The sequence below is a fragment of the Apodemus sylvaticus genome, chromosome 13 (assembly GCF_947179515.1).
Source record: "Apodemus sylvaticus chromosome 13, mApoSyl1.1, whole genome shotgun sequence".
In the NCBI taxonomy this organism is placed as follows: domain Eukaryota; kingdom Metazoa; phylum Chordata; class Mammalia; order Rodentia; family Muridae; genus Apodemus; species Apodemus sylvaticus.
The window spans coordinates 6,695,479-6,983,836 of NC_067484.1; the positions used below are offsets into that span (position 1 = coordinate 6,695,479).

The 288,358-nt window shown below is 38.3% G+C and overlaps 1 protein-coding gene and 1 pseudogene across 1 annotated transcript; one reads left to right on the forward strand and one right to left on the reverse strand.

Moving 5' to 3' along the window:
* Window positions 1–899: 899 nt before the first annotated feature.
* Window positions 900–235,338, reverse strand: Rttn (rotatin). Its single transcript, XM_052155468.1, has 49 exons — window positions 235,028–235,338; window positions 234,561–234,748; window positions 233,218–233,395; window positions 232,482–232,571; window positions 231,243–231,333; window positions 229,263–229,377; window positions 227,309–227,459; window positions 216,813–216,978; window positions 214,688–214,869; window positions 211,480–211,595; window positions 203,146–203,316; window positions 177,223–177,435; window positions 175,689–175,801; window positions 174,064–174,190; window positions 172,280–172,405; window positions 171,719–171,835; window positions 167,622–167,761; window positions 164,257–164,428; window positions 161,913–162,012; window positions 151,978–152,066; window positions 139,680–139,797; window positions 135,259–135,355; window positions 134,656–134,724; window positions 115,362–115,550; window positions 114,591–114,830; window positions 108,524–108,668; window positions 102,561–102,715; window positions 90,474–90,693; window positions 83,993–84,121; window positions 82,146–82,256; window positions 78,611–78,769; window positions 76,950–77,021; window positions 70,258–70,447; window positions 68,611–68,702; window positions 61,658–61,748; window positions 48,209–48,398; window positions 46,975–47,065; window positions 43,317–43,470; window positions 38,570–38,707; window positions 37,317–37,534; window positions 31,686–31,791; window positions 30,482–30,579; window positions 29,075–29,152; window positions 25,878–26,004; window positions 23,907–24,106; window positions 8,331–8,598; window positions 3,396–3,499; window positions 2,430–2,499; window positions 900–1,310 (listed from the first exon to the last, which is right to left on the reverse strand). The coding sequence occupies exons 1-49, from the start codon at window positions 235,056–235,058 to the stop codon at window positions 1,225–1,227; spliced, it is 6,681 nt and encodes a 2,226-aa protein (XP_052011428.1). The 5' UTR covers window positions 235,059–235,338; the 3' UTR covers window positions 900–1,224.
* On the forward strand, window positions 90,800–98,189 carry LOC127664091 (aldehyde dehydrogenase, mitochondrial-like; annotated as a pseudogene).
* Window positions 235,339–288,358: the final 53,020 nt, after the last annotated feature.

Sequence of the window (288,358 nt, forward strand, 5' to 3'; positions counted from 1 at the left end):
TTGCATTTCTTGAATAACAACTACCTATTTTCCTAGACAAGATCCTGAATTTGGACTACAGTTCTCAGCCTCCCTTGCAAGTGTGAGCACATGCTATGTTCAGTTCAAGAAGTGAACGCACATGTGCAGGTTGTTCATTGGCTGACATAGACATAAGAGTATGAAGAACAGATGTCTGCTCAGCTTTTGTGATGTTTAAGGCTTATTCTAAATAATAAAGTTTCTGTGTCTTTTATCTGAAACTGAATGATCAAAGGCAGGGTAGAAACTTCATATTGGGATTAAAATTTCAACAACGCTTAGAGAGAAATATCTCTGTGCAGTGGAGGTGGAAAATACAGAGAAACAAAAGGTCAAGTGCAGAGGGTAAGTATAGGTGGAATACCAAGCCACAGATAGGATATCCTCTTCCCACAAGTCTCAGAGAACATCCTAGAAGAGAGGGTAGAAAAATTATAACAGTCATAGGTTAGCAAAGACTGGGACAAAACAGTGTCTTTTGGACATGGCTGGAACATTATACTCATGGCAGCTGTGGTTATCTGTACAAAATCAATCCGGTTAATAGTCTAGACTGGATGGGAAATGGGGACACAATCTCCCATGACTAGATGAGGAACCGGTCTATTAACAGCTGATGGCTTCTAGGGTCGTTAGAATCAGATTAGAGGTATGGTCTTTGGTAGATTGGCTATGTTCCTAACTTCATAGTGATGTGTATATGACTGACATTAATTAGACTTATTGGGTTATTTTTGTAAAGGGGGTATGAAGTTAAAATGGGGATAGTGTGTGGGGAGTGTCTAGGCAGAAATGCAGGAGTGGGGGACACAAATTCATCAAAGTACATTGCATACATGTATGAAATTCTCAAAGAATAAAATACACTTTTAAAAGTGTAGTTTCTAAAATATTATTTATTAAATAACTATTAAATAGATATTTTTACAAAACATATTGCATAGAAAAGTATAAAAATGTTTATATTGCCAGAATTCTGTCTTTGTAGCATATTGTGTCAGCAAGTCTTCACTTCTGGAAGACAGCCAGGAACGAACAGTCTGGGGAGTCATCAGTTCTGCTCCTTCAGTGTGGCGGCTGATGTCTCACAGGGAAGGCAGGCACTGACACTGCAGAGTTAGTGAGCAGCTGCTATACAAAGCTGGCCTCTGCTCCAGACCTCCTATGGATGGCGATCAGGTTTGGAGTAGAGTATCTCATAGGTCAGGAATAGTTAAGAAGTTGTACAAGATTTTCAAGACATTTCAAATAGTAGGAATTTAGAGGGTCTTCTTCTGAGTTTGAGAAAGCTGATACAGGAAATAAGAGTCATAAATATCACTTTATTAAACATACGGGCAGACACTTCTACATAAAGCCATAAAAAACATTTATTAGCAAGCTATTTATGCTCTTGATATACTGGAATTATAAAAACATTTTACCTTTATAAAATTAACATGTTACAAATTTCCATTCATTTCAATGTTGCTCAGTGGGCTACACTCCATGATGGTGTCCAAGACCTTTCTCTGTGCCATAATACCATGCTACCATGAAGGTAGACTTCGATGGTCTATCTAAAGCACATTTAAAAACACATCTCTATAATTTACATAAATTAGCTATAATCCAGAATGAATACCATGTTTCTTACATACCATCCCTCTAAAATCATAAATTTTAACATAATCCAATTCTCCATTTCTTCCTGAAATGGAAGATCACATCTGGAAACAAACCAAAGCCTTTCCTCTTCAGAAACAAACATTAGCAAACAATAGATCTATCACAATGCAGGAAAGACATACTTTGCTATCACAAGAAAAAATGTGTTTGGAGCATAATGTTCTTTGAAAACTGGCTCCCTTAAAACAGCTGACATGCTCTGAAAAAGAAACCCCTCAAATCATAAAGGCAGATCACAAAGCAACCTGGCTACAGGGCCAACAAATCTGGGTCTGGAAGACTTCAGCTTCCTAATGTTAAATCAAACTTTTCTCTTCAAGGTCAATTCTAATTGGGCCTAATTCTTATCACCTAAGAACATTCAATAGAAGAATAGCAGCTGCTGGCAAAACAAAACAAAAACAAAAAACAAAACAAAACAAAAACAAAAGCAAAACAAAACAAAAAACCTGACTTGGAGAAAGATAATAATTAGACACAATTTAAGAAACTTTTATATTTTAAATACTGATCTGTCTGAATGTTTTATTATTTTACTACATTAAGAACTATTACCAAGAAAAGCACAGACTTATTATGGGCCATCTCATAGTACTTTAATAATATTTCTCAAAATCTAGCTAAGCAAAAGCAATGTACAACACTGTCATTTCTCAATGGCCTATTCAAATATTTTAATAACAAGAACATTTATTTAGTACTTTCAACTTGAATTGTAATCTCTTTATTTTAAAACTTACTTCTCTTTGCTATGGAATATGCTTCATCTACTTTTCTTTTTATTGATGGACTTTTCAAAGTTGCTTTTGCCTGGAGAAGGTAAGACAATCTGTTAATTAGATTTATTCCCAGATATTAAGGATGAAGATAATGCAGTGCTGACTGCCCATTACTAGCTACAACACTAAACAGGATAATAGTAAAAATAGTATAATATAAACAGTTACAGTGCGGTTCACATACTGTGTCAAGCCCATTACACCTTCTGAAGCTTCCTTCCCCTTTGCTCACATTTATTCCTACTCCCTTAACCCACGTGAGAAGGAGGGCAGCTCCTTGGCCCAGGGTGAGGAGGACCCTCCTAGGCATTGGTGGCTGCCTCACATATGTCACTTCAGGAAGTCTGTGTGCCCTGTCTGTCATTTGGTTACTGGGTTACCACCAGATACTCCTGCACATTTCACTTAGCAATAAAATGTTTGAAATAAAAGAAGACTACAGGCCAGAGAAAGAGCGGCCACAGTATCTTCTTGCTCACACTCGCTCTGGACAGCCCTTGTGCTTCAGTCTTAAAGGGACTGAACTAATTGTAAAATTAAGTGATGATATACACAAGGGAAAGGCTAGTCAGATGCACAGGTGAAATTACTAATCATGCTGCCATCATGATGTCTACATTCTGGATACATCTGTACAAACAAATAGTTTTAATAACACTACAATGAACTGGCAAATTTAACTGAAATTAATAGGGAAATTCATTTAAACAGAGGTAACTTTCTGAGTCCAGTCCTGGTTAAATAATTAAAAGAATATTAAGTGATAGATTATTAATCATATGAATTAAAGAGAACTTGGGTTCTATGACTTCATTTGTATCTTTGGCTAGTATTCCTCTGATACATTTGGATGCATTCTAAAAGCCTTAATTATTTAACTGCCCAAACTCCCCTCCCTCCATTTCACAAATAATTTTAATAACTAACCTTTTGGTAATTATAAGTTAGAGCCCAAAGTGAAGCCGCTCCAATCCTCTGGGCATTTTGATTCTCACTTTCTAAACAGGCAGCCAGAAGAGTCACAACTTTTTCTACAATCAAGCACACCATAAAAGAAAAGTTCAGTTCCAAACACTTCATTGCATTCTTATCTTGGACTGGTTCCATGATAATAAACAGAATAATTGCTCTATTAGAATAAAAACACAAGTTGCTATCCTCAAACAATATCTTCTATAACTTGAGGCATGTGAAGGGGTATCGCAAAACAAATTGTTTCATACCAAATATAGATTATCGGGATGTAAATTCCTTCTAAATTTTCTGGTCTAAGTTCAACACAGGCTTATTCATTGAGAGACAATAATGCAAAAGTAAGTATATTGTGAGTTATATTAAGTTATTCTCTTATAGCTCTGATTTTCACATGTACAAAAGATTGTTACAAAATCATAACCACCACTATACAAACATACAATAGCATGAGAATTTTGTATCTTTATATCACAAGAAAATTTGACTTGATGACATTTTAATATATAAGAAATGTCTGTTTTTCAATGTCTCCAGAGGAAAGAAATCAAGACTTACTAATTATTTACATCAATCTGATCATTTTAAAAGAAGATTCAGAGGCATCTACTTCAAAGACAATTGTTAGAATGCATCAAAATTAAAGCTTACTTTTATTATTTTCACATATCATTAAATTTCACACTTGTAAAATTTGTATAATTTTTAAAACATTGTGTTTTTAAAGGTAAAAACACTTCTTTCAACAAATTAGTTATGTGCTAACCACCCAGGGAATCAAACTAAACAAGGAAAGATTTGATCCCTAAGAATCAGACCCTCAACTGGCCTTGACAGTAAAAAGAATGATTTTGACCACTTGCATGTTCCTAAACATCCAGTGGGATAGTATAATAAAAGTTAAATAATTGATAATGAAATTAAACAAACACCGAGCCAGGCATTACATATGGGGCAATGATGTGCCCGGTGGCTAATAATCACAGCAACTCCAGGTGTGTCTTAGTCAGGGTTTCTATTCATGCATAAACATCATGACCAAGAAGCAAGTTGGGGAGGAAAGGGTTTATTCAGATTACACTTCCACCCTGCTGCTCATCACTAGGAAGTCAGGTCTGGAACTCAAGCAGGTCAGGAAGCAGGAGCTGATACAGAGGCCATGGAGGGATAGAACTCAAGACCACCAGCCCAGGGATGGTGCCACCCACAAGGGGCCCTCTCCTCTTGAACACTAATTGAGAAAAGGCTTTACAGGTGGCTCTCATAGAGGCATTTTCTCAACTGAAGCTCCTTTCTCTGTGATAACTCTAGTTTGTGTTAAGTTGAAACACAAAACCAGCCAGTAGGAGGTATAATTAAATTAAAGAACTCACATACTTTTCCTAACCAGGAACATCCTATCAACTTACATATTTTTGATAATCCTGTTAGCTTCTACTTTATTCAAGTTCCATAAGAACACACTAAAACCATACTGAATAACACCATCCTATTGGCCAACAATTCTAAAACCAAATCTCTGGATCTTCATAGAAATAAATGGGTTAAATATATAACAATCTTGGTAGTGATGCTATTAATGTCCAGAGCTTGTGTGTATGCAACTGCTGTCTTAATTTTATCTACTCTCAGTCACAGCTGATCCACACTCAGAGGGTTCTTTATCTACCTAGATTCTATGAATACCCTCAAATGTCTGAAGGTCAGCAAGAGTGAAAATTCTAAACCCATCTATGTTCCCAACGACAACTAGAAGCAGTTAGACTGACTTGATGCTCACCCCTTAGATGATATTAGGGCATCTATCATGAGAAGAGAGCATTTCACAGCTAGAATATAGCAGCAGGCTAAGAGACCACAGAGAGAGAACTCTGCCATCACAACATTCCCTCCATAGTTTTTGATACTAAAAACTGCTTTAATATCTCTTGGATGAGGATGCTGACACTGCCCAGCAGCAATAGGTACAAGTACAAGACCTGTTACACTCTTCTCTACCTGCCATGACCACACCATTTGAAAAGTCCTTCCATTTTGGTTGTAATTTGCTGAAACTACAGTAACCAGTATTGTTAATGATAGACATCCATATTAATTTAAATTTAGGTTATTAAAGTTTCTAAAATAACAATGCCTAATAGTAAATCTTGAAATACTATATTATATATATATATGACAGAAATATTATATTTTATATATAATTATGTATAATTTTATATATTATATATGCTTAGAAATAATTATTTGCAGTGTGGGTAGAGAAGTTGACATCTGTTCCTTTGTTTATTCTCACTCAGATCATTACATTTTCCAGTGTAGTTGATTAACTGTTCTCGTTAGTGTCCTATAGAAGTTTATTGTGGCAGTTCCCTGTGGTCCAGCATCAACTTGTCCTTCATCCACAAGAGAAATTTTGCTTCTGACAAGATTTCTGATCACTATTAACCAACCAAGGATCACATCAGGAACATGTATTCCAGCATGAAAAGCCTGGGTGGGGCAGCCCACAGGCCCCACCTGTATCTATACTTCTCTTTTTCTCTTCTTTATTTATCCAGATGAAGGCTGGAGAAGTATTTTTACTCTGATCTACTTTTCTCCTTCAAGAATGGGTCTTTGAAGGCCCAGCTTCATGCACAAAGGACAGACAGTAAGAGTCTACCTGAAGGTCATTATTTCTCTTTTCTTTGATGTTCTAGACAAAAGCTAAGCAATAATACTGGCAAATTTCCTTTAGGCAATGAGCTGTTCACCTAGACACAAGCTTTCGATCAAAATTAGCCTGCAGGTTTCCCACTGTCTTTCCTGTAACACTTTGATGTGACGTTATTTTATTTCATTTATTTACTATGTTTTTACAAAAGACATTCACCCTGAACATTACCTAAAACAGGGAAGGCGGTGGATGTTTTTAGCACCCAGGTCAAACCCAATGCATCCTAACCATATATATCACATGTTTGGTGGTGCTAGGCATGCAGTCTGCCTTAGTAATCTGTAACTTAGTTGACTCTTCCAAAGTCTGCTGTTTAGCTCATCATGGAAAAAGCCTGTGGCAGATCTTCAGAGCTCTACATAGAGCTTCCACAGCTGTTGGATCTTATCTGACCTCTGCCTAGAAAGCCCACTGAGGTCAAGACTGAGAGAACCGGAGAAATGTCTTCTCTCCAATTGTGTCCATCTGCTTAATACTGATGAGTGAAACATTGCTAATTATAGGGAAATCCATAACAAAAATCCAGAGATCTAGAAGTGGAAACTGTAGACTTCCTCAGTTCCCTAAAAGTTTTCCTTTTTCGTCACTCAACAGTTATAAGCAGAAGATCTTAAAAAAAAAAAAATCACTTACCATGAGAATGGGTAATAAACAATAGCAGATGCTCCTGAGCTGCTCCTATGAGCCAGGTTGTCAGCAGATGATCTGTATGAATCTTATCACCTGAAGTGGGCTTATTATTATGCTCATTTTACAGATGGAAGAGGAAAGAAAGATAAGCACTGAGGTATATCTCCCAGTGGTGGGAAGCACCGTCAGCAGAGGAGTGGTAGAAGACTGGGTACAAATCCAGTCAGTGCAGGTGAATTTGAAGATGTCCCAACTTGGACAATTTCTGCATAACATTTTCAGCAATTCTATAGCTGCTATCAGAAAAATAGAAGCACTACTACTTTATGCATACAAAACATGTATACAGTGTCATTTCTATTTACTTGGAAAACTTGGAATGGTAAAGTCTCTGAGAAAAATTAAGTATAAAACATGAAAGGAATGGAGGATTAATGTCTTAAACTATCAACTATGTACTAACAATGAGCCCAGGCACTTTCTGTTTTCATAAACTCATTTTTATCAAAACAAAGTATACTGTGCTAGAGAATTCAGTTTCAAAGAAGCTCTGTAACATGAGAAGGGCATTCAGTTCAGGACCAGATAGGTGAGTCTACCTCCTTTAATTTTTCCTCTTTTCTCCCTTTTCCTATATCACAATAGGATATTCATGTGTCTTATAAAATTCCACATGAATGCACGCTTATCTCAATGGTAGTTATGGTTTCAGAAATAGATTTCTTCAATTCCTTCCTTCTTTCATTCCTCCACCCCTTCCCCCTTTGATTCCTTTTGACTTCTTGCCTCCAGTCACACATTTCCAAGAATGAAGCCTGTACAGCTAATTTCCCTATCTGGTTGTAGCCTTCAATTATGTCTGTCAGGATTTCTCACAATTACTAAATGTTTATGGAGTGCTTACTAGTCTCTCTCTCTCTCACTCTCACTCTCACTCTCTCTCTCTCTCTCTCTCTCTCACACACACACACACACACACACACACACACACACACACCCCTCTTAACTCCAAATAGCTTACGTCCCAATATAAAGAACATAGAAATAAAAAGCCATACACATAAAAATTCATTGTATGTCAGATAATGATCATGCTAAGGAGAAAGGCAGATTGGGGAAGGGGACTGGTATAGGATGGGAGAGATGAAGCAAAGGTCAGGAGTTACAATTGTTCTGGAAAGTTCCATTTACTCAAAGACAGAGAAGAAATGATGAGAAACTAGAGTAACAATAGATCAAGAAGAGACAGAAGTAGGGGAGGAGATTGAGAACACTCCTGCCCACTGCTGCTCTTTCCCAGGTACCTCCTGCACCTGTTGAGTCCACTGAGTGACAGTTGCTGATCAACACTTAGAGACTAGGCCCATGATAATCATTTTAATCTTCAAATAAAGCCAATTACTCAAATCACCACCAATAATGTCACTATAGGATAGATACTGAGCACAGGTGGGAAATTATAGAACTATTTTGTGTTTCACTCTGATTAGAAGAGACTGCACATGACAACGTGCATGAAATGAGTCGACAAGGTGACTACTTACCATTAGCCAGGATTTTAGGCTTGTGAGCAGGACTGAAGCACATGTTATGGATGATGAGTAGCGGCAGGTGGGGGCGGCTCTTGTGCTTGAACTTGCCCATCTCTATGAGGAGGTCCAAGCAGCCATCCAGCCTCAGGATCATTTGCTGTCCATCTTCTCCAAATGACAAATTCAGGAGCAATTTCAACCACAGAATGGCCACATTGCTGAGATGTTGACTTCCTCCTTTAGGCAATGTCAGAGACAGGAAGTGCTGTAGAAAGTTGCTCTGTGGGTAAATACAGAGTAGTATTTTCTTTTCAGGTGTTTTTCATTATTTGCCTATTCCCTTGGTGACCAATTAAGCAGCATTTGACATCCATCTCCGAGATTTTAATTTCTCTTTCTTCCAAATACTTTGTGTACACAACTTCCAAGTATTAATAAATATAAAGGTAAGAACAAAATAGGGCTTAAATTTTAATTCCTGCAATTTTGTTCCAATGATGGATAAAATAAACTATAGTCAACTCAATTATTTAGAGTTTATAATTCAGAATAGGCCTCATGAGTTCCCGTTCTTATCTGCCTTCCAGCAGTTTTGTTACTCATTAAAGATATCCTGTGGGAGGAAAGAAACAAAACTCAAATACACCCTGCACAGGAGTTAACAACTCTGATAGGCGTGAAGGTGTTTCCAATAATTTTAGTTACAGGTGTTGTCTTCATAAATTTATGAACATACTTTTACATTAATTTTACTCTATGATTTATCACTAAAGAAAAAATTTAATGACTATATGTCATTCTATTAAACTTAGAGATGAGGAAACTATTATTTGAACTGCAGAAATCATTTTCATCTTCAAATAAAGCTAATTCCTCAAATCACCACCAATAATGTAATTATATGATAGATACTGAGCACATGCAAACAAAATATAACACAATAATCTCAAGCAGAGGCTAGGGTGACCTACTGAAGCTATGATCATTGGTGTAGTTAAGAAGCAGAATGCATTATTTGCATGCTAGCCCTGTTAATAATGATTCCAATTCTGTATTGATAATCGAAACTAGCTTATCTGTTGAGTTCTCCTGAGCAGAAATAAGGATATTGGATTTAGTTCATATAACTGATTTTAATATGTCTTCATAGAGAACTTTGGGGATAATAATGGAATGGGCTACTGACATACTAGTGTATTTCCCAAACAGGAAAACCACTCTAAACCAAATGTTACGTGACTCTAAAAACTTCCCTGTGTCTCATCTCAGCACAATGCTGAGATGCTTTTTTGAACAGTTCCTCGCCTTTTCCATTTAGTTACATACACCATATTAGAAGCTCAGGGCTGACAAGAGTTGAAATACATGTATCCGGTGTTAGAAAAATGTAGCATGTTATGGGTTTTTCTTCATTGTGGGCTCTAAAACAATTTTATACTCTGGTTAGAGTGTGTAGAGATGTACCAGGGGAGAAAGATAGGAGACATTGTAAAGTGATACAATAGTGCTAGTGCATTTTCTTTCTTTTTTTTTTTTAAATATTTTTTATTTTCTATATTCTTTATTTATATTCCAAATGCTTTCCCCTTTCCTGGATCACCTCCCCATAAACCTTCTCTCCATCCATTCTCCAATCACCTCCCTCCTTTTTTTCTCTGTCCTTATATTCCCCTCCAATGCTAGATCAATCCTTTCCAGGATCAGGACCATACTTCAAGGGACTCATTTGTTATGCGATTTGTGTCTTGGGTATTCAGGGCTTCTGGGGAAATAAATATCCACTTATCAGAGATTGCATTCCATGTGTATTCTTTTGTGACTGGGTTACCTCACTTAGGATGATATTTTCCAGATCAAACCATTTGCCTAAAATTTTGTGAATTCATTGTTTCTAATTGCTGAGTAGTATTCCATTGTGTAAATATACCATATTTTCTGTATCCATTCCTCCTTTGAGGGGCATCTGGGTTCTTTCCAGCTTCTGGCTATTATAAATAAGGCTGCTATGAACATAATGGAGCATGTGTCTTTATTGTATGCCGGGGAATCCTTTGGGTATATGCCCAGGAGAGGTATAGCAGGGTCCTCTGGAAGTGTCATGTCCAGTTTTCTGAGGAACCGCCAGACTGATTTCCAAAGTCGTTGTACCATCTTACAGCCACACCAGCAGTGGAGGAGTGTTCCTCTTTCTCCACATCCTCGCCAACACCTGCTGTCTCATGAGTTTTTGAACTTAGCCATTCTGACTGGTGTAAGGTGAAATCTCAGTGTTGTTTTGATTTGCATTTCCCTAATGACTAATGATGTGGAGCAATTCTTAAGGTGCCTCTCGGCCATCTGAATTTCTTCAGGTGAAAATTCTTTGTTTAGATCTGTACCCCATTTTTAATAGGGTTATTTGGTTCCCTGGGGTCTAACTTCTTGAGTTCTTTGTATATATTGGATATTAGCCCTCTATCTGATGTAGGGTTGGTGAATATCCTTTCCCAATTTGATGGTTGCTGTTTTGTCCTTTTAACAGTGTCCTTTGCCTTACAGAAACTTTGTAATTTTATGAGGTCCCATTTGTCAATTCTTGATCTTAGAGCATAAGCTATTTGTGTTCTGTTCAGGAACTTTTCCCCTGTGCCTATGTCCTCAAGGGTTCTCCCAAGTTTCTTTTCTATTAATTTCAGTGTGTCTGGTTTTATGTGGAGGTCCTTGATCAACTTGGACTTGAGCTTAGTACAAGGGGATAAGAATGGATCAATTCGCATTCTCCTGCATGCCAGCACCATTTGTTGAAAAGGCTATCTTTTTTCCCCCCACTGGATGTGTTCTGCTCCTTTGTCAAAGATCAAGTGACCATAGGTGTGTGGATTCATTTTTGGGTCTTCAATTCTATTCCATTGGTCCACTTGCCTGTCTCTGTGCCAATACCATGCAATTTTTAACACTATTGCTCTCTAGTATTGCTTGAGGTCTGGGATACTAATTCCCCCAGAAGTTATTTTACTGTTGAGAATAGTTTTAGCTATCCTGGGTTTTTTGTCATTCCAGATAAATTTGAGAATTGCTTCTTCTAACTCTGTGAAGAACTAAGTTGGGATTTTGAAGGGATTGCTTTGAATCTGTAGATTGCTTTTGGCAAGGTGGCCATTTTAACTATATTAATCCTGCCAATCCACGAGCATGGCAGATTTTTCCATTTTCTGAGGTCTTCTTCGATTTCCTTCTTCAGAGACCTGAAGTGCTTGTCAAACAGATCTTTCACTTGTCTGGCTAGAGTCACACCAAGATACTTTATATTGTTTGTGGGTATTGTGAAGGGTGACATTTCCCTAACTTCTTTCTCAGCCTGCTTATCCTTTGAGTATAGGAAGGCAACTGATTTGCTTGAGTTGATTTTATAACCAGCCACTTTGCTGAAGTTGTTTATCAGCTGTAGGAGTTCTCCGGTGGAGTTTTTTAGGTCACTTAAGTAGACTATGATCTCATCTGCAAATAATGATAGTTTGACTTCTTCCTTTCCAATTTGTATCCCCTTGACCTCCTTATGTTGTCTAATTCCTCTAGCTAGAACTTCAAGTACTATATTGAAAAGATATGGAGAGAGAGGACAGCCTAAAATCTATTCCCTGATTTTAGTGGGATTGCTTCAAGTTTCTTTCTGTTTAGTTTGATGTTGGCTACCGGTTTGCTGTATATTGCTTTAATGATGTTTAGGTATGGGCCTTGAATTCCTGTTTTTTCCAAGACTTTTAGCATGAAAGGATGCTGAATTTTATCAAATGCTTTTTTTGCATCTAATGAGATGATCATATGGTTTTTTTCTTTGAGTTTGTTTATGTAGTGGATAGCATTGATAGATTTACTTATATTGAATCATTCCTGCATCCCTCGGATGAAGCCTACTTGATCATGGTGGATGATTGTTTTGATGTGTTCTTGGATTCGGTTGTCAAGAATTTTATTAAGTATTTTTGCATCAATATTCATAAGAGAAATTGGCCTGATGTTCTATTTAGATCTTTGTGTGGTTTTGGTATCAGCATAATTGTGGCTTCATAGAACGAGTTGGGTAGAGTTCCTTCTGTTTCTATTTTGTGGAATAGTTTGAAGAGTATTGGTGTAAGGTCTTCTATGAAGGTCTAATAGAATTCTGCACTGAAGCCATCTGGTCCCTGCTTTTTTTGGTTGGGAGACTTTCTATGACCCTTTTTATTTCTTCAGGTGTTATGGTACTGTTTAGTTGATCTATTTGGTCCTGATTTAGTTTTGGTGTCGGATATCTGTCTAGGAAACTGTCCATTTCCTCCAGATTCTCCAGTTGTGTTGAGTATAGGCTTTTGTAGTAGGATGTAATGATTTTTTTCAATTTCCTCAGTTTCTGTTGTTATATCTCCCTTTTCATTTCTAAGTTTGTTAATCTGGATATTGTCTCTGTGCCCTTTGGTTAGTCTTGCAAAGGGTTTATCTATCTTTTTGACTTTCTCAAAGAACCAGGTCTGCACTTGGTCTGCACTTCTACCCTTGTAACCCTGGGGTCCCATACTTCCCCCACAAAGAAGAAGAAGAAGAAAGAAGAAGAAGAAGAAGAAGAAGAAGAAGAAGAAGAAGAAGAAGAAGAAGAAGAAGAAGAAGAAGAAGAAGAAGAAGAAGAAGAAGAAGAAGAAGAAGAAGAAGAAGAAAGAAGAAGAGGAGGAGGAGGAGGAGGAGGAGGAGGAGGAGGAGGAGAAGAGGAGGAGGAGAAGAGGAGGAGGAGGAGGAGGAGGAAGGAAGAAGAAGGAAGAAGAAGGAAGAAAGAAGGAAGAAAGAAGGAAGAAGAAGAAGAAGGAAGAAGGAAGAAGGAAGAAGAAGGAAGAAGAAGGAAGGAAGAAGGAAGAAGGAAGAAGGAAGAAGAAAGAAGAAGAAGAAGAAGAAGAAGAAGAGGAGGAGGAGGAGGAGGAGGAGGAGGAGGAGGAGGAGGAGGAGGAGGAGGAGAAAGTTCAATTTGTGTTGCCTATATACTTACTGGAACATGGTCAAACCCCAGTGGCCAGCCCCTTATTAAAAACTGAATCTTTCTCTGCCAAAAGCCATCAGTTCTGGAGAGCTACACTTTAGCATCCTTATCACAATTTTTAGGAGTTCTCTTTGATGGTTTTCTATCTAGGCTATTTCTATTTTGAGGAAGATCAAGTGGGGTGAGGTGGGAGTAGGGGGTTGTCACATAGCCTTCCATGTGTCACTCCGCAATCACTGACAGCACAAAAATAAATTAGCTCCCGTGCTCTTTACTCTCAGTGGGAGTAGATCAAGGACTTCCACATAGTTTCTGGTGACAGCACAGACCACAGACATCTACATGGTCTCCAGCATCAGCATATGCCATGGATCTCAGCATGGTTTCCAGTGGCAATACAGACCATGGACATCAATGTGACCTTCTGCAGCAGCATAGAACACAGATACATAGCCCTTGGGGGCAGCACAAGCTAAGGCCATCAACATGGCCTCTGGGGAAATTAGTGACAGCATGGCCCATGGATATCAACATGGCTTCAGATGACATCACAGACCACAAACATCTACATGGCCTTTGGTGGTAACAGGGGCCACAGACATGAATATGGCCTCAGGTGACACTACAGGCCACTGACATCAGCATGGCCTATGATAGCAAAGGACCATGGACACTAATATGGCCTCCTGCAGTAGCACGGACTATAGATGTCTACCTGGCCTCCAGTGGTAGCACAGATCTTGGCCATCCACACACTCTCTAATGGCAGCCCAAACAACTGACATCCACATATACCGCGGACTTTAACACAGATATCAACATGGAAGCACAGACTACAGAGGGCTTTTGAGGAAGTCCAATCCAGAAAATGGACAGTTCTTCAGCACAGTTACCCATGTTGCTCAGAACCAGGGTGAATGAGCAGCTGGGCAGTATTTTCAGGGACTGAGTCTGTACAAGCTTCAGGTTGTTGCACATCCCCCCACCCACATTGGCTCTACTCAGCACTGACATGTTCCCTATGCACTGCAGCCCTGTCATCACACCATGCACTTACTGCTCTGAGACTGCAATGTATCACAAAGTATACTTTTTGCCCAAATAGCTTTACATACAAATATTCATAACAGCACATTGTTGTTCTAGTTCAAGGACTCTGATTTCTGAAACACAATAAATACTGAACCATTGCTGAGACTTGTCTCAATGGATATCCTGCTGTTGCGGAATCAGGGTGGTATTGCAGCTAGGCAGGACCGTTCCATGCTGGGGACAGTTAAGGTGATAGGCTTAGTTAGTGACAAGGTTCTTTGGGAACTCCAGCCACTGCACACTGTTCTTGGAGCCAGAAGTCTTGCTTGTAGACTGCAGTGCTTCTGGCCTCCCAGCAGGGCGAGCAGCACAGTCTGCAGCTACTACACTCAATGCTGGAGACTGGACAGGCCTAGCGACAACCCTATTCAGTGGGAGCTCGAGGTCACCTCACATCACCCCATGGCTCCATAGGCATGATCTTTGTGCTTGCAGCCTCCTGACTAACATGCGAAGGGTATAGATTCATCATTCTCTATTACATAGTTCTGTTTGTAAGTCCACTTTTTAAAAGTGTCATCCTATAGATGTCCATTTTTTTTATTCTCTCTCTCTCTTTCAGTTGGTCTGGAGATGCTATAGGCTTTGCAAGCCCCTTTTCCAACCCTGCAGCACCCTTCAGTCTCACAGACCAGAATTTTAAATTGAGAGTTTTATCTGTATTTTTCAATAATAATAATGATGATGATAATGATAACAATAATAATCCTCCCCTGCCACCACCTGCCACATTCAGTCAGATGTGGTAGAGTCCTGCCAGTTCTGCCACAGAAAGACCCCTTTTCCTGATACTTTCTAGAGAACCAGCAACACCCAGGGCATTCGGGAAGAGCCACCCCCACCTCTAGAGATCCAGAGCCGCTGGCTGGGACTCACTACTCAGCAACCACCAAAACCGACCCTCCTTCCAGATTACCACTCCCCTTCCATCCCTTCTACTCCTCCTCCTCCTATGCCACTGCCTGCCTGTTTCCTTTCGATGTGGTAGACCCCTGCCAGTTCTGCCACAGGGAAGACCCCATTTCCTGATACTTTCAAGAAAACAAGCAGCACGTAGGGTATTAGAGAACCAGCAGCACACAGGGCATTTGGGAACGAGCAGCCTGCAGGGCATTCAGGCTGCCACTGGGAAGACCCCCATCTCCTGATACTTGCTGGAGAACCAGCTGTGCGCAGGGCATTTGAGAGAAAGGGAATCCCAGGAGTACAGATGCACAGGCCTGCAGGACAGACAAGCCACAGTCAGAGACAACAAGACCAGCTAACACCAGAGATACTAGATGGCCAAAAGCAAATGCAAGATCATTACCAACAGAAACCCAGGCAACATGGCACCATCAGAACACAGTTCTCCCACAACAGTGAATTCTGGATACTCCATCACATCAGAAAGGCAAGAGCTGGATTTAAAATCACATCTCATGATGCTGACAGAGGACTTCAAGAAAGACCTAACTCCCTTAAAGAAATACAGGAGAACATGGGCCAACCGGTAGAAGCCCTTAAAGAGGAAACTCAGAAATACTTTAAAGAAATAGAGGAGAATATGGGTCAACAGGTAGAATCCCTTAAAGAGGAAAAACAAAAATCCCTTTAAAAAATACAGGAGAACATGGATCAACAGGAAGAATCACTGAAAGAGTCAACACAAAAATCCCATACGAAATTACATGAGACTTTACAAACATACAAACTGAACAAAACCATCCAGGATCTAAAAATGGAAAGAAACAATAAAGAAATCACAAAGGAAGAAGTCTCTGGAGATAGAAAACCTTGGAAAGAACTCAGAAGTCGTAGATGCACGCATCAACAACAGAGCACAAGAGATGGAAGAAAGAAACTTGGATGCTGAAGATTCCATAAAAACACTGAGTCAAGAGTCAAAGAAAATACAAAATGCAAAAATTTTGTAACCCAAAACATCCAAGAAATCCAGGCACAATGAGAAGAACAAACCTAAAGATTATAGGTGTAGAAGAGAACAAGGGCCAGTAAATATCTTCAACAAAATTATAAAAGAAAACTTCCCTATCTTAAAGAAATACAGAATAACATGGGTCAACAGGTAGAAGCCCTTAAAGAGAAAACACAAAGATCCCTTAAAGAAATACAGAAGAACATGGGGCAACAGGTAGAACCCCTTAAAGAAGAAACACAAAAATCACATAAGGAATTATGGGAAAACATGGGCCAAGATGCAGAAGCGCTTAAAAAGGAAACACAAAAATTCCTTTAAGAATTTCACTAAAAAACAAACAAGTGAAGGAACTGAACAAAACTATCCAGGATCTAAAAATAGGTATAAAAGACAGCAAGGATTTACATTTTAAAGGCCCAGTAAATATCTTCAACAAAATTATAGATGAAAACTTCACTAACCTAAAGAAAGAAATGCCCATGAACATACAAGAAGCCTATAGAACTCCAAACAGACTGGACCAGAGCAGAAATTCCTCCAGTCACATAAGAATCAAAACGCCAAATGCACTAAAGAAAGAAAGGATATTAAAACTAGTAAGGGAAAAAGGCCAAGTAACATATAAAGGCAGACCTATCAGAATTACACCAGACTTCTCACCAGAAACTATGAAATATAGAAGATCCTGGGCAGATGTCATGCAGACCCTAAGAGAACACAAATGTCATCCCAGATTACTAAAAGCAGCAAAATTTTCAATTACCATAGATGGAGAAAACAAGACATTCCATGACAAAAGCAAATTTATACAATATCTTTCCACAAATCCAGCTATACAAAGGATAATGGGTGGAAAACACCAACACAAGGCGGGAAACCATACTGTAGAAAAAGCAATAAAGTAATATTTCAACAAACCCAATAGAAGATAGCTACACAAACAGAATTTCACCTTTAACAAAGAAGATAATAGTAAGCAACAATCACTTTTCCTTAATATCTCTCAACATCAATGGTCTAATTCCCCAATAAAAAGACATAGACTAACAGACTGGGTGCATAAACAAGATCCAACATTTTGCTGCATACAAGAAACCCACTTCAGTGACAAAGACAGTCTCTATTTAAGAATCAAAGGTTGAAAAACAATTTTCTACGCAAATCGTCACAAGAAAGAAGCTTGAGAGGCCATTCTTATATCGGATAAAATTGACTTTCAATCAAAAGTAGTCAAAAAAGATAATTAAAAAGGGACACTTCATACTGGTCAAAGGAAAAGTTTATCAAGATGAACTCTCAATTCTGAACATCTATGCTCCAAATAAAAGGGCACCCACATTCATAACAGAAACTTTACTAAAGCTCAAAGCACAAATTGCACCACCCCACACAAATATAGTGGGAGACTTCAATACCCCACTCTCCACAATGGATAAATCATGGAAACAGAAAGTAAACAGAGACACAGTGAAATTAACTGAAGTTATAGACCAAATGGATCTAATAGATATTTATAAAGAATTCCACCCTAAAGCAAAAGAATATACCTTCTTCTCAGCCACACATAGTACCTTCTCCAGAATTGACCATATTATTGGTCAAAAACCAGGCCTCAACAGATACGGAAATATTGAAATTATTCCATGCACCTTATCAGATCACCATGGCCTAAGGCTGGTCTTAAGTTCAAACAAAAACAATGGAAAACACACATACACATGAACTTTGAACAATGCTCTTATCAACAATAGTTTGGTCAAGGAAGAAAAAGAGAAAGAAATGAAAGACTTTATAGAATTTAATGAAAATGAAGACACATCATACCAAAATTTATGGGACACAGTGAAAGCAGTGCTAAGAGGAAAACTCACAGCTCTGAGTGCCTCCAAAATGAAAATGGAGAGAGCTTACACTAACAGCTTGATAGTGCACTTGAAAGCTTTAGAACAAAGAGAAGCAAATACACCCTAGAGGAGTAGTCAGCAGGAAATAAAGTAACTCAGGGCCAAAATCAACCAAATAGAAACAAAAAGAACTATACAAAGAATCAATAAAACCAGGAGCTCGTTCTTTGAGAAAATCAACAAGAAAAATAAACCCTTATCCAGACTAAGCAGAGGGCACAGAGAGACTACCCAAATTAATAAAATCAGAAATGAAAAGGGAGACATAACAGAAACTGTGGAAATTCAAAAAATCATCAGATCCTACTACAAGAGCTTATACTCAACAAAGCTTGAAAACCTGGACAAAATGGGCAATTTTCTAGATGAACTCTAGATACATACCAGGTGCCAATGTTAAAAGAGGGTCAGATAAATCATCTAAATACTCCCATAAGTCTTGAGGAAACAGAAGCAGTTGTTAATGGCCTCTGATTTAAAAAAAAAAAAAAAAAAAAAAAAGCCCAGTACCAGATGGGTCTAGCAGGGAATTCTATCAGATCTTCAAAGAAGAGCTAATACTGATACTCTTCAAACTATTCTACAAATCAGAAACTCAAGGAACACTATCCAACTCATTCTATGAAGCCACAATAACGCTTATACCTAAACCCAACAAAGACCAAACAAGGAAGGAGAACTTCAGACCAATTTTCCTCATGAACATTGATGCAAAAATACTCAATAAAATTCTGGCCAAATGATTCCAAGAATGCATCAAAACTATAATTCACCACGATCAGGCTTCATCCCAGGGATGCAGGGAAGGTTCAATATAGGGAAATCCATCAATGTAATCCACCATATAAACAAACTCAAGGAAATAAAAACCACATGGTCATTTCATTAGATTATGAAAAGGCTTTGGACAAAATACAGCATCCCTTCATGAAAAAAGTCTTGGAGAGATCTGGAATCCAAGGCCCATACATAAACATAGTGAAAGCAATATACTGCAAACCAATAGCCAACATCAAGTTAAATGGAGAGAAACTTGAAGCAACCCCACTAAAATCGGGGACCAGACAAGGCTGCCCACTCTCTCCCTATCTATTCAATATACTACTTGAAGTCCTAGCCAGAGCAATCAGGCAAAGAAAGGAGGACAAAGGTATACAAATTGGAAAGAAGTCAAAATATCACTATTTGCAGATGATATGATAGTATACTTAAGCAATCCCAAGATTCCCACCAGAGAACTCCTAAAGCTGATAAACAACTTCAGCAAAGTAGTTGGATATAAAATTAACTCCAGCAAATCAGTAGCCTTCCTCTACTCAAAGGATAAACAAGATGAGAAAGAAATTAGGGAAATGACACCCTTCACGATAGTCACAAATATTATTACATACCTTGGTATGACTCTAGCCAAGCAAGTGAAAAATTTGTATGACAAGAACTTCAAGCCTCTGTAGAAAGAAATTGAAGAAGATGGAAAGATCTCTCATGCTAATGGATTGGCAGGATTAATATAGTAAAAATAGCCATCTTGTCGAAAGCAATCTACAGATTCAATGCAATCCCCATCAAAATCCCAAATCAATTCTTCATAGATGTAGAAAGATCAATTCTCAAATTCATCTGGAATAGCAAAAAACCCAGGATAGCAAAAACTATGCTCTACAACAAAAGATCTCCTGGGGTAATCACCATCCCTGGCCTCAAGCTCTACTACAGAGCAATAGCAATAAAAATTGTTTGCTATTGGTACAGAGAGAGGTAGGAAGATCAATGGATAGAATTGAAAACCCAGCAATGAACCCACACACTTACGGTCACTTGATACTTGACTAAGGAGCTAAAAAACAGCCAGTGGAAGGATCAACTGGCAGTCAGCATGGAGAAAGATGCAAATTGACCCATTCTTATCTCCTTGTACAAAGCTCAAGTACAAGTGGATCAAAGACCTACACATAAAACCAGACACACTGAAGCTTATAGAGGAGAAAGTGGGGAAGAACCTTGAACACATGGGCACAGGGGAAATTTTCCTGAATAGAACAACAATGGCTTATGCTCTAAGAACAAGAATCAACAAATGGAACCTCACAAAAATGCAGTTTCTGTAAGGCAAAGGACACGGTCAATAGGACAAAATGGCAACCAACAGACTGGGAAAAATCTTTACCATTCCTATATCTGATAGAGAGCTAATATCCAATGTATACAAAGAACTCAAAAAGTTAGACTCTAAAGAGTCAAATAACCCTATTACAAAACGGGGTACAGGGAATTCTCAACTGATGAAACTCCAATGGCTCTAAAGCACCTAAAGAAATGTTCAGCCAACCATTGGTCTAGGCATGGGGTCCTGAATGGAGGAGCTGGAGGGTGGTCCAGAAGAGCTGAAGGGCTTTACAGCCCCATGGAAAGAACAATGATTTCAGCCACCAAAATGCCCCAGAACTCCCAGGGACTAAATCATCAACCAAGGGGTACACATGGTTCCAGCCAGAAATGTGACAGAGTAAAACCTTGTTGGGCATCAGTGGAAGGAATGGTCCTTGGTCAGGTGAAGGCTCAATAGATGCCCCAATAAAGGGAAATTGAGGAGGGGGGTGGTGGGAGTGGGTTGGGTAGAGGGGCATATACCTGTAGGCAGGGGGTGGGAGGAGGGGTTTGGGTCTTTGGGGAGGGGGGAAATTGGGAAAGGTTTTTCCATTGGCAATATAAATGAAGATGATATTCAATAAATAAACAAAAAACGAAATATTCAGCATCTTTAGTTATTAGGGAAATGCAAATCAAAGCAACACTGAGATTCCAGCTCACACTGGTCAGAATGGCTAAGATGAAGAACTCAGGGGACAGCAGATGCTGGAGAGGATGTGGGAAAAAGGAACATTTCTCCATGGTTGGTCAGATTGCAAGCTGATAAAACCACTCTGGAAATCAGTTTGGCGATTCCTTAGAAATTTAGGACATAGTACTATGTGAGGACCCAGCTATACCACTCCTGGGCTTATACCCAGAATATGCTCATACATGTAATAAGGACACATGCTCCACTATGTTCATAGCAGCCTTATTTATAATAGCCAGATGCTGGAAAGAACCCAGATGTCTATCAAAAGAGGAATGGATATAGAAATTGTGGTATATATACACAATAGAGTACTAGTCAGCTAATAAAAACAATGAATTCATGAAATTCTTAGGTAAATGGATGGAACTAGAAAGTGTCATCTTGAGCGAGGCAACCTAATCACAAAAGAACACACATGTTATGCACTCACTGAAAAGTGGATGTTAGCCCAACAGCTCAAAATAAACAAGCTACAATTCACAGACCACAGGAAGCTCAGGAAGAAGGAGGACTGAAGTGTGGGTGATTTGGTTCCTCTGAGAAAGGGAACAAAATACTCACGGGAACAACTATGGAGACAACGTGTGGAGCTGAGCATGAAGTAAAGGCCACCCAGAGACTGCCCTACCTGGGGATTCATCCAATAAACAGTCACCAAACCCAGACACTATTATGGACAACAAGGAGGAGTGCATACCAGAAGGAGCATGACATGGTTGTCTCTGGAGGGGCCCTGCCAGAGCCTTACACATACAGAGGCAGATGCTAGCAGCCAGCTATTGGACTGTGCGTGGGGTCCCTAATGGAGGAATTGGAGGGAGGTCCCAAGTAGCTGAAGGGATTTACAACCCCATGGGGAGAACAACGATGTCAGCCACCAAACGCCCCAGGACTCCCAGGGACTAAACCATCAACCAAGGGGTAGACATGGTTCCAACCAAAAATATGGCAGAGGAATGCCTTGTTGGGCATCAGTGGGAGGAGTGGTCCTTGGTCAGGTGAAGGCCCAATAGATGGCCCAACAAAGGGAAATCAGTAGTGAGGGGATGTGGGGAGGTGGGAGTGGGTCAGGTGGAGGGGCATATACTTGGAGGCAGGGGGTAGGAGGAGGGGCTAGGGTTTTGGGGGAGGGGGAAACCAGGAAAGGTTTTAGCATTTGAAATGTAAATGAAGATTATATTCAATGATGATGATGATGATTGATAATGATAATAATAATAACAATAATAATAAAACAATAACACTGAAATGTAAGAAAAATAAGTCTCCAGCTCAAAGTCACATGCCAAACTTGAAATTGGCACTTATAACTCTAGATCTTCCAACTCTCCACCCAATCAACATGTTCTACAAGGGAGTAATAGAAAGTGGAATATTGGCTAGTACCATGGTCTCATATGTATACACCTCTCATTTTATAAAGGATAATCCCATGTATTTAGCTCAAGATGAGATCTTTGGAAGTAATGTATGTGTATACATATATAAACATATCAATATATATGAAAGCATGGCATACATGGTATATATGTTTACAAATGTGCACATGCACATAAATGTATGACTTGTAGAAATTACATGTAATTAGCATGTACATGAAGAAACTATCTAGCTGTATGCTAGTAAATAAACAATTGAACTGGCTGTACGAGGGAGAGGCAGATCACTGACTGTGGTATTTGTCAAATTACATGGTATGAATGTTCCTTCCATGCCTGATTTCAAGATAACATCACATCAATTGGCCTGAGGAATTTCTAAAAAATATAATGAGGACACTCATGAGTCAGAGTGAACAGGGTGCAATTCTTTATAGGAAATATTTCCCTAATAAGACCAATCATGCAATTTCCGTAGAATAAGAGATATTAGCATTTTTGATGATTATACCCCAACTATCTTTGAGGCTCAGAAACATGAAATAGAGTGGGACACTGAATTCCTATGAATCCTGTCTGACCTCCAAGCTGAAGAAATAGAAGAACTGAAATCAGTGTCATGAGAAAATAAGAGATGATCTGATGACATTTAAATTTTAAAAGATATTTCGCAGTAGGGATTCTGTTCATATATAACCATGAAGACGCTCTGCTCCTGCACATCTGCACCAGAGTTTGTCTCATTTATGCCTTTTCTTTTTACACTCTCTTAAAATAAGTGATAAAAAGTGACGTTTTAGAACTGCAGATCCAGAGACTTCATAAGTGGCATACTATGCCATTAAGATATAAAACTGTTACTGGGCAAAGGATCTTTGATTTCATACAACTTTCTGTCACTATAATAAACTGAAATTGGTTTGACTAGTCTACTTACAGATCAAGTATATTATTTGTATAACACCAACGTTTTTCTAAAATCACCATATGTATGTATGTATATATATATATATAAAACAGCTATAAAACAGCTATAGAGATAATTAAAAAGTCATGGACTAGTAAGAAACTCCTTCTGCTTCAAGTTTAGTGCCTCCCAAACTGGCTTGAAGCAATTAGCCTCTTAAATCTTTTACAAATCTTTAAAACAAAATGTCATCTGGGCAGTGGTGGTCCAGGCCTTTAATCCCAGCACTTGGGAGGCAGAGGCAGGCGGATTTCTGAGTTCGAGGTCTACAAAGTGAGTTCCAGGACAGTCAGGGCTACACAGAGAAACCCTGTCTTGAAAAATACCAAAATAAACAAAAATAAATAAATAAATAAATAAATAAATAAATAAAACAAAATGTCTTGAAATCGTTAAGAATGCAGTCCTAGAAACAAACAAACTTCTAAAATTTGATTGACAGGATTATTTTGCCAAATGACTCTGATATGATGCACAGGAGAGGCTAAGTACTTACCTTCTGAATTACTCCCTTGCAGTCATGAGATAAGGCCAAGTTTGAAAGAAATGTAAAAACCATCTGGTGAATGGTGGTGTTCTCTGCAGTCATCTGAGAAGCCAGTTTCAGGATACACAGTATCAAAGAGTTGCTGGGGGTGCCTCTGTGTGCAGTTTGAATATACTGTCCATAATTTGACCAACAAAGGGAACTGCAGCCTTCAAAAGAAACAGTCTGTCACTGAGTCGCCTCAGTTCTGCCACTTGTGTACACTCAACCCCACAGATTGTGGATACTCAGGGGCTAATTATCTCCATGGAGCATTAAAATGACAACTTATTTTTTGCTTTTAAAAGAAAAGATTAGATTATTATAATGGATTTTTTAAATAGTTTATAAAGAAGGCATCGAAATAAAAGCCTGTGTGGAAGAGTAGAATTTTAGCAATGAAAGGGAACTGGACAGTTCAAACACCATTTTCCACAGTACCCAGTAAAGATAACGAACTCAGAAAAGCCTGATCATGGGATTTTACGGTCAGAGAGCTCATGCACAGCAAGAGCTACCAGTGCTATCTATGGCGTCCAGAGTTCAATGTATTCTGAGTAAATCAGGTAACCATATGAGATTTGTTAGGGGATTCAAAAAACTGAAAGAGTTAGAATATATTTTGGTGACTGCATTGTAATCTAAACCCCAGCAGAATGGTTGTATAGTCATATCAGAATTAAACAGTCTGTGCAATAAACTCATTTGTGATAAGTACAAGTGAAAATACGGTAACCTTTCCTGTCTTCTTAACTTTAAAACTATATTCAAATGCCAATGTGTTCACTAAATACTATGTATTTCTGCCTTAGGTTGGTGGTATTCTAACCACTTCTACTAGTCTCATAAATTTTAAGTATGCATTTAGTATAAGTCAGTTTCAAATTTTTTATATCAAAGTATATACTGTTGCTTCACATTAAGCAACTCAATTTTTGTCCCTCGGAACTTTTCTAGATGCTCAGGATGAAAGCTAAGGTAAAGGAGGACCACATTCAACACTGTATTTCAAAGGCAGACTATGCTGAGTTGGCTACCCTGCAGGGACGGTTGAGATAGAAGACACATTGAAAAGAGACTGTTCAAGAAAGGGACAGAGAAGGCAGTAGCAGAAGGAAGAGAGGACAATTCTGATTCACAGTTAGATACATAATGGCAGTTCATGAGCTAAACTCTGTTACATGCAGGAGACTTTCTAAGCAGGCTAGTGAAGCAAACAGCCTAAGGTGCCAGACTATTCACAGCACAAAGCACGATGAGCTCATGGTCGACTTCATTTCCTATCCCTTCCCTATGCATCCTTTGGGATGTAGACATTTCAATTGCTGAGCAATGGAAATCATGCATACTGCTGACTATTCAAAATTATACATCTGACCATACAGTTGCTAAACAGCTAACACACTTATTACTTCACCCCTTGATGTTTGCTTTTCCCCTTCTAAATCAGTGGCTTCACACCTCTTCTCTTCCTAAAACTGTCTACCCTTATGCTTCCCTCATAGCCTAATCAGTTTCATTACAACTCAAAATGCATGGCCCTTAATAGGTTGTCAAACAAATAACTTCCATGTGAATGAATACAATTATATCAACTTTCACAAAACCAACAGTACCTTGAACTAATTTTCATCATACCAGTCTTCTGTTCTAGAATCTATAAAAGACCTAATCTTCACTTGTCTTTTCATTAATTTTTACCTTTTGAATGTTCCCTCTAAATGTAGTTTCCCACAGCCATATAAAATTAAGCCAATCCCAGGTCAACAAATATATTCTTAAATGGTCTGGAGCTTAAGACCCAGAAGAAATTTTGCATTTGACTAACACATACCTAACAAGGAAAAATACAACAACATATGTATTTTTCCAGTTCAGTTTAGTATCACATAAAACTATTATTTTAATTTATCATAAAAAACAACACTGGATTCTAGTTACCAGTTGGAAAATTTGCAGTATAGACACAAAGCAACTGCAAGGCAATTTGCATCAATGAATCTTCCATCAAAAGCCACGGCCAGAGAGAGTGCAGTACAGGCACAAGACGTGCTGCAAGGGCTGCCATCTGTTTTGCAAAAGAAATCAGACCACTCATTAGTTTGGACATGTGAAATACAATCTTACACTTAAATACCCCCTGAAATTTTCACCCATGCAAAGTAATAGTTTAATTCATCTTTGCTAAGTATAAGGAAGAACTTTGCCTCAGTTCACTAGTGTTCTACATTGGGCAGCCTGGATCAGGAGACTGTTTAGTCTCTTGAAGAGTGGCTAGCACATATTAGTCAGAGAAAAACAGTAGAGAAGTTTCTATAACATGTAAAGTATGCAGGAAAGTGATTATCTCTTAGCAATAAATAAACTCTAAAAAGGTTCAGACAAGGTCAAGAGACAGAGATTTGTAGTTAGGAAAATACTCTTATCGGTTCTGCCTTTTTATTCTCTTAATGTAGATATACTATATATGAACTGAGAAAATTTTCTGAAAATAGCCCTTGACCCCAAAGAGGTTGAACTTGCCCAGACCTCTAAACCAAGTTAATAATATATTCTGAGATTATTTAAGACTATGTACTTAATTTACAGTCCTACTGTGTGCTTGGCCTGTTTAAGGTTAACCTGCTTATAAGAGAACAATGTGACTATCCTTAGTATGCCTTGGATTTCCAACTATATCAGTTCTGACAATCTAAAGTTATATTTTTAATAATATGTTTGTGGTATGGTAATTACTTGCTGAAAAGAGCCAATAGGTTGACAGTACCCTTAAAATAAACTTCTGACACAAGAAATGGAAGCAACATATGGACAGGTCTAAGCTAATGTCATTGGGTTGTGATCCAAAGTTATGTGGGTCTGCACCTGTGTCTGATAAGGCTTTTCTGCATATTTATTGGACAGCCTAGAAAGCATGGTATGGAAAGGAATGGGTATTCTTTACAGAGCTCTTTGCAATGTTTACCAGGGAAGACTTTACTGACTGCAGCTAAGCCAGAACAGCATTTTGGATCACAACTAACATATTGAGTGAGATGCTGAGCATGGTCAGCCTGAGGAGGGCCTGGAAGTAACTCCAAAACTTATTCTACTGCTTGGTTCTGTGTGCCCTGAAAACTGTCCATAATTATGTACATGATGTACTCAACTGCATGTGGGTATAGAAATTACCTTTTAATTTTAAAAGATACATGCTGCTGTACTTCTGTAAGCAACTGTATCTTAACTGCAATAGTGTCCTTATGATAACTGATTTCTAATAAAGACTAACTTACTTAAGAATCTGTTCAAATCACACAAAGGTAGTCATTAACTTCACACACACACACACACACACACACACACAATCACACCTTCCCGTGCCCCTTCCATCTGTCTGTACTTTGTTCTTAGTGGCTGATTGGTGATTTGCTCACTTCTCTGACTACAGTAAGTAGTTTCAAATGCATTCATGACATGCAACGCTCAAGCTGTAAACAGAATGCTCACTGCTGTCATTAACACTTCTCGCATTTCACAGTCAGCCCCTGTCAGTTTATTTCCTGTTCTGATGATTGAGACCACTCCAAACTTTGTGGCTCCTAAACTCTCCAGCACTGGGGTATTTACTACAGGTTTCTCTGTCTTTACTTCCATCTTTCTGTCTTATGTCTATTCTTCTCCGGACCTCTCTGTTTTCCAGCCTTCTCTTATATGTATTCCAAATATATATAATCAAAGCCATTATAACACACTGCCTTAGAAAAGTTCAAGTAAAATCCTACATACAAATACTAATAATATGCTCCTGTTAATATCCCTAGTGTGCATAGCTCCTCAGGCTCATACAAACTTGGCTGCTCGCAGTTCCCCACCTGGTTCAGAGGCTTACACAGCACGTACATGGGAAACTTGACCATCAGGTCCTCTATCGTGCACTACGCTCTATCAGACATTCTTACATTAGTCAGCAGCTTACATTAGAGTCTGGAAGGCGTTCTATACTTTTCTTCTGTCCTAACCCTTCAGACTTACCTCTTACATACCCTCTTAACTTTTCTCCCTGCCCAGGATAAGGCTTCATCATGTTTTTCCTGGAGTATCTTAAATTGGGGGCTTGCTTACAGTTTCTGAGGATACTCCATAATTATCATGATGGGGAAACAGACAAGCACATACTGGAGCAGTAGCTGAGAGCTTTACATCTTCAGCTGCAGACGGCAGGCACAGAAACTGGGCCTACTGTGAGGTTTGAAAACCTCAAACCTCCTCCCAATGACACACTTTCTCTAACAATGTCACAGCTACTCCTGCAAGGTCATACACACTAATCCTGCCAACCCTTCTCAAACAACTGTACTCCGGGGAGACTAAGCATTCAATCATATACATATATGAGTTACAGGAGTCAAACTCATTCAAATCACCACAGATGGATACACAAATACTTCTTAAAAATAATTGTTATGGGCATTTCACTTAATGTAGCTTTAGTAATTCATGTTTACCATATTTTTCCAGATTAACAGCAAGAGCACAAAATCAAAAAACTTAAAATCAAAAGAAATTTCTACAATTTATCTTTGCCTCACTAATTTTTTTATACTAAACCTAATTTCCCAAAAATGAGGTCATTACATATTGAGCAATCTCAAGAGTTCAGAAAATTCTGTGTCACACAATAATACCATCATGGTGGCTTAAATGGACAGAACAAATACTTAAAAAGAAAGCAAGATAACTCAGTAACTTTCAAAGAGTACTACAAAGGTCATGGTTGACAGCAGATAGGAAAGAGAATAGTTTTGACAAATACCTTTGAAAACCTCCACTCCATAAGACATACACAGTCATTTATTTATTACCATCTACTCAAAAAACCATCTAAATGCCTAACAATAGAGAATGAAGGGGTAGTTCAAGAAGTTGCATTTCAGTCATGAAGTTCAAGCTTTGATATACACAGGCATGTCATTAGTATTGAAGGACGTGATTAAAGTCATCCAGCTCCGAGAATTAACTCTGAGCTGGAGAAACAATCAGCTATACATTGTGAATAAGAGAACTCAGAAGGTCTATTTCCCTCTTGGACTACGTGACATAAATCTCAGCCACCCACTACTTAAACTGCTGTCAGCAGTCTGAGGCGCTCTACTTACTTTACATTCTTCATTTTGATAAAGGCAGTTTCTTAGGAGCTGCATGTTGATGCTTAACTCTTTAATGAAGCCATCCTCCTGTTTAGATGCAGAGAAGTTGAAAAGCATGAATGCAGTTCCCTTAGAAACAGTAACTCTCTCCTTTGGGGTCACCGTACACTATAGCTGTGTTCACCTACCATCACTTTAAGAACACTGACAAGGTATGGTGACCATATATCAAGAAATACATGTATCACAAAAAAAGCTATTGCAACTCATCAGGCATGGAGGAATTCAGATATATAATACTCTCCATGTTACATTTCAATCAAGGGAGGCAGGTACTGACTGGTTCCCCATCATATCAGGTCTTTGCTGACTTTCTTAATGATGCCTATAGCTTTTGGGAAGGAAGAAAAATAAGAAGCAGAAAAGAAGCTGTCAAACATGGATTCTGTTATTACGTACCATTAACCTATTAAATACAGCTTCATCTTATTTTCTTTTTAAATATTTAACTTTACTTTAAAATTGTATGCATATATTTATATAACATCTTGTCCCATACACATACATATATACATGATATACATGCATCTACATACATATATGTACATATATATACATATAGATATGTGGGTATGTTCATGTGAATGAATGCAGCACCCCCAAAGACCAGAAGAGAACATTGTATAAGATCCTTTGGAACTTAACCCATGGTCCTCTGGGAAAGTATTATATGTTTTGAAAATGAGCGTGTGTGTGTATATGTATGTATTTAATAAGTAGACTATTTATTTTTATATTTAAATATTCACATGCACATTCACTTTTTGAAAAAAAATGAGGTGTAAATGTTACTGGTCACAGTTATGGCTAGCTACAGGTAGTATACAATTATTATGTTATATTGTGTTTACAAGAAGATGAAATTTATATACATAGTCAAGCAATTAAATGCTAGAACAAACATCTGGGAATCATGAAAGAAAATATACAGAAATTAAGGGTAAAATCTTGCCTCATAAATTTCAGAATTTTGTTACTATGCTGTTATAAGTATTTAGTAATGAGATAATAAATTTGAAATGCATGAACTGTCTAATCACAGATAAATTATAGTAGTTACAGATTTCATGCCTAGAGAAGTAAACACTTTTATTTATATATTTCATTGTATAAAATATTTCTGCAATATATCATGTGAATGTACAGATTTCTACCTGTGCATAACAGGAATGAATATCATGTAAGTCCCACTTAAGGACTTTCAAATGAGAGCTGACCTCTATAATATACCTGCCTCTACCTGTCGCGGAAGTCAGACTTTGATGTCAACCTGTGCTCATTGTATGCATGAGAACAATGGAGGCGCGGTCGCTCCATCCCTCTTCCCTTGCATGAGAACTCAGACCTTCAAGTCACCTTTTTTTTCAGTGCTGCTTTCCCAGGCCTCAGCAAATCTAAGTTCAGTTGTGCATTGATGTGCTTCATCTGCTCCATACAGTTTTCTATGAGATCAGCTGAAAGAAAAAGGCTGTAACTGTCAAGGGGCCATTTCCGTTTCTGAAAACATTAAGGCTACAAATAGTCCAGACACTGAAAACTCATTCAAATATATAATGAAAGAATGATAATTTAAAGCGGAAAAAGAGCACAATACCAAAGCCTCCTGGCTTTCTTATCTTAGTAAGCTTCCAGATCTACTATATTTTACAGCCTGCCTGCTTTATTTTAGCAGCAAATAATTAGTTGAGTATATGGACCTTTTTTTATTACTCTTTTTCACCTCTCAGACTTGTATTCACTGATGTACAGAAGGGAAATCATGACTCTATAGTATGAAAACATATAAAAATACTACATATTTGATATTATAGTTTTCATCATACCATAAAAACTATGCTTGCATGTTAGGTGTGTAAAATATGCTTGTATATACAAAAATTATGAACCTGAATAATAGGTTACAGTTTGAAATAGATATATATTTCATACACACACACACACACATATACACACACACACACACACATATATATATATATATATATAATGTAGAGTAATAATCATGCAAATAGAAACACAATCTATAAGTATCATCTTTGTATTATTGATTGACTGATGTTTTTGTGTTGGGGATCCAACCCAGAGTCTTGTGCTTCCTAGGCAATATATTCCAGGCTTCGTCCTTTTTTTTTTTTTTTTTTTTTTTAAAGCAGTGAAAGTGGGGCTGGAGAGACTGCTCTGTGGTTAAGATAACTAACATAAAACTCTTGAAGAGAAGCTGAGTTCAGTTCCCAATACCCATGTTAGGCACCTCACAACAGCCTGTAACTCCAGGTTATGAATCCAGTGACCTTTTCTGTCTTCCACAAGCAACTCTACTCATATGCACATACTCACAAGTACACAGACATACACACATACACATAATTTAAAATAAAACAATCTTAAACATAAAATTTAAAAGTAATGATTTCAGTACTGTTATATGGAAAAAACTTTGAATGTCACTGAAATTTTACTATAATTTCTTTACATTTTTAGTTCAAAGAAAATTAAAATAAACAAGCAGTCAAAAATATGATTAGCAAGATGCCAATAAACAATGGATGGTGATGCTCACATCTCAAAGCGTGTCTCTGTGCTCTTCTGCTGACAGCCAGAAGTGACATCAAAGTATTTGCAGCAACTCTTTTCAAGATATCTTTGGGGGATATTCCTTCATAGCACTGTAAAGAAGGCAGACAGAACTACTGAGAAGAAAAATTCCATCTGTAGTAAAACTGCTATGAACCAAGACATGTTTAGATAAGAGGCATGTTAAGTATTGTATGAAACAACAAAACTAAAAACAAAAACAAAAAACCCTATAATGTAATAAATTATTACTATCTATGAACATTCTGCAGAGAAAAGCCTAAATAGAATATTATCCATATGGAAGAAAATTATAATTATTCTCAAAGTCTCTCTATGAGGGAGGGGTGTAAATCAATACACAGCAAGAAAGTAAAAAGTAACCTAGGGGTTGGGAGACAATGAATTCTAGAGGAGAAAGAAGGACTAGGGGATAAATAACACTAAAGATACTTGAAGATGACATAGGAAATCATATAAGTTTATGTTTACCGAAAATTACATATAATACAGATGTTTATACATAGACACAGAGTTTAAATGGAGTTATGACCCAGAATAATAATGGTATCATAGACTACCTAGAGAAAACCCCAGTACCAACCACAAGAAATTGTGTTTGAGTTGTAAGTCAGGGGAGTTCAAAAGACCCTTAACATAATATGGGCTCTGCTGTTGTCCTCCATTGCACCTCACACACACAGAATTTGAAGGGAAGACCTTATTGCACATCAGTCATAGAATGTTCAGGAAATAAGGATGGAACTGACCTGGAAGTCTCCTCCCCAAGAACCTTCTCTCATTTGTGCACCAAAGTGCTTTTTGTTCAAGTTGCTAAGAGACAAAACAGTTCTGTTGTTGCAAGACTTTTGCTACTTTGTGGGTTCTTCTTTTTTCTATTTTTTCTACCTCTTTCAACCCCCTAAGACTCCATAGAAGAGAAAAAAAAAGGACAGAGGGAAGCAGCATGGCTTTATTGTTAGACTACTTCCTGCCGATTAGGAATGTTAAGTTCCTTTCAGCAAGACTGATCTTCATCCTCAGGATATCTAATTTTTTTCTTCTTGGTTCTTCTTTGCTCATAACTACTTAACAAACCACAACAAAGAGAAAACAACCAATAACCCACCCTACCTTCGGGGCCCTAGCATTTATATACCTTCTGAAAAGTCCAAGAATTGCAAATAGCACACAACAGCAGAAACTATCTGCATCTGGCGAAATCATGCCCTGCTAGAGGATAAGGCAAATCATAGCTCCTGTAAACAAGCATAGCCCATATCCCACACCTAGGATTAAAATGCAAACATATTTTATAATAAGAAACCAAAATTCTCAGCACACCTATAACTAGCTGTGATACCAAGAAACATGACATTGGCTGGGCTAGAAAGATATCCACAGTGGTGTAATAGTGGCGCTTTTATCTTGGAGGTGGCCAACATTGTCTAATTGGACTTGAGGCATTCAAAAGAAGGGAAATTCATGTCTGATATTATAAACCTTGCCAGTTACTTCTTGTTAGAGAGGTCATAGATTCTAGATGAAAACCTCCTACTATCATTTTCCTAAAGCAATATAAATTCTAACTGGATTGCAAATGCATGCCTCATAACCACAAGTAAGTGTAGCTTCTATTCCTTATTAAAGAAACTTCATTTCTATATCAGGTGGAGAATATTACAAAAACCTACTAATGGTCGGGGGGGGGGGCTCGGGGACTGAAAGGGGAGCAGTGAGCAGGATGTAAAGTGAATATAATAATAACAATAAGAAGAAAAAGAAGAAGACACATCTACTTTTAAAATAAAAATGTGTACATGTGTATGTATACACACGCATGCACGTACGCACAAATATTTAATATTTGTGGGAAATATTAAAAAAGAACCTCTGCTAACTCTTCAAAGCTGTGCGAGACCATGCTCCCGCGCTCCTTCCACTGCAGCAGACTCTATGGAGTGGTCCCACCCACTCTCTAGGGCTAACCCTCCCAGCATCTAGCTTGCTTGTCCCGCGAGTTCATCTTGCTTCCACGCACTGGCCCACACACTCATTCCATGGTCTATAAACTCATTGCCCAATAACCCAGTAAAGCATGACTCATTATCTTAATTATTTAGCCAATTAGATTTATGTATATTATAGACACAACTACAAGATGCCAATACAGTAATTCCAGAGCCAATTAAAAGTGATAAAGCTTTATCCCAATATTTCTTTTTCTTTTTTTTATTAGATATATTCCTTATTTACATTTCAAATGATTTTCCCTTTCCTGCCTCCCACAAAATCCCATAAGCCTTCCCGCTGTCCCCCAATCAACCCCCTCCCAATTCCTTGTCCTGGTATTCCCCTACACTGCTGCATCAAGCCTTTCCAGGACCAGGGGCCTCTCCTCCCTTTGATGCCCAACAAGGCCATTCTCTGCTACCTATGTGACTGGAGCCATGGGTAACTCCATGTGTACTATCTGGTTGATGGTTTTGTCCCTGGGAGCTCTGGGAGTACTGGGTGGCTCATATCGTTGTTCCTCCTATGGCGCTGCAAACCCCTTCAGCTTCTTGGGTCCTTTCTCTAGGTCCTCCACTGGAGATCCTGTGCTCAGTTCAATGGCTGGCTGAGAGTGTCCCCCTCTGTATTTGTCATGCACTAGCACAGCCTCCCAGGTGACAGCTATATCTGGCTCCAGTTAGCAAGTACTTGTGGGCATCTATAATAGTGTCTGGATTTTGTAACTGTATATGGGATGGATCGCTAGGTGGGGTAGTCTCTTGATGGTCTTTCCTTCAGACTCTGCTCCACACTTTGTCTCAGTATCTCCTTCTGTGGGTATTTTGTTCCCCCTTCTAAAAAGGACCAGAGTATCCATACTTGGTTCTTCTTTCTTCTTGGGCATCATTTGATATGTGAATTGTGTCTTGGGTATTCCAAGCTTCTGGGCTAATATCCACTTATCAGTGAGTGTATACCATGTGTGTTCTTTTCTGATTGAACTACCTCACTTAGGACGATATTTTCCAGTTCCACCCATTTGACTAAGAATTTCATGAATTTATTGTTTTTAAGAGCTGAGTAGTATTCCATTGTGTAAATATACCACATTTTCTGTAGCCATTCCTCTGTTGAGGGACATCTGGGTTCTTTCCAGCATCTGACCTTATGAAATCACACAGAAAAACATCAGAAGTCATCCTGGATCTTCTCTCTTCCTCCACATGTGTGCTAGGGTGCCCTCTCCCCACAACTCCGAGCTCCATCCCCCTTTTCCCTGTCCAACCACAGACCCTCTTTGTACAGATGTAACTGGACAGGAAAATATCTGCAACATATATATAAATATACATCATATATATGTACACACACATACATGGAATTAGCCTATAACAGGGGCAACAATGATGCTACTAGACACTACAGATTAGCAAATTAAAGTCTAGTGCCAGGAATGTATTTTCTCATTTGAAGCTGTTGGTAAGATGAAGAAAACACATACTCATGTCATCTGGAAGGCTCGTCACTACTTACTAGCTTTCACAGTGCTGAAAGTGGGGGATGCATCATCGATCTTGCTGAGCTGTGAATCTTGTAAACTACAATTCCTACAATGCAGTAGATATGCCCACAGATGCAGTACTGCCATGCATATCATAGGAAAAACTAAACCACTTTGTTTTTTGGATTTCGAATCAAGACAGCAGGCACAGCATCCAGTTTTTAAGATCTATTTGTTTTATGTGCATGTGTGTGTACCTAAGTGCACAACATGCATCTAAGAACCCATGGAGACCAATCAGAAGAGCACATTGAATCCCTTGGAACAGGAATTACAGGCAGTTATGAGCCACTATGTGCGTGCTGGGATCCAAAACCAGGTTCTCCATAAGAACAAGTGCTCTTTACCCATGGAGTCATTTCTCCATCCTAGCATCTAGTTCTTCACTGGGAAAAGCTGAGAGGATGGATGTAAGGAAGTATATAGAAGAAAGCTCTGGCCTCATCAAGATAAACAGCTCTTAAGAGGAGACCAAGTTTTTGAAGTAAACAACATCTGCAGACAGATGACAAAACATAAGAGAATCTCTGTCAGGATTCTTAGTGATACTGAGAAAAGAACCAAATTTTGTAAGACAAAGGGAAAAAATTACTGCAAGGAGCTCTATAAATCTTCCATGCATCCTTTAGCTAGAGCATAGTGTCTCCTGTCTTTTTGCTGTTTCTCTTAATTAAATTTCTGGTAGTATACAAAGGGGTGGGTTTGACTGTACCATTTCCACACATATTATTATACCCTATTACTCTTCCCTCTCTCTTTCTTGCTGGACCTGTTCTACCTAGAGGCAGCATGCCCTGCTGACTTTATGACAGAAATTCTATCTCCTCATTTCCCTCTCAGTTTTGCCTGTCCACAAGCCTTCTCTGCATTCCAACAGTCGAGACTAATGCTAAAAATGCACAAGTAGTCATGCCATAACTACCTTCTTAAGGACAACATTCACAAACCAAGGGGAGAGAAAAGACTCCAAATTGAAAGCAACAAAGGGACTGCCACAAATCAGATGGCACAACTGTGTACATTACATCTAGTTGATTTATAAATCCCTCATACAGAATTCTATCAATTTTCCACGTTTTAGACAGGAGATAAAAATCACAAAATGGTATTAAAGGCACTGCTACCTGTCTGGGGGTCTCCTATGTCTGAGGCTTGCATCAACTCCCGATCCTCTTGCTTCTATGTCCTGAGTGCTGGGATTTAGGTGTGTGTCACCATAACCAGTGTATGTGGTTTTGGACACAGAACCTAGAAACTCATACCTTCTGGAAGCACTCTACCAGCCAAGCTATATCCTACAGAAAGCTCATGCCCCACTCTGTAATGTCATATGCTCAAATGTCTGAGGCAGAAAGATTATAATTACATTATAATATACACTACAGAGTGAGTTCAAGGCAAGCCAGCACAACTTAAAATTTATGTCAAAATCAAAGGTAAAACAAGGATCTGGGGATACAGCTTAGGGATAGAGTATTTGCCTAGCATGCAAGAAGTCCCAGGTTCAAACTCCAATCACACACACACACACACACACACACGCATGCACACACATATAGACAGACACAGACACACACAAACAGACAGACATACACATAACACACACACACACACACACACTCTGACATACATGCACTCATACAAACACACATAAACACATACTGACACAGACACACACACAGACACACATAGAGGCAGATACAGAGTACTAGTAATTGTAAAAGAAATATTTGTTAATCCAGGCCCCCCATAGCTTTCAGGGACTAAGCCATCAACCAAGGAATACACATGGCTCCAGCTTGCATATGTAGCAGAGGATTGCCTAACCAGGCACCAATGGGAGGAGAGGTCCTTGGTCCTATGAAGGCTCGCTAGATGCCCCAGTATAGGGGAATCGAGGGAGGTGGGAGTGGGGTGGGTGGAGGAACACCCTCATAGAAGCAGGGGGAGGGAGGATGGGATAGAGGGTTTGTGAGAGGGTGGGGGACTGGGAAAGGGGATAACATTTAAAATGTAAATAAAGAAAATACTCAATTAAAAAAAAATCAAGAAATCACACACCTGAAGAATGGCTTCACTAAGTCGCTCTGAAGAACTAAGGCTTCCCTGAGTTCCATCCAGAAGCGAGGCCACTGTGGGGGCCTGGCATGCATTTGTTTTGTCCTGGTCTTGGATACGCCTCTTTTCTTCCTCAGCCAAGAGAACAGACAGGAACTGGAGGCTGGCAATACTCAGGGCAGGGCACGTGACTGAGAGACCCACACATCTACACAGTGTATCTATAAGAATGACTTCAGATGTAAATGTTTGACAACTTCTTCAGAATTAAAGAGGAAATTAATCAGATTGGTATTAATGGTTAAATTTATTCTTATTTTTATTTTTAATGATGCAAAGCTATCAATATGTGCATAAATAAGAAAACCGTTTTAAAGTCAGTATTAAGGCAATTTCTAAGTTGAGAAATTTACTTAAGTTTTCATTATGTGAGTTTTTCAGTATGTATACATGGGAACAATATGGGGATAACTACTTTAAGCTAACATTTTTGAGAATTTTTAACTTCTGAATTTTTACTTCAGAAACAAAATATTAGTCTGAGTTTGGAGGTATGGCTGAAGTATGGCTCAGCACTTGTCTAGCATGTAGAGAGTCCATATAGAAACCTATTTTATATACTTCCTAAAAATACATTTTAAAAATAATTAAATAAAATAAAAATTAAAAACATTAATAAATATTATATATACATATAAATATATATGTAAAATCCTGCTATGTTAAAGTTTATGAGAAAACTATAAAAAATCAAAACTTACTTATTTAAAATAGTTACTTATTTATTTTAATGGGAAATAGAAAATATAAAAATAACCACATTATTGGTATTTCTGGGCCATAAAAAGTGTCTTGAGAAAAGATAATATTTTAGAATTTCCCATTGTAATATTGCATGCATAAGATATTCCATGTATCCACATTTAACAGAGAATGCAGATATAGCAAAAAATAAAAATAACTGACTTCTTTGTGAACAAATCTAATAGTTTTATAATCTTAATATATATATTTTCATGAAAAAAACAGACTTTTCTTACTTGGCTTTTGGCACATTGAAATTTATTGCAGCTTTTCAAATCTGCACTTTTGGGGAAAGTAGGCTTATCAGGAATTTTGCAAATTCTCAAGTCAAGTACTCTGTAATTCTTTCCTATGCCATGGCAGAACTACCTGGAGAATTTGCACATTTAGCTGACAATACAGGTCTTATTTTTATTAGATGAGACATCCCAATCCTTCGAAGATCTTCTTACCAGTCACTGCTTCCCAGTGCTTGGCAAGAGCGGAGGTAAGAGGAACAAGGGAGACAGCACCAGCTTTCCTCAGTAGTGTGGCCAAAAGGTCAAATAAATGTGTCCATGTGCGGTAAAAAGCCAACACTAACTGTACATCTATAAATTAAGCAAAATGCTACAAGTTATTAACAAGAGAACCTTCAAACACGCATAACTTACCATTATACATTATTGAGTCCACACAGTAAAAGGTATATACACATGTCAAAAAGAAAAGCAATAAAAAAGGTTCAACGTCAGCAAAGAGTGCCACATTACAATCCATCGCTGAGGAAAGCCAGGAGAGGAACACAGACGGCAGGAACCAAGAGGCAGGGGCTGATGCAGAGGTCATGGAAGAGTGCTGCTTATGGTTTAATCCTCACAGCTTGTTCAGAATGCTTCCCTATAACACCCAGGACTACCTGCACATGATTAGCACAGCCCACCACATACTGGGCCCTCTATTGGCTAATCTGATAGAGGTGTTCTCTCAATTGAGGTTTCTTTTCCCAAAAGACTCCACCCTGCATCAAGTTGACATAAAAGTAGCTTGCACAATTATCTAAGTCACTACAATTGATTTATTTTTTTTCTTATGCTTCTTAAAAGTATGTCCCTTAACCCTACTACAAAGTCACGGCAAGTGATGATTTAATTAGAATATACTCAACAACAATCAGAAAGTACGATACAGTAAATATAAGCTACAATTTCAGAACTGCAAGTAGGCATATTATAAAACATGACAGTGGCTACTTCTGTTAAACAAACTTTCCTCTTATTTTCTTTATTCCCTCTAGCAGCTTTGTACAGAGATGTGAAGGGAAGCACAATGAGCTAAGGTCAAGGCAGAAGAGAAACAAAACTTTCTTTGAAGAGCCACATAGAGAATTGCCCCACAAAGAACACTGTGCTACAAAGCAGACTGAGCTCTGCTGCCAGTGTGAATCCCTTGCTAGAGAAATTAACCTTCCACAAGGAGGATGGTATGTAGATGGAAGTTGGACAGTGCTGACTGTCTCTGGAGTCTCTCTGGCAATTCTTCTGTAGTTCTGCCACCTTTTATCAAACTTCATGAACATAAGCAAGAGAAAATGTCCAGGTGTTCCTCAGCACCAATGAGGTGCTAGAAAAGAGCACCTTCCAGGGATTCAGGCTATAACCTGTTCAAGTACTCCTCAGCATCCTGTCCCTAAACCCACTGAGAGGTATTTTAAACATTTTCTTATTGCCAATCCCAAAGATTTGCTGTGTACTCATATACCACATTCATATTTGCATTACCCCTTTTAAAATACTACCAATAAGTCTATTTGTTTTATTCAATGTGATATTTTATCTTTCTTAAGACAGTATTATGAAATGGGGCCACCCACCCATCTCAAAAATATTAACCCAGAATTGCTCCTGTCTAAAGGAAGTATAGGGACAAAGGGTAAAGCAGAAACTGAAGGAAAGGCCACCCAGAGACTGCTCCATCTGGGGATACATCCCACATGCAGCTACCAAACCCAGACATTATTGCTGATGCCAAGAAGTGTTTGCTGGCAGGAGACTGATATAGCTGTCCCCTGCGAAGATCTGCCAGACCATTACCAATACAGATGCAGATGCTTCAGACTGAACACCTGGACCCCAGTGGAGGAGTTAGGGGAAAGACTGAAGGAGCCGAGTAGGGGTTTGCAATTTCATAGGAAAAACAATAACATCAAGCAACCAGACCCATCATCTTCATCATAGTTCTGTAGGACTAACGCTGTAGTGCCTTGCACATCCATGAACTCAATGTCAGTGCTGGTTAAGTAATAATCTACAAAACCCAAATTGATCTCTGTTATCCCACAGATCATCGTAATATCTACCTCATGCCCTTCTCACAAGATCAATCTTTATTATTGTTGAGACTGCAATCTAACCTACTAAGCTTAATTAAATTATTGTTAACCTGAAGAGAATTTCTAAGCAGGAAAATCTTGCAACTCAAACACATAACTCAAGCAAATCAGTAGCCTTCCTATACTCAAAGGATAAACAGGCTGAGAAAGAAATCAGGGAAATGACACCTTTCACAATAGCCACAAACAATATAAAGTATCTTGGTGTGACTCTAACCAAACAAGTGAAAGATCTGTATGATAGGAACTTCAGGTCTTTGAAGAAAGAAATTGAAGAAGACCTCAGAAGATGGAAAAACCTTGCTTGCTCTTGGATTGGCAGGATTAATATAGTAAAAATGGCCATCTTGCCAAAAGCAATCTACAGATTCAATGCAATCCCCATCAAAATCCCAACTCAATTCGTCATAGACTTAGAAAGAGCAATTCTCAAATTCATCTGGAATAACAAAAAACCCAGGATAGCTAAAACTGTTCTCAACAGTATAAGAACTTCTGGGGGGAATCAGTATCCCTGACCTCAAGCAGTACTACAGAGCAATAGTGTTAAAAACTGCATGGCATTGGTACAGTGACAGGCAAGTAGATCAATGGAATAGAAGTGAAGATCTGGAAATGAACCCACAAAATGATGGTCACTTGATCTTTGATAAAGAGCCTGAAAACATCCAGTGGAAAAAAAGATAGCCTCTCCAACAAATGGTGCTGGTTCAACTGGAGGTCAGCATGAAAAAGAATGCAAATAGATCCATTCATATCTCCTTGTACTAAGCTCAAGTCCAAGTGGATCAAGAACCTCAACATGAGACCAGACACACTTAAACTAATAGAAGAGAAACTGGGGAAGATCCTTGAGGACATGGGCACAGGGGAAAATTTCCTCAACAGAACACCAATAGCCTATGCTCTAAGATCAAGAATTGACAAATGGGACCTCATAAAACTACAAAGTTTCTGTAAGGCAAAGGACATTGTCAAAAGGACAAAACGGCAACCAACAAATTGGGAAAAGATCTTTATCAACACTACATGTGACAGAGGGCTTATATCCAAGATATACAAAGGACTGAAGAAGGCAGACTCCAGAGAGCCAAATATCCCCCTTAAAAATGGGGTACAGAGCTAAACAAAGAATTTTCATCTGAGGAATATTGAATGGCTGAGAAGCACCTAAAGAAATGTTCAACATCCTTAGTCATCAGGAAAATGCAAATCAAAACAACCCTGAGATTTCACCTCACACCACTCAGAATGGCTAAGATCAAAATGTCAGGAGAAAACAGGTGCTGGCGAGGATGTGGAGAAAGAGGAACACTCCTCCACTGCTGGTCCGGTTTCAAGCTGGTACTACCACTCTGGAAGTCAGTCTGTCGATTCTCAGAAAACTGGGAATGATTCTTCCAGAGGACCCTGCTATACCACTCCTGGGCATATACCCAGAGGATTCCCCAGCATGTATTAAGGAAACATGCTCCACTATGTTCATAGCAGCCCTATCTATAATAGCCAGAAGCTAGAAAGAACCCAGATGTCCCTCAATGGAGGAATGGATAAAGAAAATGTGGTGTATATATACACAATGGAGTACTATTCAGCCATTAGAAACAATGAATTCATGAAATTCTTAGACAAATGGATGGAACTGGAGAACATCATCCTAGGTGAGGTAACCCAGTCTCAAAAGAATATTCATTGTATGCACTCACTGATAAATGGATATTAGCCTAGAAGCTTGGAATATCGAAGACACAATGCACATATCAAATGGTGCCCAAGAAGAAGAAGGAAGGAGAGGCCCCCGGTCCTGGAAAAGCTCAGTGAAGCAGTGTAGGGGAATACCAGGACAGGAAAGTGGGAAGGGGTGGATTGGGGAACAGGGGGAGGGAAAAGGGCTTATGGGAATTTCGGGGAGGGGGGATCCAGGAAAGGGAAAATCACTTGAAATATAAATAAAGAATATATCGAATAAAAAAAGAATTCTTTTCATATTGTTCGAACGCAAGGATGAAAGAGGATCTGTCAGTTATAAGCTTTCCTTTCCATTGTTATTCAAACCCCATTTGTCATAATTACCATGCTAAAAAGTATGTAGCTTAGAAAGGGGAGATTTTCTGACAGCAATGATCATCTTGCAGGAACATGAGGATCTGTTCTCTATGATGGATGATTCTGCTTATTAGCTCCATAGCTATAAGAAATCTTCACCCACTCAGAAGACGGACAATGACCCAGTACTCACAATGAAGGCTGCTGACCTGAGCACTACATATTTTGATTACCATCTCTTCTGCTTCCAGCAAATTTGGTTGGTTCTGGGGGCTTTTGCTGAGCAAGGGGATAAAATCAAGGGAATAAGAACAATGACCTTGAATTTCTCTGACAAGAGGAAGTCTCCCCTTCCCATCAAATGGCTTTATTATATACCTAAGTGCCTCTACTGAGTCATAAAAGATAAAAATATGGAAGATGGTGACACAGTATGTGAGAAGGTTCAGTAAAGAAACTGCCTACATGACTACTGCATTATTAGGGAAGCTTCCTATTGAGAATAAGAGAGAGAAAATCTCCAGAGGCATCTGTAAGAGTTCAGAGCAGAGAGAAAAGGAAAGCAACTGGACATGGCCAGTTGAACTGACTGTTCTTCCCAAAGGCCTGGGTTCAATTCCCAGCACTTACATGGCAGCTAACAACCATCTGCTACTTCTGCATGAGGAGATCCACTAACTTTCTTGGGCACCAGGCACGCATGTGGTGTAGATAAACATGCAGACAAAACACCCACACACATAAGTACATTTTAATTTAAACAAATAAATAAACAAACTTACCCAATACGTCTTTAGTACACACAATGAGAACTTGGATGACATTAGTGATAAGAGGTTTCAAGAGCTCATCTTGTGTCACAAGTTTAGGCTCTACCAACAGACAGGACTTCAAAAGTTGGGACAAAGAGGATAGGTATTCCAAGAAAAAGGAAGCCTGTTTGCAAAAAGAGATAAAATATGGTAACTAAGTAGATCTCATGAAAAATCTATCTCAGTGGCATCATAGTGTTTTTACTTTTCCATGTGTTATATGAAATCATTTCTTTGTAAAATATATTCAGTAATGTACTAAGAAAGCACTCCATAAATTATGTGCTATATACTTAATATGCAACAGGCATATTGCAACAGGCATATTAAGTATATGCATAGTTTCTAATATTATAAGCATATCAGTAATGGTAACATTAGCACTATCAAGTATACCACAAGTAAAATCACAGTATTTTCAAAGCTGATTTCTATATTTCATTTAAAGAAAATCTTTATATTTTTAAAGTAGGTAATTTGTGAAGCCACTATCCCCAAAGCAGCACAGAGTGTATTTAAAGCCAAAATAATTTGCAAAGAAATAGCTGATTAGGAAAATAATCATCCTCAAAGTGAAAAGGTATGGGGAAAAAATACAAAGCCTAATAACCTAGTTATCATTATCAATAAAATGTATTTTTGCTTTTAGTTATCCTCTCTATAAAAATAATATTCTGTAGGTCTGGTAGAATTCTACACTAAAGCCATCTGGTCCTGGGCTTTTTTTGGTTGGTATGTAACCAATGACTTCTATTTCCTCAGGGGATATGGGCCTGTTTAGACAGTTTACCAGCTCTTGTTCTAATTTTGGTACATGTTATCTGTCTAGAAAATCATCAGTTTCATCTACATTTTCCAGTTTGTTAAGTTTTTGTAGTAGAATCTGAATTTTTTTTTAATTTCCTCAATTTCTGTCCTTATGTCTCTTGATTTATTTCTGATTTTGTTAATTTGGATACTGTCTCTGGAACCTTTAGTTAGTTTGGCTAGGGGTTTATCTATCTTGTTGATTTTCTCAAAGAACCAGCTTTTGGTTTTGTTGATTTTTTTAATCATTCTCTTCGTTTCTATTTGATTGATTTTGGCCCTGGGTTTGACGATTTCCTGACATCTGCTCCTCTTGGGTGTATTTGCTTCTTTTTGTTCTAGAGTACTCAGGTGTGCTGCTAAGTTGCTAGTATAGGAGCTCTCTAATTTCTTTTCCAGGGCACTTCGTGTTATTTTCCTCTTAGCACTACTTTCATTGTGTCCTATATGTTTGGGTATGCTGTGTCATCATTTTCATTGAATTCCAGGAAGGCTTTAATTTCTTTATTTCTTCCCTGACCAAGTTGTTATTGAGCAGAAAGTTGCTCAGTTTCCATGGGTGTGTGGGTTTTCTGTTGTTTTTGTTGTCATTGAAGTCTAGCCTTAGTCTGTGGTGACCTGACAGGATGCATGGAATTATTTCAATTTTCTTGTATCCATTGAGGCTTGTTTTGTGACAGTTTTGGTCAGTTTTGGAGAAGGAACCATGAGATGCAGAGGACACAATATATTTTTTTGTAAAATCTTCATACTCTCTTCATCTTCTGCCCTATTAAAGCATATATGTGCTTTATAAAGTTTAATCTCTGGATATTAGAGATATTATTATATATAAACCAGTGAGAAACATGAGAAAAAAGCTATTTTTTTGTAAATTATCCATTTAAGGTTCAATATTGATATTCTATGTATAATAATCTTTTTACAAAAAGTAAGAACAAAACCCAAAACCTTCTGATTGTGCCCTCCCACACACTTCTGCCTGTAGCTGACCAACCTGAGCGTGCACTGCCCAGTTCTTCACCATGCTCGCCTCAGAAATCACTGTCTGCTTTCCTTTCCTGCCCACGTCTCTGCACTGTGCTGACCTTCTGACCGCTCCCCCTGGGACACACACTTTTATCCAATGTCACTGTTTTTCCATACCATCTGTCACTATATAGTAACATATTTCACATTTTATCTATGATTCAATATGTCTCTTGAATATAATCCATAGATTCCTTAAGTCACAGTTGTTCGCTTTGTATCAACAGAAAGTAGAACAGACTCTGGTAAATACTGAAGAATGTTTTGAATTCTTGTGCAAGCAATTAATCTATGTAAGGTAGGCAACACAGTGGGTGAGAGTGCACTCTAGAACCAACTTGCATTACCAACTCCCCTTGCCCTGTTCTGTACTGTATGATATCCCTCAGCCTCCATTTCCTTTGTGAATGGTGGACCTAATGATACTCCATGTTATTTTTGTGCATATGTTTACTTCGATAAGGACCAATAAATGTTTTCACTGCTAACATGGCTCTACACTGTACATCCAAGGCATGACTTCAGACAAGGCTCTGCCCTCATTGTTAACTGGTTTTTCTAGCTTCATTTTCCCCTCCCAATTCTGGATTCCTTGCTGTTTTATGGATAGAACAACTACACAGTGATCCTAGAGACCTTGATAAGCCTATTGGACCATCTTTCTCACCTCAGATCAAGTATCATGATTGGAAAAGTAGAAGAGGCCTCTACCTCAATCTCTGACCCTGTTGCTTGCTTTATCTTTTCCTTTGAAATTATACACACACACACACACACACACACACACACACACATACACACCTTAGATATATATGTACTTGTTATCTAATTTCCAAATATAAAAGGTTTTTGTTTCAATGACTTAGGAGAGATTCTAAACCAGAGAAGTTATTCAGTGAAGATTTGTCAATTGTATCAACAAAAAGTAAAGAGAAAGTTATCTTGTGAATAAGCGAATTCAAATAAAAAGTACTGCAATAGAAAAAAAAAAGGGTGCTTCAGCGGTGGCATCAGAGTACTTCCAAGATGTTCCAGAAGCCATCGAGAGGCAACACAGGACACTTCACACTCCACTCATCACCCCTCTCCCACCCAAAACACATTGCCTATTGCAATGTGGTCTCTAAATAGAATTGCTAGTAGCAATAACTATGCTGGAAATTTCTAAGCATATTTCATATACGGAACCCATGGAAAAACCGTAAATTTAGTGAATAAATATGAAGTTTTGGTCAGATAGATTTTTTTTTAAAAGACAAGCAGTTGTGGCACACACCTTTAATCCCAGCACTCTAAAGGCAGAAGCAGAGGCAGGGGCAGGTGTGTCTTTGTGAGTTCAAGGCCAGCATGGACTACAGAGTAAGTTCCAGGTCTACACAGAGAAACCCTGTCTTGAAAAATAAAAGCCAAAAAACCCCAAAAAAACAAAAAACATGCTAGTCTAACAAGTTCAACCTAGGTAAAAATAAAAGACATACTAGAGACATCCAAAAATCACAGTAGTAAATAGGTTATACCAGGGTCCCTTTATAAAACAGCTCTAAGAAATTAAATATTTATAAGTGATTAATGATGGAGTTAGGGAAAGTAGCCATTATTCTTTTCTCCAATCCCAGTCTCCCTTATAGTAATTGTAAGTAATCTAGTTTAAAAGGCACATAACAACATACTTATACTGAGAGATTTCCATCTTTTTTTTCTTGTGGGTGGATGTCCTTAGCAGAATTTGCTGTTTGGACCTTAAGGCAAAGAGACCCGTGATGCATGTGAGAAGGAGGTCCAGAATGCTTACCTGAGCCTTAACATGTTCAACAGCAGACGGTAAAGGCAGCGGGTTCCTGAGTTCCTGGACGCATGTTTCTATGAGGGAGGAGTCCACAGTGCTGTCGAGAATAGAGGACCCAGAGACAGTTACTATGCTAACTGCCCATTACCATGCTATGTGGTGTTTTACCAAGATAAATGTGAAGTTTCTATGTAACCATGAATATAAATAGAGAGAAAGAGCTTTTCCAAGCAAAGAAAATATCTAAAGTTTCTCAGAATACTTCACAAAACAGGAATATACTGTTAGACAAGTGTGACAAACAAAAAACTTCTAAAAAGTGAAGTTGTCATAGTTAGCATCAGTTGTTATTTGACACACCTGAACAGAAGAAACCACAATTCAGGCATTTCCTCCATCTCATTGTCCTTGGGGCGTGTCTGTGGAGCATGATCTCAATTGCTAACTGATGTGAGTTCGCCTAGCCCCATGTGGGAGGGACTAACCATGGGCAGGTTGATCTAGGTGGAATAAGGGAGCGAACAAGCTGGAGGGGACAAGCCAGGAAGCACAATTCCACCATGGTCCCTGATTCAGTTCCTGGCCCTAGTTCCTGCCTCAGCTTAGCTCAGCTTCTCTTGATGATGATGATGGAGACCTGTAAACCAAATAAACCCTTTCCTCCTCTAAGTTGTTTTTGGTTAGTGTTTTATCTAAGCAACAGAAAACTTAGGACAGAAATGAAGGTTTGTTTTTTTTTTCCATTTCTTTCTTCACATCCCAGAAGAAAGGCAATATGAGTTATCAAAGTAAAAAGCTATTTCAGACAGCACTATTCAAAAGTAAAAAGAAAGATGGCAGAGAAATAGACATATGAATAGATTTAAAAGGTGGGCATGCTGGGAGAGAGTCGCTAGTGTCAGGAAGAAGAGTGAAGTCACATTCAGCACACATATGGTGTATCTCCATCCTTGCCTTCCTCACACTCACCCCTTTGAGCTGGGGCCAGCAATACCCTGTATAGGACAAAACAACACCAGGCAAGGAATAAACTGCAATCTTAGATGGACCTGAGCACAACAGCTAAGGCTTTGCTGCTATGCAAAAAAAAAAAAAAAAAAAAGAAAAGAAAAAAAGAAAACCATCATCAGAAGCTCATTAATATTAGGAAAATGAAAAACTAAGGGTATAAGAACGAGTGAGAATATACTGTCAGGCACATATACTTTGTGTTTATCATCTCTATACCTTTATCTCTTACCTACAGAGGAGTTCTATGAGATGAGCTTGTTGAAAAGCATTTGCAGCATCTCTTGCAGTAACTGCCAAGAGGTTGTCTAAAAGGCTACAGACAGCCGACAGCAGAGACGGAGTAACAAATACATACTGCCTATTCAGGGAAGCAGACAGCGACGAGTCATGAGGTCCTACTGGTCTGATTTCACGTTGACCTGTTATTTACAAAGAGCATAAAAAATATTCCATCTATCAGGTCGTTATTAACAAAATTTAAAAGTTCTCATGACACAGGATAACTCCTAAAGATGATGAGGTTGGTTAATTCTCATAACTGCATGGCTTACCTTAATCTTGAGGCTAGGGAGATTTATTAATCTTATAACAAACCCCTGACCCTCACTCTGTTTTTTTCTCCTGTGAGTGTACATGTGCACATACAGAAGCACCCAACATGGAATTCCACCTAAATACATGCACACATATGTAAATACATGCATATGTCTTGAGAATTGGTAATAAGAATCAAGGTTAGAACACAATTTTTTTGTTTTCTTAGATTCTAGGTGGCAGAATGTTTCCAACTTCCACATATCTTTGGGTTTTAGAAAAGCAGTAAGGTATAGTGAACTGTACATTCTTCAACACCTCCCATGGAAGCTCAGATAGTATCAGAACTATGGTGGTAGTCAAGCATGCACACAATCATAACAGAGTGATTCAAGCAGGAATCAGGACTTGGAGCAGTGTTGGTCATTAGGTGTGGGCCAGTAGATACATGCTGACTTCTGAGAGAACTTGATCGACAGGAGCTATGGACTTTTTAAAAGACTGTGGTCCTATCCTAGTTGAAGCAAATGTGCCTCAACACTTTTTATTACTCTCAGTTCTTGTTCTTTTGAAAAAAAACATTTTGAATTAATTCCCACTTAAGAAAAAGAAGGAGTACAAGGAGTTCTGAGCTAAATATTTTACATAGCTATCTACCTGCCATGGAACCTTTTACGTTATAAATTGTTTGTAGTTGATAAATATATGGTTCCTTAATAATTTCTGAAAATGGAGTCATAGTCTTTAATGACTACAAAACCATTAGAAGTCAGGGAATTAACATAGATGGAAAAATACTGTTTAATATCTAACTACAGACCATTTCTAAATTGTCAAATATCCTAAAATATCCTAAAGTGCAAAGAAAAATTAATCTATTTGGAATACTATTTTATATTTATTTAACATGTTTCTACTTTTGAATTGGAAGAATTTTTGGTCTTGCCCTGTCTTTCCTGACCATGACAATATTATGGAGAACCTTTCTGAGGTTTCTTCACTATCATCACTATCAGATTCTTAGTGAATCTTATCACTAGGATATCACTTCTACCCACACACATACATTGGAAATATTAGCTTTAACTATTTAACTAAGGCGGTGCTATGGTTAGTTAGAATATGAATATCTTACACAGGTTAATGTTATAAAGCACCAAGCCCAACCAATGGCACTACTTTCAGAGTTTCTGGAAACTTTAGGAGGTAGAACCTACGTAAGGAAAGCAGGTCACTGAGACAAGGGAAAAGGGAGGTTCCTGGAGACATCCTGCCTATGGCTTCTTCCTGTTTCCTTTTCTCTTCACTGTCTATCATGTGACTAGCTTCTACCACTCAGTCCACTTTGATGTGCTGATAAAGTTCTATGGCTGTGAGGTCTCATAGAGTCCTAGGACTGAGCTGAAGCCTCTCAACTGTCCTCCATTTACATTGCTCTTTCAGAGAAGTGGCCTGCAATAGCATAAATATTACTGAGACAGGTGATGCCAGCTAGGTTCCTCATCTGTAAAATTATATTTTGCCTTCATGCTAAAATGTCTACCAAATGGTAATTCTCCAACGTTATCATTTTTTATTTTAGTTGACTTTCTAGCAGATGAAAGAACATTCCCTTCTGATCATTTATTTATTTAAGTATATTCCAAACATTCTTATCTGTGTACCACATTTCTTTGTTTGAATTATTCTTTTCAATAGCAATCCTATAGCTTTCCCATGTGTACAATTAACCTCTGTTGGTCCAAGTTCAAGTTATTCTTTCACCTCTCATGCCCTGAAAACAAGCATTTGTCCAGAGTTCTGATTGTGTGAAAGGGAGAATGAGATTCAGAAACAAAGATCAGAGAGAGAGAGAGAGAGAGAGAGAGAGAGAGAGAGAGAGAGAGAGAATGTGTGTGTGTATATATACATATGTATTTTATGTATGTATATATATACACACATATATGTATATCTATATACATATAATACATATGTGTATGTATGTATAGATAGATAGATTTGAGACTGGAAATATGTCCATGTATTTATATGCATGCATGCATATATATTTGGGCATATACATGTGTATATGAATCAACTAAACAGTTCATAGTGACAGCTCCAATTCTAACCTAAATTTACATGGTCCATTAATCACTGTTAGTCCTTTAATATTTCACTGACAAAAATAACCCTTGCATCGTCATTGTCTACTGGCTCATTTCCTCAGTCTTATCGTAGACTTGAAGACGTTTGAGGATTGCGGCTAGTTGCCAAAGATAATAGTGGTATGACTTGAACGTTTGCATGTAGAACGTTTTCTTTCCTTGCCATTAACTCTAAAGGTGAAAGTTCATGAAATACTTACTAAATGAACTTGTTTGTATTCCACATTACTTTCACAGTTTGTCAATTTAAATTTTCTTTGTAGCACATGAAACATAAACTAGGAGGTCTAACTAAGCCAAGCATAGGCAAGGTGACAGTCACTGTGTCAACTCTGGAGCTGCTGCTGTACTTCACTCCTGCCCTCATGTATTTCCTCTCTGAAACCTACTCACTCTGATAACTACACTTCCTGTTTCTTTTATAACAATGAAGACATACATGCAGTTTTTAACTTCCCTCCTTTATTATTTTATTGCTTTCATGTTTGTTTTCTCTTGACTGTATGTCACCACCTGGTTGGTGCCTGCAGATGACAGAGGAGAGTGACAGAACCCATGGAACTAGAATTACAGATTGTTATGAGCTGCTACTTGGGTACTGGAAATCAAATCCAGGTCCCTCTAAAAAGAGCAACCATTCCTCTTAACCACTGATCTATCTCTCAAAAATTAGAAATCTACAAATACTATATATTGTGAAGAATATATTTTTAGGGTGGAGTGTGTGTGTGTGACATATTGTGAGGCAGTAGACCATGCTCCCAGACAGAAAACCTGACAGAAAATCCAGGAGATCCAGTAACTCAGCAAGTATTATAATTAAGAAAACTAGCTGTTTAAATTTACTCCTGACCAGGTTTCTGTTCTGGAATATATGACCACAACATCCCACTGAAAAGACTGTGACAACACCTGAAGTCCTTTTACATGCAGATGACATGTTAATCTCTGACCAACCCACCCCCCAAATGTTTATAAGGTCCAATCCACAAGGAAAAAGGTGCATAAGCTATTTCACCAAAGACAGCTTGAGAGTGCCTGTCTTATTGAGCAGCAACACTCCAGGGAAGTTTTCTTCAGCTGCGTATATATAGCAGAGGATGGCCTTATTTGGCATCAGGGAGTGGGGGAGGCCCTTGGTCCTGTGAAGACTTGATGCCCCTGAATAGGAAATGCAATGGTAGTGAGGCAGGGAATGCAGGTGTAGGCGGATGGGGGAGCAACTTCACAGGAGGAGGGGGAGGAAGAGGGGATAGGGGCTTGCAGAGAGGAAACTGGGAAAGGGGATAACATTTGAAATGTAAGTAAATAAAATATCCAATAAAAATGAAAAAAAGTTTTCTCTCCAAAATTTTCACTGCTGGACCTTGACCTAGCCCAACCAGCTGCATGCAAGAGCTTGACCAAAGTCACTTACTGTTCAGTGGCCCTGACTTTGGCCTCTAGCTGCACACTGTGTCTCAACATCTGTCACTGCCTTGCTCTGACTTCCCCTTGGAAAGCTGTAACAACTTGGTCATTCTGGCCACGCCTGAGTACCCAAGAGATCTTTTGCTAGTGCAGGCCAGGCAAAGAATTCCCCGGTGGCTGTGCCATGGTAAAACCAGCAATGTATGTGTGGGAACACACATGTGGAAGCCAGAGTCAAAATTGAGCGTACTCCTTTTTCTCGTTTTCTGTCTTATGTTCTGAAACAGAATCAGTCTCTCTGTCTCTCTCTTTCTCTCTGTCTCTGTCTATCTATCTATCTATCTATCTATCTATCTATCTATCTATCTATCTATCTACTGACTGCTCAGCAAAGCAGTTTGCCTGTTTCTGCCCTCTCCATTAGCATGAAAAGCATGTATCATAACAAGCAGCTTGCCACAAGGATGCTAGAGGACTACAAAGCAAACACTGTACTGTCTTCTTAACCCAGGTGGATGCTTTCTTTACTTATTGATATTTTGGGGGAATTTTGCTGAACCAATTTGAAGATACCCTCTGTACTGTCTGATTTTTGTGTCAACTTGCCACAAGGGGGAGGTATCACAGAGAAAGGAGTTTCAGGTGAGGAAATGCCTCCATGAGATCCAACTGTAAGACATTTTCTCAATTAGTGATCAAGGGGAAGAGGGCCCCTGTGGGCAGTACCATCTCTGGGCTAGGGTCTTTGGTTCTATAAGAGAGCAGGCTGAGCAAGCCAGAGCAAGCAAACCAGTAAAGAACATCCCTCTATGGTCTCTGCATCAGCTCCTGCTTCCTGACCTGCTTGAGTTCCAGTCCTGACTTCCTTTGGTGATGAACAGCAGTGTGGATGTGTAAGCTGAATAAACCCTTTCCTCCCCAACTTGCTTCTTGGTCATGATGTCTGTGCAGGAATAGAAACCCTGACTAAGACACCCTCCTTGATTTTTCAATAGCTAAATAGTTCATTATGTAGATATTAATTTGAAAGCACCCTCCTGCTTATGGGAACCTGGGTATTTGATATATTTCCTAATTGCAGATAATATTTCATTAAATAATCATGTGATTATATACTTTCATGCTTTTAAAGATGAGTTATTTAAAAAATGCTATCTGTAAGATAAATGCATTTATAGATTCATTAGAAATTGCCAAGTTCCCTTCCAAAAATGTTACACTAATTGCATTCCCTCTTACAATTTAAAAAAAAGGGTTGTTTTCCATAGCCTCATCAAGAGGATGCACTGCCAGTACTTTTTAATAGCTGATAATTTAATTTAATAGCTAAGAAGGAAGGTCACATGCAGCACTAATCTGTATGCATCTGGTGATATGGGTTCCTCATGTATTCTGTGAATGTTCACCTCATATCTCTGTTCACTTTTACATGCTGTCGATCCTTCCTTCTTAAGAATTAAGAGTGTATTATGTGATGATACAGCATTTCTTGTAAGCCATGTTGCAAATATTTGTTACTTTGTCAAGCAATCTCTTCACTTTATAGTCTTTTCTGCTGCATAAGTCATTTTTATAGTTATTATTGTTAAATGTAAAATGTGTCCTTTTTATTGAAATTTGACTTTGACATGAGTTGAAAGTCTTCTAGGCAGTTTTGTAAGCATCCATCCATGTGTTCTTTTAGTATTCACATAATTTCACTTTTCACTTTGGAACCCAGATGATTCTGTGTAAAATATGCTCTTGCGCCTAATAGCTAGCCAGTGTTCACCACGATCTATCAAAAGACTCATGGCTTAACCAGAGATCTGAGGTGACACTTTAATCATTATGGATACATTCTCAGTTCTATTTATTTTTCATTGCTGGTAATAAAACAGATTCAATATCATTTTTCAGTATGTTATTATATCCAAGTAGGACTTGTCTCCTTTTATAGCATTTTTCTGGCTACTTCTGTACAATTATTATTCATTTGGCTTTGTTTTCCTTTGATTTTGAATAAAATTTTTTCACTACAAAGAAATTTGATGCTATTTTGACTGGACAATGTTTAATTTACAGATTAACTTATAGAGATTAACATTTTACATATTTTCAATATCTAGGTATCCTATCTAAAAATAATGGATTTTTAAATATTTGCTCATATCTGTTTTGTAGATTTGGAGAATATTAAAGTTAAATTATTAAAAATAATTGAGGTTTCTCTTCTATAAATATTGTACAAGCTGGGGAGTTGGCTCAGCAGGTATGTAATGCCGCCAAACCTAACTTTAATCAGTGTGACTTTTTTACTATTTATAACTGTTTAAAGATTTGTAAGCAAACAACATAGAGGTTTGATTAGGTATTTTTTATCCACCATCTTCGCTCCCAGTTGGACAGGACAAGCGGCCCCAGCGAGGCATGGGTCCGATGCCCTGCGGGGTAGTCAGTGCTGGGAGGAGCTCCCCGCCACCATCTTTGCTCCTGGTCTGACAGGACAAGCAGTCCCAGGTCCTGAGATATCCCAAGTTTAAGAACTATGGGGAAGCAGACAGCCAGGCTGGGACCTGGGCAGAGCAGCGGTTCTTCTGTGTGCTAGCCAGGCATGGGTCCTATGACCTGCGGGGTGTTCAGCACTTGGAGGGGATCCCTGCTGCCATATTTGCTCCCTGACGGAACAGAAGGGCAACATCAGGTACTGAGATATCCTGAGTTTAAGATCTCTGGGGGCACAAAAAGCCGGGGTCTGCCTGGGCCCAGGACTTGGGCAGATCAGCGGTTTGTCTGTGTGCCAGTTGGTCACAAAAATCATTTAAAGAAATTCAGGAGAATATGGGTCAAAAGAAAGAATCCAATAAGGAGGAAAGGCAAAAATCACTTAAAGAAATACAGGAGAATGTTGGTCAACAGGCAGAAGTCATGAAAGAGGAAACACAAAAATCTCTTAAAGAATTACAGGAAAACACAAACAAGCACGTGAAGGAGCTGAGCAAAACCATCCAGGATCTAAAAACAGAAGTAGAAACAACTAAGAATTCACTAAAGGAGACAACTTTGGAGATAGAAAACCTTGGGAAGAAATCAGGGGTCATAGATGCAAATATCAACAACAGAATACAAGAGATAGAAGAAAGAATCTCAGATGCCAAAAATACCATAGAAACCATGGACACCACAGTCAACGAAAATGCAAAATGCAAAAAGCTTGTAACCCAAAATATCCAGGAAATCCAGGACACAATGAGAAGACTAAACCTAACGATTATAGGTATAGATGAGAGTCAAGATTTACAACTTAAAGGGCCAGCAAATATCTTCAAAAAATTATGGAAAAAAATTTCCCTAGCCTAAAGAGAGAGATGCCCTTGAATATTCAAGAAGCCTACAGAACTCCAAACAGACTGGACCAGAACAGAAATACCAACCGTAATATAATAATCAAAACGCTAAATGTACTAAACAAAGAAAGAATATTAAAGGCAGTAAGAGAAAAAGGCCAAGTAACATACAAAGGAAGACCAATCAGAATCGGACCAGACTTCTTATCAGAGATCATGAAAGCTAGAAGATCCTGGGCAGATCTCATGCAGACTCTAAGAGAACACAAATGCCACCCAAGACTACTATACCCAGCAAAACTCTCAATTACTATAGATGGTGAAACCAAGATATTCCATGACAAAACAAAATTCACACAATATCTTTCCATAAACCCAGCCCTACAAAGGAGAACAGGGGGAAAACACCAATACAAAGAGGGAAACTACACCCTGGAAAAAGCAAGATAGTAACCTTCTTTCATCAAACCCAAAAGAAGATAACCAAACAGGTATAAAATTAATATCAAAAATGACAGGAAGCAATAATCACTATTCCTTAATATCTCTTAACATCAATGGACTCAATTCCCCCCAATAAAAAGACACAGACTAACTGACTGGATACATAAACAGGACCCTACATTTTGCTGCATACAGGAAACACACCTCAGTGTCAAAGACAAAAACGACCATAGAGTAAAAGGCTGGAAGACAATTCTACAAGCAAATGGTTTCAGGAAACAAGCCTGAGTAGCCATTCTAATATCAGATAAGATTGACTTTCAACCTAAAGTGACCAAAAGACACAAGGAAGGACACTTCTTGCTGGTCAAAGGAAAAATCCACCAAGAAGAACTCTCAGTTCTGAACAGCTATGCTTCAAATGCAAGGGCACACTCATTCATAAAAGAAACTTTACTAAAGCTCAAAGCACACATTGCACCTAACACAATAATTGTGGGTGACTTCAACACCCCACTCTCCTCACTGGAACAATCAGGAAAACAAAAACTAAACCGGACACAATGAAACTAATTGAAGCTTTGGGCCAGTTGGATTTAACAGATGTATGTATGTGTGTGTGTGTGTGTGTGTATACACACACACACACACACACACATATACATATATATAGAAACTTTCATCCTGAAGCAAAAGAATATACCTTTTTCTCAGCACCGCATGGTACCTTCTCCAAAAGACTTTTTAGAATTTAACAGAAATGAAGGCACAACATACCCAAATCTATGGGACACAATGAAAGCAGTGCTAAGAGGAAAACTCTTAGGAGTTTAGGCACCCTGAGTGCCTCCAAGAAAATGGAGAGAGCATACACTAGAAGCCTAATGGCACAACTGAAAGCCCTGGAGCTAAAAGAATCTAATTCACCCAGGAGGAGAAGTCAGGAAATCATCAAACTCAGGGTTGAAATCAAACAAGTAGAAACAAAGAGGACCATACAAAGAATCAACAAAACTAGGAGCTGGTTCTTTCAAATAAATCAAGATAGATAAACCCTTAGCCAGACTTACAAAGGGGCACAGAGACAATATCCAAATTAACAAAATTAGAAATGAAAAGGGAGATATAACAACAGAAACTGAGGAAATTAAAAAAATTATCAGATCTCTCTACAAAAGCCTATACTCAATACAACTGGAGAATCTGGAGGAAATGGAAAATTTCTTAGACGGATACAAAATATCAAAATTAAATCAGGATCAGATAGATCATCTAAATAGTCCCATAACCCCTAAAGAAATAGAAGGGGCCATAGAAAGCCTTCCAACCAAAAACAGCACAGGACCAGCCGGTTTTAGTGCACAGTTCTATCAGACCTTCAAAGAAGACTTAACACCAATACTCTTCAAACTATTCCACAAAATGGAAACAGAAGGAACACTACCCAACTCATTCTACGAACCCACAATTATGCTGATACCAAAACCACAAAAAGATCCAACAAAGAAAGAGAACTTCAGGCCAATGAATATTGGCCTTATGAATATTGATGCAAAAATACTCCATAAAATTCTTGCCCACCGAATCCAAGAACACGTCTGTCTTAGTCAGGGTTTCTATTCCTCCACAAACATCATGACCAAGAAGGAAGTTGGGGGAAAAAGGGGTTATTGAGCTTACACTTCCACATTGCAGTTCATCACTAAAGGAAGTCAGGACTGGAACTCAAGCAGGTCAGAAAGCAGGAGCTGATGCAGAGGCCATGGAGGAATGTTTCTTACTGGCTTGTTTCCCCTGGCTTGCTCAGCCTGCTCTCTTATAGAACCCAAGAACACCAGCCCAAAGGTGGTACCACCCACAAGGGGCCCTCCCCTCCTGAACACTAATTGAGAAAATGCCCCACAGCTGGATGTCATGGAGGCACCTCCTCAACTGAAGCTCCTTTCTCAGTGATAACTCCAGCCTGTGTCAACTTGACACACAAAACCAGCCAGTACAATATCAAAGCGATCATCCACTTCATCCCAGAGATACAGGGATAGTTCAATATACAGAAATCCATCAATGCTATCCATGACATAAACAAACTCAACAACAACAACAACAAAAAAAAAAACCACATGGTCATTTCTTTAGATGCTGAAAAAGCATTTGACAAAATTCAGCATCCTTTCATGCTAAAAGTATCAGAAAGAACAAGAATTCAAGGCCCATATCCAAACATAGTAAAAGCAATATACAGCAAACCGGTAGCCAACATCAAACTAAATGGAGAGAAACTTGAAGCACTCCCTCTAAAATCAGGGGCTAGACAGAGCTGCCCCCCCTCTCCATATCTTTTCAATATAGTTCTTGAAGTTCTAGCTAGAGTAATTAGACAATGCAAGGAGGTCAAAGGGATACAGATTGGAAAGGAAGAAGTCAAACTATCACTATTTGCAGATGATATGATACTATATTTAAGTGACCCAAAAAACTCCACCAGAGAACTCCTACAGTTGATAAACAACTTCAGCAAAGTGGCTGGTTACAAAATAAACTCAAACAAATCAGTAGCCTTCCTATACTCAAAGGATAAGCAGGCTGAGAAAGAAATTAGGGAAATGACACCCTTCACAATAGCCACAGACAATATAAAGTATCTTGGGGTGACTCTAACCAAACAAGTGAAAGATCTATATGACAAGAAGTACATGTCTCTGTAGAAGGAAATAGAAGAAGACCTCAGAAAATCGAAAAATCTTCCATGCTCATGGATTGGCAGGATTAATATAGTTAAAATGGCCATCTTGTCAAAAGCAATCTACAGATTCAACAAAATACCCATCTAAATCCAAATTCAGTTCTTCATAGAGTTAGAAAGAGCAATTCTCAAATTCATCTGGAATAACAAAAAACCCAGGATAGCTAAAACTATTCGCAACAGTAAAAGAACGTCACAGGGAATCAGTATCCCAGACCTCAACCATTACTACAGAGCAAAAGTGTTAAAAACTGCATGGTATTGGTACAGTGACAGACAAGTGGATCAATGAAATAGGATTGAAGACCCAGAAATGAACCCACACACCTATGGTCACTTGATATTCGACAAAGGAGCCAAAAACATCCAGTGGAAAAAAGATAGTCTTTTCAACAAATGGTGCTGGTTCAAATGGAGGTCAGCATGCAGAAGAATGCAAATTGATCCATCTTTATCTCCTTGTACTAAGCTCACCTCCAAGTGGATCAAGGACCTCCACATAAAACCTGACACACTGAAACTAACAGAAAAGAAACTGGGGAAGATCCTTGAGAACATGGACACAGAGGAAAAGTTCCTGAACAGAACACCACTAGCTTACACTCTAAGACCAAGAACTGACAAATGGGACCTCAAAAAATTACAAAGTTTCTGTAAGGCAAAGGACACTGTCAAAAACAGTGGCAAACAACAAATTGGGAAGGAGGTTCTGAAGGACCCTGCTATACCACTCCTGGACATATACCCAGAAGATTCCCTGGCATGCAATAAGGACACATGCTCCACTATGTTCATAGCATCATTATTTATAATAGCCAGAAGCTGGAAAGAACCCAGATGTCCCTCAATGGAAGAATGGATATAGAAAATGTGGTATATTTACACAATGGAATACTACTCAGCAATTAAAAACAATGAATTCATGAAATTCTTAGACAAATGGTTGGATCTGGAAAATATCATCCTAAGTGAGGTAACCCAATCACAAAAGAATACACATGGAATGCAATTATTAATTAGCCCAGAAGCTCTGAATTCTCAAGACACAATTAGCATATCAAATGATACCCAAGAGGGAAAGAGAGAGTCCTGACAAGACCTGATCCAGCATTATAGAGGAATACCAGGACAGGGAAATGGGAGGGGGTGATTGGAAAATGGGCAGAGGGAAAAGGGCTTATGAGACTGATGGGGAGAGGGAACCAGGAAAGTGGAAAGCATTCAGAATGTAAACAAAGAATATAGAAAAAAAAGAATATAGAAAATTTCAAAAAAAGTATTTTTTTAATAATTAAACTCTTTATTAACCAACTTATATTACTAGAAACAAAGGTGGAACCCTATTTGTGAATTTATTAGAACAAATATTGTAATGAAAATTCAATGAAGCAAAGTTTTTTCTAGGAATCTCTTCTATACATCAGTATTCACACTTAACTTCTTTTAGGAAAGTAGTATTTCTTTCCAGTGAGAAATTTAGGGCTACCAAATAAGGCCAACATATTCTCTAGAATTAAAAGATAAGTTGTAAACTTCAATATAAATACAACTTAAACTAGAGTTGGTTGTGGTCCAAATACAAAAAGTAAAACATACTGGATTTATAAAAATGCATTGCAGGGAGTAGAGGCCTACAATGAAAATTCCTTTGTGTGCCTAGCATGAGCATAGCCCTAGGTCCAGTCCTACCTGCAGGACAACAAATAAAAATACATTTCAGGTTGCTCATGTGAATTTCTAGTAACAAAACACCCATAGATTTTGTTTCAAATGACTGCACAGCCTTACAGAATCCATGTCAACTACAATCTCTTCATGTCCACGTTACCTACTATTACATTTTTCCCAAAAGAGGGTTAAAAAGTGAAGTACTTAACTAAAAAGTGTAATATGCAGAACTTATTTACTGAAATACTAAATATTGTTCAACTAATAAGGAGTCATGTGGTGACAATATTTATTATTATTATTATTATTATTATTATTATTAAATTTATTTATAATCCAGCCATTGTCCACTCTCCAGTTCTCCCTCCCACAGTTCCTCATCCCATTCCTACTCTCCAGTCTCTGAGAGGATGCTTCCTCCACACAAGACATCCCCTGTCCCTGGTGCCTCAAGTCTCTAGAGGATTAGGAACATCTTCTCTGCTGATGAGATAAGCATGCTCAGTGAAGAAGACAAATAAAAACATGTTGGACAGCACATTTCATCTTTTAAAGTCCCATGGGAGCAAATGCCTTTAATCCCAGCACTTGAGAAGCAGAGGTAGGCAGATAGGCGTCTATGAGTTCAAGGCAACCTGGTCTACAAAGGAAGTTCAAGATAGCCAGGGCTGCACAGTGAGACCTGGTCTCAACAATATAAAGGAAAACAAAGTTTGGGGGATAGAAAAGATGGGGTAGAACTGGAAAGAGCTGAGAGAGTGGAGTGAATATACTCAAAACAAATAGAAAACTCAAAATTCTCAAAGAACTAATAAAGTATAAGCAAAAAAATAAAGTAGAAGCAAAGTAGAAGCATGGCCTTTGGCACTGTGGGGAATTCAGAGAAACACTCTACAGATATTATTCCCTGATGATAGGATGCATTGTTTGGCTATCTCCAAAGAAAGAAAGGAAAGTGTGCTCAATGTTCCTTAGAGAGAAAAATGAAAGATGCTCAAAAAACCTTAACCCATGGAGCTCAAGCGGACACAGTCCATGGGAAGCATGCAGCTAATGTAGGACACACAGAGAGCAGTGCCTGTTCATGTTAGGGGACAATCATGAGGAAGTAAATGCTAGTCACACTGGTTTTATCCAAAAGTAATGATGGAATACAAACTCCAAAGGCCTTTGGAAATCTGAGATTTACAATTTTCTGTGCTGCTGAAAAATTAAAGGGAGGATGATAGGGAAAGACTTGAAATGTCAACCTCTGGGCTACACATACATACACACAGAAAAGGAGGGGACAGACGGAAGGAGTGACAGAAGAAAGGGAGGAGAGAGATGGGGGGAAGGGAGAGAGGGAAAGGGAAAGGGAAAGGGAAAAATAAATAAAAACCTTCACACACAAAAAAGAATACCTGGTGTCACAAACTGGTCCAGGGCAGTGTCAGGAGGAAGTGCTGATGGCGTCAGGGGCTGAGTCTCAGCACTGACCACCGAGGCCGCCACCTGTGAACCAGGTAGGTTCTCATTAATGTCATACCATGGAAAGGAAACAGCAGGCATGCAGAATATTCTGAAAAAAGCTGGTTTTAAATGAATTTTGCCAACTAACATAACTACAAAATACTTTAAATCTTGAGTTATAGCCAATTTTCCAATATTAACATTTTCTCTGACCAACTTCTTATAGCAACTGTTACAATGTCCATAAATCAATAAGAGCCAAGCTTTGATCTGAAGCCCAATTAAGATTTAAGTTTCTGATATAAGCTGAAGAGACTCTGGCCAGCTCCAGGATGGCGAGCATGGCTCTGGCGGGCCTTGCTCTTCTCTCCTGTTCCCCTGCCTTGCTACAACCCCTAGATTACACGCCTAAGGCTAGCCACAAATCTATTGTCTTGTTTGCCACTTCCTTCTCCTGAGGCTGACTACCAAGGTCCAGCTATCAAAGAATTGAAATCCAGCAATCAAATGCCCCCTTGGCTCACCAAAATAGCATTCCCAATGAAAATTAAGTACTGTATCTTAACATGGAAATCCTTTGTCAACTGGAACAAATATCCCTCTCCCTTGTTTCCTTCTCTTTCCTCATGCTCTATCGCCTGTCTTCTTCTCTTATTCCCTAACCCATCCCTCTGGGGATAATATATCTCCTTTGTGCTCAGAACTTGGTATTGGGTATCCAAAGCCAATTCTTTTCCTTTCATAAACAACTTACAGCTCTCATTGCCCAAATCATGAAACATTTAGGATACATACTTATTCGTATAAAATTTATTGGTTTTGATATTTTTGCATTTACTTTAGATATATGTTAGGTATATGAGTGTTTTGCCACCATGCATGTATGTTTACCATTTATGTGCCTAGTGTACATGGAGGACAGAAGGTGGCCCCCGGAACTGGAGCAAACTGAACCTCAATCCTTTGCAAAATCAACAAATGATATTAACTCATCAGCCAACTCTCCAACCACCACTTTCTTTTATTTACAATAAAATGGTTTGGTTTTGATGTTTCTAATTGTACAATTAAGTTTTAATAATGCCTATAAAAATAAGTGTTGGAGAGGTGGATAACTCAGAATTTAAAAGCACTTGCTGTTATTCCAGAGGACCCAGGTCCAATTTCCAGCACCCATGTGGCTGCTCATAACTTCTGCATCACAACCATTCCCAGGACACCTGATGCCCTATTCGAAGGTCGGCAAATACCAGACATACATGTGCTGAACAGACATATACACAAGCACAAAACAAATGAACAAAAATAAAATAAAAGTGGGGAAAAAGCTTGCAGATATAGAATTTAAAAAAAAATCAGTGTATTAAAAGATTTTTCTCTATTTTACCTCATATCAGAGAGAGAAAAACAAAAAAACCAACTTAAAAAAAGCTTTAAAAAAAAAAAAAAAGCCTACCAAAATGCTGACACTGTGTTTCAGAATATAACACTTAAAAGAAAAATCAAAGCTAATAGAATTGCTGTAAAAAGCAAATACAAATGCACCTAGAGGTTTCAGATTTTAGAGGCTGTGACCCTCTAAAATTGAATGCACTCAGACTATTGTGTTTGGCACTGCTTATGTGAAAATATCCTCCCTGGGAAGGTAAGCTCTTTCTCTGGAAAGAATCCACATGGGGAGGCCCTGTGCTAGTACGTGCACATAATACAGGACATCAACAGAACTGATACACTAGCAACTTTGACTTAAAGTGATAACACAAAAGCAAATACTAAGATTATATTCATTTGCAGTAAAGAGAATATGAACTTGAAGAAATTCATAGCAATCAAATATATATACTTAATACTATATATATTTGGTTGAAAATATAAATTATATATATATATATATATATATATATATTATATATGTATATACTTAATAAATCTCCATTTGAACAAAAGGCATTATCTTCCACCTTAGGTAAACATAATGGTTCTGATACTAGTAAGAAAATTCTAAAATCCCCAAAAGGACCCAAGGAGCTGAAGGGGTTTGCAGTCCCACAGGAGGAACAACAATATGAACCACCCAGTAGCCCCAAGCTCCCAGGGAATAAACCACCAACCAAAGAGTACACATAGAGGGACCCATGGCTCCAGCTGCATATGTAGCAGAGGATGGCCTTGTTCAACAACAATAGGAGGAGAGGCCCTTGGTCCTGAGAAGGCTCGATGCCTCTGTATAGGGGAATGCCAGGACAGGGACAAGGGAGTGGGTGGGTTGGTGAGCAGGGGGAGGGGGATGGGGAATGGGATAGGGTGTTTTTGGAAGGGAAACCAGGAAAGAGGCTAACATTTGAAATGTAAATAAAGAAAATATCTAATAAAAAATAAAAAATAAAATTCTAAAGTAAAAAACACAGAGCTTAAGCAAAAGAAAATCCATCTGAATGAATGTTTCTTCTAAATAAAACACTCACAGACAAGCACTAAATCTCTTGTATTAAATTCAGATAATAGGAAAATAGTCTAATACTTGCTTATTTTTACAAGTATACTTGTCCAGATGACAGTTGGGAAGTGTGTAAAAAATATTCATGTCAAGGCAATCAAGATGATTTTTATGGTTCTAGGAAAAAGCAATCAAACATCATGACTAATACTACATCCTAGGCAGTAGCTGAATAATAAATATATCTGTCTCCTATCATAAGCTTCTCTGGCTATTTAAAAAAAAAAAGTAAAGGTGACAAGATTAGGAAAACTCAAGCTTAAAGAAGAATCTTATGAAAAAAATCTATTAGTTATATTAGAATTTGCCTTATATAGTTGAGGAATCAAAGGGCTTCTTTGCATGGTAAAATGCCTTAAAAATTGAGTATGAGTGACCTACATTTCCACTGGTCTTTATATACATTCTTTACAATTTAACATAGAGTATACTCCTTTTTTACTGAGCAAAACCAAACATATATTAAACAACTGTTCCACTTCCATGAAAAAAATATTTGTAAGACACATGTAAAAGATATTTATATTTAATAATCAATGCTGATATAATCGTTTGCTCCTTTTCACTGGAAGTTCAAATAATAAGTGTTTTGGCATCTAAATATTTTAGCTGTTGCATAATGTTAATTCACATAGAAAAGACCTATTCTAGTCCTGTTCCTCAAGACAAGGGATTTGCTTGTGTTTTTTCTTGCCCAGGACACTGCTTATGCTATCTGAACTATATTCAATATACAAGCTCAACCCTTATAAAACTTGAAACAAACAATCAAATGACTGAACTCATTAGACAGCATCGCAACATCCCTAAAGTGGCTCTGACAGCTCAGGCTGGATAAGCCCAGTAGCAACACTTACTCAAGATTCAAATCAAAGAGGGGCCTAGATTTAGCAAAGACAAAAATGGAAAAGCTAACCAACAAGCAGAACTTATTTTTTCCTCAGCTCTGAGAGAGAAATAAAAACAGATATAAAGATCCAAATAAGGCCCCAAGGTTTATATTCCCTCACCTTGTTACCTCAGTTTATATAACCTCTATATTCTAGATAATACTAACAAATTCTAGCCATTAGAGAAAGTATTATTTGATCTGTATACAATTGTCTTTGCATACAATAGTAATGACTAGCAAATAAATTCTTTAGATTTGTCTCTTGAGGGCAAAGACACATGGTTAAGAAAAACAGACAATTAGAACAACTACAGAACTCAGAATGAATTAAAAACAAAATTCTAGTACTTTAGTTTGGACTCTACCTTCTCCAAAGAAGAGAAATGAAATAGTAATAGTAGTAGTAGTGATAGTAGTACTAACAACAACAGCAGTAGCAGCAGCAGCAGCAGCAGGTTCCTAATAAAATATTAGCATTCTGAAAAAATATAAATGATTTGAATAGTGCTATATTTTAAAAATAATTTTTGGTGAAGATGGTATAAATGTCTTAATAGATAGGATGTAAGAGTTGGAAAAAGGAAAAAGGGGTTGCAAATGATATCATCTAGCAAAGAAATGGCCATTGTAATCACCAACTGACAGCAGTCAACAGATGTCTGCAGGGGGGCGGGCATCAACAGTCAGGCACTTGGGAGACTAACCTTCACTACTCCACTACGTGCTACTGATAGAGTTAAGAAGATGGGAGTCACTGCCTTCAGTTATATGCCCACTGGTGACCCGAAAATTAAAGTCAAAGCTGGTCCTGGTTAAATTATGAGTCATGGAATAAAACCAAAGGTCATAATTCTGGGAAAAGGACCAGTGGGAAGGAAGAGAAATTGATTAGGATATGAGGTAGATAAGAAAGAGCAAGGAGTTGAGAGCATCAAAACAGATTATATGCATTATGAAAGTGCTATACACCCTAATAAGGTAATTTTATTATTTTTAATATTGTTATATAATATTACATTATTTTCTTTTTTGAAATTTCAAATATTTTAGTATTATATCTTATTTTTTACTACTGGCACATATATGTATAAGTGTGGGCATGCACATGCCATGGAAACTATGTGGAGATCAGAGGACAGCTCTTGAGATTTGGTTTTCTCCTTTTACTGTGAGATCCAAAGATCAAAGCTCAGGTCATTAGATTTGCACAGAATGCTGGTAGTCTCTGAGCCATCCTGGAGCCCACTCTATAACAACTAACTATGCAGAAGGCAACGACTGTTATGTTCACAGAGATCTCTATAATTCAGATACTAAATGTCCTAGGCCCATGTACTACAGGGAAAGGATAGGGAACCTTTAGGTGGTGGAGCTTGCTGGAGAACTTTAGTCCACTGGACATACCCTGGAAGAATATACAAGAATCATACTCCTTTCTGCATCTTTTTCAGTATCTAAAATGTCATAAGATGAATGGGCTTCCTTGATCACCTACTGCACATACTTGCACACACTATAATGTATTGTGCAATCAAAGACCAAAAGCAACAGGGCAGAGACTGTGGACTAAAACCTCACAACAATAAGGCAAAGCAAGTCTCTCTTCCTTTAAGATTGTTTTTTTTTTCCTGAGCATTTTGCAACATTAATAGAAAACTAATGAGCACAAAAGTATTTCTCGTTAAATAAAGATCATAGTAAATAGATTCTTGGAATATCTTTAACCTTTAAGTTTTATATGTTAATATAAAGCAAAAAATTAAATTAAATTAAATTTGCTTAATTAAAGAAAAAAATTTAAATTATCTTTCTGTACCAAAATCTTCCTACATGTGATAAATATAAATTGCATGTAATACAAAATAGCTAACACAAAAATTATTATTTATTTGATAACTCTAATAAACAAAGAATTAAAGAGTATAAGGCTGGTGTTTTCGGTTGAATCTCTAATTTCCTCCCAATGCTCTTATGCTAAAGGTTTTTTCTCAAATGCAGCCCTTCAGAGGTAAGACCTTCGAGAAGCAATTATTTCTTAAGAGCTCTGACTGCATCAATGGGCTAACACATCGAAAGTTTCACAGTTTAGTTAATTACTGGTAGGTTGGTGGGAACTTTAAGAATTATGGGGTCCTGTTACAGGAAGTAGATGGAGGTGACTTTGAAGGGCACATCTGACCCAGTCCCCTGTGTAGCTATCTTTTGCAAGCTGCACACCATGAACATCTCTGCTCCAGCACTACATGCTTCCCTGCATGATGCTCTGCATCACCGAGAACAGGCCTAGAGAATATGAAGCCACAGAACCAAGTGCCCAAAGCCCAGAAACGGTAAACTTCAATACATCTCTCCTACCTGAGTTCATTTCTCAGGCATTTAGTCACAGAACCAAAGGTTTACTAGCACAGCTATTCTATAGTCTGCAAAAAACTGGATCACTTGAAAAACTTACTTTAAAGCATATATTGATGCTGTTCTTCCAGTGATTTTTCTGTGAAACAACTAATACAATTCATCTTAGCATTTAATTATATTACTTGTCTTGCTGAACTCAAGATACACAGTATCTTTACACTTAAGCTTGGAAAGTATGACATCTAGTGGGAGCAGAGTAATTATCCCACTTTCCACATAAAGGTCTAGTTTAGCACTAAATACAACACCTTTGAAACAATGGGGAGGTCAATTTAGGAGGTAAATTTTATTAATGTTTATGTAATTTGTTATCACATATATGTATTACATATTTAAACTTCTAAAGACAGAGGTATCAAACCTTTGCTTTCATAATAGGTTCAACAACAGTTATTAATAATGTATGCTTGAAAAATTAATGTGTTTTTAATTTAGAAGAAGTGCTTTTGGCATGCTTAAGTAAAATTGAAAAAGAACATCAGTTTATCTGAAAAAGCCACATATGAAAGAATGAGGACATGTAAATACGTGCAAATTTCACACATTAGAGAAAAGTTCCTCATACAGGTATTTAGAAATGTGTTTGAAAGTATCAGTACCACATTGTAATGACCTGAATATATACACTTTCTTATTCTGCTTTGCCCTTTATCAAAATTTCAGGACAATTAATGACTTTTAATTATACAGGTTAGGTTTTCATCTACTATTAATGAAAATATATTAACATGTTTCTACTCTTGATTCAATCAGAAAAGGTAGGAAAGAGGGGACTGAAGACTCTCAAATGTATATAGCTATGACTGCAGCCAGGCAATCCTAGTTGAAATTCCAATCCCGCCTCTTACAATACTGTTATCATAGTTACTTAACTTTAAAATGACACACTTATGTGGGAAAGCTAAAGGGTGACTACCACATGCAGATAATTAAACATATTAAACAATATTTTAAGTAAATGCAGGAGTCTTCTCAGAATACACTTTCAAATAACCATGATAATCTAAACTTACATTTATAGCCAATATTTTATCACTACTATGCAAATTCAAACTTTTTTAGAAACTCAGAATGAAACACTAGGTATTCTTTTCAATTACCATTGTTTCTGAGGTGGAAAGAGAGCTTGGCTCATGATCCTGAACAGATGTCCCAGAGGGCGCCCTCCAGAACTTAAATGAGTCATCTAAACCTGTGACAACAGAGAGCAGTTAATATGGTATTCCCCCAGGTCCTCCAACAATCAACAGAATACATACTCCTTAAGCAAAGAACCATAAACTAAAGAATGATATTTCTCACCGTGTTTGAGAATTACTCACAGGTTGTTGGTGCATTTCCTCTGGAACACCTTCCCTAGGGATTCTAACAGTCTACATTAGAGTGAGACCATAATGCCCACTTCTAGCAAACACCCAGAATGCATCACTGCAGAGTGGCTCAAAAGCCATGTTAGAAATGATAGTGACTCATAAAATCAAAACACCTGAACAACTCACTTTTCTAATAGAGACAGTTATTTATAAAGTTCAAAAGCTTCATTAAATGCTACTTTCAATTCCCCTAAGAAGGGAATATTAATTATAAATTTAATAATTTTAATAAATTTAATAATTTAATAAATTTAATAATTATAAATAAATTTACATTTAAGTAATTAAAATTAATAAGATTTTATTTCATCTTACTCTTTATAATATAGATGTGATAAAGATATAAATGAATCTTATTTATAATTTCATATACATATATACTCATTAGTGAATAAAGTAATATATCTGATTTTTTTATTTCTTATTGAACATTTTCTATTAGGTTAAGATTCTAAAACATCACATTTAAATATTAATTTTAAGATTAAAGCAGTTTATGCTAAATGAGTATTCATTTTTATAAAATCTAAGTAGTATTTATGCATTAATATATAAAACTTAGAAAATGAGAAGATGTTCTGATAAATTTATGACATATCAAAAATAGGGTTTTTTAAAGACTTTTACCAAATAAGTTAGAAGACTTAGTTAGAAAAGATCTCATTCATATGAAAGACAATGGAAAAATCCCTAAATATTGCCAAGGAATGGATGTTCTAAAAATGTTTAAGGTTGTGCTACACACAAAAAAGCTACACACAAAAAAGAAGGCCATAAAATAACTTATGAAATATTAAGAAGAGGTCAAGCATGGCTTCCATGAAGAATTTATAACACAGAATAATGTTCAGACAATGTTTAAAGAAGCAAACTAAAAAGAAAATGTGCATAAAACATGAAACAAACATCAAATAAGGAAAAATGATGGTAAGAAATAAATCATATCATTCTCTGGGTTGTATGCAGGACTAGAGATAATTATTTCCAGTGAATCTTTAACTATTTTCCAAATGTTATTTAGTGAACACATGCTTTTTTTAATGTCATTTTTTGCAAGTGTAAATGGCATGCATGCTTATTTAAGTATTCACAAGTGTGCTCTTGCATGTGGATGTTGTCTACAGTTGCTCTTAACACTTTGTATATTAAAGGAGGCTCTGTCACATGAACACAGGCCTTGTCAATCCGACTAGCTGGACAGCTTGCTCTGGGGATTCCAGACTACTGTGTGTACCTTGGGTGTTGAATATCCAAACTTTAGTCCTTCCATTTATGTTTTAACCACTTAGTCATCTCCCTGGCTTCTGAACATTATTTAACAGAAGTTATATTTTGTAATAATAATAATGATAATGATAAAGGTATTACACTTACCATTTAAATCACTGAATTCTGAAGTTTCAGTAAAAGCAGAAAAGTTAAAATCAAACATATATCTTCCTACATAACAATGTTTCACCATGTGAGTCAAATGTTCATAGAAATGGCAATGATATAAAAGGGCCTGGAGGGCAGGTTTTCCTGAAAGTGACAGGCCAGAATCCTCATCATGGACACAGGGGCCCTGTGTGGAAGACAGAAAGCATACTGATTTAGAAACTCATTTCTTAAAAAAAGAAAAAAAAATCCACTGTATCTCACTACTAGAACAAAGGTGGCCCAGGTACTACCATTGTCCTGGTATGGCATCTTAGACTAGAACAGAAAGTACTTTGCTTTACTGGTCTCTGCATCTTAAATATCTCAAGTAGAAACTTCTAGTTTCTTTGGAAAGTCAGTAATGTAAAATGACCATTTGCTGGGGCACACAAGCAAAAGGATGTCTTGCAAAAGTAGACACACGAAAAAATGTTTTCCTGAAGCAGACACAGGTGAAAGGACATTTTGCTGGAGCAGACACATTAATGTTTTCCTGAAGCAGACACAGGTGAAAGGACATTTTGCTATAGCAGATACATGAAATGACACAGGATGAAGGAGTATAGATAAGAGTCCACAGACAGGTCAGGGAGAAACATTGGTTTGTATTCCTTTGCCTCACTAGTCTACACTAATGACATGAAAGTATTGGTTAACCTTACATAGCATTGTTGAGCTCCACATTGTGTTAATGCCACTATTGAGAGAAATTTACAAAGAACTTCTTGTGAAGTAGTCCTATTGGCTTCTTGCAGTTTCTACAGGCTTGCCTTGGTCCAGTTGGCAAGTCTTGTGTATTCTTCAGGATTGAACTACAGCTGCTGGTTTGTGTGTGGTGTCTACCTGCCAAGAAGACTGAACTGAAGCTGCTGATTTATTTTGGTGTTTGGTTCTGAACTGAACTGGTGACAAAGAAAATTGAGCTTGCCTCCAAAGATCTATTGCTAAAAAGGTCCACTTCCCCCATATCCTAATAACTTTTCCACTTCCTCTGGTGGGTAGTGGGCAAGAAGAGACATTGAGTGTTTATTAAAATACATTGCAAAAAATTTGTCTACAAAATTCTTCTGCCCGAATGTTGACCCTCCTGAAGGGTCAATTCATAAAAATGCTACATTCTCTACCAACACATGATAGTAAAACAACTACAAATATCTCAAATAATGTGGTCTAAGTAATAGTGTTAGAATCCCAGCATAAAAACAGATATACGGAATCTAATAGATGACAAAGTGGGATAGAGCTTTGAACTCATTGGCAAAGGGGGAAATTTCCTAAACAGAACACCAATGGTTCACACTCAAGAATTGATCAAGATCAAGAATTGATAACTGAACTACAAAGCTTCTGTAAAGCAAAGGACACTGTTAATAGTATAAATTGGTAACCTACAGACTGAGAAAAAAATCTTTACTAACTCCACATCTGATACAGAGATGATACAACCCAGTCGAAAAATGGGGTATAGAACTAAACAGAGAATTCACAACACAGGAATAGCTGAGAAGCACTTAAAGAAATGTTCAAAGTCCTTAGTGATCAGAGAAATGCAAATCAAAACAACTTTGGGATTCTACTTTTGCCCAATCAGAATGGCTAAAAACCTCAGGTGACAACACATAGTGATGAGGATGTGGAGAAAGGAGAAACACTCCTCCATAGCTGGTGGGATTGCAAACTGGTACAAACCCTTTGGAAATCAATCTGGAGGTTCCTCAGAAACTGGAGTTAGATCTACCTGAAGATACACCTATACCACTCTTGGGAATATATCCAAAAAATGCCCCACCATGCTACAGAGGCACGTGTTCCATTAAGTTCAGAGAGGCCTTGTTTGTGAAAACAAGAAGCTGGAAACAACCCAGATGTCCCATGACAGAAGAATGGATACAGAATATGTAGTTCATTTACACAATGGAATACTACTCAGCTATTAAGAACGAGGACATCCTGAGTTTTGAAGGCAAATGGATGGAACTAGAAAATATCACTCTGAGTGAGGTAACTCAGTCCCAAAAGCACATGCATGGTATGCACTCACTAATAAGTGAATATTAGCCAAGAATGTACAGAATTCCCAAGATACAGTCCACAGAACTCAAAAAGATCAACAAGCTGAAGGGCCCAAGTGAGGACACCTCAATCCTACTTGGGAGGTAGAAGAAAGAAACCACAAGGTGGAGGGAGGAAGGGACCTAGGTGGGAAAGGGGGCAAGGGAGGGATGAGGGGTGATGGAGAGGGGATCGGGTATTGGGTTGGGGGAAAGGATGAAAGCTCTGAGGTCCAGAAGAAAGATAGAAACAGGCAAACTCAGGACATAGAAGGAGGAGGGATCCTCCAGAATATACCAGATACCTGGGAGTTGAGAGACTCTCAGGACTCAAAGGAGAGAGACCTTAGATGAAATACCCTACAGTGGAGAGAGGGAACTTGTAGAGCCCACCTCCAGCAGAAAGACTGATCATCAATTGAGGGATTGGGTTACCATCCCTGTCGAAAACGCTGACCCATAATTGTTTCACTCTGAAAGAACTGCAGAGGCAAAAATGGTTAAGAGCCAGAGGAAAAGGAAGTCCGGCAACAGGCCCAAAGTGGGATCCAGCTCAACGGGAGGCTCCAAGGCCTGACACTCTTCCTGAGGCTGTAGAGTGCTCATAAAAAGGTGCCTATCAATGACTGCCCTCTGAAAGACCCAACAAGCAGCTGAAAGACTCGGATGCAGATTATTTGCACCCAATGAATAGACAGAATTAGTTGAATTAGAAAATAACTGGAAGAAGCTGAGGAAGGAGGACAACCCTGTGGGAGGATCAGCAGCCTCAAATAACTTGGACCCCGGAGATGTCACAGACACTGAACCACCAATCAGGCAGCATAAACCAGCTGATATGAGGCCCCCAACACACATAGAGCAGAGGACTGCTGGGTCTGGGTTCAGTCAGAGAAGATGCACCTAACCCTCAAGAGACCCAAGGAATGGGAATGTCTGGAGGATTGGAGGGAATCCTCGTGGAGATGAGGCAGGGGAGGAAGTATGGGATGTAGAACAGTCAGAGGGTTGATAGAGAAAGGGAATAAAATCTAGAGGAAAAAAAAAGGAGGGGTTGCTGGCAACCATCCTGCACCACAGAGCTCAATATCCAGGTGGCACAGGAAGACAGCTAGCCTACCAAGAATGCAGAGAGGCCTGAGGGAGCAGGTAGGACCACCCTTGCAGCTCAGAACTTGCCCAAAACCCTCAGGACATAAGAAACCAGGGGCAGCCCAGGAAAAGTCTTCCGATTTCCATCTGCGACCAAAGCAGATCCTGAGTCAAAGAGCCCTTCTGGTTTCTGTCTGTACAATGGTCACATCTCTCCATACCTAAATCCCTCCCAGAGAGAACTGGTCTCCCAGTTCCAGGAGTAGTGATACACAGGCTTGCAGGACAGATAAGCCATAGTCAGAGACAGCAAAACCAGCTAACATCAGAAATAACCAGGTGGAGAAAGGCAAACGCAAGATCACCAACAGAAACCCAGGCAACATGGTATCATCTAAGTCCAGTTTTTCCAGAACACAAATAGCTTATGCTCTAAGACTAAGAATTGACAAATAGGACCTCAGAAAATTAAAAAGTTTCTGTAAGGCAAAGAACACTGTCAAACCGACAAAAGGGCAACCTACAAATTGGGAAAAGATCTTTACCAACCCCACATCCGACAGAGGGCTAATATCCAAGATGTACAAAGAACTCAACAAGGTAGAATCCAGAGACCCAAATAACCCTATTTAAAAATTAGGTACAGAGCTAAACAAAGAATTTTCACCTGAGGAGCATCAAATGGCTGAGAAACACCTAAAGAAATGTTCAATATCCTTAGTCATCAGGGAAATGCAAATCAAAACAGCCCTGCAATTTCACCTCACACCAGTCAGAATGGCTAACATCAAAAACTCAGGAGAAAACAGATATTGGCGAGAATGAGGAGAAAGAGTAACACTACTCCACTGCTGGTGAGGCTGCAAGTTTGTACAATCACTGTGGAAATCAGTCTGGCGGTTCCTCAGAAAACTGGGCATAATACTACTGGTGGACCCCACTATAGCTCCTTGGCATATACCCAGAGGATTCCCCAGCATGCAATAAGGACACATGCTCCACTATGTTCATAGCAGCCCTATTTATAATAGCCAGAAACTGGAAAGAACCCAGATGTCCCTCAATGGAGGAATGGATACAGAAAATGTGGTATATTTACACTATGGAATATTACTCAGCTATTAAAGACAATGAATTCATGAGATTCTTAGGCAAGTGGGTGGAACTTGAGAATGTCATCCTAAGTGAGGTGACACAGTCACAAAAGAACACACATGGTATGCACTCATTGATAAGCAGGTATTAGCACAGAAGCTTGGAATAACTAAGACACAATGCACATATCAAATGATGCCCAAGAAGAAGGAAGAAGAGGCCCCGGTCCTAGAAATGCTTAGTGCAACAGTGTAGGGGAATACCAGGACAGGGAAGTGGGAAGGGGTGGATTGGGGAACAGGGGGAGGGAAGAGGGCTTCTGGGACTTTTGGGGAAAGGGGATCCTGCAAAGGGGAAATCATTTGAAATGAAAATAAAGAATATATCAAATAAAAAAAATAATTAAAAAAATACTGGTGTCATTCAGAGAAAATTTAAGACTACAGTGGTTAGTAAAAATAATTTTAGAACTATTTTTAGGGAATGCCAAGAGATGACTCAGAGATAAGAGCATCTACTATGAAAGCCTGATAACCTGAGCTGCATCCTGGACCTCAAAGAAGAGGAAGAAAAAACAGATTTCACAGAGCTGACTTTTGACCTCTCAACCTGAATTGTAGTGCACACATTTACAGACAGATGGACAGACAGACAGACACAGCACACACACAGACACAGAAACACACACACACACACACACACACTAGGAATGAGGCTAGAAATGAATTATGGCACCAGCACTGCTAACTGGGCTTTGTAAAGACTGAAAAAGTGAAGAACCCAGAAGACAAATGCCAGATGGATTGTGCAGCAACACACTGAAATCTGCCTTTCCAAGCTCAGCTTGACTCAGTAAATATTAGTGTATATTCTGCTCCAAATTTTAAAATAAACAGATTTATAGATGATACTAAGAAGTACTATATAAAATTATTATAAGCATATAATCATGAGACTGAAGATAACATGATAAAAAAGACATCTTATGCCTACAATGACCCTACTTTCATATTCTCCAAATTATCTACTTAACTGTTAATTATTTAGTGACTTGTTTTTTCACTATTTTTAAAAAATGCAATAAAAAGAAAAAGAGATAAATCATGGTCCCAACTATATACTAAGGAAAAGAAAAAATAATACAATTACATTTTTAAATACAACCAACTTTATTATTAACTTATAGAACCAATTTAATGATGTGTACAAGAAAGAGACTCTATAATACCACTGACTATGTTGCTTCACCAAGCAATTTCAAATCTTTGTGATAAAGTTTTCTAAAATAGTTCACAACTCCAACAATTACACCAGTTAGTAGACCCAAAGTTTCTTGAAGAGTTACCTAGTATATACCATGCTAAGCATTACTAATTCTAAAAGTATTAACCACTAGAAAACCAAAAAAGGTTTCTTACTTAATTTTTAATGCTTTCTCAGGCTGGGTGTGGTGGCACACGCCTTTAATCTCGGCTCTGGGAGATAGAGGAAGGGATATCTCTGCTGAGTTTGAAGTCAACTTGATATATATCATAAGTTTCAGGCTGACCAAGGCTATATAGTGAGATTTTGTCTCAAATTAAAAAAAATCAAGTAAATAAAAATAAAATGCTTATTGGAGTCTGGAAAAATAAAGGTTTTGTTGACAGCTCGGTGATTAAGGACCCTTTTCACTGTTGCAGAGGACATGGGTATGATTCACTGCATCTACCTGGTGACCTGTAAGTTCCAAGTGATCTGATCTCTTCTTCTTACCTTTATAGGTACCAGGCACAAACACAGTTCACACACATACATGAAGGCAAAACAATCATACACACAAGGAAACCTAAATTTTTAATGAAAAATTTATTGTGTGTATATATATGCTTTATGTGTAATGGGATTATGCATGTGCCACATGCAGCATATGTGTAGAGGTTAGAGAACAACTTCACAAAGTTCCCTCCTTCCTCCTTTGCTGGGACATTTTACACTTCAAGATAACATTTAACTAAGAGCAAGCATCAAACAATTACTATCCTCTAGTTAAGAAGTACTTGCTGCTGTACACACAGGTTTTTAAGTAATAAAACTTAACCATTCTTTGGTATCAAGAAGGGACTGGTTCTTAGACTCTCAAAAATACCAAATTGTATAGACAGAAATAATTGTGTATTGTCTATGCATATTCTGCTGTTTGATTTAAAAGCTAAGTCACTTACAATAACTTAACTTATTGCATGTGCTTATCCTGCTATACTGTTTAGGGAGAATGATAATTGTTCTGTACAATTACTTTTAATTGAATGTTTTCGGCTCCTGGTTGCTTATATCCACAGACACAAAGGACTAGTTGCACAAATATGCTGACATTTTAAAGCTAATTAATATAAAATATCTGCTAGATTGATAACCATTTATACCTACCTGCCAAGTATAATCCTTTATAACTTCTGAAGGCATTGGAATTACAAGGAGATTCTGAAGAATAAATGCAGCCTGAAAATTAAGAACACAAAATGTAAATGCTGCCATCTTGCTGCCATCTCTGAAATAACGAATCACTGTAATTAAATAACAGAGGCTGTATGGGCAGTGGTACAAGCTGAGACCCTCACAAGGTTTCATACTCTGTATTTCTTACTAGTTGATAAGTGAATTGGGTGATGACCAAACCAGGTAGTTATTCCATTGGAAAATAGAGTTTTTACTATTTCAAAATTTGATTTTATATAAAAAATGACCAGTAAAAGGCATTCTAGAAGCATTTAAGAAATACACAGTCTTCAAATCCCTTTGTAGGTTTATAAGAGAAATAGCAAACATCTGCTTTCTCCCTCAATTTCCTCCTCTTTCATGTAAAGGTTCCTAATAATATTAAAATGCAAATGTCCAACTTTTCCTATCAGAATATAAGATAGCAGAATGAAATAATCATACAAATATAAGAACTGATTTTAAATCACTGGATGATTTGCCATAATCTTGCTATGAGAATAACATTCTCAAAAAAATTCTAAGAATTTTTAAGTTTTGTAAAGTTTTCATCCACCTTCATTGGAAGTCAATTTAAAAAGTTTAAAATTATCAAATCAAGAAAGATCCATAAGTGTAAGAATCACCACTTAAAACTATGACAGCAACTAATAAGAAAACAGGCCTTATGCATTGGCCACTGGGTAACGGTGGACCAGGAACTGCTGACGTCCAAAGGAACCTCTGAGAACTATTTGCTTATCATTATTAAAACGACTAGTATAAGCCATCACCTGACAGAAGCAGCAATAAAACAACAACAAAAAGCTAAATGTTAGATGCACAAATGTCGATTGTACAGTGACAAGATGGCTCCATGGGTAAAGGACCTTGTGGGTAGAACTTATAACCCAATTTTGGTCTCTAGAATCCACAAGATGGTGAGAGAGAACTGACTCTAGGGATTCACAGACACAAATGTGTACACAAATGACAAAAATAAATAATTTTAAAACACAAATTAAGCTAGTGTTTATTTTCTTCTCATGTACGATTGACATATACTGTGAGATATTATTTTGAAAATACCTTATGATTATTAAGAATCTAAAAACATTAATTGCCTATAAATGTTGAGGTAAAGACAAATGTTTTTTGTGAATTATTTTGTGATGGGAAAAGAAAAGTTCACATTAAAATTTATCATTTCTGGGACAGCAAGATGTCTCATCAAGTAAAGACACTGGCTTCCAAGGCTGTATTCTGTCCCTAGAACCCACATGAAGGAAGGAGCACTAAGTTGTCTTCTGACCTCCACAGCAGAAAATGTGCATAAGCACATGTGCATATGCATGCACATATATACAGAATTAATTAATTTTTAATACAAAATTTAAAATATTCTGCCTTAATTTTATCAAAATAAAGAACTTAAATTTTTACTGTAAATTATTTTTCATTTTAATGTTTTGCAAGCAAAATAAATAATGGATTTTTGCTCAGTCCACTCGGCTGAAGAGCAAGTCAAATGAGGCTTACAGACACTCTTGCTATGGAGTTCTATGATAATAAAGAGGATGGAAAGGTGGATTTGGCAGCTGAAACAGACATACCTCGCGGCGCACCATGCTGCATTCTGATTGATCCAGAAGAATGTTCACCACGGTTCCCCAGAGCCCACCAGAAATATTCTGACAACTGTTTGCCAGGGCCACACAGCCAGCTTCAATAGTAGTCAGGGCTGATCCCAACCCCAGTGAAGTGAATCTCACCTGTCACATAAAGATGGAGACATCAGATCCAAGGATACTCTTTCCTACCATTAGGTTGTTCTTCCGGTACAAAAGAACTGTTAGAACTACACAAATATGGAATTGGTTCTACATTTTATACACTAAAGTACACTCAGAAACAATGTCCTAGTGTGTATGAATGTGGTATTGGCCTTATATTCCTACACACTAAAGGACGTACAGAAACAGTGTCCTACATGTGTGCGAAAATGGCATTGGCTTTACAATCCTATACACCAAAGGACGCTAGAAAGTGTTCTACATGTGTGTGACTATGTCACTGGCTTACAGAAATTCCTATCAGGGTTGGGAAGAAAAATCAATGACTTGAAAAATAAATATACTATAATCAACTGTTACATGACTTTAGCGTAGATAGCTATAAGCATTAAATCAATTATAATTCACAAGGTTTTTAAAGAAAAAGCATTTGAGCATGATTTCTATTTATTCCACATTCTCAAAAAATATACCCATTATTTGCTCTGTGTTTTTAAGTTAGCAGTATTTTTCCAAAAAAAAAATTGTTTTAACTTTGTAATACTTCATTTCAAAACTATGTAGATGGATTAAATTTCTTTATAGGGCATGTAGTACTTTCTCAAGTTATTTTAAGAAAAAAAGATGTTTCAAAAAACCTTAAGCTGGTACAATACTGTTGGCCATAACATAATTGCTATTTAAGTTAACAGTTTGCTCCACTTCTAAATTTTGAGGCAAAAATACATTTTCAGTGAGAATTACAGAATAAAATAGTTAAGTAATAAGTCTAAGTGTACCTTCTAAGTTCAGATCAAACAATACTTCTATAAATCAAGGTTTTTAATAAGATCCACCCCATCTTACTCAGCATCATTGAACAAATGGCTAAATAATGTATATTATATATAAAATGGCACTTGAATATTCTTAGGCTTTTAAAATGAAGTGGGGTGGTTCCCTTAAAGAAAGAGAGAAACACACACGCACACACACACACAGAGAGAGAGAGAGACAGACAGACAGACAGACAGAGACAGAGAGACAGAGACAGAGAGAGACAGAGAGACAGAGACAGAGAGCTTTCACTATGTGCCTGCAACAAGAAAAGGAACCACAAACAGGCAATGAGAAGGTAGCTATGCACAGTGGGAAGGAAGTTTCCCAAGAAGCCAACTGTGGACCTTTGACTGCTGCCTCCAGAAACACAAGAAATTACATAGCTGCTTCTTAAGCAATGCATTTTGTGGCATTTCTTATGGCAACCTGAGAGCATTAATATAATGTCTTTTTTTTTAATTTCTCCGTCTTTGTGTTTCCAACAAAAGGAGCTATACTGAAACAAATACCCAATGACATAGAAGTGACTTTTGAACTATACAAGTTAGAGTCTGAAGGACTACAGGTTCATACCAAGATCAACTACAAGGATGACGCTTCTGTGATATCAGAAAGAAATGAGAACACGGAAGAAGGATGACCCTTAAAAGATGGTACTCTGATTTGCACATGTAACCACCAAAGGCCTGTGTGTTAAAGGTATGGTTCCCAGTCCACATGATCATTGTCAGAAGGTGGAACTTTTAATGATGGGCACTTAAAGTCTTTTAACTATGTTATAGCACACACAAAAAGGGAACACTGAGACCCTAGCCCCCTACTTTCTCTCTCTGCTGCCCAGCTGTCAGAAGGCAAGCAGGTGTGCTACTCCATGATCACCCACCACAACTGCTATAGGACCAAAAGCAGTGAGAGTGAAACTTTCAAAACTGAAAGCCAAAATAAACCTGGACTTTCTTTTTAAGTAGTTTCACTCTGGCACTTGTTATAATAAGATAAAGCTGCTTTACACAAATATAAGTAAGAGTGGTCGAACTGTGTTCAAGTGATAAGTTTTTATAAGCAATGAAATTATACACAAAGTTGTAAATATTTCTAAGCAAAGTGCTGACTATATTAAATCCTCCTGGATGCTTATAGCAAAATGCAAAGGAAGTGTGATTTGAGTAAGGAATTAAAGATACATTTGTAAGGTGGGACAATTATAGATGACTAAGAAAATTCTAGGTTATCTATGTACAAAATGAGAACTCTTGTTCTGGAAAAGGCCAGAGGTATGGCTGGATAACTGTTTCATGAAGAGATTATGAGTGTTGTTTAGACATTTTAGCAGTAGCCAGAATGGAGATGAGAATGGATAAGCAAAGATAGTGCCAGTGAGGAAGGGCAGAGAACAAACAAGCGAACCTCAGTGCCTGGGAGACTGTGGGGCTGAGATTCCATAGGCAATGTGTGGTACTCTCCAAGGACAATAAAGGCTCCAAATGTAATTCAGAAATCTTTAGGTCAGCCAGTCCTACACTAGCATGGAGGCGGGGCAACAGTCTCAGTTTCTAAGGCTCAGCTGCCTTCTAGTTTCACTGGGCAGTCCAGTCAGTGCCTCAGGGACTGTGGTGCTATCCTTAAAGACAAGAACACAGGTGGAACTCAGGTAGACAGGACAGCCTGAAGAGGTCAGGCTACCCACTAAGTTGCAGAAAGCTGGGGCCTGAGAGTAGTCCTCCAGCGAGCCTAAAATGTACAGTATCCAGACAAAGGGCTTAAGTTTTAAGTGCTAATGGAATTTTGCTTCCCCAGCATGTACACTTGCTCTCTCCCTTTGAGACTAGAAATATGTACCCTACAACTACTCAACAATCACAGTGATATGTTTCATCTATGTTTTATAGCATTCTAGGTAAGAACAAATTAATTCCTTGGGATGAAATACATGAATTCTCATCTATTATCTATTCTTGATTTAGATAATATTCACAAAAGACTTTCGACTTCAGAGTTTAAAGTTCATATTGCAGTGAGTTAAGTTTTGTTTTTTAAAATCTATTTACAGAGATTAATGTAAGAAGGATAAGAATTGTAATGGAACATAGTTGAAAAGCTAAGCTGAAAGGTGTCCTTCCAGTCTCACTGAAAGCTTTAATTCCCAAGGGGACCTGTTTAGAAAAAAGACTTCCTCAAGATAATTAGAATGAAATGATCTCTTAACAATATCATCCTTTCCACACCCAGACTGGTGACTGCCAACACACGTACAGTGAAAAGCCCTGTGGATATTCTGCAAAAAGACAAGTGAAAACAGGGGCCCTTTCCAGATGCTTACTATGTTGTACATAGATCCCACTTCCAGTCAACAACACTGTAAGGCAATAACTCTTGTCAACAGTGCTGTTTTACAGTTGCCTGAGGAAAAACAGGGGCTAAATTAAACATAAGCTTTATCAATTACAATAACCTACAATATTATATAAGTAAATCTGTTCTGTTTAGGTTGCTTTTCAGTTTAGACATAACATACTTGGTATTCCTCCATACTGACCTCTGGGTCCCGATCAACCCATAAGGGAATTAGCCAAGCCAATCCTTGCTGAGTAGGGGCATGTTCTTCACTGTGACTACCCAAAGGCAAGAACCAAAGTGGCATCCAATCCTAGGAAAAAAAAAAAAAAAAACAAGAACACAGTACTTAAAGTAAACTAGTAAACTTAGACAGCTTAAAATAACTTACTAAGTTTTTAAAAATCCTGGAAGGAATCCAGATGTATACATACAGAAACTGTGGTATGTATACACAATGGAGTACTATTCAACTATTAAAAACAATGAATTCATGAAATTCTTAGGCAAATGGATGGAACTAGAAAGTGTCAGCCTGAGCTAGGTAACCCAGTCACAAAAGAACGCACATGGAATGCACTCACTAATAAGCGGATGCTAGTCCAAAAGCTCAAAATAAACAAGTTACAATTCACAGGAAGCTCAAGAAGAAGGAGGACTTTAGTGAGGATGCTATGGTTCCTCTGAGAAAGGGAACATAATACTCACGGGAGGAATAAGGGAAGCAACGTGGGAAGCAGAATCTGAAGTAAAGGCCACCCAGTGACTGCTCCACCTGGGAATTCATCCTATAAACAGTCACCAAACCCTGACACTATGACAAGAAGCGTGTACCAAAAGGAACATGCCATGACTGTCTCCATAGGGGCTCTGCCAGAGCCTTACAAATACAGAGGCAGAAACTAGCAACCAACTATTGGACTGGGCTTGGGGTCCCCAATGGAGGATCTGGAGGGTTTTCCGGAGGAGCTGAAGGGGTTTATAGCCCCATTGGAAGAACAATGACTTCAGACACCTAGACACCCCAAGACTCCCAGGGACTCAACCAAGGGGTACACATGGTTCCAGTCAAAAATGTGGCAGAGGAATGCCTTGTTGGTCATCAGTGGGAGGAGTGGACTTTGGTCAGTTAAAGGCTTAATAGAGGCCCCAACAAAGGGAAACGGACAGGAGGTGCGGGAGTGGGGGGGAGGTGGGAGTGTGTCGGATAGAGGGGGCAGGGGGTGGGAGGAGGCGTAGGGAATCATTGGGGAGGGGGGCTTTTGGGAGGGGGGTTTTGGGAGGGGGGAAATTTGGAAAGGTTTTACCATTGGCAATATAAATGAAGAAGATACTCAAAAAAAATTAAAAATCACACATACACACACACACACACACACACACGCACATGCACTCACTCACACACACATACACACACATGTTCAAAGAAAAAAAACAGTTTTTAAAAACTTAAAAAAATAAAAATAAATTTTTTGTCAAAATAATGCAAGTAAAAAATCTTGACTTCCCTTAAAAATTTTTCTCAACAGAGGCTTTTCTCCCATAAATTTAGACCAAAAAAAAGTAATTTTCTACTTAATTATTTCAACCAAACTAATTTTTTAAATAAGTTCAGACACATAATGTCTGGGAAATGTTGTAATGCAAAATAATTGTTGTCGTAAAGATTTTATTTTTGTTTATGTTTGTGTGTGTGTGTGTGTGTGTGTGTGTGTGTGTGGCATGTATATACAGTTGCCCATAGATGTTAGACAAGAGCCTTGTATCCCCTGGAGATAGAGTTATAGGGAGTTGTAAGTCACTCAGTGTGGGTGAGTGCTAAGAACCAAACTCAGGCCCTTGAAAGAGCAGCAAGCACTCTTCACCACTGAGCCATCTCTCCAGCATTCAACACCCAGTAAATAATTCTTATTGTCTTGTACCAAGTCAAAAATAACATTTTCATATAGCAAGCTCATAGGGTTAAAACACAGCACATTTCCTTTTCAATCAACAGTTCAGATAATGGTAACCTGTCATCTGAACTTGTCATCAGTCAGTTTTTCTTACCGTGCTTGGCGCCTGGACTATCATCTCATGGGATAAGTGAAGTAAGCAGAGAACTGTGCTCTTTGTAACGCCTTTCCCCATGAAGGACATAGCATTTCCTCCCCGTTCAACATAAAATGAAGTAATTACCTAGAAAACAAATATAAGCAATTTTAGAGTGGATTTCTTCTTAAGGGTATATAACAGTAGCTTTCTCTTAGCTTATCAAACATTAGCTGCATAAATTTAAAACAGTGCTATTAATTCATTTAATAGTGACTACAGTGGCAAATTTCACCCTAGTTAAAAAAATGTTTTTAAATTTTTTCAACTTTGGAATTTATTTAAAGGATATATATTTAATATCTTCTTAGGACACTATTTTACACTTAAAATACGATATAATATTTTTAAGTGCTGTAGCATTTTTAATCTCATTTTTTAAGTGTATAGTTGAAAAATATACATAAAATTACTAGCTCTATAAAATGCATTGACTACTGGGGTTATTCTAAACTTTGTGTTAAATGTAAACAGAAATTGTATTTACTTCTGAGACTTTGCATTGCTACTGCTCGTTTGAGTATATGCATATTATTTCAATAACTGGTCTTTAGGTAATTTCTTTCTCACACACTAGAGAGCATTGAAACTTCTCCAACAGTTAACAACACAGAAGCATTTATCTTGTGAAGAGACACCCTTAACTAAACAACTGTATCAGGAGTCCTGATGCCTGACTTAGATAACTCTTTCAATTATGTGGCAATATCCTTGAACCATTTCTGTATGAATAACACATTGTTCCCAAGCAGGGGCTTGGTAACTGCAAAGTGATTACAAAAATATTCTTTATAGATTATTAACTTAAAATATAAAAATTCAATAAGACAAAAATTATTTTTAGTTATAAGATTTCTTTTTAAAAAGATACCATGTTTAGGCCCAATACCTTTGAATAAAATTTCTGTTATACATCCAAACAAACAATACTACTGCTTTTGAAACTATTAATATTGTCCATGTTGGCACTGGCTAAGGCCTCACGGCCCCTTTCATAGTAAACCTCTACGTAGGCTGCTTCAAATCACCTCCCTTGAGGTTCTTTTAGGGTTTCTTTTATTTGTTTCTTCAACTCATGAAGCAAAGGAAATTATATATAACAATTATTATAGATGTTTGTGTTTGTATACATAACATATATGTGTGTATATATATCAATTATATATGATTATATATGTAAAATTATACATAATTTTAATTAGATGTATAATTAAATATATCTTTATATGTAAGTATATGTAAAACCATATATATTTATATATGTATATATGTATATATGTGTGTATATATGTATATATGTATATATGTGTATATGTATATATGTATATATGTATATATGTATGTATATATATATATGTATATATGTATATACTTTATAAAAATGACTTGCTGATATAAAACTAAGGGGTTTTGACCAAAGACAAAATTTTTTATAAACAGATAATTTAAAATTATCTCTTAAAAAACCAACTAGGCAGGAGTTAAAAACTGTGACCAACTGTTCCATAGGCTCAATTAATCTTCTAAAATGTAGGTTTATGTGATATTTTTCATAATTAAAAATTATCATTTTCTTTTTACCGCCTTTGTAATAATATTATTTTTAGATCATAATACCTGGTAATAACTTTGGTATTATTCATCAGATCTCTGGAATTATAGATTATGTGGGTGGTTTTAAGTAACAATTTGGTGTTTATCTACATATCATAATTAGTTGTAAACAGCAAAAGGCAAATATCAGATCTGTTGTATAGAAACAAAGGACGTCACACTGGAAGAGCAGCTCTTTCAAAGGGACCAGATTCAGTTACAAGCATTAAGCAAATCAGTAGGACCTACGATGTACTCCGACATATCCACCCATATAAACTTTGCTTGCTCCTTAATAATATGAGTTTGGACAGTATACAATAAGGAGACCCATACACTTAATTAACTGAGCAGAAAATCCTAGATTAACTATAACTCAGCTATAATTTCTAGCAAAAAGTGACCCCTTGACATGAACTACCTGTCATTGAATATAAAGACATAAATTTGCCATTACTTTCAACAAAGCATTAAACAAATAACTTTATTACAAATCAGTACTTATTAATCAAATTTTTCATAACTATGCAAGATTAGAAAATAGGCAATATTTTTGTCTATTCCTTGGTCAATAAACTCTGCTAACATTTATTATTTCACAAGAACTGAACTTAGAATGAAGTTATTGCATTTCTGACTTTATAATTAATTTATATTTTATTCTTCAATATCATGAATACATAATTTTAATTTCTAGAATTTGACGTACAGTTTTAATCAACGTCTTACATAATCTTACAAACAAAAGTACATCTAACAATTTCCAAATATAAACAGAAAAATATTTAGCTTCTCTTCAAATTGTAATTCCTCATGTATCTTAGATCTGAGATATGTCTCAGTGGTCAAGAGAAAGTGCTACACTTCCAGAGGACTCAAATTAAATTCCCAGCACCCACATCAGGTAACTCCTGTAATTCAGCTCCAGAGAATCTGGCACATTCTCTGTACTCCTACACATATTCACATGCACACGCATGTACTAAAAAGGGGGCAACATTTGAGATGGAAATAAGTAAAACAATTCATTTTTAAAATAAATAAATAAAAGTAAATATGAGCAGCTATGTATCATAAAAATTACTTTTTTATAAATTACATTATAATTCATACTGTAAATTATATACCTGTAAGTTGAATTATATTTTAAATCCATTAATGAAGTTAACTTTTAAACAACAACCAACTCTTTGGCTAATATACCTATGTAAAATAATCACATATTGATGATTACAAACACCTGGTAGTATGGAATAATTAATGAATAAACTTACAGTATATCTTTCTTGGTATTTATATATATATATATATATATATATATATATAAATTAAGAAAAAGTGGTCTTTTATTAAAGAGGCTACAACAAAATTTATACTGAATTTCATAATGCTTCTAGAACATTTAGCACTTTTAAGACTTTTTTAAAAACAGAACAAAGTCTTAGGGGTAAATTCAGACCATATTCATTGTGTTAAACATGTACATAGGCACCAGGAGTAGAAATGGTTCAAAGACAATTATCATAAACTAATGATGAGACATGTACAACAAAGAAAATACAATGTATCTAAAAGATTATGTACTGAATAACAGTGGCATCTGTAAGCTTCTATAGGTAAATGTCACCTGCAGACCAAAAAGCAATATTTAGCACACAGCTGTGAGAAAGAAAAGGCTAATTTAAAGAAGCAATGAAGACGCAAAATCTATGCAGAGATTGACATCCATAAAGGACAGAAACTGCCTAATAGTCCCTGCTGGAAAGCTTCTTTGACTGAGCAGTCAATAATAGCAGAAAATTCAAAATGCAAATTGTAAAATAAAGGGAAAGAAAAGAAATAAGAAAGGAAAGGGAAACAAAGTAGGTAGGTAGAGAAATGGGAAGAACTAAGGAGAGAGAAACCAGGATGAAAATAACTTGTATAAAATCCTAATGAATAAAAAAGATTGAAAGAATAGTATTAAAATAATATATATATAGCTATAAAAAGAAAAAAGAAAAATAGGCTTAGAAGGTCATAACCAACTTCAAATAGTGAACATGCATTTGAATTAATCTCTTGACAGTCCCACGAAGACGTTTTCCAATTGCAGAGCTATCTCAGACAATTCTGCTGACTTCCATCAGCTTGGCATAATGCAAGGCTGCCAGTACCCTACACCAAAGCTGTTCTCTCAACACTTTCCACAACCATATCTCAGTTCAATTAATTACATCATACTGGAAATACTTTGAGCTGAACGATGCTTGTGCAAGATAATTGAGGCCATGCTTCTAATCTACTAAGAGACAAAAGGGCTTACTTAAGAAAATTTGTCCTGTCTAAAAGAAATGCAGGGGCAAAGATGGACCAATGACTGGCCCAATTTGAGACCCATTTCATGGGCAAGCACAAATCCCTGTTACTATTATGAAACTCAATTATGCTTGCTGACAGGAACCTACCATAACTGTCTTCTGAGAGGCTCCATCCAGAAGCTGACAGAAACAGATGCAGATCCCTGCAGCCAAACATTGGATGGAGGTCGGGGACTCTTAAGAAAGAATTGAAGGGATTGAAGGCCCTGAAGGGGATAGGGACTCCACCAGAAGACCAACAGAGTCAATTAACCTTGACACTTGGGACCTCCCATAGACTGAACCACCAACCAGGAGCAAGCATGGGCTGGGACTGAGGCCCCCAACACTTATATAGCAGATGTGCAACTCAGCCTTCATGTAGTCCCCCAACAATTGGAGCTGGTGGGCAGGGACCTGTCCGTAAAGGTGTTGGCTGACTGGGGAATCCATTCCCCAATAGGACTGCCTTGTCTGGCATCAGTGAGAGAGAGGTGTGCCTAACCCTACAGAGATGTGTACCGGGGTGGAGGAATAACTATAGAGGTGGGGCATCCACGCTTTCAGAGGAGAAGGGGAGAGACTCTGGAAGGAAAAGACTGGGAGGGGAGGTTTGGGAGTGGGGCAGTGATTGTAAACAAATAAATAAAATAAGAAATGGAAAGAAAAGTAGAAATTTGAAGACTGTACCTTAAAGCATTGGTAAAGCTATACTCTTTTTATATATGCATTTTTCTATATTAGTAAAAATTAACAGGGGAAAGCAGGACAGAAGATCAAAGATGAAGATTGACTCCTTTGTAACAGTAACAAACATCAGACTGGTGAGATGATGTAAGAAAAATAGAGAAAGGATAATTAATATCTGGATGCTAGGAGCTATAGATGCAGCAGACATTTAAGAGATGAAGAATTTTTAGATAATGATTTGAACTGAATTTTTAACTTTTAAAAATATAATTTACTGAAATGAACACAAAAATAGTCTAATTATAGATCTACTAAGAACACAATCCATAACTAATAATCTTCCAAATTTGAAGATTCCAGCCTGAATGACTTCATAAACAAAATCTTTCAATAAATGAAGAATTAAAGACATTTGCTTAGAAACTAGAAACAAGGTTAATGAGAACAGTCAATAAATATTGTTTCCACAAATCAACAAAAATGAGAAAAATTTTAAAAATATATGTAACATATATATTTTCACCAAAAGGCAATAATTCCATAGCAAAATATCAAAATTAGGTCTCTACCAAACAAAATTTTTAAAAAAATTGCAATTCATTGTTGTAGTATATAGATTACTATAAAAAAATTAAACTCCACCTAAAAGCAACAAAAGAATAAATTTCCTAAGGATATTGTTCAAAGAATCAAACAAATTATTCCATTTGCACATTTTTCAAAAATCAGAAAATATTTTGTATACAGATCGAATTATAAAACTATCAAAAATGAAAAAGAAAAGTAGGTCAAGCCATTTTACTGGCTGGTTTTGTGTGTCAACTTGACACAGGCTGGAGTTATCACAGAGAAAGGAGTCTCCCTTGAGGAAATGCCTCCATGAGACCCATGAGACTCAATTAGTGAAAAAGGGGGGAGGGCCCATCATGGGTGGTACATCCCTGGGTTGGCAGTCTTGGGTTCTATAACAAAGCAAGCTGAGCAAGCCAGGGGAAGCAAGCCAGTAAGAAACATCCTTCCATGGCCTCTGCATCAGCTCCTGCTTCCTGACCTGCTTGAGTTCCAGTCCTGACCTCCTTTGGTGATCAACAGCAGTGTGGAAGTGTAAGCTGAATAAACCCTTTCCTCCCCAACTTGCTTCTTGGTCATGATGTTTGTGGAGGAATAGAAACCCTGACTAAGACAGCCATCAAGATCCTTCAGGAATGTTATCAAAAGAAACGTAATAAACAACATGCCAGAGTTGTCAGCTAGGTTCCATTTCGAGATTTGAGGGAAATCATAAGAGATTTTTATGTAATAACACACTAGAGTATTGTTTAATTTTGTGTATTTTCTGGTTATGTGTTATATTTCATAATTCAGATTTAAACAGGGATGGTTCAGCACATAAAGGTGCTTGATGAACATAGTTTAATCTTAGGACTCACATGAAATAAGGAAAGAAAAGACTGCTTACTCTGTATTGCCCTCTGGTAGTCAAACCTGTGCCCATGGCACAAAAAACCCACCCCATCCTTTCCCACCACCCACAAAAGTGAAAAAGAAAATGTTAGTAGGCTAAATGAAATAAATGAAAAAATAAATCATTTCCATTAAGAGACTTAGGATAAGTCTTTTTTCTCCAAATTCTAACTATGTATACATGACCTCACATATTTGTTTAAAAAATTAAAACATTGTAACATTATAAGTTACACATATACTATACTATAATCTACCTTAAATTTAACAATATACATTGCATTTGCTTCTGGCATGGATATAAAAATGACCAATAAACAGTAGCTAGGTCTTGAGTTATCATTCTCACTTACCTCCAGGAGACCAGACAAGTACTTCGCACAAATCTCAAGAGGCTTTGAAAGAGGAGAGTGTGTACTCCACCCAGGGACAGCACTGAGGAGAGCCATCCCTGCCACAGTCCTCTCCAGGGAGGGCAAGCCATAGAAACGGGGAGCATCTGTGACTCTGAGGCACTGGAGGAGCTTCAGAGACAGCTGTGTTTGGAACACATGAAACAGTTCCAAGCATTTCCTATTTGTGAAAGAGAAGAACCACAACAGTCAGTGCTCAGACACTCTCTTAGCAGCTGAGGTGTTTCTGATGGTGCACTAACTCACAAATGTATGAGTTAGAGAAGATGATAGAAAATATCCTCAACGTAACATCTTTCAAGGGGAGCATAGAAAAATATCAACAAAGGTAAGTCAAGAAGAAAATAAGCAACAAATACATTGTTACACTGAAAATATTAGCAGATAGTGGCATTACCAGTCTGTAATGAAACAGAAAGCTGAAATAAAAAAAGTATATATTTCAGGTAACTTTACTTTGCATATTTTAATACTATACTTAAGTCACTCACTGTTATGATAGTTTTCCTGTATTTAAAATTCACCTTTTACCCTAAAAATCTAAACATATAAGCAAAACAATCATACTGACTGAAGCTGGATATAGCTGTCACCTGGGAGGCTCTGCTAGTGTATGAGAAATACTGAGGGGGCCACCCTCAGCCAGCCAGGGTCCCCAATAGAGGAGCTAGAGAAAGGACCCAAAAAGCTGAAGGGGTTTGCAGCGCCATAGGAGAAACAACGATATGAGCCGCCCAGTACTCCCAGAGCTCCCAGGAACTAAACCATCAATCACAAAGTACACATGGCTCCAGACACAGAGACAGCAGAGGATGGCCTTGTTAGACACCAAAGGGAGAAGAAGTCCTTGGTCCTGGAAAGGCTCGATGCCACAGTATAGAGGAATTCCAGAAAAGGGAAACAGGAGAGGGTTGATTGGGGAACAGGGGGAGAGGAGATGGGTTATAGCATTTTTGGGGGAGGGGCACAGGAAAGGGGACAAAAATTGAAATGTAAATAAAGAATATATCTAATTAAAAAACCATTTATTTTACTAAAGAAAAAATTCCCAAAATTAAATACCTAGACACGGATTCATATATGTAATTCATAAATACCTTACATATCAAACTACTGAATGCAGGCAGAAATTTTTCATTACTGCTGACTATAAGACTCTAAATCTGACAACTTGGCTGCATCATTATTTATTCCATCAGTTATATGTCTTCTAAGATGATTATTTTACATATTTCCCACTGGCTGATTGTTAAAGCATTTTAGACGTTACAGTAATGCCAAAAGTTATTTATATAAGTTCACTTCCTTACAGGTCAACCACAAAGCAATCTAATACAATTTAAAATGTTCCTACCGTTCTTTTTTAACATTCAAACCTCCTTCTCTTCCTCCTCTCCTTCCCTCCCACATAACCACTATTCTGGTAGTACAGATAGATGATTGCTCTGGAGATTAGCAGTATAATATCTACTGTTTTTCTCCAAAGAGAACCATATTTACCACAAGGGAATTTTATTCCATATGCCTATGTCATGATTATGCTTATTGCAACTTTAAATTTTTGTATAGTTCCTTTTTCCTAGTTGCTTTTTTATGGCTACAAAGGTTAAGTCCAACAGTATAACTAATAACATTAACATGAAGAAAAAAGGAACACAGTGAAAAATGAAGTGTTCTTATAGACACTTCTTTTGTTAAAGACCCACTTACACTTAAACTGATTATTTTCAAATAAGAAGTTTTGTTTTTTTTTTTTAATACCAGTTTCCGCACAGTGAAGTGAACTCACTATGTGTAGATGTACTTTTTGCCAATACTTACCTCTTTGGAGAAAACAGTGGATATTATATTACTATTCTCTGGTAATCATCTGAACTACCCAGAGTGGTGGCTATGTGGGAAGCAAGAAAGGAGGAAGAGAAGGTTTGGGTGAGAAAAAAAAAGTAACATTTTAAACTGTATTAGATTGCTTTGTGATTTGTCTATAAATTTATATAAGTAACTTTTAGCTTTATTGTGAGTTCTGTCACTAATTTTTAACCTATAATAATGTTCAGTCTATATTTGTGACCATGCATCTACTTGCTCCCTTTCTTAGCCTTTTCCAAGTGGTGACTCAGACCTGAAGGCGTGTGTACGAGGTATCTGGGCCTGCGGTGGGTCTGCACATCATGAATCTGTTGGATCTGCTGCTTCCCACTGTCTTTACTGCTGTACTTCTCAGCACAGAATTGCATTTTAAAGAGATAAATGTACTTTGAAGATTCATTTAGAAAAACAAAAAGAGAATCACATTTACTCTGATTTAAAATGGGTAAAAAGTAAAAGATACATCAGATTAAAAGCTCAAAAGGAAAGGCCAAAGTAGACACTGGGGAAACTAGAAAGTACTTACAAACCAGCAAGTAAGATAATCTACATGAAATGGAATTCTGAGAAATTTGTAAACTATAAAAGAGGAATAAAGAAGAAATAGAAATTTCCATCAAAATTTTAAAGGTATTCATCACAGACATAGAAAAAAATATCTCCTAAAATTAACATGTAAATAGAAATAGTCAGATGCAGATAGTTGCACCCAACCAGTAGACAGAAGCTGCTAACCCCTATGGTTAATTAGGGAAAGGCTGGAAGAAGCTGAGGAGGAGGGAAACCCTATAAGAGGACCAGCAGCCTCAATTAACCTGGACCCCCAAGACCTCTCAGACACTAGACCACCAACCAGGCAGCTGATATGAGGCCCCCAACACATATACAGCAGAGGACTGCTAGGTCTGGATTCAGTCAAAGAAGATGCACCTAATCCTCAAGAGACTGGAGGCCCCAGGGGGTTTAGAAGTCTTCTAGTTTGGGGCTGGGAGGTGAGACAGGGGATTGGGAAGGAGGTATGGGATGTAGAACAGTTGGAGGGTGGACCAGGGTAGGTGGGGGAAATAAAATCTGGAGTATAAAATAAATAAGTGTAAAATAAATAAATAAATTATTGTAAAATAAATTAATAAATTAATTAAGTGAAAAATACGGGAGGAGGTACAGGATGTAGAACAGTTGGAGTTGGTGGACCAGGGTAGGTGGGGAAAATAAAATCTGGAGTATAAAATAAATAAGTGTAAAATAAATAAATAAATGATTGTAAAATAAATAAATAAATTAATTAATTAATAAAGTGAAAAATGCCCACAAATAACTAAAGAAATCTTTAAACAAAAATTATAATGGCATTAGTACCTGACTTCCAACTATACATAGTACCATGGGAAATAAACAAAAACAATCAATCAAAATAACATGGTATTGGCATAAAAATGGACATGTGGGCTAACTAGAAGTTATAGAAAACAACCCCATGCAGCTGTACCAACTTATTCTTGACAAGGGAACCAAAGCCTAATTGGGAAGACAGGGCCCTTTAATAAGTGCTGAGAATACTAGATTCCACATTATAAGAATGAAATAAGACTCATCTCTCTCACTTTGTACAAAATCAAAATGAATAAAGCATTGTAATGTCAGAGCTGAAACTTTGAAACTGCTAGTGGAAAGCATAGGAGGTACATTTCAACCGTTCTGACTGCAGTGAAATGAATCTGAACGTCAATCAAATGAAAACAAGAGCGAAAACTGACAAAATGGAACTGATTCTAATTAAAACACTTCTGTACAGAAGATCACAAATATTAGCAATATACGTGAAGAGGTGGAAGAATGAAAGAAAACTTTCCAAAAGGGCTAGAGAGATGGCTCAGCAGTTAAGAGCTCTTCCAGAGGTCCTGAGTTCACTTTCCAGCAATGATATAGTGGCTCACAACCATCTGTAATGGGATCCAAGCTCTCTGCTGGTATGTCTGAAGACAGCTACAGTTTACTCATATACATAAAATAAATAAATCCTTAAAAAGAAAAAAAACTTTCTAAACATTAATCCAGTAGTAGATAATTTCTAGAAAATATAAAGCTAAAAGACATATTTAAAAAATAAACCAAAAAGACAATAAATAATTAAAATGAACACACAATTTTCAAATGAAAGTGGTGGTCAATATGATGGGCAATAAAAATATGAAAAAATGTTCAAAATCCTTAGTCACAGAAATTTAAATAAAAATATGTTGATGTTATATCTTATCCCTGTCAGAATGCTATGATGTGGTATGTGAAGTAAACTCCCAGGAGGAATTGAGAACTGGAGGAGAGCAATAAGTATGACAACATACAGTGTATGAATTCTCAAAGAATTAAGAACTTTGCATTTCCCAGATTGCTAAGAATGTTAAACTTTATAACAGTGTTTCTTCTATTGAGAATTCTCTTTTAAGTTCCATGTTTCACTTTTAAATTGGGTTATTTCTGTTATGTTTACTTTTATGAGTTCTTTATATCCTAGATACTAACGTTTTGTCAGAGCAGGTAAACATTTTTTCCCATTCTGTAGGGTGCCCTTTATCCCAACCATGATGTCCTTTGCTGTAAAAAAAAAACTTTTTAGTTTCATGATTTCCCACTTACTAATTGCTGATCTCAATGCCTACACTATAAAGGTCTTGTTGAAAAAGTCCCTTTCGGGCCTGAAGGAGCAGAAGGGGTTTGCAACCCCATAGAAAGAACAACAATATCAACCATCCAGAGCTCCCAGGGTCTAAACCACCAACCAAGGAGTACACATGGAGAGACCCATGATTCTAGCTGCATATGTAGCAGAGGATGGCCTTGTCGGGCATCAATGGGAGAAGAGGAGCTTGGTCCTGTGAAGGCTAAATGCCCCAGTGTAGGGGAATGCCAGGACATGGAAGAGGGAGTGGGTGGGTGGTTGGGGGTCCTCATAGAAGCAGGAGGAGGGGGGAAGGGGGTGGGGGGGGTTCTGGGGCAGAAATCAGAAAAGGGGATAACATTTGAAATGTAAATAAATAAAATATCCAATAAAAAGGAAGGAAGGAAGGAAGGAAGGAAGGAAGGAAGGAAGGAAGGAAGGAAGGAAGGAAGGAAGGAAGGAAGGAAGGAAGGAAGGAGAAAGGAAGGAAGGAAGGAAGGAAGGAAGGAAGGAAGGAAGGAAAGAAAGAAAGAAAGAAAGAAAGAAAGAAAAGAAAGAAAGAAAGAAAGAAAGAAAGAAAGAAAGAAAGAAAGAAAGAAAGAAAGAAAGAAGAAAGAAAGAAAGGAAGGCAAAGAAGCAGAAAGGAAGGAAGGAAGGAAGGAAGGAAGGAAGGAAGGAAGGAAGGAAGGAAGGAAGGAAGGAAGGAAGGAAGGAAGGAAGGAAGGAAGGAAGGAAGGAAAGAGAGAGAGAAAAAGTCTGTGTCTTTTTCCATTCAGTACAATCCAAACTTTATCAGACTTAGGGTTGTAGGTGGGATCCTTGATCCATTTTGAGTTGAGTTTTGTGTAGAGTCAGAAATGAAGCTCTAGTTTCAGTCTTGTACATGCAGAAATAAGTTTAATCAGTAACAGTTATTAAAGATGCTGTTTTTTCTTCGATGTGTATTGTTGATTTCTTTTAAAAAATCAGGTGGTGAGAGGTGTGTGTGGATGGATACATAGGTCTTCACTGCTACTCCACTGCTCAGGGACTCTTTTTTTTTTGTATCATTTTTATGCTTTTATTCATCTCTCTGAAGAACTACATTGCAATTTTGATAGGATAACATTGAATCTGTAGATTGCTTTTGGTAGGATGGCCATTTTGACAATCGAAGAGCATGGTGGGTCTTTTCAACTCCTGATATCTTCTTCAGTTTCCTTTTTAGTGTCTTAAAAAAAGTTTTTGTTGTATAAGTGTTTTACTTTGTTGGTTAGATTTATTCCACAGTAATTTTTTTTTGAGACTATTGTGAATAGTCTTGTTAATCTGATTTCTTTCTGAATATGTTTGTCATTTATATACAGGAAGGCTACTGATTAATTTGTGTTAATTTTGCATCCTGGTCCTTTTGCTGAATATAAGTACTGCTCACCAAGATGGAATCTATACCTAATTCCATTATTGGACAAAGAGCCTATGGATAGGCAGGTCATAAGCTCTAGTGGAGAACCTTTACTATTATTCAGCTAAATGGACATAATATTAAATTGACTCTCAAAGCTCAAAAGATGAATCCAATGTGTCTTACAACCCTCATCTGAGAAACCTCTATTTGCAGTAAATAGTGATTAACCCAGAAATTTACATCTAAGATGCAGATAAGAGACTGCAGAGTACTCACCCCAAAAGGGGACATATTTATTGCATGCCCTCCTACCAAGACTGGTGGATCACTAAGGAAGAAGGGACAGATAGAACAAGGGGACAAGGAACAAGGAGGACATAAACAAGGCAGTGGAGGCTGCTCGAGCAGCCTTCTAGCAGGGCTTGCCCTGGCGCATGGGGGGCGGGAGGGGGGGGGCTGTTGTACCAATTGGCCGATCTCATCGAATGACATTGGACCTACCTGGCAGCCTTGACGACCCTGGACAATGGCAAGCCTTATGTCATCTCCAACCTGGTGGTTTGGACATCATCCTGAAATGTCTCCACTATTATGTTGGCTGGGCTGACAAGTACCACAGGAAAACAATTTCCAATGATGGCGACTTCCTCAGCTATACCAGCCATGAGCCTATGGGCGTGTGTGGACAGATCATTCTGTGGAACTCCCCAATCCTGATGCAAGCATGGAAACTGGGCCCAGCCTTGGAAACCGGAAACATGGTGGTGATGAAGGTGGCTGAGCAGACAGCGCTCACAGTGTTCTATGTGGCCAACATGATCAAGGAGGTAGGCTTTCCCCGTGGAGCGGTGAATTTTGGTCTGGATTCGGCCCTACCACAGGGACTATCATTGTGTCCCATGAGGGTGAGGACAAAGTGGCATTCACAGGCTCTACCGAGGTTGGTCACCTAATCCAGGGTGCAGCAAGGAGCAGCATCCTCAAGGAGAATAAGCCTGGAACTGGGGGGAAAGAGCCCCAACATCATCATGTCGGATGCTGACATGGACTGGGCTGTGGAGCAGGCCCACTTTGCCCTGTTCTTTAACCAGGGCCAGTGCTGTTGCACAGGCTCCTAGACCTTTGAACCGGAGGATGTGTATGACGAAATCATGGAATGCAGTGTGGCCCGGGCCAAGTCTCGAGTGGCGGGGAACCCCTTCGACTGCCAGATGGAGCAGGAGCCGCAGGTGGATGAGACTCAGTTTAAGAATATCCTCGGCTATATCAAATCAGGACAAGAAGAAGGGGCGAAGCTGCTGTGCAGTGGGAACACTGTTGTGGACCGTGGTTATTAGCCTATTGTGTTTAGCGATGTAAAAGACAGCAAGACCATTACCAAGGAGGAGATCTTCAGACCAGTGATGCAGATCCTCAAATTAAAGACCACAGAGGTGATTGTGGGGCGAGCCAATGATTCTAAGTGCAGGCTGGCAGCAGCCGCCTTCACAAAGGACCTGGATAAGGCCAATTACCTGTCCCAAGCTCTCCAGGCTGGCACTGTGTGGTCAACTGCTACCATGTGTTTGGGGCCAAGTCCACATTTGGTGGCTATAAAATGTCAGGGAGTGGCAGGGAGCTCACCAAGTATGACCTGCAGGTCTACACGGAAGGGAAGACGGTCAAAGTGCCACAGAAGAACTCAAAGAGCAGCATGCCAGCTTCCTCAGCCAGCGCCCGAAAACCCAACAAGATACTGTGAAAAACCACCACGCACACTGCGTCTCCAAAAAGAAGCCCCTTTACTAAAGTGTCTTGGGCCAGGAAAGTCAGAATTTGATAAACAGGACAGGGTTAGTAGGCAGGATGTGGAGAAAGCTCCCAAAAAACTGGGGAGGAGATGGAGCTCAAGGAAGACAGCTCATGCATCCAGCTGTGCAGGATGCTGGTTCCACCCAAAGTGCTTAAGCAAATGAGCAACAAAAATCAGAAGATCAAGAAAAAATGGTTAGGGGCTGGAGAGATGGCTCAGTGGTTAAGAACACTGACTGCTCTCCCGAAGGTCCTGAGTTCAAGTCCCAGCAACCACATGCTGGCTCACAACCATCTGTAATGAGATTTGATGCCCTCTTCTGGTGTGTCTGAAGACAGCTACAGTGTACTTACATATAATAAAAAAATAAATCTTTAAAAAAAAAAAAGAAAAAAAAAGAAAAAATGGTTAAATTTATCTTAATTTTTAATATTTTTAAAAAATTCAAAATTATAAATATACATTTGAAAATCACACATATAAAAATAATCATAGTTATAAAAATAAATATAATTACTCTTATCAGTATAAAGGAACCTAAGAAAGAATGAGAACTTTAGGTAAAGAACTACTACTATGTGTGTTCACCCACGCCGTGACATGTAGGCTACAGTGAAGCTTGAGATGTAGAATGCACAAATGGTCTGCACACGTGCCTTGAGATGTAGAATGCACAAATGGTCTGCACACGTGCCTTGAGATGTAGGGCATACAGGGCTTGAGAAGAAGTTTAGTTTTTGTTTTTTAAGCTATGATTCCTTTCTCACAATACCCTCCCCAAGACAGTAAAAGAAACCAGTATTTTTCTTCCCAAAGGCAAGTGATAGAAATGTGAATCTTCTCCTTCTTTTCCATCTTAGAGATACAAACAAGAAACATTCGCTGCTGTTTGAGAAGCTGAAGAAGGGAATTGCTTGATACCAGAAAGATTCAGACCAGCCTAGACAGTAGGACCATATCTCACCAATTTCCCTTATGAACATCGATGCAAAAATACTCAATAAAATTCTTGCCAACCGAATCCAAGAACACATCAAAACGATCATCCACCATGATCAAGTAGGCTTTATCCCGGGAATGCAGGGTTGGTTCAATATACGGAAATCCATCAATGCAATCCACTACATAAACAAACTCAAAGAAAAAAACCACATGGTCATTTCATTGGATGCTGAAAAAGCATTTGACAAAATTCAGCATCCTTTCATGCTTAAAGTCTTGGAAAGAACAGGAATTCAAGGCTCATACCTAAACATAGTAAAAGCAATATACAGCAAACCGGAAGCCAGCATCAAACTAAATGGAGAGAAACTTGAAGCAAACCCACTAAAATCAGGGACTAGACAGGGCTGCCCCCTTTCTCCTTATCTTTTCAATATAGTACTTGAGATACTAGCTCAGGCAATTCGACAACATAAGGAGGTCAAAGGGATACAAATTGGAAAGGAAGAAGTCAAATTATCATTATTTGCAGATGGCATGATAGTCTACCTAAGTGACCCAAAAAAACTCCACTAGAGAACTCCTACAGCTGATAAACAACTTCAGCAAAGTGGCAGGTTATAAAATCAACTCAAGCAAATCAGTGGCCTTTCTATACTCAAAGGATAAGCAGGCTGAGAAAGAAATTAGAGAAATGACCCCCTTCACAATAGCCACAAACAGTATAAAGCATCTTGGGGTGACTCTTACCAAACATGTGAAAGATATGTATGACAAGAACTTCAAGACTCTGAAGAAGGAAATGGAAGAAGACCTCAAAAAATGGGAAAACCTCCCATGCTCATGGTTCGGTAGAATCAATATAGTTAAAATGGCCATTTTGCCAAAAGCAATCTACAGATTCAATGCAATACCCATCAAAATCCCAACTCAATTCTTCACAGAGTTAGAAAGAGCAATTATCAAATTCATCTGGAATAACAAAAAACCCAGGATAGCTAAAACTATTCTCAGCAACAAAAGAAAGTCTGGGGGAATCAGTATCCCTGACCTCAAGCAATACTACAGAGCAATAGTGTTAAAAACTGCATGGTATTGGTACAGTGAAAGGCAGGAAGATCAATGGAACAGGACTGAAGATCCAGAAATGAACCCACACACCTATGGCCACTTGATCCTCGACAAAGAGGCTGAAAACATCCAATGGAAAAAAGATAGCCTTTTCAACAAATGGTGCTGGTTCAACTGGAGGTCAGCATGCAGAAGAATGTGAATTGATCCATCCTTGTCTCCTTGTACTAAGCTCAAATCCAAATGGATCAAGGACCTCCACATAAAGCCAGACACTCTGAAGCTAATAGAAAAGAAACTGGGGAAGACCCTTGAGGACATCGGTACAGGGAGAAAGTTTCTGAACAGAACACCAATAGCATATGTTCTAAGAGCAAGAATTGACAAATGGGACCTCATAAAATTACAAAGTTTCTGTACGGCAAAGGACACCATCAAGAGGACAAATCAGCAACCAACAAATTGGGAGAAGATCTTCACCAATCCTATATCAGACAGACAGCTAATATCCAATATATATAAAGAACTCAAGAAGTTAGACTCCAGAAAACCAAACAACCCTATTAAAACATGGGGTACAGAGTTAAACAGAGAATTCTCACCTGAAGAACTTCGGATGGTGGAGAAGCATCTTAAAAAATGCTCAACTTCATTACTCATTAGGGAAATGCAAATCAAAACAACCCTGAGATTTCACCTTACACCAGTCAGAATGGCTAAGGTTAAAAATTCAGGAGACAGCAGGTGTTGGAGAGGGTGTGGAGAAAGAGGAACACTCCTCCACTGCTGGTGGGGTTGCAAATTGGTACAACCACTCTGGAAATCAGTCTGACGGTTCCTCCGAAAACTGGGCACCTCACTTCCAGAAGATCCTGCTATACCACTCCTGGGCATATACCCAGAGGATTCCCCACCATGGAATAAGGATACATGCTCTACTATGTTCATAGCAGCCCTATTTATAATTGCCAGATGCTGGAAAGAACCCAGGTATGCCTCAACAGAAGAGCGGATGCAAAAAATGTGGTATATCTACACAATGGAGTACTATTCAGCCATTAGAAACAATGAATTCATGTAATTCTTAGGCAAATGGATGGAGCTAGAGAACATCATACTAAATGAGGTAACCCAGACTCAAAAGGTGAATCATGGTATGCACTCACTAATAAGTGGATATTAACCTAGAAAACTGGAATACCCAAAACATAATCTACACATCAAATGAGGTACAAGAAGAAAGGAAGAGTGGCCCCTTGTTCTGGAAAGACTCAGTGAAGCAGTATTCAGCAAAACCAGAACGGGGAAGTGGGAAGGAGTGGGTGGGAGGACAGGGGGAGAGAAGGAGGCTTACGGGACTTTCGGGGAGTGGGGGGGGGGCTAGAAAAGGGGAAATCATTTGAAACGTAAATAAAAAATATATCGAATAAAAAAATTTAAACAAAAAAAGGGTAAGAACATTCTAACACATTTGCATTACAGGGTTTCCTACTTGATCATTAGCAATCAGAAATATCAATTCTCCACAAAAATCCAAAGGACTAGATTTAGAGAGCTTTGTGGATAGCTGAACATGAAGGGTAAAACACCAGAGAAGGCATAGAAACTACATATCTTAGTCCTCCAGTCTTCCTTGTATACCCTGCATCCATAAGCTTTATCATAACCTTTTAATAAACCAGAAAATCTAAGTACATCCACAAAGTCTCTAAGCTATTCATGAAAACTAAGTAAACCCTAGAAAATGGCTGATAGTCTAGGTATTAACTTGTGTACCAGAACACAGGCAGCACAATTGGATCCTGCCAATGAGTCTCAACAGGATAAAGGAAGGACATTCTTAAGGCTGTCTTCAACCTGTGAAACAAATGGAATTTCTGGGTAGTGTGTCATATTAAACGGAATTAGACAAACCCAACCATTATTCACTAGTAAAGAGAACTACTTGTTTCTTGGTAAGGAGAAAAGCCACATCTAAATGTCAACAGACCTCTGTGTTGACCACAGTGTGAAACAAGTCCTCTGTGTTGACCATAGTGTGAAACAAGTCCTCTATGCTGACCATAGTATAAGAACAAAGGAGAATTCGTTATTTTTCCTTTCACACATATACATTCATGCCTAGTATATTAAAGAAGATTTTAAAAAATGACAACCAGGCTCTACTAGAAACACAAAAAGATTGAACATACCTGATGAATAGTTTTTAACCTCTTAATTTGAAGAACTAAGAAGTCAACCTTTGGAAATCAAAGAAAAGTATGCTATATATAAAGATAGTCAAATAATAAACAACAAAAATGGTACCTGTCAGAGACTGACATGAAAACCAGCAACAAGGAATTGAGAAGACTGATGAGTTCTTTCTGGAGTTGCTGTCTGATAGCAGTCCGGACGTCATCTGTTTCTTCTCGTGCATGTGACTCTGTCAGAACCAGCAGGTCTAATAGAGGGTTTGGATTCTAAAAACAGAAACATTTTTAAAATATACTTATTCTCTCATATGTGTTGCTTCCTACAAAAGATTTTTGTTGTTGTGTTATTATCTAACTAGTAAAACTGGTAGCCCTTGGGCTTTAACTGTATTCATAAAGACATTCTAAAGTCAAGAACAAAATGTATCCATTACAAAGAACTGAAGAAAACAGGGTAGAACAAGAAACCTGGAAGGGAAGCTCATTCAGCTCCATACTCTTGTCTTTGTCTCTGTCACTAGAAATAGAAACAGAATTAATTTGTGTGTCTTATGCAAAACTGATACTAAGTGAAAGACCCACTACTCAACACTTCCTTACTCGGATTACCGTTCTTCTTTACACCTTGTTCTGGTGTCTGACTGTTCTTGTGCATAAGGACTTACATACAATACTATGTATGGTTACTCAATGATGTATGGTTTTCTGAGCTGCAATAAAGCGTGGGCATATATCTGATTATGACTCATAAAAACTGTAAGTCATGAAATTACTAGGACAACACATTCTCATAGTTTTATCCTTTTGATATATCACCATATTGCCCTCACCCTGCCTTCCCCAAAAGTACTGATGTATATGACTAGGATAGAAAAAGTCCTAAAATATATAAGTCAATGTTGAGGGTTATTACTGCTGTCATATTTGGCAATATGATAGGCTAAGAAGTGTCCTGTTGACCAACTAAAAACTGTACCTGAAGGTATTTAAAAGGATTATTTCTAACAATACTGAGAGTAGAAAGCATTATACGATGTTAGCAAGCATTGATAAACATATTGTACATTAATCGTCTTGGTGTCAGAGACTATGCTAAAGAGGAAAAAGAAAAGATTCAATTTAACTTTCTGAGTAGCTACAAGATCTCTGTTTTCACATCTGTCTAACAGAATGTCAAAAGAGAAAGAGCAAGAGGCAGCATACTTGCTCCTACAAATGCAGAGCAAGAGGCATCATACTTCAAATCTAATGAACACTCCATTCTTAGCATTGTGTCACATCACTAGTGCATATAATAGCATAGAAAGTAATCAAATTGAAATGTAGCTACTGCTCTTATATGTCCTTCATGTTAAAGAATTCATCTTAAAAATGCCTACGTTGTACTTAGTGAAAGAAAAATGAAGACAATCGTCAAGGCATATATATTATAGAGTATGTTGAGAATATGTTAATCAGATATGTAAGTCTAAAAACAATTATCGGTGGAAACTTTGGGAAAGCACTGGGGAGGGCTGTCATGGTTTTAATTTACATTGCTATGCTTTATATCTAAGCAGTACTTGTGTCACGCTTTTTACTCATATTGAGCAAACAATGCACATGGAACAATTAATATTATCTAAAACAGAGCTATAAATCCATTTTTCTCCCATACATGAAAAAAATCAGGACATACACTTAGGTTAATTTTTTTTTAAAAATCAATATATTTTAAATAGCCTCGATAGCCAAAAGGTAACATAGTTATATGCCACTGACTCCCATAAATAGTGATATAATGAACAAACTATTCACACTAAGATTCCTAAATATCTATTCTTCACAATCAGGAAATAAGTAAAAATTATACAGAACTGATATACATACAAGTCAAAATTAAAGAGAAACTACTCATTGCTATACGGCTACTAAGTATTTATCTAAAAGTAAGATTTGTCCAAAGACTCTCAATCCTATTAGCAAGCTGTCTCTGCTGGCGGACTGCTGAGACTTTGCTCCCTTTGTATCTTCAATGCCCTTGACATTCACAGCTAGTGAACTATAAAAGTATCATTTCTGAAACACAGGACATGCACAAGAGGGAACAAGGAGGACAGCTGTGCTAATGTGTCCTGATCACAAATATTGAAGTCTCAAGCGTTGTTTTTTCATATTGGTATTCAATCCTCATTTGAAACTCCTGGATCCTTCATGCTGTCACTGCTGACCTCAAACAACCAAATGTTTGGACAGCGATAGCTCACTTTCCTCCTTCACCACAGTCACCATGTCTGTGACTGCAGGCTGTGCAACGCTTTCAGTAAATGATGGCACCAGGGCTTGTCACAGGAAAGTCAACAACAACAAAAAGTAGTTTTGACTAGCCTCCTCAAAAGAAAGAAAAACTACAACCCTACTTTTATAAATTAACATTAAAAATTCATCCTGATAAAAATCTAAATAAGCTCTTGTTAGCTAATTCTATTGATAAAATAGACAAAATAATAAAAATAAAATAAGTAAAATTAATAAAATATTAAGATACAGATGAATAAGGTAATATATTCCCAAACAGTACGCTCCTTATAATAAATAAAAATGGCAATAAAGCCCAAGGCAAAAATTTCAAAGGAAAAAAATCCTGGTCTACCCTCAGAAAACTAACGGATTTGTCTTTTACTTCCTGTTAGTACTGTTTCACCAGATTAAGCATTTATATCAATCAAACAATAAATGACAAACCATAACAAAAGTATCTATAATTCACACCACAGATAAAGGACTAATTTATGAAGAGTTCTTCCATGAATGAGTGGAAGGAAGGAAAGAAGGAAGGAAGGAAGGAAGGAAGGAAGGAAGGAAGGAAGGAAGGAAGGAAGGAAGGAAGGAAGCCAATTATGGAATGATTCATACAAAATAAAATTAAAAAGGCCTCAAGTATATAAACATCTCTATCTCACTAAAAGTAAGCTATTTACAAACAACACCAACAAAAAAGAACCTCAAAATAGACCCCCACATATAAACCACAACATAGCACAGCAACGATTCTAGATAATTAGTTTACAAATATATTTGCACATGTACCCCTGAACACACTTTACAGTGAACATTTTATTATTGGTAAACCACTTATGAATTTAAATTTGTATGTAGTTTTGAGTTAAATGTTCTTGGGCAATACTATGATTCTGGCATTTCATTATGAGTAAAAGAGCCTAATTTCACTGGTTTACATTAAAGAAGATAATAAACACTTATGGCTCGTGCCTTTAATCCCAGCACTTGGGAGGCAGAGGCAGATAGATTTCTGAGTTCTAGGCTAGTCTGGTCTAGAGTAAGTTCCAGGACAGCCAGGACTACACAGAAAAACCCTGTCTCAAAAAAACAAAAACAAAACAAAACAAAAACAAAACAAAAAATTCCTATCAATTAGAATTTCTAAGTTTTGAGATACAGAACTTAGTATTCTTATAAATTTTGCACATATGTCAAAATATAATAGATATTTGCCTTATCTATAAGGTCTACCATCTTCTATAATACATCAGACCTTTTCTAATTCCTGCATATGTATTCTTATTTTTGAAAAAGTTTATCTTTACTAAGTTCATAGAAATAAATACATAAATGAACATAACTATGAGGTCCACACAGTGAACTAGCTCTCAGTGCTTTTAGCAAGTTTCTTACAAAGATTCAGCTAAATGTAAGACTAGTAAAGGGTAGGCAGGTAAATCATGTAGTAATCTTACTGTAAAGAAGACTGAGTACCATTCACCAAGTTCTCCACTTCACCTTCAAGCTTCCCGCAGGCTTCATAACGTGGTAGTTTGAATGAGAGTGACCCCCACAGACTCACTTATCAATGTGAATGCTTAGTCCTCAGGGAACGGCCCTACTGAGGAAGTGTGACTCCCTTGGAGTAGGTGTGGTCTGATTATAGGAAGTGTGTCACTGGAGGTGGGCTTTGAGATGTCAAAAACCCAAGCCAGGCCCAGTCACTCTCTAGTCCTATGCCTTGGGAAATGGATGTAAAACTCATTAAGCTACTTCTCTAGCACAAAGATGCCTGTCTGCATGTGGCCATGATCCCACCAAATCTAAACCTCCAAAACTGTAAACAAACCCAAATTTAATGATCTCCTCTATCACAGTGTATCTTCACAGCAATAGGATACTAAGTCAATTACCTTGACTTTTCCCTTTACCCTGCACAACCTAAAAGCAACAATATTGCTGAAGACACTAAATACTAATATCATAGAACATGGAAAAATAATGTTCAGCTCAGCTAGAAGCGTCACCATTAGCATTCAAAGTTCTGGAAGGTGCTATTAATAAGTAATTTTCAATCTGAGCCAGCTATGATCCCTCCAGGTTACAACAGTCACCTGCCTATAACATATACCCACTGTTACAATAGTGGAGCAAATGTTATAGAAACATTCAAACACTTTTTAAAAAACTGGATTATAGGCCTGCTTCATGAAACTGAATCTATACATGACATTAGATTGGTCATGGGTCCTATGGGAAACCCCACTATTACTATTGCTCTGATCAATGCACAAAGCAATAAAATGACTCCTAATGACATAACATACTGCTATGCTCACAGATCACTGCACAGTTCACAGTTCAGTTCACATCAGAGAAGCTTCTTAGAGTAGATGATAGTAAACATCAAGATCCACAGCTGGACAATGCACACAAAGTAAGAAACTCTGCAGAACACAGATCTTAAATGGACTGTTGGATCATACCCCTCCCCTCAAGGCTCAGGGATCTATGCAGAAGAGAAGACAAAAAGTTGTAAAAGCCTGAAGTAGTAAAAGACTGTAAGAAAACAGTGTTTTCTAGACAACATATTTGATGTACTTATGAGCCCAAGAAGATTATAGCAGCACAATCAAGATCTGTACAAGATAAGCAAAATCCCAGGAACAACAAGTAGGCACATAGTCCCATGCCTATCCACAAACTATCTGAGTTGGTAGCTACTGGAAGAGAAATTAATATTTTTCAATGGGAAGGCATTGAGTGTATCAACCACACTTCAGTGTTTTCCCCACGCTCAGGGATACTGACCAACACAAATAGGACTCCATGTGGGGTGTGTGTGTGTGTGTGTGTGTGTGTGTACATGGATGGGTCAATGGACATGTATACACACTGTGTAGTGTGCATTAACCTGCACTTCTTTTGCTGCTTTAAGCTTTAGTGTTTTGTTTTGTTTTTTTAAAGAGAAAGAAAGACTATGACATTGGGTGGATAAGGAAATGTGGAAAGATCTGGGAGAGGGTACTAAGAGGAGGGGAAAATATGATACAAACATATTGTATGAAATTCTCTATAATACCTAAAATTTTTAAAAACTCACTAACAATAAAAAAAAGTAAATACAGCAAAAAGCTCACAATCAGATGTCCCTCAATGGAGGAATGGATACAGAAAATGTAATATATTTACACAATGGAATACTACTCAGCAATTAAAAACAATGAATTCATGAAATTTTTAGGCAAATGGTTGGAACTAGAAAATATCATCCTAAGTGAGGTAACCCAATCACAAAAGAACACACATGGACTGCAGTCACTGATAAGTAGATATTAATTAGCCCAGAAGCTCTAAATACTCAAGACACAATTAACATATCAAATGATTCCCAAGAAGAAGGAAGGAGAGGTACCTGGTCCTGAAAAGGCTTGAAGCAACACTGCAAGGGATTACCAGGACAGAGAAAGGAGAGGGGGTTGATTGAGGAATGGGCGGAGGGAAGAGGGCTTATGGGACATATGGGGAGTGGGGAACTGGGAAAGGGGAAAGCATTTGGAATGTAGACAAAGAATATAGAAAAACAATGGATTAATTAAACATGAAGATTAATGGTCCCAGTCACTGTATGGAATGTCCATTAAATAAACAGAATAATTCATGTCAAGAAGGCCATACTACAATAAGCACTCAATCAAAGTAAGAATTATTTTACATATCATATGCTACATAAAAATTATCCTTTCTAATATAAGTGATTTTTCCAAGTAAATACCTTCCCAAAGTAAAAATTTGAATTCTTTTTATACTTACATGCCTAAGAAGTAATTCCAGAATCCAGTTTAAAAGTTCTATAGATGGGTTTTTTCTTTGTTCCTTTATTAAATTATTCAAAAAATGTATGATATCTATTAGCAGTTTCTCATCTTCAGTGCAAGCAGGAAGTACTTGTAAAAACCTGTATTTTAGAATAAGACAGTAATCACGGTTCCTAGCTCTGCAAAATGCACACATCACCATCACTCTTCATCAACTATGTAGACTCAACAAAAGCATACTATTTTCTAAGTTAAGAGTCTAGATGCTGTGAGATCAACAGATGAAGGGAACAGGGCCTCCCATAACTGCAGCATAGTGGAGAAAATATGTGATGAAGTTAATGGTGAAAGAGAATGAAGTGACAACTAAGTCTCCAAGAGAGAAATGCAAAAATTCTACACTTGCCTGCCATGTATAGGGCTCTAGGTTTACCCAAAATAAAACAAGAAACTTCAGGAAAAATACTAAAGGGAATGCCAGGATCAAAAACATTCCCTCTACCTGTGTATTTTCAAGTTGGCAGTGTCAGATTATACTAATAAGAATTATGTCAGGAAATTGTGGGGAGGGGAGAGGGGTTGAGCTGGGGGATGGCTGATGGATAAGGGGTTTTCAGTGGGGTAACATGGAAAGAGGTTAACATTTGAAATGTAAACATTTCATCCAAATTTCCCAGTTTTCTTGAGTATAGGCTTTTGTAGTAGAATAATTTTTTTTGATTTCCTCAGTTTCTGTTGTTATTTCACCCTTTTCATTTCTGATTTTGTTAATTTGGGTACTGTCTCTGTGCCCTCTGGTTAGTCTGGCTAAAGTTTTATCTATCTTGTTGATTTTCTCAAAGAACCAGCTCCTACTTTTGTTAATTCTTTGTATAGTTCTTTTCGTTTCAACTTGGTTGATTTCAGCCCTGAGTTTCGTGATTTCCTGGCTTCTACTCCTCTTGGGTGTATGAGCTTCTTTTTTGTTCTAAAGCTTTCAGGTATTCTGTTAATCTGCTAGTGTATGGTCTCTCCAGCTTCATTTTGTAGTCACTCAGAGCTATGAGTTTTCCTCTTAGCACTGCTTTCATTGTGTCCCATAAATTTGGGTATGTTGTGCCTTCATTTTCATTAAATTCAAAAAAGTCTCAAAACAACCCTGAGATTTCACCTCACACCAGTCAGAATGGCTAAGATCAAAAAGTCAGGAGAAAACAGGTGCTGGCAAGGATGTGGAGAAAGAGGAACAGTCCTCCACTGCTGGTCCGGTTTCAAGCTGGTACTACCACAATGGAAGTCAGTCTGGCGGTTCCTCAGAAAACTGGGAATGATACTTTCAGAGGACCCCGCTATACCACTCCTGGGCATATACCCAGAAGATTCCCCAGCATGTAATAAGGATACATGCTCCACTATGTTCATAGCAGCCCTATTTATAATAGCCAGAAGCTGGAAAGGACCCAGATGTCCCTCAATGGAGGAACGGATATAGAAAATGTGGTATACACACAATGGAGTACTATTCAGCCATTAGAAACAATGAATTCATGAAATTCTTAGACAAATGGATGGAACTGGAGAATATCATCCTAAGTGAGATAACCCAGTCTCAAAAGAACACTCCTGGTATGCACTCACTGATAAACAGATATTAGCCTAGAAGCTTGGAATACCCAAGACACAATTCACATATCAAATGATCAAATGATGCCCAAGAAGAAGGAAGGAGCGGCTCCTGGTCCTGGAAAGGCTCAGTGCAGCAGTGTCAGTGAATACCAGGACAGGGAAGTGGGAAGGGGTGGATTAGGGAAGAGGGGAAGGGAAGAGGGCTTATGGAACTTTCCAGGAGGGGGATCCAGGAAAGGGAAAATCACTTGAAATGTAAATAAAGAATATATCGAATTAAAAAAAGTTATAAAATTGAAAAAAGAAAGGTAAAAAAAGCAAATATCTAATTAAAAAAATTAAAAAAAAAAAAAAAGAATCATGACTTCAAATCCAAGTCTGGCAAATTAAGAAAATCATGGTGCTAAAAGAAGAAAGGGGGGAGGGAAGGAGGGAGAGAAAGAGGGAGGAAAGGAAGGAAAGAAGAGAGAGAAGGAAGGAAAGAAGGAAGGAAGGAAGGAAGGAAGGAAGGAAGGAAGGAAGGAAGGAAGGAAGGAAGGAAGGAAGGAAGGAAGGAAAGAAAGAAGGACACACCAATCGTAGAAAGAAGTTCCTAGACTTTGCAACAGGCTTAAAGAGGCTTAGGAAGAATCACTTCTTATGTTCACAATTACAGAAGCCACAGCAACTAAGATTTTTCAACAAACATTGGTGTAAAAGAGCTAAAAGTTGTTACACAAGGGAATTTCAGGTGGGGGGGGCAGGGAATCTTGGAAAATCAGTTTTGAAAGGCAATTGGGAAGAGAGAAGAGATTCAACACTGGACATGGATTATTTAAGACACCCAAAGGAGCTTCATCAAATTGCTGCTGGAGTAGCAGAAACAAGAACTGGGTCACACCATCCACCACCCAGTGGCCTTAGGCCACTTTAAAAACATTTCTAAAACTTCAATATTTTCATTTTTAAAATGAAAACATTCAGAAAAAGTTTTGGTTCAACAGTTGTTGAGCTCCTAAACCAAAATTTTCAGTTGAAGTTATTCAAGTCCTTTCTATAGCACATCATTGTATTTACATACAACTTATGCATATCCTCTCATAAGCATTAAATTGCCACATTACTTTGACTACCCAATTCAATGTAAATATTATCATACAGTTGTTATACTATATTGTTTAGGAAACGATGACATGGAAAAACATCTTTTCATCAAGATGCTTTTTTTGGAGGAATTGACTATATATATATATGTATATATATGCATATGTATGTATGTATGTAGCTATGTATATATATGTATGTATGTGTGTGTGTGCACTATGTGTGTGCATGTGCCCAAGGAGGACTGATGAGAGAATGGAATCTCCAGAAACCAAAATTATAGGCAATTTTGAGCCAGCCAATGTGGGTGCTAGGAATTCTCTTCTTTGCAAGAGAAACAAGTCTCTCACCCACTGAACCATCTGACCAGTCAATCTTGACTGTTTCCATTACTTTCAATCTGCAGATGGTTTAATGCATGGATGTAGCAGATGCATAACTAAGGAACACACACAAACACAATTCTGTCTTTGTATGTGGAAAATGTCATCCTAAAAAATGTGACTCTCATATAGTTTCTGCTACTATTCAGTTTCAACTCCCTTTCTTTGCTTCAATGTGGTATAGCATGCAATTATATATTAATGTGTTTTGTGTTTTCCTGATCTGTGCATTGATGAGAGTGAAGTGTTGAAGACACCCACAATTATTGTGTGAGGTGCAATGTGTGCTTTAAGCTTTAGTAAAGTTTCTTTTATGAATGAGAGTGGCCTTACATTTGGAGCACAGATGTTCAGAATTGAGAGGCATTCTTGGTAGATTTTTCCTTTGATGAGTATAAAGTCTCCTTCCTTGTCTTTTTTGATGACTTTTGGTTGATAGTCAATTTTATCCAATATTAGAATGGCTACTCCAGCTTGTTTCCTGGGACCATTTGCCTGGAAAATTGTTTTCCAGCCTTTTACTCTGAAGTACTATTTTTCTTTGACACTGAGATGTGTTTCCTGTATGCAGCAAAATTCTGGGTTCTGTTTACAGATCCATCCAGTCTATTAGTCTTTGTCCTTTTATTGGGGAATCAAGTCCATTGATGTTAAGAGATATTAAGGAATAGTGATTGCTGCTTCTTGTTATTTTTGATGTTATTGTTATGTTTATGTGGTTATCTTCCTTTGGATTTGTTGAAAGAGGATTACTTTCTTGCTTTTTCTAGGGTATAGTTTCCCTCCTTGTGTTGGCGTTTTCTATCTATTATCCTTTGTAGGGCTGGATTTGTGGGAAGATACTGTGTAAATTTGGTTTTATCATGGAATATCTTGGTTTCTCCATTTATGGTGATTGAGAGTTTTGCTGGGTATTGTAGTCTGGGCTGGCATTTGTGTTCTCTTAGGGTTTATATGAGATCTGTCCAGGATCTTCTTGCTTTCATAGTCTTTGGTGAGAAGTCTGGTGTAATTCTGATAGGTCTGCCTTTATAAGTTACTTGACCTTTTTTCCCTTACTGCTTTTAATATTTTTCCTTTGTTTAGTGCATTTGGTGTTTTGATTATTATGTGCCAGGAGGACTTTCTGTTCTGGTCCAGTCTGTTTGGAGTTCTGTAGGCTTGTATAATCATGAGCATCTCTTTTTTTAGGAAAGTTTTCTTCAATAATTTTGTTGAAGATATTTGCTGCCCCTTTCAGTTATAAATCTTCACTCTCTTGTATATCTATGATCCCTAGATTTGGTCTTCTCATTGTGTCCGGGATTTCCTGGATGTTTTGGGTTATAAGCTTTTTGCATTTTGCATTTTCTTGGACTGTTGAATCAGTGTTTTCTATGGTATCTTCAGCACCTGAAATTCTTTCTTCTATCTCTTGTATTCTGTTGTTGATGCTTGCATCTATGACTCCTGATTTCTTTGCAAAGTTTTCTATCTCCAGAGTTATACCCCTTTGCGATTTCTGTATTGTTTCTATTTCCCTTTTTTGCTCCTGGATAGTTTTGTTCAGTTCCTTCACTTGTTTGTGTTTTCCTGAAATTCTTTAAGGGATTTTTGTGTTTCCTCTTTAAGGGCTTCTACCTGTTGACCCATGTTCTCCCGTGTATCTTTAAGGGATTTTTCTGTTTCTTCTTTAAGGGCTTCTACCTGTTGATCCATGTTCTCCGTAGTTCTTTAAGGGGTTTTTGTATTTCCTCTTTAAAGGTTTCTACCTGTTGGCCCATGTTCTCCTGTATTTATGTCCTTCTTGAAGCCCTCTATAAGCATCACAAAATGTGCTTTTAAATCCAGCTCTTGCTTTTCCAGTGTGTTAGGGTATCTGGAACTTGCTGTAGTGGGAAAACTGGGTTCTGATGTTGCCAAATAGCCTTGGTTTCTGTTGGTAGAGTTCTTGTACTTGCCTTTTGCCATCTGGCTATTTCTCCTGTTAGTTGGTCTTGCTGTCTCTGGCTGGTGCTTATCCCTCCTGTGGGCCTGTAAGGCTGTGTTCCTACTCCTGGGAAACCAACTATCTTCTGGCAGGGTCTGTGCACAGGAGGCTGTGGAGTTGCCTGGCTCTCTGGTGCAAATGGCAACCAAAGGCTGTTCCACTGGTCATCCTATGCACTCCTAGCTGTTCCCCTCCAGAGAGATATTGGAGAGAAAGTAGAGCTCTCACCTTCACGCTCAGAAGTAGAGGCTCTGCTGGGAGATCTCTCTCTCCCTACAGGCTGCACACAGAATGCTGTAGGGCCACGTAGCTCCCTGGTGCAAATCCTACTACAACTCTTAACAGCAATGAACTAGAGAATTTCAAATTTACAAACTCATATGACCTAACATTTTGAAAACTATATGCTTTGCCTATTCAGAAAGTTACACATTTACACTATTCATGGGAAAAAATAAAATGAGAAATTGCTTGCAGGGAGGGCTTCTCAGTCTTGTTTCAAATGGAGCCATTTGCGACCAGTTCAATATCTGAAATTCACAAGGTTGAATCTTTCCAACAACTATCCAAAGGTAGCCACATGGCCACTTTATGAAATTAATAATAATAATTATAATTAATAGTAGAGTAGAAAGCAAACTGAAATCATTTCTTTTAGAAAACACAGGCAAAATATATCAGCCAGTAGCAGGTGTACCAAACCTATTTGTCAATCTACTATGACCCCATTCATTTAAAATATGGACAGGAATAAACATTCAGTATGCTTCAGCCATGCTATATCCTTATTATAAAAAAAGTTTCTTCAGAAATGCTGGAACTGAGATCACGTTTTTCTCTTTTTTTATTGTTTATCACAGATAGCAGACTACCCTGAAGTTTAGTTTTTCTGTCAGTTTAAAGCATTTCTCTCATGATAACAGATGTACAAATATATACTCTTCTATACAAAGGTTTGAAGATGATCCTAAACTTAATTCAAATCAGGTCACACAAACTGGCAGCCATAAGTTTACACTAACCTGTTCAGCACAGTGTGCCAGGCCAAGGATTTCAAAGTAGCCCCACATGGACCAATATCATCCTTCAAAGACAGTTTGTCATTCAAAAGATAAAAACTCATCCTGGTAATCGCAGCCCTCACATCCCTGTGGCCTTCTGCCTGAACAATGGCCTGGAGGCAGTCCTTCAGCCCACTATTTGTGTATGTGATCTTCAGTGTAAGGATATCTTCTGTGGACAGCTGCAGTGTATCTAAAAATCTAGGCATAAAAAGAAAAATAACATAAACTTACTTCTATAAGTCTCTTAAAAATTTTGGTTGGCTTCATGTGCTTTTCAATAAAGGTTAACTTATAGTTAAAGAATACTAATATATAAATCTATCAATAGCATAGTTTTACATTAGCATACCAACTGTGGATACTGACTTCCTCTTCTTATCAATGACACACTAATATATTATTACTCACAGCAGCCAATAACCACATCTAAAAGTAAGGATATTCTTGGGTACACATTGAGCTTTACTCTTTCCAAGTGGTTTACAACTATTAACTGAATAAACACTACACAGTTTCTAGGGCAGCATAGAATAAAACTTTCTAGTTTAAATAGTTTTATATAATTTTTAATAAGCACAGACCTAAAACAAAGGGAAAATGTAATCTTAAATTAGAATCAAGTTGATAATATCAAGTTAAAAAAAGCTTTTAACCTAAAGAACTTCTGAAATCCAATTAATTCCATGTAATTTATCTGTGGGTTTTTTTTATCTTAATATAACTACTTACTCCTGAATTTTAGCTTCAGAGGTCATTTGTTTCAATAGATTATCACTCCCATGATACCATGCCAGGTTCCAAGCTATTCTCAGCATATCTGACACAGGCTTCAGGGCCAAGCATTCAGTAGATAATGGCAAAACTATTGAGTAAGGACTCACAGCATGGTGGCCAATCATATGAACTGGTAAATGATACCTAAAGAAAATGAATTTAAATAGTCACAAACTTTAAATTAGTAAATAGAACTCAAATAATGAACCAGAAGTGTGAGCTAGTTTTGTGACTTCCATACTTAACAATGTTAAATTGATCACATTTTATGTAATATTTTAATTATTTTGTCACTCTCTTCTACATTCCAAAATACTGTGCTTCTCTTTCCTATGAACAGCTACATTCACAATATTAGGGTTTTTGCAGGGAGAGTCAGTGTCCCTTGAAGACAGGAACGTGATTACAATATACTAAGCATTAAAGGTGCTCAGCTAAAACAAGAATGCTGACTTTTTTTGACAAACACTGTTTGAAATCACCATTTCTCTACTTATATGGGGTACTGTGATGGCATCTACTGTACAGATGGACAAAATGAGGCTCTCAAGGGAGCTACAGAATTACCTATGATCAAAATTACTAAGTGAGTGCACTCCATGCACAGTTTTCCTTTAACAGCATGATCGATAAACTCAAGACTCCACAAGCATTTCTAGATACAAGAAAAAACTCAATAGTGATGTCTCTTAAATGAACCCAAGATAATTTAACAGTGATGGTTAGCAAGACAGTCCCAGCTCAAATGTTACCCAATAAGTATAATTTTTAAAATGTAACATATTCCAATAGGCTGGGGCTATAGTTCAATGATGAAACTCTTGTCCAGGATTAAGGAGGCCTGAGCTCATTGAGAAATAAAAACAAAAAACAAAAAAAGAAGACCCAAACCCACAAATCTCTAATTTAAATATTAATGACCAATGTTTTTCATTTAATTTATTTGTTTACTCACTTTACATCCTAATCAAAGTACTACCCTCTCCTCCCAGGTCCTCCCTCACATAACTCCTCCCCTTCATATTCCCTACGCTACATTAATGACTAATGTTATACAAGTAATTATAGCATTTAGTTTATAAGAACACATGCTTTGTTTTTGACTTTCTACACACCTATGAGAGACAATGCTATAATTTCATATCCAAATCAAATTATAATTTAATATGTAAAGCTATTTTAACAGTTTTCAATATTTTAATATCAATTTAAACATTCTAGGAGTAATTAGGAGTAGTTAGTTGGGTTTGGTGAGCTGTCTCACTGATTAAGAGCACTTGCCACTTTTGCAGAAATCTAAGCTAGGTTTCCAGCACCCAAATCAGGCAGGTCACAAAAGCCTAGAACTGCATAGCCAGGCAATCTGATGCCATTTTCTGGCATACTAGGGCACCTGCATTCTCATGTGTGCACTCACGAATGCTGCGCGCGCATGCACACACACACACACACACACACACACACACACACACACAAATAAGTTTGTTTTTTTAAGACAGAAAAAAACTGTTTTCTTTTTAAATTTTTTTACATACAACAATAATAAGCTTAATTTTTAATAATAAAGTAAGACAGAATTTGTGACAGAGCTTGACATTTCCCCTTTTAACCTTCCTGTGACTTACTCCTTGACTTGCCTGTGGCTATGACTGCCCTCAATTCTAGTTCAAAAAAAAGAAAGAAAGAAAAAAGGAAAAAAAAAAAAAAGACATAGGTCTAGCTCAGAACAAAGGCTCATTAAGTGAATGTAACTCCCAATCAGGAAAATTGGATTTTCCTTCCAGGATATCTAGATAGCTTCCACTGAGTCTCATCGTGCACTTAGATAAGAAAACTATACTTCTGGCCAAACAAATGAACAAATCCACTGAAATCAGCAAGCTGACTTCACTAGAAGATGAACTTAAGGTAGATTCTGGACAGAAGTTGACACTTAAAAGAGGGTATGTTACCAGATCTTATGTAGTATGGGGGCAGATCAAAGTTCGCATTACACTAATGGTGGAATTCTGTTTTCCACTAATGGTGGAATACTGCTGGTCTAGAGGAGCCTTGACTATACTGTGCCAGAAAGCAACCAATCACGAACTGACTCATGAGACCATGTCAGAAACACAAGAGCATCAAAGAAAAGAGAATGGATGATATTCCTTATTTTAAGAAGTGAACCACCCAAGTTGGGTGGGGTAGAGTGGAACATTCCTCCTTGTCTCAGCACTTAGGAACTGAATCCAGAGGATCATGAGCATAAGGCCAGCTAGGACTCTGTCAAACAAACAAACAAACAAACAAAAGGATAAAAAAGGAGATGTTATTTAATAAACATAAAAAGAAATAATAATCCTGTACTGGCTGGTTTTGTGTGTCAACTTGACACAGGCTGGAGTTATCATGAACAAAGGAGCTTCAGTTGGGGAAGTGCCTCCATGAGATCCAGCTGTGGGGCATTTTCTCAATTAGTGATCAAGTGGGGAGGGTCCCTTGTGGGTGGTACCACCTTTGGGCTGGTGTTCTTGGGTTCTATAAGAGAGCAGGCTGAGCAAGCCAGGGGAAGTAAGCCAGTAAGGAACATCCCTCCATGGCCTCTGCATCAGCTCCTACTTCCTGACCTGCTTGAGTTCCAGTCCTGACTTCCTTTAGTGATGAACAGCAATGCAGAAGTGTAAGCTGAATAAACCCTTTCCTCCCCAACTTGCTTCTTGGTCATGATGTTTGTGCAGGAATAGAAACCCTGACTAAGACAAATCCTAAGAAAATAATTTGACAGAAAGTATTTGGATGAGAAATTCTTAGAGGGAAAAAAAAAAAAAAAAACAAACATTAAGCTACAGGACAGTCACAGACCTAAATACAACCTTTTCACAGGAGAAAAAGCACCCCTCACACTGAAAACCAGCATCACTACCTTAAGTTAAATAATCATGATTACCAACAAGGATAATAACTAAAAGTAGATCTTAGAGTAGATAATAATGGAGAATGTAACAATAACAACAATGAAGAACAGAGGAATGGAGAGACTGTTCTATAAAACTCATTCAAGTAGTTTCTACTAACTGCTATGAAAGAAAAGCAATGTCAATCAGAATAATTTTCTATAAAAACTACAAATGTTAATTTCCCACTTTCTGCAAAACTAAACTCCATACAGAGTTAGTTTTGGGCTTCCAGAGAAAGCTCAGAAGTAATGAGACAAACAGAAAGCGGTAATTCAGAAGTTCTGGTATCCAAATGAGGCAAGGGATAGAAAAACTGAAGACCAGGGTTTGTCAAGGAATAAAAGGTAGGTAAAAATATCAGCCTATAGGTTGAAATTCTATAATGATTACCTGTTTATAATGAAAAGTACAAACAATATCAGTCTTTAGAAAAAACTACCAGCCACCTCTGAATCAGTTCATTTCAATCTCTAATTAAAACAAAATGTTTTGATTGTAACGTAATGGCTGTCAGGCAAAAATTAAATTATCAAGGAAGAAAGAGATAATCCAATTTATAAAATTTTTCTTTTACTACATTCATTATTTGATCAAAAATCACTATGTTTCATGACAGAACAATGCAGCACAGTTCAAATATTGAATGTTTCAAAGGTCCCCACTGGTCTCTGACAGCTGATAGTGTAAACTTTACAGAAAAGGGTCCAACTTTCAGAAGAGAGGCCCAGGGGGAGGAACCTCAGGAGGAAGGATTCAGTAGAAGGAACCTTTATAAAGAAGGACTCTGTAGGAGGCATCTTCAAGAGTCGGGGTCCAGAAGCAGGAGCTTTCAGAAAGAGAAATCCAGTTGGAAGAGTCATTTATGGGAGATGCAGTGAGAATTCTGTAGGTCAGCTGAGGATATTTCCTCAAAACAGAAATTGAGACTGCAGTTTCCTGTTTCATAGTTCTCTGTCTTCAGGTGGTAAGAGACAATAATGTGATACCCTCGTTAGAAGCTCAAAGCAAAGCTGACCCCAAAATTATACTAAACTTCCAAAAACACTACACAAAATACACCTTTTGCTTCTAAGTTAATTATATCAAGTATTTTATTACAATACTATGAAGCTCACTAATAAAAAAAAATTATATTTAAAGCAAGGGGAAGGCTACTAAAAACTAATGCCCTAGAGGGTGAGATTATCAGATAAGAACTTTAGAAGTAATAATGACTAAAGTATTTAAGAAAATCTCAGCATGATGCAAAGCTGAGTCTAAACCACTCCTCAATCACCCACTTCCCTAACCATCCAAACACTTCTCAGAGCAAGCCTGTCCTTCCCCTTCAGAGCAAGCCTGTCCTTCCCCTTCAGAGCAAGCCTGTCCTTCCCCCTCAGAGCAAGCCTGTCCTTCCCCCTCAGAGCAAGCCTGTCCTTCCCCCTCAGAGCAAGCCTGTCCTTCCCCCTCAGAGCAAGCCTGTCCTTGCCCCTCAGAGCAAGCCTGTCCTTCCCCCTCAGAGCAAGCCTGTCCTTCCCCCTCAGAGCAAGCCTGAAAGAGCTGCTCTATAGCACCACTGAACAGCACTCGGAATCCTTGGTCCACAGTCCTATCCCATTCTGGAATCAGTCTTTGCTGAAGTCTTCAAAGTTATCTTAAATTAAAAAGAAGTTTTATATAAGTACTAGCAAAACAAAAGAAAACCAAGTCCATAAAGAAAATGTAAGTAAATTCAAGCATCAAACAGGAGAAATATGAAAAATAATAAACTTAAAAGTAATCATAGTTAAATGAAGAAAATTATAAACTATTACTTCATAAAATGACAAATCCTTCCACACCGAATAAAATAAAGGAAATGTAAGAATGCACCCTGCACCTGCAGCAGTTCTGCCTGCCTGCTCCCCAACCCCACAGCCTTGCCTTTCTCCCAGGAGGCCTGCTCTAACCAGGGCCACAGGAGGACTGCTCTAACCTGAGACACAGAGCGATACCTGCCTCGGTGAAAGCTCCTTCACTCTGGGACATCCAGGACAGTTAACACTAGAACAACCAGATGGTAAAAGGCAAAAGCATAATCAACAGAAGCCAATACAATCTGACATTATCAGAATCCAGCTGTCCTACTGAAGCAAGTCCTGGATACCCTACCACATCTAAAACAGCATGATTCTGACCTTATACCCCCATCTCATGAAGCTAATAGAGGCCTTTAACGAGGATATAAATAATCCCTTTAAAGAAATACAGGAAAACACAAGCTAATAGGTAAAGGCCCTTAAAGTGAAAACAAATAACTTGTAGGACTACAAGAAAATATAATCAAACTAGTGATAGAAATAAACAAAACAGTCTAAGACCTAAAAAAAAAAAAATGGAAATAGAAACAATAAAGAAAACACAAATGGAGACAACCCTGGAAATGTAAAACCTAGGAAAGAGAATAGGAACTACAGATGCAAGAAATACTAACAGAACATAAAAGATAGAAGAAAGAATCTCAAGTGTAGAAGATACCATAGAAGATATTGATACATCAGTCAAAGAAAATGCCAGGTGTGTAAAAAGTTCCAAACCTAAAACGTTCAAGAAATTTGGAACACTATGAAAAGACCAAATATAAGAATAATAGGAAGAGAAGAGGATAAAGATTCCTAGTCCAAAGGGCCAGAAAATATCTTCAATAATGATGATGATGATGGTAGGAGAAAACTTCCCTAACCTAAAAAAAAGAAATGGCAATAAATGTACAAGTAGCCTACAGAATACCAAATAGATTGGCCAAGAAAAGAAAATCCTCCTGCCACATAATAATCAAAACACTAAAGTAGAGAACAAAGAAAGAATATTAAAACTGTAAGAGAAAAGGGACAAGTAACATATAAAGTCAGGCCTGGCAGAATTACATCAGACTTCTCAACAGAGACTCTAAGAGCCAGAGATTCTGGATAGATGTCATCCAAACCCCAAGAGACCACAGATGCCAGCCCAGACAACTATACCCAGCGAAATTCTTAATCACCATGATTGAGAGAAACCAAGATAATCCATGGCAAAATAAAATTTAAATAATATCTTTCTACTAATACAGCCCTACAGAGGATAAAAATAGAAAACTCCAACACAAGGAGGGTAAATACACCTAAGAAAACACAAGAAATTAATCATCTCACAACAAACCCAAAATAAGCATGAAATTTAAGAATCACACAAACATAATACCACTTCCAACAACAAAATAGCAGGAACTAAAAATCATTGGTCATTAATATAAATTGATCAAAGGACTCAATTCCCCAATAAAAAGACATAGGCAAAGAGACTGAACAGGAGCCATCATTCTGCAGTACACAAGAAACACACTTCAGCAACAAAGAAAACACTATCTCAGAGTAAAGAGCAAGAAAAAACTTTCCCAAGCAAATGGTCCCAACAAAGAAGCTGGAGTAGCCACTATAATAGCCAATAAAATAAATTTTCAACCAAAAGTAATCCAAAAAGATAGGAAGGACACTTCATAGTAATCAAAGGAAAAATCCACCAAGATGAAGTCTCAATTCTGAAGATCTATGTCCCAAATGCAAGGGGACACACATTTGTAAAAGAAATTTTACTAAAGCTCAAAACACACATTGAACCCCCACACAATGGAATACTTTAAAGCCCCACTCTCACCAATGTACAGGTTATTGAAACAGAAACTAAACAGAGACACAATGAAACCAACAGAAGTTATGAACAGAATGGATTTAACAGATATCTATAGAGCATTTCACCCCAAAACAAAAGAATATACTTTCTTCTCAACACCTCATGGAACCTTCTCTAAAATTGACCATATAATTAGTCACAAAGCAAGACTCAATATATACAAGAAGATTGAAATAATCCCATGCAATCTATCAGATCACCACAGACTAAGGCTAAACTTCAATAACAACAAAAACAACAGAAGGCCCACATACTCATGGAAACTTACCAACTCTCTACTCAATGATAACTTGGTCTGGGAAGAAAGAAAGAAATTAAAGACTTTCTAGAGTTCAAAGAAAATGAAGCATAGCATACCCAAACTTATGAGACACAATGAAAGCAGTGTTAAGAAGAAAATTCACAGCACTAAGTGACTTCATAAAGAAATTGGAGAGATCCTATACTAGCAACTTAACAGCACATAGCACACAGCACACGAGAAAGCTCTAGAACAACAACAACAACAACAAAAAAAAAAAAAAAAAAAAAAAAAAAAAAAAAAAAAAACCAAGAGGAGTAGAGGGCAAGAAATAGTCAAACTCAGGGCTGAAATCAAGAAAACTAAAGTTTAGTTCTCTGAGAAACTCAACAGGATAGACAAACCCTTAGCCAAACTAACTAAAAAGCTCAGAGACAGTATCCAACTTAACAAAATCAGAAATGAAAAAAGAAACATAAAACAGAAACTGAGAAAGTTCAAAAGATCATCAGATCTTACTCCAAAAGCCTATACTAAACAAAACAAAACTAGAAATCTAGACGAAATGGATGATTTCTAGGCAGATACCATGTACCAAAGTTAAATCAAGATCAGGTAAACTACCTAAACAGGCCCATAACCACTAAGGAAATAAGGAAATCAAAGCAGTCAAACAAACAAACAAACAAACCTCTTAACAACAACAAAAGCCCGGGGCTAGACAGTTTTAGTGCAGAAATCTACCAGACATTCAAAGAAGAACTAAAACCAATATCCTCAAACTATTCCACAAAATAGAAAGATCACTAATTCATTCTGTGAGGCCACAGTGTCGGCTTTGATTTTTTTTTTCTCAGACTCATATGTTCTTGCTTTATTAAACTAGCATTTCACTAGTGTCTGCTTCAGCAAAATGTTCTTAAATGTTTTACCCTCCCTTCTAGCCCATCACCCACCAGAGGTAGTAGAAAAGAAAGGTTATTAGGATAGGGGATAGAAGCAGAGTAGAAATGTTTAGAAATTGTTATTTGGAACAAATCCCATCTGCTTTGTCAGGAAATCAGCAGTTCAGTTTACAGGAGTCAGTAGGGGCAGCTCCATCCATTCTCAAATATTTCATGAATATACCAACAGTCCAGTTCAGTAGTGTGAGGAGAGCAAATGAATCAATAGCAGTAGCATGTACTAGCAGAAACAGCCAGGCCTCAGCTGAATCAGCATGAGTCAGCAAGAGTGATTAGGCCAGAAGTTCATTGCCATGCCTCTCTCAGTGAAGTGAAGATCAAGGAAGACAAGAGACCAAGAAGCATTGCAAATCTAGCTATGCAAGTAAGCCCCTCTCAGTCTGTTGAGTCCTATTTACACTCCCTCCAAATATTGTGTCCTCCATGGGTTTTGTCTCACCATGTGTCTTGCCTTAGCATGTGAGTCTGTCTTACCAAAACTCCACATGAGTCTGTATAACCTGGCATCACTCTGCCAGGCTGCTGGAGAAAACAGAAGTGGCAAGAAGCTATAGTAGCCTCACAAGAAGGTTTCTGGTGTATTTCTCTCTATGCAATCACAATAAATGGAGCTCAACCCAATATAAGGTGAACCAATATATGCATGTCCTTAGTGAATATCTTTCATCATGTGTTGTAAGACCCCCAAAAACCGAGGGTGCCCCAGCACCCCATGCCCTGGAAGACAACACCCGAATCATTCTTGAGAAATGGTCTTAATGCAATAACATGAGGATTTTTTTATTCCAGAGCTCTGGGTTCCACAGCCATAGACTGCACAAGGCTAGAGCACTGTGGACCCTGAGCAACTCAAGTCAGGGTATTTAAAGGGAAAAATCACAAGGCAAGGGGTGGAAGACAATCATACACGGGACAGGAAGCACAGAATGAATAAGTCAGGCAAAAGTTTATGCCTTAAGGAAGGTTAATAATTATCTGGAGCAAACATCCTTGGGGCATTGTAGAGTTAAACATTGGGCCAGTCATCAGATGAGCTAGCTCCTGGGACAGGGTGAGCTATCTCTGAGGCCAAAGGTCTCAAGCTGAGGGCAGAAAGACAAGTTACTCAGTGAGTCGGTGCTAAGCTAATTGCTGGGGTCTAAAAATATTGAGTTGGGGGGAGGGGTAATGGCCTTAGCAGTTTACAGAAGCAAGATAAACAGATAATTAGCTCATTTCCAGTTACCTTACAGGGCCAGGATCACTTATTCAAGGCCTTTTTGCCTAGCTCTTAACCAAGGGCAGGCTCTGGAATGTGACCTTTCACCTAGTTTTTAACAAAGAGCAGGCTCTGGAATATGAAGTGTTTGGGGCTCCTTAGAAGGCTGGAGTTAGAGCTTCTTTAGAGCGAGATAGCATTTTAAACTTCTGACTTCTTGGGGTCATTAGAGACTTAGGCTGTATTTTCTATCCTTTCAGTGTCTTTATATGTGTTTGCTTTAGCAGAACTCAGCAAACTGTTCCTTCATGTGTCTGTTTTAGCAAAACATCCTTTCAGTTAGGTCCAATTCAGAAAAACATGCTTTCATGTGTTTGCCCCAGCAAAACACCACCTTATATAACTCTCTAAAGAAACCAGAAGTGTCCATTTCATGCAGTTATCCGGACACCTAAAGCACACAAAGACCCAACAAAAAAGAGAATTTCAAACCACTTTCACTTATAAACATTGATGCAAAAATAATCAATAAAATTCTAGCAAAATTGAGCCCCGGCCACTGTGCGCCATCTCCAAGCAGTGAGGAAGCCAGCTATACACCCAGAAGCTAGCTAGGAAGAGGCAGCCTGCACTGGGGAGTCTGGCCCTGCAGAGCAGAGGATCCAGTCCAGAGGGCTCTGGTAAGAGCCTTCCGGTCTCCACCTCTGGATGAGGAACAGTCTCGGCCACAGCGCCCCATCTCCAAGCACTGCAGGAAGCTAGCTATACACCCAGCAGCCAGCTAGGAAGAGGAAGCCTGCACAGGTGAGTCCAGCCCTGCAGAGCTTAGGATCCGCCTGCACACCCTGCATCCAGAGCTGATCGGGGCCACAGAGGTACATGCCCAAATACAACTACAAGAGAATGGGTCTCGGTTTTCATCTTTGCTTCTATAACTGTGCAACAGATTGATAGGCAGATTCCACCAGATTAGAGGATCACTTGGGACACATCACACCAAGACTCCACTTGCACCCAGGAACTCTGCAGCACCACAGCAATTTGTGCCAGGAGAAAGCAGCTCACACAAGGTTGCTGAGATAGGCCTACAGGCACACACACAGGAGGGGCAAGCTCCTGCAAGTGACAGCAGGCCCAACTAACATCAGAGATAACCAGATGGCAAAAGGCAAACGTGGGAACGTTGCCAACAGAAATCAAGGCAAGATGGCACCATCCAAACCCAATTCTCCCACAACAGCAAGTCCTGGATACCCCAATACATTTGGACTTAAAATCACAGATCATGATGCTGATGGAGGTCATCATGGAGGGCTTCAAGAAGGACATAAATAATTCCCTTAAAGAAATTCAAGAGAACACATGTAAACAGCAAGAAGTCCTTGAAGAACTAAGGGAAAACACAATAAAACAGGTGAAGGAATTAAACAAAGCCATCCAGGATCTAAAGAAGGAAGTAGAAACAATAATGAAATCACAAAGGGAGACAAATCAGGACATAGAAAACCTAGGAAAGAAGTCAAGAGACATGAATCCAAGCATCAACAACAGAATAAAAGAGATGAAAGAGAGAATCTCAGATGCAGAAGATACCATAGAAAGCATTGATACAATAGTCAAAGAAAATGAAAAATGAAAAAGGCTCCTGACCCAAAATATCCAGGAAATCCAGAACAAAATGAGAAGACAAAACCTAAGAGTTATAGGCATAGAAGAGAGTGAAGATCTCCAACTGAAAGGGCCAGGAAATGTCTTCAACAAAATTATAGAAGAAAACTTCCCTAACCTAAAGAAGGAGATGCCCATGACATACCAGAAGCCTACAGAACTCCAAATAGATTTGACCAGAAAAGAAACTCAGCCCATCATGTAATAATTAAAACACCAAATGTACTAAATAAAGAAAGAATATTAAAAGCAATAAGGGGAAAAAGGTCAAATAATATACAAAGGTAGGACCTATCAGAATTACACCGGATTTCTCATTAGAGATTATGAAAGACAGAAGAGCCTGGGCAGACATCATGCAGACCCTAAAGGAACACAAATGCCAACCCAAACTGCTATATCCAGCAAATCTCTCAATTACCATAAATAGAGAAACCAAGGTTTTTCATGACAAGAACAAATTCACACAGTATCTTTCCACAAACCCAGCTCTTCAAAGGATAATGAATGGAAAACACCAACAAAGGGAGGGAAACTATACACAAGAAAAAGCAAGAAAGTAATCTCCTTTCAACAAACCCAAAAGAAGATAACCACACAAACATAAAAATTACATCAAAAACAGCAAAAAGCAACAATCACTATTCCTTAATATCCCTTAATATCAATGGACTCAATTTCCCAATAAAAAGACAGACTAACAGATTGAATCGTAAAAACAAGACCCAATATTTTGCTACATCCAGGAAACACATCTCAGTGTCAAAGACAAACACTACCTAAGAGTAAAAGGCTGGAAAAGAGTTCTCCAAGCAAATGGTCCCAAGAAACGAGTCGGAGTGGCCATTCTAATATCAGATAAAATAGACTTTCAACCAAAAGTCATCAAAAAAGATACAGAAGGCCACTTTATACTCATCAAAGATAAAAATCTACCAGGAAGAACTCTAAATTTTGAACATCTATGCCCCACATACAAGGGTACCTGCATTTATAATGGAAACCTTACTAAAGCTTAGAGCATACATTAGAACCCACACAATAATTGTGGGGGACTTAAACACCCCACTCTCTCCAATGGACAGATCAGGGAAACTCAAACTAAACAGAGTCACAGTGAAACTAACAGAAGTTTTGGACCAAATGGACTTCATAGATATCTATAGAATATTTCATTCTAAATCAAAAGGATATACCTTCTTCTCAGCACCTCATGGTACCTTCTCCAAAATTGGCCACATAATTGGTCACAAAACAGACCTCAACAGATATAAGACAACCAAACTACTTCCATGCCTCCTATCAGATCACTATGGAATAAGGGTCTTCTTCAACAGCAACAAAAACAACAAAAAACCCACATACACATGGAAGCTGAACAATGCTCTACTCAATGATAACTTGGTCAAGGAAGAAATAAGGAAAGAAATCAAGTACATTTTAGAACTTAATGAAAATGAAAGCACAACATACCCAAGTCTATGGGACATGATGAAAGCAGTGCTAAGGGGAAAACTCATAGCTCTGAGTGACTACAAAAAGAAGCTGGAGAGAGCATACACTAGCAGATTAACAGAACACCTGAAATCTAAGAAGCTAATACACCCAAGAGGAGTAGAAGCCAGGAAATCATGAAATTCAGGGCTGAAATCAGCCAAGTTGAAACAAAAAGAACTATACAATCAACAAAAGTAGGAGCTGGTTCTTTGAGAAAATCAACAAGATAGATAAACCTTTAGCCAGACTAACCAGAGGGCACAGAGACAGTACCCAAATTAACAAAATCAGAAATGAAAAGGGTGATATAACAACAGAAACAGGGGAAATCCAAAAAATTATCATATCTTACTACAAAAGCCTATACTCAAGAAAACTGGAAAATCTGGATGAAATGGACAATTTCCTAGACAGATACCAATTACCAAAATTTAATCAGGATCAGATAGACTATCTAAATGGACCCATAACCCCTAAAGAAATAGAAGTGGTCATGGGCAGTCTCCCAACGAAAAGAAGCAGAGGACCAGATGGCTTTAGTGCAGAATTCTATCAGACATTAAAAGGAGACCTAATGTCAACACTCTTCCAACTATTCCACAAAATAGAAACAGAAGGAACATTACCCAATTTGTTCTATGAAGCCACAATTTCTCTAATACCAAAACCACACAAAGATCCAACAAAAAAAGAGAACCTTAGACCAATTTCCCTTATGAACATCGATGCAAAGATCCTCAATAAAATTCTTGCCAAACGAATCCAAGAACACATCAAAACAATCATTAACTACAATCAAGTAGGCTTCATCCCAGGGATGCAGGGATGGTTCAATATACAGAAATCCATCAATGTAATCCAATACATAAACAAACTCAAAAAAAAAAAAAAAACCCACATGGTCATTTCATTAGATGCTGAAAAAGAATTTTATAAAATTCAGCATACATACATGTTAAAGGTTTTGGAAAGAACCAAATTCAAGGCCCATACCTAAACATAATAAAACCAATATACAGCAAACTGGGAGCCAACATCAAACTAAATGGAGAGAAACTTGAAACAATCCCACTAAAATCAGGGACTAGACAGGGCTGCCCCCTCTCTCCTTATCTTTTCAAAATTGTACTTGAGGTACTAGCTCGGGCAATTAGACAACATGAGGTCAAAGGTATACAAACTGGAAAGGAAGAAGTCAAACTATCACTATTTGCAGATGATGTGATAGTCTACCTAAGTGACCCAAAAAACTCCACTAGAGAACTCCTACAGCTGATAAACAACTTCAGCAAAGTGGCAGGTTATAAAATCAACTCAAGCAAATAAGTAGCCTTCCTATACTAAAAGGATTACCAGGCTGAGAAAGAAATGAGGGAAATGACATCCTTCACAATAGCCACAAACAGTATAAAGTACCTTGGTGTGACTCTGACCAAACAAGTGAAAGATCTGTATGACAAGAACTTCAAGACTCTGAAGAAGGATATGGAAGAAGACCTCAGAAAATGGAAAAATCTCCCATGCTCATGGATTGGCAGGATTAATATAGTTAAAATGGCCATTTTGCCAAAAGCAATATACATATTCAACACAATACCCATCAAAATCCTAGTTCTTCATAATACTCAGTTCTTCATAGAGTTAGAAAAAGCATTTCTCAAATTCATCTGGAATAACAAAAAACCCAGGATAGCTAAAACTATTCTCAACAACAAAAGAAATTCTGGGGGAATCAGTATCCCTGACCTCAAGCAATACTACAGAGCAATAGTGTTAAAAACTGCATGGTATTGGTACAGTGACAAGCAGGCAGATCAATGGAATAGGATTGAAGATGCAGAAATGAACACACATACTTATGGCCACTTGATCTTCGACAAAGGAGCTGAAAGCATCCAGTGGAAAAAAGATAGCCTTTTAAACAAATGGTGCTGGTTCAACTGGAGGTCAACATGTAGAAGGAGGCGAATTTATCTATCCGTATCTCCTTGTATTAAGCTCAACTCCAAATGGATCAAGAACCTCCACATAAAGCCAGACACTCTGAAGCTAATAGAAAAGAAACTGGGGAAGACCCTTAAGGACATCAGTACAGGGGGAAAGTTCCTGAACAGAACACCAATAGCGTATGCTCTAAGATCAAGAATTGACAAATGGGACCTCATAAAATTACAAAGTTTCTGTAAGGCAAAGGACACCATCAAAAGGACAAATCAGCAACCAACAAATTGGGAAAAGATCTTCACCAACCGTACATCAGATAGAGGGCTAATATCCAATATATGCAAAGAACTCAGGAAGTTAGACCCCAGAAAGCCAAATAACCGTATTAAAAAATGGGGTTCAGAGCTAAACAAAGAATTTTCACCTGAAGAACTTCGGATGGCTGAGGAGCATCTTAAAAAATGCTCAACTTCATTAGTCATCAGGGAAATGCAAATCAAAACAACCCTGAGATTTCACCTTACACCAGTCAGAATGGCTAAGATTAAAAATTCAGGAGACAGCAGGTATTGGTGAGGATGTGGAGAAAGAGGAACACTCCTCCACTGCTGGTGTGGTTGCAAATTGGTACAACCACTCTGGAAATCAGTCTGGTGGTTCCTCAGAAAACTGGGCATGTCACTTCTGGAGGATCCTGCTATACCACTCCTGGGCATATACCCAGAGGATTCCCCAGCATGTAATAAGGATACGTGCTCCACTATGTTCATAGCAGCCCTATTTATAATATCCAGAACCTGGAAAGAACCCAGGTATCCCTCAGCGGAAGAATGGATGCAAAAAATGTGGTAGGTATACACAATAGAGTACTATTCAGCCATTAGAAACAATGAATTCATGAAATTCTTAGACAAATGGATAGAGCTGGAGAACATCATACTAAGTGAGGTAACCCAGACTCAAAAGATTAATCATGGTATGCACTCACTAATAAGTGGAAATTAGCCTAGAAAATTGCAATACTCAAAACATAATCCACACATCAAATGATGTACAAGAAGAATGGAGGAGTGGCCCCTGGTTCTGGAAAGACTCAGTGTAGCAGTGTCAGTGAATACCAGGACAGGGAAGTTGGAAGGGGTGGATTGGGGAACAGGGGGAGGGAAGAAGGCTTATGGGACTTTTGGGGAGGGGGGATCCAGGATGGGGAAAAATCACTTGAAATGTAAATAAAGAATAGATCAAATTAAAAAATAATATTTACATCCTAAAAAAAAAAAAAGAAAGAAAGAAAATTCTAGCAAAATGAATCCAAGAACACATCAAAAACATCATTCACCAAGAACAAGTAGTATTCATTCCAAGGAGGCAGGGTTGGTTTAATATATGAAAATCCACCAATGCACTATATAAACAAACTCAAAGAAAAAATCAAATAAACATCTTATTAGATGCTGAAAAAGCTTTTGACAAAATCTAACAAGTCTTAGAGAGATCAGTAATTCAAGGCATATACCTAAACATAATCAAAGCAAATACAGCAAACCAATAGCCAATATCAACTTAAATCAAGAAATACTTAAAGCAATCCCACAAAAATTAGGAACAAGGCTGCCCCCCTATCTATTCACTATAGTACTTGAAGTTCTAGCTAGAGCAATTAGACAGCAAAGGAGAACAAGGAGATGCAAATTGGAAAGGAGGAAGTCAAGATATCAGTATTTGTGGATGATGATAGAATACCTAAGTGACCCCCAAAATACTACCAGACAACTCCTGCTGACAAAAAAAAAAAAAAAACTGATGAATGTAAAATAAAATTGACTTAAAGAAAATAGTAGCACTTCTTTATACAAACAATAAATGAACGAAGAAGAAAATTAAGGAAACAACATTCTTCACAATAGTCATAATATAAAATATCTTGGTGAAACTATAACCAAGTAAGTGAGAGATTTGTATGACAAGAACTTCAAGTCCCTTAAGAAAGAAATAGAAGAAGACCATAGAAGATGGAAAGATCTCCCATTTTCATGGATCAACAAGATTAACATAGTGAAAAAGGCCATCTTACAAAAAGCAACCTACAGATTCAATGTAATTCCCATAAAATTCTAACCCAATTTTAATAGACATTGAAAGAGGAATTTTCAGGGCTGGAAAGATGGCTCAGCAGTTAAGGGCACTGACTGCTCTTCAGAAGGTCCTGAGTTCAAGTCCCAGCAACCACATGGTGGCTCACAACTATCTGTAAGGAGATCTAATGCGCCCTCTTCTGGAGTGTCTAAAGACAGCTATAGTGTACTTGCATATAATAAATAAATAAATCTTTAAAGAAAAAAAGAAAGAGGAATTCTCAACTTCATATGGGAAAACAAAACAAAAAACAAACAAAAAATAAAAACCAGGAGAGCCAAAGTAATTCTGAACAATAAAAGAACTACCAGAGGAATCACCATCCCTGACCTCAAGTTGTACTACAGAGCAATAGTGATAAAATTAGTGTATTGATACAGAAACAGACAAATTGATCAATAGCAATTGAAGACCCAGAAATAAACCCAACACACCTATGGACACTTGATTTTTGACAAAGAAGCCAAAATCATACAGTAGAAAAGAGAGAGCTTCTTCAACAAATGGTGCTGGTATAACCAGATGTGTGTATGTAGAAGTCAAATTGACCCATATTTATCACCCTGCATGAAGTTCAAGCCCATGTGGATCATGGAAATCAAAAGAAAACTAGATAAACTAAATCTTACAGAAGATAAAGTAGAAAATTGCCTTGAACATATTGGCACAGGAGAAAATGTCCTGAACTGAACACCAATAGCTCATGCTCTAGGATCAACAATTGATAAATGGGACCTCATAAAATTCAAAAGCTTCGGTAAGGCAAAGGACACTATGAGTAGGACAAAACGACAATCTACAGATGTCCCTCAGTAGAGGAATGGATACAGAAAATGTGGTATATTTACACAATGGAATACTACTCAGCTATTAAAAACAATGAATTCATGAAATTCTTAGGCAAATGGGTGGAACTGAAAAATATCATCCTAAGTGAGGTAACCCAATCACAAAATCACTCACTGATAAGCAGGTATTAGCACAGAAGCTCAGAATACCCAAGAAACAATTCACATATCAAATGATGCCCAAGAAGAAGGAAGGAGAGGCCCCTGGTCCTAGAAAGGCTCAGTGTAACAGTGTAGGGGAATACCAGGATAGGGAAGAGGGAAGGAGTTGATTGGGGAACAGAGGGAGGAAAGAGGGCTTATGGAACTTTCAGGGGATCCAGGAAAGGGGAAATCATTTGAAATAAAAATAAAGAATATCTAATAAAAGAAAGAAACAAACAAACAAAAAAAAACATGACATCATGAATTTTGTAGGCAAATGGATGGATCTAGAAAATATCATCCTGAGTGAGGTAACCCAGACCCAAGAGGACATGCATGCACGGTATGTACTCACTAATAAGTGCATATTAGCCAAAAAAGTACAGAATACCCATGATACCCTACACTATACAGACCCTAAGTTAAACAAGAAGGAAAGCCCAGGGATGGTTAAAAATCCCACTTAGAAGGGGGAGCAAAATAATCATGGAAAGCAGAGGGAGGGAGGGACATGGGTGAGAGAGGGGAGAGGGAGGGAATAAGGGGGGCAGCATCAAGTATAGAGGGATACAGGACAGAGGCCCAGAGGGACAAGAGAATAAATGGAAATATGCAACTGCCAGGGCTGTGGGGGAACCTCTAGAAAATCCTAGAGAACTGGGATGGGGGAAGCTTCCAGGAATTAATGTGGGTGACCTTAATCAAAATGCTCAACAGTAGGGATATGGAATCTATAAAGACCTCCTCCAGTAGGCATCCCACCTACAAAACTTTTGACCCAAAATTGTTCCTGTCTAAAAGAAATGCAGGGACAAAAATGGAGCAAAGACTGAAGGAATGGCAACCAGTGGCTGACCCAACTTAGAATCCATCCCATTGGGGGCACCACTCTGGCCACTATTACTGATGCTATGTTGTGAGTGTACTTACAGACAGGAGCCTAATATGCTCTGACAGGCTCTTCCAGCAGCTAACTGATACAGATGGATATACTCACAGTCAAGCATTGGATGAAGATCAAGGACCCCTATAGAAGAGGAAGGACTGAAGGAGCTGAAGGGGATTGCAACCCCACAGGAAGACCAACAATGTCAACTAACCTAGACCTCTGATAGTTGCCAGAGGCTGAGACTAAGCCACCAAGGGAGAGCTGGTCTGAAGCCCTGGAACTTATATAGCAGAGGACAGCCTCATCTGTCTGCAGTGGAAAAAGATGCACCTAATCTTGTAGAGAAGTGATGTCCCAGGGTGGGGAGATACACTGGAATGTATACTCTCTCAGGGGTGAAGAGGAGGGGTAGGGGGAAGAACTTTTTGAAGAGGTACAAGAAGATGAGCAACTTTTGAAATATAAAGAAATTAAAAAAAATGCACATTGTTGATAATCTTCAAAAGCCATCAAAAAAAGCTATGCCAACAGAAATGAAAACAGGATCACATTTTGGAGTAGTAAAAAGTAATGAACAAATATATAAGGAGTTTCTGACCTGGAAGTAACCGCCATTATCTTTATCTGCATATTATTTCCTAGTGTTTACTGAGGAAGAAATACAAGGGTTGTGTATAATTTCCTGTATATTATGTAAAGAAAAATGACACATATTTTCAAGTTCGAGATGGACATAAAATCAAATTTAGCACATTATCTTGATTACTATATCCTGAATTTTTAAACAGTGAAAATTATTTCTAAAGCTTATTTTCACATGGTTGAAAATAGAGATTATATGTGGAGAAAGCAATAGCATGTGAACAATGACTCAAGGCTGAAACGACACAGACATAAAGCTTTCCTGTAAATTTGCAGGAAATTGAAGTGGAAAGGTGATTAGAGGGAGCTGTACTCATGGACCCTCCAAAGAATCCCACTGAGGAAACTGGAAGTCCTGCCAATGAAGAGACTCAAGCAATTATAGACAGCGACTTCCCCTTTGTGGAACAACAGTTTATTAGTCATAAAAATAAGACAAATTCTTTACCTTCTAAAGACTGAAACAGGCAAACTGAAGAGTGATGATGAAGAAGACTTATTAGAAAGATTATCACACCTATAAAAAGAAGGCAAAATGAAAAATGAGTAGGCCAAACTCCATTTTAGACAGTGCAGTTGACATTATAACTAAGTCTAGCATCCAGTATAGTCAAGAGTTTGCTATCATCTGAACTGAAAGTAAATTGTATTTTTGTCTGTAGTTTCATATAATAAGCACTCATATAACAAAGAGGATATGTAGCAAGTGAACTCTATGACCTCTCCTACTGAGGCAGCTTAAGGTCACATTAATCAGATACCATCATTCTAAACATTTTTTACTCTTTTAAATAATAATTTGTCAAGCACACAAAGATGAAAATATGTACTAAAAACAAATCCAAGACAAAAATCACTATAATAATTATTTTTTTCAATTTTATACTTAGTTATGTTCGAAACAGTAACTTGGTGACTTTATGAACCCACGGGCTTTTAAGTATCACTTACTCAAACAGAAGAGCATGACACACGTGTGCGGCTGTAGGAGTGCATCACACCTTAGATAACTCAGGGTAAAAAGACACCAATAAAAATCCTTATATCTCACCATGTATCCATTCTTGATACTTCATCGAACAATAGAAGACAAAACAATGCCCCGACTTCAGCCACCACAGTACAATCTTCATGAAATATCAAGGAAACTGAGGGGAAAAGGAAGTACAACTTCATAAAATATTCAGCTTTAAAAATGTCTTAACTTGAAAGAAAAAGAAATACAGCAATAACCCAGAAAACCTGACATATCTAAAATACGGTCTCTCACGCAACCAAACGTGTGAGAATTACCAGGAAGGCATATAAAACAGTTGCTCAGTCTACAGAAGTAATGTGCATCTCTAACACATTCCCAGAAAATGCTGACAATACCGGTCCAGAGCCACAGATACAGACTTGTTCACGAAACACTGTACAGCTGTCTATGAGCTCAGCAAGAGATCCAGGTCAAGGGACACTTCGTCAAGTTATGTAATTCTAGCTGAAGTTTTCTCACTAGAGATCCTTTATAATTTTGGATCTTAACAACAAACATAGTCCTAGAATTTAGACTTAATGCTAAAAGGTTGTGCTTATGCAATGTTATTCTGTCATTTACTTATTAAGAGAAGATGTAGTTTAAAACATCCTCTGAGTTAGCAGGTAATAACAGTAGCTCCACCACGTACTAGTTCAGAAGGCTAGTCAAGACCTTTACCATAAAAGCCCCATCTACTTCTGTACATTTTGCATTGTTTGAAAACTAAGAAATCCTAAACAAATTAGAATAGTAGTTGTACCATCACACAGGAATAATACCAATACAGAATCTTCACATTTATAGAAGCACAAACAAGAAATTTGAATTTTACAAATATTTTTCCTATTTATACAAAAAGATAAATATGTAATTAACATGACTAAAAATACAACCTTCAAGAAATAAGAATCATATAAAAATTAACTAGTGTTAAAATGACATTTTTCCTCAGTAGAAACAGAATGTTTTAGAGTATATAAATAGTAAAAAATTTCTGAAATACAACTGGCTATGGTATGGGGTTAAAACAGATTTGGATCCTTACCTTAAATTTTATTTCCATTAAAATATTTAAATAGCTTACAAAACAGTGAGGTTGCATAAGGATTCTTTACATATCCTTAGTTTTCATTTCTCCCCCATCCATTCTTTCCCCCACTCCCCTATGTGATACCTGCATAAACCTTTAGTTGGCACCCCACCCCATGCTAGTTCCCCCATATCACAAGAGTACACTCCTTTGTTTTATCCTTTACTCAAGTAGAAAAATTTCACGCACATTTTAGTTTGGTTATCTTCTCCTCAACGGCCTCGTTTTTCCATCCCCATTACTCTACAACCTATTTGAACTATTATTTTTATCTACAAGAAAATTTATAAATAAGACACCCTCATCCATAGCAGATCTGAGAAGAAATTGGCCCAAAGAAGCATATTCCAGCGTAAGAGTAGCAGTTCTAATGACAGTGCATGCATAAGATTTTTGCCAATATAAAATCTGAAACAATATCCAATAATATGGCAAATGGAAACATTAAAACAACATTCTTCTTTAGGGATAGTTTAAAAAAACAGAGATGATGAAAACTTACATAGTTTTATTTTGTATAGCTCTATACTGTCTGGAATTTTGCAATGGGGATCTGTAATTTGTTATCATTTAAAATAAAATAGATAAAGAATTTGGAGTTCTTCTCCTGTCACTACTACATATCTGGTGTTATGACTATGCTGAAGCTCCCAGTGCCAGTGAGACCCTGATTTCCTCCCTCTCTCCTGGTAAAATGAGCACTACCTAGTGGGGGTGTGGGAATGTACCTGATGGCAGAAGAAGGGGTCTGGAGAGCACAGTGCCAATAGGCTCCTGCCACTCCTCCAGGAGCCCTGCTCTGATGTACACGGTAGATGAACTAAGATGGCACCTGCACACTGGCGAATCAGAACAAAGATCCAGAGGTCAGAGAGATGGCTGCTTCTCCTCTTCACAGGAATGGGAATCTCCGCAAGTGACTGACTCCCTCCTCTACAGAGCCATGGGCTCACATCCAGCAGGACAACATGTGGAATGCCCTCTTGGCCACTGATTATGTACCCATAACCTGATTAGCTGAAAAACTATATGTAAGTTTATTGTACTGAACAATGGAGTTAGATCTGCACCCTGATGCTGATCTCTGAAGTACAAATCCCAGGAATCTCATGCCGTCTGACTCCATTCCCCCTCCCCCACTCCACTCCATCACTATTCTTATTCCTGTCCCTACACTATTTAACTTAGATTCTATCCCTGTAATACAGTATAAGGTTCTATCATAGCAAGTTTATAATTCAAAACAGATCTTTGCAAGGTTATTTAATCATTAAAGCCTGTCAATCAATTTTCCATGCTAGGACAGAATAATCTCTAAAATACATGTTCGCATCTAAAAATCTCACATAGCTCCTCTCTGCTCTTCAGCTGACCAGATCTTACATGAGCTGCCATCCTTACAACATCCTTCCATTTCCCCTTCATATTCCACTGTTCCTAATGAGCAAACTTGTGAAACGTATCTTCTTCCATTATCAGTAAGTCAGTCATGTCCATCTGAACTCCCACATAACACTCAAATCCCAGCTTAGGTACATGCTTCCAAGAGCACTTCCCCAACACTAATACATTCAGCACTTCCTCTGGTACCAGGAATTCCACTTCAGGGGTTATTATGCTGTATTTTTAACTATTTATCAAAGACTTTAACTCTCTGACAATTCATTTGCCATACTTATAACTCTAATAAAAGGGCCTACCACTGCACCTAGAATATAATATGTGCTTCATAAATGCTTACAGAGGAATAAAGTTTCATGGCAGAGTAGCTGGTAAAAAAATTAAAATCTCCCTGTATATACATGACAGAACAATTGGTAAAAATACCAAAAGGATGCAGCTTATGTTGCCACTGAAAGTGCTTTTGAAAGCTAGGGGTGTGGCTCGTTGATGCAGCGCTTGTCTGGTAGACACATAACCTCAGCTTAATTCTAAACACCATCCCACACATGCAAAAGTGCTTCAGTGTCTGCTAGGTACTCGTAAGTGCAGTATTTGAATAATTTAAAAGAAAATGGGCAAATGGGAGACAAAATGAAATTAAAAGTGGCTAATAAGGTAACTATTAACATGAATAAAAAATTGGAAGCTAGACATAGTGGAACACACCTATAATGCTAGCATTCAGAAGGCAGAGACAAGCTGATCACTTCAAGTTCTAAGCTACCTTATAGTAAGCTCTACCCAAAAACAGCCACACAGATACCCTGTCTGAAAAAAATAAATTTGAAAAAGCAACAAGTAAAAAATGAATAAATGTTTTAAAAGAGGAAAGATGAAATCAGAAGTCTAGTTTTGCTACTCCTTCAGGTGATCACTACAAAAAGATCTATAAAAAGAATCTCATAGTCCACTAATATAATTTTATGACCTTAAAAATGAAAGAATTTTTTTTCCACCTGGTTTGGACTTTCACAAATGTTTCTTAAACCATGTCCTATTTATTTTGTAAGCAGATTATCACTGAGGGGAAAATGCTAAAATAACATTATTTTATAATATTATATATTCTAATATAAATCTTATTTATCTCACCAATGCCTAATAGGACACAAAATAGAGATATTTGACCTAAATGCCTCTTTAGAAAAATTAAAAGCAGTAAGGTGAAGATAGAGTGAGCGCAGTGCTGACAGAGAACGCAGTGCTGCTGCTCAGCTAGCGGTGGGACCTGGCCTGACTGGACAGAGCCGAGCAGCCTCTGCTGGATATGGGGCAGCAGCACAGACAGACTCTCAGGCACTTGTGCCCTCTGCTTGCCTGCCTTCAGATCTCTTTGCATAATACGCTCATGCTATGTTCTGTCCCTCTAGAGAACACTCCCTCATACAAAAATACCAAAGTCTGTATCCAAAGCAAATGATAAGAAGATAAATTCCTATTTTCTATCTAAATATCATTAAAATCCAATCAAACCTAGATTTTTTAAAAGGCTCATTTTTAAAATATTTCTTCAAATTACATACATAAACAGATGCTCAGAGTAAAATAAGTCACTCAGTGTGATAAGAGTTGAGTCTCCAGGCTCAATCCCAGTCTGATCTCATAGGCAAATGACAAACAAAGGTACAAGGGCAAACAGAAGTAAGCCACAGACACTAAGGAAAGGAAGAAGACACAGCTGGCCTTGCTCTTCACATAAGTAGTAAACTCCATACTAACAAGCAGGTGCAGAGACCAATCCAAGCTCCCTCACATTTCTCAGAAGGGACATTTCCACATGCATTAAGTGCTTTTCAAGAACACTTTTTCAGTTTAATAAGCAGCTACATTTTACTAAAATGGGAAGTAACTTTTACTTCCAGTGAGAGAAGGAACACATAAAGCTACAGGGGGAGTCCTTCAGGCAATATTTACTCACCTCTTAGTAGCAGGGTCAAGAGAGAGGCCTGCTGTGACAAGGAAACACGGATAACTGGGTCAGCATACAAAACCTTCCTCAGAAGTGTGAGGCATGGCTGAATCAAGCATTCTATAAGCTGCGAGCAGGAAATGAGATAAAATACACCACATTATCTTATTCTAAGTTTAGTTGCTTTCTCATTAAAGTATATGAAACTAAAATGAAAAGATGCTAAATATTACATTTTTAAAATTACATTAAGAGTTACTTTAAACATTGGGCTGGAGAGATGGTTCAGTGGCTAAGGAGCCCAACCTCTCCTTGCAGAAGACACAAGTGCAATTCCTAGCACCCACAGGTGGCTCTCCACTGTGTATAACTCCACATCTAGGGAATCCAATGCCCTCCTCTGACCTTCATAGGCAACAAGCACGCACATGATACTCAGGCACACATTCCTTATATCCATAAATAAATGACTAGTTTAATTTTTAAGAATTACTTAAAAATAAAAGCAACATTGAATACAACACCCAAGTGCCAGAACAGCTGGGACAGGGTCCCCAGGGCCCCACCTGTACCAAGGAACTGAGCAGTCCCACAGTACTCTGTGCCAGGGGAGAGCCGGTCACGCAGGGAGCTGAGACAGGCTTGCAGGCACACAGGAGGGACAAGCAACAGCCAGAGAGCGGGACCAACTAACACCAGAGATAACCAGATGGTGGAAAGGCTAGCTCGAGAACACAAGCAACAGACACAAAGTCTCCTTAGTACAATCAGAACCCAGTTCTCCCACCACTGCGAGCCCTAGTTGCCCAAACACACCAGAAAAGCAAGATTTAGATTTAAAATCATAGCTCATGATGCTGATAGAAGGCTTCAAGAAGGACATAAATAACTCCCTTAAAGAAATACAGGAGAGCACAGGTAAACAGGGAAAATCCCTTAAAGAACTATAGGAAAGCATAAACAAACATGTGAAGGAATTGAACAAAACCATCCAGGATCTAAAAATAGAGGTAGAATCAATAAAGAAATCACAGAGGGAAACAACTCTGGATGTAGAAAACCAAGGAAAAAAGTCAGGAGTCATGGATCCAAGCATCAACAACAGAATACAAGAGTCAGAAGAGAGAATCTCAGAAGCAGAAGATATCATAGAAAGCACTGACACAACAGTCAAAGAAAATTTCAAATGCAAAAACTCCTGACCCAAAACATCCAGGAAATCCAGGACAAATGAGAAGACCAAACTTAAGTATTATAGGTATAGAAGAGAGTGAAAATTTCCAACTTAAAAGGCCAGTAAATGTCTTCAACAAAATTATAGAAGAAAACTTCCCTAACCTAAAGAAAGAGATGCCCATGAACATACAAGAAGCCTACAGAACTCCAAATAGATTTGACCAGAAAAGAAATTCATCCCATCACATAATAACTAGAACACCAATAGTACTAAACAAGGAATGTTAAAAGCAGTAAGGGTAAAAGGTCAAGAAACATATAAAGATAGACCTATCAGAATTACACCAGACTGCTCACCAGAGACTATGAAAGTCAAAAGATCCTGGGAAGATCTCATACAGACCCTAAAGGAAGACAAAAGTCAACCCAGACTGCTATACCCAGCAAAACTCTCAATTACCATAGATGGAGAAACCAAGGTATTCCATGACAAAAACAAATATACACAATATCTTTCCACAAATCCAGCCCTACAAAGGATGATAGATACAAAACATCCACACAAGGAGGGAAACTACACCCTAGAAAAAGGAAGAATTAATCTTCTTACAACAAACCGAGATAACCACACAAACATAACTCCACCCCTAATAACAAAAATAACAAGAAGCAACAATCACTTCTCCTTAATATCCCTTAATATCAATGGACTCAATTCTCTAATAAAAAGACTTAAGACTAACAGACTGGATACATAAGCAGGACCAAACATTTTCCTGCATACAGGAAATCCACCTTAGGCACAAAAACAGACACTAACTCAGAGTAAAAGGCTAGAAAACAACTTTCCAATCAAATGGTCACAAGAAACAAGCTGGTGTAGCCATCCTAATATCAAAAAATATTAACTTTCAACCTAGAGTTATCAAAAAAGATAAGGAACGACACTTTATACTCATCAAAGTAAAAATCTACCAAGAGGAACTCTCAGTTCTGAACATATATTCTCCAAATACAGGGGCACCAACAATCATAAAAGAAACTTTAATAAAGCACAAAGCACACACTGCACCTCAAACAATAATAGTGGGAGACTTCAACACCCCACTCTTATCAATGGACAGATCAGGGAACACAAACTAAAGAGAGAAACAGTGAAACTAACAGAAGTTATGAATCAAATGGATTTAACAGATATCTATAGAACATTTTAACCTAAAACAAAAGAATATACCTTCGTCTTAGCACCTCACAGTACCTTTTCCAAAATTGACCATACACTTGGTCACAAAACAGACCTTAGCAGATATAAGAAAATTGAAATAATTCCATGTACCCTATCACATCACCATGGACTAAGATTGGTCTTCAATAACAACAAAAACAACAGAAAGCACACATACACATGGAAAATGAACAACACTTTACTCAACAATAACTTGGTCAAGGAAGAAATACAAAAATTAAAGACATTTTTGAATTTAATGAAAATGAAGGCATAAAATACCCAAACCATTGGGACACAATGAAAACGGTGCTAAGAGGAAAACTAAGAGCTGAGTCCCTCAAAAAAGAAACTGGAAAGAGCATCACTAACAGCTTAACAGCACAGCCAAAGGCTCTAGAACAAAAAGAAGCAAATACACCCAAGAGGAGTAGAAGGCATGAAATAATCAAACTCAGGGCTGAAATCAATCAAGTAGAAACAAAAAGAACTATACAAAGAATCAACCAAACCAGGAGCTGTTCTTTGAAAAAAACCAACAAGATAGATAAACCCTTAGCCAAACTAACCAGCAGGCAGAGACAGTATCCAAATCAGCAAAATCAGAAATGGACAATTTTCTAGACAGATACCAGGTACTAAGTTAAATCAGGATCAGATAAATGATCTAAACAATCCCATTACCCCTAAAGAAATAGAATATCATTAATAGTCTCCCAAAAATAGCCCAGAACCAGATGGGTTCAATACAGAATTTTATCAGACCTTCAAAGAAGACTTAACACCAATACTCTTCAAATTATTCCACAAAATAGAAATAGAAGGAACACTACCCAACTCATTTTATGAAGCCACAATTACCCTGATATCTAACCACACAAAGATCCAACAAAGAAAGAGAACTTTAGACCAATTTCCTTTATGAATATCAATGCAAAAATACTTAATAAAATTCTTGCCAGCCAAATCCAAGAACACATCAAAAACTATCATCCAGCATGATCAAGTAGGCTTCATACCAGGGATGCAGGGATGCGGGGATGGTTCAACATACTGAAATCCATCAATATAATCCACTATATAAACAAACTCAAAGAGTAAAAACACATGATCATTTCATTAGATGCTGAGAAAGCATTTGACAAAATCCAACATCTCTTCATGTTAAATGTCTTGGAAACATCAGGAATTCAAGGCCCATATCTAAACATAGTAAAAGCAATATACAGCAAACCAGTAGCCAAAATCAAACTAAATGTAGAGAAACTTAAAGCAATCCTATTGAAATCAGGGACTAGACAAGGCACTGTCTGCCTATCTGTTCAATATTGTACTAAAAGTCTTATCCAGAGCAATTAGACAACAAAAGGAAGTCAAAGGGATTCAAATTGGAAAGGAAGAAGTCAAAGTATCACTATTTGCAGATGATATGAGAGTATTGCTAAGTGACCTCAAAAATTCCACCAGAGAATTCCTAAACCTTATAAACAACTTCAGCAAAGTTGGATATAAAATTAGCTCAAACAAATCAGTAACCTTCCTATACTCAAAGAATAAAGAGGCTGAGAAAGAAATTAGGGAAATGACATTCTTCACAATAGTCACAAATAATATAAAATACCTTGGTGTGACTCTAAGCAAGCAAGTGAAAGATCTGTATGAGAAGAACTTCAAGTCTCTGAAGAAAACAACTGAAGATCTCAGAAAATGGAAAGATATCCCATTCTCATGGATTGGCAGGGTTAATATAGTAAAAATGGCCATCTTGCCAAAAGCAATCTACAGTTTCAATGAAATCCCCATCAAAATTGCAACTCAATTCTTCATAGAGTTAGAAAGAGCCATTTCCAAATTTATCTGGAATAACAAAAAACCCAGGATAGCAAAAACTATTCTCAACATTAAAAGAATTTCTTGTGGAATCCCACCCCTGACCTCAAGCTCTACTACAGAGCAATAGTGATAAAAATTGTATGGTATCGGTAAAGAGACAAGCGGGAAGATCAATGGAATAGAATTGAAGACCCAGAAAGGAAACCAGACACCTACGGTCACTTGATATTTGACAAGGAGCTAAAACCATCCAGTGGAGAAAAAAGACAGCATTTTCCACAAATGGTGCTGAGTCAACTGGCAGTCAGCATGTAGAAGGACTCAAATTAATCCATTCTTATCTCTCTGTACAAAGCTCAAGTCCAAGTGGATAAAGTACCTCAACATAAAACCAGACACACTGAAATTAATAGAAAAGAAACTGGGAAAGACCCTTGAGGACATGGACACAGGGGGAAAGTCCCTCAACAGAACAGCAATAGCTTATGCTCTAAGATCAAGAATTGACAAATGGGACCTTATAAAACCACAAAGTTTCTGTAAATCAAAGGACACTGTCAAAAGGACAAATGGGTAACCAACAAATTGTGAAAAAAATCTTCACCAACCTTACATCTGACAGAAGGCTAATATACAATATACACAAAGAACTGAAGAAAGTTAGACTCCAGAGAACCAAATAACCCTATTAAAAAAATGGGGTATGAAACTAAACAAAGAATTCTCAACTGAGGAATACCTAATGGCAGAGAAACACCTATAGAAATGTTCAGCATCCTTAATCATCGGGGAAATGCAAATTAAAACAACTCTGAGATTCCACTTCACACCAGTCAGAATGGCCAAGATCAAAAACTCAGGGGACAGCAAATGCTGGTGAGGATGTGGAAAAAGAGGAACACTCCTCTATTGCTGGTGGGATTGCAAGCTGGTAAAACCACTCTGGAAATCATTTTGCGAATTCCTCAGAAAATGAGACACTCATCGGGAACAGTCTTGGCCACAGCATGCCATCTCCAAGCAATGCAGGAAGTCAGCTATACAACCAGAAGCCAGCTAGGAAGAGGCAGCCTGCACAGGTTGAGTCCAGCCCTGCAGAGCAGAGGATCCAGTCCGGAGGCCTCCAGCAAGGGCCTCCACCTCTGGATCGGGAACACCCTCAGCCACAGCATACCATCTCCAAGCAGTACAGGAAGCCAGCTATACACCCAGCAGCCAATGAGGAGGAGACAGCCAGCACAGACTGCATCCAGAGATATCTGGGCCAGAGGTACATACCCAAATACAACTACAAGAGAGTGGGTCTCGGCTGTCATCTTTGCTTCTGTGACTGTGCAACAGACTGGTAAGCAGGTTTCACCAGAGTAGAGGATTACTTTGGACACACCGCACCAGGACTCCACCTGCACCCAGGAACTCTGCAGCACCACAGCAATTTGTGCCAGGAGAAAGCAGCTCACACAAGGTTGCTGAGATAGGCCTACAGGCACAGATTCAGGAGGGGCAAGCTCCAGCCAGTGACAGCAGGCCCAACTAACATCAGAGATAACCAGATGGCAAAAGGCAAACATGGGAACATTGTTAACAGAAATCAAGGCAATATGGCACCATCCGAATGCAATTCTCCCACAACAGCAAGTCCTGGATACCCCAACACACTAGGAAAGCAAGATTTGGATTTAAAATCACCGGTTATGATGCAGACGGAGGGCATCATGGAGGGCTTCAAGAAGGATATAAATAACACCCTTAAAGAAATTCAAGAGAACACACGTAAACAGCGAGAAGCCCTTGAAGAACTAAGGAAAAGCACAACAAAACAGGTGAAGGAATTAAACAAAGCCATCCAGGATCTAAAGAAGGAGGTAGAAACAATAACGAAATCACAAAGGGAGACAAATCAGGACAGGGAAAACCTAGGAAAGAAGTCAGGAATCATGGATCCAAGAATCAACAACAGAATACAAGAGATGGAAGAGAGAATCTCAAATGAAGAAAATACCATAGAAAGCATTGAAAAAATAGTCAAGGAAAATGAAAAATGCAAAAAGCTCCTAACCCAAAATATCCAGGAAATCCAGGACAAAATGAGAAGACAAAAACCTAAGAATTATAGGCGTAGAAGAGAGTGAAGATCTCCAACTGAAAGGGCCAGGAAATGTCTTCAACAAAATTATAGAAGAAAACTTCCCTAACCTAAAGAAGGAGATGCCCATGACATACCAGAAGCCTACAGAACTCCAAATAGATTTGACCAGAAAAGAAACTCAGCCCATCATGTAATAATTAAAACACCAAATGTACTAAATAAAGAAAGAATATTAAAAGCAATAAGGGGAAAAAGGTCAAATAATATTCAAAGGTAGACCTATCAGAATTACACCGGATTTCTCATTAGAGATTATGAAAGACAGAAGAGCCTGGGCAGACATCATGCAGACCCTAAAGGAACACAAATGCCAACCCAAACTGCTATATCCAGCAAATCTCTCAATTACCATAAATAGAGAAACCAAGGTTTTTCATGACAAGAACAAATTCACACAGTATCTTTCCACTAACCCAGCTCTTCAAAGGATAATGAATGGAAAACACCAACAAGGGGAGGGAAACTATACACAAGAAAAAGCAAGAAAGTAATCTCCTTTCAACAAACCCAAAAGAAGATAACTACACAAACATAAAAATTACATCAAAAACAGCAGGAAGCAACAATCACTATTCCTTAATATCTCTTAACATCAATAGACACAATTCCCCAAAAATAAACACAAAGACTAACAGACTGCATTTGTAAACAAGACCCAACATTTTGCTGCATCCAGGAAACGCATCTCAGTGTCAAAGACAAACACTACCTAAGAGTAAAAGGCTGGAAAACAGTACGCCAAGCAAATGGTCCCAGGAAAAAAGCCAGAGTGGCCATTCTAATATCAGATAAAATAGACTTTCAACCAAAAGTCATCAAAAAAGATACAGAAGGCCACTTTATACTCATCAAAGGAAAAATCTACTGGGAAGAACTCTCAATTTTGAACATTTATGGCACCTGCATTCCTAAAGGAAACCTTACTGAAGTTTAAAGAAAACATCGTACCCAACCTGCATTCGTAAAGGAAACCTTACTAAAGTTTAAAGCATACATCACACCCAACACAATAATTGTGGGGGACTTAAACACCCCACTCTCTTCAATGGACAGATGAGGGAAACACAAACTAAACAGAGTCACAGTGAAACTAACAGAAGTTTTGGACCAAATGAACTTCATAGATATCTATAGAACATTTCATCCTAAATCAAAAGGATATACCTTCTTCTCAGCACCTCATGGTAACTTCTCCAAAATTGACCATATAATTGGTCACAAAACAGACCTCAACAAATATAAGACAATCAAACTAATTCCATTCCTCCTATCAGATCATTTTGGAATAAGGGTCGACTTCAATAGCAACAAAAACAACAACAACAACAAAAAAAAAAAAACCCACATACACATGGAAGCTGAACAGTTCTCTATTCAATGATACCTTGGTCAAGAAGAAATAAGGAAAGAAATTAAATACTTTTTAGAACTTAATGAAAATGAAAGCACAACATACCCAAGTTTATGGGACGCAATGAAAGCAGTGCTAAGAGGAAAACTCATAGCTCTGAGTGACTACAAAAGAAGCTGGAGAGACCATACACTAGCAGATTAACAGAATACCTGAAAGCTTTAGAACAAAAAGAAGCTCATACACCCAAGAGGAGTAGAAGCCAGGAAATCATGAAACTCAGGGCTAAAATCAACCAAGTTGAAACAAAAAGAACTATACAAACAATCAACAAAGCAGGAGCTGGTTCTTTGAGAAAATCAACAAGATAGATAAACTTTTAGCCAGACTAACCAGAGGGCACAGACACAGTACCCAAATTAACAAAATCAGAAATGAAAAGGGTGATATAACAACAGAAACTGAAGAAATCCAAAAAATTACCATATCCTACTATAAAAGCCTATACTCAAGAAAACTGGAAAATCTAGATGAAATGGACAATTACCTAGAGAGATACCAACTACCAAAATTTAATCAGGATCAGATAAACCATCTAAACAGACCCATAACCCCTAAAGAAATAGAAGTGGTCATTGACAGTCTCCCAACCAAAAAAAGCAGAGGACCAGATGGCTTTAGTGCAGAATTCTATCAGACATTCAAAGGAGACCTAATGCCAATACTCTTCAAACTATTCCACAAAATAGAAACAGAAGAAACATTACCCAATTGTTATATGAAGCCGCAATTGTGCTGATACCAAAACCACACAAAGATCCAACAAAAACAGAAAACCAATTCCCCTTATGAATATTCATGCGAAGAGCCTCAATAAAATTATTGCCAACCGAATACAAGAACACATCAAAACAATCATTCACCATGATCAAGTAGGCTTCATCCCAGGGATGCAGGGATGGTTCAATATACAGAAATCCATCAATGTAATCCAATACATAAACAAACTCAAAGAAAAAAGCCACATGGTGATTTCATTAGATGCTGAAAAAGCATTTGACAAAATTCAGCATTCTTTCATGTTAAAAGTCTTGGAAAGAACCGGAATTCAAGCCCCTTCCTAAGCATAATAAAAGCAATATACAGCAAACCAGTAGCCAGCATCTAACTAAATGGAGAGATACTTGAAGCAACCCCACTAAAATCAGGGATTAGACAAGGCTGCCCTCTCTCTCCATATTTATTCAATATACTACTTGAAGATCTAGCTAGAGCAATTAGACAACACAAGGAGGTCAAAGGGATACAAATTGGAAAGGAAGTAGTCAAACTCTCACTATTTGCAGATGATATGATAGTATATTTAAGTGACCAAAAAAAACTCCACCAGAGAACTCCTACAGCTGATAAACAACTTCAGCAAGGTGGCTGGTTATAAAATTAACCCAAGCAAATCAGTAGCCTTCCTATACTCAAAGGATAAACAGGTGGAGAAAGAAATTAGGGAAATGACACCCTACACAATAGCCACAAACAATATAAAGTATCTTGGTGTGATTCAAACCAAACAAGTGAAAGGTCTGTATGACAGGAACATGTCTATGAAGAAAGAAATCGAAGAAGACCTCAGAAGATGGAAAAAATCTTCCTTGCTCTTGGATTGGTAGGTTTAATATAGTAAAAGGGGCCAACTTGCAAAAAGCAATTCTGCAGATTCAATGCAATCCCCATCAAAATCCCAACTCAATTCTTCATAGACTTCGAAAGAGCAATTCTCAAATCCATCTGGAATAACAAAAAACCCAGGATAGCTAAAACTATTCTCAACTGTAAAAGAACTTCTGGGGCAATCAGTATCCCTGACCTCAAGCAGTACTACAGAGCAATTGTGTTAAAAACTGCATGGTATTAGTACAGTGACAGACAAGTAGATCAATAGAATAGAATTGAAGATCCGGAAATGAACCCACAGAATTATGGTCACTTGATCTTCGATAAAGTAGGTGAAAGCATCCAGTGGAAAAAAAGATAGCCTTTTCAACAAATGGTGATGGTTCAACTGGAGGTCAGCATGCAGAAGAATGTGAATTGATCCATCTTTATCTCCTTGTACTAAGCTCACCTCCAAGTGGATCAAGGACCTCCACGTAAAAGCAGACACACTGAAACTAATAGAAAAGAAACTGGGGAAGACCCTTGAGGACATGGGCACAGGGGAAAAGTTCCTCAACTCAACACCAATAGCTTATGCTCTAATATCAAGAACTGACAAATGGGACCTCATAAAACTACAAAGTTTCTGTAAGGCAAAGGACACTGTCAAAAGGACAAAATGGCAACCCACAGTTTGGGAAACGAACTTTACCAACACTACATGCGACAGAGGACTTATATCCAAGATATACAAAGAACTCAAGAAGGTAGACTCCAGAGAGCCAAACATTCCCCTTAAAAATGGGGTACAGAGCTAAACAAAGAATTTTCACCTGAGGAATACGGAATGGCTGAGAAGCACCTAAAGAAATGTTCAACATCCTTAGTCATCAGGGAAATGCAAATCAAAACAACCCTGAGATTTCACCTCACACCACTCAGAATGGCTAACATCAAAATGTCAAGAGAAAACAGGTGCTGGCGAGGATGTGGAGAAAGAGGAACACTCCTCCACTGCTGGTCCGGTTTCAAGCTGGTACTACCACTGTGGAAGTCAGCCTGGCAGTTCCTCAGAAAACTGGGAATGATACTTCCAGAGGACCCCACTATACCACTCCTGGGCATATACCCAGAGGATTCCCCAGCATGTAATAAGGAAACATGCTCCACTATGTTCATAGCAGCCCTATTTATAATAGCCAGAAGCTGGAAAGAACCCAAATGTCCCTCAACGGAGGAATGGATACAGAAAATGTGGTATATATATATATATATATATATATATATATATATATATATATATACATATACACACACATATATATATACACACACACAATGGAGTACTATTCAGTCATTAGAAACAATGAATTCATGAAATTCTTAGACAAATGGATGGAACTGGAGAACATCATCCTAAGTGAAGTAAGCCAGTCTCAACACTCATGGTATGCACTCATTGATAAATGGATATTAGCCTAGAAGCCTGGAATACCCAAGACACAATGCACATATCAAATGATACCCAAGAAGAAGGAAGGGGTGGCCCCTAGTCCTGGAAAAGCTCAGTGCAGCAGTGTCGGTGAATACCAGGACAGGGAAGTGGGAAGGGATGGATTGGGGAACAGGGGGAGGGGAAAGGGCTTATAGGACTTTTGGGGAGAGGGGATCCAGGAAAGGGAAAATCACTTGATATGTAAATAAAGAATATATGGAATAAAATAAAATAAAAGTCACTCCTGTAGAAAAAAGAAAAAAAAAAAAAAAAGAAAATTGAACACTTGCTGATAAGTGAATATTAGCCCAAAACCTTGGAACACCCAAGATACAACTCACAGACCACATGAAGCTCAAGAAGAAGGAAGTGTTGATACTTTGATCCTTATTGGAAAGTAAATCAAAATACCCATAGCTCATAGCCAACAAGTAGAATGAACATAGGGTCCCCAATGGAGCAGCTAGAAAAAGGACCCAAGGAGCTGAAGAGGTTTGGAGACCTGCAGGCAGAACAACAATATGTACCACCCAGTATCCCCAGAGCTCTCAGAGGCTAAACCACCAACGAAAGAGTACACATGTAGGGACCCATGTCTCCATCTACATATGTAGCAGAAGATGACCATTTTAGACATCAGTGAAAGGAGAGACCATGGGTGCTATGAAGGCTGGATTCCCCCAAATCAGGGAATGCAAGTCAGGAAATTGGGGGGAAGAGGGGGGACCATAGGGAAGGGAGATAGGATAGGGGCTTTACAGAAGGGTAATGCAGAAAAGAGACACCATTTGAAATGTAAATAAGGCAAATATATAATAAAAAATTCTTTAAAAAGTAAAAAATAAATAAAACTAAGCTTAGTTCTCCTTTACAAAGCTTTATTTTTAGAAATAAAAACATTAAAAAGAAAATGAATGGATATCCCTTTTGAGACTAAAAATCCAAGTATTCTCTCTAAATTCAGTTTCAAACCAATTAAATCAACCTATTGGGCTGGAGACAAGACATGACACAGTGGGGAAATTACTTGCTTTGCAAGCAGAAGGACCTAGATAAGATCTCAAGCATCAATGGACAATCTCGGTATAATAAACCAGAATTTGATGGGTGAAGACAGATGGATTCTGGGGACTCCTAACCAGCTAGCCCCACAAAAACCCTGAGTTAATTACAGGTTCAATGAAAAAAACCTGTCTCAAAAAATAATTTGAAGAGGGAAAGAAGAAGATATACAGTTTCACTTTCTGGCCTCCACACATCTATGCACAGGCAAGTACACCTGCATGCATATATGAATGCACCATACAACACACACACAGAAACATACACATACACCTGTACACCACACCCACAAAGGCATGCAGAAATAACCTTTCTTTACAAAAGAGTCAGCCTGTAAGAAATGTCGAAATTTTATTGTCTTACCTTGCCATCTTGACCCACGAACTCATTTAAATATCCAATAATCTTCTCAATTAAGGATAATTTTTTCACCACTGTATGCATTTTAATATCTAAAGGCAAAACAATATTAAAAATTGAATAAGTATTTTGTAGTTTTAAAAACATTTTGAAATATATTAGACAGTTATGCACACAAATTTCTAGCTACTAAAAATAGGGTATACCTAAGGCTGAAATTAGGAAACAAAGAATTTTTATGAATCTGTACACTGTGAAAACATGTAAGTTACAAGCAAATCTGGCATCTATTCCCATGATGGAGGCAGAGGGAGAGAGGTAAATGGTGGGAAAGAGGAGGGGAAGAGGAATGGGGTTTGGGAAGCAAAATCAGGTGTGCAAAGAGACCCAGAGGGCCATGAAAATGAATGGAAATCTACAGCTGCCAGGGGTGGGGGCTGGGGGGAATCTTTAGCAAGCCCCAGAGACCTAAGATGGGGGAGGCTCCCAGGAGTCGGTGCAGGTGACCTTAGCCAGGATGCCTAGCAGTGGGAACACAGAGCCAGAAGAGCCACCTCTTGCAACCAGGCAGCAGAAGTGCAGCTCAGTCTCCATGTATGTCTCCCAACAACTGGAGCACTTGGGGGACAGAGAGGGGTGTTATCCCTAAAGCTAAAGCCTGGCTGAGGTATCCATTCCAACAGGGCTGCCTTGTCTGGCAGACAGTGAGAGAGGATGCTACTACTCTAGCAAAGACTTGATGCGCCAAGGGGGAGGGGAACCCAGCAGGGCCCCACTCTCTAAGAAGAGAATGGGAGAGAGACAGGGAAAGGTCTCTGTGAGAGATAGACTGGGCAGTGCTTGATGTTAATATATAAATGTATAAATAAATAAGCTTGTAAAAATTAAATTAAAAAATAAAACTATAAAAACTAACAAAGTATCCTTCTGGTTCCCATTGTGCCTGGAACTGGTCCTGTACCACATCTCTCCATACTCAAATACCACCAGGAGAGAGCTGGTCTCCCAGGAGTACTGACACACCTGAGAGCACAGGTGAGACCACCACTTCTGCCCAAATTCCTGGCCCAAGAAGGACCCACACAGAGCCTTCAAGACATAGGAACCAAGGAACAGGATTCTCTGGTTTCCGTCTGCATCCCGGAGTGGACACTGTGCCACATGGCTCAAATCCAGCCAGAAGAGAACTGGCCTCCTAGGAGTGCTGACAGGAGGGACAGCCACAATCAGAGAAAGCAAGACCAGCTAACACCACAGACAAACAGATGTCGAAAGGCAAGTGCAAGAATAAAAGCAACAGAAATCAAGGCTACTTGGCATCATCAGAACCCAGTTCTCCAACCACAGCAAGTTATGGTGGTTTCACCAACACACCAGAAAAGCAAAATTCTTATTTAAAATCACATCTCATGATGATGACTGAGGACATTAAGAAGGACTTAAATAACTCCCTTAGAGAAATACAGGAGAACACAGGTAAACAGCTAGAAGCCCTTAAAGAGGAAACACAAAAATCCCTTAAAGAAGTTCAGGAAAAAACAACCAAACAAGTGAAGGAATTTAACAAAACCATAGAAACAATAAAGAAATCACAAAGGGAGACAACCCTGGAGATAGAGAACCTAGGAAAGAGATCAGGAGTCATAGAGGCAAGCACCACCAACAGAATACAAGAGATAGAAGAGGGAATATCAGGTGCAGAAGATACCATAGAACACATGGATACAACAGTCAAAGAAACACAACTGGAGAATCTGGAGGAAATGGACATTTTCTTAGACAGATACCAAATACCAAAATTAAACCAGGATCAAATAGACCATCTAAACAGACCCATAAGCCCTAAAGAAATAGAAGGGGTCATAGATAGACTTCCGACCAAAAAACACAGGACCAGATGGTTTCAGTGCAGAATTCTATCAGACCTTCAAAGAAGACCTAACCCCAATACTCTTCAAACTATTCCACCAAATAGAAACAGAAGGAACACTACCCAACTCATTCTACGAAGTCACTATTACGCTGATACCAAAACCACACAAAGATCCAACTAAGAAAGAGAATTTCAGGCCAATTTCCCTTATGAATATCGATGCAAAAATACTCAATAAAGTTCTTGACAACCAAATCCAAGAACACCAAAATGATCATCCACCATGATCAAGTAGGCTTCATCCCAGGGACGCAGGGGTGGTTCAATATAAGGAAATCCATAAATGCTATCCACTACATAAACAATCTCAAAGAAAAAAAAACACATGATCATTTCATTAGATGCTGAAAAGGCATTTGACAAAATTCAGCATCCTTTCATGCTAAAAGTCTTGGAAAGAACAGGAATTCAAGGCCCATATCTAAACATAGTAAAAGCAATATACAGCAAACTGGTAGCCAACATCAAACTAAAGAGAGAGAAACTTGAAGCAATCTGACTAAAATCAGGGACTAGACAAGGCTGCCCCCTCTCTCCATATCTTTTCAATATAGTTTTTGAAGTCCTAGCTAGAGCAATTAGACAACATAAGGAGGTCAAAGGGATACAAATTGCAAAGGAAGAAGTCAAACTATCACTATTTGCAGATGATATGATAGTATACTTAAATGACCCAAAAAACTCTACTAGAGAACTCCTACAGCTGATAAACAACTTCAGCAAAGTGGCTAGCTACAAAATCAACGCAAGCAAATCAATAGCCTTTACATACTCAAAGGATAAGCAGACTGAGAAAGAAATTAGGCAAATGACACCCTTCACAATAGCCACAAACAGCATAAAGTATCTTGGGGTGACTCTAACCAAACAAGTGAAAGACCTATATGACAAGAATTTCAGATCTCTGAAGAAGGAAATCGAAGAAGATCTCAGAAAATGGAAAAATCTTCCATGCTCATGGATTGGCAGGATTAATATAGTTAAAATGGCCATCTTGCCAAAGGCAATCTACAGATTCAATGCTATCCTCATAAAAATCCCAAACCAGTTCTTCATAGAGCTAGAAAGAGCAATTCTCAAATTCATCTGGAATAACAAAAAATCCAGGATGCCTAAAACTATTCTCAACAGTAAAAGAACATCAGGGGGATTCAGTATCCCAGACCTCAAACTTTACCACAGGGCAATAGTGATAAAAACTGCATGGTATTGGTACAATGTCAGGCAAGCGGATCAATGGAATAGGATTGAAGACCCAGAAATGAACCCACACACCTATGGTCACTTGATCTTCGACAAAGGAGGTGAAAACATCCAGTGGAAAAAAGATAGTCTTTTCAACAAATGGTACTGGTTCAATTGGAGGTCAGCATGCAGAAGAATGCGAATTGATCCATTCTTATCTCCTTGTACTAAGCTAAACTCCAAATGGATCAAGGACCTCCACATAAAACCTGACACACTGAAACTAATAGAAAAGAAACTGGGGAAGACACTTGAGGACATGGGCACAGGGGGAAAGTTCCTGAATAGAACACCAATGGCTTACGCTCTAAGATCAAGAATTGTTAAATGGGACCTCATAAACTACAAAGTTTCTGTAAGGCCAAGGACACTGTCAAAATGACAAAACGTCAACCAACAGATTGGGAAAGGATCTTCACCAATCCTAAATCCGACAGAGGGCTAATATCTAATATATACAAAGAACTCAAGAAGGTAGAACCCAGAGAACCAAATAACCCCATTAAAACATGGAGTACAGAGCCAAACAAAGAATTTTTACATGAAGAACTTTGGAGGGCTGAGAAATACCTTAAGAAATGTTCAACATCATTAATCATTAGGGAAATGCAAATCAAAACAACCCTGAGATTTCACCTCACACCAGTCAGAATGGCTAAGGTCAAAAACTCAGGAGACAGCAGGTGTTGGCGAGGATGTGGAGAAAGAGGAACACTCCTCCACTGCTGGTGGGATTGCAAGATGGTACAACCACTTTGGAAATCAGTCTGGCAGTTCCTCAGAAAACTGGGCATGACACTTTCAGAGGACCCTGCTATACCACTCCTGGGCATATACCCAGAGGATTCTTCAGCATGCATTAAGGACACATGCTCCACTATGTTCATAGCAGCCCTATTTGTAGTAGCCAGAAGCTGGAAAGAAGCCAGGTATCCCTCAACGGAGGAATAGATACAAAAAAAAACGTGGTACATATACACAATGGAGTACTATTCAGCCATTAGAAACAATGAATTCATGAAATTCTTAGACAAATGGATGGAGCTGGAGAACATCATACTAAGTGAGGTAACCTTGTCTCAAAAGATCAATCATGGTATGCACTCAATGGTAAGTGGATATTAGCCTAGAAACTTTGAATACCTAAGACATAATCCACATATTAAATGAGGTCCAAAAAGAATGGAGGAGTGGCCCCTGGTTGTGGAAAGACTCAGTGCAACAGTATAGGGGAATACCAGAACAGGGAAGTGGGAAGGGGTAGATGGAGGAACAGGGGGAGGGAAGGGGGCTTATGGGAGTGGGGACCCAGAAAAGGGGAAATCATTTGAAATGTAAATAAAAAATACATCAATAAAGAAAAAATTAATAAAAAAAAAAAGAAAATGCAAAATGCAGAAAGTTCCTAATCTAAAACATCCAGGAAATACAGGAAACAAGGAGAAGACCAAACCTAAGGATAATAGACATAGAAGAGAGTGAAGATTCCCAACTTAAAGGGCCAGCAAATATATTCAACAAAATTATACAAGAAAACTTCCCTAAAGAAAGAGGTGCCCATGAACATACAAGAAGCCTACAGAACTCCAAAAAGAATAGATCAGAAAAGAAATTCCACCTGTCACTCAACAGTCAAACCACCACATGCACAAAAGAAAAGAAAGAATATTAAAAGGAATAAGGGAGAAAAGTCAAATAACATACAAATGCAGACCTATCAGAAATACACCAGACTTCTCGCCAGAGACTATGAAAGCCAGATGATCCTGGGCAGATCTCATACATACCATAAGAGAACACAAATGCCAACCCAGGCCACTCTGCCCAACAAAACTCTCAATTACCATAGATGGAGAAATCAAGATATTGCATGACAAAAAACAAATTTACACAATATCTCTCCACAAATTTAGCCCTACAAAGGATAATGGGTGGAAAACTCCAAAACAAGGAGGGAAACTATACCCAAGTAAAAGCAAGAAAGTAATCTTCTTTCAACAAATTCAAAAGAAGATAGCCAAAAAAACATAATTCCACCTCTAACAACAAAAATAACAGGAAGCAACAAATACTTTTCCTTAATATCTCTTAACATCAATGGACTCAATTCCCCAATAAAAAGACATAGACTAACAGACTGGATATATAAATAGAACCAATATTTTTGCTGCATACAGGAAACAGACCTCAGTTACAAAGACAAACACTACGTCAGAGTAAAAGGCTGGAAAACAATTTTCCAAGTAAATGGCCCCAAGAACATTTGAACATTGGAATACGACTCAACTATTAAAAACAATGACTTCATGAAATTCAAAGCAAATGGGCGGATCTAAAAAATATCATCCTGAGTGAGGTAACTCATCACAAAAGAACACACAAGGTAAATACTCACTGATAAGTGGATATTAGGTAAAGAACTTGGAATACCCGCGATACAACTCACAGACCACATGAAGCTCAAGAGGAAGGAAAACCAAGGAGTGGATGCTTCAGCACTACTTAGAAGGAGGATTATACAATATAATCAAGGGAAGCAGAGGGTTGGAGGAACTTAGGAGCAAGAGAGGAGGGGGAGAGGAAAAAGAGGGTCAGAATCAGGTATGGGCGGAGATGGAGGAAATTGAACAGAGGAAGCAATGGGGAATGGGGAAGTGGGGGTACCAGAAAGTCCCAGATGCCAGGAAAGCAAGAGCCTCCCAGGACCCCACAGGGATGACATTAGCTAAAATATCCCACAAGGGGAGGGAGAACCTATTGAGACTCTATCCAGAGGTGAGGCAGGGCCCCCAGTTGAGGGATGGGACCACCTACCCATCTCCAAAACTTAAACCCAAAATTGCTTCCAAAGAAATACAGGGACAAAGAGTGGAAGAGAGACTGAAAGAAAGGCCATTCAGAGACTTCCCCACCTGGGGATCCATCCCACATACAGACACCAAACCCCAGACACTCTTACTGATGCCAAGAAATGCTTGCTGACAGGAGCCTGATACAGCTGTCTCCTGAGAGGCTCTTCCAGATCCTGACCAATCCACACAGATGCTCTGCTGGAAGCCAACCATCGGACTGAGCACAATGGAGGAGTTAGGGGAGGGCTGAAGGAGCTGAAGGAGCCTTATCTGGCATCAAGGGGAGGGGAAGCCCTTGGTCCTGTGAAAGCTTGAGGCCCAGTGTAGAGGAATGCCAGGCCTGTGAAGCAGGAGTGGGTGAGTGGGTGGGGGAGCACCCTCACAGAAGCAGGATAGAGGGTGATAGGATAGCAGATTTGCAGAGGGAAAACCAGAAAAGGGGATGACATTTGAAATGTAAACAAATAAAATATCCAATTTAAGAAAAACTAAACAACCCTAAAAATTATGTTAGATACTAGGTAGAACTAGAACTTTAAGAATGCAAATTAATTATTTTAATTCTACATGGTAAATTTTTTCTCTATATTTTTTCATTTCTTCTCTTTCCCAAATAATTTATTTCAAAATAGTTAGAATTCTCCACAAACTAACAAATAGATATAGGCTGAACATGAACATCAGTCTATTAGTAAATGATTTTCATTCTCAAGTTATTAATAGGAAAAAAGAAACTTTTAATGTATATATATTTCTGAAAAAATTGTAAGCATATATTCAAATATTAGAATGCACAGAAAAATTTTAAGAATTTTGTACACACACAGACACAGATACACACACACAGATGTTACTAGAGCCAGAAAGGCTAGACTTGTTACAAGTATTGGCAAATAATTTACATGCAAATTTTCTCCTCTATTATCACTAATAAAATCACAGATATCTTCATACTATAAGTATCATTATAACTAGCTTTATTGCTAGTCTTTAAAAAGTGAATATCCAGTAACCACAGTATAAGGTATTTTCAAACTCTCCTTTCGAAATGTTAATAATATTGAGGTAATATCCTTTAAAAAGTTCTTCAATTTTTAGCCAAAATTCTCCATTCATTCATGCATCTAGAAGCAGGGCTACAGGCAAGCTAGGCTTTGCCAAGCAAAGCTCATCCTTTGGCTAGGGATGACCTTGAACTCCTGGTCCTCAGGTCTCCAAGATCTAAGAACTGGGATAACAGGTGTGTACCACCATACAGGGTCCTTTCCAGATATTTGAGGTAAGGTCTCTTTATACCCAGGCTGGTTACAGAATCATTCTGCCTCAGCCTTCTGAGACTTGTGATAATGGGTGTCATGCCAAGCTTCCACATTTTTAGAGTCTATTTTCTGCAGTCTATATTACTGTCATTAAAACCACAGACAGGACACTGAACAGGGCTACAAGAAACACAGAACAATGTCCTAGTTAGTGTGACTATTGCCATGATAAAACATCATGAACAAAAGCAAGTTGGGGAGGAGACGCCTTATTTGGCTTATACTTGTACATTGCAGTTCACCACTGAAGGAAGCCAGGACAGGAATTCAAACAGGATAGGAACCTGGAGGCAAGAGTTGACTATGGAGGGGCACTGCTTTCTCCATTGCTCCTCGCAGCTTGTTCAGTCTGTTTTCTCACAGAATGCAGGACCATCAGCCAAGAGATGGCACTCCTTACAGTGGGCTGGGCCTCCACATATCAACCATTAACTAAGAAAGTGTCCTACAGCCAGATCATATGGAGGCATTTTCTCAATTGAGGTTCCTTCTTCTAAAATGACTTTAGCTTGTGTCAAACTGACATAAAACTAATCAGCGCATGCAATGTATCTCCAAGATGATGATTTCTTTCTTTTATTATATATTTTTATTTTCTATATTCTTTGTTTACAGCCCAAATGATTTCCCCTTTCCCAGTTCCCCCCTCCCCATATGTCTGGAAAATATCATCCTAAGTGAGGTAACTCAATCACAAAAGAATACACAGGGAATGCAGTCACTGATAAGTGGACATTAATTAGCCCAGAAGCTCTGAATACCCAAGGCACAATTAATATAACAAATGACTCCCATGGAGAAGATGATGATTTCTTATCTTTTGGCTATACACCCAATGACAAGCTAGCTAGATACTATAGCAGTCCAGTATTGAAGGCTTTGAGGAGTCTGCATACTGTTTTCCATAATGGATTTACTACCCTAATCCTTATCAGTAGCATAAAAGTTAAGAATTTGAGCTCTGGTTTTGCTCTACCTTGACAGTAGGTGGGTTTTTATGCTTTTTGTTTGTTTGTTTTATTTTTTTCTTTTTGATAGCAGACATTCTACCTAGTATGTGGTTTTGATTTAGAGTACTATAATAATTAGTGGTGGGAAACATGCTTTCCTATACCCGTGGCCACCTACATGCCTTCATTTATAAAGTGTTTACTTGGATATTTAGACAATATTTTAGCTGGATTATGTCTCAATCAAGAAAATAAAAAAAAGAAATAAAAAAAAAGAAACATGCTGGTTATGTATTTTCAAACTATACTCTCATGCCAGGGTCCAATAATCTCAGGATAACTGTGGAATACTTACCATATGTCTTTTCAGTATAGAAATGAATACTAGCTTTTTTTTCAGAAACATTAAAGTACATATCAAAGATGAGGAAAAATTAAATACTAACAAAGACTGGAAGCCTATACAATAGTAATAGTACAAACAAAGCAAACAGCAGAGTTTTCTACTTTATTTTTAAGCCACACTCATACTTTTTTTAAACAATAAGCCATACTTGCGCACAATTACAATGCACATTTTTTATTTTATTTTACGTGTATGGGTGTTTTGTTTGAATATATATTTGTATACCAACTACACGTTGTATACCAACAATCAGGGCTCTGAGAACACAAAAGGCATTAGATCCCCTGGGTCTGGATTTATGGATGGTTGTAAGCCTCTGTATGGGTGATGGGCACCTAATCCAGGTACTCTGCCAGAACAGTAAGTGCTCTGAACCACTGAGTCATCTCTCTAGCCCACAATGATTTCTTTTCAACCTTACCCATATGTACTGTTTGATTTACTTCTCTGAGCAATATCTACAAACCAAAATTACCTTATACCAATAAATTTTAAAAATATATAAAACTTTATACTCATTATTTTATTAATATTTTATAATATATTTCATAATTTGATAATGCTGCCAAATGGCATTCTATAGATCAAAGAAGACTCAGAAGACAGAAAAATTTCCAATGTTCATGCATTGTTACGATTAACACCATGAAAATGGCCATCTTACCAAAAGCAATCTATAGATTCAATGCAATCCCCATTAAGATTCTAAAACAATTCTTTGCAGATGTGAAAAGAGCAATTTTCAACTTCATATGAAAAAACATTGACAATGTCCTTAGCAAGCAAACTTTTTGTGAAGAACTGAGTAGTAAGTATCACATGTAAGGTCTATCAGACATTCTTGAGTTTTAGTTTTAACAATTCCAAACATATAAAAAGGCACTCTTATCTTCAAGGTTAAAAAATGTCAGAGGCAGGGGGCTAGAGAGATGGTTCAGTAGTTAAGAGCACTGACTGCTCTTCCAGATGTCCTGAGTTCAGTTCCCAGCAACCAAATGATGGCTCACAACTATCTGTAATGGGATCTGATGCCCTCTTCCGGTGTGTCTGAAAAGAGCAACGGTGTACTCACATACATAAAATAAATAAATAAATCCTTTAAAAAAATAAGTCAGAGGCTAGAGTTGGCCTATGAACAGACATCTAATAACAAAGACTACTACACAGCAATCTCAAATCCTAGGTCAGCAACAATCACTGTCATAAAACAAAACAAAACAAAACCCTCATTACCTTGCATTATCACAGCTAGTTGCTCTGCAGCTGACTTTCTTAAAACAAGATCAACATCATCTGAGGTAAAGATTTCATACACCTTTTTAACAGTCTCCAACTGAAAATCAAAAAAATATACATTTTCAACTATTTCCAATTCCAATAAAATTTTACAATTCATGACATAAAAACAAAAGCTTGAAGTCAACCTACTTAAATAAACATTTATATGTAAATTTGCAACAATGATGTGTTACTTAATAGAAAAACTTAAAAAGAAACAACTATGATGTTCAAATAAGCTTCTCTTTTTAATGAACATTATTGCTTAAGGTCATAGGCCATTATCTATTAACACCTTGAGAATATCATAGAAAACTTCTAGGTTTCCTAGCATCTCTATGCTATACCAGACTAACATGAGAAAAGCAACTCAGACCCATGACTCAAAAAGATTTTTCTCTCAAAACAGGTGCTGGTGAGGAGATGGAGAAAGAGGAACACTCCTCCACTGCTAGTGGGGTTGCAAGCTGGTACAACCACTCTGGAAATCAGTCTGGCGGTTCCTCAGAAAACTGGGCATGACACTTCCTGAGGACCCCCCTATACCACTCCTCAGCATATACCCAGAGAATTCCCCAGTATGTAATAAAGACTCATGTTCCACTATGTTCATAACAGCCCTATTTATGATAGCCAGAAGCTGGAAAGAACCCAGATGTCCCTCAATGGAGGAATGGATATAGAAAATATGGTATATTTACACTATGGAATACTACTCAGCTATTAAAAACAATGAATTCATAAAATTCTTAGGCAAGTGTGTGGAACTGGAGAATGTCATCCTGAGTGAGACGACCTAGTCACAAAGGAACACACATGGCATGCACTCATTGATACGCGGATATTAATCCAGAAACTCGGAATACCCAAGAAACAATTCACATATCAAATGATGCCCAAGAAGAAGGAGGGAGAGGCCCCTAGTCCTGGAAAGGCTCACCGCAGGGGAATACCAGGACAGGGAAGCAGGAAGGGGGTGATTGGGGAACAAGGGGAAGGAAGAGGGCTTATGGGACTTTTGGGGAGGGGGAATTCAGGAAAGGGGATATCATTTGAAATGTAAATAAAGGATATATTGAATAAAAATAAATAAATAAATAAATAAATAAATAAATAAATAAATAAATAGAAAATACCATGCATAAAAAAACAAAAACAATTTTCTCTCAATCCTGTAAACCACCAGGTGCAAACCTCATGGCCTTCTTCTTTAACCATCTCTGCCATTGGACACAAGTCTAGTAGTTTTAACAATCGGAGACTGGCTTACTTCAAAGCCAGTTTTAACAGTCGGAGATTGACTTACTTCAAAGCCAGAATCTGAGATAGCAAAGGCAGCAATATAAACAGAACAAAAGCAACATTTTTTTTCCTTGCACCCTCTGCTAAATTCTATTCAGTAATGGTTAATCTCAGCTGTCAACTTGACACACCTAGGAATAGGAAACTTCATTTGAGGAATTGCCTCCATCAGATTAGTCTATAGGAAAGTCTATGGAGCATTTTCTTAATCGCTAACTGATGCTTATGGGCCCAGGGCACTGTGAGTGGTATCCTCCTAGGAAGATGGGCCTGAATGTATAAGAAAAAAAAAAAAAAGATCTGAACTTGACCCTGGGAGCCAACTAATAACCAATAGTTATCCATAATTTCTGTTTTTATTTCCTCACTTGGCTTCCCCTGATGATGTACTACTAATCTGTAAGATGAAATAAGCCCTTTCCTCTCTAACACAAAAACACACAGGCAAATCTTATATATTTTAAGAAATTAACTGAAAAAATAAAACACAGGGCTGGAGAAACAATTCAGAGATTAAGAGCATATGCTACTCTTCCGAAGGACCTGAGTTCAAACTCCAGCATCCATTTCAAGTGGCTTACAGACATCTGCAAATCCAGCTCCAAGGAATCCAATGCCTTCAACTGGGCATTGTAGTCATAAGTATATGTACACTCATACTCATAGATTTTTTAATTAGAAAATTAAGTTAAAATTCATCACAAAACTTCTCACTGTATTCAAGTGTAATGTGTTTCAGACACGCCATAAACAACTTACATTTTCAGCACATATAATCAGTTAAAGAAGGTATAATCCCTGCAAGACATAAGGCACTCAAGTGATACCTGCCCAGTAAACAAACACATCCAGAAGCCAGCTCACTACAAACTGCATGAAACTAGCCCCAAATTAGCTATCTCCCTTCGTAAGCACACACATTCTGAAAAGCATCAAATACATGCTATATAAGTATGTCAAATTACCACACAGTAATAAACTCAAAAGTTAAAATTACCTTAATAACTAGTTCTCTTCTGTCATCCAACTTAAGGTCAATAGGTTTTTTCACAATAAACATATTAGTAACTCTGGAGAGAACTCTAGCATCTATGAATGGGCGCTTTTTATCAGCTCCTTCTTCACTGGTAAGATGAAATGCTAAAAGTTTTAATGCTAGTGAACGAACCCTAAAAAGAGAAGGTATTTAAGTTAATATTTTATATTATGTAAATATCTATAAACATGCTTAGAATTATACATAGTTACCATAATAAAGTATGAATATATATACTGCCATTACTAATATCTTCCTGTTTCTACAAAAAAAATTTCACATAGACCTATTTTCATAGAGACAATATTGTTCTATGAAATAACATCAGAAACTCAGAATAATTAATAAGAACAATTGGGTACACTCACAGAGACTAACAAAAGGAACAGCCAACTTCAGGAGGTAAATTGCCACATCAGATCTGTGGCCCCTACTGCCCAAGGATGTAACAGAGGAGCTCTTAAACACCGGAGTTTAAGAGTAGTCCCAGCATCATAGTGATAAAGCCAGTCTAAAAATAACCTGCAAGATGCGGTTTGAAGAATGGTACCCACAGGCTCATATATTTGAATGCATGGCCTACATTTGGTGGAAATGTTTGGGGATTTTTGAAGTTGAACTAAATACATTTTTATATGGTTACAAAGCATATAGGAGCCAGCAAGTAGAATGTGGTGGTTTAAATTAGGATGCCCCCATAGACTAATGAATACTTGGTCTGTAATAGGTGGAACTATTTGGGAAAGATTAGGAAGTGTGGTCTTGTTAGTGGAGTCGTGTCACTGGGAGTGGCATATGCCCCTCACCCCACCCAGCAGCACAGTGGTGGATCACAGGTAAGCTCCCATCTGCTTCTTTAGGGCCACAATTGTCTGTCTACTGCCAGACTCAACACCAAAATTATCATGATCTCTAACCTCTGCAATCATGAATTCCAAATTAAATGCTTTCTTTTTTATAAGTTTCCTCAGTCATGGTGTCCTGTCACACTGATAGAAAAGTACTTAAGAAAGAAGAGAAAGAAAGTAAAGAAAACAAGGTTATACGTTTACCTAATGCTGTTGCCTGTTCCTTTCTTCTAAGGCAAAAATAATCTATGCAAAAGCTGGGCTTTAGGGAGAGTTTCAAAGCCCCACAAAAAGGCCTGAGATGAGAAAAATAAACCATGGTTTTGTGTGTCTTCCTTTCTAACTTGCCATGTTTTTAGGTTTAGTACTGGCTACCAGAATCCAATTATCCTAATATTTATCTAACTTCTCAACTATACTTATATACTTTGTAATGATATAAATTAGTCAGTAGACAGGGTTCTCAACTTCACTAAGTTTATAGAAGGGATAATATAAGATTAATCCAATGAAGAAAATTACTAAGTTAAACTATGCTAAGTTCTTTTTACTCTTACTCAAAGAAAGTTCAAACCTTGCTCATGGATCCTGTTGAGTCTTTGCTTACTAGAGATCTTGGTTCCTATGATGTTTCTTAATCTTTACTGTCAACTTGCCTAGATTTAGAATCACCACAGAAACATCTCTGGCATGTATATGAAGGTGTGTCCAAAACAGGTTTTACTAAGGTGGAAAAGTCCTAAACCTAACCGTGAATGGTACCATCCCATGAGCTATGGATATGGATGGGCTAAAAAGAACCTGAACTAAGCACCAGCATTCTTCTGTCTCTGCCTCCTTTCTGATGTGATCAGCTGCTCCAAGCTCATTATGTCATACCTACCTCCCCCACTGTGCTGGCTGGTTCTGTGTCAACTTGACACAGGCTGGAGTTATCATGGAGAAAGGAGCTTCAGTTGGGGACGTGCCTCCAAGAGATCCAGCTGTGGGGCATTTTCTCACTTAGTGATCAAGGTGGAAGGGCCCCTTGTGGGTGGTACCACCTTTGGGCTGGTGCTCTTGGGTTCTATAAGAGAGCAGGCTGAGCAAGCCAGGGGAAGCAAGCCAGTAAGAAACTTCCCTCCATGGCCTCTGCATCAGCTCCTGCTTCCTGACCTGCTTGAGTTCCAGTCCTGACTTCCTTTAGTGATGAACTGCAATGTGGAAGTGTAAGCTCAATAAACCCTTTCCTCTTCAACTTGCTTCTTGGTCATGATGTTTGTGCAGGAATAGAAACCCTGACTAAGACACCCACTATAAAAAAAAACTGAGACTATAACGTTAAGCTGTGAGGCAAAAAAAGTTGCTTTTGTTAGGTATTCTGTCAGAGCATGAACAAAAATAACTAATACAATCTATCTAAGAGAATAGCAAATATACTTGTATTTTGCCTTGTCAAATACAGGTGCTGGTTAAGAGAAAAAGAGAACAGTGCTAAAACAATAACTATTAGTGCTTCCCAGGGACCACAGCATACTCATAGAAACTAGTCCCTGAGCATTCTATTCATTCACTTAGTGCTTTATTTCCACATACTTCTTTACCATCTAGGGAAAACAAAATTACCTATTCTCAAGAAAATGTCTGTGACAACACAAATGGGTCAAAGACTCAGAGTACATAGGACACAGGTTAAGAGTTCCAGAGGACACAGTCTGATTCCAAACTCAAGCTAGGCAGCTTACAACTGCCTTTAACTCCAGCTCCAAAGGGATCCTGTATCTCTGGACTCCATGGGCACCAACAAACAGATATGTACATGTATATATCCATCATTAAAAAATAAATAAAATATTTTTTAAAGATTTCTCAGGCTAAAAAAATGGCTCAGCAGGTAAGAGCACTTGCTGTTCTTCAGAGGTGTTCACTTACTAGAATCCACATGGTGACTCATAACCATCCTAACTGCAGTACCAAGGGATCTGACAAATACCAGGCACAGATGTGGTACATAGAAATATGTGCAGGCAAAACACCCATACATATAAAATAAAAGTATATAAAAATCTTAAAATAAATTAATTAAATCAATTCTTGAATATTCTTCATCACTACCTGACTTTAAACTTCCTCTCCTCAATGGGGGACAATGTATCCACTGTTAACTATATAAAGGAACAGAGAAGACTTGTGTTCCACTGAGTAAGAGAAAGAAAAAAAAAGATGATATCCACACCAATGATGGTCAAGAAAAGGTCGCCTTTTAGCTTTCACAAGTAACAGCACAAACCAAATGAGATCAAAGCACTCAGGAAAGCAGTCAAGGACTTTACACTGCTCACTTTTATGCATGGATTGGTTCTCCAGGGTAATGACACAGAATCACCTTCCTTCCACTCTTTAGTTCTGTTTCAGATTCATATAATTACTACATTCTCCTAGGATGCTCTCCTAGGATTAATCTTTTTTATTCAAAAGAAAAGATTACATTGTACTCACGAAGGTTTTTTTACTAGCAAAAGTCGTAGCACAGACTTCAGCCGGGTAGTGCAGGGGAGAATGCCTTCTCCTGCCTCAGAACTCACTTTGCTTAGAAGAAGAATGCAGTTGCCCAAAGGATCTTCTGTATCAGCATAGCCCTAAGAAAGAAATTAAGAGAAATTATCATTCAGTTTCATTCATAATAAGTTTTCAACTTGAAAATAATAGTAATTATACAGGAATATCATGCAATTCATTAATTCCTTTCAAGTCAATTGAATAGAAGATTCTCTTTTGAAAATAGTCGACATGCGATTAGAAGCTGAAATAAAGCTAAATTAAAAGTAAAATAAAATTTAAAAGTACATTTTAAGGAAAATATGCTATGTTTGTTTTGCACCTCCATACTTGAGACACTTTAGCCCTCTCCAAACAGAATAAAGCAGGAGTGCTATAGGAACTCCATGTGGAAAACGGCACCAGTGAGCTTCAAGGGCTAAAATCTATATGTCCATTGGAAACACATGACCATTGTGCCGAGAAAGCTGTAGAGTGTCTCCAGTGAATTACAGCTATTTCTTTTACATAATTTTTTACATCAAGTAATACAATGCAATGTAGATAATATAAAAGTGAGAATACAGAATGTTTTTGAAGCTTATTCTTAGATATCCTAAAGGCTTTAACTGTGAACTTGGCACAACTTAAGAGTCAGCAGAGAAGAAAGCCTGAATCAAAGGATCACTTAAATCACATTTGCCTATGTGTATGTCTTTGGGGATTGTCTTGATTATTAACTAACGGTGCTATCCACTGTGGGTAGCACCAGTCCTAGACAGCTGAGCATGACTATGAGCTACACAGAGAGTGAGCCACACAGCAGCAGTCCTACAAGGATTCTGCTTGAGTTCCTGCTCAGACTTCCCTTGATGTTGGGCTGGGACCTGGAAGTGTAAGCCAAAAACCAGGCCCTCCCTTAAGTCACTTTTGGTCATGATGCATGTTATAGCAACAAAATAAAGCTGGGAAGGAAATGTTGAAGGGAAAGATAAGTCAATTTTCTTCATGGCACTACATAAGAAGAGTTTTCCCTCCATTCTGATCCTTTCTTTCAAAAGGCTCAGCTCCGTATTATTCCTTTCTCAGGCAAACCACCTGAACTCTCTCTTTTTTTTTTTTTTTTTTTTTTTTTTTTGGTATATTTTCATCTCTTTTTTTTTCTTTTTTTTTTTAATCGATATATTTTTTATTTACATTTCAAATGATTTCCCCTTTTCTAGACCCCCACTCCCCGCAAGTCACATCAGCCCCCTTTCCTCCCCCTGTTTTCCCACCCAACCCTTCCCATTTCCCTGTTCTGGTTTTGCCCTATACTACTTCACTGAGTCTTTCCAGAAAAGGGGGCCACTCCTCCTTTCTTCTTGTACCTCATTTGATGTGTGGATTATGTTTTGGGTATTCCAGTTTTCTAGGTTAATATCCACTTATCAGTGAGTGCATACCATGATTCACCTTTTGAGTCTGGGTTACCTCACTTAGTATGATGTTCTCCAGCTCCATCCATTTGCCTAAGAATTTCATGAATTCATTGTTTCTAACGGCTGAATAGTACTCCATTGTGTATATATACCACATTTTTTGCATCCAGTCTTCTGTTGAGGGATAACTGGGTTCTTTCCAGCTTCTGGCAATTATAAATAGGGCTGCTATGAACATAGTGGAACATGTATCCTTATTACATGCTGGGGAATCTTCTGGGTATATGCCCAGGAGTGGTATAGCAGGATCTTCTGGAAGTAAGGTGCCCAGTTTTCGGAGGAACTGCCAGACTGATTTCCAGAGTGGTTGTACCAATTTGCAACCCCACCAGCAGTGGAGGAGTGTTCCTCTTTCTCCACATCCTTGCCAACATCTGTTGTCTCCTGAATTTTTAATCTTAGCCATTCTAACTGGTGTAAGGTGAAATCTCAGGGTTGTTTTGATTTGCATTTCCCTAATGACTAATGAAATTGAGCATTTTTTAAGATGCTTCTCAACCATCCGAAGTTCTTCAGGTGAAAATTCTTTGTTTAACTCTGTAATCCATTTTTTAATAGGGTTATTTGGTTTTCTGGAGTCTATCTTCTTGAGTTCTTTATATATATTGGATATTAGCCCTCTATCTGATGTAGGGTTGGTGAAGATCTTTTCCCAATTTGTTGGTTGCTGATTTGTCCTTTTGATGGTGTCCTTCGCCTTACAGAAACTTTGTAATTTTATGAGGTCCCATTTGTCAAATCTTGATCTTAGAGCATAAGCTATTGGTGTTCTGTTCAGGAAATTTCCCCCTGTATCGGTGTCCTCAAGGGTCTTCCCCAGTTTCTTTTCTATTAGCTTCAGAGTGTCTGGCTTTATGTGGAGGTCCTTGATCCATTTGGAGTTGAGCTTAGTACAAGGAGACAAGGATGGATCAATTCCCATTCTTCTGCATGCTGACCTCCAGTTGAACCAGCACCATTTGTTGAAAAGGCTATCTTTTTTCCATTGGATGTTTTCAGCCCCTTTGTCCAGGATCAAGTGGCCATAGGTGTGTGGGTTCATTTCTGGATCTTCAATCCTGTTCCATTAAACCGCCTGCCTGTCACTGTACCAATACCATGCAGTTTTTAACACTATTGCTCTGTAGTATTACTTGAGGTCGGGAATACTGATACCCCCAGTTCTTTTATTGTTGAGAACAGTTTTAGCTATCCTGGGTTTTTTGTTATTCCAGATGAATTTGAGGATTGCTCTTTCTAACTCTGTGAAGAATTGAGTTGGGATTTTGATGGGCATTGCGTTGAATCTGTATACTGCTTTTGGCAAAATGGCCATTTTAACTGTATTAATCCTGCCAATCCATGAGCATGGGAGGTTTTTCCATTTTTTTGAAGTCTTCTTCCATTTCCCTCTTCATAGTCTTGAAGTTCTTGTCATACAGATCTTTCACATGTTTGGTAAGAGTCACCCCAAGGTACTTTATACTGTTTGTGGCTATTGTGAAGGGGGTCATTTCCCTAATTTCTTTCTCAGCCTGCTTATCCTTTGAGTATAGGAAGGCTACTGATTTGCTTGAGTTGATTTTATAACCTGCCACTTTGCTGAAGTTGTTTATCAGCTGTAGGAGTTCTCTAGTGGAGTTTTTCTGGGTCACTTAGGTAGACTATCATATCATCTGCAAATAATAATAGTTTGACTTCTTCCTTTCCAATTTGTATCCCTTTGACCTCCGTATTTTGTCTAATTGCCCGAGCTAGTACCTCAAGTACAATATTGAAAAGATAAGGAGAAAGGGGCAGCCCTGTCTAGTCCCTGATTTTAGTGGGATTGCTTCAAGTTTCTCTCCATTTAGTTTGATGCTGGCTACCCCACCTGAACTCTTAAGAACCTCAATGAGATTTTTCAGAGCAGAGTATCTTATCAAACATCAGCACACTTAAATAGAATCCTATTTAATAAATACAAAAAAGATTTTCATTTTTGAATGTGAACTTTTGACCATGGAACCAATATATTTTATAGTAATTTGACAGTTGTTCACTTCCTAAAAATAAAGACAATTATGTACTTAGAAACAAACAAACAAATAAACCTGGGACTGGAGATACGGTTCAACTGCAATGAATAACTTCTTTCTGAAGTTCAGTTCCTAGCACCCATATCGGGCAGCTCATAACTGACTATCGCTCCAATTCCAGGTGATCCGGCACCTCATTCTGGTCTCCATGCATATCCACACAGACGTGGCATACACTCATACAAACACACATATACACATAAATAAAATTAGTTAAGTCTGTGGGTCCTAGCTTTCCATCCAAGGGAGATAGGAACCTAAACAGTCCTCATTCTTTCAATGCCAAAAAAGGAACCTCCCACCTAGGTATATAAAGCATACACTGGCAAATTCGCTATCCTTGTTTAATCTTCTGCCAAGAACAAGACAGCTAGGCACTTCCTGCTCACTTATCCCCAGTGCCTTCACAGCTCCACTTAATTTTTCTCACAATGTGATGGTTCTGCTGTTTGCATTCTTTTAAATCACTGACAACCAGCCAAAGATAAATGGATCATAAAAAATGAATTGCACAGAGTACCTGTAGCACTGGAATGACAGGACAGAGAGATTCGATAAACTTGTTCCAGGTCAGAGCTGTCATCCTCAATCGGCCCTGAAGCAGATAGAGCAGAATGGCCTTGGCAGCAGCATTCACCTGCTCAACAAAAGACACAGCAAGCTATGAGATGTACCACCAGGGCCTCTCACAGACCTATGTTTATAAAATCTGAAAAATTGCAAAATCGACTTATCTTTCTTAAAGTGTTCCTCTCTCCATACATCTATAGTCTGGTATTAATGAGTTTGCTCCCGTACTAATTTCTACTACTTTACCCTCATCAATAAATCTGAAATAGTAACTATTCTCTAGCTCCCTACATACAAAAGATAATCATAAGTAAAATGTTGATCTGATTCTATGAGATCAAGTACATTCTGTATTCTAATTCACCATTTTCTTTAGCATCTTTTTATGTAAATAATATCAGAACTGAACTAATACACCAAATGCATATGTTCTTATAGCTTCTCATCAAATTGTTCACATTTCTTTGACTTGGTAGAGTAATCTTTTATCCATGTTTTTAACATATTATACCTCATTTTTGGATTCTTGAATACCAAATGCAGAAATCTCATATAGAACTTTTGGATGAAGCAGAAAATGAATTCCACTACAAAGTGAAGATACAGGTTTAGTGACATTATGGATACCTAAACATTCCTGTAAAATAATACAAATATTTTGAAATTAGTGAATGGTATTTCTAAGAGTATTCTTTCTTCTGTTTATAATTTGTTTCCACTATTAGTTTTCACATCATTAAAAGGTTATTTATCTAATAAGATTTTTCTACCTAACTGCTCGAGTCTATATGGGCTATATAATGTCCAATGAGTAAAATCTTCAGAAATAAAAACCACAATCATAACTTCTAGAAATCAACAGATATAAAAGGCATGACAAAACCCTAAAACTTTAACCTAATGTGTGATTTGAATCACTGAGGCTTGAGAACGAAAAACAAAATTCAAATTAAAAAAAAAGGAAGGAAGGAAGGAAGGAAGGAAGGAAGGAAGGAAGGAAGGAAGGAAGGAAGGAAGGAAGGAAGGAAGGGAAAAGAAAAGGGGGGAGAGGAAGGAGGGAAGGAAGGAAGGAAGGGGGAAGGAAGGAAGGAAGGAAGGAAGGAAGGAAGGAAGGAAGGAAGGAAGGGAAGAAGAGAGGGAGGGAAAAGAAAAGGGGGGAGAGGAAGGAGGGAAGAAGGAAGGAAGAAAGGAAGAAAGGAAGGAAGGAAGGGGGAAGAAAGGAAGTAAAGGAGAAGGGAGGGGAAAGGGAGAGAGTGTGTGTTGAGAATATGCAATGAAACACACAAGGAAAAAAACAGAAATCCTTTCTCAATTATAAGAGAAATGTTTTCCTAGAACCTGTTCAACGTGAGAGAGAATTTAAGTGATCAGAAACATTAAGAGAACATAAACCCACCAGGTGGAAGTACACAGAATATTGGGTCACAAACCTAAACTCAATTTTTTTCATACTGCAAATTACTCTCTCCTTACAACTAGTAACAAGTCACAGGTCAAAATACATACATGTAATCTCACATACATCTATGCATATCATTTTTGACTATTAACTTAATGCCACAAATAAATGCTCCAAACTTTTAAGAGCTAAGGTTTCAACCTTAATTTTTAAAAATAGCTGTCACTTCTGTAAAGCACACACAATTCTCTTGAGCTTCAGCTTATTCATCCATAAATATAATAATTCCCTTTACAAGCCATCTATGGCCATCTCCTAAATGATACTACCCAAATTACAGCTTTAAAAAAAATCATCACAGATGGTCATAGTGCCATCTGAATACCATAGATTAAAAATCCTAACACTCAGAATTAACAACCTTAGTTCACTAAAAAGGAGATTTAACATAAAGTCATCATTAAGCCAAAGGAAGTAAATCCCAATTTATAACAATAAAGATAAATTAACTAAATAGATCTCACATCTTTCAGATTAAACTAAACACCTGGCAAAAACATGTGTAGTATGAAACTATACTTTAGGCAGACAAAACAAACAATAATACATTTTATTCATAAAGACATGTGTCTCCAGTAAACATACATTCTGCAACATGGATGGAAAGACACACAAACAGCGAGAGTATCTGAGATGTCTGTGTCATTGCAGTATTTTTATTAATGTAAAAACAAATCAGAAGTAAGAATGGAAAAACGCAAACACTTGTTAAACCCAAACCTCCAGGAGTTGTTAGATTTATAGTGCAACCGTCCCAGAGCTGACTAATGACTACCATCTACTCATAGCATACAGTTCTTAGGGCTAACACAAAAACAGCAGAAGAAAAGTTCCACCTTCACAATCTCCAGGCAGCACTGGTAAGTCTCCACCTTCACCTGTGGCAATGGGTGAGACAGCATATGGAGAAACACCTTCTGACTCTCTCCCTGGAGTAATGGACTAGCCTGTGCAGATTTCCAGCTAGTAAAAAGGAAAAACAGCCAAGACATCTGAGGTCAGCAAGTTAACTAAGCAAAGAATTACAAAGCATGTTGGAAAAGATCCCCTCCTACTCCAGGTTCCTTTGTGTGAAATCTTTAATTAATTAGATTGGCATGAACACAGGCAAAAAATAATTCTCTCTAAAGGAATAGAGAGAGAATTATACAAAAAGAAAACATCCCTAAAAATTCACACTTGCACCCAGGCAAGGTAACACATGCCTTCAAGTCTAGCACTTATGGGGTAGGCATATCACTAAGTTCCACCTGGACATAGGAAGTGCCAAGCTAGCCAAAGCTACATAGTGAGAACTCATACAAAATATAATAAATAAAATTGTTATTAAAATAGAATTTTTGGACTTGAGCCTGTGGCACAGCTTAAGGGATAGAGGTGCTTGTCACACAAATCTGATGACCTGAGTTCAGTTCCCAGATCCTACACAAATAGAAGTGACTCTCCTCCCCAGAACTGTCCTCCTGGCTCCATAGGTCACGGCATGTGCACCCATATTGCACACACATACATATCAGTAAAAAAGTAAATAAAACTAAAACTCAAAAGTTAGCTGATGTTTGTCATATTATAAAATTTATTATAGGAATCTGGCCCAATATCTTAATATAAAATAACTAATGAATAATGCTTTCTAAAAATCCACTTAAGAAGATTAGTAATAAGTATAAGAAAATAATAAAGCGTATAAAAAGGAATCTTAAACTTATGTAATTATTTCTGTCAACTTTGTTTTGAGATTGGGTCTTACTAGGCATGAATGCTAATGAATGCTGGCTTTTAACTACAAGTGAGTCTCCTGCTTCTGTTTCCTGAGTGCTAGGCCTGTAAGTGTGAACCAGTACCTCCGACTATTAATAACTAATAAATGAGTAGTTGACAAGGACAACTACAAATGCACACAAATCCAGGAACTACTCATTTTCATTAAGGGCATGGCACTGTTAAATTAACTCTTGAATGAACTCTTGTTAACTAGCTTAATCCAGCTATACATTAATGAACTAATACAATTTAATAGTGCAACCCATAAAGCAATTTAAATTAAAATAGAAAATGTGTAAGGTCAGTTTCATTTCTATATTTTTATTATTTATTTTTATTTTTTGTGCATTGGTGTTTTGACTGCCTATGCCTGTATGAGGATGTCAGATCCTCTGGAACAGGAGTTACAGATAGTTGTGTACTGCTATGTAGGTGTTGGAAACTGAACCTCGATCCTCTGCAAGTGCAGCCAGTGCTCTTAATCACTGAGACATCTCTCCAGCCCCAAACTTCATTTATATTCTTCCTAAGTTTACACACCCATGTTCAATTATATTACTCTTAAGTTTACACATCCATGTTCACGCATATTACTTCTAAGTTAATAATGCATGCCTCACATCTAATGCCTGCACATGCATGTGCTCACACATACTGCCCTATATTAATACTGTCACATTTAAAAAGGAAATATTACATCTTTGAACAAATGCAGATGATTTCCTTTATTAGGGGGGAATGCTGATGATAGGAAAAGCTAAGCAAGGCTTGGTCCGCCAGCTCCACTAATTCTAGGAGATTCTGTTCACCCTGCAATAAAAGAGAAAAAGGATAGGAAATATGAAATTCATATAGAATAAAATTCTCATAGTTAACTAAGTACCTTCAGGAAATTAAACCATTCAGAGACCCTGTTCACATTTAAGTCTACTTTCTGACAAATCAATATAAAAATATCAACCTAGAAAACAAAGTGTAGGGGGAAATCCTCGTGAAATGCCATCTGAGACTTCCTTATTTGGGTTTCCTTTGCTCACTTGTGACCTGTGTGACTAAAAGCTTGGTGTATTTTATTACATATCACCCTGACAAGCTCTGGAAACAAGAAGGCATCTATACATCTATACACAGTCAATAGACTTCAGAATGCCCAAAAATAATAAATAATAAATGTACTTAAAGATGCTATTTAAAATTGTAAACAAAGAAACTGGAAGCCAGTGGCATCGAGAAGTGACAAAAAACTTGGCGAGGCCGAGTAGCTCAGGCCTTCATCCCAGCTACTGAGGAGGCTGAGACAGGGGGTCAAGTGTAAGACCCACCAGTACTACAAAATAAACTCAAGTCAAATCTGATCAATTTATAAAACTAAATAGAAAAGTAAGCAAAAGGGCTGGAGGCTTAATTCAGCTTCAGCAGTGAAATGTTTATCTAACAAAGAGGTGTGAGCTTCCATCCCCACACGGGAATGTATTAACAGAGGGAATATGGCAGAAAGGAAAAGAAAAAATTCATAATGAATAAAGATGAATTATAAACATGAGGTTCAGAGATACTTCAAAAGGAATAAGAATTGTGTGCTTACTCTTCAGGGCCCATTTTGATATTCTCAGATGCTACATATACCTCTACTCAAGACAGTGCCATCTCTGGAACCCATCTTTAGAATCCACTAGCCTTTCAGTATAATATGTTATATTTCAACAATAAATTTAAATGAGATAAGTGGTAATAATTACTATTTTGATACTATCCCTCAAACTACCCACTATCTTACAAATAATAACTCAAGACTGTAATTAACAGCTACAACAATATCAGGTTCTTCATAAAAACATGTAGTCAATGTCATAAAAGATTAAAACAAAATTTTATCTAGAAGTCTCTAAGTATACATTATCATTTAATCAGTCATCACTCAGTTCCCAAAATGTAAGACATTGATAGAGGTACTTGCTATTATGTGTAAGACAGAATAGTTATAGCTTTTTCAAATGGCTAATTCTATGAAAACACACTATTCAGTACCCTAATGTCTCTGTTATTGCTTTTGTATAAATTATATCTTTATTTTAATAAGAATATAGACCACTCCAATCAAAATGTATCACATTTTTTTCACATACCAACAACCAATTCACTTGTTGTTTATCAGTTGGAACACTGTAAGTTAGATTTTCTAAACATTTCACCAAAAAAAGATTTAAGAGATTATTTGCAAAATATTTTACCTCTTTCCCCACATCAGATAGAAAGTTACAGGTACATTCAATTGAATAAACAGCCTCTGCAGTTCGCTTATAAATGCTGTAATTTTCAGAATCCAGCTGTTCCAAATAAGCCACAACAGTGTCATGAATCTCTGGATATTCCAAAGAAATAGGCAGGTCCAACGAGACAAAAAACAATGCTGCTGACATGGACTCTGGCAAAAACTCACTTGCCTTGATGAAAAAAGAAAATGTAAGTTAAATATTTTCTAAATTTTTTTTTTTAGAAACAAACTGTATACTATTAGTTGAGCCTATCTTATTAATTCTCCAAAATCTACTTTTTTTTTCCATGAGAAAATTGTATTTCCCAACATAGCAGCATATCATGTACTTCTATGTTTTATTCAATGCAATTTCTCTCTGCCCAAAATGTTTCAAGTCCAAATATGGCCTCCTTGTCCCAGTCTGGGAGATGGGTTACCTTCCCCCTCTCATAGAATTACTCTCACTTTAGTTGTTGTCCCTTATTTACACCTCTGCTATGAAGTAAAGAATGAAGCCAACACACTCCTGGGACAGAAACATTTTCTCTGACATATCTAAGCATGCAATACAGGGCTTAATAACTACACATGAAACAGTACAACACTAATTTAATTTCAACTTGATTTATTTGAGCAGAAATTGATTTGTGTGCTCCTTTTAAGACAGAATTCAATGTAATATCTCAAATCATTTCAGAAAACTTACTGAAGGCAGACCTATTGTTTACATTACAAAATATTTTATAATCAAATTCAATGGATCTAAAAACTAGAACTAATTTTAATGATTATAGTTCTGCGGTAAGATTATAAGTATTAATTAAAAAATAAAATGTAGTTTAGTCAAAGTTAAAGAAAAATCATTCCACAAGCTTAATAGTATGACTGAAATGTCTTTATTACTGAATTTAATCAGGACTTATTTCACTGACATCCTATTTTAACAATAATTGTCAACTGCCTAAAGTCTAACAATAAAAGCTAACTGCCAGGTAAAGATCAAAAAAGATAAAGGAATTAAATTTCAGATTAAATCCACTGAAAAGCTAAGACACATAAGGGAGTAGCTATTAGAAAGTCACGAGACCCTCACTGTTTTGTTAGTAATGCTCTTACTGAAAAGGAAAGAGAGAAAAGCTGTATGTGGTCACTCAACAAACATTAACTGGGCCTCCCCTCTGCAGCTGTCTGTGCTGGACACCGTACCAGAACCTGAGGACACAGCAGAAGCAAAACAAAATCTCTGCCTCAGGAAGCTGACATTCCACTAAAGAAGGAAGAGAGTAAATAATACAAGATGTCAGATGTGGCTACAAGTACTAATAAAAAAATTTAAATCAGGATGAAAAGATGGAAAAGCATTATATGTAATGAATAAGGGAAGTCCTACTACTTTATAGCAGTACAGTGTCTCTGTAAGGTGACATCAGAGTTTCCTAGTTTGCCTTCTATTGCTGTGATAAGCATCATGACTAAATCTAATTTAAGGAGGAAAGGGTTTATTTGGCCTTCCATCACCAAAGAAAACCCAGGCAGGAACTCAAAGCAAGAACCTGAAGGCAGGAACTGAAGCAGAAACCAACGAGAAATCGTACTTAGTAGCTCAATTTCTGTAGCTTGCTCAGTTTTCTTCCTATACACCTCAGGACCACCTGCAAAAAGATAGCATGGTCCACTTTGTCCTGGTCTCTCCCAGAACAATCATCTATCAAGAAAATGCCCCTGAGACTTGCCCACAGGCCGCTCTGATGGAGGTAACTCTTCAAGGAAGGCTTCCTCTTCCATGATACTCCTATACAATAAATTACCTGGTACAGATCCCAGCCCAGGTGGGGACAGACTGACATGGTGACATGGCTCCTGCCCCTGACACAGCCCAGTGTAAGCCTCCATAAGTGTCCATGGCTGCTATGGGTGTAAGGATTGTTTGTATAATAATGTACATTATTTTCACATTCCTCCAAGGATCCCTGTTAATGCTAATGATTCTATGAGAATCAGAAACAGCACAAGTCCAGGAGGTAAAGGTCTCATAGCTAAAGTCTCACCATATGGACAGCCCTTAATGTTATTGGAAAGAACATAAATACATGAGTTTGTTCGAAAATATATATAATTTCTCAACTACGCAAAATGTAAGGATGCAATATGAATTATGAGGGGGTTCATGAATCTAAAGGAACAAAGGCAGCTACCCTATGACCCAGCTCATACAACGACACAAAGGCAGGCAGATTCCTGAGTTCAGCGTCAGCCTAGTGCAGAGCATGGTTAGGCACAGGTGTGGTAGAAATGGTAATTTCAGGGCAGGGTCCCACCCAACTAGTTTATTGTCTGTGCTAAACAGAGGTAGAGAGATTTCCCAATTCTTTTGCAATGTTAAGAAAAATATGTGTGCTTGCTGTCTCTTAAGAATCATAGACCCGGGGTCACTCATGATGCTGATTCACAAGATAATCTAATGGAAACCTGCAGTAAATGACTGACTTGGTATGGAAATAAAAAACTCAGCTTTTAGTCTGCAGGAGATGAGCTAGCAAAAAGAAATAGCAATTCTTTTTTAGATATTTTTTTTTCTCTAGTAAGAAGAGAGCTGTCTGGAGATCTCTGGAGAACAACACAGCTCTTCAAGAATTGTTTCTTAACAAGATTTCTGACTTGGTCAGAGGATCCAACAATTTTTTAATAGCCGCTTTTCTGAGTTCAGTCAGAAAAGCTATGAGCTATCTATATAGCTTTTAGAATTTTTACTAGCAAGAGAGCTGTCTCAACTAGAGCGTTTTTAGAATAGCAAGAAAAAGCTGTCTAGAGCAAAGCAGAACACACAGAGAGAAGGGGAGAGGAAGGGACAGAGGGAGGGAGAAAGAGAAAGGGGAATAGAGGAGAGGAAGAGGGACGGGGAGAGGGAAGGGAGGTGGAAGACAGAGAGAGAGAGAGAGAGAGAGAGAGAGAGAGAGAGAGAGAGAGAGAGAGAGAGAAGCTCCAAATAGGCTATTATAGATAGTGCTGAGGGATGGAAATAGGGAAAGAAGAACTGGATCAATTAAGACTTTGATCTTTCTTAATGATTTGCTCACAGATGGAAGCCCTTGACAGAATGCAAGCAAGTATTAATATGACTAGTCTGCAGAGAATACAGAGTAAACAAAGGTAAAAAAAAGAGAGTCCAAGGAAGAGTTCACTGTGGTAACACATACCAAACAGGACATTGGGTTCAACTCAGGTACTTCACACTGGAGAAACTATAATTAAGGACTAAAACCTTTTGCCTAAAAAATTAACATTTGGAAAATGAAGATACTATTTACTGAAATAACAAAGTCTATGGAGAGAAAACACTTAGTAGGCAAAGAGTTAGGACTGAGGTAGGGAGTTTGAGATACCACTATCCAAGTGAAGGTACTGAAATGGAACACTAGAGATATAGAATATTACATATGACATGAAACATATGATACATGTGAATGTCTTGCCTGTAAACATGTCCTGGAATCATAAACAAGTATTTAAAGATCACATAAAGGGAGGTATTTCAGGAAGTCAGTCTTCTACATTTGAAAGACTAAAGAAGATAAAGAAAATCAAGTAAAGAAGAATTGGTGTAGGTACCCGAGGTCTGCAAAGCTTGTGACATCATACAAGCGACAATTAAGACAATGTATAGGTCTGTTGCCAAGGCAACAGCTGCCGTTTACCCAGAATTCCATAGCCTACCTTTACCTGTAATTATGTCACCACCGGTATATAACCGGGCAGCGCTTCTTCCCCATTCTCTTTTTTCTTCTCTCTTTCTCTCCTTCCTTCCCGCCGCTACCCCTTCCCTATCTTAAATAAAGTCCCACGTGAAACTGTTTGGCCTGGTGTATCTCATTGCGGCCCACGGCTCCACCGCATCCCCGAGGCTCGCGAGCGAGCACAGCGAGCAGACAGGACATTTGCACAGAAACCAACAATTGGTGTCTTGGACACACTGTACTGAAGTAATATAACCTAGAGGGTCTAACTCTATGGTGACTACATTTTAGTGTTAGGATTTGAAATCACCCCAGACTCAAATAGTATGCAAAAACAAAGAGCTAAACATTTAATGTGCAGAAACAACCAGCATTCAGGGGTCACCACCACTTCAAACTGGTGACTGAGACAAAGACACTTATAGGAATGCTATTAATCTTTTCTGATATTAAAACTGCAATGAGAACTCTGCCAGTCTTCAAGAGTCACTAGTTAATTACTTCTGAGATAGCAAACAGGGATCTAAAACCTAGAGCACATTCCAAAAGGTTGTAAAATCCATTATTGAAAGGTTATAAAAAAGAAACTATAGGTACAAGGACTGAATATCTATACAAAACTTCAAGGATAAACTTAGTTATGGTCTTTAATTCTCCAAGAACCTGTAGAGCTAGTAACAAATGATGAATGTGTAGCCAGATAATTACTCTTAGTAGATAACACATGTAGATATCCTTTGTTGTAAACCTTTCATTCAATTTATGACTTGAATTTATGTGCAAATTTGTGGTATACTTTTTACCACGTGATCATGCACTCCGAAAGCCATACAAGTGTGGAGAACAAAGAGCAGGGACAGGCCTCCCTTCCCTCTTTCTTCCCAGGACTCAACCAAAGGCTGCAGTTCCTACAGAGACAGAACAAAGGCTATTTCAAACCCACCCCAACCCCCATTCTACTATGCAGTGCTAAACTGAAAAAGGCAGCTTCCAGTCTCAGAACTACTCAGACAGGCAGGTCAGCAAAGTGACTTAGACTTAAGATAGGTAAACATTTTATTATTACTATATTGTTAGGATTAGGTATTCCAAGACCTCACTGATGGGTGCCAGGATGCCCCAGATGGGCTGCATTCCTGTGTCATGAATGATTAACCACAGGATGGGCTGCCCAACACAGATGGCCTATCCTGAGATAAGATTATCTCCCATTCACGCGGCTATCTTCAGGCTGTTCCTCAGTGGGGGATTTTATTGTCTTGTTCCTGGACTTTGGGGTCTTCTGCTGAGGCAAATGGTTTATGGCCTAGTTTCTGAGTGGAGAGAAAATGGGATGAAAAGGCCCCTTCATTAGTTTGAAAGAGCAATGCCTAACTCTAGTGAGAAAAATAATAACTGGGTTTGAATAAGCATTAAGCAGAGAACAGAGTATATAGTACTTGATAAATATTCATTTCCTTCCTTTCCCTTTTTCCCTCAAGGAGGAATTTGACATTTTCACTCTGCTTTTTTGTATCTGAAACTCTGTTATATCAACAACTCAAAACACTATGCTAAGATCCTAAATTTAAATCTTGCATAGCACAGCATTATCTAAGAAATTGATAGAAAGGAGACCTCTGGGATAGGAATTTAGCTCAGTAGTAGAGTGCTTGCCTATCAAGCACAAGATCCTTTGTCTCCAGCAATAGAGGTTATCAAGGACAAGAAATTCATCCCCTTGGGCCCTACCCTGATGAATCAGAATATGGACAATAAGATTATCAAGATTTCTAGGAGATCTGTTTGCACAATATACTTCAAAATGTACTAATCTGAGTCCTTCAGTCAGCACCAACAATAATGAGACTTTACACACATCACTAAAAGCCAGAAGACTTGGAGTATGAAGTCCTCCTCACTTTTACTTCTGATTTCAGGCTGAGAAGCATACACGTATATTCCTAGAATACACTTGGATCTTGGGTTCTGCTTCTTCTGGTTCGGGCTAGTATTTTGAATTCTTCCCCCACACCTCCTAAATATTTACCCAAGTAAAATAACGTTCATTTTATTTCCCAATCAGTTCATTCCAATCAAAAGTATTTTTCATGAGATTACTAACATTTTGACCAAATATGAACTCTACAAAGTTATTTTCAATCAAAAAAAAAAAAAAAAAAAAACAATTTCAAAGGAAAACCCCTTGAACTTGGCTCAAATTGCCTTCAAATTATTGGCAAATCCTCACAGGCAGAGGGCAGCAAAACCTAACATGTCTACAACAATGGAGAAATGAGCAGCATAAGAGCATTTCTATTAAGATGCCATTTTAAAGAACTTGATTAATTGAAGCAAATATAACTAAGTAACCTATAAACATATTAATCATAATATCCTGCAATGCCTAAAACTGAGCTAGTGAAGTGTAAATTAAAATACAAATGTGCTACTAAAAAATTATAGATACTGATTTATTTTCAGAAAAAAAAAACAATGAAAAATTATCTTTGTTGAAAGTTAAAACAACAAAAGAACCCTGGACAAGGTATACACGCACTATACATACACAGTCTACAAGTACACACACATGCACAAGTTTTCAGTTCAGGTGATAGGTCTTGTCTGGAAACATTCATCTAGGGAGAGTAAACAAGTAGATAGCTTTAAGAATCACAAATAGACAGCTTGCTCCAGTGGCACGGAGCTTAGGGTCCAGTCCTGAGGCCTCTGGCAGGAGCCCTCAGATCTCTCCGCTTCCGGATCCAGATCAGCCTGGGCGGCAACCCCATATCTCCAGGTCCTGCAAGAGGCAAGAGGGGCTTCCGGGAGGCCGGCTGGGAAAAGTCAGTGTGCTCTGGTGAATCCAGCGGGCCCCGGCAGGAGCCTTCATGTGTCTGCTTCGGGATCTGAACAGCCTGGGCCACAACACTCGGTCTCCAGGAAGTGCTGGAGACCTGGTGTGTACCCTGAGGCAGTCTGGGAGCGCACAGCTTGCTCCAGTGGCACAAAGCTTAAGTTCCAGTCCTGAGCCCTCTAGCAGGAGCCCTCAGATCTCTCTGCTTCTGGATCCAGATCAGCCTGGGCAGCAACTCCACATCTCCAGGTCCTGCAAGAGGCAAGAGGGGCTTCCAGTAGGCCGGCTAGGAGGAGTCAGTGTGCTCTGATGAATCCAGCAGGCCCCAGCGGGAGCCTTCAGGTGTCTGCGTCAGGATCTGAACAGCCTGGGCAACAGCACCCTGTCTCCAGGCAGTGCAGGAGGTAAGCTGTGCACCAGAGGCCACCTGGGAAGAGGCAGCTTGCACTGTTGAGTCCAACATTGACAAGACCAACTAACACCAGTGAGAACTAGATGGCAAAAGGCAAACGCAGGAACGTCACTAACAGAAATCAAGGCAATATGGCAACATCTGAACCCAATTCTCCTTTACCAGCATGTCCTGGATACCCCATCACACCAGTAAAACAAGATTTGGATTTAAAATCACTGGTCATGATGCTGGTACAGGAAAACATGAAAGACATACTTAAAGAAATTTAGGAGAAAATGGATGAAAAGTTAGAAGCCCTTGCAAGAGAAACAAAAATCATTGAAAAAAATTCAGGAGAATACAAAAGCCAATAAGGAGGAAACGCAAAAAACACTTAGAGAAATACAGGAGAACTTTGGTCAAAAGACTGAGGTCATGAAAGAGGAAACACAAAAATCTCTTAAAGAATTACAGGAAAGCACAAACAAGCAAGTGAAGGAGCTAAGCAAAACCATCCAGGATCTAAAATCAGAAGTAGAACAACTAAGAAAACTCAAAGGGAGACAACTTTGGAGATAGAAAGCCTTGGGAAGAAATCAGGGGACATAGATGCAAATATCAACAACAGAATACAAGACATAGAAGAAAGAATCTCAGATGCTGAAGATACCATAGAAACCATGGACTCAACAGTTAAAGAAAAGGCAAAATGCAAAAAGCTTGTAACCCAAAAGATCCAGGAAATCCAGGACACAATGAGAAGACCAAACCTAAGGATTATAGGCATAGATGAGAGTGAAGATTTACAACTTAAAGGGCCAGCAAATATCCTCAATAAAATTGTGGAAGAAAACTTCCCTAACCTAAAGAGAGAGATGCCAAGGAATATACAAGAAGCCTACAGAACTCCAAACAGACTGGACCAGAACAGAAATACTTCCCGTCACATAATAATCAAAACACCAAATATACTAAACAAAGAAAGAATATTAAAGGCAGTAAGAGAAAAACGCCAAGTAACATATAAAGGAAGACCTATCAGAATCACAGCAGATTTTTCACCTGAGACTATGAAGGCTAGAAGACCCTGGGCAGAACTCATGCAGACTCTAAGAGAACACAAATGCCAGCCAAAACTACTATATCCAGCAAAACTCTCAATCACCATAGATGGAGAAACTAAGATATTCCATGACAAAACCAAGTTTACCCAATATCTATCCACAAACCCAGCCTTGCAAAGGATAATAGGAGGAAAACACCAAAACAAGAAAGGAAACTTCACCCCGGAAAAAGCAAGATAGTAACCTTTCATCAAACCTAAAAGAGGTTAACCAATCAAATTTAAAAAATAACGTCAAAAATGACAGGAAGAAACAACCACTACTCCTTAATATCTCTTAACATCAATGGACTCAATGCTCCAATAAAAAGACATAGACTAACCAACTGGATACATAAACAGGACCCTACATTTTGCTGCATACAGGAAACACACCTCAGGGTCAAAGACAAACACTACCTTAGAGTAAAAGGCTGGAAGACAATTTTACAAGAAATGGTATCAGGAAACAAGCTGGAGTGGCCATTTTAATATCAGATAAAATTGACTTTCAACCCAAAGTCATCAAAAGAAACTCTGAGGGACACTTCTTGCTGGTCAAAGGAAAAATACAACAAGAAGAACTATCAATCCTGAACATCTATGGTCCAAATGCAAGGGCACCCGCATTCATAAAAGAAACTTTATTAAAGCTCAAAGCACACATTGCACCTAACACAATAATTGTGGGTGACTTCAACACTGCACTTTCCTCAATGGACCGATCAGGAAAACAGAAACTAAACAGGGACACAATGAAACTAATTGAAGCTTTGGACCAATTAGATTTAACAGATATATATAGAACATTCTATCCTAAAGCAAAAGAATATACCTTTTTCTCAGTACATCATGGTACCTTCTCCAAAATCGACCATATAATTGGTCACAAGACAGACCTCAACAAATATAAGAAGATGGAACTAATCCCATGCCTCCTATCAGATCACTATGGAGAAAAAGTGGTCTTCAATAGCAACAGAAACAACAGAAAACCCACATACATGTGGAAACTGAACAATATTCTACTCAATGATACCTTGATCAAGGAAGAAATAAAGAAAGAAATTAAAGACTTTTTAGAACATAATGAAAATGAAGACACAACATACCCAAATCTATGGGACACAATGAAAGCAGTGCTAAGAGGAAAACTCAGAGCCCTGAATGCCTCCAAAAAGAAAATGGAGAGAGCATAAACTAACAGCTTAATGACACACCTGAAACACCCTGGAACAAAAAGAAGCTAATTCACTCAGGAGGAGTAGAAGGCAGGAAATCATCAAACTCAGGGCCGAAATCAATCAAGTAGAAACAAAGAGAACCATACAAAGAATCAACAAAACCAGGAGCTGATTCTTTAAGAAAATCAACAAGATAGATAAACCCTTATCCAGACTAACCAAAGGACACAGAGACAGTATCCAGATTAACAAACTTAGAAATGAAAAGGGAGATATAACAACAGAAACTAAGGAAATTCAAAAAATCATTAGGTCCTACTACAAAAGCCTATACTCAACACAACTGGAAAATCTGAAGGAAATGGACAGTTTCCTAGACAGATATCTAACACCAAAACTAAATCAGGTTCAAATAGACCAACTAAACAGTCCCATAAAACCTGAAAAAATAAAAAGAGTCATAGAAAGTCTCCCAACCAAAAAAAGCACAGGACCAGATGGCTTAAGTACAGAGTTCTATCAGACCTTCATAAAAGACCTAACACAATTACTCTTCAAACTATTCCACAAAATAGAAACAGAAGGAACTCTACCCAACTCATTCTATGAAGCCACAATTACGCTGATACCAAAACCACACAAAGATCCAACAAAGAAATAGAACATCAGGACAATTTCTCTTATGAATATTGATGCAAAAATACTTAATAAAATTCTTGCCAACCGAATCCAAGAACACATCAAAACAATGATCCACCATGATCAAGTAGGCTTCATCCCAGGGATGCAGGGATGGTTCAATATAAGGAAATCCATCAGTGCTATCTACTACATAAACAAACTCAAAGAAAAAAACCATATGATCATCTCATTAGATGCAGAAAAAGCATTTGACAAAATCCAGCATCCTTTCATGCTAAAAGTATTGGAAAGAACAGGAATTCAAGGCCCATACCTAAACATCGTTAAAGCAATATACAGCAAACGGATAGCCAACATCAAACTAAATGGAGAGAAACTTGAAGCAATTCCACTAAAATCAGGGACTAGACAAGGCTGTCCTCTCTCTCCATGTCTTTTCAATATAGTACTTGAAGTTCTAGCTAGAGCAATTAGACAACACAAGAAAGTCAAGGGGATACAAATTGGAAAGGAAGAAGCCAAATTATCACTATTTGCAGATGACATGATAGTCTACTTAAGTGACCTGAAAACCTCCACCAGAGAACTCCTACTTTAAAAAATATCCTGTTTGCTGATAAACAACTTCAGCAAAGTGGCTGGTTATAAAATCAACTCAAGCAAATCAGTTGCCTTCCTATACTCAAAGGATAAGCAGGCTGAGAAAGAAGTTAGGGAAACGACACACTTCAAAATAGCCACAAACAATATAAAGTATCTTGGTGTAACTCTAACCAAACAAGTGAAAGATCTATATGACAAGAACTTCAGGTCTCTAAAGAAGGAAATCGAAGAAGACCTCAGAAAATGGAAAAATATGCCATGCTCGTGGATTGACAGAATTAATATAGTTAAAATGGCCATCTTGCCAAAAGCAATCTACGGATTCAATGCAATCCCCATCAAAATCCCAACTCAGTTCTTCACAGAGTTAGAAAAAGCAATTCTCAAATTCATCTGGAATAACAAGAAACCCAGGATAGCTAAAACTATTCTCAACAACAAAAGAAATTCTGGGGGAATCAGTATCCCTGACTTCAAGCAATACTACAGGGCAATAATGGTAAAAACAGCATGGTATTGGCACAGTGACAGACAAGTGGACCAATGGAATAGAACTGAAGATCCAGAAATGAATCCACACACCTATGGTCACTTGATCTTCAACAAAGGAGCCAAAAACATCCAGTGGAAAAAAGATAGCCTTTTCAACAAATGGTGCTGGATCAATTGGAGGTCAGCATGCAGAAGAATGCGAATTGATCCATTCTTATCTCCATGTACTAAACTTCACTCCAAGTGGATCAAGGACCTCCATGTAAAACCAGACACACTGAAACTAAAGAAACTGGGGAAGACCCTTGGGGACATGGGCACAGGGGAAAAGTTCCTGAACAGATCACCAATAGCTTATGCTTTAAGATCAAGAATTAACAAATGGGACCTCATAAAATTACAAAGTTTCTGTAAGGCAAAGGACACTGTTAAAAGGACAAAATGGCAACCATCAAATTGGAAAAGGATATTCACCAACCCCACATCTGATAGAGGGCTAATATCCAATATATACAAAGAACTCAAGAAGTTAGACCCCAGGGAACCAAATAACCCTATTAAAAAATGGGATACAGATCTTAACAACGAATTTTCACCTGAAGAAATTGGGATGGCCGAGAGGCACCTTAAGAAGTGCTCAACATCATTAGTCATTAGGGAACTGCAAATCAAAACAACCCTGAGATTTCACCTTACACCAGTCAGAATGGCTAAGGTCAAAAACTCAGGAGACAGCAGGTATTGGTGAGGATGTGGAGAAAAAGGAACACTCCTCCACTGCTGGTGTGGCTGTAAGATGGTACAACCACTGTGGAAATCAGTCTGGAGGTTCCTCAGAAAACTAGACATGAGACTTCCAGAGGACCCTGCTATACCTCTCCTGGGCATATACCCAAAGGATTCCCCAGCATGCAATAAAGACACATGCTCCATTATGTTCATAACAGCATTATTTATAATAGCCAGAAGCTGGAAAGAACCCAGATGCCCCTCAAAGGAGGAATGGATACAGAAAATGTGGTATATTTACACAATGGAATACTACTCAGCAATTAGAAACAATGACTTCACAAAATTTTTAGGCAAATGGTTTGATCTGGAAAATATCATCCTAAGTAAGGTAACCCAATCACAAACGAATACACATGGAATGCAATCTCTGATAAGTGGATATTAATTAGCCCAGAAGCCCTGAATACCCAAGGGACAAATTGCATAACAAATGACTCCCATGAAGATATATGGAGAGGGTCCTGATCCTGGAAAGGATTGATCTAGCATGGGAAGGGAATATGAGGACAGAGAAAAAGGAGGGAGGTGATTGGAGAAGGGATGGAGAGAAGGTTTATGGGACATATGGGGAGGGGGGATCCGGGAAAGGGGAAATCATTTGGAATGTAAACAAAGAATATAGAAAATAAAAATATTTAAAAAAAAAAAAAAAAAAGAAAGAGAACTTCAGGCCAATTTCTCTTATGAATATTGATGCAAAAATACTTAATAAAATTCTTGCCAACCGAATCCAAGAACACATCAAAACGATCATCCACCATGATCAAGTAGGCTTCATCCCAGGGATGCAGGGATGGTTCAATATAAGGAAATCCATCAATGCTATCCACTACATAAACAAACTCAAAGAAAAAAACCATATGATCATCTCATTAGATGCAGAAAAAGCATTTGACAAAATCCAGCATCCTTTCATGCTAAAAGTATTGGAAAGAACAGGAATTCAAGGCCCATACCTAAACATCGTTAAAGCAATATACAGCAAACGGATAGCCAACATCAAACTAAATGGAGAGAAACTTGAAGCAATCCCACTAAAATCAGGGACTAGACAAGGCTGTCCTCTCTCTCCATGTCTTTTCAATATAGTACTTGAAGTTCTAGCTAGAGCAATTAGACAACATAAGGAGGTCAAGGGGATACAAATTGGAATGGAAGAAGTCAAATTATGAATGTAAACAAAGAATATAAAAAATAAAAATATTTTAAGAAAAAGAATCACAAATAGTTATATTTGTGAAATAGGAAGGAAGGAAGGAAGGAAGGAAGGAAGGAAGAAAGAAAGAAAGAAAGAAAGAAAGAAAGAAAGAAAGAAAGAAAGAAAGAAAGAAAGAAAGAAAGAAAGAAAGAAAGAAAGAAAGAAAGAAAGAAAGATTGGTAGATATGTAATATTTCATATAGATTTGTGATAGGTCATTAGGGCCAAGATCAGTCCTAGGATTCTACATATTAATTTTTCACAATGCAAAATGTATGTTTTAAATTTAAAACTTTTTTCCAAAATGTCCCAGGCAATATATTGCAGATCTTAAATATTAATTGAAAATAGAATTGAGACTATACTCTCCACAAAATTCTAAAAATAAACCTGAAAATGGTTAATAACTAAAGGTAATAAAAAAAAAAAAAGCACAGGAAGTACTTCTCTAATTTTTAAGATCTATCTTCCCTGTCTGCCGGGACAGAAATATCCTGAGGTTAAGATCTCTGGGGGCACAAACCACCAGGGGTCTGCCTGCGCCCAGGACCTGAGCACATAGGGGGTTTGTCTGCCAGCCAGCCTGTCATGGGGCCTGTGTCCTACATGGGGATCAGCAGAGGGAGTGACTCTCCTCTAATATCTTCTCTCCATGACAGAGCAGTCAGGGAGCACCTGGTTCACTGAGACAACCCAAGTATAACATTGCTTGAGGCAAGAATCAGCAGGGTTCCAACTGCACAAAAGAGGAAGGCAGCACATCAGCAATCTGGGCCAGAGGAAATCCAGGCATCCAGCGTCACCAAAATAGCCTTAAAGGTCCACAGGAGGTTGAAGCACCAGCCAGTGACAATATGACCATCTAACACCAGTGAGAACTAGATGGCTAAAGGCAAACATAGGAACTTTACTAACAGAAACCAAGGCATTATGGCAGCATCTGAACAGAATTCTCCAACTACAGCAAGTCCTGGATACCCCAACACACCAGAAAAACAAGAGTTGGATTTAAATCACTGATCATGATGCTGTTAGAGGAACACATGAAGGAAATAAATAAATCTCTTAAAGAAATTTAGGAGAAAAATGATCAAAAGCTAGAAGTCTTTACAAGGGAAACTCAAAAATCACATAAAGAAATTCAGGAGATTATGGGTCAAAAGATAGTAGCCAATAAGGAAGAAATGCAAAAATCACTTAAAGAAATAGAGGAGAACATTGATCAACAGGCAGAAGTCATGAAAGAGGAAACACAAAAATCTCTCAAAGAATTACAGGAAAACACAAACAAGCAATTGAAGAAACTGAGCAAAAACATCCAAGATCTAAAAACATAAGTGGAAACAACTAAGAAATCGCAAAGGGAGACAACTTTGGAGATAGAAAACCTTGGGAAGAAATCAGGGGCCATAGATGCAAATATCAACAACAGAATACAAGACATAGAAGAAAGAATCTCAGATGCTGAAGATACCACAGAAACCATGGACTCAACAGTCAAAAAAAATGTAAAATGCAAAAGGCTTGTAACGCAGAACATCCAGGAAATACAGGACACAATGTGAAAGCCAAACCTAAGGATTATAGGCATTGATGAGAGTGAAGATTTACAACTTAAAGTGCCAGCAAATATCTTCAACAAAATTATGGAAGAAAATTTCCCTAAAGAGACAGGACCATGAATATACAAGAAGCATACAGAACTCCAAACAGACTGGACCAGAAGAGAAATACCTCCCGTCACATAATAATCAAAACCCCAAATGTACTAAACAAAGAAAGAATACTAAAGGCAGTAAGAGAAAAAGGGTAACATATAAAGGAAGACCTATCAGAATTACAGCAGACTTCTCACCAGAGACCAAGAAAGCTAGAAGATCCTGGGCAGATCTCATGCAGACTCTAAGAGAACACAAATGCCAGCCAAGACTCTCCAATCACTGTAGATGGAGAAACCAAGATATTCTATGACAAAACCAAATTTACACAATATCTTTCAAAAAACCCAGCCCGACAAAGGATAATGGGGGAAAGCACCAATACAAGGAAGGAAACTATACCCTTGAAAAAGCAGGATAATAACCTTCTTTCATCAAACCCAAAAGAAGATAACCACACAAGTATAAAATTAACATCAAAAATGATAGGAAGCAATAATCACTACTCCTTAATATCTCTTAACATCAATGGACTCAATTCCCCAATAAAAAGACATAGACTAACAGACTGAATAAAGAAACAGGACCCTACATTTTGCTGCATACAGGAAACATACCTCAGTGTCAAAGACAAAAACTACCTTCGAGTAAAAGGCTGGAAGACAATTCTACAAGCAAATGCTCTCAGGAAATAAGCCAGAGTAGCCATTCTAATATCAGATAAAATTGACTTTCAACCTAAAGTCATCAAAAGGTCACTTCTTCCTGGTCAAAGGAAAAATCCACCAAGAAGAACTCTAAATCCTGAACATCTATGCTCCAAATGCTAGGGCACCTTCATTCATAGAAGAAACTTTACTAAAGCTCAAAGCACACATTGCACCTAACACAATAATTGTGGGTGACTTCAACACCCCACCCTCCTCAATAGACCGATCAGGAAAACAGAAACTAAACAGGGACACAGTGAAACTTATTGAATCTTTGGACCAATTGGATTTAACAGATATATAGAGAACTTTTCATCCCAAAGCAATAGAATATACCTTTTGGTACCTTCTCCAAAATCGATCATATAGTTAGTCACAAGACAGACCTCAACAAATATAAGAAGATCGAAATAATCCCATGCCTCCTATCAGATCACTATGGAGTAAAAGTGGTCTTTAATAACAACAAAAACAACAGAAAGTCCACATACACACAGAAACTAAACAATACTCTACTCAATGATACCTTGGTCAAGGAAGAAATAAAAAAAGAAATCAAAGACTTTTTAGAATTTAATGAAAATGAAGGCACAACATACTCAAATTTATGGAACACAATGAAAGCAGTTCTAAGAGGAAAACTCATAGCTTTGAGTGCCTCCAAAAAGAAATTGGAGAGAGCATAAACTAGAAGCTTAACAGCACAACTGAAAGCCCTGGAACAAAAAGAAGCTAATTCACCCAGGAGGAGAAGAAGACAGGAAATCATCAAACTCAGGGCTGAAATCAATCAAGTAGAAACTAAGAGAACCATACAAAGAATCAACAAAACCAGGAGCTGGTTCTTTGAAAAATATCAACAAGATAGATAAACCATTAGCCAGACTAACCAAAGGGCACAGAAACAGTATCCAAATTAACATAATTAAAAATGAAAAGGGATATAACAACAGAAACTGAAGAAATTCAAAAAATTATCAGATCCTACTACAAAAACCTATACTCAACACAACTGGAGAATCTGAAGGAAATGGACAATTTCTTAGACAGATACCAAATACCAAAATTAAATCAGGATGAAATGGATCATCTAAACAGACCCATGACGCCTAAAGAAATAGAAGGGGTCATAAAAAGCCTTCCAACCAAAAAAAAAGCACAGGACAAGATGGTTTTAGTGCAGAATTCTATCAGACCTTCAAAGAAGACTTAACACCAATACTCTTCAAACTATACCACCAAATAGAAACAGAAGGAACACTACCCAACTACGCTGATACCAAAACCACACAAAGATCCAACAAAGAAAGAAAATTTCAGGCCAGTATCCCTTATGAATATCAATGCAAAAATATTCAATAAAATTCTTGCCCACCGAATCCAAGAACAAATCAAAATGATCATCCACCATGACTAAGCAGGCTTCATCCCAGGGATGCAGGGATGGTTCAATATAAGGAAATCCATAAATGCTATCCACTACATAAACAAACTCAAAGAAAAAAGAAAACACATGATCATTTCATTAGATGCTGAAAATGCATTTGACAAAATTCAGCATCCTTTCATGCTAAAAGTCTTGGAAAGAACAGGAATTCAAGACCAATATCTAAGCATAGTAAAAGCAATATACAGCAAACCGGTAGCCAACATCAAACTAAATAGAGAGAAACTTGAATCAATCCCACTAAAATCACGAACTAGACAACGATGCCCCCTCTCCATATTTTTTCAATATAGTTCTTAAAGACTTAGCTAGAGCAATTAGACAACATAAGGAGGTCAAAGGGATACAAATTGGAAAGAAAGAAGTCAAACTATCACTATTTGCAGATGATATGATAGTATACTTAAGTGGTCCAAAAAACTCTACCAGAGAACTCCTACAGCTAATAAACAACTTCAGCAAAGTGACTGGTTACAAAATCAACTCAAGCAAATCAGTAGTCTTTCTATACTCAAAGGATATGCAGACTGAGAAAGAAATTAGGGAAATGACACCCTTCACAATAGCCACAAACAGCATAAAGTATCTTGGGGTGACTCTAACCAAACAAGTGAAAGATCTATACGACAAGAACTTCAGATCTCTGAAGAAGGAAATAGAAGAAGACCTCAGAAAATGGAAAAATCATCCATGCTCATGGATTGGCAGGATTAATATAGTTAAAATGGCTATCATGCCAAAAGCAATCCACAGATTCAACACAATCCCCATCAAAATCCCAACTCAATTCTTCATAGAGTTAGAGCAAGTCTCAAATTCATCTGGAATAACAAAAAAAAAAAAAAAAAAAAAAAAAACCAGGATAGCTAAAACTATTCTCAACAGTAAAAAGAAATTCTGGGCGAATCAGTATCCCAGACCTCAAACATTACTACAGAGCAATAGTGATAAAAACTGTATGATATTGGTACAATGTCAGGCAAGTGGATCATTGGAATAGGATTGAAGACCCAGAAATGAACCCACACATCTATGGTCACTTTATCTTCGACAAAGGAGGTGAAAAAATCCAGTGGAAAAAAGACAGCCTCTCAACAAATGGTGCTGGTTCAATTGGAGGTCAGCGTGCAGAAGAATGAGAATTGACCCATTCTTATCTCCTTGTACTAAGCTCAACTCCAAGAGGATCAAGGACCTCCAAATAAAACCTGACACACTGAAACTAACAGAAAAGAAACTGGGGAAGACCCTTGAGGACATGGGCACAGGGAAAAAGTTCCTGAATAGGACACCAATATTTTATGCTCTAAGATCAAGAATTGACAAATGGGACCTCATAAAACTACAAAGTTTCTGTAAGGCAAAGGACACTGTCAAAAGGACAAAAAACGTCAACCAACATATTGAGAAAGGATCTTCACCAACCCTAAATCCGACAGAGGGCTAATATCTAATATATACAAAGAACTCAAGAAGGTAGACCCCAAAGAACCAAATAACCCTATTAAAAAGTGGGGTACAGAGCTAAACAAAGAATTTTCACATGAAGAACTTCGGATGGCTGAGAAGCACCTTAAGAAATGTTCAACATCATTAGTCATTAGAAAAATGCAAATCAAAACAACCCTGAGATTTCACCTCACACCAGTCAGAATGGTGGTAAGGTTAAAACCTCAGGAGACAGCAGGTGTTGGTGAGGATGTGGAGAAAGAGGAACACTCCTCCACTGCCGATAGGATTGCAAGATGGTACAACCACTTTGGAAATCAGTCTGGTGGTTCCTCAGAAATCTGGTCATGACACTTCTGGAGGACCCTGCTATAACACTCCTGGGCATATACCCAGAGGATTCCCCAGCATGCAATAAGGACACATGCTCCATTATGTTCATAGCAGCCCTATTTATAATAGCCAGAAGCTGGAAAGAACCCAGGTGTCCCTCAACGGAGGAATGGATACAAAAAATGTGGTATATTTACACAATGGAGTACTATTCAGCCATTAGAAACAATGAATTCATGAAATTCTTAGACAAATGGATGGATCTAGAGAACATCATACTAAGTGAGGCAACCCAGTCTCAAAAGATCAATCATGGTATACACTCACTGTAAGTGGATATTAGCCTAGAAACTTGAAATACCCAAGACATAATGCACATATTAAATGATATGCAAGTGGAATGGAGGAGTGGCCCCTGGTTCTGGAAAGACTTAGTGCAGCAGTATAGGGGAATAACACAACAGGGAAGTGGGAAGGGGTGGACAGGAGAATAGGGGGAGGGAAGGGGACTTATGGGACTCAGGGAGTGGGGAGCCAGAAAAGGGGAAATCATTTGAAATGTAAAGAAAAAAATATATCGAATAAATTAAAAAACAAAAAACAACAAAAAAAATCTCTTCTATGCCTTCTGTGATGATACATTTTTCTGAAAATGTCTCTTGACTACAAAAATACTAAACTTAAAGATATTTTGCTATCAAGTGCATGATGTGCCTTGACATCATATAAGACTGCATACTCAACATGCTATGCTACTCAGCCTGTTTGTTTATCCTGTCTTGAACAAGTATAACCAACCTTAATATGCATGCAATCAGGTTGTACAAGCTAAGCTAAATGAATTTTAGTTGTAAGTTACATATTTTTGCATGTTCCTGACCCAGAAGAGTGTGTGTGTTTTTGTATGATGCACATATGTGCACTGTGATAATCATTTGATGAAAGCAACCAATATGTTGAAATGTAACCTTAAAATAAATATTCACTATAAATATTAAAAATAACCTGTGTTTATTGATAACAACTATTTCCAGTGTCAAGTGCTATTCAGGGTCAATAACTTACTCTCTTGTAATAAATTCTTATTCCTTTCTCATATTGTTTCTTGCACTGTTCAATAAATAAAGAGAAAAGCCTTTTGTTGGGACAATCATGACAAACATCAGACACACACATACACACAGACATCTGACACAGACACAGGCACAACTCACAGGCAACGGATACCAGCACACACAACAGATAGGTGATAGATGATAGGCCTGTAACTTTGAACCACAAACGGGCAGAGGACACAGTGGAGAATTCAAATTTGCACTCACTCAGGTACACTAATCCATTAAGATACTGCTTTGTTTTCATCTCCAAATGGAATACTGATACATATTGGTGCCCACTAAGGGTATCTTTAATGCATAACTGACAAATTCTCATTAAAGTAGACCAAGTATTTTAATAATAACTAAACTATAGAATACCTGGACATGAATGATGTGTGACATTTTACCATTAACAGTCAAATTCAGAGACATAACTGTACATATGAAAATATAGTCAGGACCACTGAGATGGCTTAGTAAGTAAAGACACCAGACACCATGCTTGTCTACCTGAGTGCAGTCCTCAGGATCCACATGATAGAGGAGAGAGCCAATGCCCAGAAGCAGCATTCAGACATACTATATCACATGTACTCACAGACACACGCAAACTAGATCATAAATAAATGAATGTTTAGAATTAAAATTGATATTGATAAAATTGATAATAAAAAATGTATAGTCAATAAGTTTTGTAAATCATATATTTGCCATGAAAACCCATTCACAGTATTTTGCAACAAAAATTAATGAGTTGCTTGAATAAGCAACAACACTGTTAAAGCTCAATAGACGAGAAGTTGAGAAAATTTTACAGTTTATCGATTTATAAACAAACTGTTCTGCATAGAGAAGCCCTTCCTGGAGGAGTTTAGTTGACAGGATAAGAGGAGTAAAACAGGAAGAGGCCTGTGACAGGCTGGTAATGTTCTGTCTATTCAAGGAGATGGTCACTAGGTAGAAATGTATTCAACTGCATATTTTCTGAACATATGTTAAAACTGTAACCAAAGTTACCCCAAAACCTTTATAGAATATAAGTTTTGACTATTAATCGTTTTTATTTTAAATGGCCTAATTAAGCTATCATTACTGAATTACTGAATAATTTCAGAAGTAGTGCGTAGCCATAAACAGAAGAAACACTGGCTCTAGGCACTACCACTGTAGAGGAATTTTAATCCATCAACATGACTGTTCTGGCAAGGGATCACATCCAAAGACCTAGGTCTGTGTGATCAAGACATGTTCTCAGTACATACCTTTAAGGTAAAATTAGGTTGCAGAACAAAGAAGCCATGTTTGAAAGTGACATCTAATTGAGGGGCAGCATCAGGAAGATTTGACAGAATGAGTCAGAGATAGGATACACCCAACTTTCAAAAGGAAAGAGAAGGTATTTAAGAGCAGCATAAGAAGGCGAGAGAACGAGGGGGTGGATGGAGGCCGTGCAGTGAGGGCAGTGCAGTGCAATGGAGTCCAGTTCCTTTGGGAGTTCCTGGCATTCAGTGCAGGTCAGCAGAGACAGTTGAAACCAGAGAATAAGAAGGAGCCAGAAGATTCAAGTAAATTGAAAGATTCAGTTTGAGGCCAAGCAGAGCAATTCAGTGAAAAGCAAAGAGAAAAGGCAGATTGAATTAATCAGCTTAGTTTAAGCCAGAACAGTTGAGTTGAACCAGCAAGCTAGAGTTCAGAAAGAACCGGAAAAGGTGAGCTTATTCAGCAGTAAGCCTCTGCAAGGACAATTATCCTGGAGAATAAAAGCAACATTTACATTTCACTTTTTTCAACTTCTGAAAAGTACTTCTGAATAATTTTCCCACATGTAAGATCACAATTATATTTTGCATGTCCAATTCTTTTCACCTATTTTCCAGTAAAAAGAATGATAAAAGTTTCAGAACTGCAAGATATTTTTTTAACATACCTATAATAAAAATATGCTTTAAATGCTCATTTTGATCCAGTACTGAAATACAGACATGATCCAAATATGAGTAAATACTTGGCATAGCATTACTCCTTACAACTGAAAAAAATCCTGAATTTAATTACCAGAAGAATTCCTTTATAAATTATGGAACATTTTTATGATAAAATATTGGTATCCATTAAAATTTATGAAGTGCCTAATTAAGTAAAAAATGTATATTAGATAATGAATCATAAAAATGTATTTTATGGATAATCTCAATTTATGAAAGAAAAACTCAAATGAATTTGAAGTCATAAATTGTTATTTTTATTTGTATATTAAAGTGTTCTCTTAAAGCTTATTTTATATTCCTAATTTAAAAAAAAAACAAACTTTAAAAAGAATGGATTGGGTAAAATAGCAAAGTAGATTTTACAAAAGCACTAAAGACAAGAACAGAAGAAAGCTTAATAATAACAAGTGTAGAAAAATAACTTTGTAAAGAAATATGTTGATCACATAAAGAACTTTCAAAAGACTTAAAAATACTAAAAGTTGAACAAATATCAATTAGCTCAAACCATCAGTCTAGCTTAGACACTAAAACAAACAGCCATGCATCAAATATTAACCATACAATTACTTGGTTTTTTAAAGATTTTATTTTTACTTATGTGTGTTTGTGTGTACAAACATAAGCACGCACACATGTGGGTACCCTTTGAGCTGAAGTTATAAGTGCTCGTGAGCTGCCCACCATGGATGCTGGGAAGGCAACTCAAGTTGGCTGTAAAAGAAGTAAGCATTCTTTAGCCCTAAGTCATCTTTCTAACCTCTAAATATCAGGATACGTCATACTACCGAACATACATATTTTTTTTTAATTTTTTTGGTAAGCTGACAAAATAAAATACCAACTAATTATACTGCTGGTAAAAAGGTGGAAATGAAAGAAAACCTTCAAGATGGATATGTGACAACCAAAAAAAAAAAAAAAAAAATCACTGAAGGTCTCAAGGTATACACTGTGCAACTGAAAGTACAGCATGTGTAAAAAATAGAACAATACTAAAAAACCAATTTAATCAACACATGGATGCTAAGGCACTGCTTACCTGTTTTGAAATGTAAAGCAAGAGAAAACAGATGACACTTAGCAAATGCTAACCAGGATATAATTTCTGAAAACTATGTTCTACATATGCCAAGAAATTTGGGAATAGGGTAAGTAACAAACTGTACCTATCTGTAAAGAAACAGTACATAACCTTGCCAGGAACAAGCATCGAGAGCTATGTTCCTCAGTTGCAGAGATGAGAATGCGGGTGTATCTGTAATGACATTCAATTAAAAGGTCTAGCAATTATATAGGTATACATATGTGTATGTCTCTGTCTACATATGTAAGGTAGTTATAAGGTCTGCTGCATGCTTAGTAGAAGTAAAACTAATAATGCAAAAGGAATAAGAATCAAACACATGACCATTGCCCTTCATGTAACCCCAAACTTATTAAAGCAATGAAGCTAGGAGGTGAAGACATGGCTCACTGGTCAAGAGCACTTGTTCTTGCAGAGGACCAAGGTTCAATTCCTAGTACCTGAATGGCAGCTCAGAACTATCTGTAACTCCTATTTCAGGGGGTCTGATATCCTCTGCTGACCTCCATGGACACCAGATACACACATGGTGCTCATATACACATACAGATAAAACACTCACACAGAAAAACCAATAGATTTTTTTATGAAATCAGGCAAGTCAAAAAAGTAAATATATATTTTAGATAACAGCAAGCTTTAGAAAAGATGAAATTCTATGAGACAAGTTCTAACTCCGTTATACATCCAGTTTCTAATACTACTAGCCAACTACTACTAATGAAATAAATATCGATTAGGTAAACAAATGAAGGAATATACAATATGAATGTAGAAAGCTCAAATGCATTTAACATATGCAAAAGTAAAAATCCATTTCTATCAAATGATTTGCCAAAATTGTTCAAGGTGCTAGTCATTTTCTACATCTTTCTTAAGATCCCTCCATTGTGGGGAAAGAAGCCATGAGTAAATAAAAGGGGATGAAATACTGAATGAATATTGTTGACAGGGACACAGCCATGTCAAGGACCTCAATGTCTCAGACCCATGAGAATGGGAGTCTTCCCTGTCAGGCTCAGAGAACTGGCAAAACCGTCCTCAGATCCAAGTATGCATATTTAGGAAAGATTAATTATTGTGCAGAAAATAGCAAACACAGCTTCCTCTCAGATGACTACAAGCTAAGACTGCTCCCCCACAGAGAGACCTCCCACCCAGAGAGACCAGCTAAACAATCTTCCTAGTTCAGCCATATACAGTAAGCATGCCTCTTCACACTGAGTTCCCAGCTTGTCTACACAAGTGTCTATCCTATCTTTATTCCTTTGTCACCCCAACAGGTTTCCAGGATGGAGCTGTGCAGGTCTGAGAGAAGAATGCAAAGAAAGAGGAAGAGGAAGGAGGGTGGTAGAGGGAGATAAAGGAAGTGCATGTCTAAGTGCTAGAAGTAAAATATGGGACAAGCAGAAGAAAAAAGAGGCAGTCATGCTTGTACTTTAAAGCTGTACTTTAATACTCTGAAGGACATTTTGCTGGCAGTGTTCTCCTTAGGAACAGGCTGTTCAAATGGATTAAATTCATCTCCCAAAATATCAAGATACTTTAGGGATTTCAGAGTTCCACGAGTTTGGGGTTGAATAGTAAGTAAGACACTTCATAGTCATTGTTGATCTTCCTACACTGAAATAGTCCCTGGGCTTCCTGCTAACCTACCCAGATCTATGTTTAGGACTTCCTTTCCCAGGTATAGAAGTAGTCAGAGACACTGGGCCGGCCCTCTGGTGCTCAGACTTGATCTCTGGCTCTTGACCTTGAGCTAAAGCAGGACCACCCAGCCACTCCCCTCCCCACTCTAGGCTACCGGAGCCTAGTCTTTGAGTCTGCAATCAGAGGAGGCATATGCCACGAGGCTGGGGACCACCTCAAGAAACAGCTCTGGTTTTTGTCTTGATGGACAAAGCCAGCAGCAGCTGTTATAGTAGGGCTCTTTCAAGGAGCCCTGAGAAGGGGCCTACTAGAAGGGAAGGATCTAGTATCTCCTAAGATAACAAATCACCCAGGCCAGAGGCCTGGTTGGAGAACACAGAACTGCCACTGAACCAGAAGTCAAGCTGCATCAAAAGCATTTAAGGAACAAAAAAGTGGGAGTTGGGAGGAATGGAGGAAGCTTTGGACAAGTGTGTGTGTGTGTGGGGGGGGGGGGGGGGAAGCAGATAACTTCCTGGGTCTTGCTTATAGGAAGTGAGTATGTACGATTGACTGAAGCAGAGCCATGTCTAGAATCCCAGTGCCTCAACCACACTGAGAATGGCAAACCCTTTTCAAAGGGAGATTCAAAGAGGACTTGCAAAGCCTTCCTCTGATCCACGTGCAGTGAATACAGAAATTATCAATCACAGTTTCCTCTTCCAGTATGACTACAACCTGAGATTTCTCCCCTACAGAGACTGTGGTGATAGGACTGAGAACAGTCTCCATAAGCTCATATGCTTAAATGTGTGGATCCAGGTTGGTAGACTATTTAGGAAAGATTAGAAGGTGTGGTCTTGTAGAAAGAAGTGTTCCACTGGGGGTGAGGTGCAAAGGTTTCAAAATGCCATGCCAGGCCAAGTTCAGTCTGTCCATCTCTCTGACTGTCTGTCTTCTGTGTCTCTGCCTGCTGCTGGTGGATCAGATAGAGGCTCTCTACTACTTCTCCATTGCTATGCTGCCTGCTGCCATGCTCTCTACCATGACAGTCATGGACTCACCCTCTGAAACCGTAAGCAAGCCCCAGATTAAATGCTTTCTTGTTTAAGCTGCCTTGGTCATGGTGCCTCTAGAACAGTATCGATGACAGAGACCTCCTGTCAAGATTAGCTAACCCTACTTCTTCGTTCAGCAGTGTACAATAAACCCACCTCCTTGACACAAATGCATAAAATAAATACACATAGTTTCTTGGTTGCTGCAGTGATGGTGTGTCTCCATCACAGCAAATGGCCTAAATGACTCCAGCTTTTCTATACATCAGTCTATGTGTCTGTCCTTTCTTCACACTCTCATTATACTAGTCAGGTTTCCAAGGTCAAGCCTTGAAGGACACAGTGCTATTCCACATATATTTTGAAAACATTCTAAAGTAGAACACACCTTTACATCATTAAATAGTCACTTACTTAAATTTTTTCAGGAAATTATAAGCACCCAGCCTTTTCTCCCTTACCTTTTCAACAGGGAGAAGAATTTGCAACAGTCGAACTGTGAACAGCGAGATGCTGACAAAGGCCATCCGGTGGTGCACTAGTACAGCCTCTGCTTGCTCCAAGCTAAAACTGGTTTTACGGTAGCACATGGCTTCTCCAAGGGACCCCAACACTTGGAGCAATTTCTCTTTCTGAAAGCATCCAAACAAGACAAAACTAAACAATCAATTCTGCATATAAATATACAAACGCCATTGAGAACCATTACTATCATTAACAACTAAGACAAATATTTACTCCTCGAAGCAAAAACAGCCAGCATCTCATGATGACAGAAAGTGCTGAATTTTGTCAAATGCTTTTTCAGCATCTAATGAAATGACCATGTGGGTTTTTTTTTTTTAATTTGTTTACGTAGTGGATTATATTGATGGATTTTCATATATTGAACCATCCCTGCATCCCTGGGATGAAGCCTACTTGATCATGGTGAATGATCATTTTGATGTGTTCTTGGATTTGGTTGGCAAGAATTTTATTGAGTATTTTTGCATCAATATTCATAAGGGAAATTGGTCTAATGTTCTCTTTCTTTGTTGGATCTTTGTGGGGTTTTGGTATCAGCGAAATTGTAGCTTCATAGAATGAGTTGGGTAGTGTTCCTTCTGTTTCTATTTTGTGGAATAGTTTGAAGACCTAAAGAAATGTTCAACATCCTTAGTCATCAGGGAAATGCAAATCAAAACAACCCTGAGATTCACCTCACACCAGTCAGAATGGCTAGCATCAAAAACTCTGGAGAAAATAGATGCTGGCGAGGATGTGGAGAAAGAAGAACACTCCTCCACTGCTGGTGGGATTGCAAGATGGTACAACCTCTCTGGAAATCAGTCTGGCGGTTCCTCAGAAAACTGGGCATGATACTACTGGAGGACCCTGCTATACCACTCCTGGGCATATACCCAGAGGATTGCCTGGCATGTAATAAGGATACATGCTCCACTATATCCATAACAGCCCTATTTATAATAGCCAGAAGCTGGAAAGAACCCAGGTGTCCCTCAATGGAGGAGAGGATACAGAAAATGTGGTGTTTTTACACTATGGAATACTACTCAGCTATTAAAAACAATGAATTCATGAAATTCTTAGGCAAGTGGGTGGAACTGGAGAATGTCATCCTGAGTGAGGTGATCCAATCACAAAAGAACACACATGATATGCACTCACTGATAAGCGGATATTAGCCCTGAAGCTTGGAATACCCAAGACACAATTCACATATCAAATGATGCTCAAGAATTCTATCTTTTATCTTAATGTTTGTCAAAGTAGGAACAAAAATGTCAGTGTTTTGTTTCATTTAATTTAAACACTGAAGAAAATAGCTTTTACCAAGGAGGTATTTATTTGTAAATAAATTATGTATAATTTCAAGCACTGATAGTAGACCTAGCATTTCTTATATACCAATTGGTACTTATATAACAGATTTAACCTTTACAATTAAAAAAAAAATTATGTGAGTCACAAAAAATCAGCAGGCAAAAGTAAAAAGTGAATGACTAACTTTCTCAGATAAATGTTCTAGCCAAGAATCTTTGAGTTAATTTAAGACACAACTGATAATCTATTCCTCACATTTCTAAGAATAAAACCACTTGCTGAAATCCTTCAATATATGAAGGGGAAAAACAATCTCCTTTAAAAAAAAAAAAGTACTATGAAGGAGTATAACTTTAAAGAAAAAATAAAATGATGAATAATTTTATCAGAGATCAGGGATGTAATTCAGTTGGTTGTATTGTTGCTCAGCATACAGGAAGCTCTAAATTTAGTACCTTGGCATGGTGGATCATGCCTGTGATTCCAGTATTTAGGAAGTGGAAGCAAGAGGATCAGAAGTTCAAGATCATCTTTGACTATACAGCAAAGTGGAGGCCAGCCTGGGATATATGGAAGTCTGTCTCAAAAACATAAAACAAATAAACAAGAACTACTATCACAAATTAAAGGGCTTCAAAACATATTAAACCTATTATTTGTCATTTATTTATCTTTTCAAGATACATGTGTCACTATAGTTAGAAACCTAATAACCTCAAAGTCTAAATGTTAAAGCCTTGGTATCCAAGGTGAAGGTATCAGGAAGTAGAGCCCAGTGGAATATCCTTAGGTCCCTGGAGGCTCGCATCTGAAAAGGATTGAAGTACCTTAGCCTCTTCTCCTTTCTTTGTGCTTCTTGGCTATGAAGCATGCAGACTGACATCATACATAGACCACCACTGTTATCTACGACCTGAAACCCAAAACCACTGAGTCCACTTAGTGTTTATTTAACTGTAAGTACCAACACTCTAAATAAAATAAACCTCTTCCCCTAACAAGTTAATTATCTTGAGTATTCATTATAGCATCAACTAAATATTATGCACAAATATTTATTATGTAAATATCTGCATTGTTTATGTTTTAGTTGTATTTTTATGATCTGACTTCTATTCCTAAGGATTATATCAGTCATTCCCTAACAGCCAAAACAAATCTTAATTAAATATGGACAGACATAATCACAGTAACAAAGAAAAATCAGTAAGAACAAGTCATCACCTGGGCTAGGGCACAGTTCAGTATAAACACATGTCCAGCCCAGGTTCAAGGCCCTGGTTGTGATCCCCACACTTACAAAACATTGAACAAGTTATCTTTAAAGCAATATATATTTTATATGACTAATAAATTATAATACTCCCTAGCAAGTTAACCAAAAGGGAAACAAAGAGAACAGATATTACTAATTGACATTAACAAAAGAGATGATGTCACTCATTCAAGAAAAATGTTTATCAGATGATTTCAAAATAAAAGATTTAAGTGACAACAGAATTATGGTACATTGAAATGTCAAAAGATTTATAGTTTGCAATTGCATATGGATACACTAAGAGCTAAAGATGCATCTCAGTGGTAAAATTCTTCTGTAATGGGTCTCTAGCAGCAAATAATAAGAACCAAACTTTGGTAGTTTATAGGTCTTCAAAATATTATGCCATAATACAGCATTCCATAGGCTAGTATGTACTTCTGAAATGATCTATCAAGTGAAATACAAACAGTGGAAAACAAAGCACCTGCCCTGTGTGCTTTCTTTTGCTATAATGAGTCACTGACCAAACCAGCTTGGGGGAAGAGGGGACTTATTTGCCTTACACTTCCATGTCATAGTTCAAGACTGTGGGAAGTCAGCCAGGAACTCAGGCAAGAAAGTAGAGACGGAACTGAAGTATAGACCACAAAGAAACTCTGCTCACTGGCTTACTTCCTCTGACTTGTTGGGGTCCTTTTCTTATTCAGCCCAGGCCCACCTGATGGCATTGTCCACACTGTGCTAGGCTACATTAATTAGCAAATAAGAAAATCCCCTTAGATATGCCCACAGGCCAATATAATAGCAGCAATTCTTCAACTAAAGCCTCCTTTTCCCACGACTTCATTTTGTATTAAAAGTTCACAAAACTAACCCACCATAACATTTGTCCATATAAAATGATTCTAAGAGAGATCCAGAATCTATACTGTAAACTAAAACTCTGATAATTTCCAGGTAAGTCAGTTGCTTAAACATCATAATTTAAAGCCTCTATATTGGGTCATAAAATAGTAGTAAGAACTAGTCATTTCTTTCTAAGGAACAACTAAAAAGCTGCACAGATTGAGGAAAAAATAGTAAGGGGAATTGGCAGTACAAAACTGTCATGTCAGGGGAAAGAAAAATAGGAAATGAAGGCCCTACTGTGCCTGCAAGCAACTCCTGTAAAGAAAACATAAACCAAGGGGACCATGGAGTCCAACAGTCGTGATGGCTTGAGAAAATGGAGATGATGTGGAAACTACAAACTGCATAAATGTGGGACAAATCTAACCAGTCAGAGTTAACACAAAATCCCAGGGAACAGATTGGCCAACAGAGATTCAAGCCTCAACCAGTAGAAGCCATCAGAAACCACTGTAGACATCTAACAGGAACCCCAGAAGGGCCACATCTCATCCAAGTAGAATCTAGACCTCTGTAAGGAGGATACTCTAATAATATATTTTTTTCAATCTTGATAATATTGGCAGGTTCAGCTAAAAATGTATTTCTTATGCAGAGCTGTTCTGGCTTCTGTCTACTAGATGACAGTACCACAACAGTTAGGACACATAAAAATGTCTCTAGATAATGCCATATGCCCCCTGGAGGTCAAAAGTGCTGCCCAGGGCTGGGCAGCACTGTGGGCTGTCTGTGCGCCAACCCTGTGGGGGGGGGGGTCATTTGCCCTGCAGAATGACTGGCACTTGGAGGGGTGCTCTGCCATCTTGATTCCCAGACAACAGAGAGATCTAATAGACAGCTCCAGGTACGAAGACATAGCCCAAGGCTAACATCGCTAGGGTGTCAGCCTGTCAGGCTTTTGCCTACACCCATGGCCTGGGCAGCTCTGTGGGCCTTCTGTGTGCCAACCCTGTCAGGGGTCGTTTGCCCTGCAGAGTGATCAGTACTTGGTAAAGGTCCCCACAGCATCTGCCATCTTCACTCCCTGACAGAGCAGAGAGGCAGCACCAGGTTCACAGAGACAACACAAGTATAGCATTGCTTGGAGCAAGACATACCAGGTCTCCAAGGGCACCCAAGAGGAAGGCAGCACATCAGCAATCTGTGCCAGAGGAAACCCAGTCATCCAGCGGTGCAAAAATAGCCTTACAGGCTCACAGGAGGTTCATGTACCAGCCAGTGACAACAAGATCAACTAACACCAGAGATAAGAAGATGGCAAAAAGCAAACAAAGGAACATTCCTAACAGAAATCAAGGTAATATGGCAGCATCTGAACACAATTCTCCAACAACAACAAGTCCTGGATACCCCAACACACCGGAAAAACAAGATTTGGATTTAAAATCACTGGTTATGAAGCTGTTAGAGGAACGCAAAAAGGACATAAATAAATCTCTTAAAGAAATACAGGGGAACATGAATAACTTAGAAGCCCTTACAATGGAAACACAAAAAACACTTAAAGAAATTCAGGAGAATATGGGTCAACAGATAGAATCCAATAAAGAGGAAACACAAAAATCACTTAAAGAAATGCAGGAGAAATTGAGTCAACAGGCAGAAGTCATGAAAGAGGAAACACAAAAACTATTAAAGAATTACAGGAAAACACAAACAAACAAGTGAAGGAACTGGGCAAAACCATCCAGGATCTAAAAAAAGAAGTAGAAACAACTAAGAAATTGCAAAGGGAGACAACTTTGGAGATAGAAAACCTTGAGAAGAAATCAGAGGCCTTAGATGCAAATATCAACAACAGAATACAAGATATAGAAGAAAGAATTTCAGATGCCGAAGATACCATAGAAACCATGGATTCAACAGTCAAAGAAAACGCAAAATGCAAAAAGCTTGTAGCCCAAAACATCCAGGAAATCCAGGACACAATGAAAAGACCAAACCTAAGGATTATAGGTATAGAAGAGAGTGAAGATTTACAACTTAAAGGGCCAGCAAATATCTTCAACAAAATTATGGAAGGAAACTTCCCTAACCTAAAGAGAGAGATGCCCATGAATATACAAGAAGCCTACAGAACTCCAAACAGACTGGACCAGAACAGAAATATCTCCCATCACATAATAATCAAAACCCCAAATATACTAAACAAAGAAAGAATATTAAAGGCAGTAAGAGAAAAATGCCAAGTAACATATAAAGGAAGACCTATCAGAATTACACCAGACTTCTCACCAGAGACCATGAAAGCTAGAAGATCCTAGACAGATCTCATGCAGACTCTAAGAAAACACAAATGTCAGCCAAGACTACTATACCCGGCAAAACTCTCAATCACCACAGATAGACAAACCAAGATATTCCATGATAAAATCAAATTTACACAATATCTTTCCACAAATCCAGCCCTACAAAGGATAATAGGTGAAAAACTCCAATACAAGGAGGGTAACTCCACCCAGGAAAAAGCAAGATAGTAACCTTCTTTCATCAAACCCAAAAGAAGATAAAAAATAAGATCAAAAATGACAGGAAGTAATAATCACTATTCCTTAATATCTATTAACATCAATGGACTCTATTTTCCAGTAAAAAGACATAGACTAACAGACTGGATATGTAAACAAGACCCTACATTTTGCTGCATACAGGAAACACACCTCAGTGTCAAAGACAAAAACTACCTTAGAGTAAAAGGCTGGAAGACAATTCTACAAGCAAATGGTCTCAGGAAACAAGCGGGCGTAACCATTCTAATATCAGATAAAATTGACTTTCAACCTAATGTCATCAAAAGAGACACTGAGGGACACTTCTCGCTGGTCAAAGGAAAAATCCACAAAGAAGAACTCTCAATTCTGAACATCTATGCTCCAAATGCAAGGGCACCCTAATTCGTAAAAGAAACTTTACTAAAGCTCAAAGCACACATTGCACCTAACACAATAATTGTGGGTGACTTCAACACTCCACTAGCCACAATGGACAGATCAAGAAAACAGAAACTAAACAAGGACACAGTGAAGCTAATTGAAGCTTTGGACCAATTGGATTTAACAAATATATATAGAACATTTCATCCTAAAGCAAAAGAATATACCTTTTTCTCATCACCTCATGGTACCTTCTCCAAAATTGACCATATAATTGGTCACAAGACAGACCTCAAATATAAGAAGATCGAAATAATCCCATGAATCCTATCAGATCACTATAGAGTCTTCAATAGCAGCAAAAACAACAGAAAGTACACATACACATAGAGGCTGAACAATACTCTACTCAATGACACCTGGGCCAAAGAAGAAATAAAGAAAGAAATCAGAGACTTTTTAGAATTTAATGAAAATGAAGGCACAACATACCCAAATCTATGGGACACAATGAAAGCAGTGCTAAGAGGAAAACTCAGAGCCCTGAGTGCCTCCAAAAAGAAACTGGAGAGAGCATACACTAGCAGCTTAATGTCATACCTGAAAGCTCTGGAACAAAAAGAAGCTAATTCACTCAGGAGGAGGAGAAGACAGGAAATCATCAAACTCAGGGCTGAAATCAATCAAGTAGAAACAAAGAGAACCATACAAAGAATTAATAAAACCAGGAACTGGTTCTTTGAGAAAATCAACAAAATAGATAAACCCTTAGCCAGACTAACCAAAGGGCACAGAGACAGTATCCAAATTAACAAAATTAGAAATGAAAAGGGAGATATAACAACAAAAACCGAGGAAATCCAAAAAATTATCAGATCCTAGTACAAAAGCCTATACTCATCACAACTGGAGAATCTGGAGGAAATGGACAATTTCCTAGACAGATACCAAATACCAAAATTAAATCAAGACCAAATAGATCATCTAAACAGTCCCATAACACCTACAGAAATAGAAGGGGTCATAGAAAGTCTTCCAACCAAAAAAAGCACAGGACAAGATGGTTTTAGTGCAGAATTCTATCAAACCTTCAAAGAAGACTTAACGCCAATACTCTTCAAACTATTCCAGAAAATAGAAACAGAAGGAACATTACCCAACTTGTTCTGTGAAACCACAAATATGCTTATATCAAAACCCCACAAAGATCCAACAAAGAAAGAGAACTTCAGACCAATTTCCCTTATGAACATCAATGCAAAAATACTCAATAAAATTCTTGCCAACCAAATCCAAGAACACATCAAAATGATCATTCACCATGATCAAGAAGACTTCATCCCAGGGATGCAGGAATGGTTCAATATACGGAAATCCATCAATGCAATCCACTACATAAACAAACTCAAAGGAAAAAACCACATGGTCATTTCATTAGATGCTGAAAAGGCATTTGACAAAATTCAGCATCCTTTCATACTAAAAGTCTTGGACAGAACAGGAATTCAAGGCCCATACCTAAACATAGTAAAAGCAACACATGGTGCACACATACCAATGTCCAATAAACATATACTCATACACATGAAAATATAAATCTTTTTTAGAAGTCATGAGAATAAAACTAATTATTTTCCTCTTGCTATGAGCTAATACTTTCTCTGAGCAAAAGTATAAGAAAAATTTAAAATCAGAACACAGCAAATACAAACCAATGAATTAGCTATCATAATTATGCTATAAAGTGTGGGTATCATGACAGCTATTATACCCAGTAGCCTTTTATTTGTGTAGACCTGTCTCTATTAGTGTAAACCAAACCACTGAGGAAAAGATTTACTTGGAGTTGCATACAACATGAGCCTATCATGTATTCTGCCATAAAATAAAACCTACTAAACACTAATGAAAATAATGATTCTCACCACATCTATAGCAAAGAGGCTGTTATCATCCCAGATTTCAGATGAAATTGCTTGTCCAATGAGCAGCATGTCCTCTGCAAGCAGTTCCAGAACTCTTATTACCATTTCCCTGCTACCTAGACATAAAAATGGGAGAAATACAAGGGAAAAGAAAGTCACTTGATTTTCAGTTAATTAGCTGGACCCTCTAGCTAGGCATGCTCCCAAATTCCTACTTCCCTATCCTTGGTGTTTTTAAACTGCTAGCAGAGATGAATGAGGAAGTCACAATTTCACTGTAACAGACTAAATGTGCTCCTAAGTGTCAAAGTTACTTGAAAGTAGAAATAACTAAAAATACCTTTGATGCAAGATATTTCCAATCCATTCACACTGAGGCAGTGAGAGGCCAGTGACTGGAGAGAGAGGAGGAGGAGCTAAGAGAAGATGGGGCGGAGAGAGGCACTGAGAGGCCAGTGATTGGAGGGCAGAGAGGAGGAGGAGGAGCTAAGAGAAAGAGGGGTGGAGAGAGAGGGAGCCTGGGAGCTGCAGGAGGAAGTGGAGGAGGAGATGTGCAGATCCAGATGGCATCAGATGTGTTTCTGGTGTGCTGAGAGGTTAGAAATAGTGGGATAAAACTTTTAACATTGTAAATTGGCATTATGTAATTGGGAGTTACATATACATAAATATATTTGGTTAACTACTCAAGTTTAAGAGTTATACTTTGCTGGATACTCGGAAGGAGTGGGTCCTGGGCAGGAGAGAGAGACCCGCTGGGACTTGGTGCAGAGGCCTGGCGGGGAGATACTATATTTTAACCTTTTCTCACTACCTACCTGAAACAGATTTAAGCAATTTCAGACTCAGAGACCATCCATGTTATATATTCTATACAACAAAACAAGCAAGTTTAGCGAACACATTCTAGTCACTTCTCTCTAGTACAAGAAGCATTAAGCTTTGTCATGTGATATAAGAGTCACATGAGAAGCTAATCCTATACCACAGTAGCTAAAAGAATAAATGTCCATCCACAGTACTGTATACTGAAGAAATTATAAGAAAAAGCATCCAATGCTGAGAGTGTAACTAAGCTGGTAAAAGGCTTGCCTAGCTTGCTGGAGGCCCTGGGTTCCATTTCGAGATGCCTATACCAGGTATGGTAAGGCACACTTCTGAACTCATTACTCAAGAGATGAAGGCAAGAAGATCAGAAGTTTAAAGTCATCTTGAGCTGTGTAATAAGTTTAAGACCAGGCTGGAATACCTGAGACTGTTTATACAAACAAAAAGCCACTATCCAAAAACATTCCAAGAGGTGCTGTGCTAGACACACATGGTGGCACACACTTGTAATACCACCACTGGGTTACATGACATACTCTTGGCCAATCACAAGACCATCTCAAAAGAACAAAACTAACACTCTCCTGAACAAAACTAACACTGTCCTAAAATAAACTTAATCTCCTTTCTCTGCTGAGATAGAAAACAAAAGCATTTTCTAAAATTCTGAAAGGCAAACTTTCAAATAAGACAGTCCTGTCTTATACCTTAAAGGTTAATTTCTAATGAATTATTAGTAAAACAAACTCCTGAATGACAGGTACCTACATTCATTTTTTTCATTAGAACAGCTGGAACAAGCTCTCTCTACATCTCTTCCAATACTGAACAACTACAAATTAAGCAATAATTTACTGTGAAAGGGCAAAGGAACATTTAGAAATTTTTATGTACAAGATATAACTTTGTAATTATCAGCCTGACTTTTTACAGCAAATTAAAGAAAGGTTAAATGCAAAATCATTAAGACAGAAACTGTTCTTCCCAATATACCAGATAAATAAACAGAGCAGCCTGAGGATGCCAAGTGCCACTCCCATACCACAGCACACCATCAGCTTGTAAAAGCATGCACACGCAGGCATCTGTAAGTCACAGCCCCACTGGGAGCAGGAAAGGGAGGGGCTTTTCAAGATATAGATACTTCCCAAATTTATACGTTTGCTCTAGTTTTCTATTCAAGCGGACAAAAACAAAGATAAAACAAAACAAAATATTAAGTGTTCATCCATTAATATGGGCTTTTTGATAAATAAACAAGGGCAAACTCACTTCATCAAATATCTTGACAAGTTTTTCAACTGCTAAGAGAGTTTTAGGGGGTGAGTTCTTGCCTAGAAAACATGAACACCTGCTTCAATATCCAAAACTGAGGAGGAAAGTATAAACTTACAGAAAACAAACCATTCCTGCTTCCAATACTTTGCTTACACTGAAAATGTTGGAGTGTGGACTCCAAGTTTAGTGCTTTTGGTCAGGTCCCTGCTGTTAGCTATCTTGACAAGTCTGAAAATCATTTTAAACCGTAGTTTTCTCCTTTGAAAACATGATGACACTGTGACCACTGAAGGAGAAAAATGGGTTGTTGACAAACAGAAAATAATGCTCATGAAATCAAGTAGCAATGGCTGAGCAGGCTGGGAACTCCACACAGGGCTCCATTACTAGAATCTTGACAGAAACCAGTCACACTGTAACTGGGTCTACTATGCTTTAAGAAAAGCATACTTAGTACATACCAGTAAAATGTGACCCAGAACATGTAAAGGTTGCTTTAGAGAAAAATATATTGTAATAAAGGTTAGGAATCCAAGTAGGGGGATTGGTTACCATTTCCTAGCTTATAAGATATGAATATGGCTAGAGAAATAGCTCAGAAGTTAAGAGCACTTGCTACTCTTGAAAAGGACCCAGGTTGTTCAGTTCCCAGAACCTACATGGTGGTTCTGTTCTGCCCTCTGTTACTCATTCAAGGGGATATGATGCCTTTTCTGATCCCTATTAGGACTAAACACACATGATGCGCACATACCAATGTCCAATAAACAAATACTCATACACATGAAAATATCAATAAATCTTTTTTAGAAGTCATGAGAGTAAAATATGAGCAAGAGAGAGTACTTCAAACAGTGACTTTAGAACAAAAGTGAATATTTTTGCTGGCCTTAAATGTATTCTTAAGAATATACTCTATTTGAATATCAGCATGGTACCACATTTAGTGAAGCAAAAAGGGGAGGTGGCTTGCTAATTTCTAAGGAAACATAAGTAAAATAGATGCTAAAAGTCTTAATACAAAAGAAAGTATCAGCCACTCACAGGCGACACATAAATCAGACACACACTGTGTAAGAAACGGAATTCCCGATCAGCTAACCTGTTTTCAGCAGAGGAGCTGCTGCCTCCAGGGTGGAGATGCAGAACTGAGGAAGACTAAGCTGCTGTAACTGCAGTGCCAGTGTGTCCTCTGCTTCCAGCTCAGGCAGATCAACATGGGCCACGCCCAAAGGAGAATGCGCAGATATCCTGGAGGTCACCTGCGGGTGACTACTACTTCCACTGGAAAGTAAACAAAGATCTTGAGTAAGAAGACAACTCAAATAGCAGACTTGCTGCTGCCTGCTGCAGAACAGAACTCACACTACTCATCATATTGACTTACGTAAGAAGTCTAACAAATTGGACTAGCGTCCATACAGAGAACCTCAGGTTACACATGAAGGAGCTAAAGGTGCAGCTCACTGACACTGCACTCACCTAGCATGCACTAAGCTGCAGACTGCAATACCACAAAAACAGAAAAACAGAACATGAAGCGAAACATGCACTCATTTATTCCTTGCTTTTCATACTGATTACTTTGAAACATGAACATTTCTATAGCAGAAAACAAGAGCAGCAATAACACACTGACTTCTAGAAAGAAAATAAGCAAAGTACTGATGGAGCAAATGAGGAGGACAAAGCTAAACAGTTCATACAGTTGCTGAGGGCTTCTAGGATTTTCAGCAAATGTTCTAAGTAAGCCAATGTGAGCAACTGGAGAATGGCCTCAGAAAGATACCATAAGAAGTGGGTTACGTACCAGGACATTCAACATCATATGATTTTGAAAATGCTTTCTCCATTAAAAGATTCTTACTCTGGGTCCTCAAATTTCTGACTTAAACGTTATGGACAACTACAGCTGAATCACTCAGACATGCTATGTGAAAATGCAAAGCTCCCGAGATTTTATGCCTATTTCCTTATTTATTAACTTCAAGATTCCAAGCACCCCAAAATATGGATTTCTTTCGGTGTTTGACAGACCCCGTGAGCAAGCTGTTCACACACAAAGAACAAAGTAGTAAAGCATGCTTTAAGGCAAGGAAAAAAGAAAGCCTGTAAGTCCTCAGCTGACGGTAGAACATGAGCACTGTGCTCTCCTGCCATAGACAGCCCCAACTCCACCCTCAGTAACTGTCATGGTTTCAACCCCTTGAAAATGAAGGCTTTGATGCAAGTAACAGCAATAACCGCAAAGCCTCTCCTACAGTAACACCGTCTGAAGATGACCAAGGAAATCAAGAGTGTAAAACATGTGGTCCTAACACCATGCTCATGACTACGCTAAGCTTGTGTGAGCTTGTAGGGCAGCAGCAACAACAACCAAGCCAAGACATGGCCTTCCTTATCTAACACTACTTAGGATGACATGCAAGAAAAGGCTACTGTTGTACACTATTTATGGCCTAGGATAAGCTAACACACATCTAATGCCATCCCTTCAACCAAACATGACATTTGAAAAAAATCTCTATCCACACAGGTAAGTGATATATGCCCCTTGAGAGAGTTCCCATTTAAACAATATTCATTTCCATACACACAGGACTTTAAATTATGATTAGACTTACAAATTTATATATATATATATATAAAACATTTTTAAAACAAACATAATTCAGGGATTATAATAATTGAGAATTAAGGCACTTACTATTAGAGCCTGATAACCTGAATTAGCCCCAAAGGCACATGTAAAAGGTGAAGGAGAAAACCAAATCCACAAAGTTATCCTCTGGCCACCACACATGGAACATGGCATGCTAGACCCTATACCAAGACCCACTCCCACATATTATTTTTTAATGTAATGTTCTATCTCTACCTGATAAAAATAACAGTGGAACAAAACCATTTTTTAAAAGAAATAGAAAGGAATAGAGAATACAGAGTGGTTGCAGACTAGTGAACTGGAGTAACATGGTGTAAACGTCTTTTAATCAAGCACACATAAAGAGGGTGAGAGGCTGAGAGGGAGCATATGAATGTACACATATGAATGTGTACTGAATGCAGAGTTTCAAGATAATATTTGTTAACTTGCAGATCATAATAACAAAACTATGAAAGTTACTGATCTAAACAGGCCTATATGTAGGACAATAATCCAAGAGAAAACAGAGGGGGAACAATTCTCTCCTTATAAAGTGGACACAGACACAGGAGCCAATCACCTGGAAGATACCGCATCCCAGTCCTGGCCATCTCCTCGGGGTCGCTGGCCTGTGCGCCCAACCACAGAAGGCCGAGAACTACTGCTTCCTGGGGATAGGTTTGGGGAATGGTAAGGACCTCTTGCTTCATGACAGTAAGACAAAGAAGAATTCTGGGAGATTGTGTCTGGAGAAATAAAGAAATATAATTACAACTGATAGAAGCAGACTTCTGATAGTGTGGATTAATTGTATCTACCAGACTTTTAGCAAAAATGAACAAGACACAGAATGATTCTGCAGGGAAAAAATTCAAAGAGTAAAATCACACTTTCTAGCAAATATTCACACAGCACATTGTTGGCCTGATTTTACTAAGTTAGTGACAGCTAAGACTGTGAAATAGAACAACACTGGGTAAGTCCCCAGCTTTGAGCTCTCAAAGCACCGTGCCTTCAACCACATGTAAACATTACAAAATGAAACATCAATCTAAATATGAGCTAAAACCATAAATATTCTTCCCAGTCAGTAACAGAAAATCTTCATGGCAATGGATTCTTAGATATGGAAACCAAAACATAAACAACAAAAGAAAACATAAACCAGACTTTATTACATTTAAAACTTTGTGTATCAAAATATAAAAAAAGAACAATGACAAAACACAGATATTGCAAAATATTTGCAAAATATGTATTTAGTAAGGGCTTAATATTTTGAATTCATTAATAGCTCCTAAAACTCAACAATAAACAAAGAACTAAGTGAAAAATGGGCAAAGATTTTAATAGCCATTTCTCCTAAGTCAGCATGTACACACAAAAAACAATCAGTGGTAAGTTCATCACCCATTGTTAGTATCTGGAGATGCAAATCAAAAGGAGAATGAGAAGCTCCTGGAAGCTGTAAAATGCTATGAAGAATGAGAGGAAGCATGCGCAAGTAACTACAATGTGCAGAAGCTTTATGCCTTGCTAGTAGGTAGGTCAAATGCTGTAGCTGTCAACAAGGGGGCTTGAAGACCTTCCAAAGCTAAAGCAAGAACTAGCATATGATCTTCAGCTCAGTCCTGCATACACAACAGACTCAAACACAGGCATGTAAGACACTGCTCACTGACACATGATTCAAGGAATACACAACACAAACATCCCTCAAGAGATAAATAAATAAACACAATCTGGCACATACATACAATGGAAAATTATTAAGCCATAGGAAGAAATAAAATACAGAAACATGGTATAAGGAAGGTATAGCTTCAAACTATTACAGAGAAAATAATCAAGAAACAAAAATGGCAAATTCTGTATGATTTCATATGTATCTAGAATGGATAAATTTCACAATAAAATTAGATTACAGCTTATCAGTAGGTGAAAAAAATGGGGATTTATTACTTAATTTCTCTCTTAAGAATAACAAAAAACTGTCCATAGAGAGCTGTAAAACAATGCAAACATTAAATGCATTACATTACACTCTTTTAAAAAGTCATAATTATATTTTATGTTATAAGGGCACATGTAGCCTGGTGTGCTGGTTTACACCTTTAATCCCAGCATTCAGAAGGTAGAGGGAGGAGGATCTCTGTAAGCTTGAGGCCAACTGGTCCTACTAATGAGTTCCAGGATCTCCAGAGCTGTCTTATACACATTTGTAGATAAGACACATGATGGTGAAAGTAGCCATAATAGCACTTCATTACACATATGTGTATTTACAGACAGCTATAGATAATGAAAAAGATGTGATAAATACATTGACAGACTTTACCAAGGGAAAAAATGAACACTACACACTTGTCACTGTACATCACAAACTATGAAATGCTTTAGTAAGATCAATGTCATAGTTAGGGTTTCATTACTTTGTAGAGACCCCATGTCCAAGGCAACTCATATAAAAGAAAGCATGTAACTGGAGCTGGTTTACAGTTTCAGAGGTCCACTCCATTATCATCATGGGAGGAAGCATGACAGCATGCAGGCAGACATGGTACTAGAGGAGTCCAGAGTTCTATGTCTTGATCTGAAGGCAGTCAGAAGAAGACAGTATTCTGCAAGCAGCCAGGAGGAAACTAGAATTCCACATTGGGTGGAGCTTAAGCCTAGGAGGCTTAAAGCCTTAAAGGCTTAAGCTGGTAGGCTCAAAGGCCACCAACATAGTGATACAACCCCACCAACAAGGCCATATCTACTCCAGCAATCCCACACCTCCTAATAGTACCACTTCCCATGGCCAAGTGTATTCAATATTCATACCACCACAATCACATGCCTCATTACCTGTCTTGTCTCACCTTACTTCCTTGTACCTGACTCAGGACACCCTGCTCTCCCAGACCATGTTTGCCTTGCTCAAGCACATCATCCACTTGGTGCCTTGAATCCCAACTACCCCTGAACACTCTTCATGCAAATCTCTTGAGGAGGAAGGCACTATTCATCTAAAGAAAGGGGCATCCTCTTCTGTCATGTCATTTTATTTCCTAAGAGCACTTCTTATCAGAAACAACCCTGATTTTCACTATCTTCTTCAAGTGTCTAAATGATGAGTAGCTTGGTCAGTGCTACCTAACCAGAGGCTAGCCTATCAGCTGGTATATAACAGAAGATCAAGAAGTACTAGAACTCTTTTCTATGCTACAGCATGGGGTACAGCTCTCTGGGATCATTTGCAGAAAACACATTAAGAATATTAACCAAAGACAGGAACCCAGGGATGACCTGGGATGGGAGCATTCTGGTTTCTGTCTACTGTTGGAGAACATCCTCTGAGACAGGACTCCATACCCAGGTGGTGCGGAGAAATAGCTACCCTCCCAGGAGTATAGACAGGCCTGTGAGTGCAGGTATGAATACCCCTTATGTTCAGAGGAATCTACTCTGAACCCTCAGGACACAGAAACCCAGGGACAGCCTGAAACTGTAGGCTTCTGATTTCTGTCTGCACCTAGAGTTGATCCTGGGCCACAGAACTACATACACAAATACCACAAAGAGAGAGCTGGTCTCCCTGGAGTGCCTACATACCTGTGAGCATAGAGCTGGCCCTGTACCACAGCTCTCCATACCTTAATTCCTCTTGGAGAGAACTTGTCTCCCAAGAGTACCAACACACAGGCTTGCAGGACAGACAAGCCACATGCAAAGACAGCAAGACCAGCTAACACCAGAGATAACCAGATGGCAGAAAGGCAAGCTCAAGAACACAAGCAAGAGAAACAAAGGCTACTTGGTATAATCAGAACCCAGTTCTCCCACCACAGCAAGCCCTGGTTTTCCCAACACACCCGAAAAGAAAGACTCTGATTTAAAATCACATGATGGTGATAGAGGACTTCAAGGACATAAATAATTCTCTTAAAGAAATACAGGAGAACACAGAAAACAGGTAGAAGCCCTTAAAGAGGAAACACACACACAAAAATAAAAAATAAAAAATTAAAGAATTACAGGAAAAGGTGAAGGAACTGAGCAAGACAATCCAGGATCCAAAAATGGAAGTAGAAACAATAAAGAAATCACAAAGGGAGACAATTCTGGATATAGAAAACTTAGGAAAGAAATCAGGAGTCATAGATACAAGTATCAATAACAGAATACAAGAGAAAGAAGAGAGAATCTCTCAGGTGCAGAAGATACCATAGAAAACATTGACACTCAAAAAAATGCAAAATGCAAACAATTCCTAACGCAAAACATCCAAGAAATCCAGGACAAAATGAGAAGACAAAACCTAAGGAATATAGGTATAGAAGAAAGCAAAGATTCCCACCTTAAAGGGCTAGTAAATATCTTCAGCAAAATTATTGAAGAAAATTTCCCTAACCCTAAGAAAAAGATGCCCATGAACATACGAGAAGCCTACAGAACTCCAAATAGATTTTACCAGAAAAGAAATTCCTAAATTCCTCCCATCACATAATTATCAAAACAACAAATGCACAGAACAAAGAAAGAATATTAAAAGCAGTAAGGGAAAAAGGTCAAGTAACATATAAAGGAACACCTATCAGAATTACACCAGACTTCTCATCAGAGAGTATGACAGCTAGAAGATCCTGGGCAGATCTCATACAGACCCTAAGAGAACACAAATGCCAGTCAAGACTGCAATACCCATTAAACTCTCAATCACCATAGATGGAAAAACCAAGAAATTCCATGACAAAACCAAATTTACACAATACCTTTCCATAAATCCAGCCCTACAAAGGATAATAGCTGGAAAACCCACACACAAGGAGGGAAACTACACCCTAAAAAAAGCAATAAAGTCTTTCAACAAACCCAAAAGAAGATAGCCACACAACGAAAAAATAGCATCAAAAATAACAGGAATCAATATTCCTTAATATGTCTTAACATCAATGGACTCAATTCCCTAATAAAAAGACATTGACGAACACACTGGATACATAAAGAGGACCCAGGATTTTGCTGCATACAGGAAACATACTTCAGTATCAAAGACAAACACTACCTCAGAATAAAGGGCTAGAAAACAATTTTCCAAACAAATGGTCCCAGGAAACAAGCTGGAGTAGCCATTCTAACATCACATAAAATCAACTTTCAAACAAAAGTCATCAAAAAAGATAAGGACACTTCATTCTCATGAAAGGAAAATTCTACCAAGAAGAACTCTCAATTCTAAACATCTATGCGCCAAATGCAAGGGCACCCACATTCATAAAATAAACTTTACTAAAGCTCAAAGCACACATTGCACTTCACATGTGTGTTGTGGAGTGTTATGGGGGACTTCAACACTCTACCCTCATCAATGGACAGATCAGGGAAACACAAACTAAACAGAGACACAGTGAAACTAACAGAAATTTTGAACTAAATGGATTTAACAGATATCTATAGAACATTTCATCCTAAATCAAAAAAATATACCTTCTTCTCGGCACCTCGTGGTACCTTCTCCAAAATTGTTGAGGTCACAAAACAGACCTCAACATATATAAGAAGATAGAAATAATCCCATGTCTCCTATCAGATCACTACTGATTAAGGCTGGTCTTCAATAGCAACAAAAACAACAGAAAGCACACATACACATGGAAGGCAAACAACGCTCTACTCAATAATAGCATGGTCAAGGAAGAAATAAAGAAATCAAAGACTTTTTAGAATTTAAGGAAAATGAAGGCATAATATACCCAAATCATTAGGACACAATGAAAGCAATCCTAAGAGGAAAACTCGTAGCTCTGAGTGCCTCCAAAAAGAAGCTGGAGGGGGCATACACTAGCAGTTTAACAGCACACCTGAGAGCTTTAGAACAGGAAGAAGCTAGTACACCCAAGGGGAGTAGAAGGCAGGAAATTACCAAACTCAGGGAAGAAATCAACCAAGTAGAAACAAAAAGAACTATACAAAGAATCAACAAAACCAGAAGCTGGTTCTTTAAGAAAATCAACAAGATAGATAAACCTTTAGCCAGACTAACCAGAGGGCACAGAGACAGTATCCAAATTAACAAAATCAGAAACAAAAAGGAAGATATAACAACAGAAACTGAGGAAATCCAAAAAATCATCAAATCCTACTGCAAAAGCCTTTATTCAACAAAACTGGGAAATCTGTATGAAATGGACAGTTTCCTAGACAGATACCAAATACCAAAGTTAAATCAGGATCAGATAAATGATTTAAACAGTTCCATAACCCTTAAAGAAATAGAAGAAAATATCAGCAGTCTCCCAACCAAGAAAAACCCAGGATCAGATGGGTTCAGTGGTGAGTTCTATCAGAGCTTCAAAGAAGACCTAATACCAATCCTCTCCAAACTATTCCACAAAATAGAAATGCAAGGAATACTACCCAATTCATTCTATGAAGCTGCAATTACTCTAATACCTGTACCACACAAAGACCCTACAAAGAAGGAGAACTTCAGACCAATTTCCCTTATAAAAATCGATGCAAAAATACTTAATAAAATCCTTGTAAACTGAATCAAAGAACACATCAAAATGATGATCCATCATGATCAAGTAGGCTTCACCCCAGGGATGCGAGGATGGTTTAATATATGGAAATCCAACAATGTAATCTTCTATGTAAACAAACTCAAAGAAAAAAAACCACATTATCATTTCATTAGATGTTGAGAAAGCATTTGACAAAATCCAACACCCCTTCATGTTAAAAGTCTTAGAAAGATCAAGAATTTAAGGCCCATACCTGAACATAGTAAAAGCAATATACAGCAAACCAGTAGACAACATCAAACTAAATGGAGAGAAACTTGAAGCAATCCCAATAAAAATCAGGGATTAGACAAGGCTGACCCCTCTCTCCCTACCTATTCAATATAATACTCGAAGTCCTTATCAGAGCAAATAGACAACAAAAAGAGGTAAAAGGTATACAAATTGGAAAGAAGTTGAAATATCACTATTTGCAGATGATAAGACAGTATACTTAAGTGACCCCAAAAATTCCACCAGAGAACTCCTAAACCTAATAAACAACTTCAGCAAAGTAGCTGGATATAAAATTAACTCAAAGAAATCAGTAGTTTTTTTCTAATCAAAGGATAAGCAGGCTGAGAAAAAAATTAGGGAAATGACACCTGCTCTTGGATTGGCAGGATTAATAAAGTAAAAATGGCCGTCTTGCCAAAAGCAATATACAGATTCAATGCAATCCTCAACAAAATTCCAACTCAATTCTTAAGAGAGTTAGAAAGAGCAATTCTCAAATTCATTTGGAATAATAAATATAAATAGCAAAAACTATTCTCAACAATAAAAGAACTTTTGGGAAAATCAGCATCCCGTACCTCAAGCTGTACAGTTTTTTTGTGAAAAAAACTGCATGATATTGGTACAGTGACAGGCAAGTAGATCAATGGAATACAATTGAAGACCCAGAAATGAACCTAAATACCTATGGTCACTTGATCTTTGACAACGGAGCTAAAACCATCCAGTGGAAAAAAGATAGCCTTTTCAATAAATGGTGCTGGGTCAACTGGCGGTCAGCATGCATAAGAATGCAAATCAATCCATTCTTATCTCCTTGTACAAAGCTCAAGGTAAAATGGATCAAGGGCCTCCATATAAAACCAGATACACTGGAATTTATAGAGGAGAAAGTGGGGAAGAGAGTTGAGTACATGGGCACAGGGGAAAATTCCCTGAACAGAACACCAATAGCTAATGTTCTAAGATCAAGAATTAACAAGTAAGACCTCATAAAATTACAAAGCTTCTGTAAGGCAAAGGACACTGTCCATAGGACAAATCAGCAACCAACAAATTGGGAAAGATCTTTACCAACCCTACATCCAACAGAGGGCTAATATCCAATATATACAAAGAACTCAAAAAGTTAGACGCCAGAGAACCAAATAACCCTATTAAATAATGAGGTACAGAGCTAAACAAAGAATTTTCAACTGAGGAATATCGAATGGCTAAAGAAATGTTCAATGTCCTTAGTCATCAGGGAAATGCAAATCAAAACAATCCTGAGATTTCACCTCACACCAATCAGACTAGCTATGATGAAGAACTCAGATGACAACAGATGCTGGCAAGGATGTGGAGAAAGAGGAACACTCCTGGAAGTGATTGGAGAATGGGTGGAGAGAAGAAGGCTTATGGGACATATGGGAAGGGGGGAACTGGGAAAGGGGAAATCATTTGGAATGTAAACTAAGAATATAGGAAAAAAATATATATATAAAGAGGAACACTCCTCCACTGCTGGTGGGATTGCAGGCTGGTACAACCACTCTGGAAATCAGTTTGGCAGTTCCTCAGAAAATTGGGCATAGTTCTACCAGAGGACCCTGCTATACCACTCCTGGGCATATACCCAGAGGACTCTCCCGCATGTAATAAGAACACATGCTCCACTATGTTCATAGCAGCCTTATTTATAATAGCCAGAAGCTGGAAAGAACCCAGATGTCCCTCAATGGAGGAATGGATACGGAAAATGTGGTACATTTACACAATGGAATATTACTCAGCTATTAAAAACAATGAATTCATGAAATTCTTAGGCAAATGGATGGAACTAGAAAATATCATCGTGAGTGAGGTAACCCAAGAACAAATACACATGGCATGCACTCACTGATAAGTGGATTTTAGCCCAGAAGATTGAAATACTCAAGATACAATTCACAGACCAAATAAAGCTCAAGAAGAAGAAAGAACAAAGTATGAATACTCTGGTCCTTCTTAAAAGGGGGAACAAAATACTCACAGGAAGAGATACAGAGACACAGTGTGGAACAGAGACTGAAAGAAAGTCCATCCAGAGTCTGCCCCACCTGGGGATCCATCCCATATACAGTTACCAAACCCCGACACTATTGTAGACGCCAACATGTGCTTGCTAACAGGAACCTGAGAAAGCTGTCTCCTGAGAGGCTCTGCCAGTGCATGAGAAATACAGTGGTTGATGCTCACAGTCAACCAATGGACTAAGCACAGGGTCCCTAATGGAGGAGCTAGAGAAAGGACCCAAGGAGCTGAAGGGGTTTGCAGCGCCATATGAGGAACAACAATATGAACCACCCAGTACCCCCCAGAGCTCCCAGGGACTAAATCACCAACCAATGAGTACACATGGAGGGAACCATGGCTCCAGCTGCATGTGTAGCAGAGGAGGGCCTTGTTGGACATTAATGGGAGGAGAGGCCCTTTGTCCTGAGAAAGCTCAGTGCCCCAGTATAGGGGAATGCCAGGACAGGGAAGCAGGAGTGGGTGGATTGATGAGCAGGGGGAAGGAAAATGGTTAGGGAGTTATGGGGGGGAATCAGGAAAGGGGACAACATTTGAAATGTAAATAAAGAATATAATTTTTAAAAAGCTGTAAAAAAAAAAAAAAAATAGAATATTAACCAGAACCCGTAGTGTCTAAGTCTATGGTAACTGAAACATAAAATACAAATACTCAAATAGCAGAGTTTGAGTGAAGCCCCCAAGTAAACAGGGACTGTAATTAAAACAGGATAATAAATGACTTAAGCTTTGTATTTACCTTTCAAGGCATAGTATACAAGCACACACAAATCAAGCTGTAGGGACTATTCTGCCTAGGTCACCCTGTATTGCATCTATCCACTAGAGGGCATTTTCCCTCCGAAAAGCCTGTGGCTGCCAGCACATCTGCAAGTGCTTCATCTCAAAAAGAATAAAGGAGGCTTGGTAAAATACAAATTACTGTTTTTCACTCAAGAGAATGCTTTAACACGATATACACCTTGCATCAAAATCCCCAAGTCCCACATGAACTATCACAGTCTGAATCCTAGTCCCCCGACCCATAATGAGTGAGGATCTGGAGATAAACAGAGAAGCATTCTGTAAATGTCTAAGTAAGTAAATTCACTGTGAAGAAGCTTCAGAAAATGGGACTTCTGCTATAGTCATCCCTAAGATGAAGAGCCAGAAGTCTGTACAAAACAGAAAAGGAAAGGAGGCTTTTGAAAGGAGGGCAGCCAGCTTGTTCTTCCTCAGAGCACCCAGGGCAGGCAGCTCACATGTGTGTGGAATTCCAGCTCTGGCAGACCCTGCACCTCGGGCTTCCTGAGGCACCTGCTCTTATGTGCACATATCCACAGACACAAAACTCCAAATTATTAAAAATAATAAAAATTAATCTTTAAAAATAATTTTGAAACCATCTACAAAGAAACATATTCCTTTTTCTGAGAAAATTCCAGAAAATTATGAACAACAAATGCCCTGACCTCCTATAGTTAGCACTGCACTGACCTTTCCTGACCTAGTTCATCCTACAAACCCATACAACCATAAGGCATATGAAACCCAATAAACCACCTTATAATGTCATTTAGGAAAGAAAAGATTTTCAAATAAAAAAAGAAAGTATACTAAAACATTTTTATCTAAGATTTCATTAAGCCCTTTGAGCAATGTAACTTCAAAAGCCACCAACATCACATATATAGCCATTGTTAAGACTGTGAAAGCAAATCTCTTTAAGCTAGCACCCACCTTTAGATATGGGCTACTATCCTTCAGTGTATGCCTCTCTCTTAGTGCCCACACCTAATTCTTTATGAGACTCCTTTTCTAAGTCATTCAAACTTTGCTTTAAAATAAAAAAAAAAAAAAAAACTAAAACAAGGGCTGGAGAGATGGCTCAGCTGTTAGAGCACTGACTGCTCTTCCGAAAGGTCCTGAGTTCAATTCCCAGCAACCACATGGTGGCTCACAACCATCTGTAATGGGATCTGATGCATTCTTCTGGTGTGCATCTGAAGACAGCTACAGTGTACTTGTATAAATAATAATAAATAAATAATATTAAAAAAAAAAAACTAAAACAAAATGGAATCATGGTGGTTCTCTCATTTGCCTAACTTCTATTCAAGGAGCCAATAACACCTTAGGAGTGAGAATGTGTATTGTGAAAGGCAAAGAATACATAGTCAACTTGCAAATGAGGTGGACATTTCTCAGAAGAAGATAAAGAGTATTGCTCTCTGGCAAACAGATAAGAAAGCACCTTGTTTATTGGAGCACAGGTTGGGGTCTCTGTGGAAGCTGAGTCTGCTTCTTAAGCCTGTGCACAGCCGCTGCAAGCAGGACACAGACTGTAACGCCAGACGATGCTTCCCATCTCCTCCGAAGGCAAGCTGCACCAGACACAAGAGGCCCTGAGGCAGGAGAAGGAAAGCAGTTATAGAAACAGAGAGCTTGGCTCCACAGAACACTGCAGCCAGGCATGGTGGTCAGGCGGGTCACCACGACTTCAGGGCAGCAATCTGGGCTGCACAGAAAGTTCCAGAGCATACCCTACAAGAGCTACATTTTTAAATATTAATGTTTTTCATTAATGACACACAAAAACCAACAAAACAAAAATGTAGGTGGTATATAAGTAAAGAACGGTGAATAAGCAAAGAAAAAGGTTGCAAATTTTCATAAAAAAGGAGAAACTGGGGCAGAGGGGCAAGACTCTTGCACACAAGCCTGACACCCCAAGTTTGATACCCAGAATTCACATAAGATAAAAGGAGGGAATCACCTTCATAAAGTTGTCTGATGACATGAACACAGACAAATCCACATCATGAGCACTCAACATAATAATAATTAAATATATTTTATTCAAAAAAATTTAAAACGTTTGAAAAAAGATACTACCAAAAATGACAACAAAATCCAACAATGTCTAAAGGTGATAAACAAGTCAAGGTGGGGCCTGCTGCAGTACCAGCTACTCCAACATCCAGTACACGTGAGCCCACGTGAGTCTGAGACAAACCTAGGCAGCACAGTCAGACCTCATCTCAATGACAATGTTTAAAAGATGACTAGGCTTGGAGCAATGGCTCACCAGTTAAGAGCACGTGCTGCTCTTGCAGAGAACCTGGGCTCAATTTCCAACACCCACACGGTAGCTCACAACTACCGGGGTTAGGGCTACCTGACTCCAATTCGAGGGAGCCTGATGCACACTTCTGACCTCCAACCGCCCCAGGAGCACACAGCACATGGTATAGACATACATGCAGACAAAAGACTCATACACATAAAATAAAAACTAAATAAGTACAAATAATAAAACAGCTGACTAAAACAGTTTCTTCCATCTGGAAGGAAACTGTTACTTACTAAGGACACGCACTACACAGCATGCAGTCACAGCACACAGAATCACAAGTCCTCCAGCATCTGAAGCACTTTACAAGCTTCAGTAATAAACAGCTTTTTTGTTTCCAGTTGCCATCTGTGATAGAAGGCACCCACACAGCCAGTCACTGCGGTCCGTTTAGCCTGAGCGAGGATGACTAACCCTCAGGTTTACAAGAGGCTGTGGGTGTGTTACAGTCCCCACGTGGATGTCTCTCTATTGCAGAGACAAGAGACTGCATAGAAGGAAAGGGTTATCAATATTAATCATTGATAATGTATTTCTTCATCATTATTCTCTAAACATAAAGCATACTAAACATAAAGGTTATTGATGCCCACTCTTCCAAAGCTTTCTCTCTCTCTCTCTCTCTCTCTCTCTCTCTCTCTCTCTCTCTCTCTCTGGGGAGACAGCTCAGTGGGTAAAGGCGTGTCCCATGCAACCTGGAAACCTAAGCTTGGTCCCCAGAACCCATATCAAGGTGGAAGGAGAGAATCAACTCTATACGGTGGCCCTCTGAACTCCACATGGACACTCTGATGTAGAATTTTAAAACTTTAAATTTAAAGAAAAAAGTCCAAAAAATGAAAATTTGAGATAAACAGACTCGACAAAAAGTACTAAATGAGACTACTGTCCACTAAAATAATTGTAACTATCCAGATAAAGAGAAGACAGTTTAAGTAACTCAATACTTCATTTTTGAAATTAAAATCAATGCAAGTTTTCTTCCCAAGGACTCTTACTCTGCCATGTACTTCACTGATTTGTGGTAAGATAAAATGTTGTTTTAAAGCCTAAAACAATTACAGAAGATACTTACCTGAACAATCTTTGGCCTCTGAAGAAAAATCTCAGCAGGAAAGTCTTGCATGATCACGTCCTTCAAAAGCTCACAGGTGTTCCAGATCAGAGTGTGGTTACTACTTCTCAAAGAGCTAAGACAACAGAGCTAGACTTCAGAAAGAATACATTTGCACCTGCCTGTATAACCTAAGGGCATAATGTCTCTTAATTCCTTAAGCCCCCCAGAGGCATCATTTGTCCCTGGATATGTCCTCCTATCTTTTCCTAGTCAACTCTGAGGAGGTACTTATTCAGTATACCCTGTTTTTGAATTCAGTGAGTGCTCACTGCCTTTGCATCCTCCACTCACCATACCCCAAAGCAGTAACTACATACACGAATGTGAAGACGATCACAACTCTACCAAATGGGACTAGTGAGTCATATACAATTTTTTAATTAAAAGGAAAAGAAATGACAGCCTATATAGTAGTAAATTCTGGGAATTCTATTCTCCAGTCATCTTTCCTGTTCTAGATGTCCTTTTATCTCAAAACTTAGCTTTAACTTACCTAAGGATGCAGCAACTATATACAATCCACCTTGAGAACTCAGCTAGAGTTATTATACCTCTTTCTTAGGTACTGACTCACAACTAATAAAGCTCTCTCAACCCATTCTAAGGTGGGCAATACCTCTTCAATACCTTGCCCTAAGACAATGATATAAGCATTACCAGCAATTGCTTGTATTCTGCCTTAACTCTTTTAAATTTGATTTTTCATCTAAACTCATACCTTATAAAGAGACAATTCATTTATTGTGACCTCAATTAAATTACACCAAGTAAATATGAATATGTAAAACATCATTTGGAGAGTGGAAAGATGGCTAAGTTAAGCTCACTGACTGCTCTTACAGAGTTCCTGAATTCAATCCTGCAAACACATGGTGACTCATAACTATCTATGATCAGATCTGGTGCCCTCTTCTGGCCTGCAGAATGCTGTATATATAATTAATAAATACATGCATACATACCTATATAAACCACTATCTGGGACTGAAGAGATAACTCAGTAGTCAAGAGCACATGCTGCTCTTACAGAGGACTCAATTTCAGTTCCCTACACCCACATTAATCAGCTCACAACCACCTGTTAACTCCTGCTCCAGGGAATTGAATACCATCTTCTGGACTTCTCTGGCAACCTGTACTCACACAGGTACATTAAATTAATTAAAACTACAAATAAAATTTTTTCTTTTAAAAAATTTTAAGGGTCTCACTATTTTACCCTGGCTAAACTCAAACTCACAGAGATCTACCTGGTTCCGCCTCAAGAGAACCAGCATTAAAGGTATGTGCCACTATGGTCCATCTTAAAAATAAGCTTTAAAAAATAAAAAACAACAAAAAAGACTCTGCAAGCTTTTATAAATCAGCCCTCTCCTTTTATAAATCCTCCTAATTTAAGATCAATACACACTAGAGAAGACTGGTGCAGGTATCTCCAACCTTCTCAACACTGTTAAGTTTTCCTCCTCGTGGAGTCTATGTTTTAAATTATATTCTACCAAACAGACTGTTTAGTTTTCCCATTGCTCTTCATGAAGGGCACCGGAAATACTCAAACAGTCTACACAATTAGAGATAACACGTCAAGAAAGACTCTGTAAGCTTCCAGTCACAGAAGACACTGGGTGTGACCCAGTTGTGCAGAACATGCTTATTATCACAGCAAATGTTAGGGGGAAGATGGAGGAAAGAACAGCATGGGGTCAAGGTCATCCTTGGCTACACATAGTAAGCTTAAGGCCAGCCTGGGCTACATGATATCCTACATGGGGAAAAAAATGGGCACGTAAATAGCTCAAAGATTGAGACATGCAACAATTTTACTGAAAATTACATTTCAGAAGGTGTTAACTTTTCCAGAAGAAAACATATGGTGATAACTATCAGATTTCATTGCTACAAAGAACCAAAACGGCCTGTAATACATCAGCTCTGTACCTTTCATTGGAAGAGAGAACATGTCTGTCTGTTGTGGTCAAGGGTAGCCAAGGAAACACAGAGAACCGCAGCCATTTCACAGTCGGGTTTCCTGTTAAAGGAACAGCAAAACTTAACAATCAAATACGATGGTGTGTAAATAATGTGTGTCAAATGGTTTGAGGAAAACATGAACGCATTATCATTAAATCCTTGTTTTTCCAGACATAGGCAGTATAGCACTGAAAGCAGCTTTAGATGCCTCTCGTTAGCACATCCTTTCATCTCAGCTATAACACATAATACAATATTAACTTGTGCAACTTTTAACCATTCCCTGCCACCTAGGACAAACTTTTCAACTTTTGTCAGTGTCTTAGTTGATAAAATAGGGACACTGGGACTTAAGTCTGTGTGGTCAAGTTTTATGCTATACTAACTGTATTTGAGCCACTGTAGTCAGGAGATGGTAGTGTTCCTACTCCACTGGATAATACCAAAACTTACTGTGGCTTGGTAAGTATTCATCCACTCCTTCAAAGAGTCCACTTTGGTTGCCTAATACATTTTTTAGCATTGTTTCAAATACTAAGAAAGAGAAGCTGTCACAGCTTATTACACTAGGAAGGAGACAAGCAGTAAACATATATATAATTTCTAGGAAGGAACATAAAGAGAAGATCAATCAGAAAGTTCTCTGGCAAGGAGGCACTAAGAACAGAATCAGACACAGTACAACTAGTCATGGCTTGGTTACTTTTGGTCAACATAAAACAAGCTAGTTATCTGGGGGTAAGATAACAAGTGAGAAAATATCTCCATCAAACTGTCTATAGGGCATTTTATTGATTAATCACTAATGTGAAATAGCCCAAGCCCTAGAAGTTAGTACTTGGTGGTATAGCAAAGTGGTCTAAGAAAGCCATGGAAAACAAGCCAATAACAAGCATTCTCTACGGTCTTTGCTTCCGTCCCTGCCTTGAGTTTCTGCCAACTTCCTTCATGATAGCCTATAAACTATAAAATGAAATAAATCCTTTTCTCCCAATCAAAAACATCATTTTAGTCGTGGTGTTTATCATAGCAATAGAAAACAAACTAATATAAACTACAAACAATCATCAGAAAGGTCTCTACAACAGAGGCACAAGGGCAGAATCCGTTCATAGGACACACACATGCACATGCATGCACACACACTGGCTGAGCCAGTATGGATCTTTTTATTTACCAACCAAACATTTCCCTATTTATACACACCCACTGGCCCTGGTGGTACTTCCATCTGCTGGAAATTAGTTTTGTCTTGGGGAAAATATCCTGTTAATACTTCAGGTTGTTGTGACAATTCTGAAAAGAAAATACATGAATTACTGTGTTATCAATTTACCTGGTAAAACGAAAATTATCCATCTTAAAGTATATTATTTTCTCTCACGTTTTCAATGATTATTAAAACTAAATAAGTAAATAATAAAAATTAAGAAAGCAATCTAGCTTATTCTCTGAATATTGTATATTCTAAAACAAGAAAGAAAAAAAAAAAAGACTGTTTAGCCAAGTAAGGTGCTTTCTCCTCTCTTTCACTATAAGGTAAATACAGTTACTACTTAGATTGAAAATATCCAAATATGATGAGTCTGCTAAAAGTATGAAATGATGACTGCCCACCTGTGTTTCTTAATCTATCTCCCTTCACTTCACTACTCAAATTTACAGCTCCCAGTTTTGCTTTAGTTCTCACTAAACATGCTTAGGAAAGGACCGTCATAAAAAAAGACATGGGTTGGCAAGGTGCCTTGGCTGGTAAAGGCACCACCCACCAAGCCTGGCAGCCTGAGTTTAATCTCTGGGACCAACACTGGTGGAAGAGAGAACTGAGTCCCACAAGTGTCCTCTGTCCTCCAAAGGCATGTCGTGGCTGACATTCACCCACTAACATACATCCAAAAACATACGTCCATACATACATGCACATGTAAACGTAAGCAGTTACCAATTTGATCAGTGTGAGAAGTGGCAGAACACAGTGCAGAAACTTCTGAAGGAAGAATGAAGAGTCCATCGAGGATGCCATCAATCTCAGCCTGTACTGCTGGCTCCACATTTGGACGGAGCTTAGATAAGAACTCTACTGCACCAAGGTCAATCAAGTGTTGGACAGCTGGAGGATACTACAGTAAAAGAAATATTCTTGAGAATAGCCATGAACATGGAAACCCCTAAACGTCATTTTACCACAATCAAAACATAGCAATTTTAGTATAACAAATATTTCATATTTTTGAAAACAAACTGCATTGCTGTGCTCTAAACAACCTCCATGAATCAAACATAAAGAAAAACAACCTTAAGAGAGAGAGACGCCCTCAAGAGAAAGAAGACAGGACTCTGGGCACTAAAACAAACTACCAATTCCTCTCTTATTTTTAAATGTTTTATTACTAATATAGTCACCTGAGAAAATGGATTTCATTACGGCACTTCCACACATCTTCATCATTGTACTCTGTCATCCCATCACACGCATGAGCGCACGCACGCGTGTACACACACACACACACACACTCACAGGATCCCTTCTACTTCTATACCTTTCTTTTATATATAAAGTAAGTTACTTTTCTCTATTGACACTTTGACTTAGTCTCCTTACTGTAGTCAAAATGCCAAAGTCATTAGAACTCCCCCAGGAGGATAATGAGTTTAAAAAGACTGAACTCATACTGACATTTGACATTGGTCCTTAAAATTAAATTACTCTTTTATTTTTTTTTGGTTTGGTTTGGTTTGGTTTGGTTTGGTTTGGTTTGGTTTGGTTTTTTTGAGACAGAGTTTCTCTGTGTAGCCCTGGCTGTCTTGGAACTCACTCTGTAGACCAGGCTGGCCTCAGACTCAGAAATCCGCCTGCCTCTGCCTCCCAGAGTGCTGGGATTACAGCCATTCGCCACCACCACCACCCGGCTTAAATTAAATTATTCTTAATGTAGGTATAGGAACAGAAAACATTAATTTTCATGAAATAGCATTATATACATTGTTACTTAAACGTACTTAAAGTGCTCCTTTTAATACTGGAAATGTCTAATTTAAACATGAAATATCAAGAAAATGAAGAAAAATGGGCGGCAAATAATTAAAAAATTCCAGAATGTAGTAGTTCTACTTCAAGGTACAGTGCAATGTGAGATAAGCTATTATAACAAAAGACGAGCAATGTCCACCCAGATGAATTAAAATTCAACACCTCTGGTTGTCTTCCAAAAAATTAATGCCAAATATTTCAATAAATGCTACAGTTAACTTAGACCAGCGTTGTTTATTTCAATACGACGTTACCTTAACCAATCTGCTTAACAAGTTCAGAACCTCCTCTTTCATTGGGACAGATGGGAAATTGAACCATTCGAGCAAATGGAGAAAAAGCAGCCTTTCCTGAATCAAGTCAGCATAGCAGATCAAGTTGTGTTCTATCTTGCACAGGATACTTTTGAGGGCGCGTTCCCTGATCTCCGCCAGCTGATGGCCTGTCAGAAAAGTTGGCACAAAGGAATTTCATCTCCCGATTCTGAAAAGACGACCCACTCATAACTTAATCTGAATGTGCGCGATCCCATCCACCCCCTGCACAAAAAACAGGATGAAACTAAGCCGCGGGAGCGCTGGATGCGGACGAGCAGTACACAGTGTGAGCAAGGTCAGCGGGCAACTCTGGACAGGCAGGGATAGGAACGGTGACCTGCGCGACCGGGCCGCCGGAACCCAGCACCACCAAGCCAAGACCCCAGGGCAAGACAGACAGTTACCGAGCTTCCTGATGAGCCCCGCCAGAACCATTTCTCCGCCACAATCTGTCGCCGCCGGAGAATCAAACGGTCGCGCCACTGAATCCGTTCATAATTAATATCCTCCGGAAACTCGGCCGAAAGGAATAAAGGTTCCACGATGTCTCTGCTAGCCACCCCTTGAGTAGAGAGTATTTTGTGAAATGTTCCGAATGTTTCCGTCACCAAACAAGCTTACGATCTCTCTCTGTTACTACGGCTCACTCCTTAGACCTCAATCTCCGTCTTAAGAAGCCTAAGTAATAAAGGAGTCAAGAAGTGGTAGAACCATCTTCCGCCCAAGTGCATTTCGGGAATTGTAGTCCTGGCTCAGCCCGGCTCCTTGCAGAAGTTCCGTACACGCCCCTTCGCCCCTTAGCACTGAGTTCCGGCTTTCAGACGCGGGCTGGGAAGCGGGCTCTTAGTACCTGGCAACAGCCCAAGGCTCCGGTGGGATTTGTGCATACTGTGCCAGTCTAAACGTTTAGCTTCTAGAGCTTGGGGCTTGTTTTGTGTAGTTGCTCTTCCAACTCTCTTCCTGATTATTAGTGACTCAAGCTGTAAAATGTAACTGCAAAGTTCAGCGTCTAGGATACCTGACTTCTAACAAGCACAAGCAAGAGTGGGTGGGGGATGGGTGGGGGAGAACCAAGAGAACAGGGAAAAAAGGAACCACTTGAGAAGATTCTATTCGAATGCTTTCCAAGTGCTTTTTTCCATGTTTTTCTAACATATGCTGAATCAGTTTCAACGAAAAGAAATTGCAAACGATAGTAAGAGTGACGACAAAGTTAAATTTATAAAATTACTTGTATTTTAGGAAACATTTTATTGTAATGATCTTTTCGGTTTCCTAGGAAGGGAGGAAATGTCAATCAAAACAGATAACTCATTCATTTCTTGCAAAAGAAGAAATTTAAAAATCAGAAAAGTACCCATCAAGAGTCACACCAAATACTAAGACTAAAGCACTAGTTTTCTGTTTCTTGTCTCCATTAGAACAGTGCTGCTTTTGTCTGCCTGTGTGTGTGTGTGTGTGTGTGTGTGTGTGTGTATGTGTGTGCTTGTGTGATGTGTGGTGTGTGGTGTGTGTGTGATGTGCATGTGTGGTGTGTGATGTGTCGCGCGTGTGCGTGTGTGTGTGTGTGTGTGTGTGTGTGCGCGCACACACACGCGCGCGCGCACGCATGGTTTGATGTATGTACAGGTTTCAGAGGTTTTGCATCTCCTGGAGCTGAAGATGTTGAGCTGCCTGCTTTGGGTGCTGGCATAAGAACTCAGATGATTGGAAAGAGCAGTGCATTCTTAGCCACAGAGCCAACTCTCCAGCCCTTTTACAACACTTTTGTACATGAAAGCAGTATGAGGTATTCAACTCTTCACAATAACTGTGCAATATCTGTACCCCCAAATTTCAGATTTTGGACAATTTGGGGTTTCTGGTTGTTAAGTTAAAAATGTTCGTCCTGAATGGCTTTTATAATCAGGCAAAAGCATTAAGTAATATTTACTGCATTTAAAACAAAGAAATCCATCTTGAATTTGATTATTGAATTATATTGTATTGACTATATATTGATCTGACAATCCTCCCTCAAAAAAATCAATCTTCAGTTTCTTAATTCTGCTGTTTAAAAACCACACACCCATAATAAAAATCCTTTCGTGGCTGTAGTCATGAGTATGCCTGGCTTTAGCAAAGGCTCACTTCCAAAGTTTTCTGGAGTGAAAAGCAGGTAAGGCTGAACATTATTAAGTCAGCGAAATCAATCAATGACAACTCTCATCAGATCTCAAAGCTGGTCAGAGATGCGATCATCGTCCACAATCCTTTAACTGTCTCTTAGTGGGTTGCCAAAAGGACTGACAAAGATAGCTAGGCAAAGAAGCATTCTTTGCTTGAATGTCAGAGAAGTTAACTTGGTTCAGGAGGGTAGGAATTCCACACAGGCAGCTCAGGGATACTGTTACTCTAGAATATCTGATCCATGAGCTACCTGAGACTCTTCTGGTCACTCTGATGGAGATCTCACATAGGCAGTGGATAGCTGCCTCACTGTGGTGGTTCTGGACCCTTAAGTTTCAAGGACTTCAAAAACAGGGCTGCATATAATCTCAATCATTTATTTGTGCAGTCACAGTCAGGCACCACTTTCAGTGAAAGAAAATGAATGCATTCTCTCATTTATTTCTTCATATGGATAACAGTATTGTCTTCAGGGGAATATTCTTTCCCAACCTCCAACAATTAATTTCAATCCTAATTTATTTATGAAAACAACATATAAAAGAACAAACAATAAAAATTTCTAAATAGAAGAGGCTCAAACCAACAGTTGTGTACAAGTTTTATTCATTATCTCCCGGCAAGCCTATGTTCTGTGTGACTTTCAAAAAGTTATCCAAATGCCAGCTTATGTTATTTAAGAATAAAGGTCACAATTTATTAATAATACTGATCGCTAAGAAGAAAAAAATGGCAGAAGCCTGAGGTTTCATTCAGGACTTATGAATTATCCAAACCAAGCACCATAACTTCGTTCCATTAATTCACACAATATTTAATTTTTTGAAGCATCATAAAATTCTAGTTTATCCTCCCAATACAAAAAATAGAAAGCTGATAAATATTTTATGCCATTTTAAAGTGGAAAGATCAGAACAAAAGATGATTACATCTCCAAGAGCAGATCCTGGTCAGTTTGAGTCTTGCTTCCATTATACAGTTAGTGCACACACTTCTTAATTATATAAATCAGAAATAAATACATCCATAATTAACTGGCTATTTGAACCAACCCACCAAAACAATTCTTTGGGAAAAGAGTAATTTTTTTCAACAAACGGAATAACTAGAGAACTACATGGAAGGGGAGTAGTCCACCCTTGTACTGTGTGGATAACTGTCCAGGATGTGCCACAGAACAAACTATCAAATGCTCAGTAAAAATATCAACTCTAAGTATTTATTATTGAGTGCTAAGAATTGTTTTTCAAAACAATTCCTTGTGTTTATGAGGACATGGCCATGAAAAGCCCATTCACAGAGCATGAGTACATACTTGCAAATTATATCACATAGAGCTATATCATCCTAGATGTATTCTTAAAAACTCTTAAAACACAGCAGTAAAGTGAACTTAACAAAAATTCAATTTAAAAACTGCCAAGGATCACAATATACCCTTTCCCAAGAAGACATATAAATGGCCAATAAATGCATGGAAAGGTACCCAATATGAGTCAACAAAAACAGAATTGTAATATAGCTGCATTAGAAAAGAGGAGGCATTGTATTGCTACTGAGCATTTGGAGAAACTAGAAACCTCAGACACTCATTTTAGACTTATAAAGTGGTAGAGGGTTATGTAAAACAGTCAAAAATGTAAACAGAATTGCCACACAGCCTAGAAATTCTACTCAAGAATATACTCAAGTCCTCCTTGTCTTACACTCTAAAATAATTCATGCATCCTACATCTCACATTGTTATGAGAAGCAAGATGAAATATCATACTGTCCTCCTCCATCCCACCCAAAATGTGAGGCACCTCTTTTGTCTACAGTTGCAGACCATGTCCACTGCCTTCCCACTCAGTACTTAGTAGCTCCCTTGGTTACCAGATAAACTATTGTATCAAAAACTTATGATCAAGGAACCCTTTGAGCAGGCCTCCTAGGAGGCAGGTAGAGCTATAGGGTAAAGCCATGGCCCTACTCCTCAACCACTGACCTCTGGTGGTACATGCTTGGGGGGTGTGTGTGTGTGGGTGTGTATGGGTTTGTGTGTGTGTGTGTGTGTATGTGTGTGTGTATTCCACACTCCAATGGATACAAAGGGCAGCTTAGAGGAATTAGTTCTCTCCTTCTATGTAATGGATCCCAATCATCAGACTCAGGTTATCAAGCTTGGCAGTGCAGCTCCCTGTCCCTGGGTTTGACTTTCACCATCTTATCCAAAGGCTCACCTCCAAATTGCCATCACATGAGGGTTGAGACTTTAACATATGAATTTGGGGTAGGACACAAATCTGAATGTAAAAGAGAAAAAAAATGTCTAGATGTTTCTCCAAAGATGATAAATAAATAGCAAATAAGCACACAAGGATATCTTATTATTGTACATGAGTAGTCATTAAAAACCTAGGCTGACTCTGCAGTGCTACAGCATGTCAGCATTTTGCACCCATCAAAGCCAATGATCAAAATAAAAACAAAATAACAAGCTTTAGCAATAATGTGAAAAAATTGTAAAAACATGTGTTCTTCCAAAAAGAATGTGAAGTGGTGTAGCCACTACAGAAAGAAGTATTCCTACTGCTCAAAAGTACAAACATGGAATTGTCATTTGGTTTAGCAATATCGCTTCTGGATGTAGTGAAAAGAACCGAAGGCACTAATTCAAATGTATATTTACAAACCTTTGCTCTCAGTGCTATTATTCGAATCGCAGGGGGTGGTAGAAATGCAATTGTTCATTGGCAAATGAGTGGGTAAACAAATGTGGCCTGTATATATAATGAAACAATATTGAGTCTTACAATTGAATTCTGGCAGTGCTATAATGTCAACAAACCTTTAATATATTGGGATAAAAAAAAAAGACTAGGCCTCTCACAAAATAATGAGTTCTGTGGATTTGGTGAGATTAGGAGACAGAACCTGGTGAAGCAGTTAAAGGCAGAAACCTCAAAAGATTCTTGTCCTTGGCCAGAAATCGATAATGTCCTTGGTTCTGTCCTGACTTGAAGCCCCATGGCCAGAAGGAGCCGATGGTTCAGTTCTGGATTCTTTCATTTTTCCTGAATGAACCTTAATGCTTAGAAGTCATATGCTTCTATACGCTGTGACTGAAACTGAGATGCACCTGGATTAAACATCTCCTCGTACTTCAACCCAGTTTCTGTTCTGTGACCTACAAATGCCTTTTGAAAAGGAATGCAGTAGTACCCCATTTGCTGAGAGCCACTCCAGCTAACGAGCAACTCTGCCTTCCTTCTTTCTCTTAAGCCCAGCCTCACCTAAAACCCTTTAATAAAACTCTTTTCTCAAGTCAGCTTTCTGCGTACTGGAGATTCATTCTTAAACTTTCATTGGTTTGGTGGGAGCCACTCACGTGGCAGAGTTCTCGTCTGACCAGGGGAATCTGGCGTCTTCAGTGAAATCCCACCAAGTCTAAGAGGTCTGCTCATACTCAGTGGCCATCCCCTTCCCCTATTTCATCTCTACTTCTAGTATGTGAAGTTTTTAAAATAGTAACGTCATAGAAACAGAAGACAGAATGTGTGCAGGCTAGACATACAAGAAAGTTAATGAGGCACGGGAAGAAAATGGAGCCTCTGGGCCCAGATTTGTCTTTCATTTTAGTGGCTAAAAAGCATAAGTGTCAGAACAGATAGAAAACAAAAATACGTTGCTATGAAGAACACCTGCATAGAGACAGTGCTCCTTTTCTGAACATTATCTCAAGCAAGAGAATTAAAACAGTTCATGAGTAATGCTTAATTGCAAAGCAAGTATGACACTCAACCTTAACCATCGTCAGTGATTGCCTTGTCCGTAGACCTCAACCATGCACTTTAAAAAAGTCTAATATTTTAATTTCCTTTTCAAAACATTTTATTATTTTATTTTTATGTGTATGACTATTTTCCCTGCATGCATGTCTGCATACTACCTGCATGTATACCTGCCCATGAAGGCCAGAAGAGGGTTTTGTATCACCTTGAACTGGAGTTACAGATGTAGGCCACCATGTGGGTACTGGAAAATAAACTCATATCCTCTGGAAGAACAGCCAGTTGCTCTTAACCACTGAGCAATCAATTTCACTTTCAACAGAGCATTCTTCAAGAAGTAGTTAGAAAGTGATTCAGTGTTAAAGAAAAGGCCGGGGCCTCCTGTATTAAGACCTGTTTCTTCAACTCCCAGCAACCACATGGTGGCTCAGAACCATCTCTAATGGGATCTGGTGCCCTCTTCTGGCCTGCAGACATACATGCAGGGAGGAAATTGTATATGTAATAAATAAATAAATAAATAAATAAATAAATAAATAAATACCTGTTTTACAACCTTAAAAAGACCAGCCTTTCGGTAACAATATGACTGTTAATGATTGGGATGGTTAATATTGGTTGGTTTGACAGAATCCAGAGTTACCTAGAAGATAAGTATCTGAACATGCTTGTGTGAAATTATCAATATTATGTTATCTTTGGACGTTCCGATGGAGGATTATTTGTATTAGGTTAGCTTCTGAGGATGTCTGTCAGTAGTTCTGTGATTTGTGTTGCTTATGGATGGCATCTTTACATGAGCTGGAGTCCTAGACAATATAAAAGAAGTGTAGGAGCTGTGCACAAGCAGGTATCTCTTATTCCTGACTAGGAACACAATATCACCAGCTGCATATTCAATCTAGTCTCACCATGACTCCCTGGCAGCAGGGTGGACTCTACCCTCAAAAGATGAGACAGAGTAAAAGCTTACCTCCTTCAGTTGCTTTTATCAGGAATTTTACTGCAGCCATAAGGCAAATAATGACTACAAAAATATATGTATTTTATGTACCCACAAAGCTCTTCCCTTGAGGCAACACACACACTTCCACTACTGAGTCTGCCTGCTTTCTTACTCTATTTTAGAAAGTATAACTTTCTTTCTCCTAACCTGCCATTTTTGTTTTTGAGCTCAATAAAACCATCCTCATATGCCCTTCTAAGACTGTTCATATGAAACCAAAATATGCAGCAGAGACTCTCCATCCACATGAGTAACAGCTACAGTATTTCAACTTTGTAAGATTAAAAATTTCCAGAAATAAATAGTGGTCATGTGTACACAGTGATATGTTTGTACATGTTATAATGATGCTGAGCTACATTGTCATTACCTTGCAATGTCAGACACATAGACACACACTTACACGGTTTTCTACGCTGTCAGAATTTATTAAAGATAAATTCACAAGGTATAGAGCTTTCATTAGAAGCCAGAGGTTCCCACTCTCCTTGATGGCCTTGACCAAGCAGCACACTGTAGCAGTGAATAGTTACTATGTTTCCGCTCCTGCCCAAGACCTCTGAATTTATGAATGAAACATACATACACACACACACACACACACAACTTCGCAAGCTAAAGCTTATTTTGATATGCCTTAACTAGCTCAATGGCTGGGTACTTCTAAACTCCCCCACAGCTAGCACACATTCCCCTCTGGTATTCCTAAGTTAACATTTTTTAAAAATCTATATTTCTTCTTTGATACCAGAGACATAATCGAGGGAGTAGCCTCTAGATTCACTTTCCCTGAATCTTACATGCCTGTGGGCCTTTAAGTCTGCTGTACTTGCTCCTCCATCATGGCAATTCTCCTCTCTTCCTCAGTCCCTTGCCCACACAATCTAAATGTCCTGCCTCAGGCTCCCTGCCCAGCCATTGGCTGTATGGCAATTCTTTATTATCAGTTGAAGCCAGCTGGGGGCAGGGGTCCTCAGCATCTGGAAGCTCGGCTTTTGACAGTCAAATTAATACAAAGCATTATAACTAATCCACAACAGTGCATTTATTTGAATACTAATTACATATCACACACTACAGATAACACAGTAAATACATCTCTCTCTCTCTCTCTCTCTCTCTCTCTCTCTCTCTCTCTCTCTCTGTGTGTGTGTGTGTGTGTGTGTGCATGTGCGTGTGCGTGTGTGTGTGTGTGTGTGTGTGTTTGTGTGTGTGTGTAGGATATAGAATGGCAATGGAGAATTTAAAAGGCAAGGAGATTTGAGATGCTTTATCTTGGCCTAGAAGGACAAAGCTGAGAAGCTGTTAGAAAATAAATAGAACCTCTGGAGATAAGATAACAAAGCAGATGGGGTCTCTTCAGAGGCACTTCATCTGCTGTTGCAGAGTCCAGCTGCAAAGACAAAGACGCTAGAACCATACAGATGGATGGGTAACCAGGCAGCAGATGGTGGATTACAGGTGTATGTACGCGAACAGGAGGACCAATTAAGTAGGCCATGTCAACAGTCAAGAATAGAACTATAGCGGAAATGAAGCTCCTATACCTACTATACCTATACTTCACATACCTAATATACATTCTGGGAGGTCAGATGCAGCTATCAATATCATTATGCTAGGTGTTAAACTCTTTGTAGGGTTCAGGAAGAGATTTATATACCCTTTCCTTGGTCTCATATGTCTGACAAGTTCTGAGGCTTGATTTTCCTTATATGATTTTAATAAGCTCATGAGTCCCTACAGTCTCAGTCAACCCAACAAATGTATAATGTCGGACCCTTCCTACACCCAGGAATAAGCCATTATGTAGCAGCCCGGGCTGCATGGGAGTTAACAGGCAAAGGGTGTCCTTTATGTAGGAATAAGCCATTATGTAGCAGCCCGGGCTGCATGGGAGTTAACAGGCAAAGGGTGTCCTCTATGTATTCATGCAAGTGCAGCGTCATCCCTCGTCCTCAAACTGGAGTCTGTTGGGAATGACAATACTTGGAAAACCACAAGTTTACACAATTAGAGTAACGTAGGACAGCCCTATCTCAAAGTGTATACTTTAAATGGCAAAGTTTGTCTTATGTCCAGTATATCAAAAATTTGAAAGCCAATGGAAGGAGAAAAACAAGGAAAATGGCTGATTACTTCCTACAGTGTCTTATTACAATTCTGTGATTTTGCCCAACGTGATCCTTTAAGACTAACTATAGGAAAGATAACATTTGACACTTCAACTCCCCCTGCCATCTTCCCTGCCTGCCAAGGCAGAAAAGCAGCCCCAGGTACTAAGATACCCTGAGTTTAAGATCTCTGAGGGCACAAACCACCAGGGGTCTGCCTGAGCCCAGGACCTGAACACATAGGCAGTTCATCTATCAGCCGGCCTGTCATGGAGCCTGCTTCCTACTTGGAGATCAGCAGAGGGAGTTACTCCCCGCTGCCATCTTTCCTGCATGCCAGGGCAGAAAAGCAGCACCAGGTACTGAGATATCCTGAGTTTAAGAGCTTTGGGGGCACAAACTGATAGGGGTCTGCCTGCACCCAGGACCTGAGCACATAGGCGGTTTGTCTACCAGCCAGCCTTTCATGGGGCCTGTGTCCTACATGGAGATCAGCAGAGGGAATGACTCTCCTCTGCTATCTTCTCTCTATGACAGAGCACTCAGGGAGCATCTGGTTCACAGAGACAACCCAAGTATAACATTGCGTGGGGCAAGACTCAGCAGGGTTCCGACTGCACAAAAGAGGAAGGCAGCACATCAGCAATCTGGGCCAGAGGAAACCCAGGCATCCAGTGTCTCTAAAATAGCCTTAAAGGTCCACAGGAGGTTGAAGCACCAGCCAGTGACAATAACACCATCTAACACCAGTGAGAACTAGATGGCTAAAGGCAAACATAGGAACTTTACTAACAGAAACCAAGGCATTATGGCAGCATCTGAACAGAATTCTCCAACAACAGCAAGTCCTGGATACCCCAACAAACCAGAAAAACAAGAGTTGGATTTAAATCACTGGTCATGATGTTGTTAGAGGACCACATAAAAGATATAAATAAATCTCTTAAAGAAAATCAGGAGAAAAATGATCAAAAGCTAGAAGCCCTTTCAATGGAAACACAAAAAACACTTAAAGAAATTCAGTAGAATATGGGTCAACAGATAGAAGCTAATAAAGAGGAAACGCAAAAATCACTTAAAGAAATGCAGGAGAAATTGAGTCAACAGGCAGAAGTCATGAAAGAGGAAACACAAAAATCTATTAAAGAATTACAGGAAAACACAAACAAACAAGTGAAGGAACTGGGCAAAACCATCCAGGATCTAAAAACAGAAGTAGAAACAACTAAGAAATTGCAAAGGGAGACAACGTTGGAGATAGAAAACCTTGAGAGAAATCAAGGGCCTTAGATGCAAATATCAACAACAGAATAGAAGAGATAGAAAAAAGAATCTCAGAAGACGAATATACCATAGAAACCATGGACACAACAGTCAAAGAAAATGCAAAATGCAAAAAGCTTGTAACCTAAAACATTCAGGAAATCCAGGACACAATGAGAAAGCCAAACCTAAGGATTATAGGCATTGATGAGAGTGAAGATTTACAACTTAAAGGGCCAGCAAATATCTTCAACAAATTATGGAAGAAAACTTCCCTAACCTAAAGAGAGAGATGCCCATGAATATACAAGAAGCCTACAGAACTCCAAACAGACTGGACCAGAATAGAAATACCACCTGTCACGAAATAATCAAAACCCCAAATGTACTAAACAAAGAAAGAATATTAAAGGCAGTAAGAGAAAAAGGCCAAGTAACATATAAAGGAAGACCTATCAGAATTACAGCAGACTTCTCACCAGAGACCATGAAAGCTAGAAGATCCTGGGCAGATCTCATGCAGACTCTAAGAGAACAGTAATGCCAGCCAAGGATACTATACCCAGTGAAACTCGCAATCACTATAGATGGAGAAACCAAGATATTCCATGACAAAATCAAATTTACACAATATCTTTCCACAAACTCAGCCCTACAAAGGATAATAAGGGAAAACACCAAAACAAGGAAGGAAACTATACCCTGGAAAAAGCAGGATAATAACCTTCTTTCATCTAACCCAAAAGAAGATAACCACGCAGGTATAAAATTAACATCAAAAATGATAGGAAGCAATAATCACTACTCCTTAATATCTCTTAACATCAATGGACTCAATTCCCCAATAAAAAGACATAGACTAACAGACTGGATAAGGAAACAGGGCCCTTACATTTTGCTGCATACAGGAAACATACCTCAGTGTCAAAGACAAAAACTACCTTAGAGTAAAAGGCTGGAAGACAATTCTACAGGCAAATGGTCTCAGGAAACAAGCCAGAGTTACCATTCAAATATCAGATAAAATTGACTTTCAACCTTAAGTCAGCAAAAAAGACATGGAAGGACACTTCTTGCTGGTCAAAGGAAAAATCCACCAAGAAGAACTCTCAATCCTGAACATCTATGCTCCTAATGCAAGGGCACCCTCATTCATAAAAGAAACTTTACAAAAGCTCAAAGCACACATTGCACCTAACACAATAATTGTGGGTGACTTTAACACCCCACTCTCCTCAAAGGACGATCAGGAAAACAGAAACTAAACACAGATACAGTGAAACTAATTGAAGCTTTGGACCAATTGGATTTAACAGATATATATAGAACTTTTCATCCCAAAGCAAAAGAATATACCTTTTTCTCAGCACCTCATGGTACCTTCTCCAAAATCGATCATATAGTTAGTCACAAGACAGACCTCAACAAATATAAGAAGATTGAAATAATCCCATGCCTCCTATCAGATCACTACGGAGTAAAAGTGGTCTTTAATAAAAACAAAAACAACAGAAAGCCCGCATACACACGGAAACTGAACAATACTCTACTCAATGATACCTTGGTCAAGGAAGAAATAAAGAAAGAAATCAAAGACTTTTTAGAATTTAATGAAAATGAAGGCACAACATACCCAAATTTATGGGACACAATGAAAGCAGTGTTAAGAGGAAAACTTATAGCTTTGAGTACCTCCAAAAAGAAATTGGAGAGAGCTTACACTAGAAGCTTAACAGCACAACTGAAAGCCCTGGAACAAAAAGATGCTAAGTCACCGAGGAGGAGTAGAAGACAGGAAATCATCAAACTCAGGGATGAAATCAATCAAGTAGAAACTAAGAGAACCATACAAAGAATCAACACAACCAGGAACTGGTTCTTTGAAAAAATCAACAAGATAGATAAACCATTAGCCAGACTAACCAAAGGGCACAGAGAAAGTATCCAAATTAACAAAATTAGAAATGAAAAGGGAGATATAACAACAGAAACTGAGGAAATTCAAAAAATCATCAGATCCTACTACAAAAACCTATACTCAACACAACTGGAGAATATGGAGGAAATGGACAATTTCTTAGACAGATACCAAATACCAAAATTAAATCAGGATGAAATAGATCATCTAAACAGACCCATAAACCCTAAAGAAATAGAAAGGGTCATAAAAAGCCTTCCAACCAAAAAAAGCACAGGACCAGGTGGTTTTAGTGCAGAATTCTATCAGACCTGCAAAGAAGACTTAACACCAATACTCTTCAAACTATTCCACAAAATAGAAACAGAAGGAACACTACCCAACTGGTTCTATGAAGCCACAAGTACACTGATACCAAAATCACACAAAGATCCAACAAAAAAAGAGAATTTCAGGCCAATATCCCTTATGAATATCGATGCAAAAATACTCAATAAAATTCTTGCAAACCGAATCCAAGAATACATCAAAACAATCATCCACCATGATCAAGTAGGCTTCATCCCAGGGATACAGGAATGGTTCAATATATGGAAATCCATCAATGCTATCTACTACATAAACAAACTCAAAAAAAAAAAAAAACCACATGATCATTTCATTAGATGCTGAAAAAGCATTTGACAAAATTCAGCATCCTTTCATGCTAAAAGTCTTGGAAAGAACAGGAATTCAAGGCCCATATCTAAACATAGTAAAAGCAATATACAGCAAACCAGTAGCCAACATCAAACTAAATGGAGAGAAACTTGAAGCAATCCCACTAAAATCAGGGACTAGACAAGACTGCCCTCTCTCTCCATATCTTGTCAATATAGTACTTGAAGTTCTAGCTAGAGCAATTAGACAACATAAGGAGGTCAAGGGGATACAAATTGGAAAGTCAAATTATCACTATTTGCAGATGACATGATAGTCTACTTAAGTGACCCGAAAACCTCCACCAGAGAACTCCTACAGCTGATAAACAACTTCAGCAAAGTGGCTGGTTATAAAATCAACTCAAGTAAATCAGTTGCCTTCCTATACTCAAAGGATAAGCAGGCTGAGAAAGAAGTTAGGGAAATGACACCCTTCAAAATAGCCACAAATAATATAAAGTATCTTGGTGTGACTCTAACCAAACAAGTGAAAGATCTATATGACAAGAACTTCAGGTCTCTGAAGAAGGAAATCGAAGAAGACCTCAGAAAATGGAAAAATCTTCCATGCTCGTGGATTGGCAGGATTAACATAATTAAAATTGCCATCTTGCCAAAAGCAATATACAGATTTAGTGCAATCCCCATCAAAATCCCAACTCAGTTCTTCATAGAGTTAGAAAAAGCAATTCTCAAATTCATTTGAAATAACAAAAATTCCAGGATAGCTAAAACTATTCTCAACAGTAAAAAGAAATTCTGGGGGAATCAGTATCCCAGACCTCAAACATTACTACAGAGCAATAGTGATAAAGACTGCATGGTATTGGTACAATGTCAGGCAGGTGGATCAATGGAATAGGATTGAAGAACCAGAAATGAATCCACATGCCTCTGGTCACTTGATCTTCAACAAAGGAGCTGAAAACATCCAGTGGAAAAAAGATAGCCTTTTTAACAAATGGTGCTGGTTCAATTGGAGGTCAGCATGCAGAAGAATGCGAATTGATCCATTCTTATCTCCTTGTACTAAGCTCAACTCCAAGTGGATCAAGAACCTCCACATAAAACCTGACACACTCAAACTAATAGAAAAAAAATTGGGGAAGAACCTTGAGGACATGGGCACAGGGGAAAAGTTCCTGAACAGAACACCAATAGCTTACGCTCTAAGATCAAGAATTGACAAATGGAATCTCATAAAATTACAAAAATTTCTGTAAGGCAAAGGACACTGTCAAAAGGACAAAATGGCAGCCAACAGATTGGGAAAGGATCTTCACCAACCCCTACATCTGACAGAGGGCTAATATCCAATATATACAAAGAACTCAAGAAGTTAGACCCCGGAGAACCAAATAACCCTATTAAAAAGTGGGGTACAGAACTAAACAAAGAATTTTCACATGAAGAACTTCGGATGGCTGAGAAGCACCTTAAGAAATGTTCAACATCATTAGTCATTAAGGAAATGCAAATCAAAACAACCCTGAGATTTCACCTCACACCAGTCAGAATGGCTAAGGTTAAAAACTCAAGATACAACAGATGTTGGCGAGGATGTGGAGAAAGAGGAACACTCCTCCACTGCTAGTGGGATTGCAAGATGGTACAACCACTATGGAAATCAGTCTGGTGGTTCCTCAGAGAACTGGGCATAACAGTTCCGGAAGACCCTGCTATACCATTCCTGGGCATATACCCAGAGGATTCCCCAGCGTGCAATAAGGACACATGTTCATAGCAGCCCTGTTTGTAATAGCCGGAAGTTGGAAAGAACCCAGGTGTCCCTCAACGGAGGAATGGATACAAAAAATGTGGTATATTTACACAATGGAATACTACTCAGTCATTAGAAACAATGAATTTATGAAATTTGTAGGCAAATGGTTGGAACTGAAAAATATCATACTAAGTGAGGTAACTCTTTCACAAAAGAACACACATGGTATACACTCACTGATAAGTGGATATTAGCCTAGAAACCTGGAATACCCAAGACATAATCCACATATTCAATGATGTCCAAGAGGAATGGAGGAGTGGCCCCTGGTTTTGGAAGGACTCACTGCAGCAGTATAGGGGAATAACAGAACAGGGTAGTGGGAAGGGGTGGTTGGGGGAATAGGGGGAGGGAAGAGGGCTTATGGGACTTTCAGGAGTGGGAAGCCAGAAAGGGGAAATCATTTGAAATGTAAATAAATAATATATTGAATAAATAAAAAAAATTGACACTTCACTAAAATGGAACTTGAGGGAAGTTCTGAGGACATTCTCAATCAGGTCAAGAACCTCAAGAGGATGCTCAGAATATGAGGCTTCAAAATGAATTGAGAGGTTGTACTTACATTTTTTTTTTTTGACCCAAAAGGCTTGGATCTCCAGCATGTCAGTCAGATCCTAACTTGTTTATAGATTTCATGGATGTTTTCAGAATTGCACTTTTCTAAAGAGCAAGTCCAAGACTTTTAAGAGACTCACATGGCATTTTATCCACCTGCCAAAAATAAATAAATCTAGTCTGCTCTGTTCTTCTTCACAGGAAGAAACTGAGATGTGAAGAAATGCTGCTTCCAGCCCAAGATCACTGAGTTCTGTAGGTTCTGCTTCCATTTTACAAGAAAGTATTTTGGGTTTCAGGTGACTTCCCCCATGGGAATCTTTCCATTCTTCTGAGAGCATTGCTGTAACCAGCTGTCCTTGGAACAAAGAAGTGAATTGAAAGCACCCCTACCTGCTCTGGTCCTGCCTTTCATGATTACAAGAGGAACTCTTTCATGCAAAGGGGAGAAATGTGCCTGGAATAGAAACAAAAGAAGCATAGAGGAGTTTCTTCTGGGGACAGTGGAGTGGAGGCACAGACCTAACTCTGGATACCCTTGTGTCTAAAGGACTCCCCTGGGATAGTTGCAAGAACTAGGTGCATTGTATTCATATCACAGCACAATCTAGAAGCAGGGCTGGGCACAGCATGATCTGCCTTAAAAGGAGAGAATGGAGAAAATAGAGAGCGAGTCACAGCAGGACCCTTCCAGAACAAAAGACAAGGAAGAAATTTGGGCTGAGCACAACAAATAGAAAGACCAACCAGCAGTCTGATAATGCAGGAAAAGCAGGCCAAGAAATTTAAGCCCTTTCCTTGGTAAGAACTAGCTGTGTTTCAGTAATCAGATCCTTTCCCAGGAAAGCAGGTGCTTTGTAGACAACTGGTCCTAATGACACACATCAGTAGGACTGGCAGAAAACCTTACAATGCCAAACCACAGAATGCTTAAATCAAATATTCAGGGACCACAGTGATTGAGTGAATGAAGGCACACTGCCCAGAAATTTTACAGGTTTTTGTGAGGTCTCAAAACATTATACCAAATGATACAATGCTCAAAAGAAGTGTTAGCTAAATTAGCAAATTAGAATTACTCACTAATTAAATTGATCTCCCAACTGAAAGCAATGCTTGGTAGCAAAGAGTCTATTCCAGATACCTAGGGAGCAATGGTACCAAGCAAATCACACTCAGCTAATCGTTCTCCACAGAGTTAGTGTGAAAGAGTGGGTTGTGATTTTTGTAGATGTGAAAGAATCAACTAACTTATTTTCACAAACACTCTCCTCAAAAAACAAAACCAACCAAACAACAACAAAACAACTTTCATCCTAAAGGGAATAGGAGGTAGTTTATTTTAAGGCGAAATTTAAGTGACCATGACCAGAGAACACAAATTAAAATTACCCCAAATTCCATGTTCCAGTATGGAAGCAGTTTCGTAGATTTACAAGACAAAATAAGTCATTGATTAAGGCAGTTTAAAACACATCAATGGATGCATTAGAGAGACAGCTACAGCTAGATGTAGGAGCTTTACCATAAACTTCAGATGTTTTCTGATAACTTCTTGTTTTTAGGGCTAGTGGCCTGCTAAGTTAATAGATTCCAAAACTGTTTTTAATCTGTTACTCTCAGCATGTTAGTTCCAGCAGAGGCAGGCAAGAACTGGCTGCTGGGGAGGGGTATGGCAAAGGTAGGCCAGTGCAAGGCAGTTAGCCTCTGCAATATTCCAGCCTCTCCATTTCCCTGAGTTCTGATAAGTAGATCAGCCTTTGTAGATGCAGCTTCCTTCCTGTGATCTAGTTGGCAGTAACTAAAAATCCACCACTTTAAGGTACTGTGGAGAGCAAATGCAGAAAAGTATGGTTTGTTTTAAGCTTTGGTCCATGAAATGAACGGTTAAAAAGTATGGAGGCGGGGAAATCATTTGAAATGTAAATTTAAAAAAAATGTATCAATAAAGAAAAAAATGTTAAAAAACGTATGGAGGCAGGAGAGAAAGAAAAATTAAGGAGACATAGAGAAAGAATCCCTCACCCTAATATCTATTTACTGCAGGCTGGAAGTCAAGAAAAATCAATTCAACCTATAAAACCAAGTTTGCCTACAGAGATAACTCTAATTTCCCCAACAGCATCTCAAACAATGGTCTTCAAAACTGAAAATTAACTACTTATCATGAGCATACTATGTCAAATTCATGAATGGACACATCTATCTTTCCACAATGACAGGATTTATAGACTAACAATAAATTCACAAGCTACATATTTCAGTTTCACTGGCAGGAGTTTGCCAACTATACTGATTTCTGGCTGAGCAAACACAGTCTCTTTTATTCTAATCTTAACTACAACCATTAGTTCTCAGATTGTACATCGAACATCATAGAGAACATAGATCTATATCTGAGTCTATTCATGTTGGCTACAGAGTGGCTGCAAAAGGGTTAAGGAGGAGACTACAGGGATCAAGGAGTTCTGAAAGGGCCTCACTGGAAAGCAAACAGGAGAGATTGGTGCAAATACAGAGTGTTCCCACAAGTGCTTAGATAAAATATGAACAAGCTCAATTGAAGGCATTAGTCACAGAGTCAAGCCCAGCCTCAGTAATTGGGATAACCTAAGCCTCAGGAACAAGTAGAACTGCAGAAGCAAAATACACAACTGTGGAGGCCATAGAGGCAAAGGGAGAACCAGACAAATGGGCAGACTCACAGACAGATAAACGCGAATGCAAATGTACTGGCTGGTTGTGTGTGTCAACTTGACACAGGCTGGAGCTATCACAAAGAAAGGAGCTTCAGTTGGGGAAATGCCTCCATGAGATCCAGCTGTGGGGCATTTTCTCAATTAGTGATCAAGTGGGGAGGGTCCCTTGTGGGTGGTACCATCCCTGGGCTGGTAATCTTGGGTTCTATAAGAGAGCAGGCTGAGCAAGCCAGAGGAAGCAAGCCAATAAGAAACATCTCTACATGGCCTCTGCATCAGCTCCTGCTTCCTGACCTGTTTGAGTTCCAGTCCTGACTTCCTTTTGTGATGAACAGCAATGCAGAAGTGTAAGCTGAATAAACCCTTTCCTCCCCAACTTGCTTCTTGGTCATGATGTTTGTGCAGGAATAGAAACCCTGACTAAGATAAATTGTTACCAGCGTAGTAGGGTATTCCTGTGACAACCTGACCATGTTTTGGGGAGGACTGTGGGAGGACTTTGGAACTTTGGGTTAGATGATCCATTCGGTGTTAAGAGCTCTGTGGAATGTTCTGTAGGAACTTGGAATATAATGTTGAGAACATTGCAGAAGATGGAGGCCTGACTTGTGAAATTTCAGAGGGAAGATTAAAGACTCTTACAGTGGCCATGTTTTGATTGTGAGGATTCTGTGGTTTTGGTTAGCTGGAGCTGAAGAATCAACTGTGATTAACAAGATACCAGAACCACTAAAGCAAACCTTTGTGTTACTGGGACTATTAATGCTGGTTAGCTGAAGCTAAGAAATTAGCGGTGATTAAGAAGAGACCAGCATCACTGAGGTGAAGTTTTCTGGGAAGTGTTTTCTGAGAGCACAGAGAGTGTGTTCCAGAGATAGCCACAGTTGTATTTTGTGCTGTGGCTGGACTTGGTACTGTGTAAGAGTCACCCAGATGGTTCTGGTTTTGAAGGCATGAAGGGGTCATGAAGAGCAACTGAGGCTCTTGGCACAGTGAGAGGCCATGGAAGGCCATGGTGAAGGCGCAGTCTCAGTTGCAATTGATGGCCCAGGACTGAAGGGGTCATGCATAGGAGCAAGAGGCTTGTCACCATGAAGAGAGCCTATGAGAGGCTATTGGTGAAGCCTAATTACAGTGGAAGATAGCAGTATTTTGGGGATGCCAGTACCATGCAATGACCACCAAGAATAGCAGCAGCAGTGGAATACAGGCAGCTGGAGCCTAGAAGACAAGCTGTGTGCTACAAAGGGCAGAGCTGGAGAAGTGACCCAAGCCCTTGGAGGGGCCTGGCAGATCGTGAGATGGATCCCAGACATTGAACCATTGGAGTTTGAGTTTTGCTTTTTGTTGTGACTGTGCCCTGATGTTTCCCTCTTGAAGGAAGAAAGTATTTTAGTGAAGCCCACAGTTAAGAGACTTTGAATTTTTAAAAGACTTTGAATTTTAAAGATACTGGACATTTTAAAGTGATTGAACTTTTAATATGTAAAGACTGTGGGACTTTTAAAGTAATTTAGCTCTTGGGGATGAATAAGAAAGTAAGTGTTGAGGCTTAATAGTGATGTTTGTGTGTCAAATTGACAAGGGGTCAATTGTACTGGCTGGTTTTGTGTGTCTACTTGATACAGGCTGGAGCTATCACAAAGAAAGGAGCTTCAGTTGGGGAAATGCCTCCATGAGATCCAGCTGTGGGGCATTGTCTCAATTAGTGATCAAGTGGGGAGGGTCCCTTGTGGGTGGTACCATCCCTGGGCTGGTAATCTTGGGTTATACAAGAGAGCAGGCTGAGCAAGCCAGGGGAAGCAAGCCAGTAAGGAACATCTCTCCATGGCCTCTGCATCAGCTCCTGCTTCCAACTCTGCTTGAGTTCCAGTCCTGACTTCCTTTTGTGATGAACAGCAATGCTGAAGTGTAAGCTGAATAAACCCTTTCCTCCCCAACTTGCTTCTTGGTCATGATGTTTGTGAAGGAATAGGAACTCTGACTAACATTAGGGAAATGCAAATCAAAACAACCCTAAGATTTCATCTTACACCAGTCAGAATGGCTAAGATTAAAAATTCAGGAGACAGCAGGTGTTGGAGAGGATGTGGAGAAAGAGGAACACTCCTCCACTGCTGGTGGGATTGCAAATTGGTACAACCACTCTGGAAATCAGTCTGGCGGTTCCTCCGAAAACTGGGCACCTCACTTCCAGAAGATCCTGCTATACCACTCCTGGGCATATATCCAGAGGATTCCCCACCATGTAATAAGGATACATGCTTTACTATGTTCATAGCAGCCCTATTTATAATTGCCAGATGCTGGAAAGAACCCAGGTATCCCTCAACAGAAGAGTGGAAGCAAAAAATGTGGTATATCTACACAATGGAGTACTATTCAGCCATTAGAAATAATGAATTCATGAAATTCTTAGGCAAATGGATGGAGCTAGAGAACATCATACTAAGTGAGGTAACCCAGACTCAAAAGGTGAATCATGGTATGCACTCACTAATAAGTGGTTATTAACCTAGAAAACTGGAATACTCAAAACATAATCCACACATCAAATGAGATACAAGAAGAAAGGAGGAGTGGCCCCTGGTTCTGGAAAGACTCAGTGAAACAGTATTCGGCAAAACCAGAACGGGGAAGTGGGAAGGGGTGGGAGGGAGGACAGGGGAAGAGAAGGGGGCTTACGGGACTTTCGGGGAGTGGGGGGGCTAGAAAAGGGGAAATCATTTGAAATGTAAATAAATTATATCGAATAAAAAAAAAAGAAACTCTGACTAAGACATTTAGACTTTAAGCCATCTCTACAATGAGGACTAAGCTGAGATTAGTTTACACACCAATTAGTGAGATACCAGGTTGACAGGGACCATTACCATCACACTATTTGATGTTCTTTATATGGGACCAAGTGAGGGTGTTGCAACTTGTGCCTTGGTCTGGTATGTTAAATAAGTTCTCAGAGTTTGTTTTCTGTAGCCAACCTTTTTGGGCTACTTTATTGAGTACTCTTATCTTCTACCCTTCTTCACCCTTATTCTACATTAACACCTTCCAATCCCCAAAATTAGGTAAGAGAGAAAGAAGTTGGGAAAAGACTCCGTTCTGCTGATTGGGACATTGAGTTCCTAGGAGCGAATCCAAGCTTTGTCATCAGATCTCCAAACAGCAGTCTGGAAAACAGCAAACAGCCATCCAGGAGTCCAGCAATCCAGCAATCCAATCCAGCAATAACAAAAGCAGCAAACCCAATACCAGGAACCAGCAGCAGCAGGAAGAGCAGTAGCCACCCCAAATCCCACACCTGGGATTAAAAGAAACACATAATCACATAACATAACTGGGTTTTAAAAGAAAACAAAATTCCTCTACTGTTTGGCTGTGAGTCTCTACATTTCTTTCCATCGGCTGTTGGATGGAGCCTCTCAGAGGACAGTTATGCTAGGACCTGTCTACAAGCATAATAGAGTATCATTAATAATGTCAGAGTTTCATTTTTGCCCACGGGATGGGTCTCAAATTGGGCCAGTCATTGGTTAATCATTCCGTCCCTCTCTGCTCTCTCTTTGTCCCTGCACATCTTATAGGCAGGACACATTTTGGGTTGAAGGTTTTATGGGTGGATTGGTGTCATTATGTCTCCAATGGGAGTCCTGCCTAGCTGCAAGTGGCCAATTCAGGATCTATATCCCCCACTGCTAAGAGTTTCAGCTATATTTACCCCCACAGACTCCCTGGGGCCTCCCCCTGCCAGGTTTCTGCCACATTCTAGAGATACTTCTCCAGCCCATTTCCACTCTCCCTCCCCAGCTCTCCCTACAGTAATCCCCCAGGGCCACCTCTCACCCCAGGCCACTCCCACCCAGTTCCCTTCCTCCATCCACCTCTGATAGCTGTTTTAGATGGAGCTCAGGGAGTCTTGTAGAAGAGTTGTGGGAAGGATTGAGGAGCCTGAAGAGGACGGGGACTCCACAGGAAAACCAAGAGTCAACTAACCTTGACCCTTGGGGGCTCCAAGAGAATGTACCACCAACCAAAAAGTGAGCCTGGGCTGGACCTACCCTCTGCAGTGCACATATGTACCCAGCAAGCTATTCCTGAATGTGTTGCCTGTCTGTAAATCCCGTTCCCCACAGGACTGCCTTGTCTGGCCTTAGTGAGATTATTTACCTAGCTCTGCAGTAACTTGGTGTGTGTGTGTGTGTGTCTGTGTGTGTGTGTGTGTGTGTGTGTGTGTGTGTGTGTGTGTGTGTGTAATACCTAGGGGGACCCCTTCTCAGAAGAGAAAAGGAGAGGAGAATGGTGGAGAAGCTGTGAGGAGGTGACTGGGAGGAGAGGGACTGATATTGAAAGAATTAACTCAGGAACTTTAAAAAGGTCAGAGGCTGAGTTAAATTCCTCGGGCCACAAAGGGGAGGGGGAGACCGACCTAAGGGTGGGTTCGTATTCCAAAAGACTGACCCTTGGCCACTTACCTCATCGCCTAACAACCAATTAGTTTGAATGTAATGCTGTTCTGCCAATCACACTGTGCTTAACGGCTTCATTGTGCTTAATGTGATTTATACCCTGAGGAGGGAGGGCATAAAGACCTGCACAGCATGAGGCTCAGGGCCATTCTCTCTTCCTGTGCAGAGTGGCTCCAGCAAGCTGGTTTTAATAAAAATTCCTCTTGCGTTTTTGCATCAATTTCCTTCTCCACTGGTCCACTGGGGGGAGGGGGAGGTCTGGTAAGTTAAGACTGATCAAGTCTTACAATATAGGGATGTAAAGTGAATAAATAAATTTAAAAAGGAAGAAAGAAATCAAAATTCTCAATATGGTTTTTCCCATATGATTTTTACACATCATGTGCTCATATTATCCTAATTTACGTTGATAAGTTTATATGGTGCCAACCATTTCTTAAATAAGGAACCTGTTCTGAATATCCAGTTAATAGTCAATGCCTTATTCTTCACATGTGCATTATAGTTCATGGTTAGACTTTAAGTGAACTTTGTGGTTCCTAGAAATCTGTTGAAGATAACTCTCCATTGCTGTATCGATTTTTCATCTCTGTTCCATAGGAAATACAATCTACTTGTAAATTCTTTACTCAACTCTTTCCCCTGCAGACCTATGACTGACAGTGACCTCCATTCAAGACATGATTATTCACACTCTATTTGATTACTTCTGATTTTAAATAACAAGGAATTCACAGTTATATAGTTTGAATTTTTCATATAAGTAGAAATTAAGGCAATATTGAAGTGGTAATATTACATTAAAAACATGGAATGTTAATGAAACCTAATAGAATCTTTAACTTGTAACATAGCTTAAGCATTAACGTTCATTATCCCACTGATTAGCGAGAAAACAGAATTGGAAATATCTGCTGTTCATTGAGGCAAAATTTCACCTGTTTTAATTTTAATGAGTTTGTCATATTTTAAAAGCACACTAAAACTAATAGAGTGTGATAAGCTAAAAAGAACAACTAATTAGCTATCCTAAGTTTTTACAAAATATTACCAAAGTGGGACTAGGGAAGTGGCTGACTGCTGAAGATCACTGCTCTTTCCAGGGACCTTTGATGCTTTTGCAGAAGATACTAGCTCAGTTCTCAGCACCGACATGGTAGCTCACAACCATCTTTAACTGCCTTCTTTCTGGCCTTTGTGGACATCATGCATGCACTACACATACTCCTCCACCTCCTATACACACAAAAATAATAAATTAATTAATAAAAATTGAGTCTAAGTCATAATAGATTAAATATAGAAGAAATTTTCACCATAGCATGAAAAACCTATTAATAAACTACAAGCATTAAGAACACAGATTTGTGTGTGTGTGTGTGTGTGTGTGTGTGTGTGTTTCTTCAGATCAATCTCAGGACATTATGCTTATTAGGTGAGCATTCTACCACTAAGAAACACTAGCAGCTTTGAATATAATTTTAATAATGATGTTAAATAGTAGAAGCACTGTAGTTTGAATCAGAAATGTCCCTTACAATCTCCTGTCTTGAATGCTAGGTCCCTAGCTGGTAGGGCCATATGAGAAAGTAGTAGAAATTTTTGGAGGTGATTTACTTTTTTAGAAAAAGTAAGTCAAGGGCATGATCTGGTCTCTCTAATTCTATCATTCTATCTATTAGGTTCCTGTAATTCCACTATGTTCCTATATAGTTCCTTGTCTATGATGAGATGAGCTTCCTCTTCAACTACATACTTCCTCTGCCATGATGTTCAGCTTTGCCTCAGACCCAGTGGATTGATATAAAAGTTATGATTACTAGAGTTAGCTAACCACTGACTGAAACCTTGGAAATAACACCCTGTCACAGTGCTAAAAGGTCTTATTAATGCAGGAGGACTGTAGTGGTTTGGGTAAGAATGGCCCCATTGGCTTGTATATTGGTTAGTTCCCAGTTGGTGGAACTGTGTATCATTGGATGTGGGCTTTAAGTTCAAAAGTTAATGCCATTTCAGTTGGCTCTCTTTCTATGCCTGAGAATTAGACACAAGCTCTCACCTACTGCTTCAGCACCATGCCTTCCTGCCTGCCTGCTGTCATGTTCCTTACCATTCACGTTCATGAACTCATTCTCTGAAACTGTAAACCTCCTAACTTGGTTAGGGTTTTATTGCTGTAAAGAAACATCATTACCATGGAAACTCATATAAAGGAAAACATTATATTAGGACTGGCTTACAGTTTCAGATATTTAGTTCATTATTATCATGCTAAGAATCATGGTAGCCTGCTGACAGACGTGATACTGGAGAAGAAGCTGAGAGTTCTACATCTTAATCTACAGGCAGGAGGCGGAGGCTGTGTGTCACACTGGGTGTAGCTTGAGCATAGGAGACCTGAAAGCCTGCCTCCACAGTGGCATACTTTTTCCAACAAGGCCATTCCTACTCCAACAAGCTCACAATGCCTAATAGTGCCATTGCCTATAGGCCTAACATTCAAACACATGGGTCTATGAGAGTCGTTCCTATTCAAACCACTCCCTATCCTTGTTAAATGCTTTGTTTTTTTAAGGTACTTTGGGCATGGGTGTTTTGTCATGACAATAAAAAGTAAGACAAGAATTTCTTAGTTATATGGATGTGCAAATAAGTCCATATTTCAATTATTTTATAGTATAGTAATAATAACTGCATTTATAAATCCATCCATTAAGACATTTTATTAATCTTTTAGCTGATAGGCTCAGTAGTTAGTTTCACCATAATATTCTCAAACATCTATGTCATTGTAGTTTGTTCTTATTTTTCCCCAATTACTGTCATCCATCCTTCTTTTCCTGCCTGCAGATCTTATCTGACTTATTTTACTTGGCATAATAATTTCTACTTCCATTTATTTTCATGCAGATGTCATAAATTTCAGTTAAATAAAAGTATATGGCATACATGTATCATATTTTCTTTGTTCATCCATCTATTGATAGACAGCTAAGCTAAAATCTAAGCCTACATGTCTCTGTAGTAGTACAGTGACTTATATTCTTTGGGGAGTGTTCCTGGGAGTGATACAACTGGGCCATGTGGTGATTTTATTTGTTTGTTTGTTTCTTTGTTTATGATTTTTTCCTTTCTTTCATGTTGCCTTAGAAAACTTCATATTTATTTTCATCTTAGTTGCACTAATTTACATTCACAACCACCAATGAACAATTGTTGCTTCCCTACCTGAGTCTTTACCAACATTTGTTGTTACTGGGTTTTTTTTTTTAATGATAGAAATTCTGAAAGGGATGGTATGAACTCTGCAGCTTTGAGTTACATTCTCCTGTTTGTAAGCATTATTGAATCTGGAATCAACAAATAAACATGCCTCTGGGTGGGTCTGAAAGTATTTCTTGGAATAATTAACTGAGGGGGTAGGGAAAAATCAGTTTCCAGAGTGAGCAATACCTTCCCGTGGCAGACTCAGGTATGACAAGGTCCAAGGGAGAGGCAATGCTGCTTCTCTGCCTGCCTGCCTTTGCTTTCTGCTGGTAAATGTGTCTATCTTGGTGTTGCCACAGCTGCCTTCACTGTGAGCATTAGAGAACAACATTTTTGGCTTTCTAATATGGGTGAGAGTCTACAAATCCTCTTGTCCTTCAGCACCAGACTGAGGCTTGCTGAGGCTGCTGTATATAAACTTGAAAGATTGCTGAGAGCAATGTAGATGAATTGTGAGGCTTGTGAAACGTCAGCGTAAAACATAGGTGCTCTCTTGGCTATTTATGTTAGGCTTTCTATTAAGAATATTCGACTTCTTGTTATCTGAGATTAAAAATTGGCTGTGATTAACAAGAGACTAGTACTACTGAAGACCAGCAAAACCTTTGCTTACTGGGACAAATCTATGTTGCTTAGCTGGATTGAAGAGACTGGACTCATTGAGGAGAGATTTTCTGGGGAGTATTTGCTCTGGGTCAGCACAAAGAAATCATAGTCCAGAGAGGTAAGGGGACAGCTCCATGTCAGGTTGGCAGCCAACTTGGCAGTGTATACCAGTTTCTGTGGAGGTCATGGAAGTGACATTTGCCACCGTGTTGAAGGAGGAGAGCTCTTGAAGTGAGATCAGGATAGGCTTGTAGTACTATCCTCAGTTTCAGTGGAGACTGCAGAATGTTGGAGATGCCAGGTTTGAGGAAAGACAACTAAGAACAGAGGTTTGGCTTGCGAAGCAGGACATGAAAGTGGAATTAAATTAAGCCTAGGAAACAAATTGCACATGCTGTGGATGGCTGGAGGAACAATGGAGTTACCAAAACCTTTTAGAACCCAGAAGATGCGTCTATCAAATTGGGAAAAGTCTGCAGAGACATTTTCTTGACTCATGATTGATATAGGAAGGTCCAACACACAGTGGGTGGTGGTGCTACCTTTGGGCAGGTTGTCCTGAGTGGTATAAAAAAGTGGACTACCTGACCTATTGGGAGCAAGTCAATAATCCAAGTTCCTTCATGATTTCCATTCAGTTCCTACCTCTGTTCCTGCCTTGAGCTCCTTCAATGATGGGCTTTAATGTGGAAGTGTAAGATAAAATAAACCCTCTCTTCCTCAATAGTGTTTATCACAGCAATATAAGACAAACTAGGACATATGTAAGTCAATCTAGTTGTAGATTTTGAGATCAGATATTACAATAACTGTGAAATTTTTCTTGGAATTACATTAGTTATTTGGAGGTTTATATGCTTACAAATGAATTTTATGATTTTTTTTTCTGTTTCTGTAAATGCAGTCATGGGATTTCATAGAATCTGAATAAATTGTTCATTGTACTATAGCCATTTTTTACAATATGAATTCTGCCAATCCATAAATATCAGAATCCTTCACTTCTGCATCTTTCCAAGAGGTAGGTATTTTAGTTAGGGCTTCTATTGCTGTGATGAAACACCATGACCAAAAAGCAAATTAGTAAAGAAAAGAGTTTATCAATGAAGGAAACTAGGGCAGGATCTCTAACCTGGAGGTAGGAGCTGATGCAGAGGCCACAGAGGTGCTGCTTACTGGCTTGTTCATCATTGCTCAGTCTGCTTTCTTGGAGAACCCAGGGATGGTAACACCCACAGTTCGCTGGGCCCTCCTGATTAACCACTAACTGGCAAAATGCCTTATAGCTGGATCTCATGGAGGCATTTTCTCCATTGAGGTTCCCTCCTTTCAGATAACTCTAGCCTGTATCAAGATGACATAAAATTAACCAGCAGAGTAGATTAAGAAAGAATAACAGAAGAGAAAGGTCAGTGGCTAAGAGAATTTACTGATCTTGCACAGGACTGGAGTTGAGTTCCTAGTACCTATATCAGATGCTTTATAACTAACTATAACTCCAGTTCCAGGAACTGTTATACTTCCTTAGGCTGAATAATAGGACAATAGGCTCATATGTCTGAATACTTAGTTCCCACTTGGTCCCATTTGGTGGAATTGTTTGGGAAGAATTGGGGGTATAGGCTTGTTGAAGGAGATATGTGACTGGGGCTACAATTTGAGATCTCAACTACCACTTGTCATTCGAAGTGCCCTCTCTGCCTCCTCCTTATGAATTACAATATCAACTTTCTGCTCTTTCTTCCTCCATGCCTCTACTCAACCACCAAAGAGTCTACCAATCTGAAATCATAAACACAATTATGATTTGATTCCAAGCCCATTTGATTCCAAGTGTTTTCTTTTCTTTTTTTATATTACTGATAAATATATTTTTTCTTTTTTATTATTATTTTCTATATTCTTTGTTTACATTCCAAATTATTATCCCTTTCCCGGTTCTCCCTTCCCACTATGTCCCATAAGCACTCTTCCCTCCGCCAGTTCCCCAATCAATCCCGTCCCACTCCTCTATCCTGGCAATCCCTTACAATGCTGCATCAAGCCTTTCCAGGACCTTGGCCATCTCATTCCTTCTTCTTGGGAGTGATTTGATATGTGGTTTGTGTTTTGGGTATTCTGAGCTTCTGGGCTAATATCCACTTATCAGTGACTGCATTCCATGTGTGTTCTTTTGTGAAAGAGTTACCTCACTTAGGATGATATTTTCCAGTTCCAACCATTTGCCTAAGAATTTCATGAAGTCATTGCTTTTAATTGCTGGGTAATATTCCATTGCAAATTCACCACATTTTCTATATCCATTCTTCCACTGAGGGACATATGGGTTCTTTCCAACCTCTGGCTATTATAAATAATGATGCTATGAACATAGTGGAGCATGTGTCCTTATTGCATGCCAGGGAATCCTCTGGGTATATGCCCAGGAGTGGTATAGCAGGGTCCTTTGGAAGTGTCATGCCCAGTTTTCTGAGGAACCGCCAGACTGATTTCCAGAGTGGTTGTACCATCTTGAAATCCCACCAGCACTGGAGGAGTGTTCCTCTTTCACCACATCCTCGCCAATGGTCATGGTATTTTGCCACATGTATATAATGTAAAGCAGATGGTTTCAGGATGGAATTTCTATCAAAGCACTCAATATACTTTGATTATATTTACCCACTTTATTAACTTTTAAATTTTTTATTTTTTATTTGTGTGTGTGTGTTTGTGTGTATGTGTGTGTGTGTGTGTGTGTGTGTGTGTGTGTGTGTGTGTGTGTGTGTGAGTACACATTTCTATAAACACCTATGGATCCTGGAAGAAGATGTACTAGTTATTTTTCTATTGCTTTGGCAAATTACCATGAACAAATAAACTTACAAATGGAAACATTTAATTGGTCTTATGGTTTCAGATGGTTAGACTCCATGCTGTTTCTGAATATTATTTTTTAATTTTGAATTGTTGAACATAAGAATGCAAAACTCACAGATGAGAGCTGACTATCCTTTCACAATAAGAATCAGTGTTTCTTATTTTAATGGACAATTTGTTCAGCCTTCGTAACTGCAATGAAAAATGTGTAGATAAAATATATACAGTTCAATGGTGGAGCATCAGTATGTTAAAATTATGGAATAATTACTAAATTCATAAAAGTAGTCATTGAAAGCTAGAGGAATTGCATGGTGACAAGGAATTTGCCTAGCATATCTTTAAGTCCCTGGTTTGATTCCTAGCACCATATTTTTTTTCCTATCACCATATTTTAAAAACTTATTTTTAAGTTACTTGTTTTTCATAATACCTATGACTTGCAGTGAATACACACTCCAAATACATCTTTTAATCTTTCATTTAATTTCCGTGATGTCATAAAGAGCCTGCTGTTCACTCTAATTTATACAAGAGGATAATTTAAAAGTCAGACACCATTCATGATCTCATTATTAATATGTGGCAGTATCACTCTTCTGATTGAGACATCTAGGAGCTAGTTTTCCTTAGAGATTTGTTTTTCCATAGTACCAAGGTGCATAATACAGAATTCAAACTGTGAAAAACTGCAGCCTGCTAGGAGCAACAAAATGTTCAGTTCAAAACTGGTGAGGATGCAGTTGAATGACAATCACAATAACTCCTGACTTTCCATCTGCCAATCTTAGAGCCCAGTAAACCCTCATCTCTCTGTGGAGCTGTATTAAGGTGAGCACCTCACCTCCTCACACCAGAGCTATGTTTTTCCATTAGGTCTCCTCTATATTCTCAAACTCCCAAAGTAGCTTAAGTGCTGAGTCCAATTTCCCCTTCAGCCACCAACTTAATCTCTGTCAACTATCCAGCTGTTCTATTAGATCTAGGTTATTTTTAACTCATGAAATGAGCTCATTCTAGAAACCTTTGGCTGAATCCTCTTTGCCAACTATTATGCCCTATAGAAAGGGGGAACAAATGAAAGAAGCAATGTATAGCCCAGTGAAAATGAGAGACCAGGTACTTTTAAATTTACTTTAGAATTGGCCTGGGAATCAAAATGTTTCAAAAAAAAAATCCAGTGTATGAGAACTAGTCACCAAAATAGAAAGTACAGAGATAGAAAAATCTAGGACTGCACAGAATGCAAGTAATTATGGACTTAGAGGCAGAAGCATCACTGGGGTGGCAGCAAACAATGCCTGTGCCTAAGGCAGAAATAAGGGGTTCTATGCCAACCTAAACAAACAGGTATCATGGCCAACAAGAAAGGACTTGGACCTTCTCAAACACTGTTAACATGTAAGGTAAGAAATAGTCCAGGCATGGCACAAAATGCTCAGATGCCTATCTTAATGACTGTGTTTATCCTAAGTTTGAAGTAGGTGCCAGGATCACCTGGTGGAGACAAATGAAGTTACAATGAAATGGCTGTGGTCTCATGAAGCTGGACTCCTACACAAGCTGGGAATACATGTGATGTGTGATAAACACGATGACAAATGCCAGAGAGAAGGAAGCACTACAATACTACTCATCTGATCAGAAGGCTGCTGTTCTGGGGGAACCCCAGGGCAGAGATACTATGTTCAACTCTCTTTTAAATCACCCACTACTGCAGACATGCCCTTCTAGTAATTACAAGTTTCTTTGTGAAAACATAGATTGTGTGGATTAAATAACAGAAACTTATTTCTTTTAGTTTTGAAGACCAGGAGTCTGTAGTCAGGGTGTTAATCAATTCACCTTTTAATGGAGATTGTCTTATAGACAGATACCTTCTCAAAGTTTTCTCACATGACAAAGAATGAGCTCTTTTATATCCCTTATGAAGATGCTAATGGCTGTAAAATAATATGAATTATGCTTATCCCCCATCTAGCTTCAAATGGAAGAGACTCAAACTATGATTTAAGTATTAGGCTCTGTGCAATTATTGAGAAATTACCCCTAATCTAATTTTCTAACACTAGACTGACTACTTCTCCAAACTGTGCTTCCTCCGATACTTACTATTTGAATTTCCTGGCCTATTTCTTGTCTAGTAATCTGGTGTCCTGGGGAGTTCACCTCATCCACCTGACTAATGAAGACATCCTGTTCTCTCATCCTGTCTTCTCATCTTCTGCACTCTGCTCACCTCCTTTTCTCTTCTCTCCTGTGGTCCCTGCCTGTGCCCTGCCCCCAGCCTGATAACTCAAACTCTCACTATTTTGCTTAGTAATTGGTTGTAGCCATTTTTTATTTAACCAGTAGTTGTAAACTGGGGAATAAGATTTGCATAACAATGGCTGGTGTACATGGAAATTTGCTCATTTGGGAAAAACAGCTTTTGGGGTACAGAATTTAGCATATGTATACAAGCAGCACCAGAACAACCTCCAAAAAACAGCATGAGATCAAGAGACCAATTTCATGTCCTCGCAAAACCTGAATTATCCAAATATAGCTACAGTTGTGGGTAGGCAGGGCTTCAACATCTGAATTTCATACTTCTGGGCATAGCCCATGGATTAGTTAATTACTTCTAATCACTGCAGCTGAAAGATACTTAAAAATTTTAGTTCTGGGTAAGCAAAGCACATAATGAGTATTGGTGTTGAAGGCTTCTAAAAGAATAAAACCCTAAAGATTTAGAACCAAAAGCCATTGGAAATTTTCTAATCCAATGATTTTGCTGTTGTTGGTGGTGGTGGTGGTGTTTTTGTTTTGGTTTGGTTTGGTTTGGTTTGGTTTGGTTTGGTTTTTGGCTTTTTATGAAAAGAAATTGAGATCCAGAAAAAGTAATCCCTTAAGGTCATAAAGTTAGTATCAAAAATAAGATGAAATTAGACCTGTCACTCCCAAATTTATCAGTAGTTACAAATTTAGTTCATGGATGTTGTGTATGAGAGTAGTGGTTGTTTCTGTCATTGTTAATGTGCAGCCTATTAGATAGGAAGATATGTGTGTTTACTTTTCTCATTTGACACTCCCCACCAGTGATGCACAGCTTTTAGTCTATTCCTTTCCCTAGAAAGATTATCTAATTACAGCACTGTATTACTTTCCTCCTTGATGTGACCCAACAGAAGCAACTTTAAGGAAGAACAATTATTTTGTGTCAAAATTAAAAATGGTGTATAGCTCATCATCGTGGAAACTGGAACACGAGGCAGCTAGTCTCATCCTACTTTCACTCTGAAAGAAGAGGAAAGATGATAGCTGTGCATAGCTTGACTTCTGTTTTTCTCTTTTCATTCAGTCTTTGATCCCATAGGATGGCGCAACCTGCGTTTGAGGCAAATTCCTCCTCAATTAAACCTTTCTGAAAATCATTCATGGACACTCTCAGAGCTGGATTTCCTGGGTGATTTCAAATCCCTTCAATTTGACAATCAAAACTAATTAAAATAGCCATCATGTGCCAAATTTATCATTGTTCTTTTAATTAAAATCAGTGCTGGTCTGGAGGGGAAATCAATTGCTAAAATAAAAGGATCATAAATATCCTGATTTTTGGTGACAATATCTTTCCTTTAATGTAGATCACCCAAAGGGAGATCTCTAGTAATGTTTATCAAGATCCTAAAGCAGTTTCCATACTTTCACCAGACAAGATAGGAATCTAGGAGAAGGAGAAAAAAATTGTACTTCTCTCTTAAAGTCTTGGTCTGAGAATTAACCTGGAAGTATATTAACAGGCACAATAATGCAAATGAATGTAATTTTTATGAGCCTCATAAGAAAATGAAGATGCAAGCCTCAATTACATGAAGTTATAAGTCATGAAACCATAAAGAGGAAAAGAGGTAGGATACTAGAGTTAGTTATGTGTAGACGTGATTTACAAGATAAAAGTTGCCTTCACACAGTTTAACTTTCCATCCTTGATAGATATGTTTCTTCTTCCTGGATTTGCACAGCTATCTGCCATGTGAGAGTTTAACCTCTATCTCTCAAGAAGAAAGAGCAGCTGAGAGTGAGCTTCTCATACTTAACTTTTAAAAATGCCTTTAGCTCAGAACACCCAGTGATGATTTTCTGTGTCCAAGGATATGACAAAACACATAAGAAGCACAACTTGTGGGAATAGGTGTGCTTCGTTCTGAGTTTCACGAACTCATGTCCTTCATCAAGCTTTATTGATTCTGGGATGTAGAAGACAAGAGTGTTAAGTCAGAAGGGGACTTGGTAGCGCAAAGCAGTCACCTGGTGCTGCACGGGAAGCAAAGACCAGAAGATCTTATCTGACTTTCTTCCAGTTTTATTTGAACCTTTTAGATATTAGACCCCATTTCAAGGATGGGAACTGTCTCTGGAAAATACCTTTACAGACACAGCAAGGATCATGATTTATTAATCTTCTAGCTGTTTCTCAACTCTATTTTGTTAGATTAAATATCACCAACCTGGTGTCTAAGTATTATATTTTAGGATGACATATTCTCTGTTTTTTGTATGTGTGGTTATTGTTATGTTTTATTTATTTGTTTTTACTTTATAAAGAAAAAAGTTTTATTTAGCTCCTTGTTTCGGAGTACAGTAGGGTTTTTTTGTTTTTGTTTTAGAATTGTTTATCTTATGTATATAAGTGTATTAAGTATATAAGTAGCTGTCTTCAGACACAGCAGAAAAGGACATTGGATTTCATTACAGATGGTTGTGAGCCATCATGTGATTGCTGGAAATTGAACTCGGACATCTAGAAGAACAGTCATTGCTCTTAACCACTGAGCTCTCTCTCCAGTCCCTGGCAAACAGGAGTTTAAATAGGATGCTGCAGACTTTGAAAGAAGCTCACATCATCATGTCACATCATGGTAAGTCTCACACAGCAGTTCTAAAAGTTCTCTCATCATCTTCCCTGAAAAACATTTGCAGACTAAAAACATGTGTATTTCTAACTACTCAATGTTTTTTCTGGTCAAAAACACATTTACTTATTAAATAGGAAACAAATATTGAAGTTGAGAAGATAGAATTCAAGATCTAATTCAGGCGCTTTTCATCTAGCAGACAACACCTCTCCACTTCAACATCTGCATGTAGAGTGGAATGCCCTTCATTTCCATTTGGTATGAAAATCAAAAGAAAAATTGCTTTAAACAGGTTGCTTTAGTATTTATCTATGTATCTTCCAGAAAGAAAAATTAATGTCTATAAAATAAACCAGATGAAAAGAACAAATCGAAGCAGTTTTGTTGGAAACATACTTGCAAAGTACACTAATTTCCCATTGATGCAGTTGGTCTTCACAGAAAATATACTCAGAATATTAATGGGGCCCCAACAAACCTCATGACCAGTATGGCAGCAGCAATCCACATGAAGTGAAGGATGAAATTCAAGTCTACATCTTGAGTGTTTGAAGGCACTGTGTCAAGACTTCCATAGTCTGACTTTGTGGTTTATTCTTCTTACACATTTAAGCATAGTAAAACTTTGGGAAGTGGTTTCCACATGGCAATTCTCACAGCAAAGTTTAGGTACAGCTTTCTAGCTTTCCATAGAACCTCCCTATCAAGGTAGCAAAGCACCTGTGACTTTTACAGTAAGAATTAGTTACACTGGCTGTGAGCTCAGAGCTAGGGCCTAGAGGAAAGATCGGTGGCAAGCATAAAGATAGATTCTATTGATGGAGGATGCAAAGCACACTGGGGACTCTTTTATAGACATAAGTTCTATTTACTAAGAGACAGGGCATTAGAGCCTAAACAACGCTCAGGATGATACTGAGGGGATTCAGGAGGAGGCTGGCTCCTAATAGAATAGCAAAGAATCACCAGATTGTTTGACCACTTTGACTGGCATTACAGGTATCCCAGTGCCATTCATTCTGTTACTTTGAAGAGTATAGGCCTGTGTAATTGACAATATTGGTTTTTTTTTACACTAAATTGTGCTTCCTATAGAATATGATACATGCAACTCTAATATCCACTGTAAACTCTAATATCCACTGTAAAACAATTCATTTTCATTTTGTTCAATGTGTGCCAACCATGTAAACTATTAGAAGCTTCTGAAGTTCTCAAAGATGTTTTAAAAGTTAGTTTATGAAAATTGTGTTGCTTTTGAAAGCTTATTGCTTTTCTTATAATTATTCTATTTTAGAGTTTTTTTTTTAAATATACATGAATTATCTTCCAAAAGAAAAAAAATGACCTTAGGATGTACACAACTCCAAAGGAATGTGCTTTGAAAGCACATCAGTTCTTTCTGAGGCATATCTGTGTGATCTTCTCAGTGTCATTCATGAAAGAGCTCAAGACTCTGCTTCCAAGTCATAGTCCCTGCCATGCAGTGACTATTTTCACACATTTCCATGGCTTAGTCACATCTCCTCCAAAGAGGACTAAGAGTCCTAAGGTGTGAACAAACTTTATTCTTAGTTGAGAAGTCTTCTCTCAAAACATCATCAAATTTAATTACAATTACATATTTTAGAAGGAAAATTATCATCCCTCTTAACTTTCCATAGGTCATCCATTTTGTTAAACTACATTTGCAGGGCTAGAGAGATAGCTCAGCAGGTAAAGTTAATCGGCAAGCTGGACAACTTAAGTGTGACTCCATTTCTCAAATTATAGAGATAAATTCTTGTACACATTATGACACCACCCCCCCATAAATAAATGAATATATAAATAAATATAATGCAAATTTAAAAATAAACTAGGTTTTTCATTTGATATGCTTAATGGTGTGAGCAGATTATACTATGCTACAGTATTTATTCAACTGCAGACTTTACCCTTTTCAATTGAAACTGTCTTTTGTTACAGCAAACTAAATTGGTAGTGAATGGTAGGTTGCACTCATTTATTAAGGACGTAAGTCCTCCTCAGTCTTTGTGTGGGGAGAATTGCATGAGGAAGAATGTCATGAGTTATCCTGTTGGGTAAAGACTGGTGGAGTGGCTAGCAATACAGTGTCAGTCCCTGAGGCAAGATACTGAATATAGATGCCAGTAATTCTAAGAATAGCACATGACAAGAAACACACTCTCCACTGTCCATCTAGCCTGTGGATAATTTTGGGTGATCTTATGATGTTTGAAGCTGATGCAGCCAGCTTATGGCCACAGGGAGGTGGGAGGGAGTATCATATGTGCTTAGAGGAGGGCAAGCCATAAAGATAGAATCTTCATTGATATAATTGAGTCTACAACTTGAAAGTTAACAGAAGCACCGTCCTTTCAGGCTGTTTGCTATAAGTTTCTGCATGATAGTCTGTTATTTTCAAATAAAAGTATCATGACTGATGCTTGAACCACATAGCAATTAGTTGCTTTAGTTTGGGAGTTAATTACCAAAATGTTCAGTGTTCAATTTAGCATGCCATTACAATTTCAGGTCTTAGCACAGACTAATATTAAAGAGATTATTGGTTGAGGGGCTTCTCATATCAACCCCATCTAGAAAGGCATATACCAAGAGACTTCATTCACTATATAGATACATAGAAGTAGAAATAGTTTTTATTTTCTCCAACCTGCTAGATAGCCCATTAGTCACATGAATTCTCCTATGGAGCCACACAGAAATGCCTATTTATCCCAGATAGAAAAGACTTTAACAATCAAAGAAATGGTTTTGCTGAAGTCAAATGTGAAGAACCAATGATTTTATTGGAGTTATTTCTGAGTGTGATTCAAAAGCAGTTACACATAGGAAGTCTCTTAAGAAACTTACAGGAAGACACAGCAGTGACAAACCACACCCATAACACAGATAGCTGAAGAAAAATTGCAGCATTGAAAATGCTCAATGAACTAGTAAGGACAGCTACATTCCCAAAAGCTCCTGAGTCCCAGTCTACTGTTTACCTTATAAAACCTCTTGAAGGGAGGGAGCCTGATAATATTCTCCTGAGCCTCTTCCTCCTTCCATGAGGGAATGATCAGTCAGAACTCTTGTGAGTCTCCTGTAGGTAATAACAAAACTGCTCTGATTCTAGAAAGCAATGATGTTTGTGACAACTATTCCTGGGGACATGTTAACAAATGTTTACTCACCCTAGATAGGGAACTGACAACAGACCACAGTAATGATTGCATCAAAGTCCAATTTGATGAACCAATGAATTTTATTGGAGTTACTTACAGGAATATGGGAAAGTGGTTAGTAAACAGGAACAGAAATAACTCAAGGATAACTGTATCACCAAAACTACTCTAGCGTGGGTGACAGTTTACAAAAGCTAGAAACCTGGAGCTCACTGTACAGCATACACACAGGCAGCTCAACAGGGGGTAGTATCTTCCTCAGGTGGTTCAGTTGGTCTGAACCTCTTCTGAGTAGTTCAGCTGTTCTTTGTTTCTTCTAAGCAGTTCAGCTGATCTCTGCTTCTTCTAAGCAGCTGGACTTGTCTGAGAGTGACTCTCAACAGTCTTTATTCAATTTATTGCTTATACACTTTTGGGGAGAGAGAGGCCTAGTGAATCTGTTCAGTTTCAGTGACTTCCTGAAGCTATTTGAGTAGTTTGTTTCCTTTCCTGGTAAGCTTCTCAGGGTAATGGAATGTTGATCTCACAGGACATTGCTGTGGAACCCATGGTCATATTTAATCTGAAGGAAACAGGAAAACAGCACCTCAAACTGCTTCTGTTCCCCAAACAGGTAGACTGAGCACCTAGAGGATTGGGACAGCTTTACTCCTCCTAGAGAAGAGAAAAGGCCTAGATGCTGCACTCCACTGAAAGGCAGCCTCCTCCTACTAATGGCCTTCTCCCTAATATCTTCTTTGCCTTTGACTGCTGGGAATCCTGGGAAGCCCTCACATTAGGCTGACACACCTGTCATTTGCACCGTGTAGATGGACTGTGATTCTCTGTCCCTAAGCAAGACTGGATTTCAGTCAATCCTGACAACTACACTGATCAGTATTAAAGAATTTGAATTTAATCTAAATGGATAAAAATCCACTGCACTCAAACAGGAAACCTAGCCCAGAATTAGCTTGTCCCTGGGGTTGTGTATTTTTCCCAAATCTTTTTCTGTAAGCAGCTAAAGCTGAGATTTCTTGCAAAGGAAGAGACAATTCTGTCAATTTAACACAGCTTCAAATGCTAGTCCCATGGTATCAGTGTTATGTGGTCTGCACAAACTGATTTCATGTGTGTCTGTCATAGTCCCCAATGAATGTAAGTGGGTTTGAAAGTATAAGAAGAGAAAGAAAACCAAACAACAGAACCATTCATTTCCTTCCTAACAAGAGGTTGAGGTGGGGTTGGAGAGACAGTTTGGTGGGTAAAGTGCTTGCCGCACAAGTATGTGTACTTTAGAATACTAGTTTCCATATGAAACACTGGGCGCTAAAATGTGTGCTTGTAATTTCAGTGCTGAGAAATGGAGACAGCAGAACCTTAAAGTTTGGTCACCAGCCAGTCTAGCTTGTCAATGAGTTCAGATTTACTGAACTACCCTATCTCCAAAAGATAGGCAGGGAGCCAATTGAAAAAAAATATTCAATACCTACTGCTACCTTCCACAAACAATGTACACATGTACACCCACAATGACTTACACAAATCACATTCATTCACCTATGATCTTAGCACTTTGCAGGTTGAGACAAGATGACTTCAATTTGAAGGAAATCTAGGATAAAATGTGAGACACTGTCTCAAAAACATCAAGTATATGGAAAAGTTGCCTAAAAGGAACAGGTAAAAATGCATCACTAGTAATTTTTAAATGACTTGATTTTAAGGAAAACAAGCAGCTAATAAGCGAACACTGGAGAAACCCCTCATGTTTTCTAGTTGTATGGGACTCTTAGGCATTTGTCCCAGTTACAGAGAACTGCATTCTAGGGCAGCATGTCTTGTGTTGGTTGTGTGTGAGTAACAATGCCCTTTGGAAGGAATGCACAAAACAGTGAAGGAGAAGCAGGACTGTGTAGAGGCAGAGGCTCCAAGGTGTTAAGCAGAATGGGAATCTACCTGAATACTGGGATAACAACCTGTCTGCTCTCTAGGCTAAAGAACCACTCACTGTATATGTAGCACCGTCAATGAAACCAAAGAAAAAGAACTCAACTCTGCACATTTAGTTTTAAACCATTCAATTTTACTATCTTAAATATAAATCATCCTAAATTGTCTCCCCCTACCCCACCATTTACTTCATAGGAAACAAATTGAATCTGAATTTTTAAAAATATCTTTTTAAAAAGTAATTTATTCTCTCTCTCTCTATCTCTATCTCTCTCTTTCTCTCTCTCTCTCTCTCTGTGTGTGTGTCTGTGTGTGTGTGTGTCTGTGTGTGTGTGTGTGTGTGTGTTTTGTGTGTGTGTGTGTAGGTCAGTTAACCATCTCCTGTGCCCCTGTGCTCATTGGACCTGAAGCTGGTTAACCTTTGGAATTCCCAAGGGTTCTCCTCTACTTCCCTCTCTAGAGCTGGAGTTATGAGCACATGCTACCAGGCTTCTTGTGTGGGTAATTAGGTGCTGGGCATCAAACTCAGGATGCATGGCAAGTACTTTGTCAACAGAGCTGTTTCTATAGCCAACCAGATAAAAATTTCTTTACAAATTACATTTCGTAAATGAATGAGTTATTTGGAAAAGCATAGTTTATATGTGAATGTTTGTGGCTGTTTCTTTCCATTTTTTACAGCTGCCCCTCTTGAGGATAAACAAGGAATTGTTCTTTATTCACTGGAGCTTTGTTTAATTGCTTAAACAAAAGAGCACATCATAACTCCATGATTAGATTTTATAACATGGAAAAAGTGACCCAGCATCCGGAATGCTTTTCCAAGGTGTGTCCTTTTTAGTAAAGAGCAGCTGGGGTGTGTCAGAGCAGGCAGTTGGCGTGATGTTACAGGCTTCTGACAACAGGAGGTCAAAGGACACTACATTCCAGAAGAGGGAAGCTCACCCAGTGGTATGCTGATGATGATGTGGGACGTGTGACTGGAGCCAGAAACAAAGGTACTGAGAACTTGTAGGTAGCTCTTTTCAACAAGATCTCCTCTCCAACTCAGAACAATGGTATATTGTTTATGTCAGGATGTAGGGCATTATTGTACTAAACTAAGTATGGCTTTAAGGAATATGGAACTCCACATAATCCAAGTGCTAAGAACTGTGTTGAGACTGATAATGAACAGTGAATGATAGCAAATGATATCATTTGCTAATTTGGGCTCTACAGGAAAGTTGGATAGAATCTGACTTATCATTCTAAGAGAAATTGCCCACTTTGCTTTTTTGTCCCAAAAGTGCCAGGCAGGAGTTAAAATGGTGGTTATGAATAAAATATTTGGCCTTCTATTTTCTGTTTCCCCAAATATTATTTTTTCCAAGTATAATTATCGTGGTGCTTAAAGGTGCATAAAGTATGATTTCCCTCCCCTTCACTGTAGCAAATCATATGAGTAAAAAGTAAAACAAACACGCAAAATTACTTTGGAATTTATGAAATATTTTAGAGGGAAAAGTGCCCCTTTTTTGTAACAATGGAAAATTTTTAGTGGGTGTTAACAGTGGGTGACACTTGGAAACAATGTACTATTTTTTTATTTGATGGAAAAATGCTCTCAAACATATTGCACTTTGTCTATAGAAAAGTCAGTGTGTGAAAAAATATAACTAGTTTTCAGAGTTAAACATAAACACTAGTTTATTTACATACTCAGACAAGCTTATGTTATCGAAGGAATAATGAAAAAACTTCAGTCCAAGCTTACATTTATGTAACACCAGCTTTGCTACAGCCCCATCAATGTGCCTTCTTCTGGTTTTAAGTGTAGTATTCTTACGAAAGGCAAAGACGATTCATGGCCAGTAGTTCCAGTTCTAGCAGGGCATCAGAATTATATTCAGAATTATTTTATGTAAATGATACACAAAATTACTTTTTTTCTCTTCACAAACCATTTCCTAGAACAGTCTAAGGACTCTATCCAGACATTATAATAGCAATATGAATGATCAAACAGTATGTCAACAATTAAGTGCCATGATTGTCTAAGACTGGTTTTTGTTTATATAACAAATATTTTAGTGTAGGCTATTTATGAAGAAAAGCGACTCAGTTCTGGAGACCAAAAGTCCAAGCTTGAGCAGAACTACCTGGCTTCTGGTGAAGGCTTTGCATGGCAGAGAAGCAGCAGGGAAAGGCACTAAGTATAAAGAGAAAGAACACAGGAGGTTGCATTGCCTTAGGACACCATATGAGCATGTTAATTTATCTAGGACTACAGAGTGAGAACTCATTGTCTCATTGGTAGTGTGTAGTGTATCTGTCTATAAGCTCCAAACATTTCTGGGTGGCCTTACCTCCCAGCACTGGCACAGTAAAGAACTAAGCCTCGGCCTGAGTTTTGGAAAGATTTAAGTGTTTCAATCAATCACCATGACCTAATCATTGGCTTCTGATTTCACAACATTGATAAACTGGGTAGAAAGAGAAGGTTGATTTTATAGACAGAAAAAGAAAGGAAGGAAAGAAGGAAGGAAGGAGGGAGGGAGGGAAGGAGAGAGGAGAGAGTGGGGGAAGAAGAGAAGAAAAGGAAAGGGAAAAAGAAAGGAACTAAAGAAGTAGAAACTGAACAAAATCCAGTTGAAGGTTTCATGGTTTCTACAGCACCAAAGCAAAGCCAGGTTGAGTGTACCCTCACGGGACTGGTGTTATGAATCTTCTTTCTTACAGAAAACTGACCCGTTTTTAGATTTGGTAAGATTTGAGGTGTGTGTGTGCATGTGTGTGATGTGCATACATATCATTCTTGTACATTTAGAGGCCATAGATTGGCATGGGATGTTTTCTTCTATTGCTCTCTACCTTGGTTTTTTTTTTTTTTTTTTTTTTTTTTTGGTTTTTTGGATTTGGTTTTTTCGAGACAGGGTTTCTCTGTATAGCCCTGGCTGTCCTGGAACTCACTCTGTAGACCAGGCTGGCCTCGAACTCAGAAATCCGCCTGCTTCTGCCTCCCAGAGTGCTGGGATTACAGGCGTGCGCCACCACGCCCAGCTCTACCTTGTTTTTTGAGACTGAGTCTGTCACCTAATCTGAACTTCACTGATACGCCCATATCCTGGAGCCAGACAGCGCCAAGGAGCAGCCTATTTAAAGGGATCCAAACCCAGGTCCTGATGTGCGTGGCAGTCACTTTATTAACTGAGCCATCTGTCTGGCTCCTCTACTTAGTTTCTTTTTTGTTGTTCACATAACATGGACTGACATAATCTCCTGAGTTGGACTGACGTATTCTCCTCCCTGCACTTAAAAAAAGAATAACTGAACATCTTCATAATTGATAGTGTGTGCTCATCCCCATGACTGACTTCTGATTTGGTCTGGCTTCTTCAGATCTGGTGTAGGACCACAATCCAAATAACTGCCTTTTATAAATTTCTTGTAATAAAGGATAGAGATGGATTGAGGAAACAGAATACATGCACAGTATCTTAAGTTCTGCTACTTGGGCTCTTATTTCACTATTGCATAACTTTAAAAGCAACAGCTTTTGTTTCCCCCATTTGATCTGTGGCAAAGTCATTGAACAAAATGGAACAAGAAGGGTTTGAAGTATAGATTTCTGGGGCAGTCAAAACCTTATCAACCACAATCTTGGCAGGAAACAGATGGCACCTTTTCCACAACACAGAAAAGAAGGGACAACTGATGGTCTTTCTTATCAACAGTGTCACCAGTTTCAGCCCTAACTACAGGCAAACACATGTCTCTTTGTGAGAAAATTGACCATCCCCCAAAAGAAAACAAAGTTCAAGACATTTTGTGTCATGCTGTCCCTGCATGATCCTCACAAGACTGCAGCACTGCTCCCAAACAGAGCTTCTCAATCAGCCTTCCAGGACTCTGGTTAAAAATAGGAATAGCTCATGAAAGATCACGGAGCTCTGAAGGAAACCCAGACATGAAAGAGCCAATCAGAAGCAGAAGAAAGAGGCTGTGAGCGGAAAAAAATCTCAAGATGGAAGAGAGGAGCTCTGTGTGCGTGTGCGCGCGCGCGCGCGTGTGTGTGTGTGTGTGTGTGTGTGTGTGTGTGTGTGTGTGTGTGTGTGTATGTGTATAGTCTCTCTATATACATATATAGAGAGAAACTATATTAGCATTTTCATAGTTATAAGACAAGGTTCCAATATGAGGTGAGTGATAAGTTATTTTTTACCAGTGAAATGAGTCTATTCAAGCCAGATTAAAGTATATAAAGGCAGATTTATTGGGAAGCCACTCTCAGTGTAAGAACAAAAAGAAGAGACAAATGCTCTTTACTTGGGTTTCCAGCTTCTATTGCAAAATCTATTATGAAACCCAAAACCATTCCACCGCATGTGCTAGGAGGCAGGAGTCTTGTCTCAGAAGTCCAGGTGAGTGATCAAGACACCAACGTTGTAAGTCTGAAGTTTAAAATGTTACTATAAGATGTCTTTGTTTGCTTGCTTGCTTGCTTGCTTGCTTGTTTTTGAGATAGAGTCTTGCTCTGTCATGGGGGAAGGATGTGTGCGTGGAGAGGTGAGGTCGCCATCTCCTTCAGCCTGCTCAGTGCTAGGATCACCTATCCACCTCATTTTACTTACTGTAACACGGTGAGTTGAGAACATGTCTCCTGCTTCTCTTTTTTTTCCCCTGATAACTTATAGGGCTGTCTCCATTCCTATTCCTTATGTAAGTTATCTCATTAACACAGGACCAAGTCCCTAATGAGAAGAAGGAGAAAGAGAAGAGAAGGGAAACACAATGCTTCTCCTTGGGAATATAGGATGGGAAGACTAATTTGTAAAGAAAGGCCTGAGGACTTCACTTTCCCAAAAGCATAAAAGTTATGAGGAGCCAGGTTCTCTGAGTATTCTCTGAAGTTATGACTTGATTATGTATGTCTGTTATATCTATTGATAAACATCATCCATACACATTTTAATGATTTTTTCAATACTTAAAAATTACACATAATTCTATTTTATTTGAAATACCTGCTTCTCTTTCTAAAACACACATTTTCCTTCAAATTTGTGATAGTGTAGCCCATTGTAAATATTTTGTATATTGACCCTTCTAACAATATTCTTGTGGGGTATTGTTAGGCTGTAGAAAATTCACTACTCCTACATTCATCATCATACCAGTGAACACAGTGGAGCTATCCTAAGTATTACAATCTGAAGAGCTTTCCTACTGTCCTCTTTTAAAAAACACCGATGTCATTGTTAGATTTGAGATGTCCTGCTCACTACCATTTGTCAGCCAGAGCAGTATCAAACAAATGGTTGCAAACAATTGGCGTTTGCAGGCCTTGTGGTACAAGATGCACACAGTCCTTAAGACACAGAGCCAATGGCACAGGGGGGCATAACTGACCTCCTGACTAATCTTCTTCCTTTGATTTCCTTTTCTACATCACAGCATGCTGCTTCCTGGACGTTTAGGGTCTCGCTCCATTCTAATTTGCTTTCTTTTGCCATGATAAACACCATGATCAAAAGAATCTTGAGAAAGTTTATTTCAGGTGATAGACCATGATTGAGTCAGGACAAGAACTGGAGCAGAAACCATGATGGAAGAGTGCTTCCTATCTCCCTCCCTCTGGCTGGTGCTAGGCCAGCTTTCTTTATACAACCCAAGATCACATGCCCAAAGGGACAGTCTCATAGTAGGCTGGACCCTCCCACAACCATCTACAATCTCACAGACTTGGCTAAAGAGCATTCTGATTCAAGTTATCTGAGACTCCCTTTTTTCCAGTTCACCTTTGCTTGTATTATGTTGCCAGGAGAATCTAGCCAGACACTGCTATGGAAGTAGCTTGAAACACTGACAACACATTAGATCACCCAGCGAGGCTCTTTGGACTGACACATTGGGATCTCCGAGTGCCCAGTCTGCATTAGGAACACTGCCTTGGTGACTGGAAGAGATAGGTAACTTTTGTTCTAACTTTGGTTCTGATACATGTTAACTCTATGATCATAGACTAGAGCCTTAATGAAGTGATTAATAATGTCATCCTCAGAACCCAGTACATCAGTGTCCCCTCTGCTCTTCCATCCACATGTCTGTGACCTTGGGCTCACTTAGCCTCTTCTAAGTGTACAGATTAGAAGAATTCTCTAGTCGTTGGAGTTTCAAAACAATTTAATGGAATAATACCTATAAAATGCTGTTATAACTGACTGAATAACTACTAAACAAGCAAACAAAAACACTTCTAATAGTTCATTATTATCTGAAAGTGAGAATAATAGAATTGGCCTCATAGCACAATTAAAGGAAATAAAGTATTCCCAATACTTTGTCTAACGTATAATAAACAGTTAAAACATTTGCTACTATATAATAAACAAGAAGCAGTAAAATAATAACTTTATTTTTTTACATTATTTATGATGCAGATGTGGACATTTAGAACAACTTTGAGTTTGTCAACCTACCTATCCCTATGATAAGCTGAATAATGAATAAAAACTCATTCTAAGTCTGAAGTCCATGAATGTTGCTTTCTGAATAACAAAGATTGTACAAATATTGTTAAAGTGAATTTTGAGAGGGTTATGTTTTCCTGGATTATCTGGCTTAATCCACACCACGCACATGGAAGGGAGGCAGGAGGATTAGTGTGATCAGAATCATGTATGTAACACACAGTGGAGGGTAGAGGAGAGCACTGGGTCCTGTGGAACTGGAGATACCATTGCTGCTGAGATGTATAGTGCCTCTGAAAGAGCAGCCAGGTGCTTTGAATTGCTGAGCCATCTCTCCAGCCCTACACGGAGCATTTCTACGTTATTCTAGAAAAGGGGGAAACCTTTAATAAGAGTAGAATTATATAGTTTAAACTTTGTATATTTGTCTCTGTGTACATATGGTTGTGTGGTTGTCTGAAATAAAAATATGGGGTACAAAGTGAAATTTGAGAAACAATTTTATATATGTGTGTACAGACAAAATTTAGGACATACTTAAAAATGTGATTATTCATTTAAAATTCAGACTTAATGGATTCCTTTATATTTCTCCTATCAATCTTAATTGTATGGATATTTGGTAATGCCAATTAGTACACAAATAATCTCTAGTTTTTATTTTAGTGTGCTTATGAAAATAACATTAGAAGGAAGAACTGTAAAATAAAGATAATTTAAATCTTACTAAATGTAAGGTGCACTTAACTAGGAATCACCATTTGTATTATCAGATACCATCATAAGTATGCTTATCAATTAACTTGCAAATGGAAGCTATTTTTCTGATGAATATATGTCAGAGATAGAAAAAAACCCATGAATAACTGATTAATGGCTTTCTAAATAGTGGGTTTTAATGAGACTGTTAGGTAAGTAACTCAGATCTGAAGCAGGAAAGAGACAAATGGTGGTATAATTGTAAGATGCCATACAGACGGTACAACAGCAACACATCTCCTTAGGGTAATCTGCAGCACAGGGCTACTCTAGGAAGAACTGGGGCACATGTAATCATATTATATGCTTCCTTCTCTTCCTAACCATCAATTTTGTCCATCTGAAATCAAGTTAAGTGGATTTCCAGAGCTCCCTTAGGGATAAAGAAAGGTCACATAGAGGCAGAGGGGGAATCATTACCTCTTTCTCTTCAGAAATTTGAAGAGTAAGTATAGAGTGAATGTGGGCATGTGTGCTTTTGTTTTCTTGTGCATTTCTCCTCCAGTGGGCTCCTCTGAGACAAATAAATGATGTCACAATGGCCTCAGGGCATTTGACACAAGCCATTAAGAAACTGTAACTGGCCAACTGTGATTTATAGCTGAAGGTGTCAGGCTTCAAAAGCATAGATTTTAGAGCATCAGAGATTAGTTGTTAGGTACTTTAAAATAATAGACATAGCTTGTCAATCACTGATCCTTCTTAGGATTTGTCTGTCTCTCTGGTCACGATTTGCTTTTATTTTGTGCCCTTTTGATGTCTACTAATTTGATTCTCTGTTCTGGAATGTAGCAAGTGCATGAAATTAGTGACAGCCCTCAGTCTGTACTGTTACTTTTGAACCCAACCCTACTCTAATAACCATCCCTACATTTACTGCCAGCTATATTGAAATGCCAGAGGTGGTCTTCATTCCCAGTTTTTAATTACCATTCTTTATAAATGCTAATTTTGATCTGAGACTAATGTAAAATTAGATACATTACATAAAATTCCTGTTCTTGAGAATCAAACAGCTTGCCTTATAATTTTGATAGATGGCTTCTTTTGTTTTCAAGCCCCAACCCAAAATAAGTTTATGCTTAAATGGCTGTAGATTGATGTAAATAAAATGCACTCTATCACTGAGAAAGTATATATAAAGGACTCATGAGTTGATGACAATTGACAATACAGAAAAGCAAAGTCCCACCTGTGGTTCCAGCTGTGGTAGCTTCAGAGGTGACAGACTGCAGTCACTGTTTGTTGACATTAAAGGAAGGAGGAACCAGGCCTCCTTCCACATAATGCATTTGTCTTGAGTGAGGCTTTCTCTCTTTTATTATTAATCACAATACAGTCTTTCAAATCTTAAAAGTATTTTGATTAAACTGAAAGTAAGAGTTTCTTTGACAGAATCTCATCTGAACAGAGGTGACCAAGAAGATACTTGATTATTATTCTAGGAGAAAACACCAGCAAGCAGAAAGATTTTCTTTGCATCTCTTGGAGTTAATATTTTATTAAAACATGTTCATAGATTGTTTGTTAAACTAATTGTTTTGAAATAATTTGCTTATTCGCTCATTTTGGCACCAATGTTACCGTTCCCTAGAATATATTTTATCCATTTTTTCTTAGGTTGGATATTAATCCACACCTATTTCACTATTTCAGCTAAGGAGTGTAGTAGGCTTCAGTGGCAGCTGTGACCTAAACTTGATCTCAATTAGTCTATTTCTCTGTCAGTACTGGAATGTGTGAATGTGTGTGTGTGTGTGTGTGTGTGTGATATACACAAAGAATATACCTATAATACATAATTTACATGGACATTTCAAATAGGAGTAGACCACAATTTAAACTGGAAATGTCATGAACAATAATACTCTTTCCAAATCCCTTCACATTGCTTTTAAGGTTAATTTTCTCTAGTTTTTCAATTAGTCATTGCTAAATTTTAAAACAAATTTAAAAGAATAGTTGCTGAATATTCTGTATGCTGCAAATACCACATTTCCCTTCATTTTCAGAGTGAATCTGCTTAAAGCAAAGGAGATTCCCTTGGACAATCATACCAGTATCACACTCAGAAAAATACATCATTCCACATCATTATTCAATACCTAATATCATTGTGGGTTTCTCTAATTTCATGCAGATTTTGGTACTGGTTTTATTTTCCAATAAGTTGTAGCTATTTGTTTTAGTAGTAATACTGAACCAATTCTCTGTGCAGAAATTAGTATGTGTGTACCACTGTGCACATATATAAAAGCTCAAAGAGGAGGCATTCACTGAACATATCCAGCTATGTTATTTATTTATTTATTTATTTATTTATTTATTTATTTATTTATTTATTTATTTTTAATTTGTAATGTTTTTATTTCTTACATTTTTCATGCATTTTTTATTCGATGTGTTTTTTATTTACATTTCAAAATTTCCCCTTTCTGGCCCCCCTACTCCCCGAAAGTCACATAAGCCCCCTTCCCTCCCCCTGTTCTCCCATCCACCCCTTCCCACTTCCCTGTTCTGGTTTTGCCCTATACTGCTACACTGAGTCTTTCCAGAACCAGGAGCCACTCCTCCGTTCTTCTTGTATCTCATTTGATGTGTGGATTATGTTTTGGGTATTCCAGTTTTCTAGGCTAATATCTACTTATTAGTGAGTGCATACCATGATTAATCTTTTGAGACTGGGTTACCTCACTTAGTATGATGTTCTCCAGCTTCACCCATTTGCCTAAGAATTTCATGAATTCATTGTTTCTAATGGGTGAATAGTACTCCATTGTGTATATATACCACATTTTTTGCATCCACTCTTCTGTTGAGGAATACCTGGGTTCTTTCCAGCTTCTGGCTATTATGAATCTATTATGAATAGGGCTGCTATGAACATAGTGGAGCATGTATCCTTATTACCTGCTGGGGAATACTCTTGGTATATGCCCAGGAGTGGTATAGCAGGGTCCTCCAGAAGTGACATGCCCAGTTTTCTATTTCGGCCCTGAGTTTGATGATTTCCTGCCTTCTACTCCTCCTGAGTGAAATAGCTTCTTTTTGTTCCAGGGCTTTCAGGTGTGTCATTAAGCTGGTAGTGTATGCTCTCTCCTCAAGGGTCTTCTCCAGTTACTTTTCTATTAGCTTCAGAGTATCTGGTTTTATGTGGAGGTCCTTGATCCATTTGGAGTTGAGCTTAGTACAAGGAAAAAAGGATGGATCAATTCCAATTCTTCTGCATGCTGACATCCAGTTGAACCAGCACCATTTGTTGAAAAGGCTATCTTTTTTCCATTGGATGTTTTCAACCCCTTTGTCGAGGATCAAGTGGCCATAGGTGTGTGGGTTCATTTCTAGATCTTCAATTCTGTTCCATTGATCCGCCTGCTGTCACTGTACCAATACTATGCAGTTTTTAACACTATTACTCTGTAGTATTGCTTGAGGTCAGGGATACTGATACCCCCAGAAGTTCTTTTATTGTTGAGAATAGTTTTAGCTATCCTGGGTTTTTTGTTATTCCAGATGAATTTGAAGATTGCTCTTTCTAACTCTGTGAAGAATTGAGTTGGCATTTTGATGGGTATTGCATTAAATCTATATATTGCTTTTGGCAAAATGGCCGTTTTAACTATATTAATCCTGCCGATCCATGAGCATGGGAGGTTTTTCCATTTTTTGAGGTCTTCTTTCATTTCCTTCTTCATAGTCTTGAAGTTCTTGTCATAGAGATCTTTCACATGTTTGGTAAGAGTCACCCCAAGATACTTTATACTGTTTGTGGCTATTGTGAAGGGGGTCATTTCCCTAATTTCTTTCTCAGACTGCTTATCCTTTGAGTATAGGAAGGCTACTGATTTGCTTGAGTTGATTTTATAACCTGCCATTTTGCTGAAGTTGTTTATCAGCTGTAGGGGTTCTTTAGTGGAGTTTTTTGGGTCACTTAGGTAGACTATCATGTCATCTGCAAATAATGATAGTTTGACTTCTTCCTTTCCAATTTGTATCCCTTTGACCTCCTTATGTTGTCTAATTGCCCTAGCTAGTACCTCAAGTACAATATTGAAAAGATAAGGAGAAAGGGGGCAGCCCTGTCTAGTCCCTGATTTTAGTGGGATTGCTTCAGGTTTCTCTCCATTTAGTTTGATGCTGGCTACTGGTTTGCTGTATATTGCTTTTATTATGTTTAGGTATGGGCCTTGAATTCCTGTTCTTTCCAAGACTTTAAGCAAGGATGCTGAATTTTGTCAAATGCTTTTTCAGCATCCAATGAAATGACCATGTGATTTTTTTTCTTTGAGTTTGTTTATGTAGTGGATTGCATTGATGGATTTCCGTATATTGAACAAACCCTGCATCCCTGGGATAAAGTCTAATTGATCATGGTGGATGATCGTTTTGATGTGTTCTTGGATTCGGTTGGCAAGAATTTTATTGAGTATTTTTGCATCGATGTTCATAAGGGAAATTGGTCTGAAGTTCTCTTTCTTTGTTGGATCTTTGTGTGGTTTTGGTATCAGTGTAATTGTGGCTGTGTAGAAGGAATTGGATAGTGCTCCTTCTGTTTCTATTTTGTGGAATAGTTTGAAGAGTATTGGTGTTAGGTCTTCTTTGAAGGTCTGATAGAATTCTGCACTGAACCATCTGGTCCTGTGCTTTTTTTGGTTGAAAGACTTTCTATGACCCCTTCTATTTCTTTAGGGGTTATGGGACTGTTTAGATGATCTATTTGGTCCTGATTTAATTTTGGTATTTGGTATCTGTCTAGGAATTATCCAGCAATTTTAAAAATCTTGTACTCTATGCCATATCCTCTCAAGAGGAATTTAATGTTGGATTATTAGATTATCTCATAAGAAGCAGAAATAGCAAGACCACTGTGCTGCTTCCAAATGTCAGAGCAGCAAGGACAGCAAACCTGCCATAATCCCCATTTATCTTGTCCTTGGAGGAATATATACAGATGAGCCATGGAGCCTCAATGGACAGATCCAAGCTCGTAGTCACACGTTAGTCCTGTTTAAACTTAGAGAGTCACAAAATAAGACAAAAAGATGTGAAAAGGGAAGAGGCTTTAAGGAAATAAGGTAGGGGTTGACTGAGGTTGTAGAGAGTTAGGAGAGGTTATAATAACCAAGATGGCTTATTTCATATTTAAAATGGTCAAAAAACAAGTTCAATAAAAGTTATTTAAAATTAAAATGAACAAAAATTACCAAGTATGCACAATTTTGAAATCAAAACCCTAAGGTTTCTGGGAAAGATAAGATTAGAGGCACGGAGTACTAAACTTCATTAATTAAACATTTTTTTCAAGTAGAACAAGCCTCATAAAAATGGGAACATCAAATGGAAACAATACATAAACACAAAATAAGCACCACAGTCCCACTGAAAAGACCTGAGGTTTGTACAAAGAAGGGGCAATAGAACAATAGTTTTTGTGGACTTGGTCATGCATACCCAAGGGCAAAGTTGATGGGGTGTCCAAGTTTTCCCTAAATATTTTTTATGGCTATTAACTATTTTTTTTTATTTTCTATATTCTTTGTTTACATTCCAAATGATTTTCCCTTTCCCGGTTCCCTCTTCCCCCTAAGTCTCATAAGCCCTCTTCCCTCCACCAGTTCATCCCCTCCCACTCCTCTGTCCTGGCAATCCTCTACAATGCTGCATCAAGCCTTTCCAGGACCCAGGCCCTCTCCTTCCTTCTTGGGAATGATTTGATATGTGGGTTGTGTTTTGGGTATTCTGAGCTTCTGAGCTAATATCCATTTATCGGGGACTGCATTCCATATGTTTTCTTTTGTGAATGAGTTACCTCACTTAGTATGATATTTTCCAGTTCCAACCATTTGCCTAAGAATTTCATGAATTCATTGTTTTTAATTGCTGAGTAGTATTCCATTGTGTAAATATACCACATTTTCTGTATCACATTTTCTGTATCCATTCCTCCATTGAGGAACATCTGGGTTCTTTCTAGCTTCTGGCTATTATAAATAAGGCTGCTATGAATAAAGTGGAGCATGTGTCCTTATTGCATTGCAGGGGAATACTCTGGGTATATGCCCAGAAGTGGTATAGCAGTAGAACCATGCTCTGATCTCAGAAAAAGCCATACCATTTAGCAATGGCAGAATGTGAGCCCTGGGTAAGACTTCAACACCCCATGACTACCCCATTTCTTATCATCATTCCAACCCCTGCTTGAGATAAAAAGTTCTTTTCCTTAGCTTTCTATGCACTTTTTAGTGCTGAGATTGCAGGCATTCACCATCACAGCCAGCTTCCAATCACACATTGTTGGTTTGGGCACCCATTGGCTATCTTGACTGTTTCAATTGTTTCAATGACAGTAGGAGACTGGCTCTCAAATACCATCTACCCATGTGCATCAAACATTGATCTATACAGCTGAGCTTTTTCTTTCTAGACAGAAGGCATCTCACTGATGACCTTTGAACAGTAGGAGAATTTCATCTCAGATGTTTAGAGGCCATAATTTTGGGTCCCTTCAATCTTCTTTTACTATTTTGTATATCTCAGACTGCAAAATTCCTTACCTTTCTAGTCACTCTTTTGAACAAGGTCAAATCTCTTCTTCCAAATAAGCCATCTTTCAATAGATATAGATGATGGCGGTCTCTTATTCTGCACATCACATTTGGAGATGTGCAGCTCATGGATAGCACAGCTTTGCTAATGAAATAGCATATTAATATTTACCTACACTTTCATTAAATTCCCTCTCAGGCTAGGTGAACTAATTCTCACTGAACAGGTGAACTTGTCTCAGAAAAATAAGGTAGAGAATACATGGACCATGACATGAACATACATATGTATCATGTATCCTTAATTTCAAAGGAAGAGTTTTTTTATTTGATTGTTTTTTAGTTCTTTGAGACTCAGTTTTTCTGTGTAGCTCTGGCTGTTATGGAACTTGCTTTGTAGACCAGTCTATAAAGAGATCTTCCTGCCTCTGCCTCCCAAATGTGATTGAAGGTGTGTGCCACTACCACCCAGAAAGAAAGGTTTATTTTATTTGGGTTATAAAACATTGTGTTAATTTTTGTATATTTGAACAAACCCTCATTATTTTAAAGACTTGGTACATTTTTTAATGTTCAACTCAAGCCCAGTTTTAGTATGAATTAATCTTAATTTGTAAAATACTAGGTGTGAAGCTCCTTTAATAACATTTCAGTGTTGCTGGCTTTAAGTGATGTCTTATAGGCCTTTAAAACTAGCTGAGCAGAGAAAAAGGGGAATCTGGTAACATTATCCAACCAAAGGGATCAATCAGTCATTTCATGGCAGACAAAGCCTG

Excerpts from the sequence above, each read along its gene's own strand:
- Rttn (XM_052155468.1), bottom strand. The coding sequence starts at position 235,058 with ATGGTTCTGGCGGGGCTCATCAGGAAGCTCG. Across the intron at positions 115,551-134,655 it reads CCTGTTTCAGTCTTTAGAAG|GTATCATTTACCAGTTCATA; the intron begins GTAAAGAATTTG and ends CATTTTCTTTAG. Across the intron at positions 37,535-38,569 it reads GCACTGGGAAGCAGTGACTG|ATACACTGTGTAGATGTGTG; the intron begins GTAAGAAGATCT and ends TCATTCTTATAG.